This window comes from Lampetra planeri, chromosome 59, assembly GCF_965212315.1.
Source record: "Lampetra planeri chromosome 59, kcLamPlan1.2.h2, whole genome shotgun sequence".
NCBI classification, from domain to species: Eukaryota; Metazoa; Chordata; class Hyperoartia; order Petromyzontiformes; family Petromyzontidae; genus Lampetra; species Lampetra planeri.
The window spans coordinates 2,657,534-2,908,581 of record NC_136165.1 but is presented as its reverse complement, the minus strand read 5'-3'; the positions used below and the strand labels follow the sequence as shown (position 1 = coordinate 2,908,581).

Genomic DNA, 251,048 nt, shown 5'->3' with positions numbered 1-251,048 from the left:
ACGATGACGAGGGGAGATTGTTCACGATGACGACGAGGGGGAGATTGTTCATGATGACGACGAGGGGGAGATTGTTCATGACGAGGGGGAGATTGTTCACGGTGACGAGGGGAGATTGTTCATGATGACGACGAGGGGGAGATTGTTCACGGTGACGAGGGGAGATTGTTCACGATGACGAGGGGAGATTGTTCACGATGACGACGAGGGGGAGATTGTTCATGATGACGACGAGGGGGAGATTGTTCATGACGAGGGGGAGATTGTTCACGGTGACGAGGGGAGATTGTTCATGATGACGAGGGGAGATTGTTCATGATGACGAGGGGAGATTGTTCATGATGACGAGGGGGAGATTGTTCACGGTGACGAGGGGAGATTGTTCATGATGACGAGGGGGAGATTGTTCACGATGACGAGGGGAGATTGTTCACGAGGACGAGGGGGAGATTGTTCACGATGACGAGGGGGAGATTGTTCATGATGACGAGGGGAGATTGTTCATGATGACGAGGGGGAGATTGTTCACGGTGACGAGGGGAGATTGTTCACGGTGACGAGGGGAGATTGTTCATGATGACGAGGGGGAGATTGTTCATGATGACGAGGGGGAGATTGTTCACGGTGACGAGGGGGAGATTGTTCACGATGACGAGGGGAGATTGTTCACGATGACGAGGGGGAGATTGTTCACGGTGACGAGGGGAGATTGTTCACGATGACGAGGGGAGATTGTTCACGGTGACGAGGGGAGATTGTTCACGGTGACGAGGGGAGATTGTTCACGGTGACGAGGGGAGATTGTTCACGGTGACGAGGGGAGATTGTTCACGGTGACGAGGGGAGATTGTTCACGGTGACGAGGGGAGATTGTTCACGGTGACGAGGGGAGATTGTTCATGATGACGAGGGGAGATTGTTCACGGTGACGAGGGGAGATTGTTCACGATGACGAGGGGAGATTGTTCACGATGACGAGGGGGAGATTGTTCACGGTGACGAGGGGAGATTGTTCACGGTGACGAGGGGAGATTGTTCATGATGACGAGGGGAGATTGTTCACGGTGACGAGGGGAGATTGTTCACGATGACGAGGGGAGATTGTTCACGATGACGAGGGGGAGATTGTTCACGATGACGAGGGGAGATTGTTCACGATGACGAGGGGGAGATTGTTCACGGTGACGAGGGGGAGATTGTTCACGGTGACGAGGGGAGATTGTTCACGGTGACGAGGGGAGATTGTTCACGGTGACGAGGGGAGATTGTTCACGGTGACGAGGGGAGATTGTTCACGGTGACGAGGGGAGATTGTTCACGATGACGAGGGGAGATTGTTCACGGTGACGAGGGGAGATTGTTCACGATGACGAGGGGAGATTGTTCACGATGACGAGGGGGAGATTGTTCACGATGACGAGGGGAGATTGTTCACGGTGACGAGGGGGAGATTGTTCACGGTGACGAGGGGAGATTGTTCACGGTGACGAGGGGAGATTGTTCACGGTGACGAGGGGAGATTGTTCACGATGACGAGGGGAGATTGTTCACGGTGACGAGGGGAGATTGTTCACGATGACGAGGGGAGATTGTTCACGGTGACGAGGGGAGATTGTTCACGGTGACGAGGGGAGATTGTTCACGGTGACGAGGGGAGATTGTTCACGATGACGAGGGGAGATTGTTCACGGTGACGAGGGGAGATTGTTCACGGTGACGAGGGGAGATTGTTCACGGTGACGAGGGGAGATTGTTCACGGTGACGAGGGGAGATTGTTCACGGTGACGAGGGGAGATTGTTCACGGTGACGAGGGGAGATTGTTCACGGTGACGAGGGGAGATTGTTCACGGTGACGAGGGGAGATTGTTCACGGTGACGAGGGGAGATTGTTCACGGTGACGAGGGGAGATTGTTCACGGTGACGAGGGGGAGATTGTTCACGATGACGAGGGGAGATTGTTCACGGTGACGAGGGGAGATTGTTCACGATGACGAGGGGAGATTGTTCACGATGACGAGGGGAGATTGTTCATGATGACGAGGGGGAGATTGTTCACGGTGACGAGGGGAGATTGTTCATGATGACGACGAGGGGGAGATTGTTCATGACGAGGGGGAGATTGTTCACGAGGACGAGGGGGAGATTGTTCACGAGGACGAGGGGGAGATTGTTCACGAGGACGAGGGGGAGATTGTTCACGGTGACGAGGGGAGATTGTTCATGATGACGAGGGGGAGATTGTTCACGGTGACGAGGGGAGATTGTTCACGGTGACGAGGGGGAGATTGTTCACGGTGACGAGGGGAGATTGTTCACGGTGACGAGGGGGAGATTGTTCACGATGACGAGGGGAGATTGTTCACGGTGACGAGGGGAGATTGTTCACGATGACGAGGGGAGATTGTTCACGGTGACGAGGGGAGATTGTTCACGATGACGAGGGGAGATTGTTCACGATGACGAGGGGAGATTGTTCATGATGACGAGGGGGAGATTGTTCACGGTGACGAGGGGAGATTGTTCATGATGACGACGAGGGGGAGATTGTTCATGACGAGGGGGAGATTGTTCACGAGGACGAGGGGGAGATTGTTCACGAGGACGAGGGGGAGATTGTTCACGAGGACGAGGGGGAGATTGTTCACGGTGACGAGGGGAGATTGTTCATGATGACGAGGGGGAGATTGTTCACGATGACGAGGGGGAGATTGTTCACGAGGACGAGGGGGAGATTGTTCACGAGGACGAGGGGGAGATTGTTCACGAGGACGAGGGGGAGATTGTTCACGAGGACGAGGGGAGATTGTTCATGATGACGAGGGGGAGATTGTTCACGATGACGAGGGGGAGATTGTTCACGAGGACGAGGGGGAGATTGTTCACGAGGACGAGGGGGAGATTGTTCACGGTGACGAGGGGGAGATTGTTCACGAGGACGAGGGGAGATTGTTCATGATGACGAGGGGGAGATTGTTCACGATGACGAGGGGGAGATTGTTCACGAGGACGAGGGGGAGATTGTTCACGAGGACGAGGGGAGATTGTTCACGGTGACGAGGGGGAGATTGTTCACGAGGACGAGGGGAGATTGTTCACGATGACGAGGGGAGATTGTTCATGATGACGAGGGGGAGATTGTTCACGAGGACGAGGGGGAGATTGTTCACGGTGACGAGGGGAGATTGTTCATGATGACGAGGGGGAGATTGTTCACGATGACGAGGGGGAGATTGTTCACGAGGACGAGGGGGAGATTGTTCACGAGGACGAGGGGAGATTGTTCACGGTGACGAGGGGGAGATTGTTCACGAGGACGAGGGGAGATTGTTCACGATGACGAGGGGAGATTGTTCATGATGACGAGGGGGAGATTGTTCACGAGGACGAGGGGGAGATTGTTCACGATGACGAGGGGAGATTGTTCATGATGACGAGGGGGAGATTGTTCACGAGGACGAGGGGGAGATTGTTCACGGTGACGAGGGGAGATTGTTCACGAGGACGAGGGGAGATTGTTCATGATGACGAGGGGGAGATTGTTCACGAGGACGAGGGGGAGATTGTTCACGGTGACGAGGGGAGATTGTTCATGATGACGAGGGGGAGATTGTTCACGATGACGAGGGGAGATTGTTCATGATGACGAGGGGGAGATTGTTCATGATGACGAGGGGGAGATTGTTCACGATGACGAGGGGGAGATTGTTCACGATGACGAGGGGGAGATTGTTCATGATGACGAGGGGGAGATTGTTCATGATGACGAGGGGGAGATTGTTCATGATGACGAGGGGGAGATTGTTCACGATGACGAGGGGAGATTGTTCACGATGACGAGGGGGAGATTGTTCACGGTGACGAGGGGGAGATTGTTCACGGTGACGAGGGGAGATTGTTCACGGTGACGAGGGGGAGATTGTTCACGGTGACGAGGGGAGATTGTTCACGATGACGAGGGGAGATTGTTCACGATGACGAGGGGAGATTGTTCACGATGACGAGGGGGAGATTGTTCACGATGACGAGGGGAGATTGTTCACGGTGACGAGGGGGAGATTGTTCACGGTGACGAGGGGAGATTGTTCACGATGACGAGGGGAGATTGTTCACGGTGACGAGGGGGAGATTGTTCACGGTGACGAGGGGAGATTGTTCACGATGACGAGGGGAGATTGTTCACGATGACGAGGGGAGATTGTTCACGATGACGAGGGGGAGATTGTTCACGGTGACGAGGGGAGATTGTTCACGATGACGAGGGGAGATTGTTCACGATGACGAGGGGGAGATTGTTCACGATGAGGGGGAGATTGTTCACGATGACGAGGGGAGATTGTTCACGATGACGAGGGGAGATTGTTCACGATGACGAGGGGAGATTGTTCACGATGACGAGGGGAGATTGTTCACGATGACGAGGGGGAGATTGTTCACGATGAGGGGGAGATTGTTCACGATGACGAGGGGAGATTGTTCACGATGACGAGGGGAGATTGTTCACGGTGACGAGGGGGAGATTGTTCACGATGAGGGGGAGATTGTTCACGATGACGAGGGGGAGATTGTTCACGATGACGAGGGGAGATTGTTCATGATGACGAGGGGAGATTGTTCACGATGACGAGGGGAGATTGTTCACGATGACGAGGGGAGATTGTTCACGATGACGAGGGGGAGATTGTTCACGATGACGAGGGGGAGATTGTTCACGATGAGGGGGAGATTGTTCACGATGACGAGGGGAGATTGTTCATGATGACGAGGGGGAGATTGTTCACGATGACGAGGGGAGATTGTTCACGATGACGAGGGGAGATTGTTCACGATGACGAGGGGGAGATTGTTCACGATGAGGGGGAGATTGTTCACGATGACGAGGGGAGATTGTTCACGATGACGAGGGGAGATTGTTCACGGTGACGAGGGGGAGATTGTTCACGATGAGGGGGAGATTGTTCACGATGACGAGGGGGAGATTGTTCACGATGAGGGGGAGATTGTTCACGATGACGAGGGGGAGATTGTTCACGATGAGGGGGAGATTGTTCACGATGACGAGGGGAGATTGTTCATGATGACGAGGGGGAGATTGTTCACGATGACGAGGGGAGATTGTTCATGATGACGAGGGGGAGATTGTTCACGATGACGAGGGGGAGATTGTTCACGATGAGGGGGAGATTGTTCACGATGAGGGGGAGATTGTTCACGATGACGAGGGGGAGATTGTTCACGATGAGGGGGAGATTGTTCACGATGACGAGGGGAGATTGTTCACGGTGACGAGGGGGAGATTGTTCACGATGACGAGGGGGAGATTGTTCACGATGACGAGGGGAGATTGTTCACGATGACGAGGGGGAGATTGTTCACGATGACGAGGGGAGATTGTTCACGGTGACGAGGGGGAGATTGTTCACGATGAGGGGGAGATTGTTCACGATGACGAGGGGAGATTGTTCACGATGACGAGGGGAGATTGTTCACGATGACGAGGGGGAGATTGTTCACGATGACGAGGGGAGATTGTTCACGATGACGAGGGGGAGATTGTTCACGATGACGAGGGGAGATTGTTCACGATGACGAGGGGGAGATTGTTCACGGTGACGAGGGGGAGATTGTTCACGATGAGGGGGAGATTGTTCACGATGACGAGGGGGAGATTGTTCACGATGAGGGGGAGATTGTTCACGATGACGAGGGGGAGATTGTTCACGATGAGGGGGAGATTGTTCACGATGACGAGGGGGAGATTGTTCACGATGACGAGGGGAGATTGTTCACGATGACGAGGGGAGATTGTTCACGATGACGAGGGGGAGATTGTTCACGATGAGGGGGAGATTGTTCACGATGACGAGGGGGAGATTGTTCACGGTGACGAGGGGGAGATTGTTCACGATGACGAGGGGAGATTGTTCACGATGACGAGGGGAGATTGTTCACGATGACGAGGGGGAGATTGTTCACGATGAGGGGGAGATTGTTCACGATGACGAGGGGGAGATTGTTCACGGTGACGAGGGGGAGATTGTTCACGATGACGAGGGGAGATTGTTCACGATGACGAGGGGGAGATTGTTCACGGTGACGAGGGGGAGATTGTTCACGATGACGAGGGGAGATTGTTCACGATGACGAGGGGGAGATTGTTCACGGTGACGAGGGGGAGATTGTTCACGATGAGGGGGAGATTGTTCACGATGACGAGGGGGAGATTGTTCACGATGAGGGGGAGATTGTTCACGATGACGAGGGGGAGATTGTTCACGATGAGGGGGAGATTGTTCACGATGACGAGGGGGAGATTGTTCACGATGACGAGGGGAGATTGTTCACGATGACGAGGGGGAGATTGTTCACGGTGACGAGGGGGAGATTGTTCACGATGAGGGGGAGATTGTTCACGATGACGAGGGGAGATTGTTCACGATGACGAGGGGAGATTGTTCACGATGACGAGGGGGAGATTGTTCACGATGACGAGGGGAGATTGTTCACGATGACGAGGGGGAGATTGTTCATGATGACGAGGGGAGATTGTTCACGATGACGAGGGGGAGATTGTTCACGATGACGAGGGGGAGATTGTTCACGATGACGAGGGGAGATTGTTCACGATGACGCGGGGAGATTGTTCACGATGACGAGGGGGAGATTGTTCACGATGACGAGGGGGAGATTGTTCACGATGACGAGGGGAGATTGTTCACGATGACGAGGGGAGATTGTTCACGATGACGAGGGGGAGATTGTTCACGATGACGAGGGGAGATTGTTCACGATGACGCGGGGAGATTGTTCACGATGACGAGGGGGAGATTGTTCATGATGACGAGGGGAGATTGTTCACGATGACGAGGGGGAGATTGTTCACGATGACGAGGGGGAGATTGTTCACGATGACGAGGGGAGATTGTTCACGATGACGAGGGGAGATTGTTCACGATGACGAGGGGGAGATTGTTCATGATGACGAGGGGAGATTGTTCATGATGACGAGGGGAGATTGTTCACGATGACGAGGGGGAGATTGTTCACGATGACGAGGGGGAGATTGTTCACGATGACGAGGGGAGATTGTTCATGATGACGAGGGGGAGATTGTTCACGATGACGAGGGGGAGATTGTTCATGATGACGAGGGGAGATTGTTCACGATGACGAGGGGAGATTGTTCACGATGACGAGGGGGAGATTGTTCACGGTGACGAGGGGAGATTGTTCATGATGACGAGGGGAGATTGTTCACGATGACGAGGGGGAGATTGTTCACGGTGACGAGGGGAGATTGTTCACGGTGACGAGGGGAGATTGTTCATGATGACGAGGGGAGATTGTTCACGGTGACGAGGGGAGATTGTTCACGATGATGAGGGGGAGATTGTTCACGATGACGAGGGGGAGATTGTTCACGGTGACGAGGGGAGATTGTTCATGATGACGAGGGGAGATTGTTCACGATGACGAGGGGAGATTGTTCACGATGACGAGGGGGAGATTGTTCACGATGACGAGGGGAGATTGTTCACGATGACGAGGGGAGATTGTTCACGATGACGAGGGGAGATTGTTCACGGTGACGAGGGGAGATTGTTCACGGTGACGAGGGGAGATTGTTCATGATGACGAGGGGAGATTGTTCACGGTGACGAGGGGAGATTGTTCACGATGACGAGGGGAGATTGTTCACGGTGACGAGGGGAGATTGTTCACGGTGACGAGGGGAGATTGTTCATGATGACGAGGGGAGATTGTTCACGATGACGAGGGGGAGATTGTTCACGGTGACGAGGGGAGATTGTTCACGGTGACGAGGGGAGATTGTTCATGATGACGAGGGGAGATTGTTCACGGTGACGAGGGGAGATTGTTCACGATGATGAGGGGGAGATTGTTCACGATGACGAGGGGGAGATTGTTCACGGTGACGAGGGGAGATTGTTCATGATGACGAGGGGAGATTGTTCACGGTGACGAGGGGAGATTGTTCACGATGACGAGGGGGAGATTGTTCATGATGAGGGGGAGATTGTTCACGATGACGAGGGGGAGATTGTTCACGATGAGGGGGAGATTGTTCACGATGACGAGGGGAGATTGTTCATGATGACGAGGGGGAGATTGTTCACGATGAGGGGGAGATTGTTCATGATGACGAGGGGGAGATTGTTCATGATGACGAGGGGGAGATTGTTCACGGTGACGAGGGGAGATTGTTCACGGTGACGACGAGGGGGAGATTGTTCACGATGACGAGGGGAGATTGTTCACGATGACGAGGGGGAGATTGTTCACGTTTTACTCACCGTCCGCACTATCGGGGCAAATCTCGACGCCTTTCGAGTTTCTGCGTTTGGCATGTCGCACGAATCGTCGGCTCTCGCCCTCCCTCGGAAGCTGAGCGGGGCGTCGAACCTGACGATGGGGGCACCGCCGCCTTGCGCATGAACAGGTTCCCCGCTCGGTAGTAGTAGCCGTCGTGTGTGCGGTGAGTGCCGTGCGTTGGTTCAACGTTGGCATGTGCTTGGAGCCGCTGGACTAACGTTGGTTCAACGTTGGTTCAACGTTGGCATTTGCTTGGAGCCGTTGCACCAACGTTGGGCCAACGTTGGTTCAACGTTGGCATGTGGTTGGAGCCGCTGGACTAACGTTGGTTCAACGTTGGTTCAACGTTGGCATGTGGTTGGAGCCGCTGGGCCAACGTTGGTTCAACGTTGGTTCAACGTTGGCATGTGCTTGGACCCGCTGGACCAACGTTGGTTCAACGTTGGCATGTGCTTGGAGCCGTTGCACCAACGTTGGGCCAACGTTGGCTCAACGTTGGCATGTGCTTGGAGCCGTTGCACCAACGTTGAGCCAACGTTGGTTCAACGTTGGCATTTGCTTGGAGCCGTTGCACCAACGTTGGGCCAACGTTGGCTCAACGTTGCCATGTGCTTGGAGCCGCTGGACTAACGTTGGCTCAACGTTGGCATGTGCTTGGAGCCGCTGGGCCAACGTTGGTTCAACGTTATTAATCTCGACCGCCGGCGATATCGAGAGCACTCCTACTCCGCCGTCTGGTTCTCCTCCATCGCGAAGGTTGTGGATGTGGTGGAGGGCGAGCGGGGGGGGGGCAGAGAGGGTGCGGGGTTCATCTGTTGTGACTGGAGTCTTCTTTGTAATTCATTTGCAGCACTCATTCCCATTCATCAGACGAGACTGCCACCAACAGCTGCTGTTGCTCTCCAGAGACGGGGTGTGTGGGGGTCTCTGTGTGGGGATGAGTGTCTGTGTGTGAGTGTCTTTGTGTGTGTGTGTGAGTGTCTCTGTGTGTGTGGGGGTCTGTGAATGTGTAGGTCTCTGTGTGGGTCTCTCTGTGTGTGGAAGAGTGTGTGTGAGTGTCTTTGTGTGTGTGGGTGGGTGAGTGTGAGTCCGTGTATGTGTGGGTTTCTGTGTGTGTGGGTCTGTGTGTGTGTGTGTGAGTGTGTGTGTGAGTGTCTTTGTGTGTGTGTGTGGGTGAGTTAGGGTCCGTATATGTGTGGGTCTCTGTGTGTGTGGGTGAGTGGGTCTCTGTGTGTGTGGGTCTCTCTGTATGTGGGTGAGTGTCTGTGTGTGTGTGTGTGGGTCTCTCTGTGGGTGAGTGTCTTTGTGTGTGTGTGTGGGTGAGTGAGGGTCTGTGTGTGTGTGGGGGTGAGTGGGGGTCTGTGTATGTGAGGGTCTCTGTGTGTGTGGGTCTTTCTGTGTGTGGGTGAGTGTCTGTGTGTGTGTGGGTCTCTGTGTGTGGGTGAGTGTCTGTGTGTGTGTGAGTGTCTTTGTGTGTGTGTGTGGGTGAGTGGGTCTATGTGTATGTGTGGGTCTGTCTCTGTGAGTGATTAGGTGAGTGGGTCTCTGTATGTGTGGGTCTCTGTGTGTGTTAGTGGGTCTATGTGTATGTGTGGGTCTGTGTGGTTAAGTGGCTGTGTGGGTGAGTGGGTGAGTGGGTCTCTGTGTGTGTGGGTAAGTGTCTGTGTGTGTGTGGGTGAGTAGGGGTCTGTGTATGTGTGGGTCTTTGTGTGTGTGAGTCTCGGTGTGTGTGTGGGTCTCTGTGTGTGTGGGTGAGTGGGTGAGTGGGGGGTCTGTGTATGTGTGGGTCTCTATGTGTGTGAATGAGTGGGTCAATGTGACGATTATCTGAACCGGTCGTGGGCCTCCCCTAGGTCGACTCAGCCTCAAATGAGTACCTGGTGCAGTGTAAACATCGCCACTAGGGAGACAAAGGCGGCCGGGCGTGGTGCTAGCCACCCACCCCCTCGTGTACCGTTCCGGCCTTCATAGGTGCTCGCTAACAGCACTTGCCCCTACAGTCTGTTAAGGCTTTCCGGGGGATCGTTGCCTTTGGAGGCAGTCGCCTCCCAGCAACAACGGGGGGCGGAGGAGCGACGCTCACAACAACGAGCGGAGCTCCGCGGGGCTAAAGCGCAGCAAATCGGCACCGTGGGCAACACAGTTGGTGCATCTGCCAGTCACCTCGATCAGTCAACCCATGGGCGTCTGTGACCTCTCAACCCAAAGTGCACCTAGCATGGCGCAAGCGCCGTGAGGACGTCACCGCCACTTCATGGTGAACGGCGGCTGCTGCTGTTGTTGTTGCTGCTGCTGGTGGTGTCAGCGGTTGCAAGTATCGGTGGCGTTGTTGCAAGCGATTGTATAGATTATGTTCGAGGTGGTGGCATTCGTGGCGTTTGGCCCCCGGCCTGTGTTGCCGGCGGCGACGTTAACAGGGCCCGGGGTTACGTTGAAGTGGGGGGCCGAGGTTGGTACAGCTTTGGGGGGATTGGGGGGCCCTCTGTGCACTTTCAACCCTTGCTCCCATTGGCTGTTTCTTTTGCACCACGCACTGTGCCGCCATGTCGGACAGGAGGCGGATATCCACCCCCGGGGCGCTGCCACTGCTGCTGTTCGTTCAAACGCCAAGTACGGGACCGCGAAGGCGAAATCAAAGTTGAAAAAAGCTGATTAGAAACTCTCGCGTCACCGGCAGCGTCACCAGTAGCATCACCGGCAGTGTCATCGGTAGAGTCATCGGTAGCGTCACCGGTAGCGTCACCAGTAGAGTCATCGGTAGAGTCATCGGTAGCGTCACCGGTAGCGTCACCAGTAGAGTCATCGGTAGAGTCATCAGTAGCGTCACCGGTAGTGTCACCGGTAGAGTCATCGGTAGAGTCACCGGTAGCATCACCGGCAGCGTCACCGGTAGCGTCACCGGCAGAGTCATCGGTAGAGTCACCGGCAGAGTCACCGGTAGAGTCATCGGCAGCATCACCGTTAGCATCACCGGTAGCTTCACCGGCAGCGTCACTGGTAGAGTCATCGGTAGCATCACCAGTAGCTTCACCGGCAGCGTCACCGGTAGAGTCACCGGTAGAGTCACCGGTAGAGTCATCGGTAGCTTCACCGGCAGTGTCACCGGCAGTGTCACCGGCAGTGTCACCGGTAGCTTCACCGGCAGCGTCACCGGTAGCGCCGCTCGTCGCCGGTAGCGCCGCGGCTCTTGACAATGACCGAAGTCGGTGGGAGACCCCCCCCCGTCCCACCACTCACTTGAGCATTGAGAGGCTGTCGGTGGTCATCTCTCATCTACACAGCTCCTGCAGTGCCCGTGCTGGAAATTCCACATTCCTATGGCATGGGGTTGGCGGGGCGTGCGAGGTGAGGACAACTGCTGTTGACCTCCCCACAAACTGGTACTTATTTTGATGACCCACCCAGGGAGGGATGATGGGCTGAGTCAACCCCCCCGCCCCACCCCCCCGTTACCGACGAGAATTTGAACTCTCGACCTTTCACCGGCCAGGCGAGCCACCCGGCCGATCGCCAGACCACCTGTGGGTGGTTCACCATCGTGCTCCGGCCATTACGTTTGAGCCGTCGTGCAAGCCTGCGCGTCACGTGTCCTGCGCCCTGTAGGGGTGATAGGGGTGGCCCTCGCCACCCTCAGGGGCCCGGGCTGCAGCCCCTGGAAGCCATCACGTTCACGCAGCCACCCCCACCCCCCCCTGAGCGGTGGAGGTGGCGGTGGTGTTGGTTGTGGCCGTACGTTGTGCTGGGCACGAGCTGCAAAGTTTTACAATAAACGATGTATATCGTTTATTGTAAAATTTCAATCGCAGCTCCTATGATCACTGTTACATTGCTTTTATAGCTTTATTTTGGTGATTTCCAAAACGTTTTGGTTTTGCCATATTTGAGTTACACTGATAACTTTAATCTACATTGTTTTATGGTTGTTATTGTTTGACTTGCATCCCACTGGGAGTTTTGCACACAGCGTTGATATACGGTTCTTTTTCTGGAAGACTTTGCTGTTTTTTCCTGGATTTTTCTGTTTGTGCGTAGCCACTTTAAGATGTTTTCTTGTTCATGTTTTTGTTTGTTGCGGTCGCACCCGATTCAAGAGCCGAATGGCTCACAGGGCTACACCAAATACATGAAACTGAAAAAAAAACTGGTTGTCGTGGTTGCGTTGGATGTTGTTTTGACTTCCACCAACCATCTCCTCTCTGCCCAACCCCCCCCCCTCCCTCGGCCCCGCCCACAGCTGACCGTCCTGGCCCCTCGCGAGGAACATGGAGTTTACGAAGCCACGTTCCTCGAGCCCTTCCTGCAACGACTTTCAGGACGCGAGGTTTCGGCTGGCCTTGGACCCCTGCCTCCACGGCAAGGCCCCCTTCTCCGCAGGGGGTCTCCCCAGACACGGGACCTTCCCAGGACACCATCACCTCCACCACCACCACCAGCAGCAGCAGCAGCAGCATTGCCTGATGCAGGGCCAATGTTGCTCTCCGCACGGCAGTCAGCTGAGCGTCAACCTCAGCGGCTGCTCCTGCCCTGAGACGGACGCGTCGCTGTCCCCGCTGCTGCAGAAGCTGTCGTGCAACGCCTGCACCGCCAAGCAGCCGCAGCAGCAGCAGCAGCATCACCAGCTGAGCAGGGCGTCGAGCCCGACGGGCAGCGGGCGGCGGGAGAGCAACGCGTTCACCGAGATCGCGATGAGCAGCTGCAAGTACAACGGCGGGATGGTGAAACCTCTGAGCCACCTGAGCGCGTCACGGAGAAGCCTGCAGGGAGGGCAGGAGGGAGACCACGGGGGCGAAGCGAGGAGTCCGCAGATCCTGCAGGGGCACTGCCACCACCACCACCAGCAGCAGCAGCTGCAGCAGCTGCAGCAGACGCCCGAGATCGTGGTGTCGAGGCCCGTGTGTGAACTGTCGCTGTCCGCGTCGGGGGTGCTGAGAAGTCCTTCTCTGCAGGGCGGCGCGCAGTCGCTCCACCGCCAGTCTCCGCTGTCACTACCTCCTCCTCCTCCTCCACCGCCTCCGCCTCCTCCTCCACCGCCGCTGCCACATCATCAACACCACCACCACCAGCAGCAGCAGCATCATCAACAACAACAACAGCAGCAGCAGCAGCATCCACCGCCACCCAATACCCCACCTCCTCCCCCGCCGCCTCTTCTGCCTCCCGCGCCGTCGCCGCCGCCGCCGCTGCCACCGGCGCGGTGCTCCGCGGGCTCGACGGCGAAGGCGTGTGGCGGCAGCGGCGGCGGCAACAACAACAACAACAAGAAGAAGACGCAGAACATCGGCTACAAGCTGGGACACCGGCGGGCGCTGTTCGAGAAGCGGAAGAGGCTGAGCGACTACGCGCTCATCTTCGGCATGTTCGGCATCGTCGTCATGGTCATCGAGACCGAGCTGTCGTGGTCCGTCTACGACAAGGTGGGGGGGAGGGCGGGGGGGGGGGTGAGGAGTGAGTGAGGAGTGAGGGAGTGAGTGAGTGAGGAGTGAGTGAGGAGTGAGGGAGTGAGTGATGAATGAGTGTGTGAGGAGTGAGTGAGGAGTGAGTGAGGAGTGAGTGAGTGAGGAGTGAGTGAGGAGTGAGTGAGGAGTGAGTGAGTGAGGAGTGAGTTAGGTGAGTAGGAGTGAGTGAGTGAGTGAGTGAGGAGTGAGTCAGGAGTGAGTGAGTGAGGAGTGAGTGAGGAGTGAGTGAGTGAGGAGTGAGTGAGTGAGATGAGTCGGAGGAACAGGAATGAGGATTGATGACTATCAGGAGGTCACTGGTATGCCAGGGCCGTTGTCGTAAGCATCATCACCATCATTATCTTCATCGCTATGATTACCATCATCTTCACCACCACCATCATCACCATTATTATCATCATCGCCATTATTATCATCATCATCACCACCATCATCACCATTATTATCATCCTCATCATCACCACCATCTTCACCATCATCACCGCCACCACCATTATTATCATCATCATCACCATCATCACCATCATCTTCACCACCATCATCACCATTATTATCATCACCATCTTCACCATCACCATCATCATCACCCAGCAGTCGTAGTGGCACCGCGAGTAGCTGCAAGGGGATGAAAGGAGAGGATGTGATCAGGTCACACGATTTCGATCTGGTTAAAACTTGTGCTTCTGAGTCTTACACATATTGGAGTCTATTTAAAACGCCAGCAAGCAAGGCATTGCAGTAATCCGGTCTGGATGAAATAAAGGCGTCCGCCAGCCTCAGGGCATCAGGAAGTGACAGCTTAGGTCTTAGTCGAGTAAATGGATGAACTATTTTGGTCATATAATGTACGTGGGCCTCAAATGTCAAACCAGGGGTCTGGGACAACACTCATGTTTCTGACCTTCGAGGAAGATGGATTTAAAGTCCCGTCTATGGCCATACTAAAACCCATCCAAACTTACGCACTTGACGTGGGGAACCCGAGAACGTAATGTTTTTGTCGTTGAAAGTTCACGAGTGCATCCACAAATTGACCTCGGCGAGGCAACGCGATAGCACGGACACCACCACACTGGAATCATCGCTCATCGGACACCTCCCGTCCAAGTAAAGACTCTGACCCTGGAGATGAATCGTGCGAGCCATCGGGCATTAAAGCGAAAGTCCCAAGCCATGACGACAACGCAAGTGTGCCCAAGGGGGCATAGCGTACGCACCGGCTGAGCAACAGTCGGCCTCATAGTCGAGCACTGGGGAAGCTCAGAGGCAGAGGTGGCAATCGGGTACCCGATACCCGTACCCTACCCGATACCCGTACCCTACCCGATACCCGATACCCGTACCCTACCCGATACCCGGCTACCCGTACCCGATACCCGTACCCTACCCGATGCCCGTACCCTACCCGATACCCGGCTACCCTACCCGATACCCGGCTACCCTACCTGATACCCGTACCCTACCCGATACCCGTACCCTACCCGATACCCGTACCCTACCCGATACCCGGCTACCCGTACCCGGCTGGGTACGGGTACCCGTTTGCGACCCTGGTGTGGCCGGGTACGGGTACGGGTAAGGAATCAAAACCCATTTGCGACCTCTGCCCAGAGGACACTAAGAGCATTAAGGAGAGGGACAGTCGTCCATTGAGACGACCGTTCTCTGTCTCTCTCTCCGTCTCTCGTGTTCTGGTGGACAAGTGTGACTAAAGCGCTGAGATGCCAACAGAGATTCTAAGGGGGGCGGGGGGGGGCGGTGGGGGGGGCCCACGTGGTAGGAGATTTGCCCCGGGCCCTGCACCACCACCCCCCTCCCTCCACCACCACGGACAACCTTGGGGCCAGTGGGGGGGTGGCACGTGCCCCCCCCCCCCCAATGATCCGATCGAAATCCCTAATTTCGATCGGATCATTGGGGTTTATTCGTAATAAATCGGCATTTTGCCTCCCCCACTGCCACTGTGTAGCATATTATTACGTGCCAGGGACTCTATGAGATGATAGGACAATAGTCTGAATCCATAATTGGCAATAAGTAGCGACAAAGCGGCTATAAGTGACTCACAGAATTGTGCGCAATTGCGTATACAGGACACACGACTTCCCTGAAGGCATTCACCTTCAGCGAGCGCGATGCCGATCACACAACGCGGTTCGAATTCGACCCTCGATCGATGGCCGCGCCATCGCCGCACACGCGTCGAATAAAAGGCCAGGGACAAGTCCTTGTTTACTAACAACTCCCCTATCATCTTTCATTGCTGGAGGGGTTGCCCCCCCCCCCTACCTGACAATCCTTGCTCCACCATTGCTTGGGGCCCCACGGCGACACAGAGAGCACTGGCCCGGTCATCGCTCACGACGCTAACCCCCCCCCCCCACGTCCACCCCCTTTAATTCAATTAGCGTTCTTCCCCGAAGTCCAAGCGACTTTGCCTACGTGCGATCAGTGGGGGGTGGGGGGCGAGAGTAATTGGGTTGAGCTCATTATTTTAAATTTTTAATCCTTTATATTAAGTTCGCTTGCTTGCTTGCGCGCTTACGACCGTGCAAATCTTTCGGTCGTTTTTTTAACCCACTTCCCGTGATCCAATCGAGCTGACATTTTGCACACAGACTCGTTGTGCGTGACAATTAATGTTCGTGAAAATTTTTTTTCCAAAATTTTACACTTTTTAGGAAAAAAAAATTAGATTTAATTACCAATTGCTTAATGGTGGCAGGCAATCATCTGACCCATAGGTGGCAGCCATCTCAAGCCAGAGGACGAGAGGACTCTAGCCGCCACGCATATAAAGGATTTATAGTGAAAAACTTTGTTTTTACGGGTTAATTTTTTACCACGTAAGGTCCGCTGAGCGAGTTCCAGACGGCCGCTAGCCTTGAGTCGCGATGGGGTGGAACACAGAGTGTCAATCTTCATGGGGATCCCCTAGAAAGCGTTCACACGTGTGTCAAGAGGACACGTGTGTGTGTGTGTCGGTGTGTGTGTGTGTCGGTGTGTGTGTGTGTCGGTGTGTGTGTGTGTCGGTGTGTGTGTGTGTCGGTGTGAGTGTGTGTCGGTGTGTGTGTGTGTCGGTGTGTGTGTGTGTGTCGGTGTGAGTGTGTGTGTGTGTCGGTGTGAGTGGGGAGCGGTGTGAGTGTGTGTCGGTGTGTGTGTGTGTCGGTGTGAGTGGGGAGCGGTGTGAGTGTGTGTCGGTGTGTGTGTGTGTGTCGGTGTGTGTGGGGAGTGGTGTGAGTGTGTGTCGGTGTGTGTGTGTGTCGGTGTGAGTGGGGAGCGGTGTGAGTGTGTGTCGGTGTGTGTGTGTGTCGGTGTGTGTGTGTGTCGGTGTGAGTGGGGAGCGGTGTGTGTGTGTCGGTGTGTGTGTGTGTCGGTGTGTGTGTGTGTGTCGGTGTGAGTGGGGAGCGGTGTGTGTGTGTGTCGGTGTGAGTGGGGAGCGGTGTGAGTGTGTGTCGGTGTGAGTGGGGAGCGGTGTGAGTGTGTGTCGGTGTGTGTGTGTGTCGGTGTGTGTGTGTGTCGGTGTGAGTGGGGAGCGGTGTGTGTGTGTCGGTGTGTGTGTGTGTCGGTGTGTGTGTGTGTCGGTGTGAGTGGGGAGCGGTGTGAGTGTGTGTCGGTGTGTGTGTGTCGGTGTGAGTGTGTGTCGGTGTGTGTGTGTGTCAGTGTGAGTGGGGAGCGGTGGTGCAGCGGTTAGCGCTACGCTGCGCTACGAACCCGGCGACCCGCGTTCAATTCCCGCTCACGGCCAACACCCAGTGACGATTATCTGAACCGGTTCTGGGCCTCCCCAAGGTCGACTCAGCCTCAAATGAGTACCTGCTGCGGTGTGTAAAACATCGCCACTGGGGAGACAAAGGCGCCCGGGCGTGGTGTTGACCGTGCCGGCCTTTATAGGTGCTCGCTAACAGCACTTGCCCCTACAGTCTGTTAAGGCTATACGGGGGATCTTTGTCTTTATGGGGGGGGCGGTGGCGCAGTGGTTAGCGTGCTGTGCTACGAACCCATCGACTCGAGTATGAAACAAAACGAAACAATTTCGATTTAAAGCTTTCGTGACTGCAGCAGGGATTCATCTTCTAGGTTCTTTTGGTAAAGTCACGTAGAAGGGAAATAATAAAATAAAATAAATTAAACATAATAAAAAAAATAGTAGAAATATGTATTTATTAAAATAAAATAAATAAATCATAATAATAATAAAAAAATGTATTTTTATTTTTATGGTTTCTTTTTATTATTCTATTATTTTATTATTTCCCTTCTACGTGACTTTACCGAAAGAACCAAGAAGATGAAAACTAAACTTTTTTTATTTTACCGGGTAAGGCTGAGCTATACAGCTCATTGTTTTGCAGAAGCGACCTGGTCATCACAAACGACGGCTCAGCGAAGTGGGCCCATCATCGTCATCGTGTGCACACTGGTAGCAGCCAAACGCTCTAAAACGCCACGTTTCATTCGCAAATGTGCAGCAGCGATGTCACGGCAGACCACGATCCCATAATGAGCATCTCCGCTGACCGGGCCGACGGGAGAGCGAGCGGGGAGAGCGAGTGGCTCACGCTCGGAAGGGTTTGCGAGTTCGACCCCCCCCCCCCCCCCCCCGGTTCGGGGTGGTCGTGCCGTCCACCCTTAGGGGCCGTCCATAAATGACGTCACGCACCTAGGGGGGGGGGTCAGACATTGGTGACGATGTGTGACGAGGGGGGTGGGGGTTTAGAAATGTGACGTCGCATCAAAATGCGCAACTTTAAATAAATGTAGACAACACGTTCTACTTAATTAAAATTAGACTTTTTAATGTTTTCTCCTACAACATCAGAGTGCAGCGCCACATTAAATACGCACTACAATGACAATAGTTTAAAGCGATTTGAAGCATATTTTATACTTTTTGGGGGGGGGGGGGGAGGAGAGCTTTGTGACGTCATATTTCAGGGGGGGGTCTGACTTTTTGTGACGCCGTGTGACGAGGGGGGGGGGGGTAAAAAATCGTCCAAAATCGCGTGACGTCATTTATGGACGGCCCCTTACCCCGTGTGCCAGGGTTTGCTGCAGAACGGACGCTCGCGCGATGGGGGTTGTTTGCACCGGTGCCGTCGTTTGTGACCGGGATATCCAGGGGGCGGGGAGATCATTGCGTGTGGTGTTTTTCCTGCTCTCTGCGTGCTTTGCAGGCGTCCCTGTATTCGCTGGCTCTCAAGTGCCTCATCAGCCTCTCCACCATCATCCTGCTGGGCCTCATCATCCTGTACCACGCGCGGGAAGTCCAGGTACCTCGCGAAAGACCACCGCTCAGCAGAGGTCGCAACCCGTACCCTACCCGATACCCGGCTACCCGTACCCGGCCGGGTACGGGTAGCCGTTTGCGACTCTGGTGCGGCCGGGTACGGGTACGGGTAAGGAATCAAAACCCGTTTGCGACCTCTGCAAACGGGTTTTGATGTTTGAGTAGTACGACGTTGCGCTGGTAATTACATCCGGCATGTAAATGTCGTGGATTCACTCTTCAACACGCCGGTGGGCTAAAGCAGTGAACTATTTGTCTTTTGTCAACGTGACACTTTTTTTCATTGCTGATTGGCCGTGTCGGGTGGTGGAGGGTCACGACACCTTTATGAACAACGCGATCGAACCCAAAAACCTTCATTATGGATAATATCGGTCGCGAAAGCCGACACGTGTGTTCAACGTGTGCGAGTGTTCACGCGTGTGCGCGCTGTGCCCTTGAGTGATGTGTGCATGTGACCGCCGCCTTTGCTATATCTGTCACCGGTCCCCAGACCCCGTCGCTCCGCGTCGCTCTCCCTTCAAGGACACTTGCCCCCTCTAGCCGAGACCCGCCACCCCACCCGCAACACCCCCCCACCACCACCCCCCGCCCCCCCAGATGACAACTCTTCCCCCCTCCCCACGGGACGCGTAGAGCCACACGCAGGCACGGTGACGGCGCACGGTGAAAGCTCACGGTGAAAGCTCACGGTGAAAGTTCACGGTGAAAGCTCACAGTGGAAGCTCACGGTGGAAGCTCACGGTGAAAGCTCACGGTGGAAGCTCACGGTGAAAGCTCACGGTGAAAGCTCACGGTGGAAGCTCACGGTGAAAGCTCACGGTTGAAGCTCACGGTGAAAGCTCACGGTGAAAGCTCACGGTGGAAGCTCACGGTGAAAGCTCACGCTGCTGCAAGCTGCTGCCTCTAGTCCAGCAGCAGCAGCAGCAACGCAGCAGCAGCAACGCAGCAGCAGCCGCAGCAGCAGCAGCAACGCAGCAGCAGCAGCAACGCAGCAGCAGCAGCGCCAGCAGCAGCAGCAGCAACGCAGCAGCAGCCGCAGCAGCAGCAGCAGCAGCAACGCAGCAGCAGCAGCAGCAACGTAGCAGCAGCAGCGCCAGCAGCAGCAGCAGCAACTCAGCAGCAGCAGCAACGCAGCAGCAGCAGCAACTCAGCAGAAGCAGCAACTCAGCAGCAGCAGCAACTCAGCAGCAGCAGCAACTCAGCAGCAGCAGCGAGGGTTGGCGGATCGCTCGCAGACCTCGCCCGAAAATCTTTCCCGCGGGTGGCCGTCAAGGAGGGTCCCGTGCACGTGAAGTCACTCCGACGGCTGTATACTCGGAGCCTCTTTATCACAGACACGGCGACGATGCTAGCCCCGGGCTTCGCTCTCAGTTCTGAAGCTCGTCTCTTCCATTGAACGTCCCCCCACCAACTCACCCACTCCCCTCCTCGTATCCTTCTTGAGCCCTCTTTCTCGAATCTTCCATCACAGTTTTTTTTCCCCGCAGCCAATCCCCGTCCTCCTCCTCCTCCGAGGGTTCCCACCCATCACCCCCAGTCTATGGGTCTCTGTGTGAGTCTCTGGGTCTCTGTGTGAGTCTCTGGGTCTCAGTGTGAGTCTGTAGGTATCTGTGTGAGTCTATGGGTCTGGGTGAGTCTATGGGTCTCTGTGTGAGTCTATGGGTCACTGTATGAGTCTATGGGTCTGGGTGAGTCTATGAGTCTCTGTGTGAGTCTATGGTCTCTGTGTGAGTATATGGGTCTCTGTGTGAGTCTATGGGTCTCTGTGTGAGTCTATGGGTCTCTGGGTGAGTCTATGGGTCTCTGTGTCAGTCTATGTGTCTCTGTGTGAGTCTATGGGTCTCTGTGTGAGTCTATGGGTCCCAGTGTGAGTCTATGGGTCTCTGTGTGAGTCTATGGGTCTCTGTGTGAGTCTATGGGTCTCTGTGTGAGTCTATGGGTCTCTGTGTGAGACTATGGGTCTCTGTGTGAGTCTCTGGGTCTCTGTGTGAGTCTATGTGTCTCTGTGTGAGTCTATGGGTCTCTGTGTGAGTCTATGGGTCTCTGTGTGAGTCTATGGGTCTCTGTGTGAGTCTATGGGTCTCTGTGTGAGTCTATGGGTCTCTGAGTGAGTCTATGGGTCCCAGTGTGAGTCTATGGGTCTCTGTGTGAGTCTATGGGTCTCTGTGTGAGTCTCTGGGTCTCTCTGTGAGTCTATGGTTCTATGTGTGACTCTATGGGTCTCTGTGTGAGTCTATGGGTCCCAGTGTGAGTCTGTAGGCATCTGTCTTCCTCTTCGTGTTGATGCTGATGTAGAGCAGCGGCTGCGACCTCACGTCGAGATGATGAGCCAGGCGATTGTGCCACCAGGAGCAGCCGAGTGGTGAATCGCGGCTGCTGTGACGATGCCCCCCCCGCACCCCGCCCCCCAACTCCTCGCCCTGCTCCCTGTGTTGCGAGTCTTGGAACCGAGCCCACGTGACTCGGCTCCGTGGTTCGGCTCTGGGGTGGTGACCAGAATCACCCATTGTGTGTGTGCATCGTTATCATCATCATCATTGTCGTCACCACCACCGAGTATCCGATTCAAGGCCGTAGCCATGGAGTCAACATTGGGGGGGACCAAATCTTACAGGGGGTCTGGGGGTCTCCCCGCCTCCCCCCCCCAGAAAAAAATATCTAAATTTGAAAACGATTTTCCTGCCATTTCCTGCCTAAAATAAAAGAAAAAATCACAAACACATGGGATGGACTTTTATTATTTTTTTTTACAATAATGTCTAATAGTGTATTGTATTACATTGCTCTGTATTTTTTACCTTTTTTTGTTTCATTGTATGTAATGGCAGAGATTAGGGATGAATAAGTCACAGCCATAACCACAATCATATAAACAGAAATCTATTTTATAGCAATATATTTGGGGGGACATTTTGAGCATATTTGAATATTGGGGGGGATGTGTTCAGGCAATGGACCTTTGCATGTAACCGGGGCGACGTTTCGGTCAATGGGCCTTTGCATGTAACCGGTGCGACGTTTCGGTCAATGGGCCTTTGCATGAAACCGGTGCGACGTTTCGGTCAATGGGCCCTTCTGCGTGGCGTCACGTGGATGGAGGAGAGCCGCTCTCCCTTCGTGTCGCGTCGTCGTCGATGCCTCGGATTTCCGAAACGGAGGCTAAACAAATCGGAGTTATTTTCTCAGAAACCTGCGCGTGGCGCAATTAATCTCCGCTCGCGGTGGAAATTAATTGCGCCACGGCTACGCGCGCGCAATTACGCGTCCCTGGGTGCGGAAAAAGCTCCCTCTCGATGGCCGATCGCATTACCGTGATGAATCGGCGCGTTGCCGTTTCGTCTCATTATTGTCCGCGAGTGCCTTTTCACCGGCGTAACGGCCACGTGGGGCCTTTGATGTGGTCCGGGGTGGACGCGCGTGCGTCCACCAACTTGCTCAACTGCCCACTCAAACCCGCACAACCGCTCGGCCGCCGACTCGCTCGTTCACTCGTCCTGCCACCCGCTTGCTCGCCTACCCGCCCATCCACCTACGCTTAAATTCAACCGAGCACTTGCTCGCTCGCTCGCTCATCCACACACTCGCTCTCACAACCCACTCACTCATCCACACACTCGCTCTCCTAACGCACTCACTCGCTTATCCACACACTCGCTCTCCCAACCCACTCACTCATCCACACACTCGCTCTCCTAACGCACCCACTCACTATTCCACACACTCGCTCTCCAACCCACTCACTCATCCACACACTCGCTCTCCCAACCCACTCACTCATCCACACACTCGCTCTCACAACCCACTCACTTATCCACACACTCGCTCTCCCAACCCACTCACTCATCCACACACTCGCTCTCCTAACGCACCCACTCACTATTCCACACACTCGCTCTCCAACCCACTCACTCATCCACACACTCGCTCTCCCAACCCACTCACTCATCCACACACTCGCTCTCACAACCCACTCACTTATCCACACACTCGCTCTCCCAACCCACTCACTCATCCACACACTCGCTCTCCTAACGCACCCACTCACTATTCCACACACTCGCTCTCCAACCCACTCACTCATCCACACACTCGCTCTCCCAACCCACTCACTCATCCACACACTCGCTCTCACAACCCACTCACTTATCCACACACTCGCTCTCCCAACCCACTCACTCATCCACACACTCGCTCTCCTAACGCACCCACTCACTATTCCACACACTCGCTCTCCAACCCACTCACTCACTCATCCACACACTCACTCTCCAACCCACTCACTCATCCACACACTCGCTCTCCAACCCACACACTCATCCACACACTCACTCTCCAACCCACTCACTCATCCACACACTCGCTCTCCAACCCACTCACTCATCCACACACTCACTCTCCAACCCACTCACTCATCCACACACTCGCTCTCCAACCCACCCACTCACTCATCCACACACTCACTCTCCAACCCACTCACTCACCCACACACTCGCTCTCCAACCCACACACTCACTCATCCACACACTCACTCTCCAACCCACTCGCTCATCCACACACTCGCTCTCCAACCCACTCACTCACTCATCCACACACTCGCTCTCCAACCCACACACTCATCCACACACTCGCTCTCCAACCCACTCACTCACTCATCCACACACTCGCTCTCCAACCCACTCGCTCATCCACACACTCACTCTCCAACCCACACACTCATCCACACACTCGCTCTCCAACCCACTCACTCATCCACACACTCGCTCTCCAACCCACTCACTCATCCACACACTCGCTCTCCAACCCACTCACTCATCCACACACTCACTCTCCAACCCACTCACTCGCTCATCCACACACTCGCTCTCCAACCCACTCACTCATCCACACACTCACTCTCCAACCCACTCACTCGCTCATCCACACACTCGCTCTCCAACCCACTCACTCATCCACACACTCACTCTCCAACCCACTCACTCGCTCATCCACACACTCGCTCTCCAACCCACACACTCATCCACACACTCACTCTCCAACCCACTCACTCGCTCATCCACACACTCGCTCTCCAACCCACTCACTCATCCACACACTCACTCTCCAACCCACTCACTCGCTCATCCACACACTCGCTCTCCAACCCACACACTCATCCACACACTCGCTCTCCAACCCACTCACTCACTCATCCACACACTCACTCTCCAACCCACTCACTCATCCACACACTCGCTCTCCAACCCACTCACTCATCCACACACTCGCTCTCCAACCCACTCACTCACTCATCCACACACTCGCTCTCCAACCCACTCACTCATCCACACACTCGCTCTCCAACCCACACACTCACTCATCCACACACTCGCTCTCCAACCCACACACTCACTTATCCACACACTCGCTCTCACAACCCACTCACTCATCCACACACTCGCTCTCCAACCCACTCACTCACTCATCCACACACTCGCTCTCCAACCCACTCACTCATCCACACACTCGCTCTCCAACCCACTCGCTCATCCACACACTCGCTCTCCAACCCACACACTCACTCATCCACACACTCACTCTCCAACCCACACACTCACTCATCCACACACTCGCTCTCCAACCCACACACTCACTCATCCACACACTCGCTCTCACAACCCACTCACTTATCCACACACTCGCTCTCCAACCCACACACTCACTCATCCACACACTCGCTCTCCAACCCACTCACTCATCCACACACTCGCTCTCCAACCCACTCACTCATCCACACACTCACTCTCCAACCCACTCACTCATCCACACACTCGCTCATCCACACACTCACTCATCCACACACTCGCTCTCCAACCCACTCACTCATCCACACACTCGCTCTCCAACCCACTCACTCATCCACACACTCGCTCATCCACACACTCACTCATCCACACACTCGCTCTCCAACCCACACACTCACTTATCCACACACTCGCTCTCCAACCCACTCACTCATCCACACACTCACTCTCCAACCCACTCACTCATCCACACACTCGCTCTCCAACCCACACACTCATCCACACACTCGCTCTCCAACCCACACACTCACTTATCCACACACTCGCTCTCACAACCCACTCACTCATCCACACACTCGCTCTCCAACCCACTCACTCATCCACACACTCGCTCTCCAACCCACTCACTCATCCACACACTCGCTCTCCAACCCACACACTCACTTATCCACACACTCGCTCTCCAACCCACACACTCATCCACACACTCGCTCTCCAACCCACACACTCACTTATCCACACACTCGCTCTCCAACCCACACACTCATCCACACACTCGCTCTCCAACCCACACACTCATCCACACACTCACTCTCCAACCCACTCACTCATCCACACACTCGCTCTCCAACCCACTCACTCATCCACACACTCGCTCATCCACACACTCACTCATCCACACACTCGCTCATCCACACACTCGCTCATCCACACACTCGCTCTCCAACCCACTCACTCATCCACACACTCGCTCATCCACACACTCGCTCTCCAACCCACTCACTCATCCACACACTCGCTCTCCAACCCACACACTCACTTATCCACACACTCGCTCTCCAACCCACTCACTCACTCATCCACACACTCGCTCTCCAACCCACTCGCTCATCCACACACTCGCTCTCCAACCCACACACTCGCTCATCCACACACTCGCTCTCCAACCCACTCGCTCATCCACACACTCGCTCATCCACCCACTCACTCATCCACACACTCACTCTCCAACCCACTCGCTCATCCACACACTCGCTCTCCAACCCACACACTCGCTCATCCACACACTCGCTCTCCAACCCACTCACTCACTCATCCACACACTCGCTCTCCAACCCACTCGCTCATCCACACACTCGCTCTCCAACCCACACACTCGCTCATCCACCCACTCACTCATCCACACACTCACTCTCCAACCCACTCACTCATCCACACACTCGCTCTCCAACCCACTCGCTCATCCACACACTCGCTCTCCAACCCACCCACTCACTCATCCACACACTCGCTCTCCAACCCACACACTCACTCACCCACACACTCACTCATCCACACACTCACTCATCCACACACTCGCTCTCCAACCCACACACTCACTCATCCACACACTCGCTCTCCAACCCACACACTCACTCATCCACACACTCGCTCTCCAACCCACACACTCATCCACACACTCGCTCTCCAACCCACACACTCATCCACACACTCACTCATCCACACACTCGCTCATCCACACACATCTACCTGAGCACTCTTTCACACAATTACCACCCAAATCCACAACCCATCCACCAACTCACTCCCCCACCCACCCCCACACATCCATCCACCCACCTACCCATCCACCCACCTACCCATCCACCTACCTACCCATCTACCCAACATCTCACCCCCTTTACCCCCACCCTCTCCACCACTGTACGCAAAGTACGCACCGACCGGAGCCAACCAGGCTAATCGGAGGTGCTGTGTTGAGTCTGTGGGCAGTGTTGAGTCTGTGGGCAGTGTTGAGTCTATGGGCGGTGTTGAGTCTATGGGCGGTGTTGAGACTATGGGCGGTGTTGAGTCTATGGGCGGTGTTGAGTCTATGTGCTGTGTTGAGTCTATGGGCAGTGTTGAGTCTATGGGCGGTGGTTGAGTCTATGGGCGGTGTTGAGTCTATGGGCAGTGTTGAGTCTATGGGCAGTGTTGAGTCTATGGGTAGTGTTGAGTCTATGGGCAGTGTTGAGTCTATGGGTAGTGTTGAGTCTATGGGCAGTGTTGAGTCTATGGGTAGTGTTGAGTCTATGGGCAGTGTTGAGTCTATGGGTAGAGTTGAGTCTATGGGCTGTGTTGAGTCTATGGGCAGTGTTGAGTCTATGGGCAGTGTTAAGTCTATGGGCGGTGTTGGATCTATGGGCAGTGTTGAGTCTATGGGCAGTGTTGAGTCTATGGGCAGTGTTGAGTCTATGGGCAGTGTTGAGTCTATGGGCAGTGTTGAGTCTATGGGTAGTGTTGAGTCTATGGGCAGTGTTGAGTCTATGGGTAGTGTTGAGTATATGGGTAGTGTTGAGTCTATGGCTACTGTTAGTTTATGTGCAGTATGTATGTTGAACTTCGTTGACACCGTACGTGCGGGAAATTTCCGACGGTCTTGAAAAAAATATATTTTTAAAGCGGGAAATTCCTCCCGAGTATAAACACCGAGCGCTCTGCCCCTGGTGGACACTGCCTATGGTGGAGCCTCCCCATGGTCGACTCTTGCAGTTGGTGGACTTCACCCGGTGTGGGTGGACGCGTGTGTGCGTGCGTGTCCACCAACTTGCTGAACTGCGGTGGCTCCGACCCGAGTTCGATTCCCGCTCACGGCCACAAGCGCCCGGTGGCGATTATTTGAACCGGCCCTGGGACCTCCCCGAGGTCGACTCAGCCACAAATGGGTACCTGCTGCGGTGTGTGAACATCGCCATTGGGGAGACAAAGGCGGCCGGGCGTGGTGCTGGCCACCCACCCCCTCGTGCGCCGTGCCGGCCTTCGTAGGTGCTACTCGCTAACAGGAGTTTGCAGTGTCTCTCTCTCTCCCCGTGGTCGCGTGGATTTTTCTCCGGGTGCTCCTGGATATGCCCTCCACGTTTAGAATCGGCAACACGCGTTCAGAGTGTTGGCGTAAATTTCCACGCGATGGTGAAGAGCCACTTCATTGAGCTATCATTTGTGACAGCCAAGAAATATCTACGTAGCTCAGTGGGCCTTACCTGGTAAAATTAAAATAGTTTAGTTTTAGTTTTTTTTTCCTGTGTGGAGTTTGGTGCGTTCTCCATCCCTGGGTTCCTTCTGAGTTCTCCCGTTTCCAACCAGAGGTTTAAAAAAACAAAGACAAAGATCCCCCGTGTAGCCTTAACAGACTGTAGGGGCAAGTGCTGTTAGCGAGTGGCACCTATGAAGGCGGGCACAGCACACGAGGGGGTGGGTGGCTAGCACCACGCCCGACTGCCTTTGTCTCCCCAGTGGCGATGTTTTCACACCGCACCGGGTACTCATTTGAGGCTGAGTCGACATAGGGGAAGCCCAGGACCGGTTCAGATAATCGTCGCTGGTGGCCAAGAGCGGAAATTGAACTCGGGTCGCCGGGTTCGTAGCGCAGCGTAGCGCTAATCGCTACACTCACTGCTGTTGGCCAAACATCTTAATGTCGCAGGATCCCCCATGAAAGAGAGTGCTCAGACTCGGTGTGGCTTTCCTGGGTTCGGAACAGGAAAAAAAATAAAAAATCATCATCGGGGGCTATGATGCGGCCTAGCGGTAGCGCGTTCCTAATAAAGTTTTTTAAAATCATTATTTTGGGTTAGAGCGGGCAAATATAAATGTGTCGTCAAACCCGCCACCACCCGACACGGCCACTTAGCAAGGCTTGTGACGTAAAACGAAAGTTTTAGCTCTTGCCATCCCCAACTGTCTGTCACAGGCCACACAGTGCGGTGGGGGGATTTGTATTTCGTTTTCGTTCTGCTCAACCGCCCGCTAACTCGTCCACCCCCCCACCCCACCCCCCCTCGGCTCAGCTGTTCATGGTGGACAACGGTGCGGACGACTGGCGCATCGCCATGAGCTCCGAGCGCATCTTCTTCATCGCCCTCGAGCTCTGCGTGTCGGCCATCCACCCGGGGTGCCGGGGCGCTACACGTTCGTGTGGACGGCGCGACTCGCCTTCTCCTACGCGCAGTCGGTCACCACGGCCGACGTCGACATCGTCCTCTCCATCCCCATGTTCCTGCGCCTCTACCTGATCGCGCGCGTCATGCTGCTGCACAGCAAGCTGTTCACGGACGCGTCGTCGCGAAGCATCGGCGCCCTCAACAAGATCAACTTCAACACGCGCTTCGTCATGAAGACGCTCATGACCATCTGCCCCGGCACCGTGCTGCTCGTCTTTCAGCATCTCGCTGTGGATCATCGCCGCGTGGACGGTGCGCGCGTGCGAGAGGTGAGGCCGTGGTCCCGGCGGGGGGGGGTGGGGGGGTGAGATTAGGGGTGAGGTCCAGGGTGAGTGAGGGGTGAGGCCGTAGTCCAGGGTGAGTGAGGAGTGAGACTTAAATTTCGATTTAAAGCTTTCGTGACTGCAGGGATTCATCTTCTTGGTTCTTTCGGTAAAGTCACGTAGAAGGGAAATAATAAAATAATAAAAATAAAACACAATAAAATTAATTCTAGATTTGAAGCTTTTTACTTCCCTTCTACGTGACTTTACCGAAAAAACCAAGAAGATAATTGAGGTTGTTTTTTTGGGGGCGTTGTGAATACTCGTTCTCGTCCTGTCCCAAATGAAGGCATTTGTCTTTGGAGTTCACTCTTGAAAATGTTCCAACGAGGCGTCCCCTGCGTATCGCGTTGTGTTGTTTTTTTTTTAGGGGGGGGGGGTACGCGTTGCGAACGTGCCAGCAGCAGGAGGAGGGGGGGGGTCTCCCTGAGCGATGGGTGGGGGGGGGGTTTGGGGTACACTTTGAGAACGATCGGGCGTCCGCGTGTCCCGTTCACGTTCCACTGAAACTCAATCTCACCGTCTCTGCCGCTCATTCTCATTCTGAGTCTGCGGGGAGGAGAAGGGGGGGAGAAGGGGGGGGGAGAAGGGGGGGAGGAGAAGTGGGGGGGGGGGAAGGGGGGAGGCGAAGGGGGGGGGGGAGAAGGGGGGGAGGAGAAGGGGGGAGAAGGGGGGCGGGAGAAGGGGGGGAGAAGGGGGGGGGGGAGAAGGGGGGAGAAGGGGGGGAGAAGGAGGGGGGAGGAGAAGGGGGGGAGAAGGAGGGGGGGGAGAAGGGGGAGAGAGAAGGGGGGGGAGAAGAGGGGGAGAAGGGGGGGGAGAAGGGGGGGAGGAGAAGTGGGGGGGGGAAGGGGGGAGGCGAAGGGGGGGGGAGAAGGGGGGGAGGAGAAGGGGGGAGAAGGGGGGAGGGAGAAGGGGGGGAGAAGGAGGAGAAGAGGGGGGAGAAGGGGGGGGGGGAGAAGGGGGGGAGGAGAAGGGGGGGGAGGAGAAGGGGGGGAGAAGAGGGGGGAGAAGGGTGGGGATAAGGGGGGGGGGAGAAGGGGGGGGGAGGAGAAGGGGGGGAGAAGAGGGGGGAGAAGAGGGGGGAGAAGGGGGGGATAAGGGGGGGGGGAGAAGGGGGGGGGAGGAGAAGTGGGGGGGAGGAGAAGGGGGGGGGGGTCTCTGACGTGTGAGGTTCAGGGCTATTCATAGCGGGCGCTCATTTACAGACCTCCAACAATGATGACGGCGATGATGATGATGGTGGCAGCGGTAACGGTGATGGTGATGATGGTGGTAACGATATGAGAAATAATAATTGTGGTGGTGGTTGGTGGTTAGTGGTGGTGGTTGGTGGTGATGATGGTGATGGTGGCAATGCGGTAATAGAAACAATTTCTAACGTTTAGTTTTAGGGGCCGTCCATAAATGACGTCACGCACCTGGGGGGAGGGGGGGGTCAGACAGTTGTGACGATGTGTGACGAGGGGGGGGGGGTGAGAAATGTGATGTCACATAAAAATGCACAACTTTAAATAAATATAGACAACACGTTCTACTTAATTAAATAGACTTTGTAATAAATGTTGTCTCCTACAACATCAGAGTGCAGCGCCACATTAAATACGCGCTACAATGACAAGAGTTTAAAGCGATTTGAAGCATGTTTTAGTTTTTGGGGGGGAGGACAGAGCTGTGTGACGTCATATTTGAGGAGGAGGGGGGGGGGGGGTCTGACTTTTTGTGACGCCGTGTGACGAGGGGGGGGGGGGGGTTGTCAAAAATCGTCCAAAATCGCGTGACGTCATTTATGGACGGCCCCTTATTAATGGGATCGTCGTCGGGGCAAATTGCGTCTCGCAGCCGCTGAGTAGGAGCCACGGACACGAGGCCTGGAAGGCTACCGGCGCTACCGACAATCGCTCTGCAGTTCTCTACATCTTCTTGGTTCTTTCGGTAAAGTCATCACGTAGAAGGGAAATAATAAAAGAATAAAAATAAAACATAATAAAATAAAATAATTCTCACGACGTTTCGGCTACAACGCAAGCAGCCGTCTTCAGGTGAAGAATGAGACACTGCCAAGCTAGGAGCTTACATATAAGCTGGGTTGGAGGTGGAAGAAGAGCGCCTTAACAAAAAGAATGTGCATATCAAGAGGAATTTAGCATATTCATGGGAAATGCGTAGGAGGTGGGCGGGGGGGGTTTCAAAGTCATATTATGCCCATGCATTATGCAGGAAACGTCGTGAGAATTATTTTATTTTATTATGTTTTATTTTTTATTATTTTCTTACTTCCCTTCTACGTTACTTTACCGAAAGAACCAAGAAGATGAATCCCTGCAGTCACGAAAGCTTTAAATCGAAGTTCTCTACATATGAAGATGTTTCAGCTACTTAATGAGTGGTCAGACGTGGGGGGGGGGGGGGTAAAAACGGAGCACTCGGATTAAGCCCGCGCATGCCAAGGGACAGACACTCTAACCCACACAGAAGGAACAGATGGATATTATCCATAATACATGCTTTTTTGGGGGGTTCATACCGCGTAAGGATATCAATGTGTCGTCGTTAAACCCGCCCACCACCCGACACAGCCAACTAGTGAGGGTTGTCACGTAAACAGAACGTGGCCAATTTGTCGCTTGTACAGCACTCGTGTGTAGTGTAGTGTATAGTGTAGTGTTTAGTAGTGTATAGTAGTGTATAGTGTAGCGTATAGTGGTGTATAGTGTAGTGTATAGTGTAGTGTATAGTAGTGTATAGTGTAGCGTATAGTGGTGTATAGTGTAGTCTATAGTGTAGTGTATAGTGCAGTGTATAGTAGTGTATAGTGTATTGTATAGTAGTGTATAGTGTAGTGTATAGTAGTGTATAGTGCAGTGTATAGTGCAGTGTATAGTGCAGTGTATTGTAGTGTATAGTAATATATAGTGTATAGTATAGTGTAGTAAATAGTAGTGTATAGTGTAGTGTATAGTGTAGCGTATAGTAGTGTATAGTGTAGTGTATAGTGTAGTGTATAGTGTAGTGTATAGTAGTGTATAGTGTAGTGTATAGTAGTGTATAGTAGTGTATAGTGTAGTGTATAGTATAGTGTATAGTGTAGTGTATAGTATAATATATAGTGTAGTGTATAGTAGTGTATAGTGTAGTGTATAGTAGTGTGTAGTGTATAGTGTAGTGTATAGTATAGTGTATAGTAGTGTATAGTGTAGTGTATAGTGTAGTGTATAGTAGTGTATAGTGTAGTGTATAGTAGTGTATAGTGTAGTGTATAGTGTAGTGTATAGTAGTGTATAGTGTAGTGTATAGTGTAGTGTACAGTGTAGTGTATAGTAATATATAGTGTAGTGTATAGTAGTGTACAGTGTAGTGTATAGTAGTGTATAGTGGTGTATAGTGTAGTGCATAATAGTGTATAGTGTAGTGTATAGTAGTGTATAGTGTAGTGTATAGTAGTGTATAGTGTAGTGCATAGCAGAGGTGGGACAAAGTCATTGTTATGCAAGTCCAAGTCGAGTCGCAAGTCATCAAATTCATGACTCGAGTCTGACTCGAGTCCAAGTCACATGACTCGAGTCCACACCTCTGGTGCATAGTGTAGTGTATAGTAGTGTATAGTAGTGTATAATGTAGTGTATAGTAGTGTATAGTGTAGTGCATAGTGTAGTGTATAGTGGTGTATAGTGTAGTGTACTAGTACAGCACACCGGTGTGTGTTGGAGAGCCAAGCCGCAACATTTACAATCTGAGTACGACGTTAGCGATTCGTCGTATTATCTGGCCGTAGAGCAAATGAAAAAACACATTAACTTTCCTGTGCAAGTTAAAACAATGTGTGTTTTCACGTGTTTAGTTTTTTATATTTAGGGCACCTTTATAACGAGCATATGCTACGGACCCCGCAGTAGCTTAACCCGGCTCTGCCTGCCACTCGTGTACACAAACACAGCTGCATTTGGCGCACGATTCAAGCGCGTGAACACAAACAAACACACACCTCTCTCTCTCTCTGCCTGTGCGTGATTTGGGGTTTGCCCGCAATATGTTCTAAGTCGGGTGTGTGTGTGTGTACGGGCGTGCTCATGGGGAGCGGTGGTGCAGCGGTTAGCGCTACGAACCCGGCGATCTGGGTTCGATTCACGCTCACGGCCAACACCGGCGACGATTATCTGCACCGGTCGTGGGCCTCCCCTAGGTCGACTCGGACTCAAATGAGTACCTGGCGCTGTGTGTAGTAAACATGGCCACTGGGGAGACAAAGGCGGTCGGGCGTGGTAGGCTGGCCACCCACCCCCTCGTGCGCCGTGCCGGCCTTCATAGGTGCTCGCTAACTGCACTTGCCCCTACATTCTGTTAAGGCTACACGGGGGATCTTTGTCTTTATCTTTGGTGCTGGCCACTCAACCCCTTCGTGTCCTGTGCCAACCTTCATAAGTGCTCGCTAACAGCACTTGCCCCTACATTCTGTTAAGGCTACACGGGGGATCTTTGGTGCTGGCCACCCACCCTCTCGTGTACCGTGCCGACCTTCATAGGTGCTCGCTAACTGCACTTGCCCCTACACTCTGTAAAGGCTACACGGGGGATCCTTATCTTTATCTTTGGTGCTGGTCACCCATCCCCTTCGTGTCCTGTGTCAACCTTCATAGGTGCTTTCTAACAGCACTTGCCCCTACATTCTGTTAAGGCTACACGGGGGATCTTTGGTGCTGGCCACCCACCCCCTCGTGTGCCGTGCCGACCTTCATAGGTGCTCGCTAACAGCACTTGCCCCTCCACTCTGTTAAGGCTACACGGGGGGTCTTTGTCGTTATCTTTGGTGCTGGCCACCCACCCCCTCGTGTGCCGTGCCAACCTTCATAGGTGCTCGCCAACAATCACTTGCCCCCAACAGTATGGTAAGGCGACACGGGGGGGGAGGGGTCTTTGTCTTTGTGTACGCGTGCGGGGAGCGGTGGCGCAGCGGTTAGCACGCGACGCTCCAAACCATTATCAGCACTGGTCCTGGGCCTCCCCTAGGTCGGCTCGGCCTTAAATGAGCACATGGTGCGCTGTGTATAAACACATCGCCACACTTGATACAGTAAATCTAGCTGTGACGGTCCCACCTGATGACGGAGAACTTGTGTTGCCTCCGAAACGTCGTGATTTTTTATTTTATTTCTATTATTACTTTTAGTAATTTTTAATTTTTTACCTACGTGACTTTACCGAAAAAACCTAAGAGTATGTGTGTGTACGTGTTTGTGTGTACGTGTGTGTACGTGTTTGCGTGTGTGCACCTGTGCGTGTTTGTGTGTACGTGTGTACGTGTGTGATTGTGTGTGTACGTGTTTGTGTGTACGTGTGTGTACCTGTGTGTGTTTGTGTGTACGTGTGTGTACGTGTTTGTGTGTGTACGTGTGTGTACGTGTGTGTGTACGTGTGTGTGTTTGTGTGTACGCGTGTGTGTGTACGCGTGTGTGTGCGTGTGTGTGTTGGTTGTGTACGTGTGTGTGTGTGTGTACGTGTTGGTTGTGTACGCGTGTGTGTGTGCGTGTGTGTACGTGTTTGTGTGTGTGTACGTGTGTGTACGTGTGTGTGTACCTGTGCGTGTGTACGTGTTGGTTGTGTACGCGTGTGTGTGTACGTGTTGGTTGTGTACGCGTGTGTGTGTGTACAAGTCACGGTGGGGGGGGGGGGCGGAAACCTCTGACCCCAAGCGCTCCTCTCGGCTATTAATAGGCGCTCGCAAAGCAGCTGTCATGCCAACTTCGAGTTCCTGGGACAACCCCTCATCCCTGCAGCTGTTCATAGGGGACGTCATCCCCGCGTCTCTTTCTCGCCCGTGACGAAGACGACGCCACCCAGCAGGGAAATGGATGATGGGTGGAGGTTTTTGTTGATCTAAATGATATTGGTTCGCGAAAATCTACAATGTCCGGCGGGCTTCATTTGTATCGGTTGTTACGAATCTGGAAGTAGCAAAGGGAAAAACACATTCTGCGGAGGGAGCTGGTAGGAACGTTGGGTTGCTCGGTCAATGGCCAGGGTCAACGGCGGCGTGGTGTATTCCGCAAATATGCCCGACTGTTAGGGCGGGCACAAGCCGGCGTGAGTAGGTTAAACGTTGAGTTTTATAAGGGCACCACGGGGTGACCAGCCCCTCCCCACCCAGCCCCTCCCCACCCAGCCCCCTTCACACAACAGGGGCTTGCGCACAAACACGCCCACGTACACCTCGTGTTCTCTTTTAGCCCCCCCCCCCTCCCAATACGGTCCATTCATTGGCTACCACATTCTCCTCCCCCTTAACTTGTATTTAAGAACTTGCATCTTACTCTTAGTTCTTTCGGTAAAGTCACGTAGGTAAAAAATTGAAATTAAAATTATAAAAATAAAATCACGACGTTTAGGAGGCAACACAAGTCTCCATCATCAGGTGGGACCGTCACAGCCAGATTTGCTGCATCTACCTACGTGACTTTACTTGATGTAGCAAATCTGGCTGTGACGGTCCCACCTGATGACGGAGACTTGTCTTGCCTCCGAAACGTCGTGATTTTATTTTTTATTAATTTAAATTTCATTTTTTTACCTACGTGACTTTAACGAAAAAACTAGGAGCATGAATCCTTGCAGTCACGAAAGCTTCAAATCTAGAACTTCACACAACCGTCTTATGGCCAGTAAGAGTTAAACCTATTCTTATACTGAACCCGTAGTTTCACTTCCCCGTTGTTTCCTGTAACCGAATCGGTGTCCCGCCCGGCTGTCCGCCCGCCGCGACGTTTTGCCGGAGACTGGGCGATGGAATCGGCTCTCGCGAGCTCGTTTAAGGGGGGCCCGTCATCCAGCAGTGGATTGACCGCAGCCCAGCGGTGACGCGCGTGGCGGTTCGAGCCCGGCGGCCGCCCTGGTTAATACCGCGGTGGGAATTGTACGGCTGTACGAATGGATGTTGAATTTCTTTCGCACCGTGCTATAATGGTGCTGATTGTGACGGTGGCTGATGATGGTGAAGATGGCTGATGATGGTGACGGTGAAGATTGCTGATGATGGTGATGATGGCTGATGGTGAATATGGCTAATGATTTGTTTTCTAACTACGTGACTTTACCGAATGACCCAAAGAGTATAGTTTGGCTAATGATGGTTACGGTAAAGACGGCTGATGATGGTGACGATGGCTGCTGATGATGATGGTACCGGCGAGACCACACTGACGTCGCTCAATGTTTGAACATGGCTTGCAGCCCTCTGCGCGAGAGCCAGGTTAACGATTTAATTGATTTTGAAGCCCACTCAAAATTCCGATATTAAATCACCTTTGATGTTTGGAGGAGGAGAAGGCGGCGGGGGGGGGGGGGGGGATTTAAGTGAGAGCCACGCGAAGGAATTGACCGCGGTGGAGGCTGTGGCCAGGGTTCGCCTAAAAATAGAGGGAGATGTCGTTAATTCCAGGCACTCTCTCTATCCACTGCTGGATGAAGGCCTCGAAGCGCCGTGTCAATCACGGGAGGTCGTGTGACCGTACTTCACTACGCTGGCCGTTGTGGTTGCTTTAAGGGTAGAGGGGAGCGCGAGATCAGCTGTGACTCTTTGTGTGCCCCCGCACCTCCGATGGGCACGGTTCGCTGTGTACGGTGCGAAAGAAGTTCAACATACATCGACTCAGATAGACCCGTAGACTCTCGCACAGAGAGACCCATAGACTCACAAAGAGACCCATAGACTCTCACAGAGACCCATAGACTTACACAGAGACCCTTAGACTCACACAGATATCCATAGACTCACGCAGAGACCCATAGACTCGCACAGAGACCCATAGACTCACACAGAGACCCATAGACTCACACAGAGACCCATAGACTCACACCGAGACCCATAGACTCGCACAGAGACCCATAGACTCGCACAGAGACCCATAAACTCGCACAGAGACCCATAGACTCACACAGAGACCCATAGACTCGCACAGAGACACATAGACTCACACAGAGACTCATAGACTCGCACAGAGACCCATAGACTCGCACAGAGACCCATAGACTCGCACAGAGACACATAGACTCGCACAGAGACACATAGACTCACACAGAGACTCATAGACTCGCACAGAGACCCATAGACTCGCACAGAGACCCATAGACTCACACAGAGACCCATAGACTCGCACAAAGACCCACAGACTCACGTAAACAAAACGTGCCAATTTGTTACGAGTACAGCACTAACCGGCAGAGGTGGGACAAAGTCATTGTTATGCAAGTCCAAGTCGAGTCGCAAGTCATCAAATTCATGACTCGAGTCTGACTCGAGTCCAAGTCACATGACTCGAGTCCACATCTCATAGGTGGGACAAAGTCATTGTTATGCAAGTCCAAGTCGAGTCGCAAGTCATCAAATTCATGACTCGAGTCTGACTCGAGTCCAAGTCACATGACTCGAGTCCACACCTCTGCTAACCGGTGTGCTGGAGAGAAAATCCACAACGTTGATGATGCTGATGTTGATGCTGGCGATGTTAGTGATGATGATGACGATGCCATTGATGATGCTGATGTTGATGCTGGTGATGTTAGTGATGACGACGATGACATTGATGATGCCGATGTTGATGCTGGCGATGTTAGTGATGATGATGATGATGACGATGACATTAATGATGCTGATGTTGATGCTGACGATGTTAGTGATGATGATGATGACATTAATGATGCTGATGTTGATGCTGGCGATGTTAGTGATGATGATGATGACGATGACATTAATGAAGCCGATGTTGATGCTGACGATGTTAGTGATGACGACGATGACGATGTCGATGATGTCGCCCCCAGGTACCACGACCCGCAGGACGTAACGAGCAACTTCCTGGGCGCCATGTGGCTCATCTCCATCACTTTCCTCTCCATCGGCTACGGAGACATGGTGCCACACACCTACTGTGGCCGCGGGGTGTGTCTGCTTACTGGCATCATGGTGAGCAGTCTCTCGCGTGCTTGCTCACCCACAAGCCCGCCCGCCCAACTGCTCACCCACCCACCCGCCCGTTCATCCACCTGCCCGCCCTCCCACCCGCCCAACCGCTCACCCACCCACTTGCCCGCCCTCCCGTCCGCCCAACCGCTCACCCACCTACCCACCCGCCCGCCCATCCGTTCACCCACCCACCCACCTGCTCGCCCTCCCGCCCGCTCACCCACCCACCCGCTCACCCACCCACCCGCTTGGCCACCCACCCACCCGTTCAACCAGCCACTCGTTCACCTACCCACCCGCTCACCCACCCACCCGCTCGGCCACCCACCCACCCGTTCACCCACCTGCCCGCCCTCCCACCCGCCCAACCGCTCACCCACCCACTTGCCCGCCCTCCCGTCCGCCCAACCGCTCACCCACCTACCCACCCGCCCGCCCATCCGTTCACCCACCCACCGATGCACTCGCTCAACCATTCACTTGCCTACCCACTTGCTCACTCGCATGATCACTTGCACACTCACCGACTCAACCGCTTACCCGCCCATTCACCCGTCCACTCGCTCTTCTAGTCACTAACTCACTCACTCACCCACCTGCGCCCTCGCTCACCCCACACTTGCTCACTCACCGACTTACCCTCCCACTACCTCGCTCGCTCGCTCACTCACTCACTGACTTGCGTATTCAGTTGCTCACTCACCCACCCACCCACTCGCCTCACCTCACCTATTCACTCACTCACTATCCTCACTCACCCACCCACACACTCAACTCATGATAATCGCCATTTCGACACTGATGATGATGTTGATGATGCTGGTAGTGATGATGATGGTGGTTATGATGGTTATGATGACACTGATTATAACGCAGATGATGATGCTGATGATGTTGGTGGTGATAATGATGATGAAACTGATATTGGCGATGACAGAGATGACCACTGTTGATATGAAACTGTTGATGATGATGATGATGTTATATTTTTGCATCGCAGCATCTGTCATAAAACTGCATCTCACACCGCTGCACAATCCGCGACACACGGGAACTGCGATTTTTGTCAGTCGATTGATGAGCGTTTATACACATTGGAGGAAACGGGAAGACCCGGAGAACACCTATGCGTGCAAGGGGGCAACGCTCGATCCCATGCACGATGGGCAGATGCTATTGCTCGGCACGTTGCTGTACTGCTTTATCCCGGCGATCCAGGGGTGATCCACCAACCCTCGCTTGCTGCCTCCACAGCGCTGGGTTACAGCAGCCACGGGCGCGGCCTTTTCCGCCCGGCTGAGGGTGATGATGATGACGCTGATGATGAAGTTGATTTTGATGATGATGATAATGATTTCACCAATCCAAATGACAATGGGTACGACGCCGGTGATGACGGTGACGTGGGTGATGGTGGTGCCGATGACGCCGATGATGACGGTGACGTGGGTGGTGGTGGTGGCGGCGATGACGATAACGGCGGTGATGACGGTGACGTGGGTGGTGGTGGTGGCGATGGTGATGACGATGACGGTGGTGATGATGGTGACGTGGGTGGTGGTGGTGGCGGCGATGACGATAACGGCGGTGATGACGGTGACGTGGGTGGTGGTGGTGGCGATGGTGATGACGATGACGGTGGTGATGACGGTGACATGGTGGTGGTGGTGATGGTGGTGCCGATGACGCCGGTGATGACGGTCACGTGGTGGTGTTGGTGGTGGTGATGGTGGTGCCGACGACGCCGATGATGACGGTGGTGATGGTCGTGGCGGCGATGACGATGACGGCGGTGATGACGGTGACATGGGTGGTGGTGGTGGCGGTGATGACGATGACGACAGCGGTGATGATGACAACGCCGGTGATGACGGTGACGTGGTGGTGGTGGTGATGATGGTCGTGCCGACGACGCCGATGATGGCGGTGACGTGGGTGGTGGTGGTGGTGGCGGCGATGACGATAACGGCGGTGATGACGGTGACGTGGGTGGTGGTGGTGGCGATGGTGATGACGATGACGGTGGTGATGATGGTGACGTGGGTGGTGGTGGTGGCGGCGATGACGATAACGGCGGTGATGACGGTGACGTGGGTGGTGGTGGTGGCGATGGTGATGACGATGACGGTGGTGATGACGGTGACATGGTGGTGGTGGTGATGGTGGTGCCGATGACGCCGGTGATGACGGTCACGTGGTGGTGTTGGTGGTGGTGATGGTGGTGCCGACGACGCCGATGATGACGGTGGTGATGGTCGTGGCGGCGATGACGATGACGGCGGTGATGACGGTGACATGGGTGGTGGTGGTGGCGGTGATGACGATGACGACAGCGGTGATGATGACAACGCCGGTGATGACGGTGACGTGGTGGTGGTGGTGATGATGGTCGTGCCGACGACGCCGATGATGGCGGTGACGTGGGTGGTGGTGGTGGTGGCGGCGATGACGGCGGTGATGACGGTGACGTGGGTGGTGGTGGCGGCGATGACGATGATGGCGGTGATGATGGTCACATGCGTGGCGGTGGCGACAATAACGATGACGGCGGTGATGACGGTGACGTGGGTGGGAGTGGTGGCGGCGGTGATGACGATGACGACGGCGGTGATGACGGCGACGCTGGTGATGACGGTAACGTGGTGGTGGTGGTGGCGTGGATGGTGGTGGTGGTGGCGGCGATGACGATGACCGCGGTGATGACGGTGACGTGGGTGGTGGTGGTGGTGGTGGCGGCGATGACGATGACGGCGGTGATGACGGTGACGTGGGTGGTGGTGGTGGTGGCGGCGGCGATGATGACGGCGGTGATGACGCCGACGCCGGTGATGACGGTGACGTGGGTGGTGGTGGTGGCGATGACGGCGATGATCACGGTGACGTGGGTGGTGGTGGTGGCGGCGGCGATGACGATGACGACGGCGGTGATGCCGCCGACGCCGGTGATGACGGTGACGTGGTGGTGGTGGTGATGGAGCAGGGCGCTGGCTGCACGGCGCTCGTCGTGGCCGTAGTCGCCCGCAAGCTGGAGCTCACCAAGGCGGAGAAGCACGTGCACAACTTCATGATGGACACGCAGCTCACCAAGCGGGTGAGCTCACCACCACCACTCACCACGCTCACCACCACCACTCACCATGCTCACCACCACTCAACACGCTCACCACCACTCACCACGCTCACCACAACCTCACCGCCATGCTCACCACAACCTCGTTCGCCAAGGCGCAGAAGCACGAGCACAACTTCATGATGGACACGCAGCTCACCAAGCGGGTGAGCTCACCACCACCACCACTCACCACGCTCACCACCACTCACCACGCTCACCACAACCTCACCACGCTCACCACCACAACCACGCTCACCACCACTCACCACGCTCACCACAACCTCGTTCGCCAAGGCGCAGAAGCACGTGCACAACTTCATTATGGACACGCAGCTCACCAAGCGGGTGAGCTCACCACCACCACTCACCACGCTCACCACCACCACTCACCATGCTCACCACCACTTACCACGCTCACCACCACTCACCATGCTCACCACCACTCACCACGCTCACCACCACTCACCATGCTCACCACCACTTACCACGCTCACCACCACTCACCATGCTCACCACCACTTACCACGCTCACCACAACCTCACCGCCACGCTCACCACAACCTCGTTTGCCAAGGCGGAGAAGCACGTGCACAACTTCATGATGGACACGCAGCTCACCAAGCGGGTGAGCTCACCACCACCACGCTCACCATGCTCACCACCACTCAACACGCTCACCACAACCTCACCATGCTCACCACCACTCAACACGCTCACCATAACCTCACCGCCACACTCACCACAACCTCATTCGCCAAGGCGGAGAAGCACGTGCACAACTTCATGAAGGACACGCAGCTCACCAAGTGGGTGAGCTCACCACCACACTCACCACAACCTCAGCACCACCACCACCTCACTCATCACCACAGCCTCACCACAATCTCACCGCACTCACCAGGCGGGTGAGACCACCACAACGACACTTGCCACAACCTCGCCATGCGCATCGCGGGTTTCGCCGCGATCTCACGGCGGCCTCACCGCGGCCTCACCGCGGCATCACCGAGGCCTCACCACGGCACCGCGGCCTCACCACGGCACCGCGGCCTCACCACGGCACCGCGGCCTCACCACGGCACCGCGGCCTCACCACGGAACCGCGGCCTCACCACGGCACCGCGGCCTCACCACGGCACCGCGGCCTCACCACGGCACCGCGGCCTCACCACGGCACCGCGGCCTCACCACGGCACCGCGGCCTCACCACGGCACCGCGGCCTCACCGTGCCGATGAACCCCCGTGCGCGCGGTGACGCAGGTGAAGAACGCGGCGGCGAACGTGCTGCGCGAGACGTGGCTCATCTACAAGCACACGAAGCTCGCGAAGAAGATCGACCACTCGCGCGTGCGCAAGCACCAGCGCAAGTTCCTGCAGGCGATCCACCAGTACGTGGGGGGGCGGGGGGCGGGGGGAGAGTGGAGGGGTAGGTACATGGGTAGGTGTGCGGACAGCAGTGATGATGATGATGATGATTGTGAGTGCTCGGGCTGATGCTATGGTTTGAACTGATCCTAAGACTAATGCTCGGGCTACTGCTAGGGGCTAGGAGTAATGATCAGACTAGGGCTACTGCTAGGGGCTAGGCCTAATGCTCAGGCTAGGGCTAGGCTAGTCCCAGTGTTGAGTAACTCACCAGGGCGGTGTAAGTGAGGCACTGTGGGGTGTTGCTGGTAGTGGTGAGTGAGTGGTGAGTCTGGTGAGTGGTGAGTGAGTGAGTGTATAAGTGAGTGGTGAGTGAGTGAGTGAGTGGTGAGCCAGTGAGTGTGTGAGTGGTGATTGAGCGAGTGGTGAGTGATTGGCGAGTCTGGTGAGTGAGTGGTGAGTGAGTGAGTGGGTAGTCTGGTGAGTGGTGAGTGAGTGGTGAGTGTGTGGTGAGTGAGTGAGTGAGTGGTGAGCGTGTGAGTGAGTGGTGAGTGTGTGTCTGTGTGGGTCTCAGGCTGCGCAGTGTCAAGATGGAGCAGAGGAAGCTGAACGACCAGGCCAACACCCTCATCGACCTGGCCAAGGTGAGCCCGAACACTGCAGCGCCACCTCTCCCGCGGCTCCGTGTCCCCGTGTGTCTCTGTAACTCCGTCTCCACGTGAACCCAGCGTTGTCCCCGCGTAGACACACAACGTGTTGTCTCTGCGTAGACACACAACGTGATGTACGTCACGGTGTCTCCACATTATCCCCGCGTAGACACACAACGTGATGTACGACACGCTGTCTCCGCGTTATCCCCGCGTAGACGCAGAACGTGATGTACGACATGGTGTCGGAGCTGCACGAACGCAGCGAGGACACGGAGAAGCGCGTGGCGGCTCTCGAGGGCAAGGTGGACGCGCTGGCCGAGAGTGTCCACGCGCTTCCCGCGCTGCTCGCCCGGCTCCTGGCCACGCAATACCCCCTCCACGTCCCCACCGCCCCCACCGCCCCCATCGCTGCCCCGGCGGTCACCGCCGGAGGGGCCTCCCCGGCCGTGCCCCCCGTCGCTCCGATCGTCAAACGGCAGCAGCAGCAGCAGCAGCCGACTCCGCCGCGGATCGTGAGCGGCAGCAGCGGCAGCAGCAGCGGCAGCGGTGAGTGACGCCGGGCAACGTGAGGTGGAGACGCCCCGATGGGGGTTGTCGAAACTTCGCTCTGTTCAAGAGAGTTCCTCGTGTAGCGGTCGGCACGCTGGTATTGGTCAGCATGCAAGTAGCGGGCCAGCGGAATTTGTACGTGGAAGATTTTGAAACAGAAGCGATAGCTGGGAGCACACTAAAAGCCTCCGCTTGGTGGCTTGGGCCTACACGGCAAAGATACACTTAACGAATTTGTAAATCATCAAAAAAATAATGGATATTCTGCTCGGACGCGGTCGAAATGGTAAAATAACACAAAGCTCTTCTTCTTGGTTCTTTCGGTCAAGTCACGTAGAAGGGACATAATAAAATAATAAAAATAAAACATAATAAAATAATTCTCACGACGTTTCGGCCACAACGCAAGCAGCCGTCCTCAGGTGAAGAACAGGTCTGTCGGGAAGACAGAGAAGAACAGGTCTGTCGGGAAGACAGCGTCTGTCTTCCCGACAGACCTGTTCTTCACCTGAGGACGGCTGCTTGCGTTGTGGCCGAAACGTCGTGAGAATAATTTTATTGTGTTTTATTTTTATTATTTTATTACTTCCCTTCTACGTGACTTTACCGAAAGAACCAAGAAGATGAATCCCTGCAGTCACGAAAGCTTTAAATAAAAAAATAACACGCTCAGAAATCCGCTCTCATCAAGACACTCGTACATCTGGCTAAGAAAATATCAGATGGTGATAGTCTGAGAAGTGAAATTAAACATGTTAAAGAAGCGCAGCAATTGAACGGTTACAATGGTGCACAAATGAACATGGCATTGAATGCCAAAACCAAATCAAATAACACGAGCATTGAAACTGACAAAAGTCATTTAAACTATTGAAACACCGTACATTGCGGAAGTAACTGATAAACTAGCCAGATGTTTGGATTTGGCACGGTACATAAAATACAGAAATTAATATTTGGTACAAAAGATGTATTACCGAAGCTATCAACAGAAGGTGTGTACAGGATTAATTGCACTTGTGGAAAATGCTATGTTGGGCAAACAGGACGAATGATCAGCAAGAGACTAAAAGAACACCAAATAAATATTAAATACTCCCAAATACAACTGTCAGCAGTAGCAGAACACGCTTGCCCACAAGGACGCTCAATTAATATTGATAATGTTAAAGTTCTGTGCAAAACTAGTTACGACTGGCCAAGACTAATTAGAGAATCTATCGAAATTGAGAGAAATTAAAATAATTGTAACTGTTCGGATAGCTACAGAGTTAGTGCTGCTTGGAAGCGAATCATCAAATAATACCTTGTTTAGATGCATGCCTATACAGGTCGCAATACTTTAATACGGATTACCGTTGGTACGGCTATTTTAGTACACACAATCGACAAGAAGTACAAGAACAATGGGCTTGCATTCATGGATTATGCAATGGATACCCAAAGTGGATACCCATAGTCATTTATAGGCATTCATTAATCACCCCCCCCCCCCAGTGATGTCATCGTATCTACCCCTCTATTTAAGGAACGAAACAGGACGATTTCTCCACAAATCTGGCTGTCGCCTGATGAAGCTGGTTGTAATTACTGACGAAACGTCGTGTTTATCATAATTAACGCTCCGCATATGTACCCAGAAAAGCCTCACTGAGTCTCAAGAGACTTTGCTTGACGACGATGGATCCTGCAAAGTTTTTGAGAGTAAAGGGACACATTTTGAGGATTATGCGGCGTTACTATACCGCCACACGAGCACAGCTTTGGAATGCGTCTTACTTTCTGGAACTTCTCATGAATGCGATCCAACTGCAGGATTTTGATGGAAACAGTGTCTATTAGAAATGGTCACGTTATAAGCGTGGTTGTATATTATTATAAAATGACTGGCAAAATGTCGCACTCAAGATTGTAAATGTTGTGGCTTGGCTCTCCAACACACCGGTTAGTGCTGTACTAGTGACGAATTGGCACGTTCTGTCTACGTGACAACCCTTACTAGTTGGCTGTGTTGGGTGGTGGCGGGTTTAATGACACATTGATATATTTACGCGATCTAACCCAAAAAAACCTGTATTCTGGGTATTAATCTGCCAGCAGGGGGCGATGATTGCTGCCCTCTGTGTAATCCAAATTGAGTGATTTATTCATATTTGTCATTCATTGTTGTGAAGATGATGCTGACGATGTTCCACATTTCTAACGATCCCACGGCTTTGACGACCAGACAGACTTACAGACGTACAGACGTACATACCCCGGGACAGACTTACAAACGGACGGGCAGAGTGACTGACTGACCAAGACGTCGACAGACACGCACAGACTTACTGAAACAGAGAGACGTATTAACACTCGGCCATACTCAATTGACTGACACACTGGCAGACTTAGACACACAATTATGGACAGGCACACAGATAGGTAGACAGACACAGTTTCGGACAGAGACAAATACATACTGTATATAGACAATCAGATGGCAGATGTACTGACAGACATACAGACAGATACACAGACCTAAAGACAGATTTCCAGACTGACGCGTTGACAATAAAACACGCACAGGAACGTACAGAAACTCAGACAGACACACAGACGAACTGAATTGGACACACGCACACAAACTTGCAGATGGACAGGGAGACATACAAACACACGGACTTAGAGACCCATAAAGAGACGGACTGACTTACACACGCACAGGGACTTACAGATGGACAGACAGACAGACGGAGGAGCCCTTGTGTGGGCCTGCGTGTGTGCAGGTGACGAAATCAACTCCGCGCACGGTGGCGTCACCAGAGCTGGCGGTGTCAGCACTGGCGGCCACATTGATGTCAGCGCTGGCGGCCATCTTAGCTCTGGCCGCCATCTTGGTGCCGGCGGCCATTTTGGCGGCGCTCAGGGGGACGGCGGCCAGGTCGGTGGAGGCGCCGGCGCCCGCGGCCATCTTGTTGCCGGTGGCCATCTTGGTGGCAGTGGTGGCGCCGCCGGCCGTCTTGGTGGCAGTGGTGGCAGTGGTGGCCCCGGTGGCCATCTTGGCATCCGCGGCCATCTTAGTGGTGGCGCTGGTGGCCATCTTGATGGCAGTGGCGGCGGCCATCTTGGCGGTGGTGGCGGCGGCCTGGCGACACCCTCGCACTCCATGTTGCCCCCACTGTACGAGAGCATCTCGTGAGAAACAGCGACGCTCTCCACATTTCCTGCATCGTCTCCCGCATCGTCTCCCGCATCATCATCATCATCTCCCGGCAACAGTCGCAACGACCCAGCGCGACCAGGTGGAGCAGAGGCGAGCGACTCCCTCCACCGCACAAGCAAGGAGGCCACGGGTTCGACTGCGTTATGTGGTCGGCTTGACGGATCGCACGAGATGGAATGGCGTTAAAGCTCAACTCGGTATCATCATCATCATCATCGTTGTTATTGCCACTGTTCTGATCATTGTTATTTGAGAACTATATTTTTCCCGACATGGAAAAGACGTTGAGGAAATTGCGTCAAACTAAATGTCGTTAACAAGCAGCAAAGAGGAGCAGGACTGTAATGGAGCCAAAATGAAGACTACAATGTCTCGTTTTTTGTGGACCAGAACACACCGCTGAGTTCCTCCATTTGTGCAACATTCGCAGAGCCTTAAATGATCTGTCGTGTGCGCAGACGCACGCACGCGCGAGCGGATACACGCACAAACACGAACATACAGCCTGTGTAGGCTGTCGGTGCAAGTACAGACACACGGAGACACACATAGGTACACGCACGCATGGGCACGTAATGTTGGTGATGTCGCCACAGCGCTTGGTGCTTTGGCTGTCTGTGGGCAGCATGACCCAGCCAAGACAGCCTTGCTTGCCAAAGGAGCTCACTGATGGAATGCCCAGATCTTTCAAGGATCTGTGAGCTCACACAATCCAGCCTGGTTGAACCCAGGATGGATCATAGGCAGGCCAGTCGGCACATTTAAAGCATGCTCCAGGTTCAGCGGCAGAGTCTCCAATGCCTCCAATGCCTTCTCAATTACCAGATCATCAACATTAGAGAGCCATCCCGTGACCGCTCCAGGGCATTGATCAGTCTCCCATTGTGTTTGTACCAGATGGAAATTTCTCTGTTACAGCTATGGAATGGTTCTAAAACTACGTGGTAAAAAATACGTTAAATAATGTAGGGGACAGAGGGCATCCCTGTCGTACCCCAAGGTGAACAGGATATGGCCCTGATTCTTGGCCAAGCAGATTTACCAACATGAAGATACTTATGATTGTGAGCAGAGGGTCATGGAGCCTGAAAGTACGAAAAATAATCCAGAGCCCTGGCCTCGTGATGGTATCATTGGCCTTGACTAGGTCAATAAACCAGAGATGTAGGTCCTGTTGAATTTCCCTACACATCTGCCTGTAGCAGATGGACATGAGACAGACCCAGGTGTTACGGGTTGACTGAGATGATTGGCAGGTAGACCACCAGTGCCCCCGATTGTGCCAACTGTGTGCTGGCAACAGACATATCTACGAACACGTACACCTACCTAACGTGAACTCGTACATATAGCAACACACACTAATGTCACTTACGTAATACGGAAACGCACGACTTCATATGCTTATGCACATGCACGCACACACAGACAAACACAACACGACACATAGACACACAAGGAAACACGTGTTCAGTACTTTGCTGTATTGATTTCGTTTTGAGTAGTGTACTGTTTTGTGATCCCAGTGTAAATGTAACGGCCATGACGAGATACACCCAAGGCCTTTCGTTACTTGAATTGAAAGTAACGCCGCGTTGAATCAATTCCATCACTTTTCTAAAAAAAATGCACCCAAATATAATTATGCGCGCGCAATCAAAATGTCCGTCCAGTCTCACAGCCGCACCGATGGCAGCGTTGCCCGTGGTGGTGGTGGCGGCGGCCATATTGGTGGCAGTAGCCATGTTGGCGTCGGTGGCCATGTTGGTGGTATTGAGCACAATACTAGCCGTGTTCGTGGCCGCATCGGTGGTGGCGGCGGCGGCCATATTGGTGCCTGTTGCTACGTTGTTGGCCATATTAGTGGTCATCTTGGTGGTGGTGGCCATAGTTGTGCCAGTTGGTGGCGGTCATGTTAATGGCGGTATTTGTGGCCATGGTGGTGGCGGTGGCCCTATTGATGGCGATATTCTTGGCCATATCGGTGGTTATAGCAGGTGCCTAGGTCGGTGGTCAGGGCAGTGCCAAACTTGGATGATTTACAGACACTTAGGATTCATTAGAAAAGCCAAAAACTCAAGGGGGGGGGGTGCAGTGCGAATATACCATGCTGACCCTAGAGCCAGTGGTGGAAGATCCACATTCGCATGGCAGGGGGACAGTTCATCTCCAATCCTATCTGCTGCCGACTTGCCGCAAAGCGGCACTGAAAGAATAAGAATCGTGCAGAACTCGCCCGAGCCAAAATTAAATCAACCTCTTTCCTGATGTCACGCCTTTATCAACGTGTATTCGTGTGTCCCGCAAGCGATCAGGGTTAAAGTTCGACTCCCGGTATCAAACGGGCGCGTCCAGCTTCGGCGCAGAGCCACGCGTCGCTCAAGCCGACGTTTGTTCCGAGTGCATTCCCAAGTGCGAAGTTCGATATTTTTTTAATTTTTGTTTTATTTTTTTTCCCAAAAAAAGCAGCACTCAAGCGGCACCTCCCAAATGGGGGGCGCCACGCACATCCGCCGAACAACACGAGCGCGCGTGGCGCCCATCAGCGCATGCGCGCGCAAGCGCCGTGGGTGTCACGTGCGCGCGCGACGCGGTTGGCACGCGCGCGCGGCTTGCAACCCCAGCGGTGATTGTTTTTGTCCGGGGACGTGGCGTCTCCGGTTTGAGTGGCAGCTGTTGTTTTATATATATATAAATAAAAAAATACTGCAGCCTTATTGTACACTAAACACCCACGATACTTCATACAAGAAATGTCATAAATTATTACAATTGTTATTAATTATATAATGAATAAATCAATACTTTTCTGATGAAAAAAAAAACACTCGGCTGGTTTTTTTTTTGGTTGCTGCTCAAATTGTTATTCCACTCGTGTTTGTCCGTTGTGTCATTCCATTCGCGAAGCCAGTACTGTACTCCTACACCATTCAGCTACCCAGGGAAACCCTCGCTGAGCCTGAAGAGTCATTTCAGATGTTCCTGCGTGTTGTGCCCCAATTGAGTAATTCGCCGGTAAGATTATTTAAACCTTGACCCTTCGAATAACCCGATTCTGTGTTCCTTTACCATTTAGTTACCCAGGGAAACCCTTGCTGAGCCTGAATAATCATTTCAGATGTTCCTGCGTGTTGTGCCCCAATTGAGTAATTCGCCGGTAAAAGATTCTTTAAACTTTGACCCTTCGAATAACCCGATACTGTGCTCATACAACATTCAGTTACCCAGGGAGCCATTTCTTTCACACCCTACGTAGCCAACCGTGCAAATCGGAGGTGCGGGGGAAGGATAACAAACTAAACACAAAAAGCAGTACAAAATAAATGAGTTTTCAAATCAGATGATTTTAAAGTGCATAGCTCTGTGGCTTCCTAATTATTGGAATGAAGAGCGTTCCAGACGGCCGTTTGAAAGCGCGCGACGCTATGACCGTCTTTGACAAGTGATAACCTACTGCCCCTTATCAATCCACTGCTGGAGGAAGAACCTCCTCGCATCTTGCGGTTCATGGGTGGTTGTTCGACCGTACTTGAGTGCGATTGCGGTGAAGGCGTGGGTGGTGGCGGGGGGCGGGGGAGGCTGTGATGGTGGGCGTGAGGACCGCTTCAGATGTCACCTACCACTGATGATGTCTGCCGTGGCCGAAAGTCAACCCCTCAATTCGCCGGGTTCATGGCAGAGGTAGCAAACGGGTTTTGATTCCTTACCCGTACCCGGCCGCACCAGGGTCGCAAACGGCTATCCTTACCCAGCCGGGTACGGGTAGCCGGGTATCGGGTAGGGTACGGGTATCGGGTACCCGTTTGCGACCTCTGGTTCATGGCGCAGTAGGCGTAAACCACGGCGCCATCGCATGGAGGCGTTCGTCATCGGCCGTGATCGATGCGCCGCTGGATGACGGCCTCTCCCAAGCTGTCGCCCGTCTTTCAAAGGTCTCGCGATTCCACAATGAGTCCATCCAGCTTCTGCACGCGAGTTAAACCGTTCGTAGAAAATTCAATGAAGGCCCCGTCATAGGAACGGGGAATTTCCACCGCTCGCACAGGGTTGCCAACGGAGATGGGCTCTGCCCCCGACGTTAGTTTGAACAAGAGCCACTTTGATGCCCTTGAAGTGACTTAATCATTAACGTAAAATAAATAGGCATCGGTCTACAAAGGGGGAGAGCTCTGCCAAGTTATGGGAATGCATAATCCTAGCTAAGTATAGGTCTACATAGATACAGGTCTACATATATACTGTATATAGGGACACATAGGCACATGTCTACATTGGTAGAGGGTACATAGGCATTAGTCATACATACCCTGCTGTATTTTTGCTCTGAGTCTACGGGTCTACGTAAACGTACACGCGCCTCCATGAAAGTCACCGGCGACCGGACCGAGACCATCCACTCACCCGCACGTCAAAACGTGGTTTTTAATCGATGAGTGTATTTTAAGAGGCAGCTTTTACCTTTTTTTTAGACGCAGCATTCATCACGCGACTCGGGACACACACCGCCCACTGGAGCTCCAATTGATGCATGGGGTGAGCAGGCAGGGTTGCAGTAACGCAGTCCCTTTCATTTCATTGGCGTTAAATCATCATTAATCACTGAATGGCCGCGGCTCCATTGTCTGGCCGTGGCAAGGAAAGTGACCGAGTGGGATCAGAGGAGTTCATAATGGCCGTGTCGGTGACAGTGAACCAGTGGCCACCGCTGTGCTGGGCTAGAGACCTGGGACTCTGAGAGGTTCATAATGGCCTGCCAGTGACACTGGGCCATTGGACCACTGAGGCTCTGAGTTGAAGCCCAGGGTTTGTGTGTGAGTGTGTGTGCTTCTCTCAGAGAGGTTCCGAATGGCCACGAGGTCGACTCAATGAGTTCCCGGCGCGATGTTGACCACACAACCCCATCGTGTGCCCTGTCGGCTTTCATAGGTCACGTGCCCCCAACGGTCTGTTCAGAGGCTATACGGAGTTTCTTTGTCTTGGTTACGTAGACCTCGATTGACAAGAGGGCACAAGTGTTTGGGGTGCGTCTTATTATCCGGCAGTGGACTTCGTGAGTTTATTTTGTTCCTGATCGTGGGGAGGGGGCGGGGTAAGTGAGGGGGGGGGGCAAGGCTAGCGGGGGGGTGGGCTAGCGGGGGGGGGGGGGCTCTGATGTAGCTGTTGCTTAATTGAAACCGCTCTCGCCCTAATTAAATGCATTGACAATAGCGCACCGAGCCAGCCGTTACAATAATTTACTGGTTTATCGATCGTTGCAATTCATTGCGCAGCTTCTATCGATGGCATTCCACTGCTGGATGGGTGAATGCCCCCCCCCCGCCCACCGCATACCACACCGTGCGTGTGGGGGAATGGGGCTTGCTTGCGTTTGACCATACTTCACCACGACGGTCAGTACGGGTTGGTTGGTGAACGGACTCGTTCGGATGCCGCTGGCCACAATCGAACTCAGGTGGCCGGGGCGTGTAGCGCGGTGCGTTGCCTCAATTCATCAGGGATCCATCATCCACTGCTGGATGAAAGTCTCTTCCAGGCCGTCGCCATCTCTTCACGATCCCGTGTAGGGAAGCGACGATCCAGCTGGCGGCCTGCGCACGAGCTGAACTCATCGCTCCATCTCCGCGGTGGTCGTCCTCCCGGGAGTGGTGAGATGTTGACTACCTCGCCTGGTGTGCAGGAGGTCGTGGGTTCGATCCCGACCCTGACGCCTGCTACTGTATACTTGGAGTTTGCGTGTCTCTCTCTCTCATCATCATCACGGTGGCTATGAGATGTTAACTACCTCGCCTGGTGTGCAGGAGGTCGTGGATTCGATCCCCACCCTGACGCCTGCTGCTGTATATTTGGAGTTTGCGTGTCTCTCTCTCTCATCATCATCACGGTGGCTATGAGATGTTAACTACCTCGCCTGGTGTGCAGGAGGTCGTGGGTTCGATCCCGACCCTGACGCCTGCTGTGTATTTGGAGTTTGCGTGTCTCTCTCTCTCATCATCACGGTGGCTAGGAGATGTTAACTCCCTCGCCTGGTGTGCAGGAGGTCGTGGGTTCGATCCCGACCCTGACGCCTGCTGTGTATTTGGAGTTTGCGTGTCTCTCTCTCTCATCATCATCACGGTGGCTATGAGATGTTAACTACCTCGCCTGGTGTGCAGGAGGTCGTGGGTTCGATCCCGACCCTGACGCCTGCTGTGTATTTGGAGTTTGCGTGTCTCTCTCTCTCATCATCATCACGGTGGCTAGGAGATGTTAACTACCTCGCCTGGTGTGCAGGAGGTTGTGGGTTCGATCCCGACCCTGACGCCTGCTGTGTATTTGGAGTTTGCGTGTCTCTCTCTCCCCGTGATTTTCCCTCCACACGCGCTGCGCACCCGGCGACCTGAGTTCGATTCCCGCTCACTGCCACCACCAGTGACGATTATCTGAACCGGTCCTGGGGCCTCCCCTAGGTCAACTCAGCGTCAAATGAGTACCTGGTGGTGCGATGTTTAAACATCGCCACTGGGGAGACAAAGGCGACCAGGCGTGGTGCTGGCCACCCACCCCCTCGTGTGCCGTGCCGGCCTTCATCGGTGCTCGCTAGCAGCACTTACCCCTACAGTCTGTTAAGGCTAGACGGGGGATCTTTGTCTTTGTTTGTAGGGGGATCTGTGTAACATGTGTGTACTGTGTAAAGTGTGTGTAACGTGTGTGTGTGTGTAACGTGTGTGCCACGTGTGTCTGTAACGTGTGTGTGTATTTTTGTAAAGTGTGTGTATTGTGTGTGTGTGTAAAGTGTGTGTGTAACGTGTGTGTGTGTAAAGTGTGTGTGTGGAAAATGTGTGTGTAACGCTTCTTTTTCGTTGGATAGAGGGGGCTAAACTGGCAAGACACGGGCTAGAGAAGAGATGGAGCTGATGCGGTTACGGGAGGACGTGGAGCTGAGCGGACTTGCCGATGAGCGGTAGCAGCGGTGTCAAGATCGACCTCTGCGTAGGAGGATCGTGAAGGACGCTGCTGCTGCTGGGCAGTTGGAGGCAGTCGCCCTCCAGCGCTAAATGCTTTCAAACTATCAATTCAGGTTCAGGGATTCTGCACTTGCTCTATTACTATAGTACTATACCGCCTTCAACTTTTAACGAACGACTGGGTGTTGAAGGTGAGCGATTTGTCGTATTATCTGGCTGTATAGCAAATGAAAAAATAGAATTACTTGACTGTACAAGTAAATTTTTTTTTTTCATATTTTAGAGTATTTATTTATTTAGAGCTTCTTTATAACATCATGCTACAGGCCCCACACTAGCTTAATCCGGCACTATTGTGAGCGACTGCACAGGGGACAATCTTGATTTGAAGTTGCAGCAATCCATACTCTTTGGTTCTTTCGGTAAAGTCACGTAGAAGGGAAATAATAAAATAATAAAAATGAAACATGAGAAAATACAATTCTCACGACGTTTCGGCCACAACGCAAGCAGCCGTCCTCAGGTGAAGAACAGGTCTGTCGGAAAGACAGCGTCTGAATGTCTTTCCGACAGCCCTGTTCTTCACCTGAGGACGGCTGCTTGCGTTGTGGCCGAAACGTCGTGAGAATTGTATTTTATTATGTTTAATTTTGTATTATTTTATTATTTCCCTTCTACGTGACTTTACCGAAAGAACCAAAGAGTATAGAGCCTTTGTGTGTGAATGGGATGGTGGTGAGCGGTGGCGCAGTGCTTAGGGCACTTTCGTTAACAATCCAAGGCTAAACACATCAGTGACGATTGATATCGCATTCTTAAGGGCGGCGTCTCTCCTAGGTAGACTCGGCCTTAAAATATAAACGTTTAGTTTCTGGATCGTAGATTAACAACAGCGTGTGGGGGAGACAAAGGCGGTCGGGCGTGTTGCTTGAACGCTGACACCAACTTGCCAACAACAATCTGTTAAGGCTGTACGGGTCGAACTTTGTCTTTGTATGTTGTTTGTGTATTTTTTTTTTTATAAAACAACAAATATGTAAGCGGGTATAAAATGGTATTTTTTTTGTTCACGATGATGAAATCGATACAAATCTCTCACTTTCACCGATCACAATTTTTATTGGATTGAACACGAAGTCATGGCTCTAAACACCACAATTATTTGTGTCTGCAAGACAAAAGTAAAACACGAGATTGGACTTGTTGACTAACAACGGAAATGGGCGGCATGCATGCTCGCGTAAATAAAACTTTTTCTTTTTTTTAAACAATGTCTTTTTAGACCGTAATTCATTTTGGGGAACAAACACCGTCAAGTCATTTCGCACGATTAATAACGGGTTAAGTCTTGAAAGCAAAACAACATAAACTCGATGTTACTTCAGGAATAACGCGACGGTGATATTTTGAGCTGGAATGACGGCATTCCTACATATACCGTCAAAGCAAAGTCGGCGTATTATTATCTGGTTATATTATTTTTTTACATGCATTGTATTTTCCACTAACTCGTTATTAGTCGCGCGAACTTGTATGTAGATACAGCGGTGACAATGTTACATACAGATGCTTATTTGTGGCGTTCAGGTGGTCAGCATATTTTTTTTGCTGGGAAACGGTCATATTTAAAAAAAAAACAAATCTAATTGTAGATTTGTGTTACGTTCGCCACCAAAAAAAAGGCGTAAAGCTGTCCCCTTTCTCGCCACCCGATCACGAATGCGTCCCGTTGCACGTTTCACAAGGACGTTAAGAGAAGAAGAAATACGGGTTTAGCGCAAGGGATCTCTTAAAAATCATTCTCGTGAAACCAAACTAAAATCTACTTCCCACAAAGCGCTTGTCAACTACGCCGACCCTCTTGCAAGTCTCAAAGACGCGAGAGTGTAATTTTGGAAACGTTAACTTGAGTTACATCTCTTGCCGCCGGTTCCAAAGAGCCGGACATAATATTCACCAAAGGCCGCACACCAGATATTATCAATTCGTTCGTTACTACTACCAAAGGGTGACACACATTTTAGTCTCAGATACCCCCCAAAACAAAGCAAACTTAAAAGATGAAAAAAAAATCTCAAAATCCAAGCATGAACTCGAGCTGAAATCCATGACAAGGATCATGAAGTTTTTTTGTTGTTAAATTTATCATCGAACATGCAAACTCGAAAGAAAAAAAACCCTCCACACACCAGATGAAGGTGAAAATTGTGGACAACTCAATAAAAAAAAAGATTCATGCAGACTTTTAAGGAACATTTCAAGCAGTCGAAAAAGTGACCTCCGCCCGAAACTTTCCCGACAGTCCGCTCGAACATTTTTTTTCAGGTGGCCTCGATGACAACTCTGGAGGGCAATCCCCGCCTGCACTTCAAGCTGTCCCACAAAACAACCCGAAGAAGCATTTAGGGCAACAACAAAAAATTCCCCCCAGGAAATTATCTTTTTTTTTAGAGAGAGCAGCACTTAAGAAACAGGGGAAGGGCTCCACTACCAACTAAACCTTCTCCACCCTGTGAGGTGGCAGCAACACACGGCTTTGCCACGACCCCCTCTCCTCGGCAGGACTTCTTATTGAGCGGGTGGCGGCGCGCTCGCGATCTCCTTCACCTCCTTCATCAGTCCAAGGCTGGACATGGTGAGGGCCGTCAAGCCGTCTCGTACGCCCTTGAGGGTGTCGTCCAGCTTGGCCTTCTTCGCCCGCTCAGCCAGCGCCGCCAGGTAGGCCCACATCACGCCGCGCTTGGACTCGATGAAGCCGCGCACCTTGATGATGAGCGGCGCCGATTCGTGCAGGTGGGCCGTGGCGCGCTCAATGCCGGCCTTGGCCGCCTGCAGGATGGGCACCAGCTTGGCGTTGGCCGCCTCGGCCATCTCCTCGGCGAGCTTGTGCGTCGTGACCCCCTCGGGGAGCGCCTTCGCCTGGAACTCCTCCATGAATTGCTCCACGAACTCGCGGGCCTCGGTCATGATGCCGTCCGCCTTGTCGCCACTGACCGCCTCGCCGTAGCTGTGCAGCCTCTCGAGCGCCGTCTCCAGGTACGTCTTGCCCGTGGCCGGCACCAGATGCGTCTCGTCGGCTTGGACGTAGGCCGCCAGGACGAGCAGGAGGAGCCCTGCCGCGTGGGTCATCTTCATCGACAGCATGGTGGCGCTTGGAGTTCTTGGGCTGGTGGTGGTCCGGTCTCTGCTTTGACAGTGGCAACTGTCCGTGTGCAGAGAGAGGTCTCGTTGGCTGCTGGAGAGCAAGAGTGGAGAGTGGTGGTGGTGGTGAGTGCTTATATAGGGATCGGCTGGTCCACCAGCTCCACGTGTTGACCAATCCCCCACCCCACCCCCATCCTTGTCCTCATACAGGGCCGGGCCAAAGGGGTGGTAGCAAGAGGGCTCCCGCCACAAGAACGAGGAGGTCTGGCTGCCTGCCGCTTGGATACCGGCCAGCGGGAGCAAGCCAGGAAATTTTGTGGACACGGAGACACGGAGACACGTAGAGCTGAGATTGCATTGACAGGACATGGTCAAGGTACATTTGATGATGAGTGCAGAATGCGTACATGCATGTGCAGACATTCGTGCATACATAATCAGACATGCATGCATACATGCGCAACAAAAGACAAAGGCATACACACACGCAAGACATCGATCCCCCGTATATCCTTGACAGCCGTTTTGGGGAAAGTGCTGTTTGTGAGCACCTATGATGGCCTACACTGAGCACAAGGGGGTGGGTGGCCAGCACCACGCCCGGCCGCATCATCACGGTGGCTGTGAGATGTTAACTACCTCGCCTGGTATGCAAGAGCTCGTGGGTTCGATCCCGACCCTGACGCCTGCCGTATATTTGGAGTTTGCGTGTCTCTGTCTCTCTCTCATTATCATCACGGTGGCTAGGAGATGTTAACTACCTCGCCTGGTGTGCAGGAGGTCGTGGGTTCGATCACGACCCTGACGCCTGCTGCTGTATATTTGGAGTTTGCGTGTCTCTCTCTCTCTCTCATTATCATCACGGTGGCTAGGAGATGTTAACTGCCTCGCCTGGTGTGCAGGAGGTCGTGGGTTCGATCACGACCCTGACGCCTACTGCTGTATATTTGGAGTTTGCGTGTCTGTCTCTCTCTCTCATCATCATCACGGTGGCTGTGAGATGTTAACTACCTCTCCTGGTACGCAGGAGGTCGTGGATTCGATTCCGACCCTGACGCCTGCTGTATATTTGGAGTTTGCGTGTCTCTCTCTCTCTCTCTCATCATCATCACGGTGGAAAGGAGATGTTAACTACCTCGCCTGGTACGCAGGAGGTCGTGGATTCGATCCCGACCATGACGCCTGCTGTATATTTGGAGTTTGCGTGTCTCTCTCTCTCTCTCATCATCATCACGGTGGCTAGGAGATGTTAACTACCTCGCCTGGTGTGCAGGAGGTCGTGGGTCCGATCCCGACCCTGACGCCTGCTGCTGTATATTTGGAGTTTGCGTGTCTCTCTCTCATCATCATCACGGTGGCTGTGAGATGTTAACTACCTCGCCTGGTATGCAAGAGCTCGTGGGGTCGATCCCGACCCTGACGCCTGCTGCTGTATATTTGGAGTTTGCTTGTCTATCTCTCTCTCATCATCATCATCATCACGGTGGCTAGGAGATGTTAACTACCTCGCCTGGTGTGCAGGAGGTCGTGGATTCGATTCCGACCCTGACGCCTGCTGTATATTTGGAATTTGCGTGTCTCTCTCTCTCTCTCATCATCATCACGGTGGATAGGAGATGTTAACTACCTCGCCTGGTACGCAGGAGGTCGTGGATTCGATCCCGACCATGACGCCTGCTGTATATTTGGAGTTTGCGTGTCTCTCTCTCATCATCATCACGGTGGCTGTGAGATGTTAACTACCTCGCCTGGTATGCAAGAGCTCGTGGGGTCGATCCCGACCCTGACGCCTGCTGCTGTATATTTGGAGTTTGCTTGTCTATCTCTCTCTCATCATCATCATCATCACGGTGGCTGTGAGATGTTAACTACCTCGACTGGTACGCAGGAGGTCGTGGATTCGATCCTGACCCTGACGCCTGCTGTATATTTGGAGTTTGCGTGTCTCTCTCTCTCTCATCATCATCACGGTGGCTAGGAGATGTTAACTACCTCGCCTGGTACGCAGGAGGTCGTGGGTCCGATCCCGACTCTGATGCCTGCTGTATACTTGGAGTTTGCGTGTCTCTCTCTCTCCCCATGGTCGCGTGGATTTATCTCTGGGTCCTCCATTTTTTCCCTCCACACTTTCCCCAACAGTCTGTTAAGGCTATACGGGGGATCTTGTCTTTGTTTGTAGGGGGATCTGCGTAACGTGTGTGTGTGTAACGTGTATGCCACGTGTGTACCACGTGTGTGTGTAACGTGTGTGCCACGTGTGTGTGTAACGTGTGTGTGTTAACAAGTGTGTGTGTAACGTGTGTGTGTGTAACGTGTGTGTAACGTGTGTGTGTGTAAAGAGTGTGTGTTAGTGTGTGTAACAAGTGTGTGTGTAACTCTTCTTTTTCATTGGATCGAGGGGGCTAACGGGCACGACACGGGCTAGAGAAGCGATGGAGCTGATGCGGTTACTGGAGAACGTGGAGCTGAGCGGACTTGCCGATGAGCGGTACCAGCGGTGTCAAGATCGACCTCTGCGTAGGAGGATCGTGAAGGACGCTGCTGCTGCTGGGAAGTTGGAGGCAGTCGCCCTCCAGCGCTAAACGCTTTCAAGCTATCAATTCAGGTTCAGTGATTCTGCACTTGCTCTATTACTATAGTACTATACCGCCTTCAACTTTAACGAACGACTGGGTGTTTAAGGTGAGCGATTTGTCGTATTATCTGGCTGTATAGCAAATGAAAAAATACAATTACTTGACTGTACAAGTAAAAAAATGTGTGTTTTCATATTTTAGTGTTTTGATTTATTTAGGGCTTCTTTATAACATCATGCTACAGGCCTCGCACTAGCTTAATCCGGCACTATTGTGAGCGACTGCACAGGGGACAATCTTGATTTGAAGCTTTCGTGACTGCAGGAATCCATACTCTTTGGTTCTTTCGGTAAAGTCACGTAGATAGAAAATAAACAATCAATCACGACGTTTCGGGCGCACACACACAAGCGCCCGTCATCAGGTGGGAAAGCTTGGTCATCCAGCCGTGGATAGATCATGGTTAGGTGGTGATGATCAGCAGGACCATGCTTTCCAGCCTGATGACGGACGCTTGTGTGTGTGCGCCCGAAACGTCGTGATTGATCTTCTTGGATCTTTCGGTAAAGTCACGCAGAAGGGAAATAATAAAATAATAAATATAAAACATAATAAAATACAATTCTCACGACGTTTCGGCCACAACGCAAGCAGCCGTCCTCAGGTGAAGAACAGGTCTGTCGGAAAGACAGCGTCTGAATGTCTTTCCGACAGCCCTGTTCTTCACCTGAGGACGGCTGCTTGCGTTGTGGCCGAAACGTCGTGAGAATTGTATTTTATTATGTTTAATTTTGTATTATTTTATTATTTCCCTTCTACGTGACTTTACCGAAAGAACCAAAGAGTATAGAGCCTTTGTGTGTGAATGGGATGGTGGTGAGCGGTGGCGCAGTGCTTAGGGCACTTTCGTTAACAATCCAAGGCTAAACACATCAGTGACGATTGATATCGCATTCTTAAGGGCGGCGTATCTCCTAGGTAGACTCGGCCTTAAAATATAAACGTTTAGTTTCTGGATCGTAGATTAACAACAGCGTGTGGGGGAGACAAAGGCGGTCGGGCGTGTTGCTTGAACGCTGACACCAACTTGCCAACAACAATCTGTTAAGGCTGTACGGGTCGAACTTTGTCTTTGTATGTTGTTTGTGTATTTTTTTTTTTATAAAACAACAAATATGTAAGCGGGTATGAAATGTTTTTTTTCTCACGATGATGAAATCGCTACAAATCTCACACTTTCACCGATCACAATTTTTATTGGATTGAACACGAAGTCATGGCTCTAAACACCACAATTATTTGTGTCTGCAAGACAAAAGTAAAACACGAGATTGGACTTGTTGACTAACAACGGAAATGGGCGGCATGCATGCTCGCGTAAATAAAACTTTTTCTTTTTTTTAAACAATGTCTTTTTAGACCGTAATTCATTTTGGGGAACAAACACCGTCAAGTCATTTCGCACGATTAATAACGGGTTAAGTCTTGAAAGTAAAACAAAATAAACTCGATGTTACTTCAGGAATAACGCGACGGTGATATTTTGAGCTGGAATGACGGCATTCATACATATACCGTCAAAACAAAGTCCGCGTATTATTATCTGGTTGTATTATTTTTTTACATGCATTGTATTTTCCACTAACTCGTTATTAGTCGCGCGAACTTGTATGTAAATACAGCGGTGACAATGTTACATACAGATGCTTATTTGTGGCGTTAAGGTGGTCAGCATATTTTTTTTGCTGGGAAACGGTCATATTTAAAAAAAAACAAATCTAATTGTAGATTTGTGTTACGTTCGCCACCAAAAAAAAGGCGTAAAGCTGTCCCCTTTCTCGCCACCCGATCACGAATGCGTCCCGTTGCACGTTTCACAAGTTCGTTAAGGGAAGAAGAAATACGGGTTTAGCGCAAGGGATCTCTTATAAATCATTCTCGTGAAACCAAACTAAAATCTACTTCCCACAAAGCGCTTGTCAACTACGCCGACCCTCTTGCAAGTCTCAAAGACACGAGAGTGTAATTTTGGAAACGTTAACTTGAGTTACATCTCTTTCCACCGGTTCAAAAGAGCCAGACATAATATTCACCAAAGGCCGCAGACCAGATATTATCAATTCGTTCGTTACTACTACCAAAGGGTGACAAACATTTTATTCGCAGATACACCCAAAACAAAGCAAACTTAAAAGATGAAAAAAAATCTCAAAATCCAAGCATGAACTCGAGCTGAAATTCATGACAAGGATCATGAAGTTTTTTTGTTGTTAAATTTATCATCGAACATGCAAACTCGAAAGAAAAAAAACCCTCCACACACCAGATGAAGGTGAAAATTGTGGACAACTCAATAAAAAAAAAGATTCATGCAGACTTTTAAGGAACATTTCAAGCAGTCGAAAAAGTGACCTCCGCCCGAAACTTTCCCGACAGTCCGCTCAAACATTTTTTTTCAGGTGACCTCGATGACAACTCTGGAGGGCAATCCCCGCCTGCACTTCAAGCTGTCCCACAAAACAACCCGAAGAAGCATTTAGGGCAACAACAAAAAATGCCCCCAGGAAATGATCTTTTTTTTTCAGAGAGAGCAGCACTTCAGAAAGAGGGGAAGGGCTCCACTACCAACTAAACCTTCTCCACCCTGTGAGGTGGCAGCAACGCACGGCTTTGCCACGACCCCCTCTCCTCGGCAGGACTTCTTATTGAGCGGGTGGCGGCGCGCTCGCGATCTCCTTCACCTCCTTCATCAGTCCAAGGCTGGACATGGTGAGGGCCGTCATGCCGTCTCGTACGCCCTTGAGGGTGTCGTCCAGCTTGGCCTTCTTCGCCCGCTCAGCCAGCGCCGCCAGGTAGGCCCACATCACGCCGCGCTTGGACTCGATGAAGCCGCGCACCTTGATGATGAGCGGCGCCGATTCGTGCAGGTGGGCCGTGGCGCGCTCAATGCCGGCCTTGGCCGCCTGCAGGATGGGCACCAGCTTGGCGTTGGCCGCCTCGGCCATCTCCTCGGCGAGCTTGTGCGTCGTGACCCCCTCGGGGAGCGCCTTCGCCTGGAACTCCTCCATGAATTGCTCCACGAACTCGCGGGCCTCGGTCATGATGCCGTCCGCCTTGTCGCCACTGACCGCCTCGCCGTAGCTGTGCAGCCTCTCGAGCGCCGTCTCCAGGTACGTCTTGCCCGTGGCCGGCACCAGATGCGTCTCGTCGGCTTGGACGTAGGCCGCCAGGACGAGCAGGAGGAGCCCTGCCGCGTGGGTCATCTTCATCGACAGCATGGTGGCGCTTGGAGTTCTTGGGCTGGTGGTGGTCCGGTCTCTGCTTTGACAGTGGCAACTGTCCGTGTGCAGAGAGAGGTCTCGTTGGCTGCTGGAGAGCAAGAGTGGAGAGTGGTGGTGGTGGTGAGTGCTTATATAGGGATCGGCTGGTCCACCAGCTCCACGTGTTGACCAATCCCCCCCCCCACCCCCATCCTTGTCCTCATACAAGGCCGGGCCAAAGGGGTGGTAGCAAGAGGGCTCCCGCCACAAGAACGAGGAGGTCTGGCTGCCTGCCGCTTGGATACCGGCCAGCGGGAGCAAGCCAGGAAAATTTGTGGACACGGAGAAACGAGGAGCTGAGATTGCATTGACAGGACATGGTCAAGGTACATTTGATGATGAGTGCAGAATGCGTACATGCATGTGCAGACATTCGTGCATACATAATCAGACATGCATGCATACATGCGCAACAAAAGACAAAGGCATACACACACGCAAGACATCGATCCCCCGTATATCCTTGACAGCCCTTTTGGGGAAAGTGCTGTTTGTGAGCACCTATGATGGCCTACACTGAGCACGAGGGGGTGGGTGGCCAGCACCACGCCCGGCCGCCTTTGTCTCCCGAGTGGCGATGTTTACTCACTGCACCAGGTACTCATTTGAAGCTGAGTCGACCTAGGTGATGCCCGGGACCAGTTCAGATAATCGTCACGCTGATGTTGGCCGCAAGCGGGAAACGAACTCGGGTCGCCGAGTTCGTACAGCTCCAATGAGTTAGACAAAGAACCCGGTGTAACATTAATGGACTTTTGGAGCAGGTGCTGTTAGCAAGCACCGATAAAGCCGGGCAAAGCACACGAGGGGCCGGGCGGGTGACCAGCACCAGAGGTGATCTAAAATTACCACACCCAGGTTCTCATTTATGGTTGAGTCAACCTAGGGAAGGACCAGAACAAACACTTGGGATGCAGGCATTTTATTTTGCGTATCTGGAGGTATGTGCATGCAATCACCACCTGGCTGGTGTGTACGAAACGACCAGTTCGACTCCTGCCACTGCAGGTTTCATTGATTCATAGGTAACACATACATTCGGTGCGATGGGCGATGCTGAACTGCAGGCCACGGTGAACCATTCATCTGTCAGCAGCTTCACCCGCAGCGACCAGCGTGGTGAAGTCTGATCAAACAACCCCCTCTTCCCCAACGATGATTGACGCGCCATGTGAAGGGGGAGAGGCCTCCATCCAAAAGCGGATAGACCAAAGACGGCATGTAAAAAAACGTTAGAGATAAAATGTTGACAAGTTCTTATGTAATCAAGGACACACCGTTCCCTCCATTGCAAACGAGATAATCTCATTGGGCCCTAGCATGGTTAAATAAAGGACTTTGGCACGGGCAGATGCATAATCTCGCTGCCTTTCATTTTGTCCCAGACAAACACACAAAATAGCAAACAGACAAACATTTTGACATAGACAAACACAGACACACACGCGTGCATGCGCGCACGTGTGTGTGTGTCTGTGCGTGTGCAAGTATAGCCTTTAACAGGCACTGACTCCCCATTGCCGATCTTTACACACTGCACCAGGTACTATATTTTTAGGCTGAGTTGACCTAGGGGAGGCACAAGATCGGTTCAAAATTCGCCACTGTTATCGGTCGTGAGAGGGAATTTTTCTCAGGTTGTTGGATTCGACACGCAGCGCGCTAACCACTACCACCACTCCCCAAGTAAATACGTAAGGGACAAAGACAAAGATCCCCCCTATAGCCTTAACAGACTGTTGGGGCAAGTGATGTTAGCGAGCACCTATAGAGCGGACACACACACAGATGCACAAACACAGTCAAACCAACATACACGCATCATCACCATCGCCATGCAATCAGTCCTCGTGCTGCAATGCTACAATCCATCTCACTCCAGCAGACATGCTGGACATCACCATTGGAACCTCATTTGCCAGTAAGAATTAAACACAATACCTGCAGTCGGAATGCGCCTTTTTGGCGTCATCTGGTTCAACACCATGTGAGACTAGGCTCTAAAGAAAGCTGTCTCGGGTGTGGACCAATCAATTTCAAGGACAGTGCATACGTTATCATAGTTATGTTTTTTGTTTGCATTCCGAATGCAGGTATTGTGGTTAATGCAAACATGACTCCTTGTAAAAAAAAGGTGTCGGTTTTGTTGCCAGATAAAAGGGTAAAAAACCAATTATCATGCTGGACATCCTCTAAGGCTCGTTCTTATTTTTGGGCTGCCATTCTATCACCAATCTCATCCATCGGCCATCATCCATTTTAGCCTTCATATGTCCTACCCAAGCGCACTTTATTTATAAATCCTACCTTTATATGTCCTACCCAAACCCACTTAATTTCCTCAATGGTCAATATGTTTCCTTTAATTTGTATTGATTCTCTGATCCATGCGTTCCACTTTCTCTCTCTGTCAATGTAATTTCCAAGCCATGCACCTCTCCATGTGCCATTGCACACTTGCCAGACTTTCTTCCACTCATTGAAAACATTCACACGCATTGCTAAGTTGTTTTTCATAACGAAATGCACTTTTACAGCGGCGCTGTGACCTCCCCTCCTACCTTCGTTTGTAAATTTAACTATCTTGATCCCGTGCTCTTTTCAATAATTGCCCAACATATACTCTTTGGTTCTTTCGGCAAAGTCACGTAGGTGAAAATAATAATATAATAGAATAAAATAAAAATGAAAACAACTAAATTTCATTTTTCTTTTCTTTTATTATTTTTATTTTCACCCACGTGACTTTGCCGAAAGAACCAAAGCGTATGGATCCTTGCAGTCACGAAAACTTCAAGCCCAAAAAATATACACGGGCATAAGTATGAATATGCTTATTCTGCTGTGTTTTCCAGTTGTGACGCCTCAAACAATTATTTTAAAATATTTTCTTATACGGCCAGAAGAAGACAGTACAGCAAGTAGGTTGTCGACATCTCTCAGTAACAATTTCTTTTTCATCATCACCCCCCTTGTATGCTCACTGGATTTTCTCCAGGAGCCTTCAAACTCCCAGCTGTAACTTGCTGACCTGCCCATACAGGACATCTGTGTAAAACAGCTTCATAGCTCATCGGATTCCTGCTGCAGTCTAAATGAACATTCTGATTCTAATAGATATTATAAAAGCCCGACGTTCCGTTTGTCCGATTGTCTGTCAACTAAACGATGATAGTCTTTCAGAAGGCCTGAATAAAACATTTATACATTTAAAAAAGTGGAGCCTCCCCACCACAGATGCGGGGTTAAAAAGTTGATCCAACAAATTTCCAAAAATTGTCGACCTACCTACAATAGAGTCAGTAGTATCTGCTATTGAGTCCGTAGTATCTACTGTAGAGTCAGTAGCATCTACTATAGAGTCAGTATCTACTATAGAGTCAGTGGTATCTACTATAGAGTCAGTAGTATCTACTGTAGAGGTAGTATCTACTATAGAGTCAGTATCTACTATAGAGTCAGTGGTATCTACTATAGAGTCAGTAGTATCTACTATAGAGTCAGTGCCTACTATAGAGTCAGTGGTATCTACTATAGAGTCAGTAGTATCTACTATAGAGTCAGTAGTATCTACTATAGAGTCAGTGGTATCTACTATAGAGTCAGTAGTATCTACTATAGAGTCAGTGGTATCTACTATAGAGTCAGTGGTATCTACTGTAGAGTCAGTAGTATCTACTATAGAGTCAGTGGTATCTACTATAGAGTCAGTGGTATCTACTGTAGAGTCAGTAGTATCTACTATAGAGTCAGTAGTATCTACTATAGAGTCAGTGCCTACTATAGAGTCAGTGGTATCTACTATAGAGTCAGTAGTATCTACTATAGAGTCAGTAGTATCTACTATAGAGTCTGTAGTATCTACTATAGAGTCAGTAATATCTACTATAGAGTCAGTAGTATCTACTATAGAGTCAGTAGTATCTACTATAGAGTCAGTAATATCTACTATAGAGTCAGTAGTATCTACTATAGAGTCTGTAGTATCTACTGTAGAGTCAGTAGTATCGACTATAGTCAGTATCTGCTATTGAGTCCGTAGTATCTACTGTAGAGTCAGTAGTATCTGCTATTGAGTCCGTAGTATCTACTATAGTGTCAGTAGTATCTGCTATTGAGTCCGTAGTATCTACTGTAGAGTCAGTATCTACTATAGAGACAGTAGTATCTACTATAGAGTCAGTAGTATCTACTATAGTCAGTAGTATCTACTGTAGAGGTAGTATCTACTGTAGAGTCAGTAGTATCTACTATAGAGTCAGTAGTATCTACTGTAGAGTCAGCAGTATCTGCACACATAGGGGTGGGTGGGGGGGGGAAGAAGAGGGCATCAGCGGGGGCGACGGGCGAGGCGTAAATCGCTGAGAAGCCCTCCCAGCAGATGCTAGAATTTCGGTGGCCAAAGGCCCAACTTCCCAATGTTGAAAAACCCGCCTGAAACAACAGTCTTGAGACTCAGTGAGAATCATACCACCTTTGGGAGAAGTCAATGGTGTTTGTTCTATACCACAATAGACCCTGCCAGAGGAATGGGGAATTTCCACCACCCAGCGCAGGGTTGGCAACAGAGATGAGCTTTGCAAAGCGTTTTCTTCACTTCATAAAACAGACACTTTGACATGTAAGTGACTTAATGATTAGCCAAGAAAAAAAATCGCATCGCTGTTCATACATCGGTTTTTTTTCTTTACTTTATTTCATTTTTTGTCTTTTTCCACACTTTTAATCTGAATGTACTATCGGCGTCGTGTCCTGAGATGAAAAATCGAAGTAGAAGTATTGTGGGACATTGCATCACTCCATATTAAAGAGCGATCCGCAGAAGTAGATGTAACAGAAGTGCTTCTGAGAAATAACTCCTTTTTACGACACTAGAGGTCAGCATCTTCCCACCCACTCTGCCACAGGGAGTAATGTTCGCTGTGTGACATTCAAACTGAAGACTTTTTTTCTCAGAGCTTTAATTTCAGCAAACTTAGTGCGGAACCAAATGTTTTTATGATGGATTTTTTTCTTTCGTGCAGTCGTTGGTGGCTAGGCTGAGACCATCAACTCATTAAACTTGGAAACCAGTTTAAGCACAGGTGGCTGTGACATGCAATCAAACCCAGACATCAGCCGTGTCAACTCAGCGCCCTGCCCTCTGAGCCACCGGCTGTTTTCAACATACGTCTACGTTATTCATTATCGTCGCCGAGTGTCTGATGTCATTTCGCATGATCTTTTGGAAGGGCTCGAAAGCAGAGATTTGGCACAAAATATAGTCAAGTTGTGAGCTTAAATTAGTCACAATCAGTCCCTCCAGAAAAACGCGATTATGCGATCGCAAGATTTCACGCAAAATCAGCCAAAGTCCGCATATTTATGCGGGGAGCGCGTTTTTTCAAATACGCCGCACTTTCGCCGCATAAATTGCAGATTTCCGCGCGCAAAATATGCGGGCTTGCATGATTTCATAATACCCGCATTTTCGTTGCAAAAAGTCACATATATCTGAGCAGAAAGTTGAAAAATGTTGCGTTTACTTCACACAAGCGCAGCCATTTCCCCTGTTGCCATGGGAACGTTATGAAGTGACGTCACTCAATACACGACATCATTGAAAAGCTGCAAACCCCGCGATGCCAATGAAACCATGATGAAGCCCGCAAATCTTTCTCATTTGCCAACAAACATAAGCGCAAAAGACCGCGCAAAGCAGTTCCCCAGTGTGTTACATGACAGTGGGGGCAAATTATTTTGCATAGCTACCTCTGTAAAACAGGAAGCACACATTTTATTTTTTAATATTTTATTTATTCATTTTTACAGAAGTTGTAGCATATTCATTTTGTAAAGCTACAGAACTTGTTCGACTCAATGTTTTGTAAGTTTGAGACATCTGTTTGTTAAGGTCTGAAATAAAACAAGATGAGAACTTAAATATTCCCAGCACTTTCTGTGATGTCGTATGCTTGCTTATCATAGGAAGTAATAAGAAATGACTCTTTACATTAAAGTAGTAGCCTAGTGAATAGGGTGTTGGGGGAATCACTTTTTTTTCTCTTTTTCATCAAACCACAGTTTTTGCAAGTTCCCGCAATTTTTGCAAGTTCCCGCAATTTTTGCAAGTTCCCGCAATTTAATCGCATAAAATTGCATAAATATCCCGCATATTCCATCGCATTTTTTAATAAAACGTGCCGCATAATCAACGATTTTTGCCCGCAACAATCACCAAAAAACTGGAGGGACTGCACAATGTACAGCTCTTTGTAAAATCCACTGCTGTATAAACGTCTCACCGCACCGTTACCATCTCTGACATTTAATCCTTAACAATGTTTAGAGAGTGAAATTTTAACGTACAACTTTTATTGGGACTGTTTTTGCTGTTGTTTTATTGCCTTTCCGAAGCTTGGGAATTGATTATGCTATTTTAACTAATATTATTAAAGGGGCACCACGATGGTGAGACGTTATCTTCCCAGCCTGGTATGCAGGAGGTCGGGGATTCAAACCCGACCCTGACGCCTGTATATTTGGAGTTTGCACGTTCTCCCCGTGATTGCATGGCATTTTTTTCCGGGTGCTCCGGTTTTTCTCTTCACATTTACGCACATGCATTAAGGCTATTTAGCTTATTTTGGTGCTATAAATGTCCAAATGATGAGCCACTTTGTTGGCTTCTGAAAAATAAGTGAATGCCTCAGTGGGCTTTGCCGGGTAGGATGGGGATAGCTTAGTTGTATTTGTATGTGGTTTGGGTAATATCTTTACCTTATTTGTGCTTTGCACTCCTATCGTGTTTTTGTATTGTTTATTTCTGTAACGTTCTTACCCGCCCCAACTGGACATCTGTGAAACAGAGATTTGTAGCCCATCGGATTCCTCCAGTATATATAAACATTCTGATTCTGATTCTCGTGAGGCTGCGATCCGTGGGTTATCACGTAGGCTTTATGACTAATCGACACGTTTATATTTACGCGATCTAACCCCAAAAAAATCTTCATTGTGGACTATAGCCTATTACTACGGGAATTGATCATGTGAGAATAGTGATCCATTCTTGTAGAATGTTATCTGACAGCCAAGGCACCTTTTATGTTTCAGCCAAATTAATGTAGCCCCAACACTTCCTGAGCGTCTCCACACCCTTTCAAATTAACCACCATGTGTTTTGGCCATCCTAATGTAATGTGAGGATATATCCGGGTCGCTGACGGATCACAACTCGTTACGATGATTGGCTCTACCGGTCCTGGCCCATAGCCAATGGGGGAAGTCTAGGGGCGTGGCCCTGACGTAATGGGAAGGTGACATCTGTAAGTAGAGGATTGGTTCTGCTGGCTTTAGCCACAGCCAATGGGGGGACGAGTCAGGGGCGTGGTCCCGGGAGTGTACGAAGGAGTCTAGAAGATTCCATAGAGGTTAACCAGGATTGGTGGAAAGGTACCACGTGACCCGGGTATTAAAAGGGGTGGAGACGAACAACACGTGGTCAGATCTGGAACGAACGGAGGGTGAGGCCACGCGGGAGCAGGATCCAGGCTGCCACGTGGCTGCGCGTGTCTCTCTCTCTCTCTATCCCTCTCACGCTGCCTGTCAGCAGCATGAAGGAGGGTTGTAAAAGAAAGACAAATAAAGACCGGATTCCAGAAGTCGCTTCCACGACCTTTATTACACTAACTTCAGCAGTGTGCCAGCTGCATTTTCGTAGGCTAGCGTTCTGGGCGTGTGATGATGGGGGAAACCTCATCCAAAATCCCAACCAGAGTGGAGTTTTAGAGGTCTACCACCCCAACCACATCCTCAGGATATACTGCCCCTCCTATAGTGGATATAATGCCTTTCCTATAGTGGATGCGAGATGTGTAGTAATGATCAGCTGAATAATGGCGGATTTCCACACAACTCTGTCTAAAATGTACCAGTCTTGTGGGGTCTTTTATTGACATGCTAATTTCTCTTCTCCAGCAGCTGCTCCAGCAGACCCACCTCTCTCTCTCTGCCCCTCTCTCTCTATTTAAGGCCTCCACACAGAGGCATTGGGTCTATGTGTGTCTATGTTGTGTGTCTGTTTATGTGTGTCTCTGTGTTGTATCTCTCTCTCTGCTTGTGTGTTTGTCTGTGTGTCTATGTGTGTCTCTCTCTGTGTGTCTGTGTGTCTCTCTCTGTGTCTCTGTGTGTGTCTCTCTCTGCTTGTGTGTCTGTCTGTGTGTCTATGTGTGTGTCTCTCTCTGTGTCTCTGTGTTGTCTCTATCTGTGTGTCTCTGTGTCTCTCTCTGCTTCTGTCTCTCTGTGTGTCTATGTTGTGTGTCTCTCTGTGTGTCTCTGTGTTGTCTCTCTCTGCTTGTGTGTTTGTCTGTGTCTCCGTGTCTGTATTTTGTCTCTGTCTCAAATTTAGTTCTACCTGATGACAGTTGCTTGTGCTGCAATCGAAACGTCGTATTCTATTATGTAATTTATTTTCTTTCTACGTGACTTTACCGAAAGAACCAAAGAGTGATATGAGATTACTTTGCTCTTCACTGGGGATGTGCTTATAGGAAATGTCAATTGGGCTGATACTATTTACTTGTCTAAAAATGCGAACTCTGTACTTGATATGCATTCTATGTAGATGACGAAGGGTTGCAATAAGATCACGGGTGTGCTGACTGCTTTGAATGGGCACGTTGACGATCTGTGCAAAGCCCAGACTCATTTAACAAAGTTAAGTTGACTGCAGTAGGCATTTCATTATAATCAACACGAATGTTGAAATTTCTCAGGATGAGTATAATTTTACAGGAATGCATATATGGACACTAGTGCATAGTGATGTCTCAACCTTTGTATGCGCTGTCTGTTCTATATTGTTCCTTTTTATGTTTTCAAAGATTGTTTCCTACCAAATACTTTCGTGTGCATAAAACTAAAATGTAACACAAACGTAAAATCAGGATGACATGAGCATTGCAGAAGGTTCACTTCGAGTGCTGATATAACTTTGCTTATTTACAGTGGAAGAATTATTCCAGAGATCATAGCTTTGGATAGATATTTTGTTTGATGTTTTCCTGTAATGAATTTCTATCTCACGACGCGGGGAGGTCGATCGTAACGATCGGACACAAACACAAACAACCACTCTGACGATGAAACTCAGAAGAAGGCGAGGTAGTTTTTCATTTAACATGCCGTTTCTTTAAATTAAATTTCAACCAAATAAAATAGAAATAACATTTCACGACGAGACTTGAGTTTAACGGATGACTTGGCATTGCCAGTAAACTAACATTCTGGAGATTCAAAAGCAAACCTGTTGCTCTATCCCCTAGGATTAGGGTTACGTTTGGGACCAGGTTAAGGGTCAGGATTAGGTATAATGCGTGAAGGTCAGGGTAAGCTGAATATAGGGTAAGGGTCTGGGTTCGGGCTATGATCACGTCTAACCGTAAGTGTCAAATTGAGGGTTAGGGATACAATGAATTGTATTCTGTATTAAGGGCCAGGATTAGATCTCATGGGTTTGAACCAGGGCTAGTAATAGGGTTAGCTCAGGGTTTGGTCTAAATGATATGGCTAGGATTATTGCCTGGAATAAAACGAAATCAATAGTGTATTGAGGGCATCTATGCAGAATCAATTATACTTCCCAGTGACTCACACATCAAGCAGGTTCACTCATTGATTTCATCAGTAAGTTTTTTAATTGGCTTTTATCATGAACAACAATATCATTAAAAACATCAACATTAACAGTCTCAACAAATGCTTTGAGCACGTGCTACAATATGCTAGTTCTGTTCAATTTAGCACCTTTCTATTCGTAATGGATGATGATGATGATGATAATGGTGATTATGATGATACATCACGTTGATCAACGCGTTTCATTTTTTATCTGCACCGTTTTCATGATTCTCAAATAATTATCAACAATTGCGATGACGACAGCAATGGTCACAACGACGACGATGCTGGGGATGATGGCGGTGGTGGTGATGTTAGCAATGTTATAAACACACTGTTGTTATTCTTCTCACACGATTTATCGCGACTTCGTGAGAGGCACCGACCCCAATGAGTGGTAAAAGATCCGACGTGTGTGTTAAAACGAGGTGTTATTTTCAAGGTAAATACAATTCTCTCAATGCATGGAAAATGTGTTTCACACAGTGTCAACAACCACCACCATAAGCAACAGCAGCACCGTTGCCTTCTTCAGCCAGAGTCGAACTTATGCCACCAGGCTCTGCTCCATCTCTCCCAGCTGCTTGAGCAGACGCGAGGTCTCCTGGCTGATCCCGGCCGCGACCTTCATCACCTCGTCGCGCACCCTGCTGGCCTCCTCCCCCTGCGCGGCCGCCACGGCGCGCTCCATGAGCTCGCTGGCGAACGCCCGCGCCTCCTGGGCCTTGGCCACGGCGAACTCGCGAGCCCTCTCCATCTCGGGTGCCGCCTTCTCGGCCAGACGCTGCGTGAAGTCGCGCGCCTCGCTCAGCTTGGCCTCGGCCATCTCGCGAGCCCTCTGCAGCGCCTCCTCGGGATTCTCCAAGGCCATCAGCTCGGCGATCTGCTCCTGGGCGCGCTGGGCCAGCGAGCGGGCGTACTCCTCGGCGAGCACCTTGGCCTTCTCCACCGTGGGCGCCATCTTCTCCATGATGGACTGCGCGTACGCCGCCGCCTCCTGGCCCTTGGTGTCGGCGAAGTCCCGGGCCTGCTCGAGCGCCGGCTGGGCCTCCTGGGCGATGATGGCGAGCTGCTCGTGCGTCATCTTGGTCAGCCAGCGGCCGTACTCCTCCACGATCTCCTGCGTGCTCTTGAGCAGCGGCACCGCCTGCTCCTGCATCTCCTTGCTGAGCTGGGCGGCGAGCTCCCGGGCCCTCTCTCCGGCTGGCACGGCCTTGGTCTGGAACTCTTCGACGAAGAGGCGGGCGTATTCTTGGGCGGCCTCAGCCAGCGGCGACACCAGGCCATCGTCGGAGCCCACAAATCGCTCGCGGATCTGCTCCAGGTAGGTCTTGGGCGGTGGGTCGTTGAAGAGGATGTTGGCGGTGGCCGTGGAGGCCAGCACCAAGCCGCACAGCAGCAGAGCGACGGAGGACTTCATGGTTTTCTTCGCGCTTGTCGTCGTTTTGTCTGTGAGGCTCGGAGCGCTTGGCAGGCTTGACCGGTCGCTGTAGCTGGATGTCTATCAGAGCTCCTGTGGTTTATATACGCGCTTTGGCAGTTTCGAGCAATTAGCAGATTCGTTATCGCCGGTGTGAGAGGTGGTGTGTGCAGGAGCGAAGGTCACCGATGCGTCGTGTCACTGAGTGGAAGTCCCAAGTCTTGCACACGCGGCAGGGAGTGTAATTAGTCCGATCAAAGGTACACGTGAGCTGGCTACTGCACACAAGCATATTTTCATCGCTCCATCTCTGCAGTTCTTTTACGCAAGTTCCTTCCTTCAGCTGTTAGTCTCGTCGATTGGACACAATCCCATCTAGCCATGATCTGTACTGCCCAGGCCATACTTATTTTTCTTAATAGTTTACATTAGGATGTCTCTAACTTGCCCACGTTCTCTCCGCCATGTATTCCTCTTCTTGTCGCTCAGTCTAGTTCCAAATACGCTCCTGTCCATGCTTCTTCGCACACTATCCAGTTCGGATCCTAATTAGTTTGTTAGTCTCTATGTTTTCCGATCCATATGTCAGAGCGGGCAATGAGCACCGATTTCAATCTTTATTCTTGGAGCATATCAATACGTTGCTCTTATCAAATTCTGTTTTCCAAACACCACTTCTTCCTACTGTCATACAAATCTTTGTTTGATCATGTTGGTCCCGGTCCATTTTCAATCATTCCACTAAGTGTGCACAGCTATGAATGTCCCTGTAAACTATTCCGCTGTGTTTTCCAGTTTATCACCCCAAACATAAACAGTTTTCTTTTAGCCAGAGGATGACAGTACAGCAATTAGGTTGGTGAGGTACCCGGAATAGGCTCCGCCGCATCAGTCATTAGCCAATCAGGATTGAGTGGGATCATCTGGGCCAAAGATCAAGGGCGGAGCTGAGGGGTGCTCGCAGAGAACCATCGGGAAGGTTTGAGAAGGGGCGTTGCTAGAGGCTGGACTGGGCTCCGCGTCAGGGGGTTATAAGGGGAAGCAGGAAGGGGCTTGAGGTCAGTCTGGGAAGTCTTGAAGCGGGACCACGTCTCGCGCCTCCGGAATGCCAGCAGCCACGTGGCGGTCCGGGAGTTGTCTCCTTGCGCGCCGTCAGCCAGTGGTGCGCCGGAGCGGGGAGCGTGGGCGAGCCGTGCACGGGACAACACCAACTTACGCCGCGCAACGAAGAACGTACAGTGATTTCGGGAAATGGAACATGGAGCTATCCAGCCATTAAACAAATAAATAAAGAAGACAAGTCAGAGATCGTCGTCGCTGTGATTTATTACATAGGTATAGTTCTAGATAGCCATAGGTCTACATAGGTATAGGTCTACATATACACATATATAACCGCCCAAATCTGTCCTTCTGTGACTGTGATTAACGCCCCCGGATTGGTTGAGGTACGTCACGTGACCGCGAGCTAGCAGCCAACCAGAGGTGCGCCCCTCCCAAACATGTACGCCCTCGGATTGGTTGAAGTGCGTCACGTGACCGCAAGCTGCCCACTTCCAGAAGCAGCAACATCATGGCCAAAGCGCCGGAGACGCAGCCACGGAAAGCTGACGGTCGATCCACTCACACACGGCTCACTCATACACACAGCTCACTCATATTCACTCGCACACAATCGCATGCAGCTCAGAGGAGACGGGTGAGTCAGAGAGAGGCAGAGCCGTGCTCTGTTCAATGCTGCCCTGAGGGAGAGCCGTACTCTGTTCTTTACATTAGTAATCGAGTTTGTTTGGTGCTCAAATCCACTGCTGGATGAAGGCCCACCGCACGCTGTGCGAGTGGATCGTTAGGAATTACTTGACCGGTCTGTTGTTGGCCGCCGCACGCTGTGGTTGTTCGGGGGCGCTGCAGGTTGTGGTTGTGCACACAACCTAGTATGTAATACTCGCTTTACTACCCGGCTTCGCCCGGGACTTGGATTCTTGTCTTGGATTAACACACGGGCAACACGGAGGGTTGGGGGGGGATGCGTGACGTCAGCAGGTACACTGCGTAACGCTGCCGCATGCGGGTGACATCAGAGATGTGACGTTATCGCTCAATTGCCGTGAAAAATATATCCATTACTGTGCGCCCCCCCCCAAAAATACAAAAGTCTCTTTTTATACTTTTTTAAATTGTGTACAGTCTGGAAGCTACCCACATGCCAAATTTCAAGTTTTGTTGCATGTTGGGAAGTATGCTAAACATTTCGAAGAGTCACACATATTCACAAATTTCCCTTTTACACATAGATATAGGTCTACATAGGGATAGGTATACATAGGGATAGGTCTACATTGGTAGAGGAGTACATTAGTTTAGGTCTCTTCTAAACTGCTTGCGCGCCAGTGTTACCAAACCGTTCACGAAAAAACACTTTCTAAATGGAGCACATGTCCTGGGTTTTTGCACGTCAATTCCTCGTGAGCGTGGTCCGGGCTCTTCTCGTGGAATCGCAGCCGTGCTCTCTGCTCAGGAGTCACGAGGAACGCGCGGTGGCTCGAGGTGCCGGCTGCTGCCGCTCTGTGCTTGGTTTAGATGTTTTGTTTTTTAATGTTTTTTGTTTGTTGCGGTTGCACCCGATTCAAGAGCCGAATGGCTCACAGGGCTATACCAAATAAATGAAACTGAAACTGGTAGAGGACTACATAGGGATAGGTGTACATTGGTAGAGGATCGGAGTACATTGGTGAGTATAGTCATATATATTCTGTTGTGTTTTCCCATTTCATCCCTCAAATCATATGATTATGTTAAACAAACTTGTTTACGTAACTTGTCTTTTAGTGAAATGTATCTCGAGGCCAACTGGGTAACTCTCTTTGTTAAGTTCTTCAATCATTGCGCAACGTTAGTTTTCATTGGTAGGCATAAATTAACAAATCGTCAGCAAATCTGAGCTGGTTCATTCTATTCTCCATTTATGCTTACGGCATTATTCCTCCGGCCAAAGGTCGTGTCAGAGAACACTCCTGACGGTTGTGCCACCCTGAGAGAAGTCAACAGTGTTTCTTCTGTAGAAAGACAGACCCCTGCCATAGGAATGTGGAATTTCCACTTGAACACCCCCAGGTCTTCAATAAACGTTCTTGCAATGTCCCACACACCAAGAGGCTGGAGGGAAATCTGGAATATTGTTGGTGTTCCAGTGCTGCTCCATTCTGCATTTGTGATTTTTGCAAATCCCTCTATTAAGGTGGACAAGTAGGGTGTAGTTTGGCCGCAGTGGGTAGACGCAAGTGTGGGGTTGACTGGGAATCTATCAGACCATGAGCTTCATCCACTGTCAGTAGCGTAGACTTCCATTTTAGGTACTAAATCATAATTGGTCTCTGTATTTAATAATCAAGCGTGCGATTTTCTCTTCATCATCCCTGGTTCTTCGGTACCCCTATCGCCTCCAAAATTGGCTCCTCATCTCGACGAGTATCAGTCATCTATTCACACCTTTAACAGTATAACTTGTACTTGAGGGTATAGACGGTCGTACGGTGTAACAAGGTATTAAAGAAGCCACTATCTGAAAAAGAACGATTGTCCGATTGGCATTCATCGGTTGAGGGATTATCGCCCCTATCCCCCAGACTCGCACAGAATAACTCTGGCACATTCACCACTTGATTATTGACCTCACCATCTGCTTCTCTATCCACCTCTCCACTCAACTCTTCACCTCAGATGTCTTTCGATTTCTGTTTGTGTTTATTTTGTTGTCCTTCACCCCCTCCTCCGATTGCCACAGTTGGCTATGTACAATGGATTGAAGTTCAACATACAGACGTAGATTGTCACCTCTCTCCGTCCATCCACCCTTCCCTCAGGTTACAAGACAGAGCCAGGTGTTTTGGGTTATTTGACCGAGATGACCATGCAGATACGCCACCTGTGCTCCTTGCTGTGCAAAATTGCTGCGTTTTAGCCACCCAGTGCTCTGCTAGTCGTTGTGAACGTTGCTCCTCTACCCTCAGCTGTTGTTGGAATGTCACTGCTTCCAATTGCCCAATAGCATCCTTCACGAGACTCCTCCTTCACAGAGGCCGATCTTGACACCGCTGGTACCGTTCATCGGCAAGTCCACTCAGCTCCACATCCTCCTGTACCACATCAGTCCATCATCTCTTCTCCAGCTCATGCTGCCCCGTTTTGCCCCATCTATCAAATGTAACCTGCTTGGGCATGCGGTGGCTCGGCATTTTTTTTTCATGGGTATACTAAATATGTATATACAGTATAGATATACCCAGCATAGGTATTAGATATATAAGAGAACAATAAATGCTAACATGTACATTTTTTACCTCTGATAGCATTGTGCAATGGCGCCTGGTCGCCATTACGTGCACTTCAGGTTATCCTGGTTATTCCTTTTCCTCCACTTCCTGCTTCATCCCTGAATTGACACCCTTCGTAACATTGCCAGCAGACTCACGGATATATTAGTTGCGTGTTTTGTGGTGTAGCTGGTGCTCTATAGGAAAAACAAGGCCTTTATGTAGCTGCTTCCTCACTTGGGAATTGCTTTCGCGTTGGACTTGGGAATTCAATTATCACCACACCTTGAGAAACTCCGTTTAATCCCGGAACTCGAGTCCCTTATTGGACGTAGTTGTAGTAAATAATTGGAAGAGAAACGTGAGCCCGAGTCTGCTGGAATCCGATTTCAATGTTCCCGCTTGCACATACCGACACTCGCTGGTCTTCTCGTGACCTATATACACACCACGATTGTCACTAAAATCTGTGACGTCTGAAATGTCGCAGGATGCCCATGAGAAATGGAGCCAAACGGCGCACTGGGTGCTTCCTGCTGTAGTCAATAAACTCTGATCTCTGATCTTCATGACTGATATTAACTTTGCTCATCACAGATCAAAGTTTAAAAGGGGAGGGGGGGTTCATGAAATTGATATTTTCTTTTCAACCATCCTTGTAACTAAAATCGGCTTGCCGATAATAAGAACAATAACTTAAATCTGTAAAGCGCCCTTAAACAATCGTTCTCAGGGTGCTAGATGGGGATATGACGATGGTAACGATTCCGGATTAATATCAACGACAATGTTGACAGTGATGACAATGAAGACACGGTAGATATTCATTTCTGTTTTTTTAATGACATTGCAACAAAATAAAATAGAAATAACATTTCGCGATGAGAGTTGCATTGATGGTGCACTGACACCTGAGAGGTGCACAAGCAAACCCATTGCTGTACCTCTAGGATTAGGGATACGGTTGGGACCAGGGTAAGATTCAGGATTAGGTCTCGTGCGTTAAGGTCAGGGTAAGCTGAATATAAGGTATGGGTTCGGGCTAGGGTTAAGTCTAACCTCAAGTGTAAAGTTTAGGGTGAGGGATATCGTCAAATGCATGTGTATTAAGGGCATATATGCAGAGTCAAGTTCGCTTAACTTCACATTGACTCACATCAAACAGTGTTACTCTTTGATATCATCAGTTGGTCTTTTAATTGGCTTTCAACATTAAGAACATTGCAAATATCATCAACAACGTCAACCAGTACTCTGACCACATAGGTGATTTGTTACATTATGCTAGTTAACGTCAACTTGGCGTCCGCTGAGTGATGGATAGTTGTGGCGATGGCTATGATGATGATGTTATATCACGTTGATAATCACAGTTAATTATTATCGCTAACACTTTCATGATGTAAAACCTTTCTCAACAATTACGATGATGACAGCAATGATCACAATCGCAATGAAAACAATGGTGATAATGATAGTGGTGTTGATGATGTTGACGATGTTATTAATATGTTTTGTTCTTCCCACACAGTAAATCGATCGGAGGAACTGCACCTTAGTCATTGGGCAATAATAGCCCCAATGAGAGTTCAAATGATGCTACAGGCGAATATACATTATATCTATGCACAGACAATTTAATTTACGCAGGCTACATAGTGTCAATAACCAGCAGCAGCACCACTGCCTTCTTCATCCCGGGTCGAACTTATGCCACCAGGCTCTGCTCCATCTCTCCCAGCTGCTTGAGCAGACGCGAGGTCTCCTGGCTGATCCCGGCCGCGACCTTCATCACCTCGTCGCGCACCCTGCTGGCCTCCTCCCCCTGCGCGGCCGCCATGGCGCGCTCCATGAGCTCGCTGGCGAACGCCCTCGCCTCCTGGGCCTTGGCCACGGCGAACTCGCGAGCCCTCTCCATCTCGGGTGCCGCCCTCTCGGCCAGACGCTGCGTGAAGTCGCGCGCCTCGCTCAGCTTGGCCTCGGCCATCTCGCGAGCCCTCTGCAGCGCCTCCTCGGGATTCTCCAAGGCCATCAGCTCGGCGATCTGCTCCTGGGCGTGCTGGGCCAGCGAGCGGGCGTACTCCTCGGCGAGCACCTTGGCCTTCTCCACCGTGGGCGCCATCTTCTCCATGATGGACTGCGCGTACGCCGCCGCCTCCTGGCCCTTGGTGTCGGCGAAGTCCCGGGCCTGCTCGAGCGCCGGCCGGGCCTCCTGGGCGATGATGGCGAGCTGCTCGTGCGTCATCTTGGTCAGCCAGCGGCCGTACTCCTCCACGATCTCCTGCGTGCTCTTGAGCAGCGGCACCGCCTGCTCCTGCATCTCCTTGCTGAGCTGGGCGGCGAGCTCCCGGGCCCTCTCTCCGGCTGGCACGGCCTTGGTCTGGAACTCTTCGACGAAGAGGCGGGCGTATTCTTGGGCGGCCTCAGCCAGCGGCGACACCAGGCCATCGTCGGAGCCCACAAATCGCTCGCGGATCTGCTCCAGGTAGGTCTTGGGCGGTGGGTCGTTGAAGAGGATGTTGGCGGTGGCCGTGGAGGCCAGCACGAGGCTGCACAGCAGCAGAGCGACGGAGGACTTCATGGTTTTCTTCGCGCTTGTCGTCGTTTCGTCTGTGAGGCTGGGAGCGCTTGGCAGGCTTGACCGGTCGCTGTAGCTGGATGTCTATCAGAGCTCCCGTGGTTTATATACGCGCTTTGGCAGTTTCGAGCAATTAGCAGTTTCGTTATCGCCATTGTGAGAGGTGGTGTGTGGAGGAGCGAAGGTCGCCGATGCGTCGTGTCACTGAGTGGAAGTCCCAAGTCTTGCACACGCGGCAGGGAGTGTAATTAGTCCGATCAAAGGTACACATGAGCTGGCTACTGCACACAAGCATATTTTCATCGCTCCATCTCCTTTGGCTGTTCATCTCGTCGATTGGCCATAATCCCATCTAGCCATGATGTGTGCTGCCTAAGCCATACTTATTTTTATTAATAGTTTACATTAGGATGTCTCTAACTTGCCCACATTCTCTCAGCCATGTGTTCCTCTTCTTGTCGTTCAGTCTAGTTTCAAATACGCTCCTGTCCACGCTTCTTCACACACTATCCAGTTCAGATCCTAATTCGTTTGTTAGTGTCTATGTTTTCCGATCCATATGTCAGAGCGGGCAATGAGCACCGATTTCAATATTTATTCTTGGAGCACATCAAAACGTTGCTCTTATCAAATTCTGTTTTCCAAACACCACTTCTTCCTACTGTCATACAAATCTTTGTTTGATCATGTTGGTCCCGGTCCATTTTCAATCATTCCACTAAGTGTGCACAGCTATGAATGTCCCTGTAAACTATTCCGCTGTGTTTTCCAGTTTATCACCCCAAACATAAACAGTTTTCTTTTAGCCAGAGGATGACAGTACAGCAATTAGGTTGGTGAGGTACCCGGGATAGGCTCCGCCGCATCAGTGATTAGCCAATCAGGATTGAGTGGGATCATCTGGGCCAAAGTTCAAGGGCGGAGCTGAGGGGTGCTCGCGGGGAACCATCTTGAAGGTTCGAGAAGGGGCTTGGCTAGAGGCTGGGCTGGGCTCCGCGTCAGGGGGTTACAAGGGGAAGCAGGAAGGGGCTTGATGTCAGTCTGGGAAGTCTTGAAGCGGGACCACGTCTCGTGCCTCCGGAACGCCAGCGGCCACGTGGCGGTCCGGTAGTTGTCTCCTTGCGTGCCGTCAGCCAGCAGTGCGCAGGAGCGGGGAGCGTGAGCGAGCCGTGCACCGGACAACACCAACTTACGCTGCGCAACGAAGAACGTACTGTGAAATGGAACGTGGAGCTATCCAGCCATTAAAGAAATAAATAAATAAGACACAAGTCAGAGATCGTCGTCGCTGTGATTTATTACATAGGTATAGTTCTACATAGCCATAGGTCTACATAGGTATAGGTCTACATATACACATATATAACAGCCCAGATCTGTCCTTCTGTGACTGTGATTAACGCCCCCGGATTGGTTGAAGTGCGTCACGTGACCGCGAGCTAGCAGCCAACCAGAGGTGCGCCCCTCCCAAACATGTACGCCCTCGGATTGGTTGAAGTGCATCACGTGACCCCAAGCTGCCCACTTCCAGAAGCGGCAACATCATGGCCAAAGCGCCGGAGACGCAGCCACGGAAAGCTGACGCTCGATCCACTCACACACGGCTCACTCATACACACAGCTCACTCACACTCACTCACACTCAATCGCATGCAGCTCAGAGGAGACGGGTGAGTCAGAGTGAGGCAGAGCCATGCTCCGTCCACTGCTGCCCTGAGGAACCCCCGTGCTCTCCACTGCTGGCTCAAGGGAGAGTCGCGCTGTCTCCACTGCTGCCGTGAGAAATCCAGAGGGACTCTCTCCACTGCTGCCCTGAGGCAGAGCCGTGCTCGCTCCGCTACTGCCCTGAGGTAGAGCCGTGCTCTGTCCACTGCTGCCCTGAGGGAGAGCCGTGCTCTGTCCAGTACATTAGTACTCGCGTTTTTTTGGTTCTTAAACCCACTGCTGGATGAAGGCCCACCGCACACTGTGCGAGTGGATCGTAAGGATTTACTTGACCAGTCTGTTGGGGGCCGCCGCACGCTGTGGTTGTTGGGGGGAGGCCAACTGGGTAACTCTCTTTGTTAAGTTCTTCAATCATTGCGCAAAGTTAGTTTTCATTGGTAGGCATAAATTAACAAATCGTCAGCAAATCAAAGCTGGTTCATTCTATTCTCCATTTATGCTTACGGCATTATTCCTCCGGCCAAAGGTCGTGTCAGAGAACACTCCTGACGGTTGTGCCACCTTGAGAGAAGTCAACAGTGTTTCTTCTGTAGAAAGACAGACCCCTGCCATAGGAATGTGGAATTTCCACTTGAACACCGCCAGGTCTTCAATGAACGTTCTTGCAATGTCCCACACACCAAGAGGCTGGAGGGAAATCTGGAATATTGTTGGTGTTCCAGTGCTGCTCCATTCTGCATTTGTGATTTTTGAAAATCCCTCTATTAAAGTGGACAAGTAGGGTGTAGTTTGGCCGCAGTGGGTAGACGCAGGTGTGGGGTTGACTGGGAATCTATCGGACCATGAACTTCATCCACTGTCAGTAGCGTAGACTTTCATTTTATGTACTAAATCATAATTGGTCTCTGTATTTAATAATCAAGCGTGCGATTTTCTCTTCATCATCCCTGGTTCTTCGGTACCCCTATCGCCTCCAAAATTGGCTCCTCATCTCGACGAGTATCAGTCATCTATTCACACCTTTAACAGTATAACTTGTACTTGAGGGTATAGACGGTCGTACGGTGTAACAAGGTATTAAAGAAGCCACTATCTGAAAAAGAACGATTGTCCGATTGGCATTCATCGGTTGAGGGATTATCGCCCCTATCCCCCAGACTCGCACAGAATAACTCTGGCACATTCACCACTTGATTATTGACCTCACCATCTGCTTCTCTATCCACCTCTCCACTCAACTCTTCACCTCAGATGTCTTTCGATTTCTGTTTGTGTTTATTTTGTTGTCCTTCACCCCCTCCTCCGATTGCCACAGTTGGCTATGTACAATGGATTGAAGTTCAACATACAGACGTAGATTGTCACCTCTCTCCGTCCATCCACCCTTCCCTCAGGTTACAAGACAGAGCCAGGTGTTTTGGGTTATTTGACCGAGATGACCATGCAGATACGCCACCTGTGCTCCTTGCTGTGCAAAATTGCTGCGTTTTAGCCAACCAGTGCTCTGCTAGTCGTTGTGAACGTTGCTCCTCTACCCTCAGCTGTTGTTGGAATGTCACTGCTTCCAATTGCCCAATAGCGTCCTTCACGAGACTCCTCCTTCACAGAGGCCGATCTTGACACCGCTGGTACCGTTCATCGGCAAGTCCACTCAGCTCCACATCCTCCTGTACCACATCAGTCCATCATCTCTTCTCCAGCTCATGCTGCCCCGTTTTGCCCCATCTATCAAATGTAACCTGCTTGGGCATGCGGTGGCTCGGCATTTTTTTTTCATGGGTATACTAAATATGTATATACAGTATAGATATACCCAGCATAGGTATTAGATATATAAGAGAACAATAAATGCTAACATGTACATTTTTTACCTCTGATAGCATTGTGCAATGGCGCCTGGTCGCCATTACGTGCACTTCAGGTTATCCTGGTTATTCCTTTTCCTCCACTTCCTGCTTCATCCCTGAATTGACACCCTTCGTAACATTGCCAGCAGACTCACGGATATATTAGTTGCGTGTTTTGTGGTGTAGCTGGTGCTCTATAGGAAAAACAAGGCCTTTATGTAGCTGCTTCCTCACTTGGGAATTGCTTTCGCGTTGGACTTGGGAATTCAATTATCACCACACCTTGAGAAACTCCGTTTAATCCCGGAACTCGAGTCCCTTATTGGACGTAGTTGTAGTAAATAATTGGAAGAGAAACGTGAGCCCGAGTCTGCTGGAATCCGATTTCAATGTTCCCGCTTGCACATACCGACACTCGCTGGTCTTCTCGTGACCTATATACACACCACGATTGTCACTAAGATCTGTGACGTCTGAAATGTCGCAGGATGCCCATGAGAAATGGAGCCAAACGGCGCACTGGGTGCTTCCTGCTGTAGTCAATAAACTCTGATCTCTGATCTTCATGACTGATATTAACTTTGCTCATCACAGATCAAAGTTTAAAAGGGGAGGGGGGGTTCATGAAATTGATATTTTCTTTTCAACCATCCTTGTAACTAAAATCGGCTTGCCGATAATAAGAACAATAACTTAAATCTGTAAAGCGCCCTTAAACAATCGTTCTCAGGGTGCTAGATGGGGATATGACGATGGTAACGATTCCGGATTAATATCAACGACAATGTTGACAGTGATGACAATGAAGACACGGTAGATATTCATTTCTGTTTTTTTAATGACATTGCAACAAAATAAAATAGAAATAACATTTCGCGACGAGAGTTGCATTGATGGTGCACTGACACCTGAGAGGTGCACAAGCAAACCCATTGCTGTACCTCTAGGATTAGGGATACGGTTGGGACCAGGGTAAGATTCAGGATTAGGTCTCGTGCGTTAAGGTCAGGGTAAGCTGAATATAAGGTATGGGTTCGGGCTAGGGTTAAGTCTAACCTCAAGTGTAAAGTTTAGGGTGAGGGATATCGTCAAATGCATGTGTATTAAGGGCATATATGCAGAGTCAAGTTCGCTTAACTTCACATTGACTCACATCAAACAGTGTTACTCTTTGATATCATCAGTTGGTCTTTTAATTGGCTTTCAACATTAAGAACATTGCAAATATCATCAACAACGTCAACCAGTACTCTGACCACATAGGTGATTTGTTACATTATGCTAGTTAACGTCAACTTGGCGTCCGCTGAGTGATGGATAGTTGTGGCGATGGCTATGATGATGATGTTATATCACGTTGATAATCACAGTTAATTATTATCGCTAACACTTTCATGATGTAAAACCTTTCTCAACAATTACGATGATGACAGCAATGATCACAATCGCAATGAAAACAATGGTGATAATGATAGTGGTGTTGATGATGTTGACGATGTTATTAATATGTTTTGTTCTTCCCACACAGTAAATCGATCGGAGGAACTGCACCTTAGTCATTGGGCAATAATAGCCCCAATGAGAGTTCAAATGATGCTACAGGCGAATATACATTATATCTATGCACAGACAATTTAATTTACGCAGGCTACATAGTGTCAATAACCAGCAGCAGCACCACTGCCTTCTTCATCCCGGGTCGAACTTATGCCACCAGGCTCTGCTCCATCTCTCCCAGCTGCTTGAGCAGACGCGAGGTCTCCTGGCTGATCCCGGCCGCGACCTTCATCACCTCGTCGCGCACCCTGCTGGCCTCCTCCCCCTGCGCGGACGCCATGGCGCGCTCCATGAGCTCGCTGGCGAACGCCCTCGCCTCCTGGGCCTTGGCCACGGCGAACTCGCGAGCCCTCTCCATCTCGGGTGCCGCCCTCTCGGCCAGACGCTGCGTGAAGTCGCGCGCCTCGCTCAGCTTGGCCTCGGCCATCTCGCGAGCCCTCTGCAGCGCCTCCTCGGGATTCTCCAAGGCCATCAGCTCGGCGATCTGCTCCTGGGCGCGCTGGGCCAGCGAGCGGGCGTACTCCTCGGCGAGCACCTTGGCCTTCTCCACCGTGGGCGCCATCTTCTCCATGATGGACTGCGCGTACGCCGCCGCCTCCTGGCCCTTGGTGTCGGCGAAGTCCCGGGCCTGCTCGAGCGCCGGCCGGGCCTCCTGGGCGATGATGGCGAGCTGCTCGTGCGTCATCTTGGTCAGCCAGCGGCCGTACTCCTCCACGATCTCCTGCGTGCTCTTGAGCAGCGGCACCGCCTGCTCCTGCATCTCCTTGCTGAGCTGGGCGGCGAGCTCCCGGGCCCTCTCTCCGGCTGGCACGGCCTTGGTCTGGAACTCTTCGACGAAGAGGCGGGCGTATTCTTGGGCGGCCTCAGCCAGCGGCGACACCAGGCCATCGTCGGAGCCCACAAATCGCTCGCGGATCTGCTCCAGGTAGGTCTTGGGCGGTGGGTCGTTGAAGAGGATGTTGGCGGTGGCCGTGGAGGCCAGCACGAGGCTGCACAGCAGCAGAGCGACGGAGGACTTCATGGTTTTCTTCGCGCTTGTCGTCGTTTCGTCTGTGAGGCTGGGAGCGCTTGGCAGGCTTGACCGGTCGCTGTAGCTGGATGTCTATCAGAGCTCCCGTGGTTTATATACGCGCTTTGGCAGTTTCGAGCAATTAGCAGTTTCGTTATCGCCATTGTGAGAGGTGGTGTGTGGAGGAGCGAAGGTCGCCGATGCGTCGTGTCACTGAGTGGAAGTCCCAAGTCTTGCACACGCGGCAGGGAGTGTAATTAGTCTGATCAAAGGTACACATGAGCTGGCTACTGCACACAAGCATATTTTCATCGCTCCATCTCCTTTGGCTGTTCATCTCGTCGATTGGCCATAATCCCATCTAGCCATGATGTGTGCTGCCTAAGCCATACTTATTTTTATTAATAGTTTACATTAGGATGTCTCTAACTTGCCCACATTCTCTCAGCCATGTGTTCCTCTTCTTGTCGTTCAGTCTAGTTTCAAATACGCTCCTGTCCACGCTTCTTCACACACTATCCAGTTCAGATCCTAATTCGTTTGTTAGTGTCTATGTTTTCCGATCCATATGTCAGAGCGGGCAATGAGCACCGATTTCAATATTTATTCTTGGAGCACATCAAAACGTTGCTCTTATCAAATTCTGTTTTCCAAACACCACTTCTTCCTACTGTCATACAAATCTTTGTTTGATCATGTTGGTCCCGGTCCATTTTCAATCATTCCACTAAGTGTGCACAGCTATGAATGTCCCTGTAAACTATTCCGCTGTGTTTTCCAGTTTATCACCCCAAACATAAACAGTTTTCTTTTAGCCAGAGGATGACAGTACAGCAATTAGGTTGGTGAGGTACCCGGGATAGGCTCCGCCGCATCAGTGATTAGCCAATCAGGATTGAGTGGGATCATCTGGGCCAAAGTTCAAGGGCGGAGCTGAGGGGTGCTCGCGGGGAACCATCTTGAAGGTTCGAGAAGGGGCTTGGCTAGAGGCTGGGCTGGGCTCCGCGTCAGGGGGTTACAAGGGGAAGCAGGAAGGGGCTTGATGTCAGTCTGGGAAGTCTTGAAGCGGGACCACGTCTCGTGCCTCCGGAACGCCAGCGGCCACGTGGCGGTCCGGTAGTTGTCTCCTTGCGTGCCGTCAGCCAGCAGTGCGCAGGAGCGGGGAGCGTGAGCGAGCCGTGCACCGGACAACACCAACTTACGCTGCGCAACGAAGAACGTACTGTGAAATGGAACGTGGAGCTATCCAGCCATTAAAGAAATAAATAAATAAGACACAAGTCAGAGATTGTCGTCGCTGTGATTTATTACATAGGTATAGTTCTACATAGCCATAGGTCTACATAGGTATAGGTCTACATATACACATATATAACAGCCCAGATCTGTCCTTCTGTGACTGTGATTAACGCCCCCGGATTGGTTGAAGTGCGTCACGTGACCGCGAGCTAGCAGCCAACCAGAGGTGCGCCCCTCCCAAACATGTACGCCCTCGGATTGGTTGAAGTGCATCACGTGACCCCAAGCTGCCCACTTCCAGAAGCGGCAACATCATGGCCAAAGCGCCGGAGACGCAGCCACGGAAAGCTGACGCTCGATCCACTCACACACGGCTCACTCATACACACAGCTCACTCACACTCACTCACACTCAATCGCATGCAGCTCAGAGGAGACGGGTGAGTCAGAGTGAGGCAGAGCCATGCTCCGTCCACTGCTGCCCTGAGGAACCCCCGTGCTCTCCACTGCTGGCTCAAGGGAGAGTCGCGCTGTCTCCACTGCTGCCGTGAGAAATCCAGACGGACTCTCTCCACTGCTGCCCTGAGGCAGAGCCGTGCTCGCTCCGCTGCTGCCCTGAGGTAGAGCCGTGCTCTGTCCACTGCTGCCCTGAGGGAGAGCCGTGCTCTGTCCAGTACATTAGTACTCGCGTTTTTTTGGTTCTTAAACCCACTGCTGGATGAAGGCCCACCGCACACTGTGCGAGTGGATCGTAAGGATTTACTTGACCAGTCTGTTGGGGGCCGCCGCACGCTGTGGTTGTTGGGGGGAGGCCAACTGGGTAACTCTCTTTGTTAAGTTCTTCAATCTTTGCGCAAAGTTAGTTTTCATTGGTAGGCATAAATTAACAAATCGTCAGCAAATCAAAGCTGGTTCATTTTATTCTCCATTTATGCTTACGGCATTATTCCTCCGGCCAAAGGTCGTGTCAGAGAACACTCCTGACGGTTGTGCCACCTTGAGAGAAGTCAACAGTGTTTCTTCTGTAGAAAGACAGACCCCTGCCATAGGAATGTGGAATTTCCACTTGAACACCGCCAGGTCTTCAATGAACGTTCTTGCAATGTCCCACACACCAAGAGGCTGGTGGGAAATCTGGAATATTGTTGGTGTTCCAGTGCTGCTCCATTCTGCATTTGTGATTTTTGAAAATCCCTCTATTAAAGTGGACAAGTAGGGTGTAGTTTGGCCGCAGTGGGTAGACGCAGGTGTGGGGTTGACTGGGAATCTATCGGACCATGAACTTCATCCACTGTCAGTAGCGTAGACTTCCATTTTATGTACTAAATCAAAATTGGTCTCTGTATTTAATAATCAAGCGTGCGATTTTCTCTTCATCATCCCTGGTTCTTCGGTACCCCTATCGCCTCCAAAATTGGCTCCTCATCTCGACGAGTATCAGTCATCTATTCACACCTTTAACAGTATAACTTGTACTTGAGGGTATAGACGGTCGTACGGTGTAACAAGGTATTAAAGAAGCCACTATCTGAAAAAGAACGATTGTCCGATTGGCGTTCATCGGTTGAGGGATTATCGCCCCTATCCCCCAGACTCGCACAGAATAACTCTGGCACATTCACCACTTGATTATTGACCTCACCATCTGCTTCTCTATCCACCTCTCCACTCAACTCTTCACCTCAGATGTCTTTCGATTTCTGTTTGTGTTTATTTTGTTGTCCTTCACCCCCTCCTCCGATTGCCACAGTTGGCTATGTACAATGGATTGAAGTTCAACATACAGACGTAGATTGTCAACTCTCTCCGTCCATCCACCCTTCCCTCAGGTTACAAGACAGAGCCAGGTGTTTTGGGTTATTTGACCGAGATGACCATGCAGATACGCCACCTGTGCTCCTTGCTGTGCAAAATTGCTGCGTTTTAGCCACCCAGTGCTCTGCTAGTTGTTGTGAACGTTGCTCCTCTACCCTCAGCTGTTGTTGGAGGGTCACTGCTTCCAATTGCCCAATAGCGTCCTTCACGAGCCTCCTCCTCCACAGAGGCCGATATTGACACCGCTGGTACCGTTCATCGGCAAGTCCACTCAAGCTCCACATCCTCTTGTACCACATCAGCCAATCTCTTCTCCAGCCCGTGCTGCCCCGTTTTGCCCCATCTATCAAATGTAACCTGCTTGGGCATGCGGTGGCTTGGCATATTTTTTTCATGGGTATACTAAATATGTATATACAGTATAGATATACCCAGCATAGGTATTAGACATATAAGAGAACAATAAATGATAACGTGTACATTTTTTATATCTGACAGAGGTGTGCAATGGCGCCGGGTCGCCATTACGTGCACTTCAGGTTACCCTGGTTATTCCTTTTCCTCCACTTCCTGGTTCATCCCCGAACTTACACCCTTCGTAACATTGCCAACAGACTCACGGATATATTAGTTGCGTGTTTTGTGGTGTCGCTGGTGTTCTATAGGAAAAACAAAACCTTTTTGTACTTGCTTCCTCACTTGGAAATTGCTTTCGCATTGGACTTGAGAATTCAATTATCGCCACACCTTGAAAAACTCCGTTCAATCCTCTAACTCGAGTCGCTTCTTGGACGTAGTTGTAGTAAATAATTGGAAGAGAAACGTGAGCCCGAGTCTGCTGGAATCCGATTTCAATGTTCCCGCTTGCACATACCGACACTCGCTGGTCTTCTCGTGACCTATATACACACCACGATTGTCACTAAGATCTGTGACGTCTGAAATGTCGCAGGACGCCCATGAGAAATGGAGCCAAACGGCGCACTGGGTGCTTCCTGCTGTAGTCAATAAACTCTGATCTCTGATCTTCATGACTGATATTAACTTTGCTCATCACAGATCAAAGTTTAAAAGGGGAGGGGGGGTTCATGAAATTGATATTTTCTTTTCAACCATCCTTGTAACTAAAATCGGCTTGCCGATAATAAGAACAATAACTTAAATCTGTAAAACGCCCTTAAACAATCGTTCTCAGGGTGCTAGATGGGGATATGACGATGGTAACGATTCCGGATTAATATCAACGACAATGTTGACAGTGATGACAATGAAGACACGGTAGATATTCATTTCTGTTTTTTTAATGACATTGCAACAAAATAAAATAGAAATAACATTTCGCGACGAGAGTTGCATTGATGGTGCACTGACACCTGAGAGGTGCACAAGCAAACCCGTTGCTGTACCTCTAGGATTAGGGATACGGTTGGGACCAGGGTAAGATTCAGGATTAGGTCTCGTGCGTTAAGGTCAGGGTAAGCTGAATATAAGGTATGGGTTCGGGCTAGGGTTAAGTCTAACCTCAAGTGTAAAGTTTAGGGTGAGGGATATCGTCAAATGCATGTGTATTAAGGGCATATATGCAGAGTCAAGTTTGCTTAACTTCACATTGACTCACATCAAACAGTGTTACTCTTTGATATCATCAGTTGGTCTTTTAATTGGCTTTCAACATTAAGAACATTGCAAATATCATCAACAACGTCAACCAGTACTCTGACCACATAGGTGATTTGTTACATTATGCTAGTTAACGTCAACTTGGCGTCCGCTGAGTGATGGATAGTTGTGGCGATGGCTATGATGATGATGTTATATCACGTTGATAATCACAGTTAATTATTATCGCTAACACTTTCATGATGTAAAACCTTTCTCAACAATTACGATGATGACAGCAATGATCACAATCGCAATGAAAACAATGGTGATAATGATAGTGGTGTTGATGATGTTGACGATGTTATTATTATGTTTTGTTCTTCCCACACAGTAAATCGATCGGAGGAACTGCACCTTAGTCATTGGGCAATAATAGCCCCAATGAGAGTTCAAATGATGTTACAGGCGAATATACATTATATCTATGCACAGACAATTTAATTTACGCAGGCTACATAGTGTCAATAACCAGCAGCAGCACCACTGCCTTCTTCATCCCGGGTCGAACTTATGCCACCAGGCTCTGCTCCATCTCTCCCAGCTGCTTGAGCAGACGCGAGGTCTCCTGGCTGATCCCGGCCGCGACCTTCATCACCTCGTCGCGCACCCTGCTGGCCTCCTCCCCCTGCGCGGCCGCCATGGCGCGCTCCATGAGCTCGCTGGCGAACGCCCTCGCCTCCTGGGCCTTGGCCACGGCGAACTCGCGAGCCCTCTCCATCTCGGGTGCCGCCCTCTCGGCCAGACGCTGCGTGAAGTCGCGCGCCTCGCTCAGCTTGGCCTCGGCCATCTCGCGAGCCCTCTGCAGCGCCTCCTCGGGATTCTCCAAGGCCATCAGCTCGGCGATCTGTTCCTGGGCGCGCTGGGCCAGCGAGCGGGCGTACTCCTCGGCGAGCACCTTGGCCTTCTCCACCGTGGGCGCCATCTTCTCCATGATGGACTGCGCGTACGCCGCCGCCTCCTGGCCCTTGGTGTCGGCGAAGTCCCGGGCCTGCTCGAGCGCCGGCCGGGCCTCCTGGGCGATGATGGCGAGCTGCTCGTGCGTCATCTTGGTCAGCCAGCGGCCGTACTCCTCCACGATCTCCTGCGTGCTCTTGAGCAGCGGCACCGCCTGCTCCTGCATCTCCTTGCTGAGCTGGGCGGCGAGCTCCCGGGCCCTCTCTCCGGCTGGCACGGCCTTGGTCTGGAACTCTTCGACGAAGAGGCGGGCGTATTCTTGGGCGGCCTCAGCCAGCGGCGACACCAGGCCATCGTCGGAGCCCACAAATCGCTCGCGCATCTGCTCCAGGTAGGTCTTGGGTGGTGGGTCGTTGAAGAGGATGTTGGCGGTGGCCGTGGAGGCCAGCACGAGGCTGCACAGCAGCAGAGCGACGGAGGACTTCATGGTTTTCTTCGCGCTTGTCGTCGTTTCGTCTGCGAGGCTGGGAGCGCTTGGCAGGCTTGACCGGTCGCTGTAGCTGGATGTCTATCAGAGCTCCCATGGTTTATATACGCGCTTTGGCAGTTTCGAGCAATTAGCAGTTTCGTTATCGCCATTGTGAGAGGTGGCATGTGGAGGAGCGAAGGTCGCCGATGCGTCGTGTCACTGAGTGGAAGTCCCAAGTCTTGCACACGCGGCAGGGAGTGTAATTAGTCCGATCAAAGGTACACATGAGCTGGCTACTGCACACAAGCATATTTTCATCGCTCCATCTCCTTTGGCTGTTCATCTCGTCGATTGGCCATAATCCCATCTAGCCATAATCTGTGCTGCCCAAGCCATACTTATTTTTCTTAATAGTTTACATTAGGATGTCTCTAACTTGCCCACGTTCTCTCAGCCATGTGTTCCTCTTCTTGTCGCTCAGTCTAGTTACAAATACGCTCCTGTCCATGCTTCTTCGCACACTGTCCAGTTCAGATTCTAATTAGTTTGTTAGTCTCTATGTTTTCCGATCCATATGTCAGAGTGGGCAATGAGCACCAATTTAAATCTTTATTCTTGGAGCACATCAATACGTTGCTCTTATCAAATTCTGTTTTCCAAACACCACTCCTTCCTACTGTCATACAAAATTTTTTTTAATCATGTTGGTCCCGGTCCATCTTCAATAATTTCACTAAGTGTGCACAGCCATGAATGTCCGTGTGTAAACTATTCTGCTGTGTTTTCTAGTTTTGTCATCCCAAACATAAACATTTTCTTATAGCCAGACGATTATAGTACAGCAATTAGGTTGGTGAGGTATCCAGTCAAACATTGTTGAGTGTCAACCCCTTGTATACAGCATGGCGAAGTCCAACACTCGTTTTAAACATAAAAAAATACTTTTTTAATCAAAACATCCCAATGTAGCAGGACCCTAATTGAAAACGAGTCTTGAGACAGATGAATATTGCTGCTTTGCAGGAAGTCAACAGGGTTTGTGGTACTGAAATAGAGATCTCCTGCAATTGGAATGTGGAATTTCAACCACAGGCTTATGGCTGCCACCAGATATCAGTTCTGCTCAGTTCATTTGAGCTTGAAGTTACTTGATTATAAAGAAGAAAATAGGTATAGGTCTAAATAGGTATAGTTCTACATATATGTAACTAGCGGTAAGTACCCGGCGTTGCTCGGGCGAAAAAGGCAGACACACACATGGACTTACACACAGACATTGACCCACACACATAGAAACACATCGACTTAGACGCACACACACACATATATGGTTAAACCCAGGATGGATCGTTAGCAGGCCAGCCTAAATGTTTCTAACCGGTGAAGATGTTCCATTAGGGGGATGCACGTTTCGCAAGCGTATAGAAGGGAGGAAATTACCATGGCCGAGAAGAGCTGAAGCTTCGTGCGGAGCGACAGACCAGGTAGCTTCCACACAGCATAACGTAGCCGATGAAAAGATAATGGCGCTCGACTGATTTGAAGTGAGACTTCTGCTGTTAAACCGGAGCCGGTCATGAGCACACTGGGCAGGTATGGGAATCTCGGCAATCTCTCCACAACTGGCGCATCACGAATTGTGAGCTGTGGGGGTGAATTGTTCGATGGTACAAAATACCCAGGCAGGTGGTTAGTTTTGGTGGGGCTGATGGTAAGGCCCCACCTCTTAGTGGCAAGCTCCAGGTTCAGCAGCAGTGAGCAGCAATCACCAGAGCATCGGTATACATAACATGGTTGAGCAATAGGGAGGCATCCGTTGACCGCACCCGGGCATCGATCAGCCCCCATTGTATCTGCACCATATGGTAATTGATCGGGTACAGCCATTGAAGGCTTCACGAACTACGTGGTCAAAAGATATGTAAAATAATGTGGAGCCAGAGGACATCCCTGGCACACCCCAAGGTGTAGAGGGAATGGCTTTGACTGACGGCCACGTAGTTTGACGCGGGGCCGCTCACCATCATGAAGGTCCTTAAGGATCGTGAGCAAAGTTTGAGGGACTCCGAAAGCATGAAAAACAACCCAGAGGCCAGGCCTACTGATGGTATCATAGGCCTTGAGCAGGTCAATAAAGGACATACATTCACTCACACACACACGGACCTACAGACACGCAAAGAAATGGACTTACACTGACTACGACATGGAGGCATGCACACAAAGCGACTAACACAGACGCCCATGGACTGACACACACAGACATAGACTGACACACATACAACGACTCACACACACACATCGACTCACACACAGACATACGTGGACTCACACACACATTGACATAAACACACATGTACTTACACAGACACATATCGACTAAGACACACACACATGGACTTACACACACATACATAGACTGACACACACATTGCCCTACACACACATAGACATATGTACTGTGACACACAGACATCTACTTTAGATGCACACATGTAGATTAACACACACACACATCGACTGACACACATAGACACACAAACGCACATTGACTTACACACTCAGATGGAGCCATAAACACATATCGACTCACACACACACGCATTCACTTAGACACACACACATCGAGTGAAACACACACGTATGGACTTACACACACATGTGGACTAACACACACACAGCGACTGATATATACACAAATGGACTGACACACACACACTTGTACATACACACACACACATGGGGCGTTGTCCGTTTGAAAAAGACAGACACACACATGGACTCACACACAGACATGGAGCCACACACATTGAAACCCATCGACTTACACGCACACAAAGACATATGGACTCACACACACAGACATCGACTTTAGGGACACACATGTAGTTTCTGCACAAAAACATTATCATCGTAATATTTGTAAAGTTATTTGTTTAATAATAGTAAACAATAAACCTCAGTTCTTAGCGAAAGATGCAAGAAAATTGTACTTTACATTGGCGTGGTGACGCGTCGTCCCGTGCAGAGCCTGCGGCCTCGCCTAGATTGGCAAGCCGGAGGAGGTGAGACGTTGCCAGGCTGCGAGCTGGGCCGCTACCCCCCCCACCATCCCCTCGCCCGAGGCAGAATAATACGATGTAAGCGTTGTCATAATATTAAATTAATATGTGAGGGCTTTATAGCAGTAACTGCACATATTGTGGTGTTGGGTGGGGAAGACATCACACTGTGAAGAGAAATCGGCAGCGTGATGTGGATATTTATTCCTTGTTAAACGCGTAAAACAAAATGTCTCCCGTGAGCTGGAGCGAACGCGCATGACTTGGCAGGGTCCGCCCCCCCACGCAATTGTCGTGAGTTGGTACGGTCGATGTCGCGCAATAAGTAAAAAGAGTATATTTAGTATACTGATGATACTATGAAGTTTATACTTTAGTTTTTTACGTGGTTGTTTGGTTGCTGCAGCTGCATACTATTCACATTCCTTCCCTTTGTTGGTGCTGCCCCTGCCCCCTCCCTTTGATGCTGCTAATCCTGCATAATGCACGGGCATAATATGACTTTGAAAACCCCCCGCCCACCTCCCACGCATTTCACAATTAGCACTATTCGCATTCCTGCATTTCCCATAAATATGCTAAATTCCTCTTCAAATGCAAATTCTTTTGTCAAGGCTCTCTTCCTCCTCCCTCACAGCTTAAATAGACACTCCAAGCCTAAGACGTGTCATTTAGACTCTGTCTTATCGACAGACATGTTCTTCACCTGAGGACGGCTGCTTGCGTTGTGGCCGAAACGTCGTGAGAATAATTTTATTATGTTTTATTTTTATTATTTTATTACTTCCCTTCTACGTGACTTTACCGAAAGAACCAAGAAGATAAATAATGAATAATAGAAATGGCACAAATGCGTTAATTAAACTACTTTAAAGTTTACGGATGGGAAAACGGAATAGCCTATTCCCACCGCGGGGCTTAGGGTGTGCTGCCTGTCAAAAAAAATTCTACCTAAAGCCCACCGTCCGAGAGCCAAATCCCCCGCGAGCGCGCGGAGACTTTTATATATAAGAAAAGATAAGTGTGCCTCCGACTACGTCGTCCACGTCTCATTGAACCTACAAACATGTACACATTGCATTCTGGGTGTGCTCCAACTGTCCCAAGAGCTATACAACAAAGTGATCTGCCACTTTACCCAAGCGTGGAACGTATTGATTTCACCTTCCCCATAGAAGTGTGTCTCCACAACCTTGACACTACTAAACACGATGTAACCAGATCAAGAGTGCGCGCTTACTGCGAGACCTATTGTGCTGATGTCAGATGGGTAATTGTAAAGTCCTGGAAAGAAGATGAGCAACCGACTTTCGAAACGTGGCTAAAAGCGATGGGCGAAGCTGCAGGGTTTGAACGCTTTGGCACATCTATATGTGATGATAGAGAACGGTTCCCCAAGATATGGAGCCCTTTTCTCAAGGTTGCTTCCACTCCTCCGTGAAGATGGATAATATGAGCTGGAGTATGGGAGAGCACCCAGTCGGCTGGTGAGAACACAGTGATTCGAATATATGGGTTAATACCGTACATATAGGTGTGTGTATATATCATTTGCCACTGGCAACCGCCTTGCACAGTGCTTGTGCAAGCCAAGATGCACTTTGAGTGAAGTGTCGAAGGCTCACTGCTGACAGGTTACAGGACAGAGTCAGATGTTTTGGATTAATTGACCGAGATGACGGGCAGATACGCCACCTGTGCTCCTGTGCCAAATTGATGCGTTTTATCTGCCCAGTGCTCTGCTCGTTGTTGTGAGCGTTGCTGCTCTGCCCTCAGTTGTTGTTGGAAAGTCACTGCCTCAAATTGCCCAGTGCCTTCCTTCACGAACCTCCTCCTCCACAGAGGCCAAACTTGGCACCGCTGGTACCGGTCATCGTTAAGTCCACTCAGCTCCACATCCTGCTGTACCACATCATCTTCTCCAGCCCGTGCTGCCCCGTTTAGCCCCCTCAATGAAATGTAAGCTGCTTTGGCATGCGGTGGCTGGGCATATTTATTGTATGTATACTATATATGTCTTGACTTAAAACTTTCGTCACTGCAGGAATTCATATTCTTTGGGTCTTTCGGTAAAGCAACATAGATTGAAAAAAAAGATCTACCTACGTGGCTTTATATATTTAATATATTAATATATATATATTAAATACATATATATATAAAATACATATATATTAAATATATATTTAATATATATGTATTTTAATATTTATTTTTTCTATCTACGTGGCTTTACCGAAAGACCTAAATAATACTATATATGTATATAAATATATGCAGCATATTAGACGTATAAGAGAACAATTCAAAGATAACAGGTACATCTTCTTGGTTCTTTCGGTAAAGTCACGTAGAAGGGAAATAATAAAATAATAAAAAATGTACATAATAAAATAATAATATTTATTATTTCCATTCTACGTGACTTTACCGAAAGAACCAAGAAGATGAATCCCTGCAGTCACGAAAGCTTTAAGTCGAAAGATAACAGGTACATTTTTCACACCTGCTAGGGTTGTTCATTTCCGCCGATTCGACATTATGTGCACTTCAGGTTGTCCTGGTTATTCCTTTACCCCCCCCCCACCTTTCCTCCCTTTCCTCCTTCATCTCCGAAATTACACCCTCCGGTACACTGACACCGGACTCAGTGATGTATTTGTTGCGTGTTTTGTGTGGGAAAAAAAACAAGGCCTTATTTTCATGGCTGCTCCCTCAAATTGGAATTACTTTCGCATTGGACTTGGGAATTCAATCATTGCCAGACCGTGAGAAACCTCCGTTCAATCCTGGAATTCGAGTCCATTATTAGACGTCGTCGTAGTAAATAGTTGGAATAGAAACGTGAGCCCGAGTCTACGTCAATCAGATTTAATGTTCCCGGTTGCTGATTGTGTGTGCTTTGTGAAGTTATATTTTATATCCGTAAAAGAATGTAGTCATGCTCTGAATTATATTGTGTTTTCTACCAGTTCCCCATTCCTGTGAAGTGTAAAGCACATACCGATACTCGCTGTTCTTCTCGTGACCTATATACACACCACGATTGTAACTAAGATCTGTGACGTCTGAACAGCTGTCGGGTGCCCATGAGAAATGAAGCCAAACTGCGCACTGGGCCCTTCTTGCTGAAGTAAATAAACTCTGATCCCTGATCTTTATGACTGATATTAACTTTGCTCATCACAGATCAAGAATGGAGTTGGGGAGGGGGGGGGATTCATGAAATTTATATTTTCTTTTCAAGAATCCTTGGAACAAAAATCGGCTTCACGGTAATAATTATTAAAATGTATGAAGGTCCCTTAAACAATCGTTCTCAGGGCGCTAGATGGGGAGATGCTGAATGGTAACGATTCCAGATGAATAAATACCAACGACGTTGACAGTGACGACAATGAAGACACGGTAGCTATTAATGTAACTTTTTTTTAATGACATTGCAACAAAATAAAATAGGAATAACATTTCACGACGAGACTTGCATTGATGGCGCACTGTCATCTAAAAGATTCACAAGCAAACCCGTTGCTGTACTTCTAGGATTAGGGTTACGGTTGAGACCAGGGTAAGGTTCAGGATTAGGTCTCGTGCGTTAAGGTCAGGGTAGGCTGAATATAGGGTTAGGGTCTGGGTTCAGGCTATGGTTAGATATAACCTCAAGTGTTAAGTTTAGGGATACAGTGAAATGTATTGTGTTTGAAGAGCATCTATGCAGAATCAAGTTCGTTTAACTTCACATTGACTCACACATCAAGCAGTTTTACTCATTGATATCATCAGTTGGTCTTTTAATTGGCTTTCAACATTAAGAACATTGCAAACATCATCAAAAACATCAACGTCAACCAGTACTCTGACCAGATGTTGGTGATTTACTACGTTATCCGAGTTTACTTCAATTTGGCGTCCTCTTAGTGATGGATAGTGATGGCGATGGCAATGATAATGATATATCATGTTGATAATCACAGTTAATTATTATTGCTGCCACTTTCATGATCTAAAACCTTTCTCAACAATTACAATGATGACAGCAATGATCACAACCACAATGACGACAATGGTGATAATGATGGCGGTGGTGATAATGTTCACGATGTTATGAATGTTTTTTCTTCCTACACAGTAAATCGATAGGAGGCACTGACCCTTCTTCATTGGACAATAATGGCCCCAATGAGAGTTCAAATGATGCTACAGGTGAATAACATTCTATCTATGCACAAAAATTTTAATTTACGCGGGCCACACAGTGTCAATAACCACCACCAGCAGCAGCACCACTGCCTTCTTCAGCCAGGGTCAGACTTATGCCACCAGGCTCTGCTCCATCTCTCCGAGCTGCTTGAGCAGACGCGAGGTCTCCTCGCTGATCCCGGCCGCGGCCTGCATCACCTCCTCGCGCACCGTGCTGGTCTCCTCGCCTTTCCCGGCCGCCACAGCGCGCTGCATGAGCTCGCTGGCGAACGCCCGCGCCTCCTGGGCCTTGGCCACGGCGAACTCGCGAGCCCTCTCCATCTCGGGTGCCGCCCTCTCGGCCAGACGCTGCGTGAAGTCGCGCGCCTCGCTCAGCTTGGCCTCGGCCATCTCGCGAGCCCTCTGCAGCGCCTCCTCGGGATTCTCCAAGGCCATCAGCTCGGCGATCTGCTCCTGGGCGCGCTGGGCCAGCGAGCGGGCGTACTCCTCGGCGAGCACCTTGGCCTTCTCCACCGTGGGCGCCATCTTCTCCATGATGGACTGCGCGTACACTGCCGCCTCCTGGCCCTTGGTGTCGGCGAAGTCCCGGGCCTGCTCGAGCGCCGGCTGGGCCTCCTGGGCGATGATGGCGAGCTGCTCGTGCGTCATCTTGGTCAGCCAGCGGCCGTACTCCTCCACGATCTCCTGCGTGCTCTTGAGCAGCGGCACCGCCTGCTCCTGCATCTCCTTGCTGAGCTGGGCAGCGAGCTCCCGGGCCCTCTCTCCGGCTGGCACGGCCTTGGTCTGGAATTCTTCGACGAAGAGGCGGGCGTATTCGCGGGCGGCATCGGCCAACGGCGACACGAAGCCCTCGGATGCCTCATCCGGTCCCACCAATCGCTCGCGGATCTGCTCCAGGTAGGTCTTGGGTGGTGGGTCGTCGAAGAGGATGTTGGCGGTGACTGTGGAGGCCAGCACGAGGCTGCACAGCAGCAGAGCGATGGAGGACTTCATGGTTTTGCTTGGCGCTTGTCGTTTCTTGGTCTTTGAGCACTCGGTAGGCTCTGCTTGGTTCGCTGAGTCTGGATGTCTCTCTGTTGGTGCGCCCACCGTTTATATACATGCATGGTCTGCGGTGCCGAGCAATTAGCAGTTTCATTATCGCTGGTGGGCGGAGGAGCGAAGGTCGGCGATGCATCGTGTCGCCGGGTGGAGGTCCCAAGTCTTGGACACGCGGCACGGAGTGTAATTAGTCAGAGCAAAGGTTCAGCGTGGGCTGACGTGGCTGACGTGGCTGACGTGGTTGTTTTGAGTCCAAAGTTCAAGTCCCACGCGTAGCTCAAAGGGCCCAGCATTACTTGGCTGAGATTGTTAAGCCAAACACTCATTTATGGAATTGTATAAATATTGCAAGATGTCGTAGGACCCTCCTGAAAACACGTCTTGAGAGTTAACAGGTGTTGCCGGAGATGCAGTGGTGGCGTATTGGATAGTGCACTGCACTAATAAACCCCATCACCTGAGTTTGATTCCTGGCCAAGACTAATATCAGTGGAGAGTGATATCTGAACCTGGTTCTGGGCTGCTCTAGCCAGCATTGATTGCAGTTAAATAACCCCCTTGACTGACACGGTGTGGGGGATCCCTTTATCCAGACAGATATAAACCAAGACAAACACCCACATACACACTAGAAACAAGGACCCATATACACACACACATGAAAAAATATATATTTGCCGCTAGTTGGTGGTGTCACGAAGCTGATTGTGCGTGGTTAGGTGCACTGTGGAGGGCATGTTAAGTGTCGCAGGCTTGCTGACTCGTGGTGCCCAACATCATCAATGTCTTTCATTATTGTGAGCAGAGGGTCAGGGACCATAACAGCACACATAATAACCCAAACCTCTGGCCTATCAGTATCCTAGGCCTTGACCAGGTCAATAAAGCAAAGATGTAGGTCCTGTTGAAATTTTAGCTGGAGCAGATATATATGGCATCTGTGTAGGGGACCGCCCCTGTCTGATATGACATTGAAGCCAGGCAGCACCTTTCCTGGCACTCTTACGAGGGTTTTGCTTAAACAATAAGCTGTCACATGCACCAAGTAGACTTAGCAGTTATGGCCATGCAAGGCAGTCTGCACACAAGTCGCCATTTTCTCTCGGAAATTTGCTTGGGAAAACCCTGTTGTTTCTGAAGACTCATCGAGGGGCGAATTTCGGTTCACTGGTTCCGCCAAATAGGGTTCCACCAGGATACATTATTGTGCACGCCTGTGCCCTCAACGCCTTCGGCATGATGCATATGTGGATTGTCTTAGAGCTCCTTTGGTAAGTAGTTTAAGGTGGAGGGGTTACCAGCCCAATGCATAGGACCACTGTGCCCAATTGCCACTGTGGTGGATGTGAGGCGCACGCAATGAGAGACACCCACCCACATACACGGGACACAGAGACATGCACACAAACACACATTGAAACGAAGACCCCTGTATGCATTACATAGACTGTTGGGGCGACTGTGGTTAGCGAGCACCTATTAAGGCCATCACGCTGCGCTAGGGAGCGGCGTGGCCAGCACCACATCCGTCAGCCTTTGTCTCCCAATAGATGACGACTATTCCCCGGGGCCAGGTACTGATTTAAGCCCTAGTCAATCTACGTGAGGCAAAAAACAGGTTCTGATAGCCCTCGACACCGCTGTAAGCTTTGGCCGGGAATACAACTCGGGTCACCAGGTTCGTCGTAAAGTTTTCTTAACGCTGAGCCACTGCTCGCCAGACACAGAGACATCAACCGGCGCACACGAGCGTGCGCCGGTTGATGAATCCATAAAGTCCACGCGAAGCCTTTGTCATCGCTGGCCATGCTGATAAGGCTTATCTCGTGCCCTGCCTGGGGTTGGACCGACGCCGTGAACCGTGTTTTTCATGACCTATGACCTGGTGGGGGGGGGGGTTGGAGTGCAAGCGATGTGGCCATGATGATGATGGTCACAATGGTGTGTGGTGTTTTATTCATGTTTAAAAAAATAAAATCGGTATTTGATGTTTAATACGCTATGTGATTATGATGGTGATGATGATGTTTGTTATATTGATCAATTGGATGTTGTTTAATGATGGTGTTTATGATGATGTTAAAATTGATGATGTTAGATATTTGATGAATATGATGTTTTATATATGAAGATGATGACGATTATAGTATGACGTAATTACATTAACTGCACGTTTCATACTTAGCCCAGTCCATGTCAACACCACCAGCACCATATCACCACCACCACAACACACATCACCAACAACATCTCAAATACATCACCAACGCCACATCACCACTGCACCACATCGCCATCAAGCCACAAAATCAATATCACCGCACATAACCACCACCCCAGCACATCGTCACCACCACAAATCAATACCTCAACCTACCCACAGAAAATAAAGATAGCAAAGAGATTCCATTTTTTCTTTCGTGGAAAGGAGGTCAAGAGGTCATCACGGCAAATGCCCTTGATGTCCGCCGCCCATCGCCCATCGCTGCTTCCTTTGCCTAGATCCCTCATCTTGCGGCCTCAGCATCGTCACCATCTGGCCCGATGCACGATCAGCTGAGGCGTCCCGTCAAGGATCTCTCGAATCGTATCATTGTCCACCCGGCTTAAGGCCTACGGCCTTGTTAAGACGCAGGCCTTTAGTGCTGCCAAGTTAAATTAGCATGTTAACGTAGGATAGTTGAGCGGCCTCCACGGCCAGCGCCCTGAGGTGGCTCTGTTAATGTGAGAGATTAGCGTGTTAATGTGAGAGATTAGCGTGTTAATGTGAGAGATTAGCGTGTTAATGTGATAGATTAGCGTGTTAATGTGAGAGATTAGCGTGTTAATGTGAGAGATTAGCGTGTTAATGTGAGAGATTAGCGTGTTAATGTGAGAGATTAGCGTGTTAATGTGAGAGATTAGCGTGTTAATGTGAGAGATTAGCATGTTAATGGGAGATCGCAGAGCAGAAACCTCGAGCTCGGCGAGCGAGGTGGCTGTGTCAGTGTGTTTTACTGGGCAGCCCTTTGATTGGTGGTTACTGCCCAACGCTTACATTAACATTGGCTGCTGACATTTGGGCTACGTCCATTTCAAACCTTTATAAACAGTTTGCCTTTAGAAGCTAACCCCCCTTTTCCTGATGACGACCGCTTGTGTTGCGATCGAAACGTCCTAGTTTTTTGTTATTTTATTTGAACCTATCTACGTGACTTTACCGAAAGACCCAAAGAATATATCTTATAACCCTCACTACAAAGGCAGAACCCTCACGTCACGTGATCTCAGTAACGCTATTGAAACATAGAAGTACAAAGGAGGTCATGATGAACAAGGGATTATAACCTTTAAATTAAATAAGTCTGTCACCGTGGCCTTACAAATTGCACATGAATGGATGCAATAAATATCACGTCGTGCTCTTTTTGTTCGCTTGCAAGTTTCAGATTTACTGCAATACGCCCGTCCTTGGACGGGCGTTAGGCTACTGTATATATGTATGTTGAACTTCTTTCGCTCCGTATGTAGTAAACCCTGCTAGTCGGAGGTGCTGGGAAAGGACAACAAACTACACGCACGAAAGGCAGTTTTAAAGAAACGAGTTTTCAGTCTGGATTTAAATCGAGAAGCCAAAGAGACAGAGTGAATAACAAGTCTACACTTTACACCATGGTGCCTGATACGTTTTTTGTTACTCCCCTGACCAATTTTTTAATTGGCACACGTATTGTGAAAAGTATGACTAAAAAAAGTAATACTTTTTTTGTGTGTTATTGACGGACACGTTGAGTTGTTCCGCTACTCGTTGTTGAGACGAATTAGTCTTCACTAGGCCAGTGGCGCCTGCAGAGAGTGGCCCACCAACGGCCACCAACTGCGTTGGAATGTAGACTTTAGGCCAAATGAAATATTGACTGAAATGCGTCAGCAACAGTCAGTGCTGCTAAAATGGCCCGATGTTTTTTTAAGATAAAGCAAAAATGTTCTAACAGCCACCGCCACCGCCCCCCCCAACTCCAGCATCACCATCTTCTCCCCACCACCACCACCACTGACATTTGCTGATCAGTGTTCACGTTTTTGCCAAGTTTACATAATCATGTGGGGATTTTGTGAACCCTCGCTAGTTATTAATGGCATTGGGCCGCTGATTTAGGTAGGTCATAGGTGTCACAGTGAAGGGTGTGAGGGAGAGGGGTGGTGAGGTGGCTGGCGTGAAATCTCACCTGCTCAAAGTCCAGCCACCTGTCCAGGTGTGCGTGTATATGGATTGTAAGCATAGCATCTGACTCAACACGGCTTTACAGCCACTTGCCTTCCACAACGTGAATATGTTCACCTGACCTCTTACACGTAACGTCCCCCATCACCCAGTCTTGCGTGGGAGCATCTGGTCTTACACGTGTACGACTGATTGTACCTCTGCACACCTGTCGGACACGTTTATGGTTCCACGTGTATGGTTGTAACTCTGTCCATGTACCCGGCCCGTGTATGTATTGTTACACCCGGTGCTTCATTTCAGCCGGAACATTCCGGGCGCTGATCAGATAATTACTTTGGGCGCGCCGCATCCATCTAGCCTTATTTTGCCTTAAACCTGTTCACAGGCTTATAGGAATATATGGTACAATCAAGTAGGATTATTATGGAGACGCGTACCATGCACTCTCGTGGTAGTGCCTTATGGAATTAGGCTGATACTCCTTACACCAAGCCAGCCTATCAGCATTCTGGAAAATATTGAGACTTTAAGCCCTGGTTACACCTGTACCTTTTTATTTGGTTGTATTTTTACACCTACGGCTTTTAATTTGGTTGTATTTTTACACGGATACCGTTTCATTTGTTTGTATGTTTCACGCATTTCAATCCCGCTCATGCTTTCGGTGTCCGAGGAAAGGAAGGATCCATTGGGATTTCACAGAGCAGCGTGGCCCTTCCCCTTGTTGAATGTCTCGCGGAAGCGTATATCACAGAGTTACATTTAAGTTCCCTCTGATCCACACACATTGGGGGGGCAGCGCTCACCCCACCCGATCTGCCACTGAGAGTAATGTTCAACGCGTAACAGTCAAACCCGATGGCTTTCTCAGAGCTGGAACTTAGCCGAACTAATACATTTTACGGTCGCACTCGTAAGGTCGTCCTCATTCCACACAAAAGTGCTTTCCACAATGAACCACGATACGTAACATTGTTGTTCTCGTCAAGGAGCATAAAACTATCATCACGCGAACTCCGGTCGTAATCCCCGCAGCAGCGGCAGCGGCTACTGGCTTAAGCCATCGAACAAAGACGGACACGGAATCGCGTGGCACATATAGATGCGCTTCTGCGGCCGTCTGGAATGCTTGTCCTTCTGATATTAGGAAGCCACTGGAGCTGTGATGCACTTTTAAATCATCATCTAGATTGGCAAACTCATTTCTTTAGCACTGCTTTACGTGTTTAGGTTTGTTGTCCTACCCCCGCACCTCCCATTAGCACGGTTGTCTACGTACGGTGCGAAAGAAGTTCAACGTACACTCACACGCAGGAGATCATTGATTATCTGGTGGCTTTGGGGGGAGGGTTCACTGGATTTTGAAAAACGCCGGATAATCACTGAATCGTTATTTAAAATAGCTTATTTGCACACATTGTTGGATGACATGTTTTTAGATGTTGTATATTTTTTGAGTGTTTTAAATGTGTTTACTGTATAAAATTGGCAGAAATAAACATACGAATAGGCAACAATAAATATCCTACTTTAAAAGGTACTGTATTTACTGTGCCGTACTTTACCACTCCAATCTCGAAGACTCTGCATGGGGCGATGTATACGGTACACACAAACCTGTCAACCCCTTATCAGTGCCCTACCATATTCTAGAACAATTCAGATCTTACTGGTCACCCCGTGCTCCCTATAAATCTCAACGTTCATCCCACAAAGTCACCATCACAAGGACAGAAACACAAAGACACAATTTTTTATTGATGCCCGTATCGTAACGGCTGTACGCCGTACGGACCTATAAACTAAATTTGCATGTAGACGAATACGCGGTAAACCGTATGGGTTGACAGCTAAGTTAACTTACCCAAATAAAGTTCATCACCAGGCCTGGATGGCATTGGCAACGGGGGCTGAGGCCTTTCACGCTTTAATCGCAGGCAGCTGCTCAGAGCAGAGCCTCACCATTCTGGCGAATTGCCCGATGATGCTGGATGCAATTACCAGCGAAACGTCGTACTACTCAAAAATTGTAAATGTTGTGGTTTCACGCTTCAACACACCGGTGGGCTAAAGCAGTGAACTATTTGTCTTTTGTCAACGTGACACTTTTTTTACTGATTGGCCGTGTCGGGTGGTGGAGGGTTACGACACATTTATAAATAACGGGATCTAAACCCAAAAACGTTGATTACGAATGACCGAGGGTGATTACACTTTGTAACAAAAACATTTTCTTTGTCCCTGGGTAGTAAAGTGCTATTTCCTAATTGCTTATACCTCAAAAGTACAGAAAATGGCTATTATTATGCCTTACAAACTTTGCTTTTATGACCAGGACACAAAAGAAAATTAATAATCCACTCCATTAATAACACTATGTAACAATTTATTTTGTTCCTGGGTAGTAAGTTTTATTTCCTAATTGCTTATGCCTCAAAAGTACAGAAAATGGCTATTATTATTCCTTACAAACTTTGCTTTTGTGACCAGTACACAAAAGCTAAATTAATAATCCACTCCATTAATAACACTGTGTAACAATGTTCTTTGTCCTTGGGTAGTAAGTGTTATTTCCTAATTGATTTTGCCTCAAAAGTACAGCAAATGGCTATTATTCCCCGCAAACTATGCTTTTGTGACCAGGACAGTGATATTTTTAAATTTACCTATTTTCAATGAAAACACGCGGTGTGCATTTGTGTCTTTCCTTCACACAAAGTCCTGGTCACAAAAGCAAAGTTTGTGGGGAATAATAATAGCCATTTTCTATACTTTTTAAGGCGTGAGCAATAAAAAAACAACACTTACTACCCAGGGAGAAAAATTGTGTAGCATAGCGTTAGGGCCGTCCATAAATGACGTCACGCGATTTTGGACGATTTTTGCCCCCCCCCCCTTCGTCACACGGCGTCACAAAAAGTCAGACCCCCCCCCTCAAATATGACGTCACAAAGCTCTGCCCCCCCCCCCAAATAAAACATTCTTCAAATCGCTTTAAACTGTAGCAGCCCTAATTAAACCCTGGATTGTCAGTGATGCCAAGCTCAGCACTGTGACCTCTAAACCACCGGGCCACCTCCGTTCCACCCATACCCATGACACTGGGCTGACACGTGTACCCATGCACCTATACCTACTAACCTATACACCTCACATTACATAAAAAGTATATTCGTGTAGATTTGCGTATGCAGGTTGTGGGTAGCGGTGGTGTCGTTTTTAGCGCTGCAAACTCGTCGATCCGAGTTAGATTCTCGCTCACGGCTAACACCAGTGACGATTATTTGAACCGATCCCGGTCCTGCATCACCCCTAGGTCGACTCAGCTTCAAATAGGTACCCGGTGCGGTGTGTAAACATCGCAACTAGGGAGACAAAGGCGGCCAGGCGTGGTGCTAACCCACCCACCCCATCGTGCCTTGCCGGCCTTAATAGGTGCTTGCTAACAGCACTTTCTCCAACAGTCTGTTAAGGCCATATGGGAGATATTTGTCTTTGAGTGTACAGGTGATCGCTAACAGCACTTGCCCCTAAAAGGATGACATGGCTATACGGAGGATCTTTGTATATGTACATGTGTATGATGCAGCGCTTGATATCATCCGGAACAGTTTAGAATGTTTTTTTTTTCAGGAATTTGTTGAGCACTCAGCATCCATCTCACCTTGCGTCTCCCTCATGATGTAAGCCTGTTCATAGTATGGTATAAAATATATAGGGTACATAAATGTAGGATTATTATGGATCAAATGGAAAATTAAACACTCTCTAGTGTAAAACTGTGTTCATCCAGAGCAGAACTTACAACATAACACATTCCAGCGGAGGGAGCTGGTAGGAACTTTGGGTTGCTCGGTCAATGGCCAGGATCAACGGCGGCGTGGTGTATTCCGCAAATATGGCCGACTGTGAGGGCGGGCACAAGCCGGCGTGAGTAGGTTAAACGTTGAGTTTTATAAGGGCACCACGGGGTGACCAGCCCCTCCCCACCCAGCCCCACCCCTTCCACCCCCCACCCAGCCCCACCCTCCTCACCCAGCCCCTCCCCACCCAGCCCCTCCCCACCCTCCCCCCCAGCCCCTCCCTCCCCACCCAGCCCCTCCCCACCCTCCCCTCCCCACCCAGCCCCTCCCCACCCTCCCCTCTCCACCCAGCCCGACCCCTCCCATTTTTGGATGCACGACGGACGGACACAATAATCCCCTGTGGGCTGGTGGAAGCAGGTGGTTCCTACCAGTATAACGACGCAATGCCCCGATCCACAAATACGAAGGAGACGTCACAGCGGAAATACGCTACTCCGCTTGGCCCTGACGCGGTTGTCTGAGCTTGACCACCTGGATGTAAAATTCTAGTCGTTGCTCTACATCCACATCAGCAGCCGTACGAATGAAGAAGATTATGGATCTTGTCGGTAAGCGGTAGTGCATCGTGCCGATGATCACTCCCGAAAGTCAGCCTCGTAGAATTCCACAACACATGGAGTGAGAATGTAAGCCCTGGGTGTTTGTAGAAGTGACGGAATTGTGCCTGTTTCTCGCGCCTGTTGTAATGTGTCAAGGTCAGGGGGTCGACAACCTGCGGCTATTTAAGGACGATATTTCATCAAGGAGCACCGTCTCTCTTTCACCATGGTGCATTGCGGCTCTGGGATTCTCGAAGGAGTTTTTTTTTTAATAGTGAATTCGAAAAAAAAATGGCCCTCGTTGTTATCGTGGCAAAATTTTGACTTAAAACTTTCGTGACTGCAGGAATTCATATTCTTGGTTCTATCGGTAAATTCACTTAAATAGAAAACAAAAAATCCTAAAATATTAATAAAAAATATAAATAAAAAGAAACAAAAAAAATTATAAAAATTCAATACAAATTTGAACCTAATAAAAGCAAAAAAACCCACAATAAAAATAGTATAAATAAAATTAAAAATAAATTGAAAATAAAAGCAAAAAAACCCACGACGTTTCGATCGCAACACAAGCGGCCTTCATCAGTTATAGTGGCTGCTGACCCCTGACCCCGGATCGGACACGAGGCGGCAGCATGGCAGCGTCGTGGTAACGCTTGAGCCCAGGTTTGAATCCCGACTCGGGCGCCTTTCTGCGTGGATTCATCTTCTTGGTTCTTTCGGTAAAGTCACGTAGAATGGAAATAATAAAATAATAAAAATAAAACATAATAAAATAATTACTTTATTATTTCCATTCTACGTGACTTTACCGATAGAACCAAGAAGATGAATCCCTGCAGTCACGAAAGCTTAAAATCGAAATTTCTGCGTGGAGTTTGTATGTTTTCTCTCCTTGTTCGGCACGGGTTTCCTCCGGGTTCTGCGATTATCCTTTCGTGGCTAAACACACAAAATGCGCGACTGGTATTGGCCAAAAACATCCGACTGCTGAAAATTACCTGCACATGAAGCAAGTGTGGATCAGACGCAGCAGCAGCAGCAACAAGCAGCAACATCGCCCCCAACAGGGGAAACTTGACAGGGCCCTCCTTAAAAAAAGACTAGAGACTCAGTGAGGCTTCCATGGGTAAACACACGTCATAATTCTAGATTTGAAGCTTTCGTGACTGCAAGGATTCATATTCTTAGATTTTTTTCGGTAAAGTCACGTAGGTAAAATTTTTAAATTAATAAAAGTAAAATAGAAATAAAATAAAAAATCACGACGTTTCGGAGGCAACACAAGCTTCCGTCTTCAGGTGTATGAATCCCTGCAGTCACGAAAGCTTTAAATCGAAATTTAACCAAGTCTCGTTACAAAAAAAACAACAACAACGACAACGTGTTAAGGCTTATCAATGAAATCCTCACGAGTGCCGTGTGTTTCTGACCTTCGGGAGTTTATAGCCTGTGCACGGCGACCCTTATAAAAAGCACACGTGTGAGTTTACACCTTCGACCTATGCACCGGCTCAAACACGTGTGTGTGTGTGCATGTTTACCCACGCCTACACACATTCCCCCCGGCCTTCCACGTGTCACGGGATTCACCTGGATCCACGAACACCTGACCCCACCTACAGCTAATGCAATAAGTGTGAAACTTGTATTTGTGCCGATTCCGTTCACCTATTTCTATATGTGGGGCCGTCCATAAATGACGTCACGCGATTTTGGACGATATTTGACCCCCCCCCCCTCTTTGTCACACGGCGTACCACAAAAAGTCAGACCCCCCCTCAAATATGACGTCACAAATCTCTGCCCCCCCCCCCCCCCCAAAAAAAAAATCATGCTAAAAATCGCTTTAAGCTATTGTCTTAGTAGTGCGTATTTAATGTGGCGCTGCACTCTGATGTGGTAGGAGAAAACATGTATTAAAAACTCGATTTCATTAAGTAGAACGTGTTGTCTTCGCGATACGAGGCTCTGGAGAACTCCACCAGAGGGCTTCTCTTCCACGACGGCCAGACCAAGGCCGTAGCCATGGAGCCAACATTGGGGGGGTCCAAATGTTCCGGGGGGTCTGGGGGTCCCCTCCCCCCCCCCCCCCCAGAAAAAAAATACTAATTTCCTGCCTAAAATATTGAAAAAATCACTAACACATAGGATGGAGGTTTTTTTTACAATAATGTCTAATAGTGTATTGTATTACATTGCTCTGTTTTTTCTTTTTTATCTTTTCTTGTTTCATTGTATGTAATGGCAGAGATTAGGGATTAATAAAGTACAACCATAACCACAATCATATAAACAGAAATCTATTTTATAGCAATATAATATTGGGGGGGGGGACATTTTGAGCATATTTGAATATTAAAATTACGGCCTTGGGCCAGTCGTATTGGGAAAGGCTAGAGTGCCCACACTTTGCCCCACCACACGTTACCTGTCGATCGACTAAACTGGGGGTGTACCCAATTATAGCGGTGGGTGTGGGCGGGAGGTGGAATGAAGAAATTCTAGATTTGAAGCTTTCGTGACTGCAAGGATTCATATTCTTAGGTTTTTTCGGTAAAGTCACGTAGGTAAAAAATTAAAATTAATAAAAGTAAAATAAAATAAAAAAATCACGACGTTTCGGAGGCAACACAAGACGGAAGCTTGTGTTGCCTCCGAAACGTCGTGATTTTTTTTATTTTTATTTTACTTTTATTAATTTTAATTTTTTACCTACATGACTTTACCGAAAAAACCTGGAAATGAAGAAACTTTCCCCATTGTTTCAACTTCTGCACCGGGATATTGAATTGAACCTGCGACCTATGAATTGCAAGTCCAGTGGGCTGGCCATTACATCCGGGAAAAGCGTCCCAAATTGATTCAAGATGCTATGTATTTTTTATACATCAACTAAATCAAATGCGTCGATTACTCTACTTGAATGTATACTCTTAGGTTTTTTTCGGTAAAGTCACGTAGGTAAAAAATAAAATTAATAAAAGTAAAATAAAAATCACGACGTTTCGGAGGCAACACAAGCTTCCGTCTTCAGGTGGAACCGTCACAGCACGATTGCTGTATCAAGTAAAGCAGCAAGCGTGCTGTGACGGTTCCACCTGAAGACGGAAGCTTGTGTTGCCTCCGAAACGTCGTGATTTTTATTTTACTTTTATTAATTTTAATTTTTTACCTACGTGACTTTACCGAAAAAACCTAAGAGTATGAATCCTTGCAGTCACGAAAGCTTCAAATCTACTTGAATGCAGATAATGTTATTTCGATGGTGGCGTTGATAATGTATTGAACTAGACCGAGATCAAAACGATGGTGGCTACGCTGCACGTGGCTGCCGTGGGTCCGTGGATCACAAACGTGTTGCGAAACTCCCTTCCCGTTGGGCGTCGATAAGGTGCAATAACCCTGGCTTACCAGGTGAAGGCATCACAGCGGCAATGTGGACTTCATCTGTTCCTTCTGGACGAACCTGAGTGTTTCCCCCTCGCGTGCGTGGGGTTTTCTCTGGGTGCTTCGGTTTCTTCCCACGTGTAAACACTCTTTGGTTGGCCGATAACACCTTAACATATAGAAGATGGCAGAGCTTTGGCAATTATTGGTAGCGCTGGCACAACACGTGGCTGCTGCTGTTTTACCGCGTGGTTGTGGTTCCTCCTCGCGCCTTTTGAATGATCCTTTATCTTCGAAAGCGAGCAGATCTTTTCTAAACATGAACTTCGTTGAATGAAACATCACCAGTGTGCCGAAAGAACGTGATTAATCATTGAGAAGCTGGTATGTACTGGCAATGGCTTCATAATAATCATCACTGGCTTCGTAGAGATCCATAAACACAGACTCATAGGCTAATACAGACCCATATGCTCACACAGAGACCCATATCCTCACATAAAGACCCATAGCCTCACACATAGACTCATTGATTCACACTGAGACCTATAAACTTATAGAGAGATCCATAGACTAGCATAGAGATCCGTAGACGCGCAGAGAACCTTAGACTCACACAGAGACCGATAGACTCACACAGAGACCCATAGACTCACATAGAGACCCATAAACACGCAAAGGCTCACACAACGAACACTCGACGGATTAAACTGGGTTCTCAGGTGCAGCGAGTTGATGACAGGAGCCCAGTCACCAAACTGACCGCACATAGAATTGGCCAAATTCCATATCCATGTTTGCCCGGCAAGTGCGCCCCCTGCTGTATGAATGATGTGATCGGCTAGAGGGGGTTGTGATGGGTTGGACACGTGTAAAGATTTGAGAATAGGGCAAGCAACCTGTACGTTCAAAACTTCGCAGAAAAAAATCGTTGTCGATGTATCCTGTGTGGCCTTTAAAATAATATAACCCGTAAAAACAAAGTTTTTCACTATAAATCCTTTATATGCGTGGCGGCTAGAGCCCTCTCGTCCTCTGGCTTGAGATGGCTGCCACCTATGGGTCAGATGATTGCATGGCAGCATTAAGCAATTGGTAATTAAATATAATATGTTCGTCCTAAAAAGTGTACAATTTTGGAAAAAAATTTTCACGAACATTAATTGTCACGCACAACGAGTCTGTGTGGAAAATGTCAGCTCAATTGGATCACGGGAAGTGGGTTAAAAAACGAACGAAAGATTTGCACGGTCCTAAGCAAGCAAGTGAACTTAATATAAAGGATTTAAAAAGGAAAACATTCGAATAGGTGACATTTCAAATAATGATCCTCCTTCATACAAGAGCCATAGCACATTTTCATTTGCTATGAAAAAAATACATTGCCTGAAATGCTGCCTGTTATTATTTTTTCATTTAAGGCCACAGCGTTATTGTTGAGTGTGTTGTTAAATGTGTAAAGACTGTGTCAGCAGTTCTTGATGTGAAGACTGCTGTCAGCGAGGCTGGATGCAAAGACAAGGCGCCAGCAAGTCTGGAGGATCTTGTTTGGCAAATTCCCCAGAGGTCCTTGGTTGGGGAATTTCCCAGAGTGTCCAAAATAGACGACTGGGGAAATTCCCCCAGAGAATCCAAGAGGATAAAAGCAGGGCAAGAAGGGAGGTTCGGGGCTGTCGAGATGGACTTGGGCCGTCGCCGCTCTCTTCACGCCATCGCTGTCTTCACGTCGTCACTCTCTGCTCGGTCATACGATCTGCACGTCGGCATTATCTCATGACGACGTGGTCCTAAGCTACATTACGTGCAATAAAATTAAACATCTATAGCTCGAGTCCAGAGTCGTTACATATGTGCTAGTGGGGAGCGGTAGTGTAGCACTACGAACTTGGCTACCCGGGTTCGATTGCCGCTCACCGGTGACGATTATCTGAGCCGATCCTGGGCCTCCCCTAGGTCCACTCAGCCTAAAATAAGTACCTGGTGTGGTGTGTAAACATCACCACTGGGGAGACAAAGGCAACCGGGCGTGGTGTTGTCCATCCACCCCCTAGTGTGCCGTTCTGGGCTTCATAGGTGCTCGCTAACAGCATTTGCCACAACAATCTGTTAAGGGATATACGGGAGATACGTCTTTGTAATTCTCTTTGTAATGCTGTGTTTGTGTGCACCTAATTCACACGTGTGTGTTCATCATGGGGTGCCACGGTGGTGAGATGTTAACTACCTCGCCTGGTATACAGGAGCACATGGGTTCAATCCCGACCCTGACGCCTGTATATTTGGAGTTTGCGTATCTCTCTCTCTCCCCGTGGTCGCATGGATTTTTTTCTCCGGATCCTCCGGATTTCCCCTCCACATTTAGAATCGACGTGGGTTTAGAGTATTTTGCTACTATAAAATTCCACGTGAAAAGCCACTTTGTTGCGCTATCATTTGTGGCCAGGTCGCTTCTGAAAGAAGAACTACATCGCTCAGTGGGCCTTACCTGGCAAAATAAAACAAAAATAGCTTTAGGTTTTCATCATGCATCCACTTGCATTTCACTGAGGTCATATCCCACACTGCTCAGTGCTAATCACAAAATCCTGTAGTCTGTGTTATATTTAGATTATTTTGCTGCTATAAATTTACACATAAGCTATTTTGTTGAGCTATCATTTGTGGCCAGGTCGATTCTGAAAAATAAGCTAATAGCTCACTGGGTTTTACATGTTAAGATACAATCATACCTGTCAACCCCTTACCAGTGCCTACCTTGTTAAATACCAATTCAGACCTTATTGGTCACCCCGTGCCCTTATAAATCCCAACTATATATATCAACGTACATCCTAAAAAGTCGTCCCATCACAAGAAACACAAATAGACAAAAAAAATGTTTTGCCCGAATTGAAACGGCTGTACGCATTTGGACCTGAAAACTCAATTTCTCTGTACAAAAATACGGATAAACCGTGTGGTTTGACAGATGTGCAAAATTGGTTTAGTTTTAGTTGCATATATATTTATTAAGTGATTTCTTTACCTTTCATATACTTTGCACTCCTATCGTGTACTTGTATCGTTTGTTGTTGTAATTGTTCTTACCCCGTGTCCCCACCGGAAATCTGTGGGGAAAAAGAGATTTATAGCTTCTCGGATTCCTCCTGTGTTAAATCAATATTCTGATTCTGACATCGTTAAACAGGATTTACATTTTAACACGTAGGGTTTCACGATACATATCATCCATAATATAGGTTTTTTTGGGGGGTTAGATCGCGTAAATATGAATGTCGCCTGATGATGCCGGTTGTAATTACTGGCGAGAAACGTCGTACTCAAGATTGTCATTGTGGATTTGCTCTCCAACACACCGATTAGTAGTGCTATGTTATGTTCACGTGATAAACCCTTACTAATTGGCTGTGTCGGGTGGTGACGGGTTTAACGACACACATTTACGCAATCTAACCCCAAAAAAACCTGTTTTGTTTATGTGACAAACCTTACTAATTGGCTGTGTCGGGTGGTGACGGGTTTAACGACACACATTTACGCAATCTAACCCCAAAAAAACCTGTTTTGTTTATGTGACAAACCTTACTAATTGGCTGTGCCGGGTGGTGACGGGTTTAACGACACATTTATATTTTGATTTAAAGCTTTCGTGACTGCAGGGATTCATATTCTTGGTTCTTTCGGTAAAGTCACGTAGAAGGGAAATAAGACATTATTTTATATTATTTTATTATTTCCCGTCTACGTGACTTTACCGAAAGAACCAAGAATATGACACCTTTATATATTTACGAAATCTAACCCAAAAAAAAACCTGTATTATGTTCTGTTTACGTGACAACCCCTTACTAGTTGGCCGTGCCGGGTGGTGGCGGGTTTAACGACACATTTATTTATTTACGCCATCTAACACAAACAAAAACCTCGATTAAGAATTGACATTGTCAAGAATTGGCGTGGGGCCACGTGCTATGGGATGGCACCTCCCCCCCCCGCCGCCCACAAACCGGAACACCCGCCCCCGAACCGGAACACCCGCCACCGCCCCCCCCCCACTCTTGTTTCCGGTTGTAGCTCCGCCTCTTCCGGTTTTTTATACAGTGCGCACTGTACTTGGTTTGGCGGTGGTCCCTCCGTTCATTGTGAAGAATCGAGTCTCGGGACGTTCGATTAAAAAAAGTATTCAACCCCACCCCCCCTAACATAAGATTACCCTTCACGGGGGCTTGAACCTCGGGAGGACCTCCTTAGCCGAACGTACGTCGGGTGAGTGAGGCGCGTTTGTGGGTGGGCGTTTGATACATTTTTTTGTCTTCGCTGAGGCAAAAATCCAATCGCGATGGCTTTTCATTTTGATTTTTTTTAAACGCACGCGTTCTCCTGCACGTTCGTCTCTTTACACACTTCACCCACCCACCCACCCACCGTGAGAGAGAGAGCGACTCGTCTCACGACAGTATCGTCGACATTTCCTCGTGAAATATACCCCTCCCCTCTCACCCCTCCACAGCGAATTAATGAGGTCAAACAAAAAAGGTTCGCTCGGTTTGCATCCAATTCCCCCCCGCCCGCCCGGCCATAGGAATGTGGAATTTCCGTAAAATGCCTCGGGTACTTGTCGGCAGATGATAATTGTAGCAAACCACTTTCATTTTTGAACGCATTGACAAAAAAATGCCTCTCGTCCTGCCGTGGGTTTAAAGTTCATCGTTGAAATGTTAATGCGATTTCGTCACGCGACTTGTCTCGATTGGGGAGGCCTACCTACCCACCCACCCCCGTGTCTGACAGACGGTGAGGTTTTGGAACCATACTTCACCCCCACGCCTGTGAAGGTGGAAGAAATGGGGGGGGGGGCGGTTTATAGAGTTCATATCAATCGTTCGCCGCAGATCTTTCTCAGTGGCGGTCGAAACGTTGAACTGTGTGCGATGGGTCCGACCACCGCGGCGTGCGAACACCAACTTCCTTGTGATTTATCGCCACGCTCCTCGTGTTTTCATTTGTGCAACCGATGGGGGGCGGGGGGGGGTGTACGAAATCTTGCTCGCGCGCTGTTAAAACTACAGCAGTTTTAGTTTCGTGGGGGGGGGCGGTAGTTTTTCCTGAGCGTCATGTCCGCTTTGTTGGCGTAACCCCTCGCTTTTGAGAGGCGATGCCACTCGATGATTGAGACACGAGCGCTTCGGTCGGAATTCCCGGCGCGTTGTTGTGCGCGCACAACGTTGAGTTTCTTTCGCGCGCGCCGTACGTGGACAACCGTGGCTCTCGTCGGAGGAGCGTTTGAAGGACGGCGAACAAAAATATATCGGTGTTCACGAGAACGCCGATTATTTGTGTTGTTTTAAACGTCGACCTTCAAGGTCACGGCTACAAAGGATCCAAGCACGGAGAACTCAGAGCTCAAAACAATGGTTCGATCTCCTCGATACGTTGGACGGGATGACCCCCACACACAGATGCAACGCTTTGTGGGTCAGTCAGGACAATCAGAATGTTTGTTTGCCTGTCCAAACATCACAACGCTGATGAATAGATGAACCCGAGTGAGTCCACGATTTTGTCGTCAAGAGCAAATGTAAGTAGAGCTAAAATTCTACGTCTTCACGTGAATACGGGCATAGAGTTTCCAGCCACCAGCCCCCCCCGTTACGGCTTTGCTCAAGAGCAGTGACTCAAAGCAATGAAACCCTAGAATCGTTGAGACATTCTGGGACACATCAGCAGTTAGGCCTTTTTAAACACGGTATTTGGTGTTAATCCATCGGCATTGTTGTACAATTAACGACCAAAACAACTCATCGTGTTCGTTAACAACACCGTCTTTGCAGGGGAAAATGTACGATAGGTGTTGCAGGCGAAATTGCCCTTCATAGGCAGTTACGACGTTTTAAATGTCTTGCCGCTGGATTAAAGTTTGACTTCTATTTGCTTTTGCCACTCGAAGTATGCTCTATGGTAACACAATCGGGCCGTGTGTTTAAAAGCCACATTCACGACAATTCTCATTGCAACGATTCGGTAACTGAATGAGTTGTGTGCACACAATGAGAACCTCATTCACACAGTCCAAATACAATATTTGTAATGCATGCACAACTGTTTCCGATGCTAGTAACTATTTGCTCCCTCTGTAGTCTATTGTTAATAATCACCCAGTGCCTACCCTCGGATACACCAAGACGATTGAGGCGTCTGTAATCCTCAACATTTCCAGGACACCCTCTCTCTTTCGTCTTTCCCGCAAGTGATGAAATAACAAACCTACATTTATTCTTCATCTGTTATTTTTTACTGAAGCAGCGACCTCATAAGTCACCTCGGTAAGTACATTCATCGATTAAAAAAAAAATATTTCACAGGTCATTATCCGCTGAAGTCGTTACGTTTTTTTTTAATTCCTGTTGCTCTACGAGTCTTAGTCCTCACCCTGTACCGTTCCCGTTGTGCTGTAATGTTGACCGATGGCTACTTTTTGTTTGAGGGCGGTATATTGGCACGTAACATAAAGATTGATTGGCTTACAGCGGTGGCCACTGTGGTTAACACTGAGCTGCCGAGTTTGATTCCTGGTGGCGTTGGTGGCGAGCGATTTCTAAACCGATCCTGTGCCCTCCGACTTCGCTGAACTGCACACAAGTGGCGCGGTGAAGTTAGAATAACCACCAACAGGGCATGGGGAAGCCCCTCTTCCATAAGTTAATTAATTAAGGGCAGTAAAATATTATTACAGTTAAGTAAAGTTTAATTCTTAACGACAACAGGGAACCACATTTTAATAATACAATATATAAAGTAGTAAATGTACTAAGTTCGAGTAAAATTAGTATATATTAATTCGGGATTAATGTCATCGCCAGGGTGCAAACCCGCATTTCGGCTTGGGCCTGTGCTTCCTCTAAGTCGACTCGGTCGAACGCAGGTGTCACGTGGTGCCGTGGCGTTGAGTTTGAGATAAGAGGCTGCCGCATGCGCTTGGGGTTTTTATCACGTGCCCGCTGGAAGTGAAGGCGTCCGTGAGACCGATTGTTTGTTTAAGTTTTGCCAAAAAATTTTATCCCGATTGTGCTCTGTGCATGATTGCTGCACGAGATGGAAAAGTCTACAACTCGGATAGCTGGCAGGACACGCGCCCCCTTCCCGTGCCAGACAACTGCCCACGAAGGTGAAAAAAAAACACACAAAGGAGCTACCTGAGGAACACACAAAGGAGCTACCTGAGGTGCTTTCAAGTGACCTCTGGCCCAGATAGTAGAACGCAGCACTTTCCCGCCCCCTCTTGTGACCATAAACGTGTTTCTTTTATTCTCTGAGATGTTTTTTAGCAAAATAAGTGCAGAACCAAATTTGATTTCCGTTTTGTAGGTGCCGTTTTTGGTAACAACTAAACCATCAAACTCCCACGTTACATTTGAGAACACAGTTTAATCACATGTGGCTCAAACCTGGATTCAAGGCAACGGTGTCAGCAGTGCTGGCTCGTCTCTCTGACTTCTGAGCCACCCTGCCACACCAATGTGGCATGATTGTAAGAATAGGCCATCATGATACAGCGTTAATAGACAGAAAGACAGACTGGCAACACACACGCACGTGTGTCCTGTTTGCACGGTACACCCTGTAACACGTGTCTGAATTTAAGTTAACATGCTTCTGTAACAAAAAAAATTAACTCCAAAAAAATCGGCTGCAGCCCGATTTTTCCAGGCCGATCTTGTGTCACAACCTGGCATGAATTCCTGACATCGTAGAGGAAGATACGTCACCAGGCATGTCTAACACAGCTGTTGTAGGCAAGGTGAACATTTAATTTTGCGTTTAAATGAACCATGAATACGGCCGCGTGGATTTTTTTCCGCGGTCGGGCTTGCGTGGCTCTCTCGCGTGTTTCCGCGTCGTGCAGCGAAACACGTGGTTGTTCGGCACGATGTCTGATGTTTCGTCACTTACACCGGAAGCTTCTTCAGAGCTGCATTGAGTTCAGTTCGAATAGGCGTCGGAGGGCTTTTTAACAACATTTCAGTTTGACATCAGCACCGTTCTGATCTTCGACTTGAGTGTTTCTCGGTTTGACTTTAACCGCTCGCGTGATGACGTTAAGTAACTTGGAAATTAATTTAACGCCGCATTTTTGTTGTTGTTGCCTACTTGAGTTTCGAGCTGACCTTCACCTCGAGTTCTGGGATAAATCGGGGCCAACTCGGTTATGTGTCCCATGGAAACAAAGTATTTTTTTTCCTTCGAGCAGAGAGACGGGCAGCTAGAGACAGGCAGGCAAAAATATTGTGACAGACAGACAGACAGAGAAACAAGTATACAGACAGACAGGCAGGCTGTCTAAGAGTGATAGGCTTGAGAGGCATACATACGGAAAGAGTGAAAGACATTCAAATTCGAACTGACACTGTGATAAGACGGGAAGGCTCCTCTGAGCCCAAACACTCCACCTGTCCGGTCAGACCAGTTTGGAGGTCACTGGGTTTTAGTTTACCATTTCCTCCTGGCAGCTCAACCAAAAAAAAAACAATTCTCTAATAGCCCGAGCATTTCAAGCATACAATTTTTAAAGCAAGGAATCAAATAAATGTTGAACGGGCACGCGATCGGTGAATGCCTTCACAACCTCTTAAGCGGAAATGCATGTGCTTCGGGTTGCCGGGTTTTTTTTGAGTCCGTCAGAAACATGGGGCGGGATAAAACCCGACTGGGGCTCCTCCGATACCTGCCTGCAGCCAGCAGCCACAATTAACACCACTTGATGATACTGGACTGGGGAGCCAGGAGGGCCAATGTACCGAATTTTGTTTTCACGTTTAGACACAGAATGGAATAATTCCCGCTCATGTTATTATTTTACTCGGTTGGAATTAACACGTAGCAATAATCTCCCCACCTCTGAAAACGTCGTGTTTGTATCGTTACCCATAATACCCAAACGGTAGTGCATCATGAGTTCACACACTCTGTTGCTCTTTGCTTTGAATGGTGCCCCATAGTTTGATGGAGTACCCTTGCCAATAGCATCTGGTAATCCAGCAGCAGCATTTGATGAGACCCAAAATGTTGAAACCAGTCCAGAGTTAGCTTTGCTTAAACAAATGAAGCAGATTTTCGATTTAAAGCTTTCGTGACTGCAGGGATTCATCTTCTTGGTTCTTTCGGTAAAGTCACGTAGAAGGGAAGTAATAATAAAACAATTCTCACGACGTTTCGGCCACAACGCAAGCAGCCGTCCTTCGCCTGAGGACGGCTGCTTGCTTTGTGGCCGAAACGTGACTTTACCGAAAGAACCAAGAAGACAAATGAAGCAGCTTAACAATATTAGTATCGAAAGCAAGTCGGCTGATGGACTAGAATGTTTGTATATTTTTTTTATGTAGAGTCACAGGACGGGGATTTCTGCTTATATTAGCTTTTATCCTCACAGGGAAAACCTCACCGAGTATCGAAATTCCTTTTCATAAGGGGGACATTTTGCCAATGACACGATTCGTGTTTTGCATTTTGGGCGTGGGGAGGAAACACGAATTCCCAGAAGTGAACAGTTGGCCTTAAAGCGGAAAGTTATTTGTACATTTATGAATGTAAGGTATTTCAGAATCAGAATATTTATTCATCCTGGAGGAATCTGATGAGCTATAAAGCTCTTTTTCACAGATGTCCAGTCGAAATAGGTAAGAACGTGACAACTAAAAACAGTACAATAACCATAATAGTCGTGCAAAGTACAAGAAAGGTAAGCAAATCTCCCAAATACAAATACAACAAACCATCCCCATCCTACCAGGCAGAGCCCACTGTGAAGTATGAACTTATTTTTCAGAACCAACCTGGCCACAAATTATAGCTCAACAAAGTGGACATTTATAGCACGAAAATATTCCAAAGAAATCTCAACGTATAAATTCACAACCCCCATTTTGTCAATCCGCCGCTGGATGAAGTCCTCCCCAATGTCGTGTCGGTCATTGCTTGATCATACATTACCGCGCTGGTCAGTGCTAGCTTGTGGTGAAAGTTGAATGGGGCGGGGGGCGGGGGGCGGATGGCCAGAGGGGAGAAGCTAGAACCGACCGGTTCAGACATATCTCGTCACTGAGCGTGAGGCATGGCGGGAAATCAAACTTGGGTCGCCGGGTTCATCGCGCGTTGCTGTAACCAAGCGAGCGTGCCGCAGCTCCACCCCCGCATGTTCTGTCTCACCTGAAGGTTCAACGGTTGAGGCATTCCATCGGTGTGTTATTGTTCTAGCCTCGCGGTTAATTTCACAACGCGAGTCGGCGGCGGTGCCACCCACCGCTGTTAGCTGCACGGTGGCTGTGCTGCACGTGGCTGCCTGCACTACTGGACATCGGTCAAGAAAGAGCTTCGTAGCTCACCGGATTCCTCCTACGGTACAAATAAATATTCTGTAACCCAGCACTGTAGAGGCAGCAGCGAGGTAGCAAATGTGGACTCCCATCCCATGGGATGTTGGCTATCAACAACAAGGCAACTCCTATGACTAATTGGGCATGGGACGCAAGCGTAGGATTGATCACCCTGTCGCTGGCCGCCTTTGGGGAGGGTGTATAGTGTGAAAGGCCGAAACACCCTAGGAACTAAAGGTACGCTACTGACGATGCGCTCCCCAAATTTCACCAGGCTCACTGTTCATGAACTCTTGGAAGTGCTTGCACACAGGATAGTAACATCTCATCCTGTGTTCTTGGAATCTGTGCGGCATGGAGTGCTGCCCCATCTCACGCGAGCGTGGGTTTCCCCCGGGTGCTCCGTATCCTTCGCCACGTGTGTGTAACAACTCATATAATCGGCTGAGAACATCCTATTGCAGAGAGCACCGCAGAGCTTGGGCAATTGTAGGTAGCGCCGCCGGCTCGCCGCTGTAACCGTGTTCCCGCTCACCTGTGTTTCCTCACGCCTCCAGGTCGCCGTCTCTTCGTGAGTGTGGAGCTAACACCTTGCGGTGCATCACAAGTCGGTGTTGTTAGATAGTGACGTCATTTGGGATTGCACACGGGAGGGGGAATTGTCGCCCATCTGCTCGCAGAATAATACCCGTTTTGCGGGGGGGCTGCTGAGATACCTCTTGTGTCCACGGGGACAGATGCCACTGGGAGGGGGGGGCGGTGTGCCCTTTCGAACGCTTCAGATGGCGATGCGAGTTGCTCTGAGACGCCCAGCGTGTTGGGTGCCGTGCGTAAAGAAATAAAAAGCAATCCGCTCTCGTTGTGCTCTGGATGGGCAGAGAAGTCAACCTGGTTGCGGGGGCGACCTTTTCGTTCGTTAACCAGGGATTTGTGATGTGGCTTTCCCCGTAGTTTTAAGCAAGAGTTTTGTAAGCTGGCATGCGTGCGGGTGACCAGCTTTTCATAACCGTTTTTTTTACTTAAAGCTTTCGTGACTGCAGGGATTCATACTCTCTGGGTCTTTCGGTAAAGTCACGTAGATAGGTTCAAAGAAAATAACAAAAACTACGACGTTTAGCGCTTTAATTTTCGATTTAAAGCTTTCGTGACTGCAGGGATTCATCTTCTTGGTTCTTTCGGTAAAGTCACGTAGAGTGGAAATAATAAAACAATAAAATAAAACATTATACAATTATTCTCACGACGTTTCGGCCACAACGCAAGCAGCCGTCCTCAGGTGAAGACCAGGTCTGTCTCGCCGACAGACCTGGTCTTATGTTTATTTTATTATTTTATTATTTCCATTCTACGTGACTTTACCGAAAGAACCAAGAAGAGGTTTAGCCCTTTATTAGTGGAAGCCACCCACCAGTGCTGTCGTGGCCCGCTACAAGTACCATCGCCTCTAGCAGCAACCTCCACCGTCAACAATGTGAGTGTCTAAAGCGAGGTGCAAATATTACTTGGCAGCCCTTGAATTGGTGGAAACCCCACCACCAGCACCGTTGTCATCCTCTACGACAGGGGTCGGGAACCTTTTTGACTGGGAGAGCCATAAAAGCCAAATATTTCTAAATATATTTCATTGAGAGCCATATAGTATTTTTAACGTATAATAAATTAAATATGTCTTACTTTTAATGCGACTTCTGGTGCTGCATAGTTTTGCTGCTGGCCTTGTAGTCTGGTTCATACGTGGTGAGGTTGAGCTTCGTGCAGGCGTGACCCGTGAAATTTATCTTCAAAACTAATTTCTGTTTACTTTAAAATGACACAGTATTATTAAGCAATATCACAAGTATTTTAAAATCAGTTCCAAACTGATTTTTTTATTATTTTTTTCAACTCAAAATTGTCTGGGAGCCATATGCCGTCACTGGAAGAGCCATATATGGCTCGCGAGCCATAGGTTCCCGACCGCTGCTCTACGAGGTCCATCACTTAAATTAACATTAGCTCTCCCGCCCATGCTGCTAACACTTGTGCTATGCCCATTTCAAACCTTTATAAACAGTTTGCCTTTAGAGGCTATAACTCCCTTTTCCTGATGCCGACTGCTTGTGTTGCGATCGAAACGTCGTATTTTTTTATATTCTTGGTTCTTTCGGTAAAGTCACGTAGAAGGGAAATAATGAAATAATATAGATATAAAACAATCATTTATTGTTTTATAATAAAATAATATAAATATTTAAAAAAATTCTGGTTTTATCTTTATATTATTTTATTATTTCCCTTCTACGTGACTTGACCGAAAGAACCAAGAATATGAGTCGTATTTTTTGTTTTTTTCTTTGAACCTATCTTCGTGACTTTACCGAAAGACCCGGAGAGTATGTTTTTTTTGTTTACACCGGCTGCAATCAAACAGCTTCATCTGCACCGAGACCACTCCCAGATAAGATCACGAGTTTCACGTAACTTTATTGGCACCTGGTACAGTCGAAGACCTTATTTCCAGCACACAGCAGCTTCAATTGTTGTGGCCGCCGTCTTCTTGTCGTGAACGGCAATTTCGCGGGCAGCGCTTGTGGTCGGACGCGAGAGTAAACGAGCAAAAGTACGCGTCCAGGTTTAGGTTTGCGAGCCTCGCACGCTAACAACTCCGGCAACTAGCGCGAAGGATACCGTCCAGACCGCCGGAGAGCAGGCCAATGCGTTCCGCGGTTTGGTTGGCGTGACTCCAGCCACTGCACTATGGCGGTGGGGGAGCCGGGGGTGCGTGCGGGGGTTCGTTGTCTTTAACGCCCCGCGTGTGGAGGATGTGCGGCAGCGACGGCCGCCAGTGGCCGCCGTTCAGAAGCGATGGATGGTGGAGCGACCACGGCCTTTTTCTTGGCAGAACAAAACTACGCGGAGCAGCGGTGGTGGTTGGGGGGGGCACCCTCGATGAGGCTTTGACGAAGAACCTTGGCCGAGCTCCGCCGTGGCATTCGCGCCGATGGCCTTCAGGAAGAGACCCCCGCTTCGTCCGGTTGTCTCGCACGGCCGATCCTAAAATGTTCTTATCCAGGACCCCGGGCGATGTTTGCGGGTGATCTCGGTGTCACGGGAGGATCCGTACGCATTTCCTCGCATTTCTTTGTTTGCCAAGTTTGGTTTTGTTGTCATCATGGCGGCGGAGGCGGCATACCACGGGAGGTTTTGCCTAGCCCGATGTAGGGCCACAATGTGGAGCTCGTTTCGGTGGGAGTTCGTTTTGAGTTCGCCCCGTTGTTGTTATCGTTGTTGTTATCGTCGTTGTTGTTGTTGTTATCGTTGTTGTTGTTGCTCAAACGACGGAATTCATCTATGGGCTCCACTTTCGTTCTGTAGGCGCTTCGTGGGGTTGGAGATGGTAGCCTTTGCAGCAGGCCCCACCTATTAAGTGTATCTTCATACGACTAGCGCTATCAATTTGGCCTTTTTGAAAATCGTTGGTCTTTATGGCAATCTTGTGACCGGAATTGTATAACTTTAATGGCACTTGGTCAACAACGTTATTGCCACCGGACCACCGCTGCCGCCAATATGACCGTATTCTTCGTATAAGAAGACAATTTTTATAACCTGTGTTCAACTCCATTCGACTCGGCTTTGTATCTTGCTCTCGTGCGTCCCGCTTTTCCCAGGGCGTCATTTTCGGTGAAACTTTTGTGCATTTTTTTCCAAATGATCCCAAAGCTTGGGTTCTCATTACTTCCCGGAGCTTCTTATGATTTGCAGAATACGTATTTTCACGACACTCACCTGCAACGATTGAGAGCCGGTGAGGCGCTAGAGCCTATTATGGGAGGAGGGAGGGAGGGGGGCGGGGAGTGGGAGTGGGCGAGGTGGACAACGTGCAGCAGCAGTTACAAAATCGTGTCCGGAGAACATCGAGGGCCAGTTTGATCGCGAGTCTTGTTTCAAAATGGCCCTCGCGTAACGACCGGCACCTTCCTTCCGTTGTGTGAGCGAGTCAACGACGGCAGCAATTGGCTAATTGTTGTTGTATTAATCTTTGAGCACTTTTATCCCGATTGTGCAATCCGTGTCACGTCACGTGACATTAAGGGATCCGATCGGAGCTCTCGCAGAGCGGCGGTGAATCGTACCCATGCGAGACATAATTTGGATATTGCATAGCTATCACAATCAGGATGTCGGTTTCTACTGGAGGAATCCAAAGCTATTTTGACACATGTCCCAGTACCTCTGAGAACCCCTGAAATGTTTCCTCTGCTCCACACGGTTGAGGGCAGCACTTGAGGAGCAGCGTTCGTCGCGTGACGGCCAAACCGATAACTTTTAATCCTCGGGAGTTGGAGATTAGCCAAATTCAGTGCGGAAGTACATTTGACCTGATTGTGTTTTGTTGTTGTTGTGCAGTCATCGGTGAACGTGCTGTGAGACCACCCCACTTGGAGATCCCGGTTTAGTCGCTGGCGGCCGCCTTGGACTGCAACCCAGAATCTCGACGGTGCCACGCTCGGCAGTCTGACCTCTGGGCCACTTCGGCTGGTGAAATTTTAACTGCTTGTACTTTGATCGCACGAAAAATAAAAAATAAACGTCCGCTTTTTTTTTGTTCTGTAAACACAACGAGCTGAAACTTGTGCACAGAAGCGTGGAATTAGACTGAGAGACGGGACAAGAGGAACCGCTTCGATTGCTGCATTGGCTTTCTGGTTGCCGAACGAATGCATTATAAGGTCACACTCCTTACACGCAAAGCGCTTGCCGCAGATGAACCAGGATTCCTTAGCTGATCTCGTCAAGAAGCATAAACCATCACGTGAATTCCAGGTGTCCTCGCAGCAGCGGCTTTTAGCGAGCCATCGATTAAAAACGGTGGTCACCGCACTTTCAGATGCGATTCTGTGGCCGTCTGGAACGCTCTTCCTTCCAAAATTAGAAAGCCACTGGAGCTATGCACTTTAAAATCATGTAAATTGAAAGCTTATTTCTTTAGAACTGCTTTTTGTGTTTAGTTTGTTGTCCTTCCCCCGTGCCTTCGATTAGCACGGTTTGTTACGTACGGTGCAAAAAAGTTCAACATACACACGTACGTATGTACCAGAGTTAGGGACGTCATCGCGACTGTTGACGGCTAACACTTGTGCTATGCGCAGTGGAGATGGAGCCATGAGATGGGCTCGTGTGCAGGAGCGGGGTTGTTGTGTCACAGGCCAGGTGACGTGTTCACCTTTGGACAGCTGCCGCTCAGGGTTCTCTTGGCTAGACGACAGCAGGGCGTTGGAACGCTTGAGATTAAATGGTTATGTAAGACGCTCTGACTTACCGAGGCACTTTACGGAGCGCCCTGTAAATACGAATCCTTATCGCGAGACCGTGAGAGATGGTGACGGCTTGGGGAGGCCTTCCTCCAGCAGTGTATAGATCATGACCGATGACTGGGCAAGAGCCCATGGAGAAGAGAAGCCTCGCTCACTAACTCACGGTCGATCGTCTGTCTGTGCCTCTGAGATGTACGAGCTCTGCGCACCATCTTCCGTGCTGTGCTTTCCGACTCTGGAGTAAAACCGTTAATGCGTTAGCTCTGCCCATCTGTCCATTCGTTGGTCTGTAACGTGGGGTGACAATAGTTCTCGTTATGGATGATGCAATATGTACGATATGTTACGGGGAGGGGGTGGGCGGGACTGAACCCTTGAAAAACCAGGCACATTGATTCGTGGAACCGCCCCAAAACTTTGTGATTGAAAACCCAGCGACATTGCACAAGAACGTTCCGCCAAGGCAATGACGTCACACTCCACGTGCCCTCGATGACGTCATGCCACGTGATGTCATTACTTATGACGTCATTACGTGTGTGACGTCAAGGGATGACGTCACCGTGCCCGTTGAGCAGCTCGATTTGTTAACGTTAAATTTCGATGCTCGGATAACCTCAGGGGAATTGGGCGTGAGATTTGCCCTACCCTTGCCGTTCCCTTCTCATTCTCATTTACTTTTTGACCTCTCCAGTTTTGAGGTCGCGGCCGGTCGACCCATCGCTCACGCGACGCACGTGGTCGTGGTCGAGGTGGGGTGATCGGGGCGGGGTGGGAGCACCTCGGCGAATTTGCGACGGCGTTCGAAGCTGCCGGGCGCTGTTCGGAAAGGGACCGTCCCGCCGGACGTCGCTTCCTTCCCCCTTGGCGCGACCGCCGGTCCCCGGCCACCGCTAGAAGGGCGCCCACGCCGCACCGTCTCGTCACACGTAAGGTGCCGCCGGCGTCGGTGTCGTCACAGAGCCAGACCGACTTGATTTTGCCCAGACATCCATCCCATTGTTTTGACATCCGATTAGCACGTTTTGGCTACGTATGTTGCGTACAAAGTTCGGCGTTCAACAGAAGTTCAATGTAGCGGGACCACTCCTGGAAAAAAAACACGAGACTCGGCGAGGTCGTTCCTGGGTAAATGAAGGACGTTGTGGTTGTTGTTATTGTTTTATTGTTTATCGGCAGGGCAGTCTGTGTTATAGGGACGCGGTGACCTGACGCTCGCATGATACTCGCTTGACCCTCTTCAAACATTCTCTTGACACCACTCACCACTCAACGTTCGCCTCACCAGCCCCTCACCACTCAACCAAATCTGACCCTCACAGCTCACTTAATGCCACGCAGAAGTCAACCAAATCTGACCCTCACCACCCACCTGACACCACTCGCCAGTCAACCGATCTGACCCTCACTACTCACCTGACACCACGCACCACTCAAAGGTCACCTCACCTGACCCTCGCCACTCACCGGACACCACTCACCAGTCAACCAATCTGACCCTCACCGATTGGTCGCTACCACCGTGATATTGACGGTCAAGCAGCGCACTGCAGAGGTCGCAACCAGGTACCCGATACCCGTACCCTACCCGATACCCGGCTACCCGTACCCGACCGGGTACGGGTACGGGTACCCATTTGCGACCCTGGTGCGGCCGGGTACGGGTATGGGTAAGGAATCAAAACCTGTTTGCGACCTCTGGCGCACACTGGACTTGCAAAGCAGAGGTCGCCGCCGGTTCAATCTCTCGGCGTGACACTCGAAACAACGGCGCGATTTTCTTAAATTCCATCCCCCACAACCAACACTGTCCACCCGGCAGTGCAAAGCTTCACGACCACATATCGATCGGTGGCACGTTTGCTCGTTGGGGTAAAGCGTGGGTAACTCCCACCTCTTTGCGAGACACATCTGGCCCAGCGTGGAAGAGTGAGATCCAAAGTAGAAACTTTAAAAAATGTATTTTACAAAGGGAAGGTCCACTGAGCTGTGTAGCTCTTTTTTCAGAAGCGACCTGGCCGTCACAAATGATAGCCCAACGAAATGGCTGATCATCATTGTGTGGAAATTTATAGCAGCCAAATCCTCTTAAATGCAGGCCATTGATTCTAAATGTGGAGAAAAAAACCAGAGGATCCGGACAAAAATTCACGCAGCCATGGGAAGAGAGAGAGACGCGCAAACTCCAAATATACAACAGCAGGCATCGTCAGGGTCGGGATCGAACCCACAACCTCCTGCATAACAGACGAGGTAGTTAACATCTCGCCACCGTGATGACGATGAGAGAGGGAGTCACGCAAACTACAAATATCCAGCAGCGTCCGGAGTTGGGATCGAACCCACGACCTCCTCCTTACCAGACGAGGTAGTTAACATCTCGCCACTGTGATGATGATGAGAGAGGGAGACACGCAAACTACAAATATACAGCAGCAGGCATCCGGGTTGGGATCGAACCCACGACCTCCTTACCAGGCGAGATAGTTAACATCTCGCCACCGTGATGATGATGATGAGAGAGGGAGACACGCAAACTACAAATATACAGCAGCAGGCGTCCGGGGTTGGGATCGAACCCACGACCACCTCCTTACCAGGCGAGATAGTTAACATCTCGCCACCACGGCGCCCCATACACTGGTGTTTTGTGGAGGGCTGCTGCAGCCTTCACCTTCGTTGACTAACAACCACCGTCTTTGTCCATTGGCCCACGCAGGGCCTCCTCTTGAGCGCGAGCGGCGGTCGGCGGCGACGCCAGCGTCAGCGAAATGGATCGCCTCGAGAGCCGGATCAAGGAGTTCCTGCAGAGCCAGGACACCGCCAGCATCGATGAGCTGGAGCGCCACCTGCAGATGGCAACGCCGGCCAAACGCCGGATCCTCGTTCGCATGCTCGAAAAGTTGGTCGTCGCCGGCACTCTGCGCTATTTGTCCGGCGGAGCGCTGTACGCGCTGGTGCCGTGCTTCGTGGCCGGCACGGCCAAGCGTCCGGCGGCATCGTCGGCCACCACCGGCACCTGGGACACGCCGAACCCGGCGAAGATTAAGCGGAAGGAGGAGTTGCCGGCGTTCTCCAACCGGCGGCCAAATCACGTTGGCGGTGCGGCGCTAATGGCACCGCTGTATCCGTATCAGCAGGAGCAGTATCCGCAGCAGCAGGAGCATGTGGAGACGATCTCGGTTCACGAGGCGAAGCCGTCGCCGGCACAGCAGGGTCCAGCTCCCGGCGTCCACAATGGCAAGAAGGGACCGGTGCAGCAGCAGCAGTACCAGCAGCTGCATCAGCAAAGCGGCATCGGCGGCGGCGGCGACACGGCGCAGAGCACGGCGTTGCCGTTCATGGAGAAGTTGGCGGATGTCGCACCGCTGGAGGAACAATTCGACACGAGCTACGGGGACGACGGCGCGGCCGAGAAGGTGAGGGAGCAGCAGCAGCATCTGGAGCAGCAGCTGGAGGAGGAGGAGGAGCAGCAGCAGGAGGAGCAACGGGACGATCAGCTCATGCCGCAGGAGGAGGAGGACGCCGAGGCGGGCGCGGGGGTCGGATCGGGCCCTGCCGAGCCGGCTCCGGCCGCGTGCGATGAGCACACCCTACGCTACCTCCTGCTGCTCAAGTACAAGGGTCGCGCCGCGGACAGCGCCGGCGCGGCGCAGCTCGCCCTCGCCGAGCTCGAGACGCTGATGCTCAAGAACCACGTGAGCGCCCTCATGGAGTTTAGCCAGTGCCGCTTGCTCGACTGCTCCTTCCGCATCGTCAACCACTCGGGGCCCTCGCACAAGCCCAGGTGATGCAGACCCTCCCCCCCCGCATCCTCCCCCCCCCCGCCCGCCCGCCCCCCCCCCCCTCCTCCACACTGCCTCCACCCAAGCTCGTGCTTTTCCGCTCCTGCTCAAGCCTGTTAACGATGAGACGAATGCATCGTAGCAGAATAATAGTGCAGGCGGGAAAGCCGCGCGTTTCAAACGGTGTGTAAAAAAAAAAAGAAATCGGTGAGGCTTTGTTCGTTGTGCAACCACACCGCCAGTGTTTCCTGAAGAACTGCACTGTGGTCCTCTTGTTACAATAACTTGGAGCAAATGTGATCGACTGATAGGTAACAATGATGCAGAGATGGACCTAATTAAGAAGTCCTAATACGGATGAAGCTGACCCATAGTTGTCTATCTCTCCGCATCACTGCTGCTGTGAAGTTGGTCACATTCGCTCACATTTTTTTTGAAAGTGACCGAAGATAGAGAAAAGACCACAATGCAGTTCTTCAGGAACTGCTGCTGCTCCTGCTGTTTGGCTGCACAGGCGTTTGTGAGCGGTGTAGATGGTTGCGCCTGACGATGCAGCGGCGCTATTGGGTCAAATTCGGACGTTCTCTCCCCTGCCGCCTCTACACCTTGGCGCGCGCTGTGCTGCTCCTCCTCAACGTTATTTCTGTTGCTCCCGCCGACAAAGATGGCGGGAGGGACGTCGGCGGGAGGGGCGCCCGCGACGGTTTGCAGTTTCGCCGCTTGCTGCGCATCCCCGACTGGTGTGGGTTGTTGCGTGTGTGACGATGGTGTGGGTTGTTGCGTGTGTGACGATGGTATGGGTTGTTGCGTGTGTGACAATGGTATGGGTTGTTGCGTGTGTGTGACGATGGTGTGGGTTGTTGCGTGTGTGACGATGCTGTGGGTTGTTGCGTGTGTGACGATGGTGTGGGTTGTTGCGTGTGTGACGGTGTGGGTTGTTGTGTGTGTGACGGTGTGGGTTGTTGTGTGTGTGACGATAGTGTGGGTTGTTGCGTGTGTGACGATGGTGTGGGTTGTTGCGTGTGTGACGATGGTGTGGGTTGTTGCGTGTGTGACGATGGTGTGGGTTGTTGCATTTGTGTGACGATGGTGTGGGTTGTTGCGTATGTGACGGTGTGGGTTGTTGCGTGTGTGACGGTGTGGGTTGTTGCGTGTGTGACGATGGTGTGGGTTGTTGCGTGTGTGACGATGGTGTGGGTTGTTGCGTGTGTGTGACGATGGTGTGGGTTGTTGCGTGTGTGACGATGGTGTGGGTTGTTGCGTGTGTGTGACGATGGTGTGGGTTGTTGCGTGTGTGTGACGATGGTGTGGGTTGTTGCGTGTGTGACGATGGTGTGGGTTGTTGCGTGTGTGTGACGATGGTGTGGGTTGTTGCGTGTGTGTGACGATGGTGTGGGTTGTTGCGTGTGTGACGATGATGTGGGTTGTTGCGTGTGTGACGATGCTGCGGTTCCATCGGTTCACTTTGGAACCCCCTCCCACCACCTCCCTTTTCCAAGTCCAGGTGGGTCACATGACCATCACTCTCTCCTCTTATCACGGCCACGTTGCTGACCCTTCACCTGAGGCTCCACGGTGGCGAGATGTTAACTACCTGATATACAAAAGGTCGTGGGTTCAATCGTAACCCTGACGCCCGTATATTTCGGAGTTTGCATGTTCTCCCCTGTGGCTGCGTTTTAGAGTGTTTGGCTGCTATAAATGTCCACGTGATGATAAGCCCACGTTGTTGAGCTATCATTTGTGGTGGCCATGTCATTCCTGAAAAAAAAGCTACAGCAGCTCCAGGGGCCTTACCTGGTAACATAAAAAATAGTAACACACCATTGGAACCTCATTTGCCAGTAAAAAATATGATAATTGTTTTTTTACCCTTCTATCTGGCAACAAAACTGACACCTTTTTACAAGGAGTCATGTTTGCATAGACCACAATACCTGCAGTCATAATGCAAACAAAAAACATAACTCTGATAATGTATACATGTATTATCAGAGTTGTGTTTTTTGTTTGCATTATGACTGCAGGTATTGTGGTCTATGCAAACATGACTCTTTGTAAAAAGTTGTCAGTTTTGTTGCCAGATAGAAGGGTAAAAAACCAATTATCAATAGTAACACAATTTGTTTATATCTTTGCAACGTTCATCTTGGCACCCTTCCTTTAGCTCCTCATCTTTATTAAAACGATCACCTTACCTCTAACCCTATCGCCCCCCCCCCCCCGCCGCATACCCCCCCACAGCTTCGTGTTTCAGGCCACGGTGGGGGGCCACTCGTTCGCCGAGGCCGAGGGCTCCAGCAAGAAGAGCGCCAAGACGGCGGCCGCCACTGTGGCGCTGCACACCCTGCTGAAGGCCGCACAGAGCATGCAGGGCATGGTACGAGTGCCCGCGTGTGTTCGTCCGCCCTGTGTGTGTGCGTCAACTCTGTGTCAACCCTGTGTGTGTGTGTGTATCAACCCTGTGTCTGTGTGTGTCCACCCTGTGTGTGCGTCAACTCTGTGTCCACCCTGTGTGTGTGTGTGTGTGTATATATATCCACCCTGTGTGTGTTTACACTGTGTCAGCCCTGTGTCTGTGTATCAACCCTGTCAACTGTGTGTGTGTGTGTCCACGCTGTGTGTATGTCAACTCTGTGTCAACCCTGTGTGTGTGTGTGTATCAACCCTGTCTATGTGTGTCCACACTGTGTGTATGTCAACCGTGTGTGTGTGTGTGTGTCCACGCTGTGTGTATGTCAACTCCGTGTGTGTGTGTACACCCTGGGTGTCAACCCTGTGTATGTGTGTCAACCCTGTGTGTGTGTATATGTCAACTGTGTGTGTGTCCACCCTGGGTGTGTCCACCCTGGGTGTGTCCACCCTGGGTGTGTCCACCCTGGGTGTGTCAGCTCCGTGTGTGTGTCAACCCTGTGTGTGCGTCAACTCCGTGTGTGTGTGTGTGTGTGTCAACTGTGTGTGTGTCCACCCTGTGTGTGTGTGTGTGTGTGTTTCCACCCTGTCTATTTGTGTGTTTCCACCCTGTATATGTGTGTGAGTCCACCCTGTATGGGGAGCAGTAGTGTAGCGGTGCACTACGAACCCGGGGACCCACGTTTGATTCCCGCTCGTGGCCAACAACAATGATGATTAGTTGAATCAGTCCTGAACCTCAACCGAGTTCGCCTCAAATGAGTACCTGGTGCGGTGTCTAAATATCGCCACGAAGGCGACAAAGACGGCCTGGCGTGGTGCTAGCCACTCACCCCCTCGTGTGCCGTGCCGGCCTTCATAGCTGCTGCTCGCTAACAGCACTTGCCCCAACGGTCTGTTCAGGCTACACGGGGGATCTTTGTCTTTGTGTGTGTCAGTGTGATGGGATCTGTGTGTGCGTGTCAGTGTGTGTGTGTGTCAGTGTGTGGTTTTTGTGTCCGTCCGTGTGGCCACCCTATGCGTGAGCAGGTGGGCATACTGTGTGTCAAGCCTGTGTCTGTGTCCACCCTGCTCGTGTCCACCCTGCGCGTGATCCTTTTTGTGAACCCCGCGTGCGTGTCAATCGTGTGTTCTGATCTCGTGCGTGACGGCAGCAGTACGCTCAGGAGCTAGATGCCATTGAAGACTTTATGAGAGAGAGGCTTCGTGTGGTTTGGCTGTTCCTCTTCCGTTGAAGGAACGCAGAATAACAGTGGTTTACCCTATTTAACCCACACGACCCCCATTATGGATGATACAGTGTGCTTCAAAAAAAATGTTAACACTTCTAACAATTTGTAACAATGCCACGAGAAATGTGCCTCCGGGCTCTGGAGACGACCTGGAGAAGATTCCAGGCACGCGTTGACAATGATGGCGAACAAGTGAAGTGCATGGCCCCAGTTACGTGTGAGCAGGGTTGGACGCACCGGGAAGTGTCCACCCTTTGGGTGAGCAGGGTTAGAGAGGGTTTCAAGTGACTAAAATTTTGGCCAGATTAGTCGAGCGGATGATACGTTCCCCTTCACACGTCCGTCTCTCTGCGTTTGTGAAAAAAGCCCGTCAGCCGCCACCACGGCCTTCTGCGAGTGCCGTTATCTCAGCAGCGTTGATTCAAGACGAGCAACACCGGGACTGGTTTCGACGCACAGTGTCTCGTCAGCAGACTGAACGTGTGTGAGAAAAAGAGCTATGTAGCCCATAGGATTCCTCCGGTATAAAATCAATATTCTGTATTCTGATGTCAAACGTGGCTAGTTCGTTACGTGGCCTAAACCCCGAACTACGACGACTGTGGAACCGCGAAAAAACGTCGCGCCCACGTTGTTTAACTTTTTGCGCTGACGCCCCGGCCCCCGGCAGGACCCCGGTGGCGACGGTAATGGCCTCGCCTGGCCGCACCCGTGCCTACCGCACGCTCCGGCTCAACCGCAGCCACAGCAGTCGCCCGCGCCGGCGTCGACGTCATCCGGCGGCGGGGCGGCCGCGGCGGCAACTGCGGGGGGAGGTTCGGCAGCGGCGGTGACGGGTGGGGAGTCGTGCTCGCCATCCGCCCCGCTGGCGAAGAACCCCGTGAGCGCCGTGATGGAGTACGCGCAGTCGCTGGGGCTGGCCTGCTCGCTCGTCGTGGTGGGGCAGGAGGGGCCGCCGCACGCTCCCAGGTTGGGGGCGCCGTGGTTTACCGCCGCTACCGTCGCGTCCGCTGCCATCGCCGCTGCCATCGCTGCTGCCATCGTCGCTGCTGTCTTGTGTTGGGCTTTGTCGTTCCTTACGCCGGCACCTCCCGATTTAGCACGGTCGGCTCCGTACGGCGCAAAACAAGTTGAACGTGCAGCGATGCGACGATGAGAGTCTTCATTGCTTGGCACCTCCCTCTCCCTTCTCACACGAGGAGGATTTTGATCATCAGGCCGTCTCCTTGATATGACGGTGAAACTGCGTTCAATCGAGATGGCGGCACGTGAAGCTCCGTGCACTTGGAGAAGCTCGGGCTTTTACGGTCCATCGGCGGATTTTTTTTAAAGAGCGTGGATTTTTCATCCGCGCCCTCCAGTTTTTCCCTCCAACATTTCGAAACAAATGTGTGTTCAGGGTATTTGGCTGCTATACATTTCCCACGGGAAAAGCCACTTTAGTTGAGCTATCATTTGTGATGAGCCGGGTCGCTTCTGAAAAAAAGCTATTTAGCTCAGTGGGCCTTACCTGGTAAAATAAAAATAGTTTGTAGTTTTATTCGCTACATTTTTATTTGGCATCATCGCAAAAATCCGCATTTTATTCGTCGACATTAGAAACTCGCAGCGCTTTACCGGTCGCCAGGCGTCTCGGTCGGTCGTTGTCACCCTCACATTTTAAAGCCCTGCCACTAACGGACGGCGCTGTCGCTCCTTGCCGCCTTTGCCTCCCTCCCTCCCTCCTCTCGCTGCCGATGCCGGCGCCGCCAGGTTCACGGTGCGCGTGGAGGTGGGCACAGAGGTCTTCCCGGCGTTCACGGGCGGCAGCAAGAAGCAGGCACGCTTCGGGGCCGCCGAGGCAGCCATAAGGGTCCTCGCCGGGCGACCTCTGACCCAGCAGCCGCCCTTCTCTGACACGTGCAACCCCTGGCCGGTGAGTGTCCGCGGCAATACAACACCCGGTGTTGGGAGACACTACAACCGGTGGTGGGTGACATTACACCCGGTGGTGGGTGACACTACAACACCCGGGTGTGAGTGACGCACTGATACCCGGTGGTGAGTCAGACTACACCCGGCAATGACTGGCACAACATTCGGTGGTGTGACACTGCACTGGTTAATGAGTGGCACTGCAACACACGGTGGTGAGTGACGCACTGCAACATACGGTGGTGAGTGACGCGCTGACATCTGGTGGTGACACAACAGCACCCGGTGGTGAGTGACACAACTACACCCGGTGGTGACACAACAACACCCGGTAATGAGTGATGTACCCGTGCGGCACGACCGCCGAAAGCTTTTTTTGCCGGAGAGCGCCGAAAAACGACGGCTTCCGATGAGGGAACGACCCCGGGGGCGCCCCCCCCCCTTGCGCCCCCTGCGTTCCGTTTCCTTCCGTTGCCGTTGAGTGGCGCTCCGTCGATGTCCTTTGCGACGGTCGTTCTATCAAGAAACCGTGGTCCGATTCACCTTCCCCACCACTATTATTTATTTTATCGCGGTTGTAGAGCTCCAGCCCAATATCTGGAGGCGCCAAGCGGCCAGCAACTGGCAGCACCACTGAAAGTGTCGCGGATGAGGGGTTAAACGCGTTTCGTGCGTCGGGCAAAGGCCATCGTCCTCGGGGGGGGGGGGGGGGGGGCTTGGCAACAAAGAGACGTCGGTGGCGGGGGAGGGAATTGAACAGCTGGAGCGGTGTAAGGGAAGAAGCAGAGAGAGACGCGGTTGTGAGCCGGTGGGTGGGGAGCGGTGGCGAAGCGGTTGGCGCTATGCTGCGTAACGAACCCGGCGCCCCCGAGTTGGATTCCCGCTCTAGGCCAACACCATTGACGATTCATCTTCTTGGTTCTTTCGGTAAAGTCACGTAGAAGGGAAATAATAAAATAATAAAAATAAAACATAGTAAAATAATTCTCGCGACGTTTCGGCCACAACGCAAGCAGCCGTCCTCAGGTGAAGAACAGGTCTGTCGGAAAGACAGCGTCTTCACCTGAGGACGGCTGCTTGCGTTGTGGCCGAAACGTCGCGAGAATTATTTTATTATGTTTTATTATTTTATTATTTCCCTTCTACGTGACTTTACCGAAAGAACCAAGAAGATGAATCCCTGCAGTCACGAAATAAGCTTTAAATCGAAACCATTGACGATTGTCTGAACCGGGCCTGGGCCTTCCCTCGATCGACTCGGCCTTAAATGCGTAGCTGGTGCGGTGCGTAAAAACATCGGCACCGGGGAGACGAATGCGGCCCGGGGCGTGGTGTTGGGCCAACACACGCCCCACACCGTGTGCCGTGCCAACTTTGCCCCAAGAGTCTGTTAGGGCTGTGGAGGGGATCTCTGTGTTAGTGGGTGGGTTCGTGTGTTATCGTGACATCCATTGTGGTGTTTGAACACCACGTGGACAAGATGAAACGCTCCGTTTTGGTAGACCGAGCGAATTTGACGTGAGCAGTAATCATGGTAGTAGCAAGAGAAGACCGATAAGCAGGCGACGGATCGCCGGCCAGCCAGCGGCTGGAGTGATTCGACGGGTGCTGGCTCATCAGTCGCCCGCGACAGTGCTCGGCGCTGGAAGCGAGAACGATTTGTCCGCGTGCGCGTCACGGGCGCCGTCCCGCGTCTCATGAAATTTACGTGGCTCGTGAAATTTACGGGGCTCATCCGTAACGAGCGCGGAAACAGCTGGGGGCTTTCCTTGTTAACCCGCTGCGTGTGCCCGCGCCCGTTGTCACGGAGCTACCTGCTCCGGTGGCGGCAATGCGCGCGGTTACATTTTCTCTCTCTCGCATGTTCGTCCGAAGAGAGGGGGGGGAGAAGGGAGTTGGCTATGCGTGCGCGTGTTACATGTGCATAGGTCAACCCGGCCTCAAATGAATACTTGGTGCGATGTGTAAACATCGCCACTGGGGAGACAAAGGCGGCCGGGCGTGGTGTTGGCCACCCGCCCCCTCGTGTGTCGTGCCGCCCTTCATAGGTGCTCGCTAACAGCACTTGCCGCAGCAGCCTGTAAAGGCTATATGGGGGATCTTTGTCTTTGTGTGTGCGCGTATCTCCGTGTGTGGTGGGAGACAAAGGCAGGCGGGGCGTGATGCTGGCCACCCACCACCCCCTTGTGTACCGTGGCAGCCTCCATAGGTGTTACTTGCTAAACGTAAACGAAGCATTTTTTTTATTTTACCAGGTGAGGCCCACTGAGCTATGTAGCTTTTTTCAGACAAAACCTGGCTTCACAAAAGTTAGCTCAACAAAGTGGCTTATCGCGTGGAAATTAATAATAGCCAAATAATCCAAATGCACGATGATTCTAAATGTGGAGGGAAAAACCGGAGGACCAGGAGAAAAATCCACGCGACCACGGGGAGAGAGAGAGAGAGACGCAAACTCCAAACATACAGGCGTCAAGGTCCGGATGGAACCCACGACCCTCTGTATACCAGTGAGGTAGTTAACATCTCGCCACCGTGCTAAAAGTACTTGCCCCGAGAGTCTGTTACGGCTGCACGGGGGGCGGGGGGGGTGGATCTTTGTTACATGTGCCACCCATGGTTAAAGCGGGGTCGCATGCGGCAGCGAAAGACAATGGTCCCAGCCTGGAAAACCGATGGCTGCGCGCAAACAAATACATTTGAGGCTCCACATTGCGAATCCGCTGCTGGATGATGGCATGAAGACCAGCTGGTGTGTGTCCGTGTGCGCTCGCTACAAAGACCAAGATCCCCTCAATAGCATTAACAGACTGTTGGGGCCGTGCGGGTCGGAGGGTGGCGAGGGGCGGGGGGGTGTTTGACCATGCTTCACCGCGCCGGCCAGTGCGGGTCGATGAAGCCGGAGAGCGTAGATGTTGCAGCATAGCGCGGTACAATAGAATTCTAAATGTTGTGGGTTTACTCTCCAACACGCAACCGGTTAGTGCTGTCCTACTAACGAATTGGCACGTCTTGTTTACGTGACAAGCCCTTGCTAATTGTCTGTGTCGGGTGGTGGCGTGTTTCGCGACCCATTTATGTTTACGCGATCGAACCCAAAAAAACCCTCTTGCGGTACAATAGATTTTACTGCTGACAAACATTCGCCGCTGCGGTAGCCACCTACAGCGCCTGCGCTTGCGCGTGGTGGTGGTGGTGGTGGTGGTGCTGGTGCTGCTGCTTCTGGTGGTGCTGGTGGTGGTGCTGGTGGTGGTGCTGGTGGTGGTGCTGGTGGTGGTGCTGGTGGTGGTGCTGGTGCTGGTGGCTGGGGATGCTGGTGGTGGTGGTGCTGGTGGTGGTGGTGCTGGTGGTGGTGGTGCTGGTGGTGGTGGTGCTGGTGGTGGTGGTGCTGGTGGTGGTGGTCGCCCATCCTAGCGCTTATCCAGGCTCAAACCCGCTTAACTTTGCAGACCCCTTTTGTCATTCCACTGCTGGATGAGACCCTTTCCACCGTGTGGAACTTGGAGGGGGAGGGGGGCGTTATTGTTTTTGTCATACTTCACCACGCTGGTCTAGGCGGCTTGGTGAAGGCGCGGAGCGTAGACGTTGGGGACATACGAGTACGGTACAAAAGTGCAGTTTGCTGCACTGCCGTGCGTGGCCCTGCAACCTGTAGCGACTGTTACGCGTGGTGGTGGTGCTGGTAGTGCTGGTGGTGCTGGTGGTGCTGGTGGTCGCTCATCCTAGCGCTTGTCCAGGTTCATACCCCCGCTTGGCTTCGCAGACCCGACGAGACCCGGGCGCATTCCTGCTAATTATGGTGGTCGGCGCTGGGACACCCGCGTCACCGTGGCGACGGAGACCCCCAGGTCGACTCGGGTGGGCGGGGGGTGATTAGACACGGTCGTCGTCGTTTGAATGAAGATGAGGAGCAAAGGAAGGGCGGCATCGTGGGCATTGCAAGAAAGAGATTACCAAAAAAACTTATTTTATTTTACCAGGTAAAGCCCACGGAGCGACGTAGCTCTTCTTTCAGACGCGACCTGACCATCACGAATGATAGCTCAACCAAGTGTGGCTTATCATCATCATCGTCATCACGTGGATATTTATTGCAGCGGCTAAATAACTCTAAACCCCCCCCCCCGAATTCTCGGTACATTAACTCTGACAGTCTCTGTAAGAAGGGAGTTGAGTTGGGGTGCGATCACAGCAACCCGCCCATGCTTATTGCACCATCGCAGCGGCTCATCCATCGCTGGCGCGTTTCATGGGGCTGCTGCGAGTTTTTTTTTACTCGGGAACGGCCGTCCCCCCCCCCGACGTTTCGCGCCGCCTCTTTGTCGGCAAAGTCGCCGTCCATCGGCGGATTGTGAGAGCAAAGAAAATATGCGAGCATCGTCGCGCTTGTTAATGCGGCGGCAGCGGCGATAGTCTCGTAGTCTTGGAGTCCGCTGGTGTTTGTTTGTGTTGATTTTTTTGTCGATTTTTTTTCCCCCCTCTCTTCCCCCCCTTTGAGTCATCTCCAGATGCTCGCGAGCCCCGAGGCGGATGATTGAGTGGGCGGGCAGGCGAGCGGGAATCTGGAGGTTTCGGCACAGAGGAGGGGGAGAGACAGCTAGGCGGGGGGGGGGGTGATGGAGAGCGGGAGGGAGGGAGGAAGATTGATGCGCAGGATGCAGGAAGATGAAGGAAAGGAAAATGAAGGGTGAACAGGGAGAGATGGAGGGTACGGCGAGTGATGGAGTGAGGGGGAGCGAGAGGCGGAGTGAGAGTTATAATTAGAGCGATTTCTGTGAGTTAAGCTTGGGGTTAAGGCCATGGTGAAGGTGAGAGTGAAGGTTAGGGCTTGGTATTATTGGGCCTTGGACCCTTGTTTAGGCCTGGATGAGGGTTCTGGCGAGGGTCTGGGACATGTGTGCGTCCGTGCGTGCATGCGTACGCCCGAGCGTGCACCCGTGCGTGTGCCCCCTTGCGACCGTGCGTGCACCGTGTGCGTGTGCCCCCTTGCGACGTTGCGTGTGCCCCCTTGCGACGTTGCGTGTGCCCCCTTGCGACGTTGCGTGTGCCCCCTTGCGACGTTGCGTGTGCCCCCTTGCGACGTTGCGTGTGCCCCCTTGCGACGTTGCGTGTGCCCCCTTGCGACGTTGCGTGTGCCCCCTTGCGACGTTGCGTGTGCCCCCTTGCGACGTTGCGTGTGCCCCCTTGCGATGTTGCGTGTGCCCCCTTGCGACGTTGCGTGTGCCCCCTTGCGACGTTGCGTGTGCCCCCTTGCGACGTTGCGTGTGCCCCCTTGCGACGTTGCGTGTGCCCCCTTGCGACGTTGCGTGTGCCCCCTTGCGACGTTGCGTGTGCCCCCTTGCGACGTTGCGTGTGCCCCCTTGCGACGTTGCGTGTGCCCCCTTGCGACGTTGCGTGTGCCCCCTTGCGACGTTGCGTGTGCCCCCTTGCGACGTTGCGTGTGCCCCCTTGCGACGTTGCGTGTGCCCCCTTGCGACGTTGCGTGTGCCCCCTTGCGACGTTGCGTGTGCCCCCTTGCGACGTTGCGTGTGCCCCCTTGCGACCGTGCGTGCATGCGCCTCTGTGTGCGCCCGTGTCCTCATTCATCGGCTTCGCCCGCCACTCGTCACGGCCGCCCCGTCGTCCTCACGAGAGGCAGACGGACGATAGGTACTTATTTATTTATTAATTTATTTGGGCAAATATTGCTTTTTTGCAGTCAGACGATTCCCTTCTCCTCCCTCACCTCATTACTTCGCTGCCCTCCACCTCATTACCTCTCTGTGCCCCACCTCCTTCCCGTTGTCGGCCCCTCCACCTCCTCCCCTTGTTCGCTCGCAGCTGCTCCCATTACCTCTCTGCCATTCTTTCCCCTCCACTCCTCCCATCTCCCCTTGGCAAACCTCCGTTGCACTTCTCCTCACCTCCTCTTCCCTCCCACCTCCTCCCCTTACCTCCCCTCCCTTCCTCCGCCCTCTTCGCCCCCCCCCCCCACCTCACCTCTTCCTCACCTCTTCCCCTCACCGTCGGGTGTGGAGGCTCGGGGATGGAGAGGGGGGGATGATGAGTCGGAGGCTCCGCACGACCACGGGAAGGGGGGGGGAATCCGGTGCGGGTTTACGGCTCTGCTCATCACAATAAAGACTCTCTCCCCTCTGGGGGTCTCCGTGGAGACTCTCTCCCCTCTGGGTGTCTGCAGCGTGCTAACCACCGTGCCACCACTCCACTCCGGTGTGTAGTTATGAACAGTTATACAATCCAGCAGCCTTTCACACAACAGGCCACCCCGAGGCCCTTTAAATTATACAGCGCGCTGCCAAGCCAATCGCTTAAGGGAGCCTCCGCTTTATTGCGGGGATTCCAAGAGCGACAATAGAAATGCGAGCACACAATGGACATTACTTCGCCCATTTTGCTGATCATTGCTTGTGGTACAATGGCCCAGATTGTATCTCTCTCGGCATGACAAAGCGTGCGTGTGTGCGTGTGTGTGTGTGAACAGTGGAGAGCGGTAGTGTAGCAGTTTCTCGCACTGCGCTACGAACTCAGCCGCCCAAGTTTTGTTCCTGCTCATGGCCATCACCAGTGACGAATAATCTGAACTGGTCCCGGGCCTCCCCTAGGCCGACTCAGCCTTAAATGAGTACCTGGTGCAGTTTGTAAACATCGCCACTGGGGAGATAAAGGCTGTAGGGTGTGGGTGCTGGCCACCCACCCCCTCGTGTGCCGTGCCGGCCTTCATAGGTGCTCGCCAATAGCATTTACCCCAACAGTATGCTAAGGCTACACGGGGGAGATTTGTCTTTGTGTGTGCGTGCGCTTGTGCATGTGTGTATGTGCCTGTGTGTCAATGTGTGCCTGTGTGTGCGCGTGTGCGTGCATGTGTCAGTGCGTGTTTATGTGTTTGTGTGTGTGCGTGTGTGTCAATGTGTGTGTGCATTTGTCAGTGCGTGTGTGCGTCAGTGCATGTGTGCATGTGTGTCAGTATGTGCGTCTGTGTGCCAGTGCGTGTGTGTGCGTGTCTGTCAGTGTGAGTTGTGCGTGCGTGTATCAGCGCGTGTGTGTGCGTGTATGCGTGTGCGAACGGGCGAGTGCCACCCGTGCTTAAAGAGCTCCTGAGTGAGAAGTTTAGATGCGGTTCAGCGATGTCGGTGGCAACGGCGCACTGCTTAGCCCAGGGGTCGGCAACCAAAATAACAAGAAGAGCCATTTCTTTCCAATTCGGTACAAAATTCAGTATTTCAAGAGCCGCAATGCATCTGAGTACATACTGTACTCACGTACATATCGTCAAGAAGCAGCCCGTAAAGAGCCGCATGCGGCTCCGGAGCCGTAGGTTGCCGACCCCTGGCTTAGCCGCATGATTCCGACAGCGCCGACGGGGAGATGTTCTCCCTAGAAGGGGAAGGCGAAAGGAGATGGATTATTTTTTTTCCAGAGTCATCGTTTGTTCTGGACGAACGATGCGGGGGAGGTTGTGTGGGGCGCGGTGGCGGCGATCGATGATCGAGTTATCTTGCCCAGTGCTCTCAGAAATCTCGGTGGCCGTGCCAACGGTGCGCTGTGACCCACGCCGGTAAACAGCGTCACCCGGTCGCTCGTTTAATGTTGGTTTTTTAACCCCCCCCCACCCACCCCCACTCTCTGGTCCCGCGTCCTTGTAAAATCAAACTCCCGGGTCCGGTTTTATCGCTCTCTTTGATGATAATGCCCTCGTGGCCCGCGCCGGCCGTATGGAGCTGAACCAGCAAACCCTGAACTGCTGTCGCGGTCGTTAGTTCGTTCGCAACGCGGCAGCAAAACGTCGTTATCGTGGGGACATTTTTTTTGCCAATACTCGAAGCATGAAAAATAAGAATCGGTTTTACCGCTGTCTGGCAATGTGAAACAGGAGGTGTTCAGATGTTCAAACACCAAATAGGTACCTTTTGCAAGGAAACAAGTCTGCATTAACCACCCACGGTACAAGTGGTGAACAGGCAAACAAACGTGCTCTAATAATATATGCATCCATGCGTCGTTATCGTCATCATCGGCATCAGTCACGGTCTCGCCACCGCTTGATGAATGTCATCTCGAGCCGTCGCACATCCACAACCACGGTCTCATGATGCAACCAATCCATCTCGCGGCCTGCACCAACAGCCGATTTCATCGCTCTAACTCCGCTGGGGTTGGGGGAAGGCGGGCATCGCTCTTGAACGCGTTGGCTCCCTTGGCTGCCCCTCCGCCTTTAACCTCGGCTACCATCGTCCCTTTCTAGCGAAGTGTTCCGCCCATTTGAGGCCGAGTCAAACTAGGGGAGGCCCAGGACCAGTTCAGACCAACGTCACTGATGAGTGGGAATTGATCTCGGGTCACCGGCTTCGAAGTGCAGCCTGGTAACCGCAACACTGCAGCTCCGACGCAGCCTATAACACCTCGTAAGCATGGTGGTTGCCCGTTAAAGCACAACACAGGATCAAACCTGCTTAGCTTCCAAAGTGGGAGTTGTCCGCTTGCTGTCGACGCTCACGAATCGAATCCAGCAGCCGCCCTAGTGGACACTGCGACGGTGTGTTAACTGTAAAAATTCCAGGAAAATATACCCACCGGATTGGAGATTATGGTAAATGTCGCGTGACGGTTTTTCTGAAGTTGTCCTGTGGCATTGCTTCCACTGGCCATTCTCGAACACAAGACTCCGCGACGATTACTATTTTCCGGGAGTATAATGGAGGTGAGTCACTAATAGCGTTTATCAAGCAAGCCTGGCTTTGCTGATGAGACACTGTGAGCATTGAAAACGGTCCAGTGTGTTGCTTGCGTTGAACCAGTGCTGCTGAAATTATGCACTCCCAGAAGGCCGTGTGGTCGATAGGGAGTATAAAAAAAATACCTCGGATGTTTTTGCGTGGGAGATACAGATACACGAAGGATTCACTGTCTTGTTATAATCGTGTGAATGATGTTCAAAGTGCGGATTGAAGGTCAGTCGAAGGTTCAGTGACGTCATCGTTTTCTTCAAGGGACTGTTTTCTAGCTCGGGGTGGTGCACCGCTTGCTGCATGATTCTCCGAAGGCAGATGTCTTCGTCTTACGGCGTGACGCCCGTAGGTAGGCACGCTCGCGAGAAATCCGTGAGATAAATATTTACGGGACCTTTTTGCCAGTTTGAAAAATGATGAAAAATGAGGATACGTTTTACCCTTTCTGGCAATGAACTCCACACGTACTTGTGGCAAAACATACAAACAGACACGCTCCGAAACGTCGTGATTTAATTTAGTTGGTTTTTTTTTCATTTATATTTTTTATTTTATTTTTTATTTTTTCCTACGTGATTTTACTGAAAAAACCAAAGAGTACGCTCCGATAATATATGTATTGTCTTCGAAACTGGTTTTCCTACACCAGAGACCGCCTTCTTTTATCACCGCCGGTGTTAGACCAGAGAATGGCTACAAGGCGAACAGGACAAAGACAATTGAGAGAAATGTAAATAAAAATGGGGAAAAAAATTTTCTGTACATTTTGAAAGAAGAACTGAAAGTTTCACTCTGCGTCTTTTGCACGGGAGCCCACGGACGCAATGCATGCAACGCGTCGTGTCATGCCCGCAAGGCGTCGTTACACGCACGCAACGCGTCGTTACACGCACGCAACGCGTCGTTACACGCACGCAACGCGTCGTTACACGCACGCAACGAGTCGTTACACGCACGCAACGAGTCGTTACACGCACGCAACGCGTCGTTACACGCACGCAACGAGTCGTTACACGCACGCAACGCGTCGTTACACGCACGCAACGAGTCGTTACACGCACGCAACGCGTCGTTACACGCACGCAACGCGTCGTTACACGCACGCAACGCGTCGTTACACGCACGCAACGCGTCGTTACACGCACGCAACGCGTCGTTACACGCACGCAACGCGTCGTTACACGCACGCAACGCGTCGTTACACGCACGCAACGAGTCGTTACACGCACGCAACGCGTCGTTACACGCACGCAACGAGTCGTTACACGCACGCAACGAGTCGTTACACGCACGCAACGCGTCGTTACACGCACGCAACGAGTCGTTACACGCACGCAACGAGTCGTTACACGCACGCAACGCGTCGTTACACGCACGCAACGCGTCGTTACACGCACGCAACGCGTCGTTACACGCACGCAACGAGTCGTTACACGCACGCAACGAGTCGTTACACGCACGCAACGCGTCGTTACACGCACGCAACGCGTCGTTACACGCACGCAACGCGTCGTTACACGCACGCAACGAGTCGTTACACGCACGCAACGAGTCGTTACACGCACGCAACGCGTCGTTACACGCACGCAACGCGTCGTTACACGCACGCAACGAGTCGTTACACGCACGCAACGAGTCGTTACACGCACGCAACGCGTCGTTACACGCACGCAACGAGTCGTTACACGCACGCAACGCGTCGTTACACGCACGCAACGCGTCGTTACACGCACGCAACGAGTCGTTACACGCACGCAACGAGTCGTTACACGCACGCAACGAGTCGTTACACGCACGCAACGCGTCGTTACACGCACGCAACGCGTCGTTACACGCACGCAACGAGTCGTTACACGCACGCAACGAGTCGTTACACGCACGCAACGCGTCGTTACACGCACGCAACGCGTCGTTACACGCACGCAACGCGTCGTTACACGCACGCAACGAGTCGTTACACGCACGCAACGAGTCGTTACACGCACGCAACGAGTCGTTACACGCACGCAACGCGTCGTTACACGCACGCAACGAGTCGTTACACGCACGCAACGAGTCGTTACACGCACGCAACGCGTCGTTACACGCACGCAACGCGTCGTTACACGCACGCAACGCGTCGTTACACGCCCGCAACGAGTCGTTACACGCCCGCAAGGCGTCGTTACACGCCCGCAAGGCGTCGTTACACGCACGCAACGCGTCGTTACACGCCCGCAAGGCGTCGTTACACGCACGCAACGCGTCGTTACACGCACGCAACGCGTCGTTACACGCACGCAACGAGTCGTTACACGCACGCAACGCGTCGTTACACGCACGCAACGCGTCGTTACACGCACGCAACGCGTCGTTACACGCACGCAACGAGTCGTTACACGCACGCAACGAGTCGTTACACGCACGCAACGCGTCGTTACACGCACGCAACGCGTCGTTACACGCACGCAACGAGTCGTTACACGCACGCAACGCGTCGTTACACGCACGCAACGAGTCGTTACACGCAACGAGTCGTTACACGCACGCAACGAGTCGTTACACGCACGCAACGCGTCGTTACACGCACGCAACGCGTCGTTACACGCACGCAACGCGTCGTTACACGCCCGCAAGGCGTCGTTACACGCACGCAACGAGTCGTTACATGCACGCAACGAGTCGTTACACGCACGCAACGCGTCGCTACACGCCCGCAAGGCGTCGTTACACGCACGCAACGCGTCGTTACACGCACGCAACGCGTCGCTACACGCCCGCAAGGCGTCGTTACACGCACGCAACGAGTCGTTACACGCACGCAACGCGTCGCTACACGCCCGCAAGGCGTCGTTACACGCACGCAACGAGTCGTTACACGCCCGCAAGGCGTCGTTACACGCACGCAACGAGTCGTTACACGCCCGCAAGGCGTCGTTACACGCACGCAACGCGTCGTTACACGCACGCAACGCGTCGTTACACGCACGCAACGCGTCGTTACACGCACGCAACGCGTCGTTACACGCACGCAACGCGTCGCTACACGCACGCAACGCGTCGTTACACGCCCGCAACGAGTCGTTACACGCCCGCAACGAGTCGTTACACGCACGCAACGCGTCGCTACACGCACGCAACGCGTCGTTACACGCCCGCAACGAGTCGTTACACGCACGCAACGAGTCGTTACACGCCCGCAACGAGTCGTTACACGCACGCAACGAGTCGTTACACGCACGCAACGAGTCGTTACACGCACGCAACGCGTCGTTACACGCACGCAACGCGTCGTTACACGCCCGCAACGAGTCGTTACACGCACGCAACGAGTCGTTACACGCACGCAACGCGTCGTTACACGCCCGCAAGGCGTCGTTACACGCACGCAACGCGTCGTTACACGCACGCAACGCGTCGTTACACGCACGCAACGCGTCGTCACACGCACGCAACGCGTCGTCACACGCACGCAACGCGTCGTCACACGCACGCAACGCGTCATTACACGCACGCAAGGCGTCGACGCTTTCGTCGTGACACGCACGCTGAAATGTTCTCGAGGTCGAAGGGACTTGAAGATCAAAAACCAAACCGGTCTTCCCTGACAGCCTTTCGCCAGAGAGTTCCACGTGTGTGACAAGTGTCAAGGAGGGGCTCTGATTACCCACCGCGGTCTCTCGCTCCTCTTATGGACAGAACCCTGAATTGAGGCATCATTCCCGTGATTGAAGCATTTCATTTGAAATCTAACCACGTGGCTCCATGGTTGGACCGGCGGCTCGCGATGGTCAGGTTGCAAATTGGAGTCCCGGGTCCTGGGGGTTGAACCGTGCCCATCGTCACCATCATCATTATAATCATCCCTTCGGAGAACAATCCGCACGACCACCATGGGGAGAGAGAGATTGAACACACGAACTCCAAATATGAAACGGGCATTGCCAGGTGTGGGAACGACCGCCCGACCTCATGCACAGCAGGCGAGGGAGATAACAGCTCTTCGATACCACGGCGCCACAATAACTCTGGTGAAGTTGGTCCAATTCGATGGAAACTTGTGTATAAAGTTGCGTTGCTCTAAGGCAGGGGTCGGCAACCAAAATAACAAGAAGAGCCATTTCTTTCCAATTCGGTACAAAATTCAGTATTTCAAGAGCCGCAATGCATCTATGTACATACGTACATATCGTCAAGAAGCAGCCCGTAAAGAGCCGCATGCGGCTCCGGAGCCGTAGGTTGCCGACCCCTGCTCTAAGGGATATACCCCAGCGAAAACGAGACGACAAATTGATTAATACCTTGCTGATCTCGTCAAGGAGCATAAACCATCACGCAAACTCTGGTCATCCTCGTAGCAGCAGCGGCTTTTGCCTAGCCATTGAACAAAGACGGTGACTGCATCGCGCGGCGTTTTCAGACGCGTTTCTGCCGTCATCTGCAACGCCTCTTCCTTCCGATATGGCTGGCAAGGAAAAGACGGCATGGAAAGCCTTCCAGTTAGCAGCAACAAATTATCTCGGAAACAACAAGGCAGACAACTACAGGGAAGTTGGTGGAAAACCTCCTCAAGGCATACCAAAGCCTCGGTTGCAAAATGTCACTAAAGATACATTTTTTGCACTCTGAATCTAGATTTTTTTTTTCCACCGATCTGCGGGAGCAGCGAGCGATTTCACCAGGACATTGCGACAATGGAGAAACGCTCTCAGGGCAAATGGAGCCCATCAATGCTTGCAGACTATTGCTGGACAGTGACAAGAGATGGTCCATTTAATAAATACAAGAGACAAGCCAAGAAGCGCCAAGTAGACACTGAATTAGGACTAAACTATGTACTTGTATATGCATAATAGTTTTTTACATTTTGTTTCATAATGCATTTGATTTATATAACCATTTTTGCTGATATGAACAGGACAGGTCACATGAAAAGACCTAGGTTTGCAATGTATGAGTAAAACTCTACTATCTACACAGTATACATAGACGTAAAATGTGAAAACTTAAATATCTTGGGAGCAGTAGCCAGTCAGTTGTTTTAATTGTCATATTTGAATTCAGCACGTAAAAAAAAACATAATAAACAGCACATTTAATCTATGAAGCTGACGACGTCTAAAAAATTGTAGACCCGTGTTATTCGGGAGCCACTGGAGCTATGCACTTTTAAATCAAATTTGTGATTGCTTCTCCGACTAGCACGGTTGGCTACGTACGGTGTGAAAGAAGTTCAACACACAAAGGACTTCACGCATTTTCACAACACAAACCAGCGCAAAGAGGACAATTAGCAAACACGCAAACCGTGTCTTTTTTTCCCCCTGACAGCCACCGAAATCGATGGTCTCGCCCTACTGCAATCGAGAGGCTTCCGTGAAATGAGTGCACGTTTGGGAAGGCGTTACGGAATATGCGTGTGCGCAAGACTCTTCTTCCTCGTCCCTTGTTAATGGGGGTTTTTTGTTGTTGTCATACTGCGTGGGAGGAAGCTAGAGGGATTGCCTGGAGAGACAACCCACACACGCTTGTAAGAGGCGAGAAGAAGAATGGTGAAAATAATCTGCGCGTAATTGCGCTCCGCGTTTGAAACAAATTTCCGAGCGCGTTATTGAACGACAACAAATTACAGTGTAATGATGTGCGCAGAGGCGTACAGTGCGCAAACAAAGAGACAAAACGGAGCCCTCCCAACGACAAGATAAGAGACGTTCTACAGAATCCGGCGTGGAAATCAACCCCGAGTCGCGAGCTGCGTCGTCGCGAGCTGCGTCGTCGCGAGCTGCGTCGTCGCAGCGCGGGAGGGGGCCACTGGGTGGCACAGAGGTCTGAGACTCAGAGGTCAGAGACTCAGAGGTCGGAGACTCAGAGGTCGGAGACTCAGAGGTCGGAGACTCACAGGTCTTAGACTCAGAGGTCAGAGACTCAGAGGTCGGATGTCGGAGGTCTTAGACTCAAGAGGTCAGAAATTCCGAGCCAGCACCACTGATATTTTGAGTTTGAATGCAGATCACAGCCGCCGTACGTGATTTAAGACTGTGTAGTCAGTGTAGTGTGAGGTGATAACCGGTACCTGCAAAGACACAAAGAAATATCGCATTATATTTGGTTCTGAGCGTCATTTGGCTAAATTTGCTGGCTTCCCCCATCTCGCCCTATGCGTTCTCAATCCCAGCTGCTGTTTCTCTGCCTCTGTTCCCCCCTCTCGTCCTCCGTGTTCCCCAATCACCATTCCGTCCTTTCTCGCATCTGGCCCCCTTATACCGGAACAAACTGCCCCTACGTGTCAACCAATCAGCCTCACCGTTTATTCACCGTTCTTCCCCTCAAACACACGCTCACTGATTTCCTCTCGATTACCCAATCCCGCCCCGGTCCTCCCCTTCCCCATCATTAACACCACCGTCCCATTTTCTAAAATTCCCCTTCCTGTTCATCGCACTCGCTCGTCATTAACCACTTCACTTTCATCAGCGTCTACTTCACCCATCGTCGTCGTATCCATCACGTACCACCCGTCCGTCTCATGAATCTCATCCCGTCGCACTCCTATTCCGCCGTACGAACGACTCATTCCTTGTTCAGCGCCTTGGTCAAAGGCGCTACATAAATTAGAATGAGACGAGATAAGAAGACCGGATACATTTCGGCGCTGAGAACGAAAGACGTTGAATTTGACGGTGGTCGTGCGTGCGCGGCCCGATGTCGCTCACTTGCGGTGGCAGAGCGTGCGGTGAAGTGCTGCCCTCTGCTGCGTGTGTCGGAGGTCGCAGAGGCTCGGTAGTCCCTCGGTTTTCCAGTGTTGACCATCATCGTCGCACGATTTTTTGTGGTCAACGTTTCGCCTCCCCGTGGGACGACGCCCTGTGGTTTCGACTTAACGTTCACATTATGATTGACGGTAACGTCGTGTTTGCGTCATGTACGCGGGGCGCCAATTTAGGCCAACCCGAGCACTCGTAAGTGGGGCTGAGCAATGCCCTGCGTCCAATCGGCGATGCCGATTCGTGAGCGTTTCGATCTCCACTGTCTTTGTTTGCATTACTACCTTGTCTGTTTTTGCAGTGGAAACAGCTTTCTTGCAGACTCGGTGATGTTTTTTTTTCAAACGTATTTTTCAACTTCATACGTGAATTCGATTGACAGTCATTTCCATGAGACGGCAATGGATTAAAAACGTTAACCAAAGGGACTGCTGCAGCTCTACAATGTCTACTTCCACGTGCCGTTCTGCAAGAAATCCCAATGGGTGGCCATTATCAACATCCCCCCGCCCCCTGATCCCCCTCAACCCCTTCTTCCCCGCAAGCTACGCGGAGTCTTTCCATTTCGTCTGGAACTCTGTTTAAAAATTACGCAGAATTTTTTTTTGTGATGGCCCCGGGGGGGTGTGGGGGGGGAGGTGGGTGGGGGGGGGGGACGGCACGGTACGTTTGCACACGGCCCTATTCCTTTTGTGCTGCCACCTCTTTAAATAGTAATACCTCAATTAAATTATCCCGTTAATATTTAATAACCGCACGGTGGCCTATGGCCTATAATTGCACGTCACCCAAAGAATGCATTGATGAAGCAGTCGTGGTAAAGATAAATCGAGCGTTTTCCCGTCTCTAAGTGATATTATCTCACTCTCGCTGTTGACTGTGTATCGGTACGCCATTATGTTACCGTATGTAATTGTCACGTGATGTGTTGTCGTGTGATGTTGTTATTTCGGGAATGTTTTATGCGCGTTGGATCCTTGTCGCTGTCCGGTGTGTTTAGTTAATTATACTGGTAGTAACCGCCAGGTTACACCAGCCCAAAGGCGATTATTGTGTCCGTCGTGCAGGGAGGGGCTGGGTGGGGAGGGGAGGGTGGGGAGGGGCTGGGTGGAGAGGGTGGGGCTGGGTGGGGAGGGGAGAGAGGGGCTGGGTGTGTTGACCCTGGCCATTGACCCTGGCCATTGACCCTGGCCATTGACCCTGGCCATTGACCCTGGCCATTGACCGAGCAACCCAACGTTCCTACCTGCTCCCTCTGCAGGAATGTGTTTAACGCAATAAATATTAAATTTTAGTGCGTTGGCTATCCCCATACGCTCGTCCCGTATGTTTGCCGCAAATTAAAAAAAGTAAATATTTTTATGAATGGCCCTCATCGTTTTCGTCTCCCGTCGTAGCAATGTGGAATTCCCGTGAAAACTTGAATCGGGGAGCACCAACGGAGGTGATACCTCCGCCGCCCCCTCCCGTCATCCGCACTCGCTCGCCGTTATTGTTGCCGCCGAATCTTCTCCGCGGTTATCCTGTCCTCCCTCGTCCCCCCCCCCTCCCCCCCAAACCTCCTTACCGCCGACGCCCCTACCCCGGGATCTTCCTCGCACCCTCGGCGTCGCCTCTCTCCAAGGCTGCGTGACGGCATACAAAACGTGCGGTCGCTGTTTTGAAGGTCCATAATGCAGGTCTTTTTGGGTTAGATCGTGTCAATATAAATGTGTCGTTAAACCTGCCACCACCCAACACAGCCAATTAATAAGGTTTGTCACGTAAACAGAACGTGCACACACACACAAACACGCGTGAAAAAACTCAATAATAAATAATGATAAAGAATACAAACAGATCCATTTGAAAGCGAGACAAAAAACGTTATTTGGTCAATTCTAAACCCGGCCGTTCAATGGAGGCTTTACCCCCCCATCAAGAGTACCAAGTGCCGGGGCGCCAGGCAACAGTTGCCGTGGCGACGCTTGCGATGCTACTGCTGTGCCTGAGCAGTCCCTGGCTTTTTACAGCTCTCCCGCTCTCCTCCCGCTCGCTGTCCGCTCCCTCCCTCTCCTTTTCTCTGTTGTCCACTCTCCCACGTGCTCCCGATTGGCCCAAGATGAACGCTCGCTCGCTCTCTCCTCCGCTTGACTTGGCAGCCCCACCGCCCTCGTGTGTCTGTCGAGAAGCAGAGCAGTGCCACTTTTTTTTTCGATTTAAAGCTTTCGTGACTGCAGGGATTAATCTTCTTGGTTCTTTCGGTAAAGTCAAGCCTGGGGTTGTCATTCAGACTCTGTCTTCTCGACAGACCTGTTCTTCACCTGAGGACGGCTGCTTGCGTTGTGGCCGAAACGTCGTGAGAATTATTTTATTATGTTTTATTTTTATTATTTTATTACTTCCCTTCTACGTGACTTTACCGAAAGAACCAAGAAGATGAACAGTGCCACTCTGCCCGTCCTCAAGCGACGTTGTAGTCGGCCCTCGTCGGTGCTCTCATCGTCGCCGTGATTGTCAACGCTCTCATCGTCGCCGTGATTTTCGCTGCTCTCTTCGTCCTCGACGTCAGTGTAATTTAGCTTATTGTTTCGATTTAAAGCTTTCGTGACTGCAGGGATTCATCTTCTTGGTTCTTTCGGTAAAGTCACGTAGAAGGGAAATAATAAAATAATAAAAATAAAACATAATAAAATAATTCTCACGACGTTTCAGCTACAACGCAAGCAGCCGTCCTCAGGTGAAGGACGGCTGCTTGCGTTGTAGCCGAAACGTCGTGAGAATTATTTTATTACGTTTTATTTTTATTATGTTTTGTTTTTATTATTTTATTATTTCCCTTCTACGTGACTTTACCGAAAGAACCAAGAAGATAGCTTATTGTTGTCGATGCTGCCCAAATCATCGCCATCGCTGTTATGTGTCTTATTATCTCTGTGGGACCATTTGTATGAATGCTTTGATATATTTGCGTTTTGCTTTGTGCTTTTCCCCTTTTGGCGGTGTTCTCTGGTCCAGCACTGCTGGTGAGACAAGGCCATTAAGGAGTCTCTCTGGTGTCGGCCAATCAACTTTCAACGACAATGCAAACACTTTGATTTAAAGCTTTCGTGACTGCAGGGATTCATAATCTTGGTTCTTTCGGTAAAGTCACGTAGAAGGGAAATAATAAAATAATAAAACTATAAAACAATCTAATTCTCACGACGGTTCGACTGCAACACAAGCAATCGTCATCAGGTGTGAAATCCACAAGAATAATTTTCTACCGAACGAACCAAGAAAATGCATACATTATGAAAGCGTGTTTGTTTACATGTTTTACCACAAACATGTGTGGTTAGACTTTATGCCTCCCAATAGGTAACTATTTGGTGTTTAAACACCGTGACACCAACTGTCTTATTGCCGAAAAAGGGTAAAGCCTATTCTTATTTCATCATGTATTATTGTCATCACCATCGACGTCACCATCAACAGTGGCATTAAAGTTTTTGTTTGTTATCTCCGTCTGCGTGATTGAACTAATTCTTCATGGCATCATCCTCTCAAATACCATAATCGTCATTAATGTCACTGTCATCACGGTCGTCATGCCAATCGATCTACGTGTCACTTGGTCTGCATGCCACCCAGTCTCCGTGCCACCCAATCCACGTGCCACCCAATCTATGTGCCACCCAATCTACGTGCCACCCAATCTCCGTGCCACCCAATCTATGTGCCCACCCAATCCACGTGCCACCCAATCTATGTGTCACCCAATCTATGTGCCACCCAATCCACGTGCCACCCAATCTCCGTGCCACCCAATCTCCGTGCCACCCAGTCTACGTGCCACCCAATCTCCGTGCCACCCAGTCTACGTGCCACCCAGTCTACGTGCCACCCATTCTACGTGCCACCCATTCTACATGCCACCCATTCTACGTGCCACCCAGTCTACGTGCCACCCAGTCTACGTGCCACCCAATCTATGTGCCACCCATTTTACGTGCCACCCAATCTACATGCCACCCAATCTACCTGCCACCCATTCTACGTGCCACCCATTCTACGTGCCACCCAGTCTCCGTGCCACCCATTCTACGTGCCACCCAGTCTCTGTGCCACCCAATCTACGTGCCACCCAATCTACCTGCCACCCATTCTACGTGCCACCCAGTCTCTGTGCCACCCAGTCTACGTGCCACCCATTCTACGTGCCACCCAGTCTCTGTGCCACCCAGTCTACGTGCCACCCAATCTACGTGCCACCCATTCTACGTGCCACCCAGTCTCCGTGCCACCCAGTCTACGTGCCACCCAATCTATGTGCCACCCATTCTACGTGCCACCCAGTCTCCGTGCCACCCAGTCTACGTGCCACCCAATCTACGTGCCACCCATTCTACGTGCCACCCAGTCTACGTGCCACCCAGTCTACGTGCCACCCAGTCTACGTGCCACCCAGTCTACGTGCCACCCATTCTACGTGCCACCCAATCTACGTGCCACCCAGTCTACGTGCCACCCAGTCTACGTGCCACCCAATCTACGTGCCACCCAGTCTACGTGCCACCCAGTCTACGTGCCACCCATTCTACGTGCCACCCAGTCTCCGTGCCACCCAGTCTACGTGCCACCCAGTCTACGTGCCACCCAGTCTACGTGCCACCCATTCTACGTGCCACCCAGTCTACGTGCCACCCAGTCTCCGTGCCACCCAGTCTCCGTGCCACCCAATCTACGTGCCACCCAATCTACGTGCCACCCAGTCTACGTGCCACCCAATCTACGTGCCACCCAGTCTCCGTGCCACCCAGTCTCCGTGCCACCCAGTCTCTGTGCCACCCAATCTACGTGCCACCCAGTCTCCGTGCCACCCAGTCTCCGTGCCACCCAGTCTCCGTGCCACCCAGTCTCCGTGCCACCCAGTCTCTGTGCCACCCAATCTACGTGCCACCCAGTCTCCGTGCCACCCAGTCTCTGTGCCACCCAATCTACGTGCCACCCATTCTACGTGCCACCCAGTCTCTGTGCCACCCAGTCTCCGTGCCACCCAGTCTCTGTGCCACCCAATCTACGTGCCACCCAATCTACGTGCCACCCATTCTACGTGCCACCCAGTCTCCGTGCCACCCAGTCCACGTGCCACCCAGTCCACGTGCCACCCAGTCTCCGTGCCACCCAGTCCACGTGCCACCCAGTCTCCGTGCCACCCAGTCTACGTGCCACCCAGTCCACGTGCCACCCAATCTACGTGCCACCCAATCTACGTGCCACCCAGTCTCCGTGCCACCCAGTCCACGTGCCACCCAGTCTCCGTGCCACCCAGTCCACGTGCCACCCAATCTACGTGCCACCCAATCTACGTGCCACCCAGTCTACGTGCCACCCATTCTACGTGCCACCCAGTCTCCGTGCCACCCAGTCTACGTGCCACCCAATCTACGTGCCACCCAGTCTACGTGCCACCCATTCTACGTGCCACCCAGTCTCCGTGCCACCCAGTCTACGTGCCACCCAATCTACGTGCCACCCAGTCTACGTGCCACCCATTCTACGTGCCACCCAGTCTCCGTGCCACCCAGTCTCCGTGCCACCCAATCTACGTGCCACCCATTCTACGTGCCACCCAGTCTCCGTGCCACCCAGTCTACGTGCCACCCAATCTACGTGCCACCCAATCTACGTGCCACCCATTCTACGTGCCACCCAGTCTCCGTGCCACCCAGTCTACGTGCCACCCAATCTACGTGCCACCCAGTCTACGTGCCACCCAGTCTACGTGCCACCCAATCTACGTGCCACCCATTCTACGTGCCACCCAGTCTCCGTGCCACCCAGTCTACGTGCCACCCAATCTACGTGCCACCCAGTCTACGTGCCACCCAGTCTACGTGCCACCCAGTCTACGTGCCACCCAATCTACGTGCCACCCAGTCTACGTGCCACCCATTCTACGTGCCACCCAGTCTCCGTGCCACCCAGTCTCCGTGCCACCCAATCTACGTGCCACCCAATCTACGTGCCACCCATTCTACGTGCCACCCAGTCTCCGTGCCACCCAGTCTACGTGCCACCCAATCTACGTGCCACCCAATCTACGTGCCACCCAGTCTACGTGCCACCCAATCTACGTGCCACCCATTCTACGTGCCACCCATTCTACGTACCACCCAGTCTCCGTGCCACCCATTCTACGTGCCACCCATTCTACGTGCCACCCATTCTACGTGCCACCCAGTCTCTGTGCCACCCATTCTACGTGCCACCCAGTCTCCGTGCCACCCAATCTACGTGCCACCCAGTCTACGTGCCACCCAGTCTACGTGCCACCCAGTCTACGTGCCACCCAGTCTTTGTGCCACTCAGGCTATGTGCCACGTGGAGACTCAGAGTGGTGGGAGAGTTCTATTTGTGTACGCGGTTACCGGTACCGTGATGGCACAGAGACCCGGCGGATAGCGCTGCGACCCAGAAGCTAGCGCAGGGACTGGTGGCAGAACAGCCTCCACTTTGTCAAGGAGCATAATCGATCATGCAAACTCCGGTCTTCCTCGCAGCAGCTGTTTTTGGCTGGCCATCGAACAAAGACGGTGGTCACCGCATCGCACGCTTTCAAATCCGGTTCTGCGGCCGTCTGGAACACTCTTCCTTCCGATATTAGGAAGCTACTGGAGCTGTGCACTTCTGAATAATCTGAATTCAAAACTAACTCGTCTTTTGCCCATCCAAGGACGGGTGTATTGCAGTAAATCTGAAATTTGCAAGCGAAAAGCAGACCGCGACGTGATATATTCATTGCATCAATGTGTAATGTAAGGATATATCCGGCTCACTGACGTATCACAACTCGTCATGATGATTGGCTCTGCCGGTCCTGGTTTACAGCCAATAGGGGGGAAGCCTAGGGGCATGGCCCAGACGTAATGGAAAGGTGACAGCTGTAAGGATTGGTTCTGCTGGCTTTGGCCACAGCCAATGGGGAGATGAGTCAGGGGCGTGGTCCCGGGAGCTGACGAGGGAGCCTGGAATATTCCATGGAGGCTAACGAGAATTGGCGGAAACGTACCACGTGACCCGGGTATTAAATAGGGGTGGAGACGAACGACACATGGTCAGAACGGGAACGAACAGAGGAAGGGGGCCATGCGGGAGCGGGGCTCCGGGTTGCCACGTGGCGGTGTGTCTCTCTCTCTATCTGTCCCTCTCACGCTGCCTGTCAGCAGCGTGAAGGAAAGCTGTAATACAAGTTGAATAAAAGACGGATTCCAGAAGTCGCCTCAACGAGCTTTATTACAAATGCGCGTGCAATTTGTAAGGGCGCCGTGACAGAGCTATTTCATTTTAAGGTTGTAATCTCTTGTTCATCGTGACGTCCTTTTTACTTTGATGTCTCAATAGCGTTACGGAGATCGCGTGACGTGAGGGTTGTAAGTTGACACCGAGGAGGGGGGAGGAGGCGCCTCGCCCCCCCATGTGGAGTGACGTCAACCGCTAATTATTATGAATTGGGGGGGGTGTCCATTTGGAGGACGTCACCTGCTCCTGAATATTAATGAGGGGGGCTGGTTGATGTGGAGTGATGTCACGAGCGTTCAGGACAGACATTTCTGGGTGATTATATTAGGTATGAAAGATGTTGCTGACCCATAGTTTACCCCCCCACCGCACATTACCCACCGATCAGCTGACCGCGGCTGCACCCATTCGTGCCGCCGGGTGGACAGAGGTGGCGGTGGGGTGAGATCCGGTAGCGGCCGCCCTCCATATGGCAACCGTCAGCGGCTATCACCTTGACCCCCCTCGCTTTGCCCACGTGCCCCGGCAGGCTTTCTCGGTGCCGGACCGAACCTTCCACGACGAGGTGGCCGAGATGAGCACCGCCACGCTGGACGCCATCGCCGAGGAGAGCCGCTCGCAGCTCGTCGGGCGCAAGGTGATGGCGGCCATCGTCATGACGAGGGGGCCGGCCGAGGTGGAGAGCGACGGGCCCGCCCCGGGCAGCATGGACAGCGCCCTGGTGGTCAGCCTCGGGGTCGGTAGGTCAACCGCTCGATCGCACGCGCACACGCGGTCCGAATGCCGTCGACGAGACTGGCGACGGAAGATGCGGGCCCGCGAAGTGTTGCCGTTGCATTGTGGGCGACGATGACCCGCGAAGCGGCCGAACTTAAAGCGCGGCCGCCGACTGCGTCGTGACGAAATTGACGAATCTGGAGGAAGACGCGGGCCGGGACAAAACGAGTGGCGACGTCGGAGGCTGCGGTGCACTGAGGGAGGCCCGACGTGCTAATTGTCTGTGTGCTTGTGTTTGTGTGTCAAAGACCACAAGAGTCGTGGGGAGTGGTAGTGTAGCAGTTAGCTCACTGTGCTACAAACCCGGCGACCCGGGTTCGATTCCCACTCAACCGGTCCTGGGCCCTCCCCTAGGCCGACTCAGCCTCAAATGAGGCGTGTGTGTGTGTGTGTGAACAGTGGGGAGCGGTAGTGTTGCAGTTTCTCGCACTGCGCTACGAACTCGGCCGCCCAAGTTTGATTCCTGCTCATGGCCATCACCAGTGACGAATAATCTGAACCGGTCCCGGGCCTCCCCTAGGCCGACTCAGCCTTAAATGAGTACCTGGTGCAGTTTGTAAACATCGCCACTGGCAAGACAAATGCGAACGGGCGCGGTGCTGGCCACCCACCTCCTCGTGTGCCTTGCCAGCCTTCATAGGCGCTCGCTAACAGCACTTGCCCCAAGAGTCTATTAAGGCTATTCGGGGGAGCTTTGTCTTTGTACAAGAGTAAGAAGAGGGTAGTGGTAGCCTAGGGAGCGGTAGTGTCGTGGTTAGCGCGCTGCACTCCGAACCCGGCGACCCGAGTTCGATTCCCGCTTACGGCCAACACCAGTGGCGGTTATCTGAACCGGTCTTGGGCCTTCCCTAGGTCGACTTAGCCTCAAATTAGTACCCGGTGCGGTGTGTAGTAAACGTCGCCACTGGGGGAGACAAAGGCGGCCCGCGCGTGGTGCTGACCACCCACCCCGTCGTGTGCCGTGCCAACTTTCACAGATGCTACTCGCTACCAGCACTTTCCCCAAACGGTCTCTGAAGCCTGTTCGGGGGCTCTTTGTTTTTGTGCGAGCAGGAAACCGCTGTGTGAAGGGAGAGGAGCTGAGCCTGAAGGGCGAGACCGTGAACGATTCCCACGCCGAGATCATCGCGCGGCGTGGATTCATACGGTAACCATGCACGCACCCACGCACGCAACCACCCACCTACCCACATACCCACCCACACACATGCCCACCCACGCACCCAACCACGCGCCCAACCAGGCACGCACGCGCCTACCCACCCATGCACCCACGCACGCACCCATCCACGCATGCACGCACCCATCCACGCACGCATGCACACACCCACGCATGCACCCACGCATGCACCCACGCATGCACCCACCTACGCATGCACCCACCCACGCACCCACCCACGCACCCACCCACGCATGTACCCACCCACACACTCACGCATGCACCCACCTACGCACGCACCCACGCACGTACCCACCCACGCATCCACACCCCCACATCCACACCCCCAAGCCCGTCCGCCTTGGTCTCACCAGCGCCAGCATCCGCACACCGCGTCCCAGCGCTCATTTAATGGCCGCGTCGACCTCGCGACCAGAAACGGTTCGGATAAAACAGGGCACTGATGTTGAGTTGTGTGCAGCCCAGAAGAGACGCCAGGTTGGAAGGGACGACCGCGTACACGGCGTCTACAAACTAAGCTGTGTCTGCGGCAGTTGTTACATTGGGGAAACTAAGCGACACGTCATAAGGCAGATCTGAAACACGGTAGGACCAATACCTCGGCTGTGGCTGATCATTGTTTTAATGCGGTGGGCTCACGCGAAATTGATTTCTCTCAGACGAAGATACTCTGCAAGCCCACTGGCTAACAACAAAGATTCGTTCATGAAGCCATCCAGATATATACAGACACGGACACAATTTCAACCGAGAAGATGGGTACAAACTGAGCCGTCATTGGAAGGACGTTATCAACCAAGTCATAACTGGCTGTGATGTTGCCATCCTACCACTTTCCGACGTTAGTTGGTTGCTGCCCACCACTTACATTAACATTGGCTGCTGACATTTGGGCTATGCCCATTTCAACAGTTTATAAAACAGTTTGCCTTTAGAAGCTAACTCCCTTTTCATCATGACCGCTTGTGTTACGATCGAAGCGTCGGTGTTTTTTGCTATTTTCTTTGAACATATCTACGTAACTTTACCGAAAGCCTATATATAACTCAGATTCGCTCGGAGACACGGGCAGAGACACGTATATGCACACAGAGACAGAGATCCCTCCTGTAGCCTTGTTGGGGGCAGACATCACGGCCCACCAACCTTTTGTCTCCCCAGTGCTGATGCATACACACCTGCACCCAGGTACTAATTTGAGGCTGAGTCGCCCCAGAGGAGGCCCAGAACCGGTGCAAATATTCGCCACGGCTATTGGTTGTGAGCGTGAATCGCACTCGGGTCGCTGGGTTTGTACCGCTGTGCTGCCGCTCCACACGCACAAAGACAGTCACTCGCACACAGATCCACTCGCCCGATCCGCACAAAGACATTGATCCCCCGTGTAGCTTTAACAGGCTGTTGGGGCAAGTGCTGTTGATGAGCACTCATGAAGGCCGGCATGGCACACGAGGGGGTGGGTGGCCAACACCACGCCCGGCCGCCTTGGTCTCCCCAGTGGCGATGTTTTTACACAGCGCACCAGGTACTCATTTGAGGCCGAGGCAACCTAGGGGAGGCCCTGAAACAGTTCAGATAATCGTCACTGGGTGTTGGTGGCCGTGAGCTTGAATCGAACCCGGGTCACCGGGGTTCGTAGCGCGGCGCGCTAATTGCTGTGCCACCGCTCCCCACCCGATCGCCCACACACGCACCACACGCCACGCCACACACACACATCACGCCACGCCACACACACATCATGCACACGCCACGCCACACACATCACCGCTCCCCACCCGATCGCACACACGCACACATCACGCACACGCCACGCCACGCCACACACATCACCGCTCCCCACCCGATCGCACACACGCACACATCACGCACACGCCACGCCACACACACACACACCACCGCTCCCCACCCGATCGCACACAGACACACACATCATGCCACACACACACACACACGCCACACAAACACACACACAACAGCTCCGAGTGCATTAGGAAGAGCATAAAAAATGTTTATTAAAAATTTAAAAAGCCATTTTCCCCCGAAGGAAAAGAAAATCTTTTAATTTGAAAAGTTATTCACTGGCGCGCGACAACGCGATGGGACGAGTTTATTTAATTTTCCATATAGCCCCCTTAATTATTTACCTGTTTATTTATTCCTTCTGGAATGCCACAACACACGCTTTATTTCCCTAATCCTGCACTCCCTCGATGCGGCTCATATTGTCCGGCTGCCCTTTGGATTGAATTAAGGTGACCGCCCACCTTTGTTTGTCCGCAGCGCCGTCCCCGGCTAAGACTCTTTCCCGCCGGCCAACGATATTTGCCCGAGCGCCGCGGAAATAATCGCGACGCGAAGGGGAAACACGCACAGCCCCCCCCCCCACCCCCCCCCCCCAGCTCCCCACCCCACCCCCCCCACACAACGGTGGCTAGGCATGGTGGTGCTGGCGCCACCCATCCCCTCGTGTGCCTCATCGGCCTTAACATGTGCCCACTAAGAACACTTGCCCCAGCAGCTTGTGCAAGCTACACGGGGGATCTTTGTCTGTTGTGTGTGTTGTGGGGAGCGGTGGTGTAGCGGTTAGCGCGACGCTGCGCTATGAACCCGGCGACACGGGTTCGATTCCCGATCACGGCCAACACCAGTGACGGTTATCTGAACCGGTCCTGGGCCTCCCCTAGGTCGACTCAGCCTCAAATGAGTACCTGGTGCGGTGTGTAAACATCGCCACTGGGGAGACAAAGGCAGTCGGGCGTGGTGCTGGCCATCCACCCCCTCGTGTGCCGTTCCAGCCTTCATAGGTGCTCGCTAATAGCACTTGCCCCTACAGTCTGTTAAGGCTAAACGGGGGATCTTTGTTGTGTTGTTTTGGGTGGGGAGCGATAGTGTAGCAGTTCGCGCGCTGCGCTACAAACCCAGAGACCCAAGCTCGAATCCCACTCGTGGCCAACACCACTGATGATTATCTGAACCGGTTCTGGGCCTCCCCTAGGTTGACTCGGCCTCAAACGAGTACCTGGTTCGGTGTGTAAACATCGCCACTAGGGTGGTGCTGGCCACCCACCCCATCGTGTGCCGTGCCGGCCTTCAAAGCTGCTCGCTAACAGCACTTTCTGCAACAGTCTGTTAAGGCTACACGGGGGATCTTTGTCTTTGTTGCGTGCACACGGAGAGACGTGATTGACCCTGGCGAGTGAATTCACCATGCTCGCTGTTCCGTGTGGGATCCCCCTGGCATGCCCCCCCCCCCACAGACCGCCTCCACCCCCCATGCACCCCCATGCACCTGCCTCCTCTTGACCCAGTTTCCAGCTTTCAATTTCCCCTCCGCCTTCCACTGGCCCATCCACCCTAACACTCACCATCCATCTCTTGCTGTCTGTCTGTCTGCGCGTTGGCTGCCTGTCCATCTGCGTGTTTGTTTGTCTCTTTGTCTTTCTGTCCATGTTTCTGCGTCTGCATGCTGGGCTGCCTGGTTTGTCCATTTATCCATTTGTTAGTCTGTCTGCCATTCTGTCTATTTTCCATCTGTCTGTCTGCCCGCATGCCTGCCCGCCTGCCTGTCTGCTGGTCTCTCTGTCTGTTCGTTTGTCTGCATATTTTTTGTCCAATTGTCTCTTTGGCTGCCACTCTTTCCAAAAATAGATCTTTGTGTCCGTCTGTCTGCCTGTCGCTCTATCTCTCTCTTGCCATCTGCCCGCCTGTTTCCGCGTCTCTCTGTCTGTCTACCCAACCTGTCAGTCTCTTCATCCGTCCATTCATCCGCCCGCGTGCTTGTCCGTCTGCCTGTCCATTCGTATGCTTATCTATCCGTCCGTCTGTCCATTCGTCTATCCCTCCCCGCGCCGATCTGTTCCTCTGTCACTGCTGTCACTCTATCCGCCCGTCCGTGTGCCCGTTCGTGCGTGCGTCGGTCCGTCCATCAATCGCCACCGCTCATAAATAATTGAAGAAGCGACCCTTTAACGGAGCTGTGCTCTCTAGACCGCGTTGTAAGTGATTGTAATTGATTGCAAGCGATGCATAATTGATCTGCGGGGGTTGGGACAAGGGTGGTGTGGGGGGGGGATTACAATCGACCGCAAAGAACCCTGGATCTCAATGTGTCACCGGCGGTCGTCGCCGCCGACGTAACTTTCTGAGCGCGAAGATCGCCAGTTGGCTTCGGTAGCCGTCGGCTGTGCAGGCGGTGCAACTGCACCACGGGGCCGGGAGGGGGGGGGCTCGCCCCGTGCACCAGACTATGAGAAGATGAGATTGGGGGGGGGGGCGTTATTGTTTTCATCATACTTCACCACACTGGTCTAGGCGGCTTGGTGAAGGCACGGAGCGTAGACGTTGGGGCGTACGAGTATGGTACAACAGTGGAGTTTGCTGCACTGCCGTGCGTGGCCCTGTAACCTGTAGCGACTGTTACGCGTGGTGGTGGTGCTAGTCCAGTCTCAAACCCCTGCTGGGCTTTGCAGACCCGACTAATACCGGGCGCATTCCGGGTGATTGCGGTGGTAGGCGCTGGGACACCCGCGTCACCATGGCGACGGAGACCTCCGGGTCGACGCGGGCGGGGGTGGGGGGGCAGGAGACGGGGGGACGAGCGCGCGCGAGAGAAAGGAGGGTCGGACCCAGGCCTTTCATGTCCAGACCGGGTGGATTTGGGGTAGTGTTATCACGGCTTCCTGCCCACCTGGTCCGTACGTAGCCAACGGTGCTCACCGCAGTCCCGCGGTCACACAAAGCAACGCAACAGCCGCGGCCGGGGTGGTGGGGAGGAGAGAAAATGCATCTCGCGACGTGACGCGAGATATAGACGCTTAGCAATCGATATTCTCCTACGTGTCGTCGTCGTCGTCACGCCCGTACTTACATCGGTGGTGGCCAGGGCAGAGATGCAGCCCCCACAATCGCGTGCTCACGTCACTGCCGGTGGAAGGGCCCCCCACCCCCCCTACTCAGAGGGCACCGTAGAGAGGGTACTTGGCCTACTCTTCCACGCTGTCCTAAACGTCTGGGAAGAGGCGCGAGTAGCCACGCTTGACCTCGCCGCGCGCGGCCTGCCAATCGATGAAGCCACTTTTATGCCGCTGGGCGGACGGAAGAACCTTGGGGGGGAGGAATCGAGAAGCTCGCCACCGTTGCTTCGACCGCCGCGCCGGGAGATGGAGCCGGCGACCTCCCGTGTCGCGGTGTTCCCCCGACCAGAGGGTCGCGCAACGTGGACTCTCGCACCCCCACCAACGTAACGCGGGTTCATGGCTTTGTGAGCAGTAAATAGATTTACGGGAGTTCTAAGGGGACTGCTGTGGTCGATATTTATCAATATTTAGCGCCAGACTTGAATGAGCGGCATTGATTGCGAGTGTTGCTCAGGGCGAGAGCGCCGGCTGGTCGGTGTGCGGGGGGCTCGTTTGGCGCAGAACACCGGGCGCACCAGTCGGCACCGGCGTCAGACTCGCGAGGTCGGCCCCCGGCTTCGATTCCGTTCCTCGGCGCGAGCACAGATGTGATTGGGTGAAGTGTGTGTACCCCCCCCCCCATTCCACGATGTTCAGCCCGTGTGGAAGAGTAGGCCAAAACGCTCTCGTATTTGGAGGTGATGGGGGGGGGGCTCTAGAGTTTCACCTTTTAGCCAGCGAGGCGTTCCGCCAGCATTGGCGCGAGAAAAGCTGTTGCAGGGCTACACCTTTACCGTTTTAGCAGCACCGGAACAAGCCCCCAACGCGCCGTCGTCGTGCCGGGTGTCGGACGACGGACCGGCGTACGGCATTATCGCCAATCTCCGTAACCACGAACACAACGGGCCAATGCGTTGTACGGTCGTGACTCTGCAGGGTGTGTGGTGTGCGTGAGAAGGAATGCCCCCTGCACCACCCCGGAATCGTAACGGCATCGGATGAAACGCCGTTTGAACCGGCGGTTGGATGGGTGTGGTGGGCGGTGGCGGTCTCCATTGATGTCAGTTTTCGTGGCGGTGGTGGTGGCGGCGGCGGTGGTGGTTTTGATTTTAGGCGCGGTTGCCCAAGTCAGCCGCTCGTCCGTCAGTCACACCTGCTGACATGCTCGCTCACTCATCCACACACCAATACGTCAGTCACCAACTTGATCGCTCACTCATGCCACTCATTTATTGGTTAACAATTGCAGTTAGGTAGGCGAGTGGTAAATACAGGAAGGTGAGCGAGTGAGTGAGGAATGGGTGAGGGGTTGAATGGGTGAGTCCGCTCACCGAGTTACTCACCTACCCACTCGCCGTATCAACACAACAACCTACCAACAATATTCCTTTTCACTTGTATATTCCCCCACCAACCCAACTCATCCACCCACTCGCCGATCAGCACACCAATCCATCTCCTCTTTCACTTCCCTACCCATAATCGAGTTTTTGGGTGAGATCGCGTGAATATAAATGTGTCGTTAAACCCGCCGCCGCCCGACACAGCCAATTATTAGTAAGGGTTTGTAAAAAAAAAAAATGGCAATTCGTTACTACTACAGCACACCGGTGTGTTGGAGAGCAAACCCATAACATTTACAATTTGAGTACGACATTTCGCCGGTAATTATAACCAGCCTCATCGGGCGACAGCCATGGCATGTTTTGTTCACGTGACAAACCTTACTAATTGGCTGTGTCGCATGGTGGAGGATTTAACGATGCATTTATATTTACACGATCTAACCCAAAACGCCTCTAATATGCATAATATTGGTCGCGAAAGCCTACGTGTTAAATTGCCTACCCACTCCCCCCACCTAAACACCAACCTGCCTACCAATCTACACTCCACTTACCTACCCTCTCACACCACCTGACACACAGTCGTCCTACCCGCCGATCTAGGAATCGCTCGCCCACCTGCTACTCACCCCGCTTGCCCCAGCCACGCACGACGCCGCGTGCTTCCCCCCGCAGATCGCGATAGCCTCTGCAACAGCGCCCACTGCTGACCCGACCACCCCCGTCGACGACGCTCCCCCCACCCACCTTGAACGCAGCTCACATTGCCTCCCTGACTTTGTGGTCGTCGTGTGCTTTGCTGGCGTTGCAGCCACCGCCTCTCCCTGTCAGGCTGGCCTGATTGCTTTTTTAAAAGTTTTTATTCGTTTGTTTTTCGTCTCCTCTGATGTCCCCCCCCCCCCCCGACCGTCGCGTCGTCACGAGGGGAAGAATCCATTCGGAAGTCTCGCAGGGCCCGCGCACCGCCCGCTCTGTTACTGAGTCGCACGGCACTCGAGGCGACGTCTTCGACTTTCTCTCGCTCCCGTGCTCGTCACGCGACAGTCGTTCTGATATTTAAAATTAGCCCAGACAAAGAAGATGTCACGTTGCGCGTGGGGTTTTTCCGGCAGCCAGTATTGTGTACGATCCATGCTCCGTTCGGTTGCGCGAACCGTACTTTCTGTTTTACCGATGCGAGAGCTGAATCCATGACGACGGTGGCGGCGGCAATAATAATTGTCACTTTAAACGCCGGCGCGCGTGACAAATTAAGTTGTTCGGCTCTGTTAGGTGGTGGAGGGGGTCTTAACAACATGAATGTGTCCCGCACCAACGAAATCAGCACGGTTGGCTACGTATGGTGCGAAAGATGCTGAACATACATACATTCATATACAGATCATTACTTGGCCTAACGCAAAAATCAATTACTAATCAAAGTTTCACGTGATGAGTTTTATTTCCATTGCTTGTGCAGTGATTGGTGACCGGGCTGACTCACTGTAGGGTGTCAAAATCAGAGGCTGCTGTGCGGTTTCACACCCAGGCCAAGCTCGGTGGTGCTAGCTCACAGAGCCCTCACCTCTGAGTCACCCTGCCATCGCTCCGGCACGACGATGATCGTGTTAATCACCGAGCGTCCACTCGGGTGCGAGTCTCCCAGCGCTCTTGACATTTCACCGCAAGGGAAAATTTGAAGACGCGTTGCCCAGTGTGATTTTTGTTAATTTGCAAGCGTGCGTGCGCACGTACTTGTGTGTGTGTGGGGGTCATTGTTTTTTTTTTAGTGTAGCGGTAATCACGGCCAACACCAGTGACGATAATCTAAACAGGTCCTGGGCCTCCCCTAGGTCGACTCAGCCTGAAATGAGTATCTGGTGCAGTGTGTAAACATTGCCACTAAGGGGACAAAGGCGGCCGGGCGTGGTGCTAGCCACCCACCTCCTCGTGTGCTGTGTCAGGTGCTCGCTAACAGCACTTCCCCTAACAGTCTGTTAACGCTATATGGGGATCTTTGACATTGTTATTTCTCTTGATGTGTGCTTGTGGCCTGTGAATGTGTGTATTTGTGTCTCTGCGGTTCTCTATATATATGTCTGTGTGTGTATGTTTACGTCTTGTGTCCACGCTTGTGTGTATTTATGTCCGTGCATTTGCGTATTTGTATTTGTGTACGTCTGTTTGTGTTTCTGCATGCATGCATTTGTGTCTCTTTCATCTGGACAAGGTCACTCTGTACCTTAACAAAATCTATCTTAACGAGGTCATGACGAGGTCTCTGTCTTTTGGATGATGGGGGTTTCTCTCAAGACTTGTTAATGTCTGTGGACAATGATGCGTTGTCTGTATCACTCTACCCGATGCTCACTCTTGAGTCTCCTGGCCTTGACGAGGTCTCTCGGTCCTAACGAGGTCCGCCGATCTCCGTACGTAGCACGGTTGACTACGTACGCTGCTCACGAAGTTCAACACGTGTGTAGTAGGTTCAATGAGACGTAGACGACGTAGTCGGAGGCACACTTATTTATTATAACGTTCACTCAGCACAGGCCAAGGTATACAACACTCGAAGGTGTAACGGCCCCTTCACCCGTCTAACAGGGAGACCCGAGTAACTCTAACCGGCTAGCCTACTCCCAGGTCCTCCACTACAGAGCTAGGGGAGGCTAGCTGATCCAGCTCTGGCCAAGCTGGGATCACGGCACCCTTAGTCACCAGACCTGCTCTTAAAAGAGCATCGGCTCTGGGCTCTCGGGGCCATGCCACTGGCTTGCCCTGGTCGGTCCTTGGACAACGATCCAGGGGAGTCCCAGGGCCTATCTAGCCGGTCTTCTCTCTTCACTGGTTTAAGCTGAACACTGAACTCCGAGCCCACCGGCTCACCGCCTTATATAGCAACTCCCCCCCGAGGGGTGGGGCCATGGGGGATCACAGCGCCGTTACAGCCCCCCAGGCTAACCGATGCGGACTTGGATGTAAGCATCCTTCCGCGTGCGGGCACAACCACCCCTTGTGTGTTTGTTCGCCCTCCCGTAACACCCCTACACATGCACACACATTAAGGAGACCGCTTTGCCTTAACGAGGTGTGTCTCTGCGTTGCGCGTGCGCTCCCTGCAGGTTCCTCTACAGTCAGCTGATGTTGCACGACCCCAGCGACCCCGATCAGAGCATCTTCTGCGAGTTCGACGGCAAGTTGGCCGTCAGGAACGACGTTCAATTCCACCTCTACATCAGGTGACCTAATGACCCCTCCCCGTCCTGACCCCGCCCCCCCCCCTGCAAACCCGTGACCTCTGACCCATGATTTGGGCGGTGACGGCGCGTTGTGAACCGTGGTAGCGTCGCCGCACGCCGTCTGCTTCGCTCGCAGCGGACGTGAAACGTCCCTCGTGGCGTCGTTCGCCAGAACTAGGGTCGTTGTGTGCCACGAGCGTGACGGTTAAAATTAGCAAAATGCGAAAATGACACCGCAAATATGCAATTGGGATTCTACACGCAGCAGCAGCAGCAGCAGCAAACATCGCCCCCTACTGGCAGACGAATGCCCCAGGACACTCACAAATGAGACTCTACTCTGGTCCCTTCAGTTGGCACTTGGTTCAAACAAAATAAATGAGAAATTTAATCTTTCAACCGCTGTCGCCCGTTAAAAAACCCGAGCGGCGAGATCTCGTCTTTGGCGCGCGAGGGACGCACCGAGCGGGAGGCCGCGCTCGCCCGTGAGCTCCGCCTCGACTCGCCGGTTTCTAGCGGACCTCTCGCTGCGTCCCCCGTTAACGATCCCCGTTTACGACTTGCGCTCTTGATGATGGGGGGGGCGGTGCGTGGAGGGGGCCGCCGATAGATAGGCCTCGGCAAGGTAATTTACCCTTTTACCGGGTAAAAGGGTAAAGCTAAAAGGGTAAAGGTGTCGACTTGCCAAGGGGTAAGGTAAAGGGTAGGGTAACGGTAGCGCGGAAGAATTTCCCAGTAGGGTAAAGGCAGCGCGAAGTATTACCCGGTAAATACCTTGTTTACCGCTCGCTAAAAGCTCTGTGGCGCAGTCCGTGACCTCCATTTAAAATTGGAATCATCTAGAGTATTCTATATGAATAAAGCGCTCTACCTATCATTTACCGGTTATAAACCTTTTTCATGTGTAGTACCCCAGTAATTACCCTGTAATTGGGTAATTTGTATGCGGTAAGGGCACAAGGTAGGGTAAAGGTAGGCTCGTTGCTTTTGACCTTTTACCTTACCTTTCCGAGGCCTACCGATAGCCCGTTCCGCCCACCCCACGAAACAAAAAAAACTTCAGCGAAGATTAACGACTCTTAGGTTTTTTCGGTAAAGTCACGTAGGTAAAAAATTAAATTAAAAGTTAATAAAAGTAATAATGTAAATAAAATATTACTGCTTTTATTATTACTTTTATGAACTTTTAATTTTATTTTTTACCTACGTGACTTTACCGAAAAAAACCTAAGAGTATGAATCCTTGCAGTCACGAAAGCTTCAAATCTAAAAAGATTAACGACGTTGCCCGCCCCCCCACCCGCTACGAACCGCCGACCCCCCCCCCGACCCCAACCCCCCCCCCTCCTGCCTCCCAGCACCGCCCCGTGCGGCGACGGTGCCATCTTCGACAAGACGGCCAGCGAGCCAGCCGACGGGGGGGGCTCCTCCGGGGGGCCGCACCGCCCCCTCTTCGATAACGCCAGGCAGGGGAAGCTACGGACAAAGATCGAGAACGGTGAGCGGTTGGGAATGGCGAGGGCGGGGGTCGTGTGGGGGGGGGGGGGGGGTCACGCGGTGGGGTGTAGGTGGTAAGCAGAGGTGTCATTGGCAGAGAGAGGTCAAGGGTCGGCATCGTATGGCAGTTGTCTCCTGTGAGGGCCGCAGGGAAGGCCCCCGCTGAACTATGTCGCTCTTTCTCAAAAGCGACCTGGCCACAAATGGTAGCTCAACGAAGTGGTTCAGCACGTGGAAATTTATCGTAGGCAAATACTCTAGAACACGTGATGTTCATTCTAAATGTGAGGGGAAAAACCGGAGGACCTGGAGAAAAATCCACACAACCACGGAGAGAGAGAGATATGCAAACTCCAAATATACACGTGTCAAGGTTGGGATCGATCCCAAGACCTTCTGTGTGGATGATTGTGTGTGTATATGATCTTGTGTGTGTGTATGATCTTCTGTGTGTGATCGTGTGTGTGTGTCCGGCAAAAACAACCCACTACCCCCTCGTTGGTGCCGGATGGCAACGCTGTGGTAGGCAGGCAGTGCCGTGGGGGGGAGGACCACACAGACTGTAACAACTACAGGGGCATCTCACTCCTCAGTGTGCCGGGAAAGGTCCTGTTACAGGCTACACGGCGCGGTGGGATGTTTGTCTTGTCTTTGTGTGTGCGCGCGTGTACGACCTCGCGCGTGTGTGCGTGTGTGAGAGCAGGCGAGGGCACCATTCCCGTGGAGTCGAGCGACGTGGTGCCCACTTGGGACGGCATCCAGCGCGGCGAGCGCCTGCGCACGATGTCGTGCAGCGACAAGATCCTGCGCTGGAACGTGCTGGGCCTGCAGGGCGCGTTGCTCGCACACTTCCTGCACCCCGTCTACCTGAGCTCCATCACGCTCGGTACGGCTCTAGCCCTACCCCTGTCTACCTGAGCTCCATCACGCTCGGTACAACTCTACCCCTACCCCTGTCTACCTGAGCTCCATCACGCTCGGTACGACTCTACCCCTACCCCTGTCTACCTGAGCTCCATCACGCTCGGTACGTCTCTACCCCTACCCCCGTCTACCTGAGCTCCATCACGCTCGGTACGACTCTACCCCTACCCCTGTCTTCCTGAGCTCCATCACGCTCGGTACGACTCTACCCCTACCCCTGTCTACCTGAGCTCCATCACGCTCGGTACGACTCTACCCCTACCCCTGTCTACCTGAGCTCCATCACGCTCGGTACGTCTCTACCCCTACCCCCGTCTACCTGAGCTCCATCACGCTCGGTACGACTCTACCCCTACCCCTGTCTACCTGAGCTCCATCACGCTCGGTACGACTCTACCCCTACCCCTGTCTACCTGAGCTCCATCACGCTCCGTACAACTCTACCCCTACCCCTGTCTACCTGAGCTCCATCACGCTCGGTATGGCTCTACCCCTACCCCTGTCTACCTGAGCTCCATCACGCTCGGTACGACTCTACCCCTACCCCCGTCTACCTGAGCTCCATCACGCTGGGTACGGCTCTACCCCTACCCCTGTCTATCTGAGCTCCATCACGCTCGGTACGACTCAACCCCTACCCCTGTCTACCTGAGCTCCATCACGCTCGGTACGTCTCTACCCCTACCCCCGTCTACCTGAGCTCCATCACGCTCGGTACGATTCTACCCCTACCCCTGTCTACCTGAGCTCCATCACGCTCGGTACGGCTCTACCCCTACCCCTGTCTACCTGAGCTCCATCACGCTCGGTACGACTCTACCCCTACCCCTGTCTACCTGAGCTCCATCACGCTCGGTACGACTCTACCCCTACCCCTGTCTACCTGAGCACCATCACGCTGGTTATCCACTTTACTCCTACCCATAACATTAACTCTCATGCTAACATCTTCACTAACCCTAGTCAATACATGCACTCACCGCGACACTAACAGTAAGGCTAACACTAACCACCACTCCTAATGCTCGCCCTGAAGTTAACACTAGTCTCAACAGTAATGCTAACCCTCACACACTAGCTCTAACGCTACCACCGTGACACTTGGACTAACGCTAACCCCACAACAATCACCACTTGTTTGTCCAGCTCCCATCTTTCACAACACCTGCGCCAATACCGCTGGATCAAACATTCGCTCCCCATCACCTCCCTCTCGCTCTTCCTCCTCTCCAAAGACAGATATCCCCCGTATAGCCTTTAAAAACTGTTGGGGCAAGTGCTGTTAACGAGTAGCACCTATGAAGGCCGGCACGGCGCACGAGGGGGTGGGTGGCCAGCACCACACCCCCCGCCGCCTTTGTCTTCCCAGTGCCGCCATTTACACACCGCATCCAGGTACTCTTTGATGTTGAGTCGACCTAGGGCAGGATGCCCTGGACAGATTCAGATAACACTGGTCAACACACTTTTTCTGGCATAAGGTATTCCAACGGTCTAATGGTAATTTGGGGGTGCTGATTCCAAATCTGGCATCAGTTTTTGTCTATCACATCAGGTTTTTGAGATCTCAAATATTGCATTTTCAATAAAAACTGCAGAAGAAAAATATTAAATAAATGTGGATATCTACATAAAATGATATTATAAACACACTCTCCTAAAAATACAGCACCATATTTTAACACTAAAGCAGTCACTGACTCGCAACAACTTGCAATCATAAGTGACAGAGTTAATTTCGGGTAAAATCAATGAAAATGGGGTATGCCGATAGCATAAAAATGAGATGTGATAGAGCAAATCTGAGATCAGATTTGGAATCGGCACCCTGAAATTAGTCTAAAACAGCTGCAAAAGTCCAGACCAGAAAAAAACTTTTTATTTTGTTGACCAGTGTAATCGTTGCTTGTGTTGACCGTGAGCGGGAATCGAACCCGTGTTGCCGAATTCGTAGCGCAGCGCGCTAACCGCTCCGCCACCACTCCTCACCTCCTCTCTGCACGCACACAACACCGCACGCGCCGCGCTCGTGCATTCACTCCCCATCGCCTCCCTCTCCTCCCCCTCGCCCGCTGCTCCCCCACCGCCGTCAGGGTTCCTCTACAGCCACGGCCACTTGTCCCGGGCCGTCTGCTGCCGCCTGGACAAGCGTGGACCCGGCGAGGCGGAGGAGGACTCCCTGTGGGGGCAGCAGCTGCCGCCCGCGTACCGGCTCAACCACCCCACGGTAGCGCACGTGACAAGCCGCTTCGTTGAGCTTTCATTTGTGGCCAGGTTGCTTCCGATAAAGAAGCTAATGGCTCGGTGGGTTAATGGCCCAGTGGGGTTTACGTGGTTAAATAAAACATAAAATAAATATGACTCTTGCCATTCCTAAACTCTGGACTCCAATCGTATTTTCGTAATGTTTGTGGGGAAAAAAGAGCTTTACGGCTCATCGGATTCCTCCTAGCAGTGTCAATAAATATTCTGATTCTAGGTTTCATTATGACTGTGTCGCCAATGCCGCGCAGGCAATGCCGAGAGCGTGGTTTCCGAGCCTGGTGCCGAGTTTGTGTGTCTCTTTTTGTCTACTGGTGGCACCAAGTTTGGCACCAGGCTCATGCCCCTGGGTTTTGGTGTTTCGTGAGTTCGAGCCCTGGCCCTGTGTGTGTGTGTTTTTTGTTGCTGCGCGATGAGTGTGCTGGGAATTGAACCCAGGCCTTTTTTGCTGTGAGGCACTGCGTCTGTGAATGCATGGGTTTGCGTGTGTGTGTGCAATTAGCGACAGTGTAGCGGTTAGCGCCGCTGCGCTACGAACCCGGCGAACCGAATTCGATTCGCGTTCATGGCCAACACCAGTGACGATTATCTGAACTGGTCCTGGGCCTCCACTAGGTCGACTCGGCCTCAAATGAGTACCTGGTGCGATGTGTAATCATCGCCACTCGGGAGACAAATGCGGCCGGGCGTGGTGCTGGCCAACCCACCGTGTGCCGGCCCCATAATAAGTGCTACTCGCTAACAGCACTTGCCTCAACAGTCTGGGGGTTGTCTGTCTTTGTCAGCTGGGTCGTGTGAGCCGCTACGACTCTGGCCGCCAGACAGGGAAGACGAAGGAGACGTCGCTCACGTGGAACGCCGAGGGGCAGCCCGAGGAGGTGCTAGACGGCACGCACGGCAAGATCAACAACGCGTAAGCAGGCTCACTCGCTCACTCGCAGTCACGCACGCACACATACGCGTACACTCTCACTTGCTCGCTCGCTCTCACGCACGCACGCACGCTCTCACGCACGCACACATACTCGCTCACTCGCAGTCACGCACGCACACATACGCGCACACGCTCACTCGCAGTCACGCACGCACACATACGCGCACACGCTCACTCGCTCACTCGCAGTCACGCACGCACACATACGCGCACACGCCCACTCGCACGCACGCTCTCACGCACGCACGCTCTCACGCACGCACACATGCACACACTCGCTCACACCTACTACATGCACACACGTAGTAGGTGCTCTTGCTCACACAGGCAAGATCCCCTGGATACCCTTAACAGAATTTGGGGGCAAGTGCTGTTAGCGAGCACCTATGAGAGCCGGCACGGCACACGAGGGGGTAGGTGGCCAGAACCATGCCCGGCTGCCTTTGTCTCCTGAGTGGAGATGTTAACACACCGCAACAGGTATTCATTTGCTGCTGAGTTCACTTCGGGGAGGCCCAGGATTGATTCAGATATTTGTCAGCGACGGCCATCAGCGGGATTGAAACTTGAGTGGCAGGGTTCATAGCGCAGCTCGCTAACCACTGTGCCACCGCTCCTGACCCATATGGCATCTTAACAGACAGTTGGGGCAAATGTCTTTAGTTGTGCCGCAAGCACACACACGCACACACGCGCGCGCACACACACACCCACACGTGTTTTGTGTGTCCACAGGACCGGCTCCCAGGCCGTGTCGCGTATCTCCAAGGCGCGCCTCTTCCAGCTGTTCCACGCTGCGTGCCACCACCTGGGCCAACCTGAGCTCGTGTCGCTGGACACGTATGCGCAGGCCAAGCGCGCCAGCCTGCACTACCAGGAGGCCAAAGGCCTGCTGCTCCGCAGGCTCGAGACTTTGGGCTACGGCCGCTGGATCTGCAAGCCCCAGGAGGAGAAGAACTTCCGCATCGAGACGGAGGGCGTCCATCCATAGGAGAGAGCGCGAGCGGTGGGAAGACCCCGATCGCAGCCCGGTAGCGACGGGACGAGCCGTGTCGCGTAGGGCAGGGTGCAGCGCCGTACACCCGCCCCCCCCCCCCCCGGCCCTCCCCCCCCGCCCCCCCTACCTGCCCCACTTAGGGTTGGAGGTTAGAGGTTAGGAAGCAGAGTTTTGAGTTGAGGTTCAGAGTTCGAGTCGGGTCCAGAGGTCAGTGCAACGCAATCGGCTGTCGATTATACGGGGTGCGCACTCAAGTTCATATTGTTTAGCCGGGTGAAAGTTCAAAGAGATCAGGATAGTTTCATTTGCAAGAGTGACCTGCCGGGTGACCAAAATGATGAAAGCAACATAAAATGAGCGAGTTGACCGGACCACGACGCAAATTTTAAATCTTCTTGGTTCTTTCGGTAAAGTCACGTAGAATGGAAATAATAAAATAATAAAAATTAAACATACTAAAATAATTCTCACGACGTTTTGGCCACAACGCAAGCAGCCGTCCTCAGGTGGAGAACAGGTCTGTCGAACAGGTCTGTCGAACAGGTCTGTCTTCTCGACAGACCTGTTCTTCACCTGAGGACGGCTGCTTGCGTTGTGGCCGAAACGTCGTGAGAATTATTTTATTATGTTTTATTTTTATTATTTCCATTCTACGTGACTTCACCGAAAGAACCAAGAAGATGAATCCCTGCAGTCACGAAAGCTTTAAATCGAAAGCAAATCTTAAATTTCACATTTGGATTTATACGCCCAGCGTCTTAGGCGCGAGCGTCTCTCGAGACACCGTACAAAAAACAGTGAGCATATTTATTGTTTAGGGAGAGAGAGAGGAAGTCAGTCCTAGGCAGAGGAGCAGAGGAAGGCATTGAACCTGGACTTGGGACAGGGATTGGGAGCCGACAGCACTGCTGGCTGGGGGAAGGGAGGGGCAGCATTGGAGAACGAGTGACCTCCCACAGAGCGAACGATGACTGGGAGCTTCGGCAAGAAGCCTTGGTTGCCTGAATTGATCTGATTGGAGCCCTGCACCCCTCACCCTCTCCACCCCGAGTTCAAAGGCACTGGCGTGGTTATAGCCCTGACTCTAACCCTGAAACCCTCCCCCCTGCCCCCCACTCCCAGCGCTAACTATACATGTGACGGTTCGTCCGTTCAAGTGAATTTGTGCACTCGCGAAACGTGTGTCGAATCGAGCGCGCTCAGAAATCACCTTATTTCCCCATTTGTCCGTACTTAATCTTGATTTTAAGCTTTCGTGACTGCAGGAATCCATACTCCTTGGTTCTTTCGGTGAAGTCACGTAGGTAGAAAATTAATAGATCACGACGTTTCGATCGCTTGTGTGTTTCTATCTACGTGACTTTACCGAAAGAACCAACGAGTTTGTACGTACTTTTTTCGCGAGGAGCGTGGATCGTTGCATGCCTCGGGAGTGAACGCAACCTTGTTACCGTAAACCGCTAACCGTAATCCTTCACCCATAGTGCTAGAGTTCATCCTGTGGCATTTACCCCGACTCGAACCTTGACACACCCGTTTGAGGGCACACCGCTCTCGGCCAATGGCGTGCGAGGACACAGGAAAACGGGCAGGAAGGCTGTTGCATCATTGGCTGCTCGTCGGTGGTAGGTGTGGCTTAGCGTGTAAGGTGAAGGTGAGTGACGCTTCGAGTGTGAGGTGGAATTACAAAATTAACGTTTTCTCCACATTATGAGACGTTCCGGAGCTTAAGAGGCACCGCCAACTTACACCCAGTGTCAATAGAGTTACACAGATCTGGTCACAAAGACAAAAATCCCCCCTTAACTGACCTTTGGGGTAAGTGCTGTAAGCCAGTAGCACCTATGAAGGCCGACACGGCACACGTGGCCAGCACAGCGCCCAGCGCCTTTTTCTCCGCATTGGTGATACTAACTGCTGCACTACTGTGTAGCTACGGGGACTATAAGAAAATTATAATCCCCAACTTTTTGCATAAAAATGCAAATTACAATCCGGAGAATGCGGTGTCTCTTTTGAACAGTTCCCTGCTTTTGAAATCTCTCGACTAAAATAGGTCTGCGAAGGTGAAACCTTTTTTTTTCCATAAAACAAGTTATGGAAACACGTTACTTCGGAGTGGGCAGGTAGGAACTTGGTTGGACGGCGCATTCGCGCGATCCGTGTCACGCGGCGCAAGCCGCGTGGGGCGGCGCGTCACGTGGTGCTGCTCTATGAATTACAAATCGAGGGCGTGGCTATGCACGACAGACAGACAGACAAATAATCCCTGGTGGGCAGTGTGGAACTGTTGTTCCTACCTGTAAAATCAAAGCTGTATCATACAGACCGGTGTATGCGATGCTTTCCAAGGAATCTCTGTCCTTGGAGGTATTCAAGCAGGGGTCGGAGACAAAAACGGCGTTCCACATGATCTCTCTGTGCTGGTTCTAGATTTGAAGCTTTCGTGACTGCAAGGATTCATACTCTTGGGTTTTTTCGGTAAAGTCACGTAGGTGAAAAATAAAATTTAAATTAGTAAAAGTAATAATAGAAATAAAATAAAACATGTATTTTATTTCTATTATTATTTTATTTATACTCTTAGGTTTTTTCGGTAAAGTCACGTAGGTAAAAAATGCGCTGGTTTGCCGCCAAGTTTTGCGCGACTGGTGTATGGATCCGATCAGTTTTCGACGGCGTAATCCCCAAGCGGCGACGGCACTCGATAGGGAAGTTTTGTTAGCAGTCGGGATGCCCGTCGCCATTGTTACCGCACCTTCCACCATTCATGCACAGACACGCACAGCTGACGCGTTTCACGTGTTCAACCTCGTTTGGGAATTTCGATTTAAAGCTTTCGTGACTGCAGGGATTCATCTTCTTGGTTCTTTCGGTAAAGTCACGTAGAAGGGAAGTAATAAAATAATAAAAATTCAACATAATAAAATAATTCTCACGACATTTCGGCCACAACGCAAGCAGCCGTCCTCAGGTGAAGACCAGGTCTGTCGGGGAGACAGCGTTCTTCACCTGAGGACGGCTGCTTGCGTTGTGGCCGAAACGTCGTGAGAATTATTTTATTATGTTTTATTTTTATTATTTTATTATTTCCTTTCTACGTGACTCTACCGAAAGAACCAAGAAGACTCGTTTGGGAAGTTTTAAAGGACCGACGTCTTTACGCAGGCGTAGGTCTTCGCGGTTGTGCCGCGGGGGTGCCCTTCGGCACGATGTCCGACGTTTTGCTCCGCGCTCCGCCGGGAGCGTCTTCGCAAACTGAAATTAACCGAAGCGGTGGAAGCCGAGAAAACATCGCGTAGCTGGACAGCACAATGGTGAAAAACCTACGCAGCGGTATCAGAATATGCATTTATAGTGGAGGAATCCGATGAGCTATGAAGCTCTTTTTCACAGATGTCCAGTTGGGGTGAGTCAGAAGGTGACAACAACAAACGATACTAAAACACGATAGGAGTGCAAGGTGTAGGAACGGTAAGAAAATCACAAAAAACATAGAAATAGCCTTTTTTATTTAATCAGGTAAAGCCGACTGAGCTATTAGCTGCGTTTTTCAGATACGACTTAATATAAACAATTTAAATGTGGAGGGAAAAACCGGAGGACCCGGAGAGAAAAAAAATCCACGCAACCACTGGGAAAACCACGCAAACTCCAAATATGCAGCGGGTGTCAGGGTCGGGATCGAACTCCCGACCTCCTGCATACCAGGAGAGGGAGGTGATATCCCCGCAGCGACATTCCGCCACCGTAACTCGTAGGTTCACTGGCGCTTCCCTCCCACTCGCCAGAGGTCGCAAACAAGTTTTGATTCCTTACCCGTACCCGTACCCGGCCGCACCAGGGTCGAAAACGGGTACCCGTACCCGTACCCGGCCGGGTAAGGGTAGCCGGGTATTGGGTAGGGTACGGGTATCGGGTACCCGGTTGCGACCTCTGCCACTCGCCGACCGACGATCCGGCGCGCACCGTCTGCTCGATGACACCACGCAGCGAACGCGGGAGTCGCGTTGTAGCTTTTGAAGTCGTCATTTTTTTTGCCACCCTCTTAAAGTTTTCTATTTTGACCGTCGCAGGCCCCCCCGTTATTCGAGTCAGGAGCCGCGCTTTCAAAAGCTGGGGGAGGGGGTGGGGGTGGAATGGGGAGCAACTCAGCCGTTGTTTTGTTCGTCGCTGGCGGATTCCGCTGGGCTCTTATCGACGTCCCTGAGGGCTTAGCGATTCCCGTCAGGGCCACGAACGTGTGCACGAGCGAGTGTTGGGTGGTGGGTTGGGGGTAGGCCTCGGCAAGGTAAGGTAATTTACCCTTTTTACCGGGTAAAAGGGTAAAGGTAAAGGGTGAAGGTGTCGACATGCCAAGGGGTAAGGTAAAGGGTAGGGTAAAGGTAGCGCGAAGTATTACCCGGTAAATACGGTGCCTTGTTTACTGCTAAACGATCTGTGGCGCAGTCCGTGGCCTCCATTTAATAAGTAATATAAAAAAAAACTTTATTAAAAACACGCTTTTATTAAATGTGCTAGTAATGGCAGAACTCCACGACTCCAGGAAGTGGCCCCGAAGCTTGCCATAATGTAAGGGGCCGTGGCCAATTACAGCCAACGTCAGTTGAGCGTGGACAATTAGTCCCAAGCCGAAACATTACATTTTTTTAAAAATGTTTAAAAATATATCTTTTTTTATGATAGAATATAGTATTGTCATGAGTATATGACATAAGTATACCAAGTTTGCAGTCGATACCACATTGGGAAGTGGGTTAAAATTGAGTTACAAGATTTGAGGATACAACGACAACAACAACAGAGTGAGTTAAAAGAAAGCGTGTAAAATTGGAATAATCGAGAATATTCTATATGTATAAAGCGCTCTACCTAGCATTTACCGGTATAAACCTTGTTTATGTGTAGTACCCCAGTAATTACCCTGTAATCAGGTAATTTGTATGGGGTAAGGGTAAAAGCTAGGGTAAAGGTAGGCTCATTGCTTTTTACCTTACCTGCTAAAGGGTAAAAGGTAAGGGTAGAGTGATTGTATTGTGGTGAGGTAAAAGGTAGGGTAAATGTAGGCTCGTTGTTTTTACCTTTTAACTTTTACCTTACCTTTCCGAGGCCTAGTTTGGGGGCAAGCCCTGGGTGTCCGCCACTGCCACCCAACGACTCTCCCAGCGCGCTGCCCGCAAATTGCAAATTGTTCAGCGAGGGCTACACGCATTGCAGTTCAAATTAGAGGAAATGTTGACGGATTTGTGCAGTGGTGACGAAAGTGCAGGGGAAAACGTGGCTATTTGGAAGCCATACTAATAGGGGTTTTTCCCCTTTTTTCTGGCAACAAAACTGACACCTTTTGCAAGGAATCATGCTTACATTAACCACAATACTTGCAGTCAAATGCAAACAAAAAAAACAATACTCTGATAATTTATGCGTTGTCTAAATTATCAGAGTATTGTTTTTTTGTTTGCATTTCACTGCAATTATTGTGGTTAATGTAAGCATGATGCCTTGCAAAAGGTGTCAGTTTTGTTGCCAGAAAAAAGGGAAAAACCCCTATTAGTATATTTTGGTACTGGCAAAGGAGGTCCCATGATTTGGAAGCCGCTCGACCGACTAAAACCAAACTAACGACGAAACCAACTTTTATTTTACCAGCTAAGGCCCACTGGTAGGGAGATGGAGGAGGGGGGGGGGGGTACCAGCTTCGGTATATTTTGTAAATGTAAGAATGGATGCTGAATAACGATGGAAAAAATATGATTCTGTACCTCGATAAAGAAAACAACGTTTATTGTAGTCGTTGCCGACGTCCACAGAACTGTTTCCCGTGCCTTCGATGTAGCCTGCGAAATGAACGGGGGTACGGTGCAGTGGGCGCTTGACATCGACCACAAAAGCTGCGTTGTTCTTGGTTCTTTCGGTAAGTCACGTAGAATGGACAGACCTGTTCTTCACCTGAGGACGGCTGCTTGGGTTATGGCCGAAACTTCGTGAGAATTATTTTATTAAATTTTTTTATTTTTTATTTTTTTATTTCCATTCTACGTGACTTTACCGAAAGAACCAAGAAGATGAATCCCTGCAGTCACAAAAGCTTTAAATCGAAAAATAGCTGCGTTTTTTTTACCCGAGGTACAAAACCTTATGAAATGTATATTCGTCGATTCCACCTCTTCGTGGTCGCGGCACGCCGGGCGGGTGTGGACGATCGATGATACGTGAACGTGAAATGCAAAACGCAACAAGGGGGTTAAAGGTTTATGATTTTGCGCGCCAAGGTGGCCGGGGTCGTCGTCGTTTATATTATTTTTCTCCGCGTGTGTTGTCACGTGCTTCAAATGTTCAGCGCGGGTTTCACGCTTTTTAAAAAAATACTTTTTAACAATTTAGACGGCGGTTTCGCTTTCGTTTAGCAAACTCTATGACGCATAGTTGTTCGTTGCATTAACAGGTCATAACTTTACGACTTATTTTTGCTCGTTTTACGTTTTTATTTTGCCCCCCCCCTCGGCGAATGGTGGCGTGCTGATAAATATTTTATATCTGCTCACCTGGACGGGAAAAAAGGGGAATGATCTTTGGCATGGATGTGGATTTTGGTAAAAAAAAAAAGATATATACACCCTGCGGCGTTCGGCTTTACCGGAGGTTTGACAGTTACGGCAGCGTTGCTTTACCGAGTTCCGGAGGTGCCGCTCGTTTTCAGTCTTCGAGCGAGAGCGGAAAACCAAAATCTGCCATCTCGTCACGACTCGGGGGCCACTCTTCTGGCTTTGTCGGTTTTTGTGGCTCGGTCCGGAGTTCCCCGGTGATCGCTACATTCATTAAAACAACAAAGATTCCGCCTGTGAAGAGTTGCCTCGAGCGTCGTGTCTCGGGTGTCAATGTTGCTTGTGGTGCTGACGCTTTTTCCTGCCTTGTGACCTCCGACCTTTGGGTCGCACTCACCGGATCGTTTTTGACGGACAGGTTTGGGCACAATCAAGTGGGGAAGACACCTCATTCGCATATATCCGTCCTTCCACGTATACAAAAAAAATATTTCAGAGTTTGTTTATATGCCCATCGCCTCGGCCGCGCGACCCGCTTGGGAATGAAGAATTTCGGCAGCATTCATATTCTTAGGTTTTTTTGGTAAAGTCAGGGAGGTAAAAAATTAAAATTTATAAAAGTAAAATAAAATAAAAATCACGACATTTCGGAGGCAACACAAGCTTCCGTCTTCAGGTGGAACCGTCACAGCACGATAGCTGTTACCTCCGAAACGTCGTGATTTTTATTTTATTTAACTTTTATTAATTTTTTACCTACGTGACTTTACCGAAAAAAACCTAAGAATATGAATCCTTGCAGTCACGAAAGCTTAGAATCTAGAATCGGCAGCATTCGTTCCACGCCAGGCAAACTCCGGACCGGTTTTGAGCTTTGGCAGCACATCAGCAGTTGGCGTCGCTTGCACCAACCACGGTGGTCTGCTTGCTAGACGTGGGTCCCAGTTTGTTACAAAGCTATGTAATACATAACAGTGGTTATTTTTGATGCCTTAGTTAATTTAGTTTTTTGAGTCGGCTGGCCAGGATTGGGGAAAACTCGGCCCATTTTCCACAACAGGCATCTCGAGAGCACAGATTTAAAGAGTTTCTAACCAAACATTCATACAAACGGTAACGTATTTAAGAATCGCAGTTAAGGAGCCCGTTCCCCCATCTTTCTATGTCGCCCTGCTTTTAATAACCGGTTCGCCTTCTGTTGACGGTGTGTGTGCAAGCGTGCGTCACAACGTGATGTATCGATGGTGGGGGTGCGCCCCGTACATTGACTAAAAATATATAAAAAGACTGACGAGTTAAGACACAAATAAGAATTAGTTAAGACACAAATAAGAATTACCCGGTAGGGTTAAGGTAGCGCGAAGTGTTACCCGGTAAATACGGTACCTTGTTTACCGCTAGAAGCTCCGTGGCACAGTGCGTGGCTTCCATTGAATACGTTTTAAAAAACTTTAAACTTTTTTTTTAAACACGCTTTAATGAAATGTACCGTACTAGTAATGGAAGAACTCCACGACTCCAGGAAGTGGTCCCGAAGCTTGCCACAACGTAAGGGACCGTGGTGATTTACAGCCAACGTCCGTTGAACGTGGACAATTCGACCCAAGCCGAAACATAACATATAAAAATTAGTGTTTAAAAATAAAAAATAAAAAATAAATTTTATGATAGAATATAGTATTGTCATCAGTATGTCATAAGTATACCAAGTTTGCAGTCGATACCACATTGGGAAATGGGTAAAAATTTAGTTACAAGATTTGAGGATACAACAGCCGGAGTGAGTTAATAAAAAGCGTGTAAACCACGTATGTACACGGGCGTCCCTCGCATAATGCGCGACGTGCGTTCCTGAAAAACGGCGTGTAATTCGAATCGCGCTGTAACTGAAGCCTATCTTCCCATAGACATGCATGCTCTGAGGGGGGGATGCGTTACCGAAAAAACTTTTAAGTATCGTTTGACTTTTAGTCCTGGATTTAGAAAATACGTGTACACGAAATACTTTACATTATCAACATTAGAAAAAATACTTAATAAGGAGTATCATAACGTCGTAATTCAGATTTTTAAAATATTGCCGCTTACAAATATTTAGTTACTGAGGAGTAGCGTCAGCGCTTGGATGCTTTCGTGGGCTGCTTGCAGCAGTAACGCACGATGCAAGCAGAGGCAGCAGATCTCAGAATATTTATACTGGAGGAATACGATGAGCTATAAAGCTCTTTCACACATCCAGTAGTTTTCACCAATGTCCACTAGATCTAAGACAGCGACACCCAAGTCCGCGACACTGGGTGCTGGCGTCAGAAATATTATAAAAACTATCAAAGCGCCTTTTTTTTCCAGTATCAAAGTATGGAAAATAAGGATAGGCGTCTACATCATTAGACCTCCTTTGTCAGTACCAAGATATAATAATAGGGGTTTTCCCCTTTTTTCTGGCAACAAAACTGAAACCTTTTTACAAGGAATCATGTGTGCATTAACCACAATACTTGCAAACAAAAAACACACTTTTGGCGTCCTCTGGTCTAGCACCAATTGAGACGAGGCTCAAAAGAAAGCCGTCTCTGGTGTAGACCAATCAGTTTCAAGGACAATGCATTTTACAGGTAGGAACAACAGTTCCACACTACCCACTAGGGATTATTTGTCTGTCGTGCATAGCCACGCCCCCGATTTGTATTTCATAGAGTGCTTAGGGCAGGCTCAGCACCACGTGACGCGCTTCCCCCACGCAGCTTGCGCCGCGTGACACGGATCGCACGAATGCGCTGTCCAACCAAGTTCCTACCTGCCCACTCCGAAGGAACGCGTTATTATCAGAGCGTGTTTTTTGTTTGCATTTTGACCGTGGTTAATGCACACATGATTCCCTGTAAACAGGCTTCAGTTTTGATAATAGTTTTTTTACCCTTTTATCTGGCAACAAAACTGACACCTTTTTTTGCCAGATAAAATGGTAAAATCAATTATATTTTTTACTGGCAAATGAGGTACCAAAGGCTTCAGTTTTGTTGCCAGAAAAAAGGGGAAAACCCCCTATTATTTAGGATAATTGCTTAACCTGTATGGGAATAAAACAGTTGTGTTAAGATTTTCAAACACCAAATATAATTTTTTTGCAAGGAATCAAGTCTGCGTTAACCACAGAGTACTTATGGTGAACATGGAAACAAACATGGTGTGATAATATATTTTATTGTCAGAAAGGGTAAAACCTATTGTTACTTTTCATTTTAAAAAATTTACTTTTTTTGGGTTAGATCCCGTAAATATAAACGTGTCGTTAAACCCGCCGACAGACAATCAGTAAGGTTTGTCACGTAAACCGAACGTGCCAATTCGTTACTAGTTCAGCACTAACCGGTGTGTTGGAGAGTAAATCCACAACATTTACAATCTGAGTACGACTTTTCGCCAGTAATTACAACCGGCATCATCAGGCAAAAACATATTTGCGCGATCTAACCCCAAAAACAAACCTCTTATGGATGATATTGGTCGCGAAAGCCTCCTACTCGGTGTTAAATTGAATATTTTAATCACTGAAAATATATTTTTTTATTTAGGAAAAATATTTTACAATCTTTTTTTTTTCTCGAGCGCATAACTGAAACTCACAGCGCGAGTGCAAAGTATGTCCCTGAAAGACGAATCGTGTAACTGCAAATTCGCGCTCTGGAGCGGGAGGCCGAAGGTTTGCGTTAACACGAGGAACGACGGTATTTTTTTTTTAAAGAACAGTTTAACACGGAGGCTTTCGCGACCACAAATGTGGCTGCCGCCTGATGATGCCGGTTGTAATTACCGGCGAAACGTCGTACTCGGATTGTAAAAGTTGTGCGTTTACTCTCCAACACACCGGTTAGTGCTGAACTAGTAACGAATTGGCACGTTCGGTTTCCATGACAAACCTTACCGATTGTCTGTCGGCGGGTTTAACGACACGTTTATATTTACGGGATCTAACCCCAACAAAAAAAAACCTCGATTATGGATTTTTAAAAAAATACATTCCCCCATCCCCCACCCGACTTAAAATCTTATTGATGAACCCTCATACAATGCGGCCACACCGTTCTTCACACAAGCAACTTTGATTTCTTCGCACCAATGCCCCCCCCCCGCAATCCCAGACGTGCTCACGCAACGCCTCGCCATCGTCGGCGAAGAGCCGAGCCTGTAGCATCGCCACCCCGAGGGTGGAGCAGCGGTCCACGCCGATTCTTTATCAATTATTATGCTCGCGGTACACGCATCATCGCATCGCGCGCGCGTAAGAGATATTTTCGATTCGTGTTGTGTGTAATGTGTCGCCCCCCCCCCCCACGCCTTGCCCATCTGCAGCCCTGATGAGATGCTACCATTCACCATCGTCGTCACCAACAGCCATAATCCCGCTGCGTCACAGAGACCACGTGCGTTGCACCACCACCAACCTCCCCGCCACCACCCACCGCCACCACCACTGACCCAGCACTGCCTCCACAGCAGAGGTCGCAAACGGGTTTTGATTCCTTACCCGTACCCATACCCGGCCGCACCAGGGTCGCAAATGGCTACCCTTACCCGGCCGGGTACGGGTAGCTGTTCCCTACCCGTATCCTACCCGAAATAAGTGACAAACGGCTACTTACCAGTGACTCACGGTCTACCCGTACCCGTACTCGGCCGCACCAGGGTCGCAAACGGCTACCCGTACCCGTACCCGGCCGGGTACGGGTAGCCGGGTATTGGGTAGGGTACAGGTATCGGGTACCCGGTTGCGACCTCTGCTCCACAGTGCAGCGTCACAAAGGCCACGTGCAAAGCCACCGCTACCACCCATCGTCACCACCACCACCCACCGACACCACCACCACCACCCACGCCACCCACCACCGCCCCTTGTCATCTCGACGCGTTGCCCATCCAGCAGTGGGTTTGACGGTGTGCGATGACGACGATGGTCCAAGCTGTTGGTGCGTCTCTATCATTGCCACGTTAGTGTAGTCCAACGGTGATATCACGGGAGAAGAAAAAAATGTTTTGAATTATTAAATGTTGACAATTTTTTGTTAAAAAATAAAATGATGAACTATCGTATAAGACCCTTTTTGTTGTTATCGTGCTTGGAAGTGCTTTATTAACTTAACCGGACAACACTAGTAAACAAACTCAACACGTCTGTACGAGCCTCTGATGGCCACATGAGTCGTGAGTGCGTGACCTTAAAAAGGGAATAGATATATAGTATATAGTAGGGTCTAAGGCTTTGACAAGATTAGTTATTCAAGTGAACCTGAACTCTGTCCATCCGATTCATGGCTCTGGTGAGTTAGTACTCGTGTAGTGACATAGAATCGGTCACGTAGCAGCATAGCGCTGGCTGCTGGCGGGGAAGGGGATCTGCAGCTTACAGCGGCCCTGACTGACGGCAGGTCATGTGATAGACCAGACAGGGATGTAGGGGAAAGGTCACGGAAGGGGCACATCGAGAACCCGCTCGTAGGTTCCAGAAGGGGGGCGTGGCTGGGGGCGGAGCCAGGCCACGCTGACGGTATAAGAGGGGCCCCGGGATGGGAGCTCAGGGCTGTCGTGTGGAGTGGGGTCCCCGTCGTGCTGCTGCTGGAGTCTTCACCGTCTCGGTGTCGCCAGCTAGGCAGTCTACCAGCTGTGAATTGTTAAGGCCGTTTAAACACATTCCTGCGGAGGGAGCTGGTAGGAACGTTGGGTTGCTCGGTCAATGGCCAGGGTCAACGGCGGCGTGGTGTATTCCGCAAATATGGCCGATTGTGAGGGCGGGCACAAGCCAGCGTGAGTAGGTTAAACGTTGAGTTTTATAAGGGCACCACGGGGTGACCAGCCCCTCCCCACCCAGCCCCACCCTCCCCACCCAGCCCCTCCCCACCTTCTCAGGCACTGAGACCACAATGAGTGCCTTAGCCTGGCTCTATGAGACCAATGGACCCTTAGAATTCTGTCTAGACCACAGGGGGCAGCTTTAAAAACAACAAGATTACATACTTATATTGCATACATAGCATACATCGCATACGTGTCGTGTAATAGCGCCGGCTGGTGAACAGCAGCGGCAGCTGTGGTGGACAGACAGGACACACGCCAGTGAGCGCGTGCACGGTGTGTGGGCAGAGGGGATAAACTAGGGCAAGGGTCACCGAGGACCCCATCTGAAGGCCCCTGGAACCTGCTAGCGAGTTCGAGAAGGGAGGTGCGGTCAGGGCGGGGCCAGGCCGCGCTGGGAGGATAAAAGGAGCCGAGAGCGGGGAGCTCGAGGCTGCCGGTTCTGGGAGTGGACTCGTCTCGTCGTCGCTGTCGTCTTCGCTAGACATTGCGTTGCAGGAAGTTGTTGGTCTATCTCAGTAAGCGCCGTCAGTGTTAGATGGCTAGTGTTGTGTACAGGCTGGGCTAAGTAACTGCGGAAAGTGTGGGGACGAGACCATGGAAGTTGTTTAATAAAGAAGGTGCCTCCTAGAAACTCTGTCTCTGAATCGTTGACACTTTACATACACATACATCACACACATACATCGCACACATACACTACACACATACACTACACACCTACACTACACATACATAACGCCACGAAGCAGTCTCTAAAGAGCCGCATGCAGCTTCTGAGCTGCAGTTTTCCCAACTCCGACCTTGAGAACGCCTTCGTTTGGATCTATGAGCCTTTGGTATCACGAATCCTGAGCGAGGCTCTTACAAGTCTTGCCTTGTGAGTCCGTGAGTCTATGTGAGTCTCGATGTGTCTCTGTGCCGTTGTGAGTCTGCCAGTCTCTGTGAGTCCATGTGAGTCTGTCTCTGTGTGAGTCTCTGTCTCTGTGTCGTTGTGAGTCTGTGAGTCTCTGTGAGTCTATGTGAGTCTGTCTCTGTGTGAGTCTCTGTGAGTGTCTGTCTCTGTGTTAGTCTGTGTGAGTCTTTGTGAGTCTAAGTCTGTGTGAGTCTCTCTGAGTCTATGTGTGTCTCTGTGCGTCTGTATAAGTGTCGCCGAGTCTGTGTGAGAAGTGTGAGTCTCTCTAAGTCTGTGAGTCTGTGTAAGTCTCAAAGTCTGTGTAAGCCTTTGTGAGTCTCTGCGAGTCTGTATAAGTATCTGTGTGAGTCTGTGTGTGTGTGAATCTGTGTTTGTGTGTGTGTCTGTGTGAGTGTGTCTGTGTGTGTCTGTGTGTGTGTGTCTGTGTGTGTGAATCTGTGTGTGTGTGAATCTGTGTGTCTGTGTGAGTCTGTGTGTGTGTGTCTGTGTGTGTATGAATATGTGCGTGTGTGTGTCTGTCTGTGTGTGTGAATCTGTGTGACTGTGTGTCTGTGTGAATCTGTCTGTGTGTATGCATCTGTGTATGAATCTATGTGAGTGTGTGTCTGTGTGTGTGTGTGAATCTGTGTGACTGTGTGTCTGTGTGAATCTGTCTGTGTGTATGAATCTGTGTATGAATCTATGTGAGTGTGTGTGAATCTGTGTGTGTGAGTGTGTGTCTGTGTGTGAATCTGTGTGTGTGTCTGTGTGTGAGTGTGTGTGAGAATCTGTCTGTGTATGAATCTGTGTGTGAATCTATGTGAGTGTGTGTGAATCTGTGTGTGTGTGTGTGTGAGTGTGTGTGTCTGTGTGTGAATCTGTGTGTGTGTATGAATCTGTGTGTGAATCTATGTGAGTGTGTGTGTGTGAATCTGTGTGTGTGTGAATCTATGTGAGTGTGTGTGAGTGTGTGTGAGTGTGTGTGTGAGTGTGTGTGTCTGTGTGTGAATCTGTGTGTGTGTATGAATCTGTGTGTGAATCTATGTGAGTGTGTGTCTGTGTGTGTGTCAGGCTGTCAGCTCCGCCAGCAACCGTCTCCGCCGCGCCCGCAGACGAACCCCACTCGGTGAGGGATCCACTCCGTCGCTCGTTCTATCTCGACGCTTTATAACTATTATAATTATTACTATAATCAGCGGTACGATTTGTTTCACACAATCATTCGCGTAGAGACGATGACTGCTGTGTGTGGAGGGTTGTTGTTTGTGGTGAATGTTGCAGCGTTTAAGCTACGAGGGTGGCGTTTTAGTTCTGCAAAGGCCTGAGGCCTTGCATCGTACGTGGCGAGTTGAATTTAATTATTATTCTTTTTAAATTGTAACATTGTATTTGTAACGTGCGATTCGTGTACACACACACACACTTATATACTGTTTATTGTTTTTAAACTCTGTTGGAGTTATGAGCTTGCGTCCGACTCGTCTGAGGCCTCTCGTTTAATGAGCAACTCTTTGAGTTTTAGCGGCGTTCTAAAGTCTTAAACGACTGTGTTGTAAAGTCGTAAACGACTGTGTTGTAGTGTGAAAGTATGATATTGTAAAGTGAAAGTATGATATTGTAGAGTGAAAGAATGATATTGTAGAGTGAAATGACTGCATTGTAAAGTGAAAGTATGATATTGTAGAGTGAAAATATGATATTATAATTTGAAAGTATGATATTGTAAAGTCAAACGGCTGCATTGTGGTACATTTGAAGCGATGTATCTTTCGAAACTGCTACTCTGGTTTACACCAAATTCACGCATCTTCCACCATCACATTCATACGTTGCCATCGTGGTTACTTCCTTACAAAGCGCCTTTGCTTAAGGCGATGTAAGCATTCAGTTAAGACAAGAAAGAGCCAGTGTTGAGAAAGCCAAAACAAAATCCACATTCTTATGGCAGGGGGCCTCTATGGGTATCCATAGGACAACCCGCTGTGTTGACTTTCTCTTGAGTGGTGTGGGGAGGGTTACTCGTTTTATCGACCCCCCCCCCCGCGGGAGGAGGGATGATGGGCCACAAGCAGAATTTGAACTCGTCACCTGCTTTTGAGTTGCAACACTTTTGTGTTTTCAGGAAGAACCCAAAGACAAAAATGGGTCCACGTTTACGCCACGACTCTCAAAGCTCCGCACAGACGGATTCGATTTCAGGAGGGGTGGTGGTGTTTAGTTAGGACGATGGTGCGATGTTCATTTCCCGGAGCCCTAGGCTCTTCTTTGGCTCTGCCATTCCTGTCAACCCCCTTATCAGTGCCCTCTGCCTTATTACAGACCAAATTCAGACCGTATTGGTCACCCCGTGCCCCCTTATAAATCTCCCAGAAAAAATTTGAAAATGAATTTCCTGCCTAAAATATCAAAAAAAATCACCAACACATAAGATGGACTTTTTATTAATGTTTTACAATAATGTCTAATAGTGTATTGTATTACATTGCTCTGTTTTTTCTTTTTTTTTCCTTGTTTAACCACAATCATATAAACAGAAATCTATTTTATCCTAGTAGGAATCTCCTGGTCACACCAGCCCACAGGGGATTATTGTGTCCGTCGTGCAGGGAGGGGCTGGGAGGGGTGGTGTGGGGAGGGGCTGGGTGGGGGGTGGGAGGGGTGGGGCTGGGTGGAGAGGGGCTGGTCACCCCGTGGTGCCCTTATAAAACTCAACGTTTAACCTACTCACGCAGGCTTGTGCCCGCCCTCACAGTCGGGCATATTTGCGGAACACACCACGCCGCCATTGAGCCTGGCCATTGACCGAGCAACCCAACGTTCCTACCAGCTCCCTCCGCAGGAATGTGTTAGCAATATATTGGGGGGGGGGGGGGTGTCCCACTTAATATATATTATAATTACGGCCTTGCAAGGGAGACACACAAAAAATAGACAAAACTTTGATTTTGCCCGGATTGAAACAGCTGTACGCCGCATGGACCTAAAAACTCATCAATTTCCCTGCTGCACAAGAATACGGAGCAAGCCGTGTTGAGCACACAGCTGCGTGCTCTGTGTACAAGCAGTGGCAGCTCGTGACATCTCCACGAGGTGGGGCTGTTGTGAGTGACCTCTGAAAATGTGGTGTTCTATCTTGGTTCTTTCGGTAAAGTCACGTAGAAGGGAAGTAATAAAATAATAAAATAAAAATAATTTTGTTTTATTATGTTTTATTTTATTATTATTTTATTACTTCCCTTCTACGTGACTTTACCGAAAGAACCAAGAAGATGAATCCCTGTGGTGTTCTAATTTCGAAAAAAAACCTCGCCATGTTATTGGCCTTCCCGTGTAATTGATACAACTGTCTTAGCTACCAACGGTAGGCATTTATAAACAATGCGAAACAAGACAAAGCACTCAAATGCTGTCCCCATGACCCTCAAGTCCACACCACACAACCCCTTTGACGCTGACAAAATCCGTGAGCTGCTATAGTTGCACAGTGCCACCTCGCGTTGTGACACCGTCCTGAATGGGTCTCAAACGGCGTGGCCAAAATGCGAATGTCGTCGCGATGAATGAAAGGACATCTCTCACGCGAACTCCTTGACAGCCACCCCGAGACCTCCCCACAAATCAGACAGTGGTGTTCCAGCGGTTTCTAATACGAACAACTTAATGTGTTATCTTCATTAGGCAATTCACGTTGAAAGAAATTTTTTTTTTTAACACAACATTTAAAATAAAAGTATTTTATTCCAAAAATAATTTCTCGTCTCCAGCTGCTTGGTGGGTAGGTGCTCCACTGCCTCTAGTAGACGAACCGCGCCTGTGTACATGTACAGTAATCTGACTTGCATAAGCATATACGTTGCGTAAGCTTTTATCTTCATAAACGTCGGCACACGCTGTGTCATCATTTGCTGTGTTTTGCTGCGCGTGTGTCACTTGAGATCATGGACCAAACCCGACACAGACGTTCCATCTCGAGGGATTATCCAGGGTAACACAAAAACATTTGACGAAACTAAAAGAAGCGAACACTTTCTTTAAATCTCGTCGGGAAAGATTTAAATCGCTTCTTTTTCCTTGTCGTCGTCCCCCCCTTCGCCCCGCGACGATGTCCAGCGGCATGTGAACGCGAGTACAGCTCGGCCCCCGCCTGCCCTCCTCCTCGTGGCCCCCCGACTGCCCGACCCCCCCCCCCTCCTCCGTCATGGAGTTCTACGAGCGGACGAGGGTGGAGCAGCTGCCCACGGGGCTGCCCTTCCCTTGGCTGCCCCCGGACGTCCCCGTGGTCCACGTGGCCGAGGGCAGCCAGGAGCGCAGCGTGGTGACGCGCGTTCTGCGACACCTGAGCGACGGCGACGCTCGCCACGTGCTCCTGAGGTAAGAGCGAGACAGGACAGCTGGCGGGCGGGCTGGCGGGCGGGCGGGCTAGGTGGGCGGGCTGGCGGGCTAGGTGGGCGGGCGGGCGGGCGGGCGGGTGGGCTGGCGGGCTGGCTGGCTAGGTGGGCGGGCTGGCGGGCGGGCTGGCGGGCTGGCTGGCTAGGTGGGCGGGCTGGCTGGCTAGGCGGGCTGGCTGGCTAGGTACACCGCTCTGGGTTTTCGCCGTTTTGTTCCTTCTGAATGTTCTTCCGATACTAGGAAGCCACTGGGAGCTGTGGCACTTTGAAATCATCCGGGTTGGAAATGTAATTCTTTAGAACTGCTTTTTTGTGTCTAGTTTGTTGTTCTTCCTCCACACCTCCGATGAGCACGGTTGGCTACGTACGGTGCGAAAGAAATTCAACGTACATACGTATGTAGCTCTCGGGAAGTGTTTTCTGGTCACGCCGTGTGCTGTTCGGCACGGTGAACAGATCTTAGCAACCGACCAATCGAGCAGACCCACCTCTGGACTGCGCCGTCACAAAGAGCTGAGATCATAAACGACGCGCGGCTCGTTGCGCGCGTGCGTAACGTGCCCCTTACGTTCGCTGCGCATGTGTCAACCTATCTGGCGGTGCGCCGTGGCGACGACGATGGCCGCACGCCGACTTCTTCGCCTGCGTCAACCGCGACCGTTCCGACGACGGCATCCAACTGCGGCGGCGGCGGCGGCGTCATCAGCGGCGCGGGGAGAGCAGGCGGCCGTGCGGTGTCGTGCTCGGACGCGGTGCTGCGCCGTGCCCCGGGCGCACCGCTGCGCCGCGCGGTGAGCGTCGGCACGCGCGTCACGGCCGAGACGTGGGAGCCGCGCGCGCGGGGCTGCGGCCTCGACACGCTGGTGGTGCGCCGCTCGGCGCACACCCTCACCGTGCTGCTCACCAAGGTGAGGGGCGGGGGGGGGGCACGGGCGTCGAGGGACGGGGGGGACCGACGCCGCTAACGCGCAACACGGCGGCAACACGGGCTCACGCCAACTCGGACCCTGACTCTAACCCACACCCTGACTATAACCTTGACTCTAGCCATAACCCTGACTCTAACCTACACCCAGACTATAACCTTGACTCGATCCGTAACCTTGACTCTAACCCACAGTCTATGACCATAACCCTGACTCTAACCCACACCCTGACTATAACCTTGACTCGATCCGTAACCTTGACGAACCCACACCCTGACTCTATCCCTAACCCTGACCTTAACCCTGACCCTGACTCTAACCCTAACCCTGACCTTAACCCTAACCCTCACTATACCCTGACCCTGACTCTATCCCTAACCATGACCTTAACCCTGACCATGACCCTAACCCTGACTCTAACCCTAACCCTCACTATACCCTGATCCTGACCCTGACTTTAACCCCAACTCTAACCCTGACCCTGACTCTAACCCTGACCCTCAGTATAACCCTGACCCTGACTCTAACCCTAACCCTCACTATAACCCTGATCCTGACTCCAACCTTGACCCCGCCACCTCGCAGGACGAGCTGCCGGCTGGCACAGGAGACCTGGACCTGCGTTCGATCGACGCCACCATCTTCTTCCCCGAGCCAAAGGCACCGGCAGGCGCTGGGCGGGCGGTGGACGCGGCGGCGACGGCGGCGGCGGCCGGGCAGGGAAGGGCAGGGAGAGGGGGGCGCGGGGGGCGTGGGGGGCACGGAGGGTGCGGGGGGGGGGAGAGGGGGGAGAGGGTGGCAGAGGGAGCCACCGGTGGGAGGGGGGCACCACGGGAGGCACCACCAACCTTGCCAGGGGGCGGAGGCGGCGCCCATGATGAGCTGACGAGGGCTGGAGGAGGAGGAGGAGGCGTGGACATTTTTGGTCGTTTTCTTGCGGGGAGACGCGGCTCTTCTCCCGTCGCTACCGAGGGAGGCTGTTCATCCCGGGGCTGACGCAAGAGGTGTGAAGCTTCCTGAAACGGTTGTAAACGCTCTGAGGTGTTGCCAGCTATTGTCTGCGTCAAATGTGGTCCTGCACTTAATTTGGACGAATTATAGCTCGTGCGAATTCCAAAAAGAAATTGTTTTTGCCAAATATTCCTCCCGTGCGGCGGAACGGGTGGGAAAGTGCCGACCCCTGCCGTCGTGTGGACCACACGGCACCTTGAAGCGATCTCACAAATCGCTCTGCGATTATTGGCTCCTGCGTGGCGTCCGCTTTGACGGGCGGTTGCTCTGCTCTGCGCGAGACCTGAATGGATACTTCCTCTTGTGACATGACACAGCACAATCGGGATTAGTTTTGGGGGAAACTAAATGCAGGAGATTTTGACATCGATTAATAACTCGTGAATGTTCTCTTAAGCCCAAATTAATCATCTAAGAGCAGTTATACACTATAATTCTTGGAACTGTTTATTGCAAGACATGTGCTTAAACCGAACTCAATTTTCTTAACTTAAACGTAATTTAAACCCATATATTATCCGTTTTTGGCATAGAGATCCGTGAAAAATTGTTATATTTTTGTATTTGCGATTTTTTTATTATCTGCGGCCGTCCTCCCCATCATTAGCGCGGATAATCGAGTCTAACGGGATATATTTTTAAAGGCTGTAGTGTGACACAATGATGCGATAGTGCATCATTGTCACACTTGTACGTTTTAATACATCAGTGTGATGGTGGTGTGCTGGACAGCATTTGTGTTACAGAAACTCAACAGAGCCTAGGTACTTGCCAACAATCTACGAACTCGGCATATCGTGAGCTTTCATACGTTTAGCACATCATTGTTCTACTTGTGCATTGTTTCCTTGTGCGTTGAAGGGGATGGAGTGCCGATGGGCCACAATCGTTGCGCGAGGATCATTGGCGAGTGATTTAGGGTTAACTCAAACGCCAAGTTTACAGCCAGTGTATGTATGTTTAACTTATTTCGCATCGTACGTAGCCAACCGTGCTAATCGGAGGTGTGGCGGAAGGACAGCTACCGGGTGTGCAGGCGGTGTAACTGCACCGGGCCATGGGTCCGGGAGGGGGCGCAACACGACTCCATTTCATTCATTGCACCCACCAGGGCCCATGCCAACCCACGCCACGCCATTCGCCAACTCGCCCCGTGTATTTGTGCCCTCTCTTCACCGCTCGACTCGTGGATCTCACCCTGCCAGTGGCCAGAAGGGCTCTCTGTAGAGCGGGGTCTCGGCGTGCAGGAGGAGTGCTTTTGCCGGGAACGTCTTGTTAAGCCGGCGGCATTTGTTCAGCGAGCCCGACTCTCCTGGTGAGACCAGCACGGTTGATGCTGGCACAGAGTTTGCCCGATTAAACAAATGTTGTTGCGCGACGGATTATTTTTTTTCCCACTCTCTGAAAACCCAATAATAGGCCGATGGGTAAAAGGGTGACATCCACAGCCGGTCGATCGGCAGGTTGCGTTTTGGCCAGATAAAAATGTGGGTTTAATTCCATCTCTTCCACGACGTCTGGCCAGCGTGAATTAAGTCGGCCAAATCCCCTCCTCGAGGAGATATCCTCCAGAACAACCGTCTAGTGGAGACCCTTTCTGCCAGCAGCCGCTGTTGCACGGCTGCACCTCTAACCTATCGGTGCAGCTCGGCAACGGGAGGAGAGCGCTGGACGTGGCGGATATCGCGCTTCCTGAAATTGGCGCTGTCGAGACCACTTAAGTCACCTCCGCAAGTCATCCCCCCAAGGAGCACGATCACTCCACCCACTCCCAGCCGATTCCCCAGTCCTGCCCGGCCTGGGGAGATGAAACCAATTTCCTCGCAAATTGTCCGCTCATCAGAAGGGGCCCCCCACAGAGAACACACCCTGCGCGAGAGAGCCTCATGAATACTGCATTGTGGTGGTGGTGTGGCTTTTCTTTTTGTATTTGCGGGGTTTTTCAGATGTTGTCCTCTTTAATGATTTCCCAACCGAGATTGGGAGCATAAATGCATTAGCCTCCGTCCAGCTGTAACATAGGGTCATGGTAACTGTTGTGGAGATTGATCCAATGTAAACAAAATCTTGTTATACCGTGTTCTCCGGATTCTAAGACGCCCTGGGAAATAAGGACGCACCTCATCGATGAAGCGACGCCAATGTGGACGCACACAGCTGCTAGATTATAAGACGCGTCACCAACTCACGGTTTTAAATTACAGGGGGACAAAAAGAAATCTTGGTTCTTTCGGTAAAGTCACGTAGTGGGCGAAACGTCGTGAGAATAATTTTATTATTTTTATTATTTCCCTTCTACGTGAATTTACCGAAAGAACCAAGAAGATGAATCCCTGCAGTCACGAAAGCTATAAATCGAGACAAAAAGAAAGTTCGTCGTGCAATTCGGAGAATATGGTATAAAGTTGTGTTGCTATTCGGGACTTAACCGACAGTCCATGGGGCCACAGCAGAAATCGGTACCACCTAAGGTCAAGTCAGTTTATGTTGGGTTGACATAAGGCACCTTCCTATCACAAATTGCCAACCCAGAGGTGGCAAATCTTTTAGCAGTGCCTATAATCCATTTACACGGCGAACATACGAGTGGATTAAACAGGGGGAAGGGCGTGCATGCATAATGTATGTGCGTCGCACACGCGCGTTGTGCATGCACATTATGTATGTTGATTACCCCATGAATAACCCAACCGGGAATGGATATCCATTATAAATTATATGGATACATTCCCTCCCCTCTGGTCTTCGCACCCGATTGGCTCGCAAGTGACGGCATCGCATGTATCCCTCTCTTTAAGACCTGAAACAGGAGGATTTCTCCACAACTCTGGCTGTCGCCTGATGATGCTGTTTGTGCGAAACGTTGGACTCGAATTGCAAATGTTGTGGGTTTACTCTCCAACACACCGGTGTGCTGTACTTGTAACGAATTGGCACGTTTTGTTTACGTGACAAACCTTACTGATTGACTATCGGTTGGTGGCGGTTTTATATTTACGCGATCTAACCCAAAAACTCGATATAACCCTCCACCCCCCGCTCATTTCAAGTGGGCATTTATATAATTCACCGTTATTGGCCAAGAAGTTTGAAGCCCTTTGAAGTGACGCCACCTCAGGTGGTGGCTGACCGGTGAAATTTCTGGCCCTGGCTCACGGGCTCCCGATAGAAAACCGGGCGACACGAATTTGGCCAAAATTTGTCGCAGCAAAAAAAAAAGACTTTCCGAAAACTTTTCCGATTTTAAAACTAAGCGCTAAGCGGATAAGCCTATTTTCAGCCAAGGCGATGGACCTAGACCCTGAAGTCGTCAACCCACTAGCGCGCACGCGCGCGCAAGATAGCGTCGTCATCACAAAATACACACTTGGGAATACGCGCGGTTTTTTCCTGTTACGTTCTTTTTTACGAAGCTGTTAGAGCCACGTGGAATTGGCTTCCCGGCGTCTTAAAAGTGCCGCGCGGCATCAACGTTGATGACGTTCGTTTTGAAAGGGCGGTTGCCGAATGGTTAAAGCCAACTGCTTGTTCACCTTCGTGGAGATCTGTTAGCCGAAGGGAGTGAGTGCCATTCACTCTCGCTGGGGGATGAGGGGGGGGGCAGTCTACCTTCATCGAGATGCACGAATTGACTTGAGTGCAATTCACTTCCACCTCTTCTAGGACGTCCGGCCGGCGGGGAAGAATCGGCAAAAATACCCTCTGGCTGGGCTCTCTAGCAGAGTTCCTTCCACCGGCAGTGTCCGTCAGAACACGCTGCAGCGCCTGCAGCTTTGCCATCTCATACTATTAATCGCAATCGGGTACCCGATACCCGTACCCTACCCGATACCCGGCTACCCGTACCCGGCCGGGTATGGGTACCCGTTTGCGACCCTGGTGCGGCCGGGTACGGGTAGACCGTGAGTCACTGGTGAGTAACCGTTTGTCACTCATTTCCCAACGTCTTGTCTCTTCTCACAATTCAAGTTCCTAGAAGCAACCCACCCGCGCCTGCAACATGGCTTCATCCCAGAGGTCGCAATCAGGTACCCGATACCCGTACCCTACCCGTACCCGGCTGGGTACGGGTAGGGTACGGGTACGGCCGGGTACGGGTACCCGTTTGCGACCCTGGTGCGGCCGGGTACGGGTAAGGAATCAAAACCCGTTTGCAACTTCTGTCTCATACGCAACAGATTCGGTCATCTTTGCGAGTTGCACAGCCAAAGGGGGGCAACGCTTGCCCCGGAAGTAACGCCCTCCTATCTTGGCTCTGCCGATAACTCGGTGCGCCGATGCCGCGCTGTAAATATCCACGCCGATGTCGCGGATCGTCGGGCCGCTCCTCGGCACGGGTCTCCTGCTCCCTTGCACTTGAGGTCGTCACGTGGAACCAGGGCCCGGCGTTCATCACGTCATTAGGATTCCGTCGGCACCCGCGTAGCCTTTGGCAAACAGCCGTCACCACGGCGCCTCCGATCAGCACGGAGGTGCAGGGTTCACCGCTTAGATCGTGCGAGGTCTGGCGTTGTCGTGCTCTGCAATCGTTGTGTTAGAGGAGGAGGGGGAGGGAGGAGGCGGCAGGGGGAGAGGGCTTCTCTATTTCTGCCATCTGCAAATGTTCATGACATTCTCGAGAGATAATATTTTACTGTTTATTCGGTGCAATAAAAACGTACGGAGTGGATACATTGAAGGCGTTACTTTTTAGCGGTCCCCGCTTGTATTTTGGGAGAAAAAATACCGACGGGGACTTGGGCCACGCAGCCCCGTGGCATCCGTGCAACGTTTGCGCAGCGTTTGCCGAAACACGTATTGACATCCATAATAGGTTTTTTTTGGGTTAATACGCGATCTAACCCAAAAAAACTCTCTTACGGGTGATGTTGTTCGCGAAAGCCTCCGTGTTAAACTGACGTATTGACGTATATACGTTGAGCCTATTTCCGCGCCGTACGTAGCGAACTTGTGCACATTACGTGTCTGTATATATACGCGTGCGTGTATATTTCTACGGGGTATGTACACAAAGTATTTTGTACATCGTGTTTGAAAGCAAATCCGGCCGGCCTTGTTTTACACTAGAGTCGGCGGTTGTGAGCCAATTCCCCACACTTGCAAAATTGCGCGCGGCTAATTTAGGAACAATTAAGTATCAGCTGTAAGTATTTTCTCTCTCTGGTCTTTCTTGTTAATGGAAAGATGATGGATCTCAATGTCTTCTTGCCCGGGTAAATAAAACGCCGATGAATTTTCCGTTCGTAGTGAATGGCGCTCCCGGGCGTGTGTTTGCATGTGCGCGAGTGTGGAGCGGTGGTGCAACGGTGAACGAGCTGCGGCGTGACGACCCAAGTTCGATTCCCGCTCACGGCCAGCACCAGTGACTTATCCGAACCGGTCCTGGGCCTCCCCTAGGTCGGCTCAGCCTCAAGCGAGTACCTGGTGCGGTGTGTAAACATCGCCACTGGGGAGACAAAGACGGCCAGGCGTGGTGCTGGCCACCCACCCCCTCGTGTGCCGTGCCGGCCTTCATAGGTGTTACTCGCTAACAGCGCTTGCCCCAACAGTCTTTTCAAGGATATTACGGGGGGTGGGGGATGGGGATGTTTGCCTTTTCTGTAATCAAAGCTTCTGTTAACTCACAGTCGTCTGAACGCACAACAGTGTGGAGCGGTAGCGCAGTGGTTGGCTCGCTGCATTGTGAGCGTGGCCACCAGAGTTGGACTCCTGGCCGCGTTGTAACATCTTTGAACCAACGCGTGCTCGCAAGCGTGGCGAAGTGTGGTCGGACAACCACCGTGACCAACAACACGGCCTTGGGGATTTTGGGGGGAGGAGAGGGGCCTTCATCCAGCAGTGGATTGTCCGGCAAGGACTGCAAATCGAGCTCTCAATCGGAACTTTGCGTCCGATTTGCGAAAAAATGCACACGCGCGTTATGAATTGCGTTTGTCATTCGTGCGACGGTACAGTATTCTGATTCGCATTACGGGCACAGGGCGAGCGGTGCAGAGGAGAGGCGGGGAGGGGGGGTTGTGTTAAAGAAGACGCGGACCCCCCCCCCTGCCCGTAGTACCTGTGTGTGTGTGTGGTCTCTTCAGATATTGCAGCAATAATTCACCCGTCCAGCTTCCGCAGTCTGCCCGTAGCATGCGAGTGACGACCGTGGCACGTTTGCTCGCCAGATGACGCCAAATTACCAAATCGCGAAGCGTCGCAAGAACGCTCGGCTGGGCGATCCGCTTGGTGTACCGATGCCCGGGCCGCGTGTAAATGCGACCGTGTTCGTAAGTGTTGGGCACGGGACTTTGAACCGATGATCAGAGGTCGCAACCGGGTACCCGATACCCGTACCCTACCCGATACCCGGCTACCCGTACCCAGCCGGGTACGGGTACCCGTTTACGACCCTGGTGCGGCCGGGTACGGGTAGGCCGTGAGTCACTGGTGAGTAACCGTTTGTCACTCATTTCCCAACGTCTTGTCTCTTCTCACAATTCAAGTTCCTAGAATCAACCCACCCACGCCTGCAACATGGCTTCATCCCAGAGGTCGCAATCAGGTACCCGATACCCGTACCCGGCCGCTTACAGGTAGGGTACGGGTACGGCCGGGTACGGGTACCCGTTTGCGACCCTGGTGCGGCCGGGTACGGGTAAGGAATCGAAACCCGTTTGCGACCTCTGCTGATGATACAAGAACGTCGTTAGGCCGACCGTGATGAACCCCCAATGGGGGGTTGTCATTTTTGAAAGGAGGCCCAATTTCGAATATTTAAAGTTTTCATTAGTTTTTTTTTTATATACCGTATGGCATTAGCTATTCGCGCGCTTCCATCGCGAGAAATTACTGTCGCTCACAAACGTAGGTTCTGTATAACAGTGATTATCAGCCCTCTGTCAGTCCGCTACAGCATGAAGGCCCCTCCCCCCACGCCGTGTCGGCCTTGGGGGATTGTTTGGCCATACTTAATGATTTTGGCATTGTTGGTTGGTGATGGTCGTGGTCGTACCGGTTCAGATATCGCTCGCCACCGACATCACCCTTGGCCTGGAATCAAACTCAGGTTGCCGGGTTCGGAGTTCAATATGTGAAAGATTGCGCGACAGTTTACACCAAAATTAGGGTGCAATTTCCCACATGGAGAGGGGGCCCGTCCCGTAGCGACCCCCCCCCCCTATCCCGCACCGGTCCCACTCGGCAGAAGCTGCTGATCCAATGTTGAAACTCCAACGATGCGGCTTCAACCCCGACGAAGCTTGGAGCGCAGAATGGCGTTTCAAAAGAACTCCCAAAACCAACACCTTGCGAAAGACCCAACGCAGAAGATCCCCGGTTTTGATTCCTGCCGGGCCTGGATTGCCACTCCGGCTCGCTACCCATTGTATACCACGGCAGCATCTCTTTATATAAAGTAGCCCACACCACCACACAGGTCTCTGGAAGAATTGTAGCCACTTTGTTGTTACTAACATTGCGATTAATGGCAGCGCCTCCTTGTTGCTCCACGGGCGACGTGAACCCCACGAGGTGTCGCGTCCACGACCCTCGAACGACGTCGACTCCGGCACGCGAGCGAGCGATTCGGAGCGCGCGTGAGCGTCGAGCGATGCTCGTCGACGAATTTCTGCATCATTGCACCCTCCCCTCCCCCCCCGCTTGCTGGCCACAGCACTGCGAGAAATGTTCAACTCTGCCCAGAAATGTGCAATGCCCCACACCACCCCCCCCGCCCGCCCGCCTTGAAGCCACACACATGAGAGCTGAGCAGTGCCGCCCCAAATACTCACGGAGATGCGTTTAGCTGTGGAAAAACAATCTAAATCGGGTAGCTACCTCCCAGGTTGTCATAATCGAGTCTGGCACAGTCACTGACAGCATCGCCAATTCCCCGTACACTCGAGAACACGGTTTAATCGCGAGTGGCTAAAACCCGGGTGTACTGACTCGGTCGTTCCAACGTGGCTATTGTGAGAATCTTGAGCTTTTTTTATACTTTGAAAGTATTTTGTTTTTTGCGATGTGAAACGCACTGTTGTGTTTTGTTGTTGTTGCCGGACTCCCGTATTCTTTCCACATCTTTTAACTCATCTCCTCTTGGGCGCAATATATAATTGGCACAGAGAGAGGGGGAGGAACTGATATCAGCAGGGTTATGCTTAATCACATCTTAATTGGAGGCAGTGATGTTGGCGCGGCGATTAGTGCCCTAAGCAGCTAATAAACCCATCGACCTTGAGTCCCACTGCCAGATCACGGCTTACATCAGCGGCGTTTCTGCCCCCCCCCCCAGCCTTCACAAATTTGCAACGACCACACAACACCCATTGACTGGCATGGCGGGGGGAAACTTTCATCCAGCAGTGGATTGACAAAGGGCTGTTCCGTTCGTGAATTATAGATGTTTACTTGCCCATTGACAACACACACGCTCTGTAATGAGATACTAATGTTCGGAGATTGTAAATGCATCGGAAGTGGTAATGGCCTCTGCTGCTGCGAACATCTTCAGTGGACCTCTCTTCGGTGCCTGGTCGATTAGTCATGCGGCTCATGAAATTTCTGTAAAGTTGACTTTGAATGTTTTAACCGGGGTGGCTCGGTGGTCAGAGAGCTCAGACGCTGGGCTCAAATCCAGGTTCCAGCCTGCACCCGTGATGAAAGTGGGTTCCCAAGTGTAGTGAGTTGATAGACTAAGACCAGTCGCTATTGACTGCACACACGAAAACCCCCATGGAAAAAAGAAATTTGGTTCCGCGCATAATTTGCCTACATCTGCGGTCTGAGAATCAAAACAATATATTGGTCTGTCATGCATAGAACATTACTCTCAAATGCAGAGTGGGTGGGAAAGTGTTGCCCTTGACCGTGTGAACCACAACTCGTTGCAAGGGATATCGGATTTAGCTCTGTGATATCCGCTTCCGCGAATGCTTCTTTCGCACGAAGGGTTGCGCTGCCCTGCGGGAGAGCGGAATGGATTACTCGTCTCGCGACGAAACACGGCGCAGGATATCGACATAAAATGCGGCAGAAAATGTGGCAGAAAAATTGTGCAAAAATATGGCCGGTAAAAAGAGACGGGATTGTTACGCAGAATTTCTATCGGATGCATCCCTCCTTGATTTTCTTGATCGCGAAAACCTAACACCAGAGGTCGCAACCGGGTACCCGATACCCGTACCCTACCCGATACCCGGCTACCCGGCCGGGTACGGGTAGCCGTTTGCGACCCTGGTGCGGCCGGGTACGGGTAGGCCGTGAGTCACTGGTGAGTAACCGTTTGTCACTCATTTCGGGTAGGGTACGGGTAGGGAACGGAAACTCGTACCTGGCCGGGTACGGGTACCCATTTGCGACCCTGGTGCGGCCGGGTATGGCTACGGGTAAGGAATCAAAACCCGTTTGCGACCTCTGCCTAACACCCCACCCCCCCTTTGGCTTCTGGAGGAAAGTTTTTTTGATATATATAAGGTGAAAGCAACACAGCTGTCCTGCTCGTTTCTATTAAAGTCAAACGTGTCTCATCTCCTTCTTCTTCAGCGCGCTGTCAGCGAGCGTTAAGCCGAGCTCGTTTCTGCCAAGAGGTTCCCAAGCCAGTGGCGGAAATTCCGAGTTCCGTGTGGCGAGGCCCTCCCCCCCCCCCCCGCATCTCGTCAAGTTCAGATGACAACCGCTGGCTTGTTGACGCTGCCACGATGGAGGGGGGGGGGGCAGCCTCGTCAAGCGACGGTCACTGTAAGGGTCAACTATGTCCGTCGTTAAAGATGACGACGATGATGATGACGATGACGTCATCGTTAAAGATGGCGATGATGACGATGACGACGATGAGACCACCAGTCAATAGGGGGACCACCAGAGTCCACCACCGGGCCGCGCGAGACCATCAAAGTGAGGGGGGGGGGGGGTCGCATAGGTTCACGGCTTCGAACGTGGCAGCAGCCCTGGTTAATACTGCGAATGCACAAACCAAAGGATACGCGCCTGCAAATTACTTCGTTTCATTAGACCACGTGATAGGAACATCACCCACAGGTTGCAGACTCTACTATACCCTTATTTCTACATTTGAAGTTTTCATGACTGCAAGGATTCATATTCTTAGTTTTTTCCGGTAAAGTCACGTAGATAAAAAAAATAATAGCCTTGTGCGATATGAATTATGCAAATACCAAATGTCACTAATTCATTATTAGAGGGTCCCCCCCAAAAAAAAATATCACGAGAGAACCAGCAGAAGCCATCGGAGACCACAAAGATCATAAGCGACCATCGGAGGTCATCATCATCGTCATCCAGTGCCGGATTAAGCTAGTGCGGGGCCTGTAGCATGATGTTATAAAGGGGCCCTAAAAAAATGCAGAAATATTAAAACACACATTTTTTACTTGCATAGTAAAGTTATTGTATTTTTTCATTGTATCTACAGCCAGATAATACGACAAATCGCTAACCTTAAACACCCGGTCGTTCATAAAAGTTGAAGGCGGTATAGTACTGGAGTAATAGAGCAAATGCAGAATCACTGCACCGGAATTGAAAGCTTGAAAGCATTTAGCACGGGGCCCTTGAGAGTGCGGGGCCCGTAGCATTTGCATCTACTTTTGCTATTAGCATAATCCGGCACTGTCGTCATCATCGATTACCAAAATATCATCAGCGACCACCAGAAGCCATCGAAGACAACTCCATCACCGGAGACACGTCTTTTTTTGTGTGTGTTTCGTTTGTTCACAACCCCGCATCTCCGATTAGCACGGTTGGCTCCGTACGGCTCGAAAAATAAGTTCAACAACAACAACAACCACCATTCGCCTCTAAGTGGCGGTGACGTCACCACGGCGCTTGTGCCAGGCTAGGTGCACCTTTAAGGCCACGTGAAGTGTCGAACGCCCGCTGGCAGGAGGTCACGGGACAGACCCAGCAGGTGCCATGGGTCGACTGACTGAGATGACTGGCCGATGCACCACCTGTGCTCCCCACTGTGCCAGGCTAGGTACAGGAGGAGGTCACGGGACAGACCCAGCAGATACCATGGGTCGACTGACTGAGATGACTGGCCGATGCACCACCTGTGCTCCCCACTGTGCCAGGCTAGGTACAGGAGGAGGTCACGGGACAGACCCAGCAGGTGCCATGTGACGACTGACTGAGATGACCGGCCGATGCACCACCTGGGCTCCCCACTGTGCCAGGCTAGGTACAGGAGGAGGTCACGGGACAGACCCAGCAGGTGCCATGGCTTGACCGCCTGAGATGACCGGCCGATGCACCGCCAACTTGCTGCGTTTTAGCCGCAAGTCCCTCCGCTCGTTGTTGTGAGCGTCTGCCCCTCCGTCGTTGCTGGAGGACGACTGCCTCTCGACTGCCCAGCAAGCGGCAGCGGCAGCAGCGTCCTTCACGAGCCTCCTCCACTCATACGAGGCCATCCTCGAACACAAAGTCGACGCCTGCCCCGGCCTCAACTCTGACCGCGTGGGTCGCGGTGCGTCGCGGTGCGTCGCGCCCGCAGCAGCACGGCGCACAGCAGCAGCAGCAGCACGGCCACCGCGACGTTCGCGACGATGGCGACCACGGCCCCAGCGCTCAGGCCGGCCATCCCGAGACGCCGGGGTGGAGTGGTCGGGGTGGAGGTGTGGGGTGGAGCGGTAGGGGTGGAGGTGTCGGGGTGGAGGGGTCGGGGTGGAGCGGTCTAGGTGGAGGGGTTCGGGGTGGAGGTGTCGGGGTGGAGGGGTTCGGGGTGGAGGTGTCGGGGTGGAGGGGTCGGGGTGGAGGGGTTCGGGGTGGAGGTGTCGGGGTGGAGGGGTTCGGGGTGGAGCGGTCTAGGTGGAGGGGTTCGGGGTGGAGGTGTCGGGGTGGAGGGGTCGGGGTGGAGCGGTCTAGGTGGAGGGGTTCGGGGTGGAGGGGTTGGGGTGGAGGGGTTCGGCGTGGAGGTGTCGGGGTGGAGGGGTCGGGGTGGAGCGGTCTAGGTGGAGGGGTTCGGGGTGGAGGGGTCGGGGTGGAGGGGTCGGGGTGGAGCGGTCCGGGTGGAGGGGTTCGGGGTGGAGGGGTTGGGGTGGAGGGGTTCGGGGTGGAGGGGTCGGGGTGGAGGGGTCGGGGTGGAGGGGTTCGGGGTGGTAGGGTTCAGGGTGGAGGTGTGGGGTGGAGCGGTCGGGGTGGAGCGGTCGGGGTGGTGGAGTCGGGGTGGAGCGGTCTAGGTGGAGGGGTTCAGGGTGGAGGGGTTGGGGTGGAGGGGTTCGGGGTGGAGGTGTCGGGGTGGAGGGGTCGGGGTGGAGCGGTCCGGGTGGTGGAGTCGGGGTGGAGCGGTCGGGGTGGAGGGGTTCGGGGTGGAGGTATCGGGGTGGAGGGATCGGGGTGGAGCGGTCCGGGTGGAGAGGTCGGGGTGGAGGGGTTCGGGGTGGTAGGGTTCGGGGTGGAGGGGTCGGGGTGGAGGTGTGGGGTGGAGCGGTCGGGGTGGTGGAGTTGGGGTGGAGCGGTCGGGGTGGAGCGGTCGGGGTGGAGCGGTCCGGGTGGAGGGGTCGGGGTGGAGCGGTCGGGGTGGAGGTGTAGGGTGGAGGTGTGGGGTGAAGGTGTGGGGTGGAGGTTTCGGGGTGGAGGTGTCGGGGTGGAGGTGTGGGGTGGAGCGGTCGGGGTGGAGGTGTCGGGGTGGAGGTTTCAGGGTGGAGGTTTCGGGGTGCCCCCCCCCCCCTGGGTGTGCACGGCCCCAGAAACTCTCAAGGGTCCCCTCCCTTGTGTCCGTGCCGCGCTGCTCCAGGAGCCTGTCCCCTCGTCTCCGCTGTGCTCGTGGTTCTCTGGCTTCCGCCCGGAGATGCCTCCTCTCCTTGCGCTTGATCGGCCACCTTGAGAGGGGCCGGCCTCAAGCGGCGCCTACTTCGCGTCTGGCTTCGTCTTGAAGGGCGTCTTCTCGTGTATCTTGAAGGTTGTCCTCCGTGCGTAGTCGCCAGGCCTCGCCGCGTCTCCACTCGTCCAGCAGATTTTGCGTCTCCAGTCTGGATCCGGAACGGGCCTCCTCGGCCGTGGCCTCGTCTCCAAGGACCTCGTGGCTCGCCTTGTCTTGAAGGTCCTCCTCCGTCTTCAGGGCCCGGTCTTCGTCGCACCTTCTTGTACAGGTCGGACCTCTCAGCGCAGAGAGATGCTCCTGCTGCTGCTGCTGCTCCTGCTGCTCCTGCTGCTGCTCCTGCTGCTGCTCCTGCTGCTCCTGCTGCTGCTGCTGCTGCTGCTGCTGCTCCTGCTGCTGCTGCTCCTGCTGCTGCTGCTGCTGCTGCTCCTGCTGCTGCTGCTGCTCCTGCTGCTCCTGCTGCTGCTGCTGCACCTGCTCCTGCTGCTGCTCCTGCTGCTCCTGCTGCTGCTGCTGCTCCTGCTGCTGCTGCTGCTGCTGCTCCTGCTGCTGCTGCTGCTGCTCCTGCTGCTGCTGCTCCTGCTGCTGCTCCTGCTGCTCCTGCTGCTGCTGCTCCTGCTGCTGCTGCTGCTGCTGCTGCTCCAGCTGCTGCTGCTGCTCCTGCTGCTGCTGCTGCTCCTGCTGCTGCTGCTGCTCCTGCTGCTGCTGCTGCTCCTGCTGCTGCTCCTGCTGCTGCTGCTGCTGCTCCTGCTGCTGCTGCTGCTCCTGCTGCTGCTGCTGCTCCTGCTGCTGCTGCTGCTGCTGCTCCTGCTGCTGCTGCTGCTGCTGCTCCAGCTGCTGCTGCTCCTGCTGCTGCTGCTGCTCCTGCTGCTGCTGCTGCACATCAGCACACGGACCCCCACGAGACCACGCGTTACACCACCGCCGTGTTTGTTTAGTTGTATTCGCTGTCCTCAATTCCTCTGCTGCCTGGTCGGCACTTTAAGATGTTTTCTTGTTCATGTGTTTTGTTTGTTGCGGTTGCACCCGATTCAAGAGCCGAATGGCTCGCAGGGCTACACCAAATAAATTAGCTGAAAATAAATTCACTGAATTGAACAGCCTCTATCCTCATTCCCCGACGTTTCTTCTCTGCCGGTGGTGGTCGCTGTGCATACGGCTGCTGTTGCTGCTGCCACCACTCAGTAATGACGCTGCGTTGACAGCCCCAAACAACAACAACAAAGGCGGCGCTCTCTGTGTGTTTAAGTTTTCTCTGCAGCCAACACACTCCACTTCACCATCGATACATGCCCTCCAAAGGTCTGATCCGGATTGGTGTCCCCGCCTCACCCCACTCGGCTTAGCCCTGCGCGAAACCAGGAGCACGCTTGTCTCTCCGTGTCACTCTGCGTCTCCACAGCTGTGCCTGTCTCTCTCTCTCTCTGTGTCAATCTCCGTGTCTCTCTGTGAGTCTCTTGAAACTCAGTGTTTGTGTCTCTGTGTCTCTGTGTCTCTCTGTGTCCGTCCGTGTCTCTGTGAGTATCTTCAGTCACGTGTGGCTCGTCTCGGCAAATCTGTCTCTCTTCTACGTCTCCCGTCTCTCCGCGCGTCTTTGTTTCTTCAGCCGTGTTGAAAAATTACCCCCCACACCGTAACATCTGTGTGTCCCTCTGTGTCTCAGCACTCACTTTTGTCTCCCCGCGTCTCTCCTTGTCTGATCCCGGTCTCTCTTCTGGGTGTGCGTCTCCCTGGCGCGTGCGTGCGTGTGCGCGCCTCCCAGGACCCACGCTGCCACTGAGCCTCTGTGTGTCTCTCGTCCGCTCTGCAGGATACTCTTCAGAGAGAGAGAGGGAGGGCGAGCGTGCCCCAGCAGCTGCCGTCAGGGATAGGAGAGAGAGTTGTCAGTGGAGGCATGGGAGGGGATACGGGTGGGGGGTGATGGGAATAAGAGGTGATGGGGGTGGGATGATGTGAGGATGGGGGTGGAATGATGTGACGATGGGGGTGATGGGGGTGGGATGATGTGACGATGGGAGGTGATGGGGGTGGGGTGATGTGACGATGGGAGGTGATGGGAGTGGGATGATGTGACGATGGGAGGTGATGGGGGTGGGGTGATGTGACGATGGGGAAGTGATGGGATGATGTGACGATGGGAGGTGATGGGGGTGGGATGATGTGACGATGGGAGGTGATGGGGGTGGAATGATGTGACGATGGGAGGTGATGGAATGATGTGACGATGGGAGGTGATGGGGGTGGGATGATGTGAGGATAGGAGGTGATGGGGGTGGGATGATGTGACGATGGGAGGTGATGGGGGTGGGATGATGTGACGATGGGAGGTGATGAGGGTGGGATGTTAGGGAGCACCTATGAAGGCCGGAACGGTACACGAGGGGGGTGGGTGGCCAACACCACGCCCGACCGCCTTTGTCTTCCCAGTGGCGATGTTTACGCACCGCACCAGGTACTCATTTGAGGCTGAGTCAACCTAGGGGAGGCCCAGAACCGGTTCAGATAATCGTCACCGGTGCTGGCCGTGAGCGGGAATCGAACCCGGGTCGCCGGGTTCATAGCGCAGCGCAGCGCTAACCGCGACACCACCGCTCCCCGGCGCCGGTAAACGCACACACACACACGTGGCCCACACACACGTGGCCTACTTGTTCTCAAAACAACGCCACTGGCTCTTTGACTGTAACGTCCACTCTGAAGCAGATGGGTGCAAAGCAGTAGCACTGTCGGTGAACACACCCGCAGCATTAACCGGGGGCGGACGCTGGGTTCTTTCGAACCGCGAGGCCTCTTCAACGAGCAGAACGTCGGCGCGACACGGCACGGCCATTGCCTCCCGCTGGGATTTTTGGACAATCCACGAGTGCGTTTTGTTGGCTTCGTGTGGCAGGAGACCATCACTCGCGCAGAGGGAGGGGAGAGGGGGGGGGTACTACCAAAAAAACTCCGCACAGATGGATTCAATAACCCTCGCAGCCCAAGTCCCCGTAACACCTGGGAATTCGCCGCGGTCGATCTCCAACCCACGAGGGGATGAACCGTGCGCTCCGTTCACGGCTACTCGGTCACTGTTGATGAGATGATGAGCTCAATGACTTCACTTCGGTCAGGTTGGGGTTCCCCGCTCCGCATTGGCGACTGGGCAAATTCGTCAGCTGCCGGCGCAACGCATCCGTCCGTAAGGGGCCGTCTCATCGAGTAGGTGCGCAAAAATCCGTCAAAACTTGACCCCTCCCTCACCTGCGTACGTACGCCTAACGCACCCCCCCCCCCCCCCCGAATCCTATAGAACGGCCGATATTTAACCCACGCAGAAACGATCAAGGATTAATAATATTCACGTGTTTAAGCAAACAGTCCACCGCCGGACTATCTAACTAATTTCAAGTTAATTTATTAGGTATAGCCCTGTGAGCCATTCGGCTTTTGAATCGGGTGCAACCGCAACAAACAAAAATCAAAAACATGACCCAAGAAAACATCTTAAAGTGACTATGTGACTAAGTGCAAACAGAAAATCCAAGAAACGACAGCAAAATATTGCAGAAAAAACACCGCACACCAACGCTGTGCGCAAAAATCCCAGTGGGATGCAAGTCAAACAACAACAATTTAAAGGCCAATGTCGACAAATTATTATCGAGGCTTAAACCCCCCCACCCCCCCCCCCGTTTACTATGCGTACATTGTCAGTAGACCCCCCCATACGCAAGCGAACGCATTTGGGTCAACCCCCTCACCCCCCTCCATGCGTACGTACTGAATGGATGCCCCCAATCATTTCTCGTGAAGTGCCACCCGCTTCTCCGGGTCTGCCAGCGATGCCAGACAACGTTGCGTGAAACATTTCAGCTCTGGGTGACACGGATGAACGTGATGGTGCGGTGGGCAATCATTGGATCGGGGTGATGCACTTGCAATGGAAACTTAATGGGCCGTGGATGACGTAATGGGAGTACGATATTTTCAAATTAAAATATAAATTTACCCAATACGTCATTTAAATTGTCCCGAGTGTTGCGGGCTCGATCTGTCTCTCTCCTCCCGTGATGGTAACGAGGGGACAGGCCGGTTAACAACAACAACAACAATATTCTAGATTTGAAGCTTTTGTGACTGCATGAATCCATACTCTCTGATTCTTTCGGTAAAGTCACGTAGGTATAAAATATAAAATAAATTAGATCACGACGTTTCGGGCGCAACACAAGCGTCCGTCATCAGGTGCTTGTAACAAGGGGTTATAAAACACATTCCTGCGGAGGGAGCTGGTAGGAACGTTGGGTTGCTCGGTCAATGGCCAGGGTCAACGGCGGCGTGGTGTATTCCGCAAATATGCCCGACTGTGAGGGCGGGCACAAGCCGGCGTGAGTAGGTTAAACGTTGAGTTTTATAAGGGCACCACGGGGTGACCAGCCCCTCCCCACCCAGCCCCACCCCTCCCACCTCCCACCCAGCCCCACCCTCCCCACCCAGCCCCTCCCCACCCTTCCCTCCCCACTGTATGTGTACTGTGTGTGTGTACTGTGTGTGTTCTGTGTGTGTACTGTGTGTATACTGTGTGTGTACTGTGTGCATTGTGTGTGTATTGTGTGTACTGTGTGTGTGTACTGTGTGTGTATACTGTGTGTGTGTACTGTGTGTGTACTGTGTGTGTGTACTGTGTGTGTATACTGTGTGTGTGTACTGTGTGTGTGTACTGTGTGTACTGTGTGTGTGTACTGTGTATGTAACCGTGTGCGCTACTCAGCAGGCAGCTGTCTCCTCGTGCGGTTTCGCCTTCAGGCTGTGGTGCTGCGCACCTTTTTTTCAGCGCTTTTATTGAACTTGATTCCTCTGTTTGTCTGTTCGTGGTCAAATCTTGTGATCAAAATTTCGTCCACTTCCCGTTGCCCAATCGATCCCAATTTTTTTGGAACTCATCTGCTACGACTGCTACCGCATACATCGAGGGAAACCTCCACTGCATTGCTTTTTTTATTATTCCATTATTTTGGCAATGCTCCTGCTGCGTTGGTGGTGGTGGTGGTGCAGGTTTGATTAAGAGTAATCTCAGCACATCCGTCAATAACGCCGCAGCCTTGAAGATACTCAACTCGACACGGCTGTCAACCCATCACGGTTCACCCCGTATTCTTGGACAGGGAAATTGAGTTTTCAGGTCCATATGGCGTACAGCCGTTTCAATATGGGTAACAACAACAAAAATCATACGGAAAATAAAAAAAAAAGTAGTTTAACCCTTCATAATGTCCCGTGTTTATTGTTGTACATTTACAACACGAGTGTGTACATCCACATACCAAGCAAGCAGAATCATCAGCATGCACGATCACAGACAGTAGCATGATTGACACCAATTATAATTGGTATAATTGATCATTCATAATCAACGATTTTTGGGTTTAGATCGCGTTATTTATAAATGTGTCGTAACCCTCCACCACCCGACACGGCCAATCAGTAAAAAAAGTGTCACGTTGACAAAAGACAAATAGTTCACTGCTTTAGCCCACCGGTGTGTTGAAGCGTGAAACCACAACATTTACAATTTGAGTACGACGTTTCGCTGGTAATTGCATCCAGCATCATCGGGCAATTCGTCTGGCGAATTGCCCGATGATGCTGGATGCAATTACCAGCGAAACGTCGTACTCAAATTGTAAATGTTGTGGTTTCACGCTTCAACACACCGGTGGGCTAAAGCAGTGAACTATTTGTCTTTTGTCAACGTGACACTTTTTTTTACTGATTGGCCGTGTCGGGTGGTGGAGGGTTACGACACATTTATAAATAACGCGATCTAAACCCAAAAATCGTTGATTATGAACAATATTGGTCGCGAAAGCCTACGTGTTATAATTGATCATTATCAGAATTAATACATAAACCATGTTTTGTTAAGTAACATAATTTTTGTCTATTTGTTTGTGTTTCTCCCTAGTGATGGGACTTTGTAGGGTGAACGTTGAGATGTATAAGCACACGGGGAGAACAATACGGGCTGAATTGGTGTGTAATAAGGTAGAGGGCACTGATAAGGGCTTGACACGTGTGAGTATACAGGGTTTCATCTTCTTGGTTCTTTCGGTAAAGTCACGTAGAAGGAAAAAGTTGTATTATTATTTTATTATTTCCCTTCTACGTGACTTTACCGAAAGAACCAAGAAGATGAATCCCTGCAGTCACGAAAGCTTTAAATCGAAAGTATACAGGGTGTTTTAAAATATGGACCCAATTTCAAAGCGGTATATTTCACGATGTCAACATGTCACAATTACACAAAAAGTTACAAACGGTTTAATGAGTTATCAAGTTTTACTAACCATCTTATAAATCCTCTATGTGCCCTCCACCTGCTGTACGGACAACATCGAGACGATAGTTGAATTCGTCCCAAACGCCTCTTTTCTCACGTTTTCCTCTGAGGTGCGTGTTCGCCCTGTGCTCATCCCCTTACATTATCAGCCCGTTTCCTTAAATTGTCGGTACCAACGATGAATGCTCTTTGACATTGGCGAATCGATGCCTAAACGCCGTTGAAACGCACGCTGCACCGCAATTACGGATTCAGTCTTGCTGAACAGCAGAACGCAAAACGCCCCTTGTGTGTTGCGGGGTCACCGTCTCGCGAATGACTGAGGCTAGGGGCTGTTTGTGCGCTGGGAGAGGCATGGAGCGGTAATCATTTGAAACTCTATGCCCCGCCCTTTCTATGCCCCGCCCTCTCCATGCCCCGCCCTCTCTATGCCCCGCCCTCTCCATGCCCCGCCCTCTCTATGCCCCGCCCTCTCTATGCCCCGCCCTCTCCATGCCCCGCCCTCTCCATGCCCCGCCCTCTCTATGCCCCGCCCTTTCAAGTGGTAAGAGTTTCATTCATGGGCGGTTCGTGGTTGCAGAGATATAGCGATTTCAAATCGGGTCCATCATTTTAGAACACCCTGTATAACGTGGACGTTTTCTGGCGATGGGCCTTGTTCACAGCACAGACGCCTGAGAGAAGGCGTCTTGCAGACACGGAGAAACAACGAGCCAGGAGACGGCGGGTTAGAAGTGGTTACGGTGTCCACCAGTGGCATCTAAGGAGTCACCCTCCTCAGTCCACTGCGCGTGTGATCCCATGGGGCGATGGGGGGTGTCGTTCAAACGCCGGTCTTGCCGGTCACATGCGAACTCGCAGGGATCGAACGCAACATCTACGTAAGGTGACGAAGGGTTACTGATACAGGCCGACCGAAATTCGGTTTCGGTGTCGAAAGTTGGCAAATGGCCTCTTTCGGCATACTTTCGGTTTCGGCCGAAAGTCAATTTTTAACTTTCGGTCTGGTTTCGGTTTCGGCTGAAAGTGAAGTTAAATCTTCTTGGTTCTTTCGGTAAAGTCACGTGACTTTACCGAAAGAACCAAGAAGATGAATCACTACAGTCACGAAAGCTTTAAATCGAAAAGTGAAGTGAAACTTTCGGTTTCGGTTTCGGCTGAAATTCAATTTTGAACTTTCGGTCCGGTTTCGGTTTCGGTCGGCCTCGAGTTACTGACTCCCGATGCAAGAGAGGTCATCGTCCTTGGGGACGGACTGCATGGTGATGATGATGATGAATACTCTACATTTACCCGATATGTCAGCTATTATATTATACTTTTTTTCCCTTTAAGGCAGGGTGGGGAGGTGCTGGGTGGGGAGGGTGGGGCTGGGTGGGGGGTGGGAGGGGTGGGGCTGGGTGGGGAGGGGCTGGGCACCACGGGGTGCCCTTATAAAACTCAACGTTTCACCTACTCACGCCGGCTTGTGCCCGCCCTCACAGTCGGGCATATTTGCGTAATACACCACGCCGCCGTTGACCCTGGCCATTGACCGAGCAACCCAACGTTCTTACCAGCTCCCTCCGCAGGAATTTGTTTATTGTTGTTTTTAAGGGGCCATCCATAAATGACGTCACGCGACTTTGGACGATTTTTGACCCCCCCCCCATCATCACACGGCGTCACAAAGTCAGACCCCCCCTCAAGTATGACGTCACAAAGCTCTGCCCCCCCCCCAATAAATAAAACATGCTTCAAATCGCTTTAAACTCTTGCCATTGTAGTGCGTATTTAATGTGGCGTTGCACTCTGTTGTAGGAGACAACATTTATTAAAAAAGTATATTTAATTAAGTAGAACGTGTTGTCTATATTTATTTAAAGTTGCGCATTTTGATGGGACGTCACATTTCTCACCCCCCCCCCCTCGTCACACATGTCTGACCCCCCCCCCCCTAGGCGCGTGACGTCATTTATGGACGGCCCCTAAGCTCCCAGTACAAAGCAGTAGATTTCCAATCAAGTACATTTAGGATTCAACGGAAAGTACGCTACGTTTGAAAAATGTAAACGAACGTCGGCCGTTGGACGACAGTGTAAGACAAACATTGAAATGTGGCGAAGCAAGAGGCGGTGAAATGCACTCGAAATAGAATCAAATTATTGCCAAGGGAAGTTGCTTCTCAGAGGCAATGGAGGACATTGCACAAACGTTTAAAAACAAGCTGGGTTCAGACGGCACGGTCTATACCCCAAACAATGTATACCACGGCTCATGTAATTTATATTGAAACAAAAAATCGTCCACTTCTGCAGCGAAACGTCGAACAACGCGCCAACCAACGACAACAACAGCACGCGGTACAACTTGAAAACCGAGGGACAAAGCCAGTCGCTAGGCGATAATGGGTATCTGGGGTAACGCGGCATTGCTCAGCGGGGAATGTTGCCTTGCAATGGGATAGATAGCGTTGGGAGGGGGGTGGAAGAGAGGGGCGTTTGTAGTTCTGCATTTTTAATGTGAATTTAGTCCGAACATTTGCCAGTGTGTAGCACCCTGAGCGAAACATGTCCCAAATACATTTTCTTTAGTCATTTGGATCCGATCCTGGTCACCTCTAGGTTGACTCGGCATTAAAATGATTATCAGCTGGTGTGCTGGTTGGGAATTCCAAAGGTGCCTCGATCTCCTCGAATCTCAGAAGCCAAAGCAGATTTGAGCCTGGGCAGTGCTAGAATTGGGACATTTTGTTAAGCCGTACTTAACAAACTTAACCTTTTTTTTTTTACCAGGCCAAGGCCCACTGACCTCTATGGCTCTGTTTCAAAAGCGGACCTGCCCATCACAAATGATAGCTCAACGAAGTGGCTTACCACGTGGAAATCCATAGCAGCAGAAAAATGCCCGTTCGCGGGTGCTATAGCCATAAACACATTCCTGCGGAGGGAGCTGGTAGGAACGTTGGGTTGCTCGGTCAATGGCCAGGGTCAACGGCGGCGTGGTGTATTCCGCAAATATGCCCGACTGTGAGGGCGGGCACAAGTCGGCGTGAGTAGGTTAAACGTTGAGTTTTATAAGGGCACCACGGGGTGACCAGCCCCTCCCCACCCAGCCCCACCCCTCCCAACATCTTAAAGTGACTATGCGACTTTGTGCAAACTGAAAATGCAAGTAAAGACGGCAAAGTGTTGCAGAAAAAGCACCGTACACCAACGCTGTGTGCACAAATCCCAGTGGAATGCAAGTCAAACAACAACAACAACCACAAGACATACTCTTTGTTTTTGTCGGTAAAGTCACGTAGGTAAAAAATAAAAATTAAATCACGACGTTTCGGAGGCAACACAAGCTTCCGAAACGTCGTGATTTAATGTATTTTTAAATGTAATAATTTTTATTTATTTATTTGTTAATTTAAAAAAAAAGTATTTAATACATTTAAAAAATCACGACGTTTCGGAGGCAACACAAGCTTCCGAAACGTCGTGATTTAATGAACTTTATTTATTTATTTTTTCACCTACGTGACTTTACCGAAAAAAACAAAGAGTATGGACCCTTGCAGTCACGAAAACTTCAAATCTAGAAGAAGAAAAAAAACACAAGGCAACTTAGATTAAATTTCGATTTAAAGCTTTCGTGACTGCAGGGATTCATCTTCTTGGTTCTTTCGGTAAAGTCACGTAGAAGGGAAATAATAAAATAAAATAAAACATAATAAAAAAAATTCTCACGACGTTTCGGCCACAACGCAAGCAGCCGTCCTCAGGTGAAGAACAGGGCTGTCGGAAAGACGCTGTCTTTCCGTCGTGAGAATTTTATTTTATTATGTTGTATTATTTCCCTTCTACGTGACTTTACCGAACGAACCAAGACAACTTAGATTAATCTTCTTGGTTCTTTCGGTAAAGTCACGTAGAAGGAAAATAATAAAATAATAAAAAATAAAGCAATAAAATAATTCTCACGACGTTTCGGCCACAACGCAAGTAGCCGTCTTCAGGTGAAGAACAGGTCTGTCAAGGAGACAGAGTCTGAATGTCGTGAGAATTATTTTATTTTTCGATTTAAAGCTTTCGTGACTGCAGGGATTCATCTTTTTGGTTCTTTCGGTAAAGTCACGTAGAAGGGAAGTAATAAAATAATAAAAATAAAACATAATACATAATCAAATGTTTTATTTTTATTATTTTATTACTTCCCTTCTACGTGACTTTACCGAAAGAACCAAGAAGATGAATTATTTTATTGTTTTATTTTATTTATTTTATTATTTTCCTTCTACGTGACTTTACCGAAAGAACCAAGAAGATGAATCCCTGCAGTCACGAAAGCTTTAAATCGAAACTTAGATTAAAACCATCAGTCTAACTCCGTACTACAACGCTTGACCGCAACTACGCCACTCTGGTCAGCGGGCGGCGGCATCGGGAGGGCAATGAGCACGGACGTGGGAGCATAGAAGTACGTGACAACCACTTTGCATTGCTGCGCCGCTGCCACCTGTCACCTCACACACGTGGAGGAGAAAGGGGGCGGGCACAGCGCCGCTCATTTGCATAAACATAGTAGTCCTCAGCGCTCGCCTGGAGGTCACCCCGCCTGCAGTGACACATTATAGTCGTCCAGCGCACTGCCTGAAGGACCCCGCACCACGACAGGACTTGTTGTGCAGCGTGTACGTTGAACTTCTTTCGCGCCGTACGTAGCCAAACGTGCTAAATCGGAGGAGCAGTGGCGATGGTTGGGGGTTAGAGGTGAGGGTTCACGGTGGGGTCCGAGTGTGCTGCTGCTGCTGCTCTTGCTCCACATCTGCGTAGCTCATCCCAATCCACGTGGGTTTTGTAGTCGCCCACGGCGTTCGCCTGAAGAACTCCTCCAATGCAACGCTTACAAATCTAAATACACCTTTTTAAAAAATCCCAATCAAAGTAACTGTACAACGGTTGAACTTAAAATTATTTTCAACTTTATTTGTTTTTGGTAAATATAAATTTTATAAACCAAAGTGCACTCTTACCGGCTAATTTGCATATTATAATCTTAGTCATCCACCGCGCTCGCGCCTGAAGGACCCCGGGGCGTGCCCGAAATCAACGTTAGTAGTCCAGCGCGTTCGCCTGAAGGACCCGCGACAGACGCCGAAATCTACGCTAGTAGTCCAGCGCGATCGCCCGAAGGACCCACCCAATTCATTTAAAAAAGAAAAGAATAATGAAATAATAAAATAAATCCTACAAGTACAATAATGAAAATAAAATAATACGAACAAAATAGGATTAAAATCATACGAATAAAAATCATACAAACAAAATAATTCAAATAATAAAATATACAATAACGAAAATAAAACAATAAAAACGAAACAACAGAAAATACAATGACGAAAATAAAACAATAACAACGAAACAACAGAAAATACAATGACAAAAATAACACTAACAAAAACAAAACAATACAAAATACAACCATAAAAAGAAAATAATAAAAATTAAATAATAATAATAATCAGTCGCGTAAGGACCCTCTAATCCCAAACCACGCCCCCCTCCTTCACCCGCAGCACGCGCCTCCGCCACCTTTCCCCTCCACGCGCGCGTCTCAAGCGGTCGACTAAAATCCGATCGATCGATCGACTCAGCCGGCGGTGGACGATGCTGGGAGACGCGGGCGATGTGCTCGAGGGGCTGTGCAAGGGCGCCGTGCCCGCGGGGCTGCTGCTCCTGCTGCTGCCCGCAGCCGCCCTGCTGCTGTCGCGGGCAGCTCCGGCCCAAGCGGCCCACGAGTTCCCGGCCATGCGGGCCGCGCAGTTCGACATCCACGGGCAGCAGCACGGTGCGGGGAGGGGGGGGGCAGTGGGGGGAGGGGCAGGGAGGGGGGGGCAGGGAGGGAGGGAGGGGCAGGGAGGGGGGGCAGGGAGGGGGGGGGTGACAGCCGGGTGGGCAGGGGCAATCACAGTGAGTGGCAGCGTCAAATCAGAGTGGGTGGTGGTGGTGGTGGCGGGCAGCAGCACAGGGAGGGGGGCAGGGAGGGGAGCGGGGGGGGGGCAGGGAGTAGGGCAGGGTGGGGGGCAGGGAGGGGGGCGGGGGGGGCAGGAGAGATGGGAGGGGGGGCAGGAGAGATGGGGGTGGGTGGGGGTGACAGCCGGGTGGACAGAGACAATCACAGTGAGGGGCAGCGTCAAATCAGTGGGTGGTGGTGGCGGGCAGCAACACTGTGGGGGGCAGTGACAAATAAAGGGGGGTGGGGGGGGGCAGCGCAGTTGGGGACGACAAAGAGCGCTTAGCCGGGGGGGAGGGCGAGCTGGGTTGGGGGGCAGCGTGTGGACTGTAAAGAGTGGGGGGGGGGGGGGTTAGCACGGTGGGCTACGTACGGTGCGAAAGAAGTTCAACATAGACATGCTGGACAGAGCGAAGAGGCGGGGGGTGGGGTGACCAGCAGGGAGGGCAGCAGTTGATGGGAGACGTCACGCGGACACGTGGAGTGGTGGTGGTGGGGGGCAGAGAGGGGGCAGCAAGGTGGTGGTGGTGGGTGGGGGGGCAGAGAGGGCACAGCAACGTGGTGGTGGTGGGCAGAGAGGGATCAGCAAGATGGTGGTGGTGGGTGGGGGGGCAGCAAGGTGGTGGTGGTGGGTGGGGGGACAGAGAGGGCACAGCAACGTGGTGGTGGTGGTGGGCAGAGAGGGATCAGCAAGGTGGTGGTGGTGGGTGGGGGGGCAGCAAGGTGGTGGTGGTGGGTGGGGGGGCAGCAAGGTGGTGGTGGTGGGTGGGGGGACAGAGAGGGCACAGCAACGTGGTGGTGGTGGTGGGCAGAGAGGGATCAGCAAGGTGGTGGTGGTGGGTGGGGGGCAGAGAGGGGGCAGCAAGGTGGTGGTGGTGGGTGGGGGGCAGAGAGAGAACAGCAAGGTGGTGGTGGTGGTGGTGGGTGGGGGGGCAGAGAGGGCACAGCAAGGTGGTGGTGGTGGTGGGTGGGGGGGCAGAGAGGGGGCAGCAAGGTGGTGGTGGGTGGGTGGGGGGCAGAGAGGGGGCAGCAAGGTGGTGGTGGTGGTGGGTGGGGCAGCAAAGGCCACAGCTTCGTGGACTTGAAACAGCAGTAGTAGTAGCAGCAGCAGCAGGGGGACACGGACAGCCAAGGTGGTGATGGTTGAGAGTAAGATAGCAGCCAGCCAGGGATGATGGTTGGGGCATGGGGGGGGGACAGGAGACGAGGAATCCCGCATCAGGAACAGGAAATAAGGGTGGGTGGGGGGCGGTGCAGATGAAAGGAATTGCAGGGGGGGGTGGAGATTGGGGGGCAGATTTGGGGGTGGCATCCGAGAGACAAAAATAGGCAGACGTGGGTCGGGGAACAAACACAACTCAGAGAGACACCACAGCGTGACGAGTAGGACACGCCGGGATGATGGTGGTGGTGGTGATGATGGTAGTGGTGATGATGGTGATGATGATAATGGTGGTGGTGGTGGTAGTGGTGATGATGCTGATGTTGGTGGTGATGATGATTGTGGTGGTGGTGGTGGTGGTGATGATGATGGTGATGATGGTGGTGTTAATGATGATGATGATGGTGGTGATGATGATGGTGATAATGGCCGAGGATCGGTGGGTGAATGACAGCCAAAGCAGAGAACACGTTCTGGAGGGCACGTCCACCGCGGAGATGGAGCGGTGAGATCGGTGAATTCGCAGGGGCGAGGTCGCGACGGCGTTGGGAAGGGGCATTCATCCAGCAGTGGATGGACCATGGCCGATGATGAGAATGGGGGGGAGGTGAGGCATTGGCGGAGAGACCATGGTTCTCATTCAGCTAGGAGCTACCCGTGGCTGAACTCCGGAAAATATCCCTTAGAGAGATTTAAACCCCTTGGGGGGGTGGGGGTGAGGAGACGCAGGGACACGTGACACAGCAGAAGGGGGGGCAGCAGGGAGACACGATAGAGCCTCGTGGTGCAGCAGTGGTAGTGGGATAGGGGGAGACGGTGGTGGAGACACTGGGAGATGATAGGGGGAGACGGTGGTGGAGACAGTGGTGGAGACACTGGGAGATGAGAGGGAGAGACGGTGGTGGAGACAGTGGTGGAGACACTGGGAGATGATAGGGGGAGACGGTGGTGGAGACGGTGGTGGAGACTGGTGGAGACACTGGGAGATGATAGGGGGAGACGGTGGTGGAGACACTAGGAGATGAGAGGGAGAGACGGTGGTGGAGACACTGGGAGATGAGAGGGAGAGACGGTGGTGGAGATACTGGGAGATGATTGGGAGAGACGCCTGTGGAGACAGTGGTGGAGACACTGGGAGATGATAGGGGGAGACGGTGGTGGAGACACTAGGAGATGATAGGGGGAGACGCCTGTGGAGATACTGGGAGACAGGAGGGCAATAGACACGAGAGAAGATGGCGATACGTAGAGGACAACAGAGGGCACGTGTGTGTGTGTGTTGATGTCTTAGTGTGTGTGTGTAGTGTGTGTAATGTGTAGTGTGTGTAGTGTGTGTGTGTAATGTCTTAGTGTGTGTGTAATGTGTAGTGTGTGTGTGTAATGTGTAGTGTATGTGTGTAGTGTGTGTGTGTGTAATGTCTAGTGTGTGTGTGTGTGATGTGTAGTGTGTGTGTAATGTGTGTGTGTGTTGATGTCTTAGTGTGTGTGTTATGTGTAGTGTGTGTGTAATGTGTAGTGTGTGTGTGTGATGTGTAGTGTGTGTAATGTGTGTGTGTGTGTAGATGTCTTTGTGTGTGTAGTGTGTGTAATGTGTAGTGTGTGTGTGTAATGTGTAGTGTGTGTGTGCAATGTGTAGTGTATGTAGTGTGTGTAATGTGTAGTGTGTGTAATGTGTGTGTGTAATGTGTAGTGTATGTGTGTAGTGTGTGTGTGTAATGTCTAGTGTGTGTGTGTGTGTGTAATGTCTAGTGTGTGTGTATACTGTCTAGTGTAGTGTGTGTGTAGTGTGTGTAATGTGTAGTGTGTGTGTGTAGTGTGTGTGTGTAATGTCTAGTGTGTGTGTAGTGTCTAGTGTGTGTGTGTAATGTCTAGTGTGTGTGTGTAGTGTCTAGTGTGTGTGTGTAATGTCTAGTGTGTGTGTGTAGTGTGTGTGTGTAATGTGTAGTGTGTGTAATGTGTAGTGTATGTGTGTGTGTAATGTGTAGTGTATGTGTGTAATGTGTAGTGTATGTGTGTAGTGTCTGTGTGTAATGTCAAGTGTAATGTGTAGTGTGTGTGTAATGTCTTAGTGTGTGTGTAGTGTCTAGTGTGTGTGTAATGTGTAGTGTGTGTGTGTCTTTCTGTGTGTGTAGTGTGTGTGTGTAGTGTGTGTGTGTGTGTAGTGTGTGTGTAATGTATAGTGTGTGTGTAATGTTTTAGTGTGTGTGTGTAATGTATAGTGTGTGTGTAATGTCTAGTGTGTGTGTAATGTCTAGTGTGTGTGTAATGTATGTGGGTAGCGGTGGCGCAGTGGTTAGCGCGCTGCACTCTGAACCTGGCTATCCGAGTTGCCACGGCTAACGTCTGCCGCACTGTCCAGCGTGGTGAAGTACGGTCAGTCAACCCCTTTGACAGGCACGGCTTTGTCAGGCCTTCATCCAGCAGTGGATTTAAACGGGACTATCCACATTGTTGCTTTCACGCTGTATCATTATTATTGTTATACACTGAGCATTTACTTCTTAGAGTGGCTACGTACGTGTACACATCGCCACTGGGGAGACAAAGGCGGCCAGGCACGGTGCTGGCCACCCGCTCCATATGTGCCGTCTTGGCTTTAATAGGTGCTCGCTAACAGCACTTGCCCCAGCAGTTTTGTTAAAGGCTTACACGTGGGGTATCTGTCGTTGTCATAATGCGTGTGTATCCTATATTATGCGTGTTATTTTCGTGTCTTTATAATGTCTCTGTGTTGAGGTGTCACTGTGTGTGTGTCTTATTCTTGATGTACTCGTTCCTGCAGTGTGTGCCTGCTAGTATGTTTATCTCTACGAGTGATTTTGTACGTGTGGCGTATGTGTGTGTTTTTGTCTGTGCGTGCGTGCACGTATATGTGGTCGACTCAAACGAGTACCTGGTGCGGCCGTGTAAACATCGCGGCGCGGCGCTGGCCACGTGACCCCGTCGCGTACCCTGCCCGGCCTTCGAAGGGCTCGACCCGCAAATCAGCACTTGCCCTCCCCCGACGGTGCGTCGAGGTTGCACGGGGTGACCTTTGTCTCTCTGGCCGCGCAGGCTCTCGGAACGCCATCGTGAACGCGGAGGCGCGCTCGGGCGACGCCGACGGGCTGTCCCGCCGCTGCGTGCTGCTGCGCCTCTCGGAGCTGTCGCTGCACACGCTGCGCCACGCGCTGGCGCAGGCCGCGGCCGCCATCGTCATCTTGCTGCCGCCCGACCTCGGCAGCCTCCCCGGCGATGCGCTCGAGGTTCGCGCTAGCTAGCTCGCTCGCCCGCCCGCTCGCCAGAGGTCGCAAACGGGTTTTGATTCCTTACCCGTACCCGGCCGCACCAGGGTCGCAAACGGGTACCCGTACCCTACCCCCGTACCCAGCTGGGTACGGGGGTATCGGGTACCTGATTGCGACCTCTGGAATGAAGCCATGTTGCAGGCGCGAGTGGGTTGATTCTAGGAACTTGAATAGTGAGAAGAGACAAGTCGTTGGGAAATGAGTGACAAACGGTTACTCACCAGTGACTCACGGCCTACCCGTACCCGGCCGCACCAGGGTCGCAAACGGGTACCCGTACCCGGCTGGGTACGGGTAGCCGGTTATCGGGTAGGCTACGGGTATCGCGTACCCGGTTGCGACCTCTGCCGCCCGCCAGCTCGCCCGCCAGCTCGCCCGCCCGCTCACCCGTTCACTTGCTTACTCACTCAGTGACTCACGCACTGCCTCACGTACTCGCCCGCTCACTCGTTTACTCACCCACTCACCCGCTCGCTCAACCGCTCACTCAACTGCTCATTTGCTCAGCCACACACTCACCCGCTTACTCAACCGTTAGCACGCTTACTGACCCGCTCACTCACCCATCCTCTCGCTCATTAACTCACCCGCTCCGCTCATTTTCTACCTATCCACTCGTCCATCCGTCTACTGGCAGGCGAATTCCCATCGCTGAACCACAGTCACCTTATACCGCACGGGGGCGATGTTTGCTGCTGTGTACAATCCCGATTAGGTAATTTGCGCTGTAAATTTTCTAATTTGGCACATCTAGACCACGATGCCGGTGGCACACAATGGTCTGCTCTTGCAAATGACGCCACGGCATCTTGAACATCCTCTGTGAGTGACAGGGACGGCGCGTGGTATTGTTATCACGGGCTAATACACACACCGCAATGATGATAATAACCAGGGCGGCCGCTAGATTCGAACCAGGGCGGCCGCTAGATTCGAACCGCGAACCTCTGCAAAGAGCGGCGAACACGCCACCGTTGGGCTGCCGCGGCACCTCCCAAGTGGGGGATCTGCGTGCGTGCGTGCGCGTGCGTACGTGTGTGGTGTGTGCGCGTGCGTGTGTGTGTGGTGTGTGCGCGTGTGTGTGTGCTTGTGTCCGCGTGCGCGTGTGCGCGTGCGTGTGTGTGTGTGTGCGCGTGTGTGTGCGTGCGCGTGTGCGTGTGTGTGTCCGCGTGCACGTGTGGTGTGTGTTGAACTTCTTTCGCAGCGTACGTAGCCAACCGTGCTAATCGGAGAGTGCGTGTGGCGCTCTCCGATCATCTCGTTACGCGGAAGAGCGCAAGACAAATGAAAATTAATTAGCTCGCCCCCCTCGCGCCCCCCCCTCGCCCCCACCCCCCTTCCTCCCTCCTTCCTCCCCCCCCCGCCACGTGGCACAGCGGCTGCGGGAGGTGGAGCCGGAGCTGCTGATGATGGAGACGGCGGTGCCGGTGTACCTGGCGCAGGAGGACGAGGAGCTGCTCTCCATCCACGAGCAGCTCCACGCCGCCTCCACCGCCCTGCAGCACGCCTCCGCCGCGCAGGGTACGCGCCGGGCTAGGTGCATGCACGCTGGGGGTACGCGCCAGGCTAGGTGCATGCACGCTGGGGGTACGCGCCAGGCTAGGTGCATGCACGCTGGGGGTACGCGCCAGGCTAGGTGCATGCACGCTGGGGGTACGCGCCGGGCTAGGTGCATGCACGCCAGAGGTCGCAAACGGGTTTTGATTCCTTACCCGTACCCGGTCGCAATCGGGTACCCGTACCCTACCCGTACCCGGCCGGGTACGGGTAGGGTACGGGTATCGGGTACCTGATTGCGACCTCTGGGATGAAGCCATGTTGCAGGCGCGGGTGGGTTGATTCTAGGAACTCAGTAATCACTGGAAAGATGTTATTAACCACGCAAAAAAGACTTAATTACACTTTTTGGACCATCTTATCTGACAGGCACTATTTTAATTTACTTCACCGAGTGTTAACATCCACAGTGTTTAACAGTAATCTCTTCATTGTTCTTTGATCACCTCTCGCCACGTTTCCATTCATTGTGTTGAGCAATACGTGATGTCTTTGATCACCGCTCGCCCTCCGTCCCGGCGCGTCTCCATTCATTGTGTTGAGCACTGCGTGCAGTCTTTGATCGCCGCTCGCCCTCCATCCCGACACGTCTCCATTCATTGTGTTGAGCACTGCGTGCAGTCTTTGATCACCGCTCCTCCTCCCTCCCGATACGTTTCCATTCATTGGCTACCACAGCCTGATAAGCTCTCCCCCCCCTCTCCACCTCCCTTCAACTTGCTTATAAGGGATTACATCTTGAATCATTGCTTCACTTGATGCAGCTAATTCGGCTGTGACGGTCCCACCTGATGACGGAGACTTGTGTTGCCTCCGAAACGTCGTGAATTTTATTTTTGTTTTGTTTTATTTTACTTTCATTAATTTTAATGTTTTTACCTACGTGACTTTACCGAAAAAACCTGAGAATATGAATCATTGCAGTCACGAAAGCTTCAAATCTAGAATTGATTCTAGGAACTTGAATTGTGAGAAGAGACAAGACGTTGGGAAATGAGTGACAAACGGTGACTCACCAGTGACTCACGGTCTACCCGTACCCGGCCACACCAGGGTCGCAAACGGGTAACCGTACCCGACCGGGTACGGGTAGCCGGGTATCGGGTAGGGTACGGGTATTGGGTACCCGGTTGCAACCTCTGATGCACGCTGGGGGTACGCGCCAGGCTAGGTGCACGCACACAAGGGGGTGCACGCGCTGAGGGCACGCGCCGGGCTTGTGCACACGCGCAGGGTGCCCGCACTCGGGGTATGTGCCAGGCTAGGTGCACACCAAAAAATCAAGCGTTCGTCAATTATTATTCTTCTGCTAGGTTATTGAGGGAAGCCGCACTGTGTCCCATGACTTCTTATCTGAAGGCCTCCGCCAAGGTTTCACAGTCGGGTCTGCTGCTTTCTACGTAGATTCCAAATGAGTGATTGAAAATGTTAAAATCTTAATCGATAACCTCGCCGATTCAACCAATCACCGAACCACTCTGCGACTCACACCAGCCTGTATGGCACGTGAGGAAGTGGCATTGTCAGCACCATACATGATGTTTTCACTGTACCACGTACTCATTTAGGGCTGAGTCATCGTAAGGGTGGCCCAGGATTGGTCCATTGGCTATGAGCAGGAATCTATCGCGTAATGCAGTCCGCTAATCACTGCACTACCACTCCCCACACACACAAAGACAAGACGAAGGTCCCCCGTATAGCCTTAACAGACTGTTGGGGCAAGTGCTGTTGACGAGGGGTGGGTGGCCAGCACCACGCCCGGCCGCCTTTGTCTCCCCAGGGACGATGCTAACACACTGCACCAGTTACTCATTTGAGGCTACCAAGGTGAGGCCCAGGACCAGTTCAGATAATCGTCACTGGTGTTGGCCGTGAGCTGGAATTGAACTCGGGCCGCCGGGCTTGTAGCGCAGCGCGCTAACCACTGTACTACCACTCCCCACACACTCCTAAGCCTTCCCTCTCCGTGTGCCCCCTCCCCGTGTAGTCATGCTGAGCACGGCGACAGCCAACGGCTTCCAGATGGTGGCAAGCGGAGGCCAAAGCAAGGCCCTGCCGGACTGGCCAATCGCCAGCATCGAGGTGCCCAATTAAGACGCCCTATTGCCGCCCCCCCCCCCCCTCCAAAACAAACCACAGTGGTGGTGGTGGTGGTGATGGTGCTGGTGGTGGTTTTGCTGATGGTGGCGGTGCTGGTGGTGGAGGTGGTTTTGCTGCTGGTGGAGGTGGTGGTGAATGGTGACAGCGGTGATGACTGCTGGTGGTGGATCTCGTGCTGGTTATGGTGACAGCGGCGATGATGCTGCCGATACTGGTGATGGTGGAATTGGTGCTGCTGCTGACGTCGGTGATTGTGGTGGTTGTGGCGGTGGTTGTGGTGGTTGTGGCGGTGGTTGTGGTGGTTGTGGCAGTGGTTGTGGTGGTTGTGGCGGTGGTTGTGGTGGTTGTGGCGGTGATTGTGGTGGTTGTGACGGTGGTTGTGGCACAGGGCCGGCTGCCTGGTCTGGGGGGAGACGATTTGCCGACCATCGTGATTGTGGCTCATTACGACTCGCTGGGACTCGCTCCGGTCAGTGTCGCCGCACCTCTGCATGTGTCTCACCGCACCCCCCCCCCCCCCCGTCAGTTTGCTCGCAAGGAAAGGAACAGAATATTCAAATGATGTTTAAAAAAATTCTGTTGAAATAACGAACATTTTTCCCATTGTGCTTCGATCACGAAATGGAGAAATTTCCATTTGGAACGAACGAGATGGCTACGGTCATCCTTGTAACAGAGCTGCTGAGGCACAATGGGGCATCACCAGCTGAAATAATATAAAGTCTGAGAGAAGGGACACTGAAGATGACATTTACGGAACTTCTTCTGAAATCCGCGTGCGTGTGTGTGTGAACACTGCTCGACGACCCCGGGAGATCTGTGTGTCGATTCGGTGGCAAATATCTCAGCTGGTGCTTGGCCTCCGGTAGCTTTACTTGACCTTAAGTGAGCACCTGCTGCAGTGTGTACGAAACATCGGCACTGGGGAGGCTTCCGCGCGAGTTGCTGGCCACACAACCCCCGTCGTGCCGGCCTTAATAGCTGCGGCTCGCTTGAAGCAATTGCCCCAACATTCTGTTAAGGTCTACGGGATGGGAGGGGGACGGGGGAGGGGTAACCTTTGTCTTTGTGTGCAGTGGCTGTCGTTTGGCGCGGACTCCAACGGGAGCGGAGTGGCGGCGCTGCTGGAGTTGGCGCGTCTCTTCTCCAAGCTCTACACACACAAGCGCACGCACGCCGCGTGGGTTCACGCACGCACGCACGGGGCCCACAGTCACGTACACAGATGACAAAGATCCCACGTATAGCCTCGACACAATGCTGGGGCAAGTGCTGTTAGCGAGTACCTATGAAGGCCGGCGCGGTACACGAGGGGGTGGGTGGCCAGCACCACACCCGGCTGCCTTTGTCTCTTCCAGGGGTGATGAGGACAAACCTCGCCAAGTACTATTTTAAGGCCGAGTCCACCTAGGAGAGGCCCAGGAATGGTTCAGATATTTCCCAGTTATGTAGGTCGTGAATGAGAATCGATCTTGGGTTGCTGGGCTTGTAGCGCAGTGTGCTAACCACTGCTCCACTGCTCCACCCAGACAGACACGCACAGATGCACACGCGCACCCACCCGCTACTCTTCCTTTAAGCGTAGCCACTCGCTGTACATTAAAGGTTGTCGCCCCAACCCATGCCTCCAGGTACAACCTCCTGTTCTTCCTGTCGGGCGGCGGGAAGTTCGGATACCAGGGAACCAAGCGCTGGCTGGAGGACAACCTGGACCACACGGGTAAGATGATCTTCGCCGGTGTTGGCCACGAGCGGGAATCGAACTCGGGTGGCTGGGGTTCGTGGCGCAGCGCGCTAACCACTGCGTTGCCGCTGCTCGCTTATGTAGTGACATAAGAAGGGAGGGGCTGCTGGGGGCTCTGGGACCCTGGGCGGGCCAGGCGCTTAAGCCGCTTGGCGCCACCAACGGGGGGGGGGCTGTGTGTGCTCTGTGGGATATCTGGGGGCGCACACGGCCCCACCCTTCGTTGGGGACTAGGCATAAAAGGGGAGCTCCCTGGACGATCAGGGCCAGTCGTAGCTCAAGACCCAAGACCAAGTCATCTGAGGACCCTGGGATGCTGTGAGAACGAGTGGTGGGACTCTGGAACTCCCGACTCTACGACCTTGTGAGGCCGAGTTCCAGAGCGTAGCCAGAGTAGTGTATCTAGGCTGTGTACCTAGGCTGTGTACCTGGGAGTTGTTACAGAGTATCAGGACTGTTGGACTGTTGGATTGTAATAAAGAAGTTACCTTTACAAGTGTCTCCGGAACCCGTTAAACTTATGACAGAGAGGACGGCCGTGGATAATCCAAAAATGAGACAATTTTCCGCGGATCTCTGTGCCAAAAACGATCGACCAATCAATGCGCGTGCATTGATAACAATTTCCTGCGCCCGCCCAGCAGAATATTCGGGCCACTAAGTGGATGACAGCAGAGCCACGCCAATCGACATCAATCAAACTCCGCCCCACTGTCGTAAAGATATTGCAACTACTTTACTGTCGCGGCAATCGCATGGATTTCGAGTTAACCGGAGCGCATGTTTGTTCGGTTTAAGCACGTGACTTGGAATAAACATTTCCAAGAATAACAATGTGTAACTCTTAGATGATCAGTTTGGACTTAAGGAAAAATCAATGAGGTATTAATTCATGGCAAAATCTTCGGTGTGCGGTTAATCCGCACATCGAATAAACTGTACGCGGATAATGGAGAGTCTACTGTGGCTGAATTGATAGTTCAATAAAATTATCAGTTTACCACATAGGCTTTCGCGACCAATATTATCCATTTTAGAGGTTTTTTTGGGGTTAGATTGCGTAAATATAAATGTATCGTAAACCCACAACTTTGACAACTCTAATAAGTCTTGTGGGTTTACTCTCCGACACACCGGTGTGCTGAATTAGCAACGAATTGGCACGTTGTGTTTACGTGTCGGGCAGTGGCAGGTTTAAACGACACATTACGCGATCTAACCTCAAAAAATCCTCTCGTGTACGATCAAATGATCGATTGGGGGCCAGCGACTGCGTGTGGCCATCGGTCGCGGTGACCGGTTGAGGCGTCCGTGTCGGCGCAGATGCGAGCTGGCTGCAGGACAGCGTAGCGTTCGTGCTGTGCCTCGACACGCTGGGCAGCGGCGACAGCCTCCACCTGCACGTGTCGAAGCCTCCCAAGGAGGGCACCCCCCCCTACGCCTTCCTCAAGGAGCTCGAATACGTGAGGCCCCTTCACTCGCTCGCTCTCCCGTCTTGTCTCGCTCGCTCGCTCGCTCTCGTCTGTCTGTCCGTCTCGCACGCTCGCTCCTCGGCTTGTTCGCTCGCACCCGGGGGTCTGTTTCGCTCGCCCGCCCGCCCGCTGACTCGCTCGCTCTAGCTTGTTCGCATGCTCGTGCTCCGTTTGGGTCGCTCGCTTACTCGCTGTCTGGCTCGTTCGCTCACGCTCCGTCTGGCTCGCTCGCTCACGCTCCGTCTGGCCCGCTCGCTCACTTGCTGGCCTCACTCTGTCGATCGCTTCCCTTCCTTGAGGGGCTGGAATGCGCGAGTCCATCCACACCCCATCGCCGTCTGACTCTTCCACACACTCGGTCCGTCCCTTCCCCCTCCGTACCTTTGTGGCTCTCCGTCACTGTGTACGTACTGCCTTTTGTGTGCCCGTGTCTCTCCCATGACCTATTGTTGTCCCTATATTTTCATGCCTCTATGTGTCCCCGTATACCCCGTGTCTCTGTGTCCGCACGTCTACGTGTGTACCCGTGTCTATCTGAATGATCGCGTCTCTTTTGCGCCCCCCCCCCATCGCCCGTTGTCGTCTTTGCGTTGTCTTCCTGTGTCCCCAGCTTCATGTCACATGTGGCTACGCGTACACCTGCGCGAGTGTGTGTGTGCGCGCGCGTGAGCGAGTGAGTTGGCACGGCGTCGGGGGGGGGGGGGAGGCACAGGTGGCGGTCATCTCGGTAATTTCACCCACAACACCCGAGTCTGCCCCGTGACCTCCTGCCGACGTGACCTCCTGCCGACGTGGCCTCCTGTCGCACCGAGCAGGTGGCGGCGAGCCAGCACCCGTCGCTGCGCTTCTCCATGCTGCACAAGAAGATCAACCTGGCGGAGGAGACGCTGGCGTGGGAGCACGAGCGCTTCGGCATCCGCCGCCTGCCCGCGTTCACGGCCTCGCGCCTCGACACGCACCGCCGGCCCGAGCGCGCCACCATCGCCGATGTCGGGTGCGGCGGCGGGGAGTGGGGGACGATGGGGGGGGGGGGGGGGTGTGGGGAAGGGGCAGGGGGGGGGGGCTAGGTACGGGCCTCCGCAACGGCACGCTTGCAGGCCCGGCAGCGTGCTTGCGCGAAATCGCGCCCGCGTGCATTTGCTGCGCGGCACGTGCCGCACGTGCGAGACAGAGAAAGGTCCCCCGTGTAGCCTGAACAGACTGTTGGGGCAAGTGCTGTTTAGCGAGGAGCACCTATGAAGGCCGGGATGGCACACGAGGGGGTGGCTTGCCAACACCACGCCCGGCCGCCTTTGTCTCCCCAGTGGTAATGTGTACACACCCGCACTAGGTACTCATTTCAGGCTGAGTCGACCTAGTAGAGGCCCAGGAATGGTTCAGATAATGCTCACTGGCGTTGGCCGTGAGCGGTAATCGAACTCGGGTCGCCGGGTTCGTAGTGTCGGCACGCTTACCCATGCATTACCGCTCCACACACACACACGCTCGCCCTGAAACCCGTCGCACGCTTGCTAGCATGCTCACACGAGCAAACTCGCACCAACATGGACGCGCCACGCAGACGTACTCGTAGACGGAGGTAGGTTATGGGCTTCCGCCAGGGTTTATTAAAGCTTATCAATATTACACAGCAGGGTACACAACTCCCAGGGACTAGGGTCCTACTCTGAGTCCGGGTCCCTGCCGGCTAGCTCCGGTCTCTCTCTCTCTCGTGTCGGATCGTGGACTCTGCCGACTCCACCGAGCGGAGAGAGAAGCACCTCTACGGCTACCACCGGCTTCTCCCCAGACTCACCACTCGATCCCTCTCTCTACCCACTGGTTCCCTCTTCACCCTGCTTACTCTACCCGTTCCCACAGTGACCCCGCTTACATCACGGGGTATCCCTTAAGTACCCTAGGAGACGTGACGTCATGTGCACTCAACGGCACACCTGACGTCACGTCCCCATTTTACTCCTCTACACAGACGCCGGGACGCGCGGAATGTTGACCACGCGCGGGTGTGTCCCACTCGTGTGCCGGTGCAGGTCCCAGGTGGACATCACGAAGCTGAGTCGGAACGTGAAGATCCTGGGCGAGGCGCTAGCGCGGTACATCTACAACCTCACGGGGAAGGTGAGAGGGCATGCTGGCCGCACGTGATCAATCACTTGCCAATTGAGGGGTTTGGAAACCATTCTTCAATATCGCCCCCTTCCTGAGAGTTGGGCTTTCCCGGTTCATAAAAAAAAACCGTTCTTCTTGATAGATACGTGTCCATCTTGCTGTTGCCTGCATCTTATCGCCGTGTCGCCCGTCCTCTGTGTCTCATCCCAGGGCACGACAGGAGAGTTTGAGGTGTTCTCGGAGCAACTGGTAAGTGGGACAAACGGTTCCGACAACCCCTCCCGTGCGTGCCCCCTCCAGCCTGTCGGCCTACCCCTTTACCCTTGCACCCCTACTCCGCTGACATCGCTGCACCCCTGCCACCCATACACCCCTGCCACCCCACTAGGCCTGTAACCCTACTGTCCCCCCACCCCCTTCCACCCACCAGCGCCTGCAGGAGGAGCAGATGGGCGCCATGGTGGACTGGCTGGCGTCGCAGCCGCGCGCCGCTCCGCTCGTGGGGCCGGACCACGCGCTCGTGACGACACTCGAGCACCACATGGGGCGCTACCTCAAGGATGTCCGCACGCACAACGTGCGCGCCGACAAGAGGTAGCCAGGCGCTCGGTTGCCAGGCGCTCGGTTGCCGAGCGCTCGGTTGCCGGCGCTCGGTTGACAGGCGCCCGGTTGCCAGGCGCTCGGTTGCCAGGCGCTCGGTTGCCAGGCGCTCGGTTGCCAGGCGCTCGGTTGCCAGGCGCTCGGTTGCCAGGCGCTCGGTTGCCAGGCGCTCGGTTGCCAGGCGCTCGGTTGCCAGGCGCCCGGTTGCCAGGCGAGGTAGCGCCAGACACGCGCAACGTGCGCGCACACAAGAGGTGCCATCAGAATCGGCAATTGGAACAAACGATGGTTATGGACATTTTAGTCATTATCTCGACGATTTAATCTTTGTTTATACTGGAGGAATCCGATGAGCCATGAAGCTCTTTTTACAGATGTTCAGTGGGGGCACGGGAGTCAGAAAGTTACAACAACAAACAATGCGAAAAAACACGATATGAGTGAAAAGTTAGGGAAAGGTTTAGCAAATCGCAAAGCAAAAAACAAATTGACCTTTATTTTAGCAGGTAAGGCCCACTGGCCACGAATGATACCTCAACGAAGTGGCTTATCGCGTGGAAATGTGTAGCAGCCGACAGTCGGTGAAAAGTCTCGGCGAGGCTTCGCTGGTTGAATAACGTCCAGAGCTGACGCTTTAGAGTCCTCGCCAAGGTGGCGAAAAAGGTGCAAAGGTGCGACCCCGCAGTGGCTTGGCTAACGCAGAGGTCGCAACCGGGTACCCGATACCCGTAACCTACCCGATACCCGGCTACCCGTACCCGGCCGGGTACGGGTAGGCCGTGAGTCACTGGTGAGTAACCGTTTGTCACTCATTTCCCAACGTCTTGTCTCTTCTCACAATTCAAGTTCCTAGAATCAACCCACCCGCGCCTGCAACATGGCTTCATCCCAGAGGTCGCAATCAGGTACCCGATACCCGTTCCTTACCCATACCTGGCCGGGTAGGGTACGGGTACGGCCGGGTACGGGTACGGGTACCCGTTTGTGACCCTGGTGCGGCCGGGTACGGGTATGGGTAAGGAATCAAAACCCGTTTGCGACCTCTGGGCTAACGGCACCGCTGGCGGGAGGGCCCTCGGCAAAGATGGAGCCGTAGAGAGGCCCTGCTGGAGTGTATTTAGCCTACTCTTGCATGCTGGCCAAGATATCTTGAACGGGGGTGGGAGTGTACCCACATTATACAGGGTGCTTCCAAAAATGTCAACACTTATATGGGATAATACACTGTAACATGATAACAAATTCATAATCAACGTTTTTGGGTTTAGATCGCGTTATTTATAAATGTGTCGTAACCCTCCACCACCCGACACGGCCAATCAGTAAAAAAGTGTCACATTGACAAAAGACAAATAGTTCACTGCTTTAGCCCACCGGTGTGTTGAAGCATGAAACCACAACATTTATCCTTTGTCAACGTGACACTTTTTTACTGATTGGCTGTGTCGGGTGGTGGAGGGTTACGACACATTTATAAATAACGCGATCTGAAGCCAAAAACGTTGATTATGAATAATATTGGTCGCGAAAGCCTACACGTGTTAAAATGATAACAAATGTATGTTAATAGCTTAAAAAAGTCAAAGAGTCTCCACTTCCTCGCCATCGTTGTCAACGCGTGCCCGGAATCTTCTCCAGGTGGTCTCCAGAGCCCGGAGGCACATTTCTTGTGGTATCGTTTCAAAATCTCGGAAGTGTTAAAATTTTTTAGAAGCACCCTGTAATATACACCACCGCACGTGACCAGCCGATCAACTAACTGGCGTACTCATGAATACTGCCGGTTGGACAAAGGCCGGCGGGGATTTAAATAAACCAACAAGATTCAAGTTAATCTATTAGGTATAGCCCTGTGAGCCATTCGGCTCTTGAATCGGGTGCAACCGCAACAAACAAAAAACAAAAACGTGAACAAAAAACATCTTAAAGTGAATATGTGACTGAGTGCAAACAGAAAATCCAAGAAAAGACAGCAAAATATTGCAGAAAAAGCACCGTACACCAACGCTGTGTGCAAAAATCCCAGTGGGATGCAAGTCAAACAACAACAACCACAAGACAACTTAGATTAAGGCCATCAGTCTAACTCTGTACTACAACAAACAAACATGGCTAAACCAAAACACTTTTCGAAATCAAAATAAAGCCATGAAACCAATGCAACAGTGATCATAGGAACCGTGACGGAATTTTCACAATAAATGGCATAAACAACATGTACTACCAAAACCCTGCAGCCATAGCTGGCTGCAAGATTGAACTCTCAGTAAAAGTAGAGTAGAATTTGTCGGGCCCTGCGGGGTTGATGATTATGTGCTGAGCTGACCTTTGAACTCCTACAACGCTCCGCTGACCCGGTGTTGTAACAATGTGTTACAGAGAACCAGAGTTCCTCTTTTACGATCAGCTGAAGCAGACGATGAATGCCTATCGGTGAGTAACCTGCCACCATCATCATAATCATCTTCATCATTTTCGTAATTGTAATTTAACAAGGCCCGGCATCACTGCCGTCATTAATAGGGTCATCAACAATGTCATCGCCGTTGTCATCTTCGCGATGAACGTCAGCTGGAAAGACACACAGCAGCAGCTTCTCTCGCTGCTGCGAAAACTTGGCGGGGACTTTTTGAAATGAGTCCTGAGACTCTGCGAGGCTTTTCTGAGTAAACTAGCGTAGCCATTAAATTTTGATTTACAGCTCTCGTGACTGCAGGGATTCGTCTTCTTGGTTCTTTCGGTAACGTCACGTAGAAGGGAAATAATAAAATAATAAAAACAAAACATAATAAAATACAATTATCACGACGTTTCGGCCACAACGCAAGCAGCCGTCCTCAGGTGAAGAACAGGTCTGTCGGAAAGACAGCGTCTGAATTTGCAACAATACCACAAGAAATCATTCAGACGCTGTCTTTCCGACAGACCTGTTCTTCACCTGAGGACGGCTGCTTGCATTGTGGCCGAAACGTCGTGATAGTTGTATTTTGTTATGTTTTATTTATATTATTTTATTATTTCCCTTCTACGTGACTTTACCGAAAGAACCAAGAAGATAGCGTAGCCATGATAATTACAACTCCCACGTGGGCTCCCCGGTAGAGCCTAGCGAGGCAGGATTTCCCCCCCCCCCCCCCCTAAAATGTTGTGGGTTATGGATCAACACCACAGCGATGACAAACATGACAATTGGATTTTTTATTTTTAAGTGGCCAATGTGTGAGGGGAGATGTGGGGGGAGCGGTAGTGTAGCAGTGGTTAGCGCACTGCGCTACGAACCGGGCAACACGGGTTCGATTCCCGCTCATGGCCAACACCGGTGACGATTATCTGAACCGGTCCTGGGCCTCCCCTAGGTCCACTCGGCCTTAACACTCGGGAGACAAAGGCGGCCGGGCGTGTTGCTGGCCACCCACCCCCCCCCCACGTGTGCCGTGACGGCCTTCATAGGTGCTCACTAACAGCACTTGCCCCAACAGTCTGTTAGAGACTATACGGGGGATCTTTGTATTTGGGGGAAGGGTCGACAGCACACACTGCGCTGCAGACCTGGCGACTATAGAGTTGGATTGCTGGGCCCTTGCTCAAAGTTGATTCGGCCTTAAGTTACTAACTGGTATTCAGTGTTCAATAACATCGGCACAGCATTTCGACCAAGAGCCTGTATGGCTATATGGGGGATATTTGTCCTCTGTATGTCTAGCAAATGTATCATCTCTAAATTGTGTACGAGACTTGTTGTGTGTCTGTGCGTATGTATGTAACTGGTGAATCTGCCAGTCATCTCAGTCAACCCATGGCACCTGGGTCTGTCCTGTGACCTCCTGTCAGCGAGCCTTCGACACTTCACGTGGCCTCAAAGTGCACCTGGCCTGGCACAGGCGCCGTGGTGTTGTCACCGTCACTTAGTGGCGAATGGCGGTTGTGTTGATATTGGTGTGTAACTTTGTACGTGTGTGTCTGTAGATATGTTTGTATATGTGTATATATCAGTGGTTGCCTTAACAGTCTATAGGTGCCATGTGATGGAGATTTTTTTTGTGTGTGTGTGCGTGTCCGTCTGGCAGAGTGAAGCCTGCAATTTTTGACCTGATCTTGGCAGTTGGGATTGCGGCCTACCTGGGCGCGGTGTACCTGGCTATACAGGTGAGAAATGGGTAATTTTAATTGGGGAGTATGGTCATTATAGGTGCAGCCGTTGGTTTTACGCTAATCCACGTAAAAAACGGGATTTACATGAAAACACTTGAATGTGATCAAATTGCATGTTAAAACATTGCCCAGGGACTACATCTCATCGTATCTCGGAAGCTAAGTTGGTGTTTGAGCCCGCATAGTGCTTGGATGGGCGACCATCATCGTGCCTATGGAACAGGCCTTGTAGGCTGCAGCGGATAGCAGTGCAGCATAACCAATTGTTGTACCGTACATCTACGCTCTCACGTCTGTGCTGCTCTGTTTACCAACCCGCACTGACCAGGATAGCAAAGTCCAGTCAAATATCCGCCACAAAAATCCACTTGGTTTGGTGCGGACGCTCTCATCCAGCAGTGGATTGACACACGGGCTGTACATGTCTATGTCTGGACATCTGTTAAAAAAAAGAGCTTTAATAGCTCATCGGATTCCTCCATACTCTTTGGTTCTTTCGGTAAAGTCACGTAAGTAGAAAAATAATAGATCACGACGTTTCGATCGCAACACAAGCAATCGTCATCAGGTGGGACAACCACAGCAAGAAAAAACTGCTTCAGTATGGTAAAAAAAAATGTATTTTCACGGAAGTTAACGGGTTACTTTTCCTCTTCGTAGAACTTTGGGCTGCTGTACGAGACCATGCGAAGACTCAACGCTAAGCCAAAGCTGCAGTGAGCAGCAGCAATCACACACACACACATCCTCGCACACATACACACATCCCCGCACACATACACAGAGACAATACCCAATATAGGCACACAGACTGTTTGGGGCAAGTGCTGTTAGCGAGCACCTATGAAGGCCGGCACGGCAAACGAAGGGGCTGGGTGGCCAACACCACTCCCGGCCGCCTTTTTCTCCCCAGTCGTGATCTTTACACACCACACCGGGTACTCATTTGAGGCTGAGTCGACCTAGTGGAGGCCCGTGTCCGGTTCGGTAAATTGTCACTACTGCTCGCTAGCATCAGGCACACACTCACGAATGCGCACGCACGTACTTGCAGACGCAGAAGGCGAGGGTGAAGTGGGGGGGCACACAGAGCCTCCCCCACCTACCAGAGGTCGCAAACGGGTTTTGATTCCTTACCCGTACCCGTACCCAGCCGCACCAGGGTCGCAAACGGGTACCCGTACTCGTACCCGACCGGGTACGGGTAGGGTACGGGTATCGGGTACCTGATTGCGACCTCTGGGATGAAGCCATGTTGCAGGCGCGGGTGGGTTGATTCTAGGAACTTGAATTGTGAGAAGAGATAAGACGTTGGGAAATGAGTGACAAACGGTTACTCACCAGTGACTCACGGTCTACCCGTACCTGGCCGCACCAGGGTCGCAAACGGGTACCCGTACGGGTAGCCGGGTGTAGGGTACGGGTATCGGGTACCCGGTTGCGACCTCTGCCACCTACCCACCCACCCGCACGTTCCGTTTGCGAGTTGCAAGCGGGGGATCGGAGGATGGCGTGAGTGATGCGGAAGCCAGAACTGTGGACTCTTGCCGTGACGCGTTCGTTCCGTCGGTCGATCCGTGTCCATTCTCGCGATGAACGTGTCAACTGGAGAATGCATTTTTATTTAACTTGCACTTCGAGATTGATGCATGTGATCTACGTCCGGCAGAGTGGGGGTGGGGGGTCTGCATTGCGCCACAATGTTAAACATTTTTTTATCATATCCTCCAGATTATAAGATCCACTTTCCCCACTGCATTTTCAAGCAAAGGTTGCATCCTATAGCCCAGTATGTGCGTGGTGTGAGACCAGATTAGTTTAACTTGTTTGGCACCCACCGCCACATGTTTGGAATGCGTCCTTCCTTTCCGGAGAATCTCACAATCCGGAGAATACGGTAATAATAGTTATAGTAATAATAATAATATATTATTGAATTGAGTCATGACCCCGAATCGTCACATATCCAAAATGGCGAGGTCGTGGTGGAGGGGGGGAGGGGGTGGGTTGGCGAACGGATTGGTCAATTCTAGATTTGAAGCTTTCGTGACTGCAAGGATTCATATTCTTAGGTTTTTTCAGTAAAGTCACATAGGTAAAAAATTTAAATTTTAATTAATAAAATTAAAATAAAATAAAAATCACGACGTTTCGGAGGCAACACAAGCTTCTGTCTTCAGATGGAACCGTCACAGCACGATTGCTGCATCAAGTAAGATAAATTGCTGCATCAATGATTACGTCCAGACATGAGGGTTACTTAGATTTGTGATTGCGTCATTGATAAGAAATTGCCAGCACAGTGTTATCGTCATTTGGGCTACCATTGCTGCTGTGCCCGCAATTACAACTGTGACAACCCAGGTGTGGCTTTTGTCCAAGGTGTTTAAGTCCGAGCCGTCTCGCACTCCGCTGGTTTCTCGTGCATCCCCTGGCCGATTGGAACAACGCGAGCCAATGTCGTGTGGTCGGCGTGCGTGCGTGCACGTGTTGTCTAGTAGCACTGCAGCTGAATTGTAAAACAAAAAAACGAGGGTTGCCGCGATATGGAGAATCGACGATCTGTCACGCAATGTAAGATCCACGATAATCGTATCAGTGTGGCTTGCAAAATACCGTCACGTCGTGATTGTCGTCGCTAATTTTTATTGTTTGCAATGCTTTATTTCCTGACGAAATATGCAAACGTTTTAAAGGTCTAAAACATAAATCGTCGCTCTTTCCCCGTTCAATTGGTGCCGGAGTAATTGACAGCATGTCGGTCATGTGGCATAAACTCTAAATGACTGCGGGCGGGGGGAGATTTTAGGCAGCAGCAAGGCTTACGTTGAGCTAACTGCAGTCGAAATAACTCTTGAGCAATCTTTACTCGTACTTGAAACACACCAGGGCACGATAAAAAGACGGTGACAATCTGAAATGGAATTACAAACTCGAGGGAATATCTCCTCGTCGCGACGATCGGCAGATCGTAGGAACGGGCGTCGTTCTCGTGGAAAAAGATATCGCGGCAAAAACCCTCCTGCAAACCGAACACTGCATGCACTGTTACGCGTCGGGCAACGGTGTCACGGCGCTGCAGGGACGCGCCCCGGGGTCAAGTGACGATGCGTTCGGCTCATCGATCGATCGAAATCGAAACGCCACGCTCGCGGAAAACGCGTCGAAGCCACTCGCGCGCCAATCGATTATCCGCGACAAGCCACGACGTGGCCCGCGTTTTTTTATGGTAACGGGGGGGTGGTGAACAAAAAGAATCGAACAACGCAGAGGCGAATGTTAAAACTTGACGGCGGGAAAGACGTGCGGCGGGTTTTCTGGGTGTTGCCCCCCCCCCCCGCGCGTTGTTCGACTTCGCACCCCGATGTTTTGCTGCAATGTCGCTGGGGAGCTTCTTCACATCCGGAGACCTGCTCTCGGCACAAGCGCGAAAAACTTCGACGGCACCTGCAGAAAATAATTGGTTCGTTCAATCGAAAATTCCGCCGCTTGTGAATCTCTTTGACAATTCCGTCGAATCGTCGGGCACGGATCAACCGTTTTACGTGTCTAGGCTTTACAGCTAAATGACCGCCGGGTTCTCAAATCGAAGAGGACTTTGCGAGCTTCTCTCCGCAACCCCCCCCCCCCCTCTCCGCCCTGGGCTTTCTCCTTCATCAATTTCCCGTCGGTTTACTGCCGCCAAAATAAACGAGCGCTGTAAAGCGCGCGCACCGGTTTGATAGCGCTGAACGTCGCGAGCAAAGGCGTTGATTAATCGAGGGGGCGGTCTAAGGTTTTGCATGGTGTGTTTTTTTATTAAATCTGTGATCGGTGATGAAGCCCCCTTCCCCGCGAGGCGGAGCGTGATATGAGACTTGTGCGAAGGGGTCGAATCTGCGGAGCTTAAATTGAGTGGTGGCGGGGTCGCTCCCTCGGGGTTGAGTGTTTTGTCTTCGGCTCAAAATGTGAACAATTTAAAATATTTGCTAAAGATGGTGATACAAGTCCATGTGTGTGTGTGGTGTGGTTCCTTTTTAAATCCTTTATATTAAGTTCACTTGCTTGCTTGCTTAGGACCGTACAAATCTTTCGGTCGTTTTTTAACCCACTTCCCGTGATCCAATCGAGCTGACATTTTCCACACAGACTCGTTGTGCGTGACAATTAATGTTCGTGAAATTTTTTTTCCAAAATGTTACACTTTTTAGGACAAAAATATTATATTTAATTACCAATTGCTTAATGCTGCCATGCAATCATCTGACCCATAGGTGGCAGCCATCTCAAGCCAGAGGACGAGAGGACTCTAGCCGCCACGCATATAAAGGATTTATAGTGAAAAACTTTGTTTTTACGGGTTATACTTGTTAGTCGGTTGATCATGAAGCCCGTCTTGGTATCTTTTGTTTGGGTCCTACTTTTTCCTCCAATCCCCATAGTGGTACGTCAAGCGTCATTGAAATGAGATGGCCGCAGAGATTTTCCAAAGAATTGATCACGAAACGTCATTCAAGGGCCATTTTAATATTTTGCACAGTAGGGGAGATTCTTGGACACTGTGATATGAGATTTACACAATGACATGATTATTGCAAACACTGCGGCGGTGTTTGTCAAGCTGCCCATTGGAGCCAAGGAGGTCGCCATACCATTGCTCGGCAGGAGAAAGGCGGTCCAGCAAAGTGCGGACTAAGCTTCGTTTAATATTTAAAGGTTTTTGGGTTGAATTGCGTTAAGTGTAAATGTGTCGTAATCCTCCACCACCCGACACAGCCAGCAAGGTTTGTCACGTGCACAATGCACCAATTAGTTACTACAATTTGAGTACTCTGTAAATGTTGTGGGTTTACTCTCTAACACAGGGGTCCTCAAACTTTTTAAACAGGGGGCCAGTTCACTGTCCCTCAGACCGTTGGAGGGCCGGACTATAGTTAAAAAAACTATAAACAAATTCCTATGCACACTGCATATATTTTATTTTGAAGTGAAGAAACAAAACGGGAACAAATACAATATTTAAAATGAAGAACAAGTAAAGTTAAATCAACAAACTTGCCAGTATTTCAATGGGAACTATGGGCCTGCTTTTGGCTAATGAGATGGTCAATGTCCGGTTCCATATTTGTCACTGCTTAGTCGTAACAAGTGATGCAAGTGTGCATCCGTTAGTCTAGATCTGGTTGGAGATTTCAAATGTTTCATTCTGGAAAAAGTTTGTTCACAGACATAAGCGCTGCCAAAGATGGTTGCCATTTGGAGTGCATGGTTCCTGAGATGAGGATATGTCTCAGAGGGGAGAAATGCATAGAAATTATTAAGGCTGCTTGACTTGAATGCGTCTTTCAGAGAGTCACAATTCTGCAGTTCAGCCAGTTCCACATTTTCAATGTCAATAGAAAATGGGTTACGGAAAAGCTGTATGGTCTGTTCATGGAGATGAAGCTCTTTAAATCTAAATTGGAACTCCTTTTGCAATTTTTCCAGTGAATCCACACATGTTTTGTTTGGGAATGCAACCAATGGTTTTTCCGCTAACAGATTTTGAGTTGTGGGGAGATGGCAGAAGTTTTCCTCCTTCACTTGTTTGATGAGGAGGCCTAATTTTACTTCAAATGCTTTGACATGTGATTGCATATCACAGATGAGCTTCCCCTTTCCTTGAAGTTGCACATTGAAACTGTTGAGTAGCTCTGTTACATCTGTCAGAAAGGCAAGGTGCCATTTCCATTCTGCATCATTGAGCTCTGGTACTTTGTTTTTTGAAAACAGAAAAGCTGTAATCTGTGGAAGTAAGTCATAGAAACGTTTCAAAACTCTCCCTCGACTCAGCCAACGGACTTGTGTGTGGTACAGAACATCTTCATAGTCAACATTTAGCTCAGACAGAAATTCCTGAAATTGTCTGTGGTTTAGTGCATGAGCTCTAAAGAAGTTAACAGAGTCCCACTTCAGTGATTTACTACACAGCGCTTGTTGGTGGATGAGGCAGTGTATGGCTATTGGATGAGAATGGTTATATTTGTCCATCTCTTGGTTAATGCGAGCAATTACTCCTTTCTTAGACCCCACCATGCTAGGAGCACCATCAGTTGTCACACTGGCTAGTTTAGCCCAGTTCAGCTCCAAACCATTCACAGTTTGGCAAACCTTTTCATAGATATCCTCTCCTGTAGTTGTTCCTTTGATGCTTTGCAGTGCAGCAAGCTCTTCGGTGACTTCGAAATAGTCATTCGTCCCACGAATAAAAATGAGAAGTTGTGCAGAATCACGAACATCATTGCTTTCGTCGAGTGCCAAGGAAAAATAGGAAAGTTTTTTTGTGGAGTTTTGCAAATGCTGATGCAAATTGTCTCCCATTTCTTCAATCCTCCGTGTAATTGTAGGTCCTGAAAGACTCACTGTACTAAATAAATCGGCCTTCTCTGGATACATCTCTTTGGCAACAGAAAGAAGGCATTCTTTAACAAATTCTCCCTCAACGAATGGTCTGCCAGTGCACACTATTAGCTTGGCAACTTGAAAACTTGCTCGCAGTGATGAAATATTTAGCTGCTTCTGCTTCACAAAAGTATTTTGCTGAGTTGTTAATGTATTTTTCAGTTTTAATATTTTATCTTTTCTCACTTCTCCGACCAAACAATCATATTTATCTTTATGTTGAGTTTCATAGTGTCGACGTAAATTGTATTCTTTGAACACAGACACTATATTCTGGCATATCAGACACACAGCTCTTTCCTTGTACTGCATGAAAAAGTAATCATAAGTCCACTGTTTTTTTAATATCCTACACTCCGAGTCAATTTTTCTCTTTCTTGACATCATTGTTTCCTAGGGAGTCAAAATTGCTATTAGTAAAATACCAATATATATACAGCGCTACAAAAACAATATACCAGCAATAACTTTGCCCACACAGAGACATACAGACTGCACTGCCCATCAATGCAGTCTGATTGGGGGAACTCCGCTTTTACCGGGTGCCATTAAAAAGTTAATTACACCTGCAGTTTTGTTCACAGATCGCAGTGCGATCTGCGAACTCGCATAGGAATCGGATCGCATGGGGGAGAAGACCCATGCGATCCGATTCCACTGCAGGAAAAAAGAAGGCACATGTGCCTTTTTTCTTCCGAATCTAATGCAAGTTCAGCCATACAAGCATATGGCTGAACTCGCACTGCTCAGAGATCGCAACAGTATGAACCGGGGCTTACACAACATACAACATATAACCTCATATAATTGAATAGCAATCAGAATATAAATGCACTTACTGTGATTTAAATTGGGTTTCCTACTCCTCGGCTGTCTGTCACTGACCAGCACGGGAAAACAGCAGGCAGCCCCTCCAGAGATCAGAGATCACTCTGTTATTACCCCTCTATCATTTACTCAGCACACAGGAATATCACTGGGAGTGGAGCCGAGGGGCAAGTGAGGGAGCTGAGGGAGGGAGAGCCAGTCAAGCGCAGCCAGGGGAGGGCTGGCAGCCTTAGGCCTGGGGGGCAAGTCCAGTCAATTGGCCCATTGAACCATTCACCAGCACAGCCCAATGAGTGCCCACCGCCGCAGCTCAATCATTGCCCACCGCCGCAGCTCAATCAGTGCTCGCCACCGCAGCCCAATCAGTGCCCACCACCGCAGCCCAATGAGTGCTCACCAGCGCAGCCCAATTAGTGCTCACCAGCGGAGCCCAATTAGTGACCATGGGCCGGATAAATGCCCTCGGTGGGCCGCATGTGGCCCGCGGGCCGTAGTTTGAGGACCCCTGCTCTAACACAACGACGGCCTGCAGTACAATTCCAATTGCTTTCCCGTGGGCGTCGAGAAGAAATCGTATATCCTGGCTTGCCGGGAGGCGAGACAGCAAATGTGGACTCCCACCGCTTCCATCTGTATGGGATCGAGTGTTGCACCCTCGCACCCATGGGTTTTTCTCCAAGTTCTAGATTTGAAGCTTTCGTGACTGCAAGGATTCATACTCTTAGTTATTTCGGTAAAGTCACGTAGGTAAAAATTAAAATTTAAAATAATAAAATCACGACGTTTCGGTGGCAACACACGTCTCCGTCATCAGGTGGGACCGTCACAGCCAAAACGTCGTGATTTTTTTAAAATTAATTTCATTTTTAACCTACGTGACTTTACCGAAAGAACTAAGAGTATTTTCTCCAAGTGCTCCGGTTTTGGACAATAATACCTAAATACTGTATGTAGAGGGCAGCAGAGCTTGGGAAATTTGGCGCCGGCTCAACGTGTGGCTGCGGCCTTTCATAAATTATCATCCAACATGAAGAGCCTCCAAATGTAAACTTTGCAAGGTTTGTGCAGAGACGCCACGTGAAAGCTCATTGCGACGAGGCTCCTGTGGGTTTTTTAAATCTTTTATATTAAGTTCACTTGCTTGCTTGCTTAGGACCGTGCAAATCTTTCGGTCGTTTTTTAACCCACTTCCCGTGATCCAATCGAGCTGACATTTTCCACACAGACTCGTTGTGCGTGACAATTAATGTTCGTGAAAAATTTTTTCCAAAATTTTACACTTTTTAGGACAAAAATATTATATTTAATTACCAATTGCTTAATGCTGCCATGCAATCATCTGACCCATAGGTGGCAGCCATCTCAAGCCAGAGGACGAGAGGACTCTAGCCGCCACGCATATAAAGGATTTATAGTGAAAAACTTTGTTTTTACGGGTTATACTTGTTTTTTGCTGATTATTTATCTCGCATTTGTCCAAACTGAGACGATTTTCGATTTAAAGCTTTCGTGACTGCAGGGATTCATCTTCTTGGTTCTTTCGGTAAAGTCACGTAGAATGGAAATAATAAAATAATAAAAATAAAACATTCAATAATTCTCACGACGTTTCAGCCACAACGCAAGCAGCCGTCATCAGGTGGAGAGCAGGTCTGTCGAGAAGACAGTCTGAA

General features: G+C 51.3%; 6 protein-coding genes across 13 annotated transcripts in view; 4 read left to right on the top strand and 2 right to left on the bottom strand.

Annotated features, from left to right (window-relative positions):
• The window catches only part of LOC144736150 (small conductance calcium-activated potassium channel protein 2-like), a 53,136-nt gene extending 3,307 nt beyond the window's left edge, over window positions 1-49,829 (top strand). Inside the window, 11 exon segments of the mRNA XM_078618736.1 lie at window positions 12,569-13,748; window positions 18,968-19,063; window positions 28,691-28,792; window positions 28,795-29,058; window positions 29,060-29,112; window positions 37,978-38,119; window positions 41,097-41,210; window positions 42,493-42,620; window positions 43,172-43,241; window positions 43,466-43,796; window positions 46,027-49,829. Of these exon segments, the coding sequence (XP_078474862.1) occupies window positions 12,597-13,748; window positions 18,968-19,063; window positions 28,691-28,792; window positions 28,795-29,058; window positions 29,060-29,112; window positions 37,978-38,119; window positions 41,097-41,210; window positions 42,493-42,620; window positions 43,172-43,241; window positions 43,466-43,796; window positions 46,027-46,091 (2,517 nt within the window). The 5' untranslated portion in view covers window positions 12,569-12,596 and the 3' untranslated portion in view covers window positions 46,092-49,829.
• Window positions 49,830-55,047: 5,218 nt separating this feature from the next.
• Window positions 55,048-57,216, bottom strand: LOC144736139 (blood plasma apolipoprotein LAL2). The gene has a single exon (XM_078618708.1). It carries the CDS (start codon window positions 57,090-57,092, stop codon window positions 56,517-56,519), a length of 576 nt encoding a protein of 191 aa, XP_078474834.1. The 5' UTR covers window positions 57,093-57,216; the 3' UTR covers window positions 55,048-56,516.
• Window positions 57,217-60,904: 3,688 nt separating this feature from the next.
• Window positions 60,905-63,070, bottom strand: LOC144736140 (blood plasma apolipoprotein LAL2-like). Its single transcript, XM_078618710.1, has one exon. The coding sequence runs from the start codon at window positions 62,944-62,946 to the stop codon at window positions 62,371-62,373; it is 576 nt and encodes a 191-aa protein (XP_078474836.1). The 5' UTR covers window positions 62,947-63,070; the 3' UTR covers window positions 60,905-62,370.
• Window positions 63,071-117,488: 54,418 nt separating this feature from the next.
• LOC144736217 (double-stranded RNA-specific adenosine deaminase-like) lies at window positions 117,489-186,048 on the top strand. 8 transcript variants are annotated; one of them, XM_078618828.1, is made up of 16 exons: window positions 117,489-117,690; window positions 123,676-123,818; window positions 128,184-128,315; window positions 129,786-130,020; window positions 131,811-132,878; window positions 135,121-135,256; window positions 137,191-137,489; window positions 138,273-138,435; window positions 161,699-161,909; window positions 163,000-163,093; window positions 172,472-172,588; window positions 173,947-174,086; window positions 174,789-174,971; window positions 177,103-177,236; window positions 178,057-178,184; window positions 178,941-186,048. In XM_078618828.1, exons 5-16 carry the CDS (start codon window positions 131,863-131,865, stop codon window positions 179,194-179,196), a joined length of 2,877 nt encoding a protein of 958 aa, XP_078474954.1. In that variant the 5' UTR covers window positions 117,489-117,690; window positions 123,676-123,818; window positions 128,184-128,315; window positions 129,786-130,020; window positions 131,811-131,862; the 3' UTR covers window positions 179,197-186,048. The 8 variants fall into 8 exon arrangements, with proteins under 8 accessions (XP_078474954.1, XP_078474953.1, XP_078474951.1 ...); XM_078618827.1 differs by lacking the exon at window positions 123,676-123,818 and having other exon boundaries at window positions 117,489-117,681; XM_078618825.1 differs by lacking the exon at window positions 123,676-123,818.
• A 10,636-nt stretch (window positions 186,049-196,684) lies between these two features.
• On the top strand, window positions 196,685-211,646 carry LOC144736162 (ribonuclease P protein subunit p25-like protein). Its single transcript, XM_078618747.1, has 5 exons — window positions 196,685-196,863; window positions 197,587-197,788; window positions 198,392-198,532; window positions 210,315-210,423; window positions 211,510-211,646. The coding sequence occupies exons 1-5, from the start codon at window positions 196,691-196,693 to the stop codon at window positions 211,644-211,646; spliced, it is 762 nt and encodes a 253-aa protein (XP_078474873.1). The 5' UTR covers window positions 196,685-196,690.
• An 11,825-nt stretch (window positions 211,647-223,471) lies between these two features.
• Window positions 223,472-246,116, top strand: NCLN (nicalin). The gene is made up of 15 exons (XM_078618843.1): window positions 223,472-223,776; window positions 228,158-228,348; window positions 229,767-229,911; window positions 231,938-232,032; window positions 232,439-232,519; window positions 233,127-233,230; window positions 233,682-233,770; window positions 235,118-235,257; window positions 236,082-236,260; window positions 237,297-237,384; window positions 237,586-237,624; window positions 237,806-237,969; window positions 240,355-240,408; window positions 242,043-242,121; window positions 242,788-246,116. Exons 1-15 carry the CDS (start codon window positions 223,596-223,598, stop codon window positions 242,845-242,847), a joined length of 1,689 nt encoding a protein of 562 aa, XP_078474969.1. The 5' UTR covers window positions 223,472-223,595; the 3' UTR covers window positions 242,848-246,116.
• Window positions 246,117-251,048: the final 4,932 nt, after the last annotated feature.

Coding starts and splice junctions, on each gene's coding strand:
- LOC144736139 (XM_078618708.1), bottom strand. CDS start 57,092: ATGCTGTCGATGAAGATGACCCACGCGGCAGGGCTCCTCCTGCTCGTC.
- LOC144736140 (XM_078618710.1), bottom strand. CDS start 62,946: ATGCTGTCGATGAAGATGACCCACGCGGCAGGGCTCCTCCTGCTCGTC.
- LOC144736217 (XM_078618832.1), top strand. CDS start 131,863: ATGGATCGCCTCGAGAGCCGGATCAAGGAGTTCCTGCAGAGCCAGGAC. Junction 174,972..177,102: donor CCTGAGCTCCATCACGCTCG/GTACGGCTCTAG, acceptor CACCGCCGTCAG/GGTTCCTCTACAGCCACGGC. Junction 178,185..178,940: donor CACGGCAAGATCAACAACGC/GTAAGCAGGCTC, acceptor GTGTGTCCACAG/GACCGGCTCCCAGGCCGTGT.
- LOC144736162 (XM_078618747.1), top strand. CDS start 196,691: ATGGAGTTCTACGAGCGGACGAGGGTGGAGCAGCTGCCCACGGGGCTG. Junction 196,864..197,586: donor GCTCGCCACGTGCTCCTGAG/GTAAGAGCGAGA, acceptor CGGCGTCATCAG/CGGCGCGGGGAGAGCAGGCG. Junction 198,533..210,314: donor CGGCGGCCGGGCAGGGAAGG/GCAGGGAGAGGG, acceptor TCGCGCCCGCAG/CAGCACGGCGCACAGCAGCA.
- NCLN (XM_078618843.1), top strand. CDS start 223,596: ATGCTGGGAGACGCGGGCGATGTGCTCGAGGGGCTGTGCAAGGGCGCC. Junction 228,349..229,766: donor TCCCCGGCGATGCGCTCGAG/GTTCGCGCTAGC, acceptor CACGTGGCACAG/CGGCTGCGGGAGGTGGAGCC. Junction 236,261..237,296: donor GCCACCATCGCCGATGTCGG/GTGCGGCGGCGG, acceptor GTGCCGGTGCAG/GTCCCAGGTGGACATCACGA.